Consider the following 288,358-nt stretch of genomic DNA (forward strand, 5'->3'; position numbering starts at 1 on the left):
CCGCTATCTATAAGTGCGCGCACGTTAAATGTTCCTGCAGGCCCACGCGCTCGCACCGTACATGTGCCGAGAAGAACGAGTGCACGGCTGTGTCCAACGTGTGCGCCAGAACTCGTGGTGTTCATAGTTACTGCGGCTGGCTCCATTCCGGATGCTGACGCTTGTTGGCCAGGCATGGAGGTAACAGGGCAAGCCGCGGCGGTGCCTTCGTCATGAAGGAGCGTATGGTGACGTGCATTGCATTTCGAGCAAGTCGATTTCGAAAAACATTGATTTGCAGTATGATTCCGTCGCAAACAATTTGCGCAAAGATTTTTTGTTGTGATAAGTTTTTGTTTTTCATTAAAATTTAATGCATGAAAGACCGGGCATTTATAAATGGAATGATGGGAAAAACCGCAACAATAACAATCTGGATACTTGTTTACACTCGAGTTCGGCCCTGTAGCTGAATACGCCTCTGTCGTCAGAGCAGTCTGTTGGTTCGAACAGTCCCCCGCGTTAAAGTACGGGTCTAAGTACGGCCCTGTATCTGAGTGCGGCCCTGTAGGTATGTATGAACATATCTCCGAGTACTGCTCGACGCCCAAGTGCGACTCCGTATTCGCGGGGAAGGCGGACGATTTGAAACGATTATTATTATTACGTGTCTCAAAATGAGGTTTTTGGATTTGATACATCTTTTGTGATGCAGTAGGAATTGGAGCGGAAGACTCGCTCGCTTCAAGAACTTTGACATAGGTTTGTAAGAAAGTCAACAAATCGGTAAAAGTAGGCAGGTTTCGACTGTTTTGGGTTTCAAAGCGCTTTCGTGTATCAACATCCAATTTTCGAGATGATAAATAAAATAAAATAAATTCCCCAAGGTTATCGATTTTTATAGCTTTAAGAGCGTTGACTGATTCTTGTAATAAACTTGTTAAATTACGTAATTCGTTCAGGTTACAGTTTCGCAAAGGTGCATGGTTACATATTTTATCCAAATAGTTCGCGGCTAAAATGCGTTTGTTTTGAAAACGTTCAACGAGAGCGTCGAATACAATTTGATAATTGTTAACAGTGACTGGAACGCCCTTTGCGACCGATAAAGCGGAGCCAGAAAGACAAGAAATCAAATAATGAAATTTCTCGATTGTACTTATGTTCTCATTTTCATGTACAAGTGACAAAAATGTATCATAAAAAGTCTGCCAATGTTCAATATTCCCATCGTACTTAGGCAGTTCAATTTTCGGCAATCTGACCTGCGCAATAGGTTTGAATTTCGCGGCTGAATTCGCAGTGGACTCGCCCAACGCACGGTCATCGACTCGCTCCCGTGGTTTCGGCATCAGCTGATCTGCCGCGGCTTCGACGGCGTAGTAAAGAGTGTCGAACGCTTCCACCGTTTTCATATCAATAACCTCTTTCGGATTTATAGTAAGCATTAATGTATGAATATCATGAACGACATTTAAATATTCCTGACGAATTGATTCTACACGTTTGTAACGACTTTTGAAGGCATTGACCTTTGATGGATCTGTAGCTACTTGTTGCGACAAATCAAACAATATTTGAATATCACGGAATATATATTCACGTCTAATTACAAGAAGGTTTAATTTAGAATTATCGTCCATGGTTATAGTAAGTATTGATATTAAGTCAAGATTCGAATAGTAATATGTAATAATAATATCCACACGCGTAGGTAGGTAATTACTGATATAACCCTACCAAGTTTAAATGTTTTATCCAAGCACAGAAGTTTCGTAAAAATGAGTTATTGAATGTTTTATTACAAAAGTATGAATGTAAATAGAGGGAGAATTAAGCTAGAAAGACAATACACTGTAAACTGGAGTTTTCTATTGAAATTGAACCCAGTATCCATAGGAAATTCGCGCTCGATTAGGACCACTTAAAAATGGCGTGGCTTGAACGGACGTTCTGTCGTGCTGCGTAAGCCAGAGGCCAATTGGAATGAAATTTTATAGAAAAATGGGTTTGTAAATTAAAATAAAGAATAGACGTGGGGAGAGAACTGCCCTGGCCCGCTTCAAAGTAAAAGGTGTAAAGAAAAAGAATAAGATTAAGACTTACCTCGGCCGCCGCTGCTCACTGGTCTCCTCAGTTTAATTCTATGTTTTATTAGTATTTTATTAGTTTGTTAGTGCCCGGCCGGGTTAGTCATAGTTTTAAGATAATTAGTTTAGTGTTTTAGTTGTTTAGTATAATTTTAAAGATAGTTTATAGTTTTACACACACACCATGTTCACAGATATTTGCGGAAGATGGCTGCGCACTCTGACGCGCCGACTCAGTATCTTCTTCGTTCGCGCATGCGCGTAGGAGCGGTGTGCTCATTTCATAGTCCAATTACTTGTTAATATATTTTTTAGGGCGATTATTATAGCGGCCAAGGTTTAGAAATTAGAAGTAAGAAACATGAAATAAAGACAGAATAGCAAGCCATAACAATGAGTTTATATTTGAGAAGTCAAAACAAATACGCGCGCATTGACCCTCTTGTACACAGATGACGACACACACACTGATTTGACAGGTGACAGTTCGTATTCGTATATTCTTTTTTTTTTTTTAAACGTGTGCCGGAAAAGGAAGGGTTTGTGAGTAATTGAGTTGTGTGTTCGAATACATATATAAATAATAGTTTAAAAACTAAATATAAACATCGGCGCAGCCAGTCATCTACGTGTGAATATTACGATGCTGTTGTGAATACATGTGAAACGGCTAGATGCACATTGACTAAACTGACAGAAAACACTTATGCATAAGTAATTGAGAAGTTTTCGTTTCTAAGTTGTGTACCTACCTATTACCGATTAATTGTCATCTACGTGTGAATATTACGATTCTGTTGTGAATACTTGTGAATCAGCTAGATGCACATTGACTAAACTGAAAGAAAACACTTATGCATAAGTAATTGAGAAGTTTTCGTTTCTAAGTTGTGTACCTACCTATTACCGATTAATTGTCATCTACGTGTGAATATTACGATTCTGTTGTGAATACTTGTGAATCAGCTAGATGCACATTGACTAAACTGAAAGAAAACACTTATGCTTAAGTAATTGAGAAGTTTCCCCTTCTAAGTTGTGTACCTACCGATTACCGATTATTTTTCATCTACTTAATACGATTCTGTTGTGAATACTTGTGAAACAGCTAGATGCACATTGACTAAACTGAAAGAAAAAACTTATGCGTAAGTAATTGAGAAGTTTTCCCGGCCTCCGTGGCCAAGTGGATGAGCGATAAGTTGCTGATAGTCTGATACTACAAAAAGCTTTATACCTATTACTTACCTACGTGATACTACGTGTGTCAGTATCCTATTCCCAGACTTTCCTAGACTTACTAACTTACTAAGACAACACGCTCGGACCCTGAACAAACAGCCTTTATATAAACGTTTATCCAGCTGTGTAACATAAGATTCTTTCTAAATCATATTTTATTGATAGTTGAAGACACTTGAAGAGTGTTTGTAGATTGTATTAATAGTACTATTATTCTACAGGGCACACGACCGAATACTTAGTAGAATAATAGCCCGTTGCGTGTAACTCCAAAATACGGAATAGACGTATCTCCAGTTGGGATAAGCAGTGACCACAGAATAGGGTAATTTCCAACTACTTAGTCAAAGTTACTTTTGAATAAACGTCAAACACGTTTTTTTTTTGACGTGACTTATTGTAGATTTGCCGCAGATGGCATTAACTACTTGGCCGGACAAATGAATGGGGAGCCCTGAAGGCTCTCACCCGGTACAACGCTTAAGACAACAGGCCTGAGGGTGCCCAGTTGGGCGCGAACCCCGGCTCAGGGCGTCGTCTGAGAGGAAAAAATTTAAAAGAATTAATCGACCCTAGTGGGTCGATAGCGATAAGCGCTGAATGAGGGAAATCGTCGACCACGCCGGCGGGGTCGGTATCGGGGCCCTGAACGTCAAACACGATGACTATGGAATTTGTATGAAAAAGCAACCCGTGAAGTCATAGAAAAACGTGATAAAATATCGCAAGTATTACATTCTTCTCCATTAAAATTCATAAATAAGTTAAATTAAAAAGAGAAAACGTTTTTTTTTCACCTTCAGATCTGTCTCTATTTAGTAATCAGAATTTCATAATTTATCTTTGACCTTAGAAACTACCCAATTGCGGCACGGTTGTCATGCAGACTACCTGGAGTCAATTACTTTAGTAACTTCCAAGGATGATACAAAATTTGCTCATCAGTGGCTGACATTTATGCGGAAAGGGGTTTTAGCCTCCTTATGGCAAGAGTAGGAGGTAGTAAGTACAAAAAAGTGAACCACTTTAAAAACATTAACTATTAATTTCGCTCGAAACAACAGGCAATTATTGAAACGATCTCTGGAGGCAACTGGGCGTGAAATTCCAAACGCTGTCGAGTTAAGGACGTCTTTTACGGATAACTAGCACAGCACACTTAAAGTGAATATCTAAGCTTATGTCTGGCTTGTTTAGACGACATTTACGGCGTCGCATAAAACGGCACGATACGACCGCTCCTTAACTCGGCGAATAAGAAACGCCACCTTAAAAATCCCCATTTACGGCAGAAGTTTAAAATTGAAATTTTCAAGAGCGCATGTGGCTCGGTTTATCGTCGCCATTTTGAATACTTTTAAATGATCGTTATTTTTTATTATGTTATACTTATTTATTGCAACCTACGAATAAATATATTTATTCGTAAATAAATTATTATTCGTAGTTTGCGACGTACTTACTGTTGTTACATAAACCTGTATGCCTAGATAGCGGGTTCTCACATAATATAGGCTACGTTTGCGCTGCCCTTACAAGGTGTAACATGTTTGTGCATATTTATTAATAAGAACTGTACTACTTACCATGTGACATGCAGAAATAAATAAAGAAATTATTAAATATAAAGAAGCTTAGTAATAGATATAGGTATGTTATGTACAGAGACAAGCATCCCCTCACTCACCCGGAGAGGATATGGAGCGGAGGGTACTTACTTAGTTCATCACGCTTCTCCATTAAGTAATGCAGTTACTTAGATAAATGTATTATTTTAAAATCACTCTAGAAAGGAAAACTTAGATTAAATCTTAGACATTGGTATATCTGATTACCTATTATTCTGGGCATCTGTTCATTCGTACGTAAGTGAAAGGTACGTACTCATAAATATTTAGTAATCTGTGGTAGTGCTTTAGTTTCTTTACTTATTTTTTTTTTATTAGAGTGTCTCATAAACCTATCGACAGGTTTTTCTGTAGACCGTACCTCAGGTACCTACTTATTTATCAGATTTTCTGCCTGTTTCTGGATTATAAAAAAAAACACGGAAAATGTTACTCTTAATTTTATTATGGCTCTTTTGAACAAAAATGTAGGTAAACAGCACATTTTCAGGTTCAATTATATTATTGAAGAATAATTTATTTATAGCTCCCTAACTATGTAGGTATAAAAGAAGGAAATTAATAAAATGAATTAACATTAACTGCTTTTAAGTAGGTAGTTAGAATATATCCTGTTCCAACAGAAATCTCAAATATGCTTATTTAAAAATAATATAATTATTTATCGAACTATTATTTAACATACCTAACATCAAACAACTGTCCATTAGTCCCATAGAAATTTTCTGCTGCGGTTTGTTGCATTAACTGGCATAGTATGTTCAGGTGTATGCATGTGTCCAATGTCCATGTTGCTCAATGGAGATTGATAGATAATTTGGAATAATATTTTATCATTTGCAATAGCTTCCGTTGTCTAGTGGTTAAAGCGTCAGGCTCACGATCCGGGTTCGATTCCCGATGGGGACATTGTCGAAATCACTTTGTGAGACTGTCCTTTGTTTGGTAAGGACTTTTCAGGCTTGAATCACCTGATTGTCCGAAAAAGTAAGATGACTTCCGTGCTTCGGAGGGCAAAAAAACCTCCACCAACCCGCATTGGAGCAGCAGCGTGATGGAGTATGCTCCATACCCCCTCCGGTTGATCGAGGGGAGGCCTGTGCCCAGCAGTGGGACGTATATAGGCTGTTTATGTTATGTATGTACATTTGCAATATAAGTACACCAAACCTGTGGACCAGCTTATGTCGACAACATTTTGTCGTCGACTTCACTCCACGACCTCATTCTATTGATATAGGCCGCCGAGTTGTCGGCGCCGACTTCAGTGTGTATAGTGCAAACTATTTAATTAATTAAGTTTTAAGCATTTTCACTTTTGGACTGTTTTGAGAGCGTTCTATTACTATACCGTATATGTACCTCATAAAAAGTAAGATAGGCTGCATGGATTTATTTTTATGTATTTACCGCTTTCAATGTTCATAGTGCTTCTAGAATCTAGATGAGAATGGTAGATTTCCTTGTATGCGCGTCTGGTGTATAGTTAGAAGATAATTATATTATCTGTACCTATAGTGTACTGTGGTCACATTTTTAAACTATATGTATAATATGGATTTTTTGCAGAAAAAAATATTTAAGTAACCCCATTAAATCAGGCTTTAATATTTTGAAATTGACATAATATTATTGGAAAAGAATATCGTCAGTCGTCAAATTACCACTAATATAATCTTATTTAGCAGCTAATTTGGAACACATGTTTAGAACATTTTTGGCTGTAGCAACACTCAAATATCCACACTTGGTCATACTTTTAAGCCTTGTTCAGAACAATGTGAACGGAAATATGTAAATTATTGATCTTTTAACTTGTCTTACTGAATAAAGGTCTATTAACAAAAAAATAAAACAAAATTCTACTTTATTTCAGTAGTGTTGTAACTTACAGAAATTATCAATTTTATATGATAAACACAGTTAAACAGTAAAGAATAAGTACTAAATTATATATGTTTATAGAAAGTTTAGCACCACTAGGTATTTCATCTAGTGTTGCCGATCGATAGTCAACTATTGATGCTGTTAGATCAAGATCCGTTGTAAATCTATTGATAGTTCACCAGCACTATTTCATAGTTCTGGTTTACTGAAATTTGTGTCATTCATGCACATACAGTTATATAATTGTTACAAAGTATTTTTATTAGGTGGTATTGTGTCATAAACATAAACATTTACATTCTGAACAAGGCCTGAAAGTATTGACACTTTTTTTACCCACTTTTTTGTACCAAAATATTGTGGTGCAACAAAAACTTATTTTCTTGCATTACACAGTAATACAATCTCTATCAGCGTGCTACTGCTAATGAAGAAAAACATCAGCTGTTTTTGTAGCATGCTACTATTATTTCGATAGTAAACAGATAATGTTTAATCTTTCATTCCTGTTGCACCACAGTAACTCAGTTCCAAGTGGTCCATCACAAATGGCCTTCAAATCTTCAAATGCTATGTATTAATCCAAAAGCATTACCCTGTTTTTATCTACTCTTACATTGGGGGCACTTTTTAACTTCTTTATGAATTTCTCAGCAATACGATCATCTACTTCACGCCCTGTTGCTTCACTGTATTCCATTAACACCTTCTTTTGCAAGCGTTTAAATGGTAGCTCATTACCTTTCTTCTGCAAAACAGACATGATAACCGCATGCCAATTGAATTTGTCACTGCTCATTGTCAACTCTTCAATTTTAGCAACATTCTGGTCATGCAAACAGATGCTCTCTTCCAGGTCCTCGTCTTCTTTCATCTTTAATTTTTTCTTTGAAGTCTTAGTAATTATTGGCTCATTTTCAATATTCTCATTATCCTTCTCTTGTACTTCAGGAACACTATTAACAGTGTCTTGTCGTTTTCGTTTCTTGTTCTTGTTTTTACCATCCTGTTGTGCTTCTTGTATGTCGCCATTGCTAGATTCACTCTTAGTCTTTTTCTTTTTACCTTTCTTTGACTGCTGAGTCTCTTCTACTTCTTCTTCTTCTTCTTCTGGGGCCTCAACAGCACTTTGTAACTCTGCCTCATATTTTTTACGTTTCTTTTCTTCTTTACGTTGTTTTTTGGACATTTTCTTATTTTTATGTTCTCCCTCCCCTTCATCATTAGCTTGATTTTGCGTTTCATCATCTTCATTTGTATCTTCTGCAGTACCATTTACTTTATCCATTTCTTCACTGTCGCCATTAACTACTTCATCGCCTTCACTTTTTTCCTCAGATTTTCCATTAACTTCAGCAGACGTATTATTTTGATTTTGATTCCTATTATTGGCGTTAGCATTTGAAAGAGCAGTAAGCTTTACAGAAATCAAATCCCAAGCCTGGTCAATATCTTTAGGACTTGTTTTTGGTCCACAAACATTTTTGACAAAGTTAAAGAATTTAGGTTTCTTCCTAGGAGTATTATTGTGTTTGCTAACAGTCTCGATAATCCTTTGAACATTGCCAGGGATATTCTTCTGTTCATCTAAGACGGATTGCACCATTTCTACCCAAGTGTTCTGTTTTCTCTCACCTTTTTTTTCCTTTGCCATAAAACCCTTTCCAGAGTAACGTTCCTCTTCTGTTATACATTTAGTGTGTGATTCATAGGCATTACCCCTGCAAAGAACCAGAGAATTTTGTATTACAGGCAAGATCATAAAAATTGACAAAAAAGTAATGTAAAATATATAATCTCGAAAACAAAACAAATTGGTCTAGTCCTTTATAGACACACTCAAACTAAATGCACTCTGGTGGAAGTTTTCCAATATAAAATACTTACAGAAAGTCTTTAAAGCAATCCATGCAAGATAAATTGGGATTCCGGTTTCTACATTTCGTTAGATAATGTTTTTCCACTTTAGGCTTCTGCACCGACTCTCCACAATGTCCGCATGTGAAAACCACCATATCTTCAGCAAAATAACAAGTTTACCACGTGCAAATGCCGGGGCCAAATGTGTATGGGAACCTGTAACCAAAAAGTATTTTATAGAAAAATATCGTGCTTAACGTAGTAAAAACTTTAAAATACGATTCATTGTCAATAACTTTCTCAAACTTACTTTTGTAAATTATATTAAAGCCTCCAAATCAAGTAAAATTATATTTTTCTCGAAAATACGCAATACCGATGGCAGCCAGCTGTGTCAAACTGGAAGGTATTTTAAAGTTAACGATTGCAATAATGTTCTAACATTTGATAAAAAATCATTAAAAGCCTATGAATTCAATATTTAATTCTCTCAATAGGTTTCACTAATCTAATATTACAATACTTTTGATATTTGTTTGTTGATTTCTGATAAACAGACATAAAATATGTGGTTAAATGTATTAATTGGAACTGTCTATATAAAATACCTAAATAATGTCAACATCATATATGGCTGTATAAAGGCATAGTTCTTTGCCTGTATTCGAAGCTTTTACGGGTTTTATGCAATTTACGGTTTTGAAACTCTAGAATAGAATGAATGAAATGAATGCATACGCCCGGCCGGTACATAACTTCACTCATTCATCAATCAGTTGTTGTTACGGGTGTGTCCAAAGTTCTTATTTCAATTTTAATTTTAACGATAATGAAATAATTAAAATTTTTAACTTAATAACATAAAGGAATTCAGATCAAAATGGGAGTGCTATTTCATTGGACTTTATTGTCTATTATCGTAGGTAAGTAACAAAATACCGGGGAGCAAAAGTTTCTACTATACAAACAACTTTAATGAAGTTTTGGATAAAGATCAATTTGTTAAAACTACATTTATGTACGGAATACGATATTTAGAACGTGTTAAAATGTTTTACAAAGTTAAAAAAGTAACTTTACTCGCAAGTTCCATATTATCACATTGTACACCCATTGTCTTGGACAATCATAGTGAACAAACACCTTCTATAATACATTTAGTACAGTGTTATCTTAATCTAATGCATGTTACAGGACAATATTTATAAGATAAACCCCTTATACAGTCCCACAGTAAGATTAGATTTCTCATAAGAAATTGGTTTGTACTTTATGCAACTGAATTTTGGGCATAAAATATTCTTTTCAAAATAATATAATAATGATGACACAGACTGATAATTTTCTTTTTTGCTGCTCAAAAATTATATAACAATAACCCAAAAAGTAAAGAATAAATCATGTTATTTTTTTCAGCTGTTACAAATGCAGGATATTATAGCAAGGAGAGTGTACAAAACATTATACATGATATTAAGACTCCCAAGATTGAAGGACAAGATATTGTTACATGGTGTACTACATCAGTCTTAGAACAAGCCAAATGTGAGAAATTGATGGTGACTGCAATGCAGGATAAAGGCCTCTTTGGGAGGGACTATTTTGAATTGCAATGTAAAAGGGTAAATATCTTCTCTTCTTCTTATCCTATTCCCTGTTAAGATGTAGGGCTCAAATAACACATTTGCACTCCTCCTCCAGTTTAAAGGGTAAATATACTGTCAAATAATACCTATTCAAAGCTGCATCCATTGGCGGTGAGGGTGTGCTGCTGCCAAGGAATGGAACTCATCATAATGTGTAAACTTCAATAGCGTGTTTCAGGACTGCATTATTGAATTGTGGTGCCATCTGTTGCATGTGGGCGGAACTAGCTGGTCAATTAGTTAGGTCTACCACAGAAAAATCTGTGCATTCGTTCACAATACCTTGCTTTGATTCATGAGAATCCCCAAAACTAGATCACAAATAATATATCTCTTTCTTTAAAAATATATTATCCAATTTAGATTGATATGGAAAAGTGTAAGCTTCTCATTTATATCATCTTTTTGACCAATCTTTTACCTTAGGGTTATGTGACAGCACCCTTACTAGTATGATCAAAGGCTCGTCAAAAATTTGAATTAAGAAGTTTTGTCAGCAAAAGTTAATTTTCCCTCTACAGGCATTTGACACAGAAGAATGCATGACTTGGGTGGACAGGGGTGAAGCGTCCTTGTTAGGCCTAGATGCTGGCGAAGTCCATATTGCTGGCAGGTTCCACTCGCTTGTGCCTATTCTGCAGGAGGTAAGGAAATATTAAACATAAAATATGCTCACAACTATATCCCAATTGGGGTAGTCAAAAGTACATCCATCTCAAGCTCAACTAAGTACCAAAACCGTTGGGGCTTTCTGTTAGAGCAATGTGATAGGTGTTGAGCTGTATCGCCGAAATAATATTAACATAGAGAGAGAGAGAGCGAACATAAACTGCAAGTCTTATGGCGAGGCACAGGTCTCCCCCCAATAAATTAGATGTGGTATTCTCCATCCAAAAAAATAAGGGGGATTACAAAAGTCGCAGACGTAACCAAAACAGCGAGAAGATTGAAGTGGCGGTGGACCGGACACATGATGAGGTCTAAAACTAACAAATGGACAAAAGACATCACGGAATGGTACCCCAGAGACGGCAAAAGGCGAAGAGGGAGGCCAATCAAAAGATGGGAGGACGACCTACCTAAGGGGTGGAGACGATACACACAAAGTACAGCAGATTGGCGCATGATGGAGGAGGCCTATGTCTCAGGACAGCCCGATTAGAATAAGTACTACATATAATAAACCTATGTAAAGTAGAACTGTACATCGGTGAATAAAGGTTATTTTTATTTTTATTTATTCTCCATGCAACAAACAATAAATGAAAAAAATGCATATGTATTTATTTCATTGTTGTATATCACATGGTGTAAGTGAATGTTGAATAAAGACAAAAAAAACTTAGTGAATTATGTTTTTAATAAAATATTGTTAAGTGATCAGTTAATTACTCAAAATGTAATACAATAATGTAAAGAGGTGACTCAACTATGAACTTATGAGCAACATTTTGACACCTTTAATGTATTTTTTGATTTCACCTTTAATTTTCTACTACAAGTACCATGGTCACTTAAAAGAAACCCCAACACTGGATCTTGTAACCTTACTTCTAAAACTAAAGGTTTTTTAAATAATAATCATTTTATATTTCTATATGAAATTGGATTTGACGTATAAAGAAATAAAAACGGGTAATGACGTTTTCCAGCTGTATGGTCGTGGCGACCCTTACCAATACTCAGTGGCAGTGGTCAAAAGGGGTGGTCTGCCTCACGTACAGGCCGGCTCGGGGCTCTACGGGCTGCGTGGAGCCCGAGCTTGCTTCCCTGGTGTTGGGGCGCTAGCTGGATGGGTCATGCCTATTCATGTTGTAAGTAAACCTGTTTAACTATAGTCAGAATAGCATATACTTGTAGCCAATGAAGAAGGCTGGTCTGTCTCACATGTCCCACAGTAAAATTTTGTTAGTGGTTGCTCGAATTGATACCAATATAGATTCTCCTAAGTATAGGAACTTATTATTAATAATAATAAATCTATTGCACATTCATATATTTCCTAAAAGTCAAAACACGAGTTAACTATGGAATTTGTATGAAAAAGCACACTGTGACGTCATACTAAAACGTGATGGGACTTATTATTAGGTATTTCTTGATTAAAATTCATAAATAAGTTAAATAGAAAACAGTTCGTTAGTTTTAGATCTGTCTTTATTTAGTAATCAGAATTTCATAATTTATCTTGAAACTAGTACACAACTCAATTAAAATGTTTTCTTTCAGCTAATGCAAGAGGGAGGCTTGAAAGTGACAGATTGCAACAATCACGTGAAATCGGCGATCGAGTTCTTTGGCGACTCGTGCGCACCCAACTCCTTGAAGGACATGTATAACCCTATTGGAGACAACTCGGATAAGTACGTGAAAATTGTCATTATTTTTATTAAAATTATTTTACATAACATAAGCTCACGATTATATCCCAATTGGGGTAGTCAGAGGTACATTCGTCGCAAGATGAACTAAGTAGTAAGTGTTATGTCTAATTATCTTCTAAATATATAAAAGGAGAAACTGTTTGACTGACATATCAACGCACAGCCTAAACAGCTAAACGTAGGCACTTGAAATTTGGATGAGACGTAGCTTAGGTACCGTAGAGGTGCACTAAGAAAAGAATTCCCGGAATTCCCACGGGAACGGGAATTAGCGGGAAAATCCTTTTGTATGAAAAATCTAAACCGCTTAAGTTAGATGCTTGAAATTTGGCATGCAGGTACCTTAGTTAACTTAAAGCTTAATTGCAACAGGATATTGCAAAATTCCCACGGAAACGGGAGTTAGCGGGAAAAAACATTTGTATGAAAAAATCGAAACCGCGTAAGATAGATGTTTTCAATCTAGCTTGCATGCATACTTTAGTAAATATAAAGTTTAGTTATGGCTGTATTTTGAAAAATGGGAGATAGCGGGAAAAAAAATTGTATGAAAAAATCTAAACTGCATAAGTTAGATGCTTGAAATTTGATATGCACTCCCACACACGCAAAGATCTCTCTTTTATAACACGCCACGCGGACGAAGTCGAGGACAAAAGCTAGTATACTATACACTTCTGCCTACCCCTTCGAGGATACAGGCGTGATGCTATGTTAATGTAATATTATTATGAAAGTTTATATTGAAAGTTTCACGGCGCATTAGCGCTTCTGCACTGCAAAGTCGTGAAATGTAAATAAATAAATAAATATTTTCTTTGTTAAATAAACATAATAATAATTATATTCTATTTTATGTTATGTATGTTGACTTACTTATTGCTCAGTGACTATACCTGTTTAATGTTGCCCACAGGCTCTGCAAGCTGTGTACAGGCGGCGCGGGGATACGGTGCACGCTACAGGATCCTTACGCGGGTTACGAGGGCGCACTCAAGTGCCTCGTCACTAATGGCACAGGCGAAATTGCCTTCGTCAGAGACACCACTATACAACATGCTTTACTTTCGCACAAGATCCTTGGTAAGTATTGTTACTTTGTCTATTCATAAAGTAACACGTATTCCCCGTTAGAGTTGTTATACAACGTACCTGTTATTAAACTCTGTTGTAACGACCACCGTGGTCCAGTGGTTGAGCGTTGGGCTCACGATCCGGAGGTCCCGGGTTCGATTCTCGGTGGGGACATATTACAAAAAATTACTTTATGATCCCTAGTTTGGTTAGGACATTACTGGCTGATCACCAGATTGTCCGAAAGTAAGTTGATCCGTGCTTCGGAAGGCACGTTGAGCCGTTGGTCGCGGCCTACTACTTACTGATGTAAGTAAAGTAGTCGTTACATGAGCCATGTCAGGGGCCTTTGGCGGTTCAATAGTAACCCTGACACCAGGGTTGATGAGGTTGGTACTCCACCTCACAACCTACACGATAGAAAAAGAACTCTATTGTATTGTAAACATTAAAATAGTTACATACATATTCACGCCTATTTCCCACCGGGGTGAGCAGAGACTATGGAATTCCATTTGCTTCGATCCTGACACTTCTTTTGCTGCCACCACATTCATCAATCACCGAGAGGGATTCCGCTCATGATTCTGAGTTAATATCAAGTGGAATTTTCCGTCGCAACATTCATGATTCTTTTTGATTTTTTTAAATTTGCAATTCTGGCATGGATGGAAAGTCCCACTTGATATTAACTCAGAATCATGAGCGGAATCCGTCTCAGTGATTGATGAATGTGGAGGAAGCAAGAAAAGTGTCAGGATCGCAGCAAATGGAATTCCATAGTCTCTGCTCAACCTATTGGGAACTCAGAATCATGAGCCGAATCATCCCCCTCAGTATTCGATGTCACGTACGGTCACGAGTACTAATATGTATACACTTCAAAACCATGTCACATTAACTTTTTTGACAAATTAAACCGTGAGTCTCATTAAATGTCAAATATGATAGTGCGACAGGGTTCTAAAGTGGGGACATGATTTGCTCATGACTGTACACCCCGTAAATCATTATAATTGCTCGGTTATGAATGTTTATTTATTTATTGATAAAATACAACCACATCACATACATTAAAACATTTTACATTTATAAGGTTACGGTGCTCGGTGACCACAAAAAAAAGTTTTCATCTCGAGCTCCTCCGTGCTTCGGAAGGCACGTTAAGCTGTTGGTCCCGGCTGCATTAGCAGTCGTTAATAACCATCAATCCGCACTGGGCCCGCGTGATGGTTTAAGGCCCGATCTCCCTATCCATCCATAGGGAAGGCCCGTGCCCCAGCAGGGGGGACGTTAATGGGCTGATGATGATGACGATGAAGGTTACGGTATTGTGACTAATATGTTTATGTTATGCACACATTAGGTGGAGTATTGGAGGATGAGTTCGAGCTGATTTGCCGCGACGGTTCCCGCATGCCGGTGACAGAGTGGGAGCAGTGCAATTGGGGGCGCGTGCCCGCCGACGCCATCGTTACTAGCAGTGCCGCTACGCAGGAACAGAGACGGAAGTAAGTTGTATAATCCTTTATCTACCGCTGACATCCTACAGGTTGGCCGCTGCAAGGATAATCTCTGCAGGTGGGGATATCTGGTTGATGGTTGCGATGATTGCGAGTGTGGAGTATCACCACAAAATATGGCTCACCTTTTGTGCTGTCCTAAGTGCCCTAACACCTGCACTGTTAAAGACCTTTACGAAGCCACTGACAATGCCGTAAACGTGGCCAATTATTGGTCAGCAAAAATTTAGTATCGATCGCCATCGACTCGCAAAGAAGAAGATCCTATAAACCAGTGGTTCCTAACCTTTTTAATGTCGCTACCCCTGTGAACAAGTATGGAAATAGGCATAGGTGTATAGTACACCCACTCTTCGCCAGCTATGTTACACCATCATCAATTTAAGAGCCACGCTCTTTTCGGTGTAGCATTTAAAATACTCTCCATGCTACTTTTTTAGAGAAAAATAGGGCAGTGGTTTCCCTCTATATCCAGCTATGTTTAAGTCCCATGTAATAGGGGGCGACCCTATTGCCATCAACCGGGCACAAATGCTGGAAACCACGTGATATCAGTTATCTGTGATCAAAACTAATTCAAACTCATACACTTGAACTCAGAGTTTCGAATATTTTCTACATTTTGATGCTAACTTACCTAACGCTGACTAGTCGGCCCTTTGGTGCACGCCTAAAAAACACAGAACAAACAAAAATCTGAATCATTTATTCAACGTAATTATCATGGATAAAATTGTTGAAGGTTCTATCGTGTGGGTTGTAAGGTGGAGTACCAACCTCATCAACCCTGGTGTCAGGGTTACTATTGAGCCGCCAAACGTAGGAGGTCAAAGCTGTTGAAGGTTAATGTAACATTTTTGAATTTACGTCATATCGCAAGGTGTTATGGCTGAGGAGAAGAAATGACAAGAAACTACAACAGCAAACTCAACTTACACTTTAACATAATCTTCTACTCACAGATACCAGAACTTCCTGATGAGGATAGTGCAACTATACGGCGAACCGAACCCCTTCAACAGAAACTCCAATCGTAGTTCTACGTACGTACAACGCGATCAATACGGCATCGCGTTTACAACTAGCACTGAAGCGCCGCGGTACTACGACCCTTATAGGAGCCGCATCGACCAGGACAATAACAGGTTAGTGTCTGTTAAATAATAACATAACATAAGCCCACGAGTATAGGTATATCCATCCCAATATGAACTAAGTACCCACACCTCTCCGACCTTTCTGTTAGACCAACGTGATAAGTTGTATGACAACCGCTCGTCATAGAGAAGAGACAACACAACCATTACTGCCAATGTTATATGTGCATATTTATAAGCGCGCAATATCAAGAAATGACACATACCAGCGGGCTCTGCACGACTATCTACTGCCGCGCGGCGCGGAATTTATCCGAGGGCTTGGACCAATAGGATCAAAGAATGCTATCCACGTGGATATATTAAATCGATGCGTGCACGACGTCGTCGTACGAGTAGATAGCAATTCCGCTAACAACTGTCACTTGCCGATAGTGGATAGTATATCCAAGTGCGTACACGGCGCCAATATGGCTGCCGTCTGATTTCTTATTTATTTTATTTATTCCTTTGATTTGATTTATTCCTTTTAATGTCATCAAAGTCACTAAGGAATTTTTGACATTGTCGTCTATAAAACGAACCCAAGGCCTTCAGATCGTGAGTCAAACGTTCTTTTTCACACCCTATTTAAATCTTGAAAATGGCGGGAAAACAAGATGGCCGCCATACAAAGTGTCATATATTTACTCAACCGTTAAGAGGCAGGTAGGTCGTTGTCTCATAAATACAGGACACGCGAAGCTACTTTAGCGGCGAGCGTATCACGCACCATCTAGTTCTTAAATGTAGCTATTGTCCACAGAGCAAGCACCACCGTTTCTCCATTCCAGCAACGTTTGGACTCATCCGGGCGGCCAATAGAACTGCCCTTCCAACTATTCCAGTCCAATGGCACTACAGATCTATTACTACAGGTAAAGTCATTGCTATTATGCGTTATGCTTACTTACAGAGGCTGCAAAGATCGCGAGGAGTGGAAACTGTTATTCAAGCCCTGCATCCCAACAGGGAATAAAAAGATTAGAAGAAGAAGAGTTATAATATGTTTAATATTATGTCTCATCATCATCAGCCCATTAACGTCCCCACTGCTGGGGCACGGGCCTTCCCTATGGATGGATAGGGAGATCGGGCCTTAAAGAAAGAAAGAAAGAAACATTTATTATTTAGGACACCACAGACACGGACCAACCAAACCAACCAACCATCACGCGGGCCCAGTGCGGATTGATGGTTATTAACGACTGCTAATGCAGCCGGGACTAACGGCTTAACGTGCCTTCCGAAGCACGGAGGAGCTCGAGATAAAAACTTTTTTTGGTGGACACCCATCCGGCCTTTGCGAAAGTTGCTTAACTTCAACAACCGCAGACCGAGCGCGTTTACCGCTGCGCCACCGAGCTCCTTTATTATGACCTCCAATATTATATCTATGATTATGTAGTTGGTTTTTGAAGAATCAGTTGCAATTTAGACGTAGAATTTATTACTTCGTAAAAACTCTTCTTAGTCTATGGACAAATAAAAAATATGTAAAATAGTTTAAGTAATAGTTTCGTGGTGGGTGTCTATCAAGGCTCGCTTCTAGTTTATCATCTTGTGTATCAAATATTACAAAAACCGCACTAAAAAGCTTCATTGATTTAGTACGATAAGTTTGATTTTAAAACATTTAAGCTTTTATTCATAAACACACAAACGAAGTACATTCTGACCATAGAGCATCTAAGGAGGCATATAGACAAACATTTAAATACATACTTATTTAGACAGTACCGAATATTAACACTTTTTTAGTTTTTAACGTAAACATTCTCTCAATAACCTGCTATGTGTATTCATCAACAGGATGCAACAATAAACTTCAGAGTGCTACTAGAAGTGGATCAAGCGGCGAAGCACATTCTGAACAACCAGTTTGTAGGCGACCAGGCTGAGAAGGCAGTGTTAGGCATACGAGACTGCCCGGTCAAACGGGCGGTCTTGTGTGTTACCAGCGACCCGGAGATGGACAAGTGTGTTAAAATGAGAGTGAGTGTTTTTTTTTATTGACTAGGATTTGGCGGAGATCCACGATGGATGGATTGCTGACCTATGTTGTTATGTTGTTGAGTCTATGCAAGATGGTATTAAAGTATTTTATAGGAAACATACATAGGTACAATGCATGTGAATGGAATGTAATTTTTGTTAACAAAACCTCGCAATGGACAAGCTAGTTTTAATCAAGCTAGTCTCAAAAAATAAATCCCCAATTTTTGGCGGGAATAAAATTAATTCAAAGAAATGAAAGTTTTGTTAAAGAAAATCATATCAGAATATGAATTTTCAAAAAGGCGCTTACAGTTTTTACTACATAACATAAACAGCCTATATACGTCCCAATGCTGGGCACAAGCCTCCCCTCAATCAACCGGACGGAGTATGGAGCATACTCCACCACGCTGCTCCACTGCGGGGTGGTGGAGGTGTTTTACACATCACAGAATAATCTTTCATCCCCACATGAATATGAATAAATCTTCCAGATAGCACTAAAGGCAGCGTTCCTCTCGCCAACCTTGGTGTGTTGGCGCGGTCACAGCACGCGGCACTGCGAGCGATGCATCGCTGAAGGCGCCTGCGATTTCGGACTCTTCGACGCCGCGGACATGCTGCACGCCTCCTATAAACACCGCCTTGTGCCTTTCATGCAGGAGGTTAGTAGTATTATTACAACAACACATAACGACTATATCCCAAGTGGGGTAGTCAGAGGTACGATAAGGTGCAAAAGTCCAATCAGTTTCTTGCAAAGTAATAAATTAACTGATTGCACTTAAGACCTCCTAGTTACATGTCGTTTCTGTAATGGACCAAAAACAAGTACAAAAACATAATTTTTATAATTATGACAACTCATCATCATCATCATTGGCCTTTACATCTTTATCAGATGATTCAAACAGCGTTTCTGTGGCAGCGTTTAAAATGGCTGTAAAGTCCGATGCGAGAGCGACAGTAGCGGCCAACACAACTAATGATAACAAATGGTTCATAATTTCACCACTGTTTACAAATAATTCGCTGGGCTCAGTGACTGAACTTTTGCTCTTTGATTGTACATCCATCGCAAGGTGAACTAATTGCCCACACTTCATCGAACTTTCGAGTATTATTATCTAAAAACATCCGTACTAACCCTTGAGAACAGATGAATTCGACTATATGAGTTTGAATTAATGTTGTAAAAATATTAGTATCACGTAGTTTCATAAAGTTGGCACTAGACTCGCCCCCTATTACCTGGGAGTGTGTATACACTATACACCTCTGCCAACCCCTTCGAAATTATGTTATAACTACGGATTTATCGATAATAGCTTCTATCAACAATTGGTACAGTCATATAATGTACCCACTTTAGGACTCTGTCGCACTAACATATTTGACATTTAGTGAGACTTCCAGTTCAATCTGTCAAAAAAGTTAATGTGTCATGGTACCAAAGTGTATACATGTATTAATGTACAACCACAAAGTAGTACTACTATGTACTTCAACAGGTAGTACAAATTATACACTATAAGGTCAGTAGTACTACTACTAAAATACAAGAAAATAACTTGGGTGTTGTCGGCGTTGGCTTAAGGTGATTCGTTTTCCATACAAAAGTTGATGCAGTGCTACAGGAAAACGGATAGAGGAATATTGTTATAAAACCGATAAATAGTAATATTTTGGTGTATTATTTTCGCAAACTAACAAAAATTTAGGGTCCGAATACGAGAAGTACCATATTTCAGACCCTCAATTTTGATCAATTCTACATTTGTAGTGGTGCAGATTACAGTGTATTTGCTGAGCGTGTAGAGGTGTCAATGTTAGTTCGTGTGCGTGATAGTTTTTTTTTCTAAAGGCTTTGACTACTTGACAAGTGTAATAGAATGTCAGTGACAATTTATAAAGAGATTTTGTATGAAGAGAATAAATATAAATAAAAAACTAAAAATACTACAATCTGAGAAAAGGAATATTGGAAAAATATTTTTGTAATAACGTATCTTATTTAAACATTTTTAAATAATGGGTAAATACCGTGTTTTAAAAGAGGACATATATTATAATAAAAAATCAATACATAAAATGAAATGGCTGTATGGGCATAGTTCCCTTTGCCTTACCCTTCGGGGAAAACCAAATCAAAAAAGAAGTTGTTGCATTTGCCGGCCTAAATAGTAGTCATTTATAATTAATTGTTTTTCCATCCAACATACAGATTTATTTATATTCTCTTTGCCGCGGACTTTTTGGTGGGACCGGGAACGGGAAGGTTGCTTTCTTCATTGAATAATCTAAATAATCAATACGAAGTGGTGTTTTGTGGTTAATGATCACATTAGTCGGAAAACATTCCCGATAGTATTATTAAATCGGAATCTTCAATAAACAAAGTGTACCTATCTATTTTCGCTTTGCGCCAACAATCCGCTTACTTCGTTTGGGGTTCGGAGTAGGAGTCTGCTCCGAGGGTGGGGGCTTAGGTTTCATCATTTCATTAATCATCATCAAGAAAAAAAACACAAGACATGGCTGTATGTTCATAGTTCCCTTTGCCTTGCCCTTTGGGAAAAAAAATAAGAAAAATTTTGAAATTTTTATGTATAATAAACAAACATCACAGACATCATGACAGATCTAAAACTAAATAAAATCTTTTTTCTATTTTCTATTTGACTTATTTATGAATTTTAATCAAGAAAACGTGATAATAAGTTCGACAGCAACCAGTTCAGGTCCCCGAAACAGCCCATTTCAGGCCGCGTATTATATGGAAAATACTACTTCAATACGTCCCAGCCTCGTCTTTTTTTAACGTCCTCGTTATAAAAAGACGTCCTAACCTGAACTAACTAACCTAACAATAAACACCACGCGTAAATATATGTCCAGAAATGCGCTGTGAGTCGTCTGGACTGGGCGCGAAAACAACATAGAATTCGATTAGGTGCTAAGTGTCCCGCATGCTATCACCAGCTGTCACTGACATACGTATGAAGTCCCGCGGATTTTATTGGAACTAAATGACAAGTCATAATAATTATATGCGGATACTGCGACATCAGCGCCGTGCTTGCGGGACGTCCTGAAGCGCTATTACATCTTTCAAACGCGATGCGACAAAGTTTGAACCTACGCAATTTAGGAAAAAATCTACCTTATTATTACTGTACTGTGATCGTTATTTGTAAAATCATACAATACATATACACAATTCTTTATACACAATATAATTATTATGACATATTGTGGACTTTTCGGTATACCTACAAAAAAGGAACAATTCAACCATACGTTGTTTTGTTATATCTCAATGGGCTCAGGCAGCGTTTTCGCCGAAAGCTCCAAGTCGGCTATATTTGTAACGATAATTATGTTTGACATTCATCATCATTTTTGAACCATTTTATACAAAAAAAATACTTGTATAAATTATAAACCCTAAAGCACGCCCATGAATCACTCTACTCATTGGTGAAAACCGTATGAAAATCCGTTCAGTAGTTTTTTAGTTAGCCGCTTGTTCACTGATGCGATTAATGCCTGTTAGAATTTTACAAAATAAAAAATACGGAAATTACGGAAGGTACTTTAGTGCAAAGTAAATTATTGTATACTTAATTATAATATTATTGGTAAAAGTGATACTTTTTGAAAATTCCGTAACAAATAGACGGGTTCGCCAAATTCAATTGTAAAAAAAAATACAAAAAGTAAAAACAATTAAAACATGCAGTTGGGTTTGAACCGTGAACCTTAAGAATGGCGGCTACTGCTTTACCAAGTGCGCCATTTAGAAGTTAGAAGTAGACTTCAAATTATGCATCTCTTTTAATAGCTAACCTAGTTCGCATGTGTGTGTGACAGCTTCGTGTTTGTACACAAATTGAAATGACACCAACTTTTGATGCAATGTTTCAATATGATATCTTCAGTAAATACTTCAAAATTGTAGCTTAACTTAAAGATAATGTATGTAAGATTTCGCCACCTAACATTTCACTGGGTCAGTACTCAACACTAAACGAATAAATGGAAAAAAATACGAAAACTGCAGAAGTAACGCCATCTACTGACGCAGCGTTACCTAGCTGACTGAAACACATCACCTTAATCGAATCAAAAAATTTCGCTTGGATTTTTCTTATGGCTCCTCCTGAAGAGGACCCGGTCGCCCCGGCTGCGGGTTCAAATCCCGTCCGAGTCAGATTTTTTTAGATTTAATTTTCTCTTTGAAAGACTACAGTCCGCCGGAGCCCGTGTTGCTCTGTAAATGAGAATCATCAAATATCTACACTGGATTCGTCTTTATTTGTGCTCATTTTCAGGTATACTCGAGCGGCGACAGCTGGTACTACGCGGTGGCCGTGGCCAAGGAACAGGATCCCGACACGGACTTGACGTATCTCCGCGGCAAGAACACCTGCCACACCGGGATCGGTATGGCGGCCGGCTGGGTCTACCCGCTGGCTTACCTCATCTCTAATGGGTGGATTAGGTAATACTGAAGACCATAGGCTGCTTGATAACCTAATCAAACGAGATACTTTTTACGAAACGTCAAAACGAAAGTTTTCTTTGGAGTTTGTATGGAAATACTGTCCTTTGACGTCATAAAACAACCAATCAAACGTCGTACTCATTGTTACTTAATTCATAAATAAAATTCGAAACAAGTCGAAAAGTAAAATGAGATTAATATTTGGTCATCTTAGACTGGCTTCTATTTCTAGACTAGCGTTTTATAATTTATCTTTGACCCATTCAAATACCCTACCGTCCCCTGAATAGAGTCGCGCCCAACTGGGCACCCTCAGATCTGAGGCCTGAAGCCCAGTTGGGCGCGACCTTGACTCGGGGCGTCGTCTGAGAAGATAATATTTGAAAATATTTAATCGACCCTAGAGGGTATCGAGCGGTAAGCGGCAGAATGAGGGATATCGGTCGGTATCGGAGTTTTGAAGTGTTTGTTGAACCATTGGCCGCCTCTATGACTAGAGAAATCGGGTCCTCGGGATCGTATATTACGTCTTTCGGGCGTCGATACATTTCAGTGCCCTCCCTAAGCGGGATGTATTCGGAAGTCGCAACTACCAGGGGATCGAGGGGTATACATTACACTATTGTAACTAAATAAATTTTATTTTCAGATCGTATAGCTGCGACGGCGCTCACGCAGCGGCAGAATACTTCACTAAATCCTGCGCGCCCGGGTCACTTAGCACTGAATACGTCGACTCTAACACCGTGCCACACGACAACCTGTGCCATTTGTGTCATGGCGCTTCTTACAGGTAAATTACGCTTGTTTATTTAGAAGTAGTTAAGCGTCGGTAGAACCTATTTCCATCCTAATGACGGTAAGGGCTCAAACTGGATGACAGCGGCCGCGACCGCTGTTCCGTTCTCGATGCCAGCGGCCAAATCGCGCGGTGTTGCGGCGGTAAAGAGTTGTGTCTCAAATAAACGCGATGTCGAAACAGCGACAACGCATTTTCGATTGTAGTTCTTTTGTTTCGATTTATTATGGGCAAAAGAAGATCTGAATTCCTATAATGAACAAAGGAAACAAAAAGGCGAGTTTCAAACGCAGAGACACCACTCGACTTGAGCGCACCACTCGTACCCCGCCCGCCGCGCCGCTACCGCTGTCATCCAGTTTGAGGCCTTACAGATCAGGAGAACAGCTCGGACAGTATATACAAAAATCTCGCACTTACCGCCCCTCCAAGACACAGGACAGGACAAGAATTTGTAGGGTGTCAAGAAATGCGGGTGGGAAAGAGCCCCGAGCAAGTACCACTCGTATCGCCCGTGATTCGGTCCTTAGGTCCGTATGACCAAAAGGTTGGTAAGACCATGGGAAGGTGGTGGGTTACCGCCCCCTCCATCCATACCGGCTTACGGCCATTCAAAACTAAAGTAAGACCCAGAGGAAGTGAGGTCAGCGCCCGATACGAATCGGCGCGGGGCGGAGTGTTACCGTTCTATACGTAGTATTATTCTTTGTCTCTTGGTTTGCAACCGGCATTATTTACTGAATATTTAAAATCGGATAAGGGGTTTAAACAACAGATATTGGACATTTTTCTTCTTTATAAAATTATGTTTGTAACAGAAGAAGAGGACACTATAAACCTTTATTTAATGACAGCAGGACAGAGATACAGTACATCGTCTAGCGTGAAACAGACGAGAGATATCTACGTTAAAAGCTATGCTTAAAAGAGGCATAACGATAAAGACATTGTGCTTGCTATACAGGGTGTTAGTGACATCGTAACAAAAACTTTGGGGGGTGATTGAGGCCATGATTCTGAGATGATATCAAGTGGAATTTTCCGTCGCAAAAGTATGGAATTGAAAATAATTAAAAAAAAACACAAAAAAATTCAGGAATATTCAGACTGAAAATTCCACTTGATATCAACTCAGAATCATGGTCTGAACCATCCCCCTCAGTATTCGTTACGGTGTCACTAACACCCATACCTACTTGTATGGCTACCGTATGTACTTGTGTGGGGTGTAAGTGACATCGTAACGAATACTGAGGGGGATGATTCAGCTGATTATTCTGAGTTAATATCAAGTAGAATTTTCCTTCGCAAAAGTATAGAATTAAAAATAATTTAAAAAAATAAATAAAAAAAAACATGAATTTTGCGACGAAAAATTCCACTTGATATTAACTCAGAATCATGGTCTGAATCATCCCCCTGAGTATTCGTTACGATGTTACTAACACCCTGTATATTCGTAAGACCGGATGTCTTTTTAAAATCCGAACCCCATTGTTTAACTATTGTGTATGGAAATCTCGACCTTAGTAGGTTAAAGGCGATAGGCTGGTGACTTTGCCTACTCGATTGGGGTACCGGGCATGTCTAATATATTTGCCGGTTTTAAAAAAATGAGTACTTAGTCTTCTAATTTGAACCCTAGACGTTGCCGCCGCGACGCAAGTGAAGACTACTACGGCCACGTAGGTGCACTACGCTGTATGGTAGAAGGCGGCGGCGACGTCGCCTTCGTGAGACACACGGCGCCAGCAGAAGTGTCCGGGGGCAGACGACGCGAGTGGTGGGCGCGGGACTTGCTGCCGGATGATTTGCAACTATTATGTACTGACGGTGAGTGACGTGAAGTCCTTCGTAGTTTGGTCGAAGGTATGTAGTCTTCGTGAGACACACGACGCCTACAGAAGTGTTCAGGGGTAGACTACACGAGTGGTGGCCGCTAGACTTGAAACCGACTGACTTACAGCTGTTATGTGCTAACATGACGGTAAGTTGACGGTTCAAAAACTTATGCCAACCTTCCAAGGACCTCAATCATTTTTCTCAATTATTTTGATGACTTCGACCGGCAATCAATCGTTTTTAATAAAGAATTTTGGCATTTATTAATTGCTCCTGAAAGAGCGGTACTTAGTCTTCTTCTTAGAATAATTCTAATGATTTATAAGTGCTTACATACATAAACTCACGCCTATTTCCCACCGGAGTAAGCAGAGACTATGAAATTCCATTTGCTTCGATCCTGACCTACTTCCAACGTATCGTAACGTGGTTACAACGTAACAATTTATCTTAAGTGCAGTTTTCACTAACACAGTTGGCTCGACCATTATAGACGGCGATACGGCTAACCACCTATCACGTTGGTCTAGCGGGAAGCTCGGTAAGGCGTGGCACTTAGTTCATCTTGTGATGGATGTACCTCTGACTGCGCTGTATAGGACACAGTCGTGAGCTCATGGTATTAATTGCAGGCACCCGCGCCAAGATGCACGAGTACAAACACTGCAACCTGGGCAAGGTACCGGGTTCAGTTCTGATGGGGCGCGCGAACCACACCGAGCTCGACACCTTCTCTAACCTGTTGGTCTACGCGCAACAGTTCTACGGCTCCACCCAAACCGATGAGTTCAGGTAACTATAATAACTACCCATTAACCAGTAAGCGACAGAGCGTAGAAGAACAAGTTGTCAACGTGACATTTATAGACAGCTACGTAATGTTACACCCCGGACACTTCATACAAAACACCTCGTTTTACACAGACACCACACATGTTATCGTACATGCGCATCTGTGTGTGTGTGACGTATGACGTCAATACGATTGGAGACTAAAGAAAGACCGAAGGGGGGTGAGGTAAACCTAGCTCAGCCGCAGGTGGATAGCGGAGCTTTGCCGTTCTATACGTAGTATTATTTCTTATTCTATGATGTTACCTAGCGTTTATACTCCGCACACCCAGTAGTCTTATCGCTGGTATTTGCTAATAATATGTACTTCTTCTATTGTGTGGGTTGTGAGGTGGATTACCAACCCCATCAACCCTGGTGTCAGGGTTATTATTGAGCCGCCATAGGCCAATGACATGACTCATTCAACATAAGTATTAAGAATTATTTGAACGACTTTTACGACATACCTATCTACATATTCCCACTTACAAATTGTACCTTCTTCTTCTTCAATTTACCATATTTTTTAAAACTTCTTTCAGCTTCAGCATGTTCTTCTCTCCATCTCCGTACGCGGACTTGATATTCAGCGACGCGGCAGTCCGTCTCAAACCGCTGCCTCACAACAAGCGGTCAGCTGAGATCATCGCGGGGAAAGCACTCCCTCGCGCCGCTCGCATAGTCTCCTGCGACGCTCCACAAGCATCTTACTATATCGCTTCTGATCCCGACTTCTTGTCACAAGCCTACAGGATCGGATTTGTTGGTCACATTGTAGCAACTGCCTTGTTTGTTGTAGGGTTAGTGCGGTAAGAAATGCCTTTCTTGTTTGTAATGCGTAAAAGGAAGTGTAGAGGATAAGATTAGGGTTGAACCACATCTGGTAGCGCCTCGTAGCACTTTCTTATGCTTCTATCTTTTTCTCTTGCTCAGCACTGTCATTTGCTAGAGCGAGAGAGAGCGACCACACGCGGTAGAATCGACGAGGCGATAGTGTGCGTAAGCGATAGAAGTGTAGGAAAGTGCGATGATATACTGACAAACCCTTAGGCGACATTTCCTTAAGCGTCAAGATGACTTCTGCTGCAAAGGCTCATTCAATTAGTTTTGGATTCCGTATTCATAAGTGACATCAGAACTAGTGGTAAACACTGGTGCACCGGCCTTAAAATTTGTCGGGCAAGTAACTCAAGTGTACACAAATGATTGCTATTTTTTTTTTCAGACTCTGAGTTAAATTTGTAGACAGTCATTTTCTCAAACACCCAACGAACACAGTCGAATTTTTTGTCCACTAGTGCTGAATCGAGCAATAACTTTCATACATAGTTGGCTTTACCACAAAGACTATCAAGACGACTATCTTTATTATTATTACTATCATGTATAACTATGGACTGGCAGTTTGACAGTGGTTCTACATATACAAAGAGGTTACATTTTAAGATAAGCAGTCAAATAGAGGGAAGAATGTAATATTTTATCAAATATACCACTCCTTTATGAATATACTTGTGTTGTCCTTCTCTTTTTAAATCAAAGGCAGTGTAATAGTAGAATAGATAATAACCTAGGTAGCTGTGTGTGTAAGTATAATTAATAAATCATAATTTTAGTTTTAAGTATTGATCTGCACTATTGATATTTGAGGGAGAAATCTGCGCCTTTTTTTATACCGTCCAATAGTTAAGAATGTGCCTTATTTGTGTAGATAATACACTTCTCATCAAAAAAATCGAAACACTTCCGTTTTCATTGTTTCTGTCCGAATTTAACACAAAAAAGAATTCATACGATGAAAAAAAAATACATAAATGTATAGCTGGCAGTTTGGCCATTACAGTAATAAGCGAAAATTCTAAATTCAAAATTAGAATTTCATTTGTTTATCTTATAAACGAAATGAATCACTGTTTTGAGACAAATGTGTGTTTAGGGTTGGAGTACATTTAGCGTTTAAAAACTAAAAATTGGCGCCTATCCTTAAACTTTTTGTTTTTTATTTCAATACTGTGACTTTGGGACGTCTGAAAAAAGGTTTTTTTTCTAAAACGTATGGATACTTCGCCCACAGAAGCCGCCCAAGTTGTGGCATTGCTGGATTCTGGCCTTAGTCAGCGTGTTGTGGCTGCAAGACTGCATCTAAGCCTGTCATCTGTTCATAGAGTCTATAAACGTTATCGGGAGACTGGTTTGTTCACGCGCCGTTCAGGATCTGGCAGGAATCGGGTCACTTCTGAGCGAGATGATCGATTTATTGTAACAACTTCTTTAAGAAATCGACGCCTTAACGCTTTTCAACTGCAGCAGCGGCTTCGTGTTGTACGAAGGGTGGCTGTAAGTGACTCTACAATTAGAAGAAGGTTGAAGGATCGTGGACTGGTACCGCATAAGCCAGTAAATGGGCCGAAATTAACTGCAGACCATCGAAGAGCGCGCCTTAACTTTGCACGTGAGCACCTAAATTGGTCATACCTACAGAACCGCCACCATAGCTGACCTTTTCTTCAATGCAGCATTGTGCATAGCGTTCTCCGTCTCTTCTGTAGACCTTGTTCCTTCCGTCGTTACCATACAGCATAATTTTACACTCATCAGAAAAGAGAACTTTGCTCCACTGTAGGTATGACCAATTTAGGTGCTCACGTGCAAAGTTAAGGCGCGCTCTTCGATGGTCTGCAGTTAATTTCGGCCCATTTGCTGGCTTATGCGGTACCAGTCCACGATCCTTCAACCTTCTTCTAATTGTAGAGTCACTTACAGCCACCCTTCGTACAACACGAAGCCGCTGCTGCAGTTGAAAAGCGTAAAGGCGTCGATTTCTTAAAGAAGTTGTTACAATAAATCGATCATCTCGCTCAGAAGTGACCCGATTCCTGCCAGATCCTGAACGGCGCGTGAACAAACCAGTCTCCCGATAACGTTTATAGACTCTATGAACAGATGACAGGCTTAGATGCAGTCTTGCAGCCACAACACGCTGACTAAGGCCAGAATCCAGCAATGCCACAACTTGGGCGGCTTCTGTGGGCGAAGTATCCATACGTTTTAGAAAAAAAACCTTTTTTCAGACGTCCCAAAGTCACAGTATTGAAATAAAAAACAAAAAGTTTAAGGATAGGCGCCAATTTTTAGTTTTTAAACGCTAAATGTACTCCAACCCTAAACACACATTTGTCTCAAAACAGTGATTCATTTCGTTTATAAGATAAACAAATGAAATTCTAATTTTGAATTTAGAATTTTCGCTTATTACTGTAATGGCCAAACTGCCAGCTATACATTTATGTATTTTTTTTCATCGTATGAATTCTTTTTTGTGTTAAATTCGGACAGAAACAATGAAAACGGAAGTGTTTCGATTTTTTTGATGAGAAGTGTATTTATAATTTTACTTAATTAAGTATATAATGCATTTTTTTTATATTTGTATTTTTCCTTTACAACTGTATTCCGTCCATGTGAATCTCATATAGACTGACGCTTACTTAATTATATTTTATATAAATAAAAAATACCATTTTATCGAATGTTTTATTTTATTTACAAAAAGTTACATCAATCGTTTGTGATTGTAGCACTGAAAACCTTCTGGCAGATTATCAAACGTTTTCATAATTACTCTTAAATCTGTTCGTCTACATATTTGTTTGATTGCGATTCTTCGAATTTCGCCATTTGTCTCCATCCTACAAGCATGCTCCTGCCATTTTCCAAATAGACAATTAGATTTCGCCATTTCATCGTTTATTAGGGGAACCAGCCCACTGCATTTCGGAGTTTTTCTCGCGCACAGGTAAAGCGCTTTGAACGACAAATATCTAAAGTGATTTATGCAATACATAAACATGAACTCTGCAGGCTTGTTCTTGATCAAAGTTTCTATAATAGAGTTACTGAGTTTTACAGTAACTCTCTTTTTGTATAAATTAAAATATCTCCTCATTTCTTCCTGTTCACATAATACAGCCATAATGGTGCAAAATTTATTAGCCGACAGACAGAAAGTCGTAAAGATATGTTTCCATATAATTTCTTCAGAGTTGTAAAAGAAATTGAAAATATGACTGTTGATTTGAATTCCCGACTGTCCAATTCTGTTTTCCATGAATTTTGTAAGATTTTCCAAAGCACTGGAAAATGCTATCTTATAACACATCTGACCAGTATAAACATTGGAAGCTCTACTAACTTGTAAAGTCTTTGTTTCATATTTATATCCAAGAAATGTAATTTCGTCACAAACTTTTATCTTTTCGTGTTCGAAGTTTACTACAGTTTTCTCATAGTTTACATTCCTGTAATTTGAGAGCGCCTCGAGAAACAATTGAGCATCTTCTATGGAATTTGTTATGTACAAGTAGTCATCAACTACTCTTATGAAAAGTCGAACTTCTGACTTTTCACTTTTAGTCAGATGTTGGGAAAAATATAGATCATCCAAGTAGGAATAATAAAGTTCAGATAAAGCAGGAGAATACTTATATCCCTGAACTAAACCCTCAGTCCATTCATACAGTGTGTTGCCAGCACGAACTAACAATGGTTTCCTTAGTTCTGTAACAATTTCTTTATACTGCTGAGCCATCTTTTGTTTCAAATACATACTTTTCTCAGTTTTCTGATACTGTAAATGTTTTTGAGCAAAAATCTTCATAAGTTTATCTCTATTTATAGACCCAAAAGCATTGCTCAAATCTGTCTTAATGAAATAAAGTTTTGGTTTTTTCAGTTGTATCCATTGTTGGTAAATCAAATTGAATTTGGATTCAATTTTCTCGTGGGGTCTCCCAGTTATTATTTTTAGAAAGTTTAATCTTACCTTTAATTTATATTTCTCGGCAGAACCTTGGTCACTTTTGTACCGTACTATGGGCCGACAGTCACTGTTTGGTTTTAACACCAAATGTAATTTTGGAATATCTTTTCTAAAGGACTTTATTCTCAACCTCTCGCTCACGCTAAGACTTCGCTTAGTTTTTTTACCCAAACAATAAGGTTCAAACCTTTTCAAAACTTTCTTAAATACCATGTTAGATATTTGCTTGTCATAAAAACTCTGCCATTGATTTTTCCAGAAGAAATGTAGTTTATTTTCATCTGCATCTAATTTGCATGTTGTTACATAGAAATTTAGACAAATCATAGCTGAAAGAACGTGCTTAACCAGCCAATGCAGAATTTTATTTAAAATATTTCTTGATATATCTTTCGGGATAGAATTCCATGGGTGTGCCGAGAAATCCCATTTTTCGGTCATTTTCGAAAATACGATGTGCTGTCGCTTCATGCTACAGATAATATTTCGCACAACTTTTTTGAATATCTTTGAATTATAATTCCCGCCAAAAATCTCCCGTGGCACAATTTTATAGAGCTCATTCAAGCAACAATTATAAATATCAGTTTTATTCAATGGGCATAAAGTATCATCCCTTTTTATTTCAGAAAAACCATTTCTGAAATCTTCCTTCGCTCCAGTGCGTAAATTAATCCTTAGCTTTGACAAAATTTTACAAAAATCTTGTGGTATCTCACTTACCAACGACGTTTCTTCAAGTAAATGTTCAAGGAAAGGCGTAATTTCTTCACTTTTTAAAATGTTAGTTGGAAATATATTTTTATAAGACCGCGTGTTTTGTTTATTAACAAAATATTGTGACAAACATATGGGAGAATCCATATTTTAACAAAATAACTGACTTACTTTGCACCCATTCTCTTGCTTGTTTGTTTTTGAAGTTACCTGAACTTGTTGGAACATGCTGTGGCTAGCAAAGCGCGGGATTCAACGGTATTTTTTTGCGTTTTGGTATGATTTTATTAAGAAGTATATTTATTTGGACCGAAAATAATACGACATTTGATTTAAAGTTATTTTCTAGGTATATTAAATGTTACAATAAACTGCAAATGCAGGTAGAGTTACACTTAAATACTGCTGATTTGTGTCTGATCCAAATATAAGTGCGTTATAAAAAACTTTGTACAACGAAAAATGGAACGCACAACACGTTCCTTTTCATGTTACGCAAATGCAACTCATTCGATGACAGTTCTTATCAGAAAAACACTCTTTGTCGAAGTGTGAATATAGAAATGTCAGCGTTATCATTTTGCTAATTAATTAACTTAGTACGAACTAAAACGTCGTGGCTATTTATTACCACTATCTAAATTAAAAAAGTAATCCTTTTATGGTAGGTTGTAAGGGGATCGGAATTCGGTATGGCTAAATCTGTTATTAGTGAATTACTCCAGATATTCAAAAGTGGTGTATCAGCAGTTCTTCCCGACAATCTAATACGGAGAGTTTTAAAATACAATCCAGTGAGTCAGCAACTAACAATATGTGGAGACACGTACAACTTGCAAAACAGGAATGTGTACCTAGTGGGCACTGGAAAAGCAGTACGAAATATGGCTATGGAGGTGGAAAATATACTAGGTTCTAAAATCAAGAAAGGCATTGTAAGTATCCCTGAAGGTAGCTTGGAGGTCATAAGCGAAACTGTATCGTATTGCCAAGGAGCAAAACACAATTTGCCAGATCTGAATTCTATAACTACAACTAGGAAAATATGTGATCTTGTTACTGGCCTTGAAAAGGATGATCTATTAATAGTGTTGATATCAGGTGGCGGGTCAGCCTTGCTCACTCTACCAAAGCCTCCCATTACTTTGGAGGAAAAATCCACATTGATCAAAGATCTTGCTAACTCAGGAGCTGATATCAAAGAACTAAATATAGTAAGAAAGAAGTTGTCAGATATAAAAGGGGGAAAACTTGCTATAAAAGCACAACCAGCTGAAGTGGTATCATTAATACTTTCTGATATAGTTGGGGATCCTATAGATTTAATAGCCAGTGGGCCTACCCTTGAAAACAGAGATGACCCTGCTAAAGCTTTAGATATTGTCGAAAAATACAATCTCTTTACAGACTTGCCAGATTCTATTAAAAATGCTTTAAGAGAAATGCATGATTATGAACAATTTCCAGAGGATAATGTAAAGAATTACCTCATTGGATCAAATAAAATAGGTATTGAAGCAGCAGTTGATGAAGCTAGATCATTCAATTACATCCCTATAGCTCTGTCTAACACAGTAGTGGGTGTTGTTGAAGATGTAGCAGTGGCATATACAAAATTGATTGAAGCATTTTGTGAATTACTGAGGGAAGGTATAAACTCAGAAGCTCTAAGACTTCTATCGAAATCTTTAGACTTACCAGATCTACATTTAGAAATAGCAGATGGTGATGATCTGCATAATAAAGATCTGTGTTTAATTCTTGGTGGAGAAACCACAGTATATGTAAAAGGATCTGGGAAAGGAGGGAGAAACCAGCAACTTGCATTAGAATTTGCCAAAAATTGTTATGAACTAAAGGAGAACTATGAAGGATATGATGTCTATCTACTAAGTGCTGGAACCGACGGGGCTGACGGCCCTACAGATGCTGCAGGTGCTATTGGCTACCTGGATTTGGTTCCAGATGCTGAAAAGGAAAAGCTAGATGTGCGTAAATATGTGAAAGAGTTTGATTCATACAATTTTTACAAAGAATTCATGAATGGAAATCTACATGTCATTACTGGACATACAAATACAAATATTATGGATCTACATATAATTATAATAAAGAAAGCTAAATAAAAGAGATATATTTTCATATATAGCTGTATTTATATATAGCTGTATTTATAAATCTAAGAAGATGGTTTTAGAAATAAATTCAACTTATTCTGTTTATCTTTTGCTTCCTTCAGTTTGGCTGATGCTATGACCGCCTTTTGACATAAGCCAGCAAACTTATCTTTCTTCTTTTTATTATTTTTGATAATCTTCTTTTCTTCCTTTTGTGCACTAGGTAGATTATTTTTATTGTTACATAATGAAAATACATCTTTTGTAATACTATAGACATTAACTTCATTCTTTTTAGGATCTGGTACTTTAGAGGTTTTAGTTTCATTTGTTTTGGTTGTTTTTGTTTTCTTTAAATTAACTGTTATTTTAGTATCTGCATTAGATAGTAATTTATTTATATTTAAGCTTTCATTGTTGGCTGGTTTTGTAATTATTTTTGTAACCTTTTCTGGTTTTGGAACAAATGTAACTGTACTTTGTTTACAAAAGGTACAGAGTTGTATCTGGAACATAAAATGTATACCTAAGTCATAAGTCATTTAAACAAGCATACTATACCTTAGTTGTACTCTAGTTTGTACTTACTATTTCATTACTATGTAGCAACTCTTTTCTACTATTTACTCTATTATCTTTTCTTACTTTCTGAGATTTTATTCTTTGTCTTTGTTTCTTACTGAGCTTTACAGATTTAATCTGAAATCAAAATTATAACTATAAGATATGTGATGTCTAAGTGTATACTTACTTGTTTTATAGATGAATATTATAATGGTGTTTTAAATGTCAAACAAGTTACTATGAATGTTAAGAAAATCTATGTATACAAATAAAATTGTTATTTTATCTTCTTTAGACATGTTACATACTTTTATTTCAGTTCCTTTTTGCCATTCAAGGCAACAACGTGAACATCTCACTTTAGAAGAAAACTGCTTTTCTGGAAGGCCATATCCTTTTGTTACTTCTTTACACCGCATTCTGTGAATATGATTAAATTTAATAAATCTGATGCTATATCAGAATCCTAATTCATTAATTAATTTATACCTCATTGTATCCACGTAACCACAAAGGTACACTCGAATATAATATATACTTACTAAATGAATAGAAGCCAAGTAAAGAGAAATTTATTTTAAATAAATATAATTTCTTTAAGCAAATCTGTGAAACAACTACATAGTATGATTGTTTATTATTTACTTACAAGTAATAACTTCTTAAAAATGTTAGGGTGTCATTATTTTCAGCTCGTTGTAAAGACGCCGCTGCTTTGCACAGGAATCCAACTTGTGTTTCGGACATGGTTGTATTAATAAATTCTTTAAATAAAATTTAAATCGCACTGACTACAGTGCAACAATGTCAACAATAAATGAGGTTATTTTCTGTCCAATGGTCGAATCGACATTCGTGTCGTGCGTCACATTAAAGTATTATTCTGCTTAAAATGAAACGTTTGCATTTTTGGGACGCATAAAGCCATAAGCCGAAGAAAGAACAAAACTTTTAAAATAAGATGGGTAAGATAAAAAAGAAGCAAATTTTGTAGCTATAAATAAGTTTTTCCCGTAAAATATAAGTTATTAAAGCCTAACATATAAGAATTATAAAATTGGCTGTATAAATTAAGTTGCATGTGAATTTCCCACATAAAAAAGTTTTTTTCCCGCCAAAACGCTAAACTGTCAAATCTCGCGCAAGCCGTGTGTGCGCATTTCTTTGTTTTTATGTAAAATTGTTAAGAATTTTGTAATTTAACAGTGAATTTTGTATAAATATACCTGGAGTAAGTGAAAAATCCTCAGACAGTATCAGTCATGGATGTAGCAGACACATACGCCACTCAAAACCAAGTAAAAGATGAGGTTGGAGTTCGATGCCAGAAGCTTTTTCAAGATTTCCTTGAAGAGTGAGTAGAAGCTGCACTTTCTAGTGTATATTTATTAATCAAATAACCTTTAACAATGATTACTTAGTTGCTTTTCATGTTTAAAAAAATCATGTTTATTAATTGTTGATAGGTTATGTAAAGTGGTACATACCTACAATAAAAAGTAATCCTTATTTTGAACTAACATGCATTGTATTATATGTTTAGTCAAACGTTTAGGGTTACTTCACTGTTTCTTGTGGCATCATATTTAATGGCTTGATAGGAAATGAAATGTATTTTCCTTTATATTTATTTTTTTTATTTTGATTGATGTCTTGAATTAGCTTCCACTAAAATCTACGTACCTAGCTACGTACCACCTTGATTTTTATGGTGGAATATATAAAAATTGCTATTTAAGAAACAGCCCTGCAGAAAAGTTTGTAAACAAATACCTAACCAAGTTTATTTGCATGAAATAATTTAGACATAACTTCATGAATCCTTTTAATTTTCATGGTCTTTTGTGTAAGCAAATACTTAACAAATTAAATAAAAAATTTCAGATTCAAAGAAGACAATGAAATCAAATACGAAAAAAACGCTAAGGAACTTCAAAAACCAGAGTTGAGCACATTAGAAGTTAGTTTTGATGATGTTGAAAAGTACAATCAGAATCTCGCAACAACAATAATTGAGGAATATTACCGAATTTACCCATTTCTCAACTTAGCCATACTTAATTATGTACGAAGCCTCGCTGACAGTGGTATGAAAAAAGACTTACAAGATAAAGAGTGTTATGTGTCGTTTGTTGATGTGCCAACGAGACATAAAGTGAGAGAGTTAACAACAGCTAAAATTGGTACATTGATCAGAATATCAGGGCAAATCGTTAGAACGCATCCGGTACATCCCGAGCTGGTTCTTGGGACATTTGTCTGTTTGGATTGCCAGACTGTGATCAAAAATGTTGAACAACAATTCAAGGTAAGTTTACAAAAAAAAAAATAACTTTGAAAAGTTACATAATAGTTTGAAAACAATTAAGTTGATGGGACAACTTTTACCTTTATTTATGATTATCAATAGATTAGATTAAATAGAATAGATGAGATTATAATCAAAATAAAAAAAATAAAAACGAAAATAGAAATGTTGTATTTAATGAAAATATAATTCATGCAGGTGCAGCGCAATATTTGACAGTTTTTATCTCCATTCATTGTTGCATTATTCCATACAAACCTCTTATACAAATTAACCATTACTCATTTGAGTCAACTTGACATTCAATACTGTTTATTTCCACAAAAAAACATTTTACACTGATGCCTAAAAATATACTAGACCAAACATGGAGGCCGCATGTCGCGACGCGATATATGATCCAACACTATTAGCTAAAATCCCGTATTGGTTTAAATATCGCGCGTGATTTTCGATTTATGCATTGCCGGATTAATATTGACGCAGCTGGTGAGACTGTTCGTCCTCAACATGCCCACATACAACCTGCGGCCGCGCAGCCACCCGCTGCAGGCAGTGTCGGCGTCGCGCACTGTGGCGCGCACACACTCGTCACTCCTCCGTGCCCTGCACATGCTTAATGCACTCCTTGCATCAGCACCAGAGTGTGATCTGTTTGTGAGGGAGTGGACGTATGTGTGTCGGGAGTGTCTGAGGTTCTGCGAGATGATGAATGATGTGTGAAAATTAAATATGTTTATATATTGTTTACACTTAAGTTTCATGTCTAATTATATTATTGTTTATATTGAAAGTTTCACGGCACATTGGCGCTTCTGCACTGTAAAGTCGTGAAATGTATTATATAAATAAATAATAAAATATTAAATAATATTGTCTCTTTCGTTTACAGTACACACTACCAACAATCTGCCGCAACCCAGTGTGCGCCAACCGCCGCAGGTTCATGCTGGATACTGACAAGTCAGTGTTTGTGGACTTCCAGAAGATCCGCATCCAGGAGACGCAGGCGGAGCTCCCTCGGGGCTGCATCCCGAGGTCGCTGGAAGTCATATTGAGGGCTGAAGCGGTGGAGTCTGTTCAGGTATAGGACACCAGTTACAAGTAGATTAAGAATCTCAGAAATAGCAATGTAATTACAGTCAGTTGCATTCACACATGGAGTATTGTAGTTATAGTGTAGTGTGATGGTGGATCAGTGGTTGAGCGTTGGGCTCGCGATCCACAGGTTCTAGGTTCGAATCCCTTTGGGGATACATATCACAAAATCACTTTTTGATCCCTAGTTTGGTTAGGACATGCTGCTCACCCAATTGTCCGAAAGTGAGATGATGCTTAGGAGGCGATATGTTAAGCAGTCGGTGCCAGTGCCGTGTTGGTTAACATGAGCCATGTGAGGGGGCCTTGGGCGGCTCAGTATTAACCATTACACCGCCGGGTCCTCCTGTCCATGCGAAATTCTTTCGATCTATATATCGTCATGAAACCGACGCCGGCGTCATCTATCTAGAATATTGAGTACTAATATTACTTTAGACCAACAAGTCTACAGTTACATGTAGATATAACAGCCAAAGAATAGCAGCAGACTTTTGTCGCCTTTATCTCAAGTGATTTGACACCGCGGGATCTCTCTATTCTCGTAGTAAGAATCGCGTTAGATGGTTAAATGTCAGATGGACAGACGAAAGACTAAGAAATATGTTTAGAATCCTAAAATCAACGTATTTTGCAGGCGGGAGATCGCTACGACTTCACTGGCACTTTAATCGTGGTACCTGACGTGGGGGCCTTGTCTATGCCTGGAGCTAAAGCTGAGCTAACGACGAGGACGCGGCAGGGGAATGACGGCCAGATGGAGGGCATTAAGGGGCTGAAGGCTTTGGGAGTTCGAGAGCTACATTACAAGTAAGTTTGATGTGTTACCCTACCCGAAACAACACAATTATACATATACAGGGTGTTAGTGACATCGTAACGAAAACTTTGAGGGGTGGTTCAGGCCATGATTCTGAGTTGATATCAAGTAGAAATTTCCGTCGCAAAAGTATGGATTGGAAAATAATTAAAAAGAAAAGAAAAATTTTCATGAATTTTTTGACACGAAATTCCACTTGATATCAACTCAGAATCATGGTCTGAACCATCTCCCTCAGTATTCGTTACGGTGTCACTAACACCCATACCTACTTATATGGCTACCGTATGTACTTGTACGGGGTGCTAGGCCCGTATTAATAAACCAATCTCAAGTTCCGAGTGTCAACTCAAGATTGATCTCAAGTATCTGTTCTTATTAATAAATTGGACTTGACTCACTAATGTCACACTCGCTCTCAGCTGAGAGTTGTCAAAAACGTTCATATTAATAAACCAAACTCGGCACTCAAGACGAAGCTCAAGTACGTATTTTGAGCTGTCAAAGTCAAGTGCGGCTCGAGCACGACTTGAGTAGCAGTTTCAACGCAACAAACAGTGCGTCGAGCGAAAATAAGCATGTCGATATACGAAGTTATTGTTGATATCCAATATTATGACGATATATTTTGGCCTACGCGGAATCGTTTGCCTAAGCGGTATATCAGAGATGCTAGTGATCCATACGAAGACCGTGATTTTAATAAAAAAATACAGGTTTCAACAAGAATCGTTATTTATTGTAATTATTGTATTTGAACTCCTGGCCAAACTCATCCGGCAATATGTCAAGTTTCCGCAAGGAGCTGAAGCTATGGCAAACAGGGAACTATCTCAAGAAATGGGGAGACATGGGCGCTGGCCTGGTCTACCGGGAATAGATGGCGCTCTCGATTGCACCCATATCAAGATAGTGTCCACTATTAGTAAATGTTATAATGGTAGACTTATAAATAAAAGATAGTTATTGGGAATGTATACTTTAATTCTTATTTACAATTACGAATTTTTTAAATCTACGTCATTTCGCAAGGTGTTGTTACGGTTGAGGAGAAGAAATGACAAGAAACTGCAACAGCAACACATTTTTTAAATCAAGGCTGGATCGGTGGTCGGATTATAGTCGTCTGGGTCTGGGTCTTGTCTGGGTCGGAATCCGTAGAATCAAGCGGTGTTGTATACTCTGTAAATAATAAAGTTTATATTTATTTAAATATTTTCAAAAGAATGGAATGAATATTACAGTATATAATATAAATATTGCAAAAAGGGACAAGTTTATTTATTATTATACCTTTCCTTGGTCAAGGCATCCCTTTGACGCTTCTTGAGGTTTTGCCACAGCTTGCGGAGGTGCTGATTCTTGACCTAAAAGTATTAATAATAAATTAACTTATATGTTGAAAATCCCAAGTATATTTAAAATTCATAAAGCTTTCGATTGCAATCATTTACTAGATTATATATAGCTGTGTTCATGACCAAAATAAATTGGGAACTTACGTTTTGCGTAGTAAGCGGGCTCGCATTGAATTCCCGGGTTACTGAGTTCCACGACTCATTTTGTTATGCGAAGTGTGGCCCCGTCCGTCGGCTTATTTTCTATAATATGGCTGTTTTTTAATAATTGTTTTTCAGCACAGGAAAAAGTAAATTTCTTTATCCATTTTTGCAAAATTCAAATATTCAAACAAATCGGTCTGGCCTGTCAAATACTGACAGTTGCGTTTAGCGTCAGTAGGTAACTTATATCTGCGTTTTGTTGGTTAAAAATAATAACAAAAAAGCCATCTATTCACGCGCAACTCATTGAAATGGACTTGAAAGTTTGGTAACTAAGCCAAGAAATAAAAAGAAACATGAGTTTGTCTCCAACTGCTACTTGAGATCAATCTCAGCTGAGTTGAGCTTAAGTCATGTTTATTAATTAGTGACAGACTTAAGACGTTGCTCACGTCTCAAGTCAATCTCAGCTGAGACGCACTTAAGATGACGTTTGAGATCGATCTATTAATACGGGCCTAGTGTCATCGTAACGAATACTGAGAGGGATGATTCATCTGATTATTCTAAGTTAATATCAAGTGGAATTTTCCATCGCAAAAGTATAGAATTGAAAATATTAAAAAAAAACTAAAAAAATAACATGAATTTTGCGACGGAAAATTCCACTTGATTTTAACTCAGAATCATGGTCTGAATCAACCCCCTCAGTATTTGTTACGATGTCACTAACACCCAGTATACATAAACTCACGCCTATTTCCCACCAGGGTAAGCAGAGACTATAGAATTCCATTTGCTTCGATCCTGACACACTTCTGTTCTTCCACATTCACCAATCGCCTCATACACGCACGCCGGTTCAGAGTACTAAACCTTTTCTAAGGACATCTCCAATTTGGTCAGAGTAAATCCTTCTAGGTGTTCCTCTGCCAGCCCTACCATCAACTTTCGCTTTACTACTCAATTATGGTATTAGAAAAATATTAATTTAAATTTGCAGGACAGCATTCCTAGCATGCAGTGTGCAGGCCATATCGCGCAGATTTGGTACGGCCGAGCTCGCAACTGATGACCTAACTACTGAAGATATGAGGAAGCAGATGACTGATAAGGAATGGGATAAGGTAAGTTTAAAAATGCACAGGCGATAACCAGAGCATATCGCTGGCAGGGTGTTTCTATTTTGTCTACAAATCCGTCGCGGCATGATATCAATAACTTCCAGTATTGACTTTATGCATTGATATACAAATTATATAAAAAAATATATATATTATTATTAACTTTAAAAATGCAGAGGCGATAACCGAGTGCATATCGCTGGCAGGGTGTTTCTATTTTGTCTACAAATCCGTCGCGGCATGATATCAATAACTTCCAGTATTGACTCTGCATTGATATACATAAAAGAAAAAAAAATATTATTATTAACTTTAAAATGCAGAGGCCATAACCGAGTGCATATCGCTGGCAGGGTGTTTCTATTTTGTCTACAAATGCGTCGCGGCATGATATCAATAACTTCCAGTATTGACTCTATGCATTGATCTTCAAATTATAAAAAAAAATATAATTTTATTATTATTAACTTTAAAAATGCAGAGGCGATAACCGAGTGCATATCGCTGGCAGGGTGTTTCTATTTTGTCTACAAATCCGTCGCGGCATGATATCAATAACTTCCAGTATTGACTCTATGCATTGATAATCACTATTACATATTTGCCTCGCTAGAGTGGCTAAATGGCGATTCATCAGTGCAAATTCATGCATAGTTGTACAATGCGCAACCAATATATTTATTATAGGCTTTATAGCTTGTTTGCCAACAATTCGTACAATTGGCTACGTGTCAATTTTTGGATAAGTATTTTAAAAACTACAAGCGCTTATTTAATACCTCTTAAATATTTTATTTTCTCGAAAAAGCTTTTATAACATAGATAAAAACATATTTTTCTTCTAATATTTTTTTTGACCGCGAAAAATGAAAAGAGGAAGGCGAGTCCTTTGTCCAGCAGTGGGATCTTGTAGGCTAGATTAGATTAGTTAGCCATTTGTTTGCATTGCGCACTTACTTTTATATGCGCAAATGTCAAATTGCAATATTGGTTTCTTAGATGAATTGTGGGGGTGTTAAAATGGCCATTTAACACCCCCGATCGTAGTTTAAACCAAGAAAAAAAGACGTAATAGTACCTATATCTGTTTGTTTCTCAAATAAATACTTTTTTTTTCAACCAGATATATGAGATGTCCCGCGACCGCAACCTGTACAACAACCTGATCGGCAGCCTGTTCCCGAGTATCCATGGCAACAATGAGGTCAAGCGGGGGGTGCTGCTCATGCTGTTCGGGGGAGTCGCCAAGACTACTGTGGAAGGTAATTCATCACACGTGAACAAACGTACAAAATCCTTCATTATTCAGAAAAATATCTCTATCTCTTTCTTGCTTCACGAGTACTTGGGAATTCCAACCATAATGGAGGAAACAAACAACCATAAAGTCAAATACCGAGCGAGACTAGAGAACCATGTCAATTCACTTGCTACTCAACTCCTACTTGTTGGTAACAACAGCAGCAGACTCAAGCGAAAGAACGTTCTTTTAACATAAGAGGACAGAAACGGGGGCCATGTAATCACAGGATTATAAACGCCCACATATCCACACCTTAAAACACCTGCTTATGGTCGAACGACCGATCGCAAGTAGAACGAAATTGGGAAAAAAAATATCTTTCTTGCACTTATTGTAAGTAAAGGACGGCACTACTTTAAGAGCATTCAAATTAATATTAGCTTAAGTTTGTGTCCGCCTGATTAGGCACCTTATTTTTTTTTTCTTTTTTATATAGATAAGTGTTTTTGTAATATTTTTCAGTACTTTATGTAAGTACTTAGTTATTATTGTATGTCACAACATGACTAAATGTGCTGAGCATTTCATTTCATTTATGTTACCCCTCTATGTGTAGGCCCCCCATAATCCCTGTGTGTGATTTCCTTTTAAGCCTTATAAGCTGATTTCTTTGTATATTTTCTACTCTATATCAATATTTGTAACAGGAAAGCAACACAAGAAAGCCCAGCTTCTTATCAGTATCGCACACATGCACACGCACACGCACGCACGCACACACACACACACACACATACATACATACACACACACATACACACACACTCACACACACTCATACTTTTCTTTTTATATTTTTTTGTTATTATTTTTAAACTACGTATATTTCTTATTTTCTTACCATAATATTGTTTTCGCACTTTAAAATGGTTGGACATCTATCACATTGTATATACGAATGTCATCAATTGTATGTACTAAACCGTGTTGCATGACGCGGTTAGGAGTGGAGGCCTGGTGACCTGTAACACAGGCTCACTGCCTAGCTCGGGCACCAGTCTGCCACAACTGAACATTTAGTTAATAGTTTTATATTTGCCATTGTCATCTACTTATATTGTCACATTTCATATTTCCTTATGTTGAGTTGTGGTGCGAAATAAAGATTCTTATTATTATTATTACAAAACATATATATCTTGATACAACTGACAGTTCCATGTTACTCGGCCCAGTTCACCCCTTCAAGGTGTGCATATACGTTAGAATATTTATATAATGTTGTTAATTTTGTTAGTGTATATGTCTAAGTGAGAGTATAATATTAAGTATCATATTGGTGAAGAAGAGAAATGAACGTGGCGAACGTAGTTTCACGATTTGTCACAAAATTGCAGTGCAAATACAAAACAAATTTCATGAGTGGACAACTGGCCCACGGCCTAGAATTTCTCAGGACCAGTTGTCCACCAACCCGAGTTACTTTGATTCTCTTTTTTTCCCAGGAACGACTCTCCGCGGCGATATAAACGTATGCATAGTAGGGGACCCTAGTACAGCCAAGTCTCAACTACTGAAGCAAGTGAGCGAGATGACCCCGCGAGCTATATACACCAGCGGGAAGGGATCCTCCGCCGCCGGTCTCACAGCCGCCGTTGTCAAGGTAAGATCACTCGTGTGTCTTGTGATATCAATCAGCGATCGAATATAATAGTTTTAGGCGGATGAGACGTTCGTTATGTAAAAATTGACGATTCAAAGTGTAACTATGTTACCTACTGAATAAAGATATTTTTGAATTTGAATATAAATATAAACACACGGACTTACAACAAAGTGATTCCTTTAAGGGTTCCGATTTTCCTTTTGACGTTCGGAACCCTAAAAATACATAATAGGTAATTAATAACTAAAATAAATGACAGATACGGCGTATATAACACAAATAAAGGGTACTTAAGTATTTAAAAGTAAAAAATATAATTTAGAATAAGCTTAATCTTAAAAACACAAAAACTAATCCCTAACCCTAAACCCTAAAACTCTGTACACATGTACAACACAACCTACGCCCATTTATAAGACATAATTTTTCAATAGATCACATTTGATGTTTCCTTAAGCTAATAGTTATACGGTTTAATTTTCCATGCTGGCCTCCCGTACTTTAGTAGCTTTCATTTGCACTTCATTGTACTGTATGTAGTACGCATCTGCCGATCACAGGCTAGAGACTAGGAGTCTTCTTTCGTGGCTTATAAAATCAATGAAGAACGTCACAAACTCTAGTATAGAGTGTGTACCTTCATTTAATTCCAAATTCAAATTCTGAAGACCACAAATTTTCAACAGGACGAGGAGTCATTCGACTTCGTAATCGAAGCGGGCGCGTTAATGTTGGCCGATAACGGCGTGTGCTGCATAGATGAGTTCGACAAGATGGACCTCGCCGACCAGGTCGCCATTCATGAGGCCATGGAGCAGCAGACCATATCCATCGCTAAGGTAACCCCGCGATAATATTCAGGAATCTAGCTCTTCATCTTATTCAATCATTAATTGGTACTGTTCTTATATGTACATTCATGAGCAATATAATGTACCCACTTTAGGACTCTGTCGCACTAAGATATTTGACATTTAGTGAGACTTACAGTTCAATTTGCCAAAAAAGTTAATGTGACATGGTACCAAAGTGTATACATATTAATGCTCGTGACCGTACCACACCCAGGACACTTCATACAAAACACCTCGTTTTACTCAGACACTACACATTGACGTCATCGTACACGCGCATCTGTGTGGGTGACGTCTGACGCTCATACGATTGAAGACTAAAGTAAGACCGAGGGGAGTGAGGTAAACCTAGCTCAGCCGCTGGTGGGGAGCGGAGAGTTGCTGTTCTATACGTAGTATTATTTCTTATTCTATGATGTCACCTAGCGTTTATACTCCGCACACCCAGTAGTCTTATCGCTGGTATTTGCTATAATATGTACTTCTTCTATCGTGTGGGTATCGTCCGCATCAACCGCCATAGGCCCCTGACATGACTCATGTAACGACTACGTACTTACATCAGCAAGTAGTAACCGGGGCCAACGGCTTAACGTGCCTTCCGAAGCACGGATCATCTCACTTTTGGACAATCAGGTAATCAGCCTGTAATGTCCTAACCAAACTATGGATCACAAAGTGATTTTTGTGATTTGTCCCCACCGAGATTCGAACCCAGGACCTCCGAGGATCGTCCGACCGTAGCACAACGCTCAACTACTGGACCAAGGAGGCCGTTATATACTGTACATAATATGTACTGGTCTAAAGGTGTGTGTAATCCAACTATAAAATAACCAAACCTCTTTCAGGCGGGCGTGCGAGCGACTCTAAACGCCAGAACATCAATCTTGGCTGCGGCCAACCCAATCGGCGGACGATACGACAGGGCAAAGTCCTTGCAACAGAACGTAGCCCTTAGCGCTCCTATCATGTCTCGATTTGATCTGTTCTTCATACTTATCGACGAGAGCAGTGAGATGGTCGACTACGCTATAGCGAGGAAGATAGTGGACTTGCACTGTAATAAGGAAGAAACTTATGATTGCGTATATTCGAGGGAAGATCTGCTTAGGTATATCGCGTTCGCGAGGTCGTTCAAGCCTATTATTACTGAGGTAAGTGTGTTTTTATTATTAAGTTCGTAGCAGTCGTAGCACGCTCTAGTCGCGTTCATGCGCACGGTAGTCTAGGTAACGTTCGCACGAGAGTTGTGTGCGTAGCAGCTAAAGTGTTAAGTGACATCGTAACGAATACTGAGAGGCATGATTCAGCTCATTATTCTGAGTTAATATCAAGTGGAATATTCCATCCAAAAAGTATAGAATCGAAGATAATTTAAACAATCTAAAAAAACATGAATTTTGCGACGGAAAATTGCACTTGATATTAACTCAGAATCATGGTCTGAATCATCCCCCTGAGTACTGAGTAATAGTGAGTTACGATATCACTAGCACTCTGTATATATTTCCACTTCACACACAAATACGATATGAAGCGGGATTTTATGTTATATCCTTTATATTTTTGTAGTAAATACTTCACAACGAACACTTCATACAAATATCTCAATCTTACCGTGTGCTGCCTAACGCCTAAGTGCGAGCGAGACAGTCCGCGCGCGATGCCCATTACTCCTTAGCGGCTTAAGACCATTTAAGACTAAAGTAAGACCCAGAGGGGGTGAGATCGGCGCCCGATACGAATTGGTGTAACTTCACTCTGTATTCTATTGTACGAGCGCAGTTTCACCCGTAAATCCCGCTTCATCGCCTCTGAGTGCGGAGGAAACCTTTAAGTATTTAAAATCTTCTCTCGTGTGGGTTGTGAGGTGGATTACCAACCTCATCAACCCTGGTGTCAGGGTTACTATCGAGCCGCCAAAGGCCCCTGATATGACTCCATGTAACGACTACTTACATCTGTAAGTAGTAACCGAGACCAACGGCAACGGTATTAAAATAAAATAAGTTCTTGTTATATAAAGTCAAACACACATCTGGCGGCGCCTCCGCACTTTCCTATGGTTCTATCCTTTTCTGTTATTCAGAACCGTCAGAGGCGATAGCGTGCGTAAGCATGCGTGCGCGCGCTTAAACACGCAATAGGATGCTTACGCTCGCGTAGAAAGCAATAAAAAATATTCAATTGTAATTGTTCAACCCTTATTTAAATTTTGTATATGTATCAACAGGATGCCGGTAAACTACTAGTGGAATACTACACAGTACTGAGGACACGCGATGGCAGCGGCGCTACTGGGGGCGGGTCGTGGCGCATCACTGTGCGACAACTCGAGTCTATGGTGAGTTACATTTGCCATGTACCTAGTTGCGTCTCTTTTGTAACATCATCATCAGCCGTACGACGCCCACTGCTGGGCATAGGCCTCCCCCAAGGATCTCCACGACGATCGGTCCTGCGCTGCCCGCATACAGCGGCTTCCCGCGACCTTCACCAGATCGTCGGTCCACCTTGTAGCGGGCCTACCCGAGCGTCATCCGACACGTGGTCGCCATTCTATAGAACCTTTCCGCCCCATCAGCTATCGGTTCTCATCGCTGTGTCCTGCCCACTGCCACTTCAGCTTTGCAACATTCTCTTTTGTAACATTCTCTTTTAATTTGGTGCAATAAAGTATATATGATATTGAATGCACTCCACCACATAAAATTTAGGCGGCGAGGGTTGTGGTGCCGCCAAACGTTTAAGGGTACCATCACCATTGGCCATATACGTCTATTTCAGAAGATTTATGACGTCAATGCCTCGAAGAAATGCACTTTCATGGCTGTGCAAGCCAATGGGTAACGAACAGTGCATATACCCTATTTAATAATATAAAGTAGCATGATTAGAATCGTGGTTGAAGATGGCGTGATGATCTTGACTGTTATCGGAAATTCTGGACGGAGCTCGCACGGGACGGGACTTGTGGAAAGGTCTGACAGAGGCCTTTGCCCAACAGGGGTATCAAGTGGGCTAATAATAATGACAGTCGGACAGAGATATAGTACACCGCCTAGTGCGAAAGAGACGAGAGATATGTCATTCCAATCACGCTAAACGAAACATGATTAGATCACACTCCAACTTGTGGCTAGCGGGATACTTTACCTTAGTTTAATAGCTACCAGTCCAGCATAGAAGTGACGATAAACTATTCAGTTTTTTTTTAAATAAGGAGTGTTTGAATGGTTTTTTACACAGGTGCGACTTGCGGAAGCGATGGCGAAAATGCACTGCAGCGGACACGTCACACCACAACATGTACACGAAGCTTACAGGTTTGTAGCTGTTTCTAAAATCGACCTAAAAACTCAAAACATAAGAAATTTTGGAAAGTGTATTTTAGCTACTCAAAGTAGTTCCAACTACTTCAGAGGGATTGTAAAAGGACCACATGTAAGCAGTTTATCTAAAATGCAATAATGCTCCGCTCAAGTAGTGAATGCGATCCCAAGCTTTACAATAAGTCACGTCAAAAAGTAAGTCGTCCTATATTATGGACACCTTTTGCGAGAACTAACTATAGGCATAATACCTACTTGATACGATATATTGACAGTTTTAACGGTTTACCACCTGAGTACGATGTGGGGGGTTAAAAAGGCCACATCAAAAAAAGCAATATTGCAATTTGACATTTGTGCATATAAAAAAGTGCCCAATGCAAAGAAATGTCAAATAGCAATATTGTTTTTTTTTTAGATGAATTGCTTTGATGTAGCCTTTTTTAACCCCCCTGGAGCTGTTTTGTTCTAAAGTTTCCATGATGCGACAAAAAATTGCGAAAACTTTCTTTGTGACACAATTGACTTAATAGCCCTAGTTTGGGAATTTCGAATGTTTGTAATTTACTTAATTAGACTGTAAAAGGGTAAATAACTTAACCGCTATTAGGTGGAGACTTATAATTAGCCTTTAGTTGATGTCTGCTAGTTATTTTAAACAACGCATATGGCCGTAAGTCTTCTGTTCAATGCCGGCAAAAAGACTATGAAACAATTTATCGGCTAGTGGAGAAACGCCTTCAACTTAAATATATCGTTTCAGATTGCTAAATAAATCAATAATCCGAGTGGAGCAGCCCGACATCCACTTGGACGAAGACGAGCCCCAGCTGGAGCCGAGCATGGACGTCGACCAGGACCTGCCTAATGGCACGAACGGCACAGGTCAGATATAACGTAAAATCCATGCTAATATTATAAACAGGAAAGTGTATATGTGTGTCTCTGTTTGCCTGTCTTTCACGGCAAAACGGGAATTGACGTGATTTTTTTAAGTGCAGATAGTTGAATGGATAGAGAGTGACATAGGATACTTTTTGTCTCTTTACACCCCCCCCCCCCCCCTCTCTCTCTCACACATACACTCTTCCTTAAAATGGAGGGGTGGAATTTCGTATAGAGCATTCCACAATTTTCAATATAGAAAGCCAAAAATTGGTATGCAGACTATTTGTGACTAACAAAAAATTTATACATTAGGAAAGGGAACAATGTTACCCCAAATTTTACGCGAGCAAAGCCGCGGGCAATAGCTAGTAAAGGTCACTTCACTGAGTGATTCACTCATTACGAAATCTCATAAACTACACGTGCTAAGAGTCTCCTTTGCATGGGGGTTCCTTTAACGACGTCGGTGCTCACTAAGACAGGATGTTGCGAAATTCAACCCCTAAGGGGATAAAAAGAGATGGCAAAGTTTGTATGAAACTATAATAAATAGGGTTTCACGCGAACGAAGCCGCGGGTAACAGCTAGTATTTTTGTTTGTCAATATTCAGTATAAGCAGCATGAAATATTTTATTTTCTTGTGCCTGGAGATGCAATACGGGCAATTAAAACCATTTTTTTTTAATCCAGAAAACGGCCACGAGAACGGCGACTCGGCTCCTAAGAAGAAATTAACCCTGTCGTTCGAAGAGTACAAGTCCCTGAGTGACATGCTCGTGGTATTCATGAGGAAGGAAGAGGCGGATTCTGAGACAAGAGGTACGTTATATTTGAAGTTATATAAGGTGTTAGTGACATCGTAACGAATACTGAGGGGGGTGATTCAGACCATGATTCTGAGTTGATACCAAGTGGAATTTCCTGTCGGAAATTTCATGAAAATATGAATGTATTTTTCATACTTTTGCGACGGAAAATTCTACTTGATATTAACTCAGAGTTTTCGTTACGATGTCACTAACACCCTGTATAAAGCAGTATTGATATTCGCGAGCCGTTTTCCGCAACGCGGCGTCTGAACGCCTGAGCGCCGCGCGTTATGTGTGAGAAAGGAGTGAGTACTGAAATGACAACTGACACAAATGGATGGAAAAAATATGTAGAATACCAACCATAGGGTGGTATTAATAAACTAATCTCAGTTGAGACTCCCTCAAGATCATGCTCAAGTTTGTTTTTATATAAGAACTGTCACACCCCACTTGGAGTGAGATAAGGACAGAAGGATGATGTATCTGTCTCGAAGTTCTTCCGATCAATACTCCATTTAATCTTATTTTCTGCCACCAGGGGAAGAAAGCTCGGGCATGCGCAAAAGTGCAGTAGTGAGCTGGTATCTAGAACAGCTGGTGACGCAGGGAGCGATAGAGAACGAAGATGAACTGGTGGAGCGGAAGACTCTCGTCGAGAAGGTCATCGACCGGCTTATGTACCATGTAAGTTACTACCGTTTTTAGGTACAGTCATGAGTATTATCATGTACCCACTAGAATTCTGTCGCACTATCATATTTTACTTAACAGCCTCCGTGGTCTAATGGTTAGAGCGTTAGGTTCACGATCTGGAGGTCCGGGTTCGATTCCCGATGGGGACATTGTCGAAATCACTTTGTGAGACTGTATTTTGTTTGGTAAGAACTTTAAAAAAGTAAGATGATTCCGTGCTTCGGAGGGCACGTTAAGACGTTGGTCCCGGTGCTATTAGCCGTAAAAACACCTCCACCAACCCGCATTGGAGCAGCGTGATGGAGTATGCTCCATACCCCCTTCGGTTGGTTGGAGGCCTGTGCCCAGCAGTGGGACGTATATAGGCTGTTTATGTTATGTTACGAGACTTACGGTTTAATTCGTAAAAAAAGTTAATGTGACATGGTATCAAAGTATACATATTAGTACTCGTGACCGTACCGCATAGAGCAACACGGACCTCCGCGCCGTACCGTGATGGATGTTCAGAGAACACGTGACTTGCATCCTAATGTCACGGGTGAAATCCCAGCTCAGGCTCTAAACTACCATTGTTCAGACCATTGTTCTGAATAATCAAGTGGATTTTTCCCGTCGCAAAAGTATGTAACTGAAAATAATTAAAAAAAAAACACATTTTATTAATTTTCCGACATGAAACTCCACATGATACCAACTGAGAATCATGGTCTGAATCATCCCCCAAAGTTTTCGTTACGATGTCACTAACACCCATACATATCCGAATGGCTACCTATAAGTACTTGTACATGGTGTAAGTGACATCATAACAAATACTGAAGGGGATGATTCTCAGTTACTAAGTGAAATTTTCGCATCGCAAAAGTGTTGAATTGAAAAATCATGACTTTCGCGACGGAAAATTCCACTTGATATTAACTCAGAATCATGGTCTGAATCATCCCCCTCAGTATTCGGTACGATATCACTAACATCCTGTATAATTATAAACTTCTACCTACCCAAGTTACTGAGCAAGAAATAATGTTTCTTATGATACTACTATGGTATCACATATCATGGAAAGCGTGACGCGAAAACTACCGCGTGTTTATTATACCCGTGGTTTGCATTATACCAACTTATCAAGTATCGGCACATAATTCTCCTTAGCGAAGTGAGCTATCGCCATTTGACAGTGAAGAAAATTGCCGAATAAACCATTATGCAATACTTAACCAGTAACCAACAATTACACTCTATAAACTTCTAAATAATTGTTTTTTATATAATTCCAGGATCAAGTAATAATCCCTCTGTCCACAACCGGGTTGAAAGCGTCACAGAAGTCTTCAGACCAAGAGGTGGAAGACGACCCACTGTTAGTGGTACATCCCAACTATGTAGTAGACTCGTAAGCTAACATTCCTGATTAGTTTGTAAGCCTTGATGCCTTTCTATGAAGTATTAAGTGTGTACTAATAAATCACTTGATTTTTTTTTTATGATCGTTTTGTTTAAGCCTCGTATCCACTAGGCTACAATTAACGCGCAACGTGTAACGCTCAACATGTACGGCAACGTTGCACAACAGCGCGACGACGTTGCCAGCTGAAGCAACATGCCGCGCGGCATGTTTGTTTAGAGAACATCGTTAGTTGATCATCAATTGTTGTCGACTGGAGACGTGACGCGCAACAACACTAGTTCCTCTGGCAACATGTTGTCGACGACATTAAATTGACGTGTATTAAATGCAAGTTCCGCGCTAAGTTTCAACACGTTGATCAATATGTCGCACAATGTCATGTTGCCAAGTGGAAACGCAACGGTAGCGGCTGCATATCGCGCGCGAATGGTGTATTCACTACCTTGTAACACGTAATATAAGAGAGACAGCAACGCATTACATGGCTTAGTGCGAAAGAGATATTTTATTCACAAACACTACACATTGACGTTATCGTCCACGCGCATCTGTGTGTATGTGTGTGTGTGACGTCTAAGGCCTATACGATTGCAAACTAAAGTAAGACTTGGGGGGGGGGGGGGGTAACGGAAACGTAGCTCACCCGCTGCGCGCTAGTGCCGCGCAGTCTGTCTCTCTCGCACTTACGAGTTTGGTTAGGCACACGGTAAAAAGTAGATTTTTGTATGGATTATCCGGGGTGTGTGATTTGGGTATGTTTCAAACAAAATAACAAATCTTGGTCATACATAAGTGTTAAAATCGAACAGTATGATAATATATCAGATAATAGCTCTTTTTATTTCATTCAGTAACAAAGTATCCATTCACTTAAAACTTAACGAAAACATGGGTCTTTAAAACTTATAAATCTATCAACATCTTTCGAACACTTTATACAAATCGGACAAACTAGCTATTTGCAATATAGCACCGTTGCTAACAAAACTAGTAGGCGGTAAGAAGTACCTTCTTATAGCTGGGAATATAACATGTTCCTGCTTCCAATGCTCGGTTTTCATGACTTCAGGATTAGTGTCGGGGTTGGGTTGGGAGTAAAATATAGCAGTTTGTCTACTGAAAGAGTCGAAGCATTCTTTCTCACTGTCCCAGTTGACTTCTGTCACTAGACGAACGAGGTACGTCGGTAGAACGCCCATGAAAGGTGTGTGGCCATCTGAAGAAAAAAGTTAGTTTTTAAATGTTAAAAGAGTTTTTTGCGGTATGCAGGATGTTAGTAACATCGTACCGAATATTAAAGGGTGATGTTTCAGTTTATGATTCTGAGTTAATAAATATCAAATAAATAATAGAATTTTCCGCCGCAAAATTCATGTTCTTGTTTTTTTAATTCCATATTTTGCGATGGAAAATTCCACTTGATATGAACTCAGAATCATGAGCTTAAGGTCTAGTAGTATTTACCTAATAGAAGCGGTAACGCTAGAAGTTCGCCATCAGCATTCATTTCCAAGGAGAAGTATTCGAACAGCATGGCTCGCTTGTTGACTAGCATCTCTGTCATCTGCTGCGCCATCTCGCGCATATCACCTGTTGAAAACATAATATAGCATCACGCTTGTATCACTTCACCATTATCAGCCGTACGCCCACTGCTGGGCATAGGCCTCCCCCAAGGATCTCCACGACGATCGGTCCTGTGCTGCCCGCATCCAGCGGCTTCCCGCGACCTTCACAAGATCGTCGGTTCACCTTGTAGCGGGACACGTGGTCGCCATTCGAGAACCTTTCCGCCCCAGCGGCCATCGGTTCTCCTCGCTATGTGTCCTGCCCACTGCCACTTCAGCTTGGCAATTCTCCGAGCTATGTCGGCGACTGATCTCCTCATTTCTGATTCGATCGAGCCGGGAAATACTTACGAGCTCTAAAATAATAATTTACATAAATCTTCTCCCTGAGGCGCAGGGTGCGGGGCAGCGACAACATATACCTGAGCGCGATAACCGAGAGGGTTGACTGCCCTATCACAGTGCACTGGACGAAGGTACTTGAAAAATAGATATTGGCTACTGTTACTTTACCAACATAGTTTATAAGCGCCTTTTTTCTTACTAACATGGAGTATAATCTTAAATAAATGTAATAATAATAATAAATACCTAATTCAGGGTTCCATTCATCAGATGAACTGAGACCCAGCATGAATAACTCCTCTAAAGGGAGAGGGTTAGATAGCTTTATCAGGCCAAAGTTTTGGAAATCATACAGCAAGGTTTCATAAAATAGTTCTTCCCTGAAAAACAATAATTTTGTTAAGTTTGGTGCGAGAAAGTATATATTATTTTGAATAGAATAATGCATGTTTTTGAAATGCAAAAACGTAATAATAGCAATCCGACTATTTGTATAAAACCCGAGTTGAAAACGAAGTGGTTCTACATTTTAGAAAGAACAATCCCTCTGTCATTTGTTACTTGTTAGGACATGCCCGGGAAGATAAGCAGCTGAAAGCGTCCTATGTTTTTTATTCGCTCCCAAAACAGCATAGAAGCCAAACGAAGAAGAAGACGTTTCGTCTATTAGCATACATCATCATCATCACCAGCCCATTAACGTCCCCACTGCTGGGGCACGGGCCTTCCCTATGGCTGGATAGGGAGATCGGGCACCACCACGCGGGCCCAGTGCGGATTGGTGGTTATTAACGACTGTTAATGCAGCCGGGACCAACGACTTAACGTGCCTTCCGAAGCACGGAGGAGCTCGAGATGAAAACTTTTTTTTTTCTGTGGTCACCCATCCTGTGACCGGCCTTTGCGAAAGTCGCTTAACTTCAACAATCGCAGACCGAGCGCGTTAACCGCTGCGCCACCGAGCTCCTCGGACAATCAAGTGAAGCAGACAAAAAACAGACTCACAAAGTGATATCGACAATGTCCCCATCGGGAATTGATCCCGGACCTCCAGATCGTCACCCTAACGCTGTAACCACTAGACCACGGAGGCTGTCCACATACATAAATTTCCTAAAGAGACTATGGAATTCCATTTGCTTTGGTCCTGACATATATACTTCTCTTGCTTTCTCCACATTCATCAATCGTTTCATACACGCACGCCGGTTCAGGGTAAATCGTACTAAACCTTTTCTAATGACATCTCCAACTTGAACAATGTACGTCCTTTTGTCTTTTAAAAAAGGTTTTAATCGTCAATTAGTTCGGCTAACATATCCGCGGTTTCCTCTATCCGGGTAGTAGCTGAAAATCAGCGATTTGCTCGAAAGGACAAATGCTATAACCGTTTTGCGCTGCTGTAGCACACATACATACCTGGCGCGTGTTAAACATTTTGTATGTGTTGTGTATTGTTGTTGATTTGTATTGTATGCATGTGTGACTGTAGACCAAATAAATGATTTATCTATCTAATCGTAGGAATATTTGAAACAAACGAGAGGAAAGCTATACTTACGCCAGTCTCGTAGTATCACACAGATATAACTTTGTCGAATGCTGAATGAGTGATTTATGGGAATCTATACACGCTATGAATATCAGATTTGCTAGAATTTCCCTTAAGTTCAAATTGCACTTATTTTCAATATCTAATCTCAATTGTTTCACACTTGTTAACTTAGTTTCTACTCTTTCGTACTTAAATGTTCTCGTTTTAAACGATTCTTTAGGGTCTATGTAAGTTACATTGGCTTTATCTGAAGCTGTATGGGATTCCCATTTTTCAGGCATTTTATTAATAACTTCATTAGGTTCACTTATGAGAGAATTTTCTAGAATATCTGGGGCTTCTTCTACGATAATATTTGGTACTTCTTTTGTTATTTTCTCTGTATCCATCATGTGTTCATCCTTTTCAATTTCATTATCAACTTTCTTAGTGATATTGTCATCATTCGCATCATATTCTTGAAATATATCTTCTTCCTCAGCTATACTTTTATCAAGTAATTTATTGATTGTATTTTGTTTTGGTACGGTTGGAAAGAATTTGTCGATTTTCTGCGTGTCAGCTTGTACGCGAACCATATTGTTGGCGTATATTTTAGTGCCATCTGCTGTTTTCTTTATGACTTCTTCGACTATAGTTGCTCCTGGTAGTCTAGCCTGTAATATTATTCATAGAAATATTTTCTGTATATGTCTGGTTCTCTCACTACATAAAACGTGGCATGTCAGGGCTCAAGGCGGTGCAATAATAACACTTGCACCATTGTACTGAGGTTGGTAGTCGAATTTACAATTCATACTAAAATAGAAAACATATTTATCTCCCTAGCGTTATTCTGTTTTTACAGGGTCCACCTAAGACAAAAGACAGATCCGGTTTTCACAGAAGCGACTCCTTATCTAACCGTCCATGTCGAAGGAAAACCATCCGAATTACAACAACATCACTATTATACACAGGATCGCTTTATGGATTTACCGCATAGATAGATAGAGCAGTTACAGATATACGAATAACTATAAATACCTGGGTGTACATGACTCTAGTAGAGTTACAACTGAGCAGTTTGCCCTCAATACAAGATTTGATCTTCTCTATAATCTGCTCTTCATACAGAAACTGCACTTCATGTTTTGTTGGGTGCACATTCACATCCACATTTTTAGGGTCTGAAATAAAATTGACCTCTCAGGTCAGTCTCTTGATTTGGCAGGTGGTCCATAGGTCCTTTCCTCTCCTGTTTTACCACCTGCCATGTCAAAAGCACTCAAAACTGGCGAGCATGCGTGAAGATTTTGATGAGAGTGGCTAAGAAGCTAAAAGGTGGATAGTAGTAAGTGGAATTGAAGTCTCTGCCTACCCCAACAGGAAAAAGGCGTGATCTTACGTATGTTTACCACCTGCTGACAACTGGCCGATAGCCAGAAGTTATCTGACAAACAATACTGGTATCAAACATTTATCCGTAAGATGTACCTAACCTAGCTACTATGAGATACTTTACTGAAACAGGCTAGGATAATACCAGGTTTAAAATAGGTATAGTCCGCGCCGAAGAAACGAGTCCACGAGTTTTAATGGAACTAATTGACAAGTCATAATAATTATTGCAGAATCTGCAAAGCGACACGGCCGCGTGACTTCTTTCCTAGCGCGGATTATGTTCAAACCTATATTTAGTCCTCGTTTTATAATAAGGCGGTTTGAGTTTTAGCCACAGTTATGGAGTGGGCAGAATCCAAGACAAAACAAACTTACCAAGTTCAATACTAAGGTAAACAAACGAATGCGCGTTTTTGGGCAAGTATGTTGAGTATACTGAATCCACTGCTTTTCGGATAGCTGAAAAAAAACATCCTTTTTAAATTCTGTAATAGTTACTTTGATGCAAGTAAGTACATTTGTATTGATTAAAACGACGAAAAAATTGCAACAGACGCCACCGCGGCACGGAGCACGCTCTCTATCTATATAGACGAGACAAATATTCCGAGCTTAAACTATATACGTCGATAAACACGCAGCGTCTATTAGTAAAAGACTTGCAACATTCTCCACTAACTAGTCAAACTTACATTGTGAATCAACCAATCTATGATTGATAAACAGTAGCATGGCACCCTTTTTATGTGAATAATTCACGTTAGTTACGAAGCCATGTAACTTCAACTTCAGTGTGGGCTCTTCCACTTGTATCTCCATTAGTTCTCTTGCAATGGCATTTCCATGAATCTGAAAATTTGCTATCATTACCACTTCATACTTAAAACAAAAATATACATGAATATATTTGCAAATACTATTATATTAATCAATCAATTATTAAGTCATGATGTCAATAGTGATATACAGTTTTCATAGGGTTTGCTTACGTAACTTGAAGGTTTGACAGGTCTGGTCAAAAGCAATAACTTGATTTAGTGATTTTGAAATATATTTTAAATTTATTTTTTTCTATTAGCTTTTGAAACAATTGATGCAAGAGAAGTATGTCAGACTCAAAGCAGATGGCTCTTCATAGTCTCTGCTTACCCTGATGGAAAATACGCGGGAGTTTATGTTTTGTATGTTTCTGTATAATATAAGCTTTATCTATTCCAAATATAATGAGACTAAGGGTCAGCCTGTGGCCTTTTCCTCGCGGCACAGCAACCGTACCGCGCGCCGAAGTCTATCTACGTATCAATATAATCGCGCGCCGCGGTTGTCGTGCAGACGCTGCTGAACTGAATACCAGTTTTTAACATTTAATACCAGTTAATATAAAAAGGGAAACCAATTATATATTTACGCAAAATACTTACAATCCTAACATTTTCCACCACAGAAGACTTCATTGGAGTTCTAATATCATTATTTTCCCCAAATTTCTTCAAAGTGAACCCTACGTGGCTATTATGTATTGCATATCCACCCACAACCTCCATTATATGGGCATATTCCTCTGTAGGACTTCGAAGGGCTTTTTTCCGAGCTATGACATTGTAGAATAGATCTTCAACCGTAATCTGAGTGCCATTGTTGCCAGCACATGGTTTCACCGGCCCTTTTAGCTTGCCATTTTCATAGGATGCTCTATAAAATACAATTTTATTTGATGATATTTATGTATCATTGTAAACTTGTTCTATGTGTTTAGTTAAATAAAAGACTTTGAAATTGATACTGTTATTAGTAGGTCTTTAGCAGCTCAATAATAACCCTAACACCAGGGTTGATGAGATTGGTAATTCACTTTAGAACCCACATGATAAGACTGTAATTAGTTTAAAAAAGTAGAATGTGCAGTAGAGAAACTGACTTTAGAGCATGTTAGCTTAAAAAGTTGACTAGACTGCATAAAATTGAAACAGACATACTTATAAGCACATTTATCGGCAGCTGTCTTGGTAAGAATAGTAAGGTGAGCAATATGGCTAATGCTCGCAAGGGCTTCTCCTCGGAACCCATATGTACAGATAGCCTTCAAGTCTTCATACTCTCGGAGTTTAGATGTTGTAAACCGTTCACAGACTATATCAAGATTGTCGCTTCTTATTCCAGTGCCATTGTCTTGAATCTAAAGTAGTAAAAAAGATTATGCTGAAGAAATGTAGTACTTATATGAAAAAACGTATAGAGCTGAACATAATGTTTGTACCATAATCGTTAGACAACTTTTCATTCTTACCTGAAGATATTTTAGGCCTCCTGCTTTTACTGTTATTATGATATTTGAGGATTTAGCATCCAAGCTGTAATTAAAAAAATATCCACATAAATAGAAGCCAAGACCCCTTTTAGCAAGTTTGTTGATTTATGTAATAAAATTAGAATAAAATTCATAAAATAAAAAATGTTCCAACCTATTTTCAATCAATTCCTTTAGAGCGTTTGCAGGTCTTTGAACTATTTCGCCAGCGGCTATGCGATTTACCACTTCTTCGCTTAATTTTCGTATTACTCCAGGCTCAGCCATATCTATTATTCAGGACATATTGTTAAAAGTAATTTAGCACTTTTAGCAGACAAACAACTAGCCAAGCAAACCAACTCGAACCGCCACTTTTCTTTTTTTTTGTAAGTCGGTTTTTTTTTATTACGGCTCCGGTTACTAGATTGTAAGTCAGTCGTAATTGTTTTTCCCAAGTTTTCCTTTTGCTACAGTTTTGGATATAGATTTTAAGAGAAATAAAAATATAATTCAACCACTGGGATTTCGTACTTCTTCACCTTCGTAGTGCATATTGTTACAAGAGACAAGTATAAGAAAACTATACGAAAGCAAAATATACATGCACTAAAAAAAATGGATGTATATTTTATGTTTCTTTTACCTTTTATTCCCAATCCACGATTAAAACTAATAGTGTAGTCAATGATCAGTTGTCAAAATTAATGTGACCCTATTTATTACATTTCTGCCGATTCTGCAAATTTAAGATGATGGTGGGACTTTCCAGGCCACATTCTCTAATAAAAATATAGATGGCGCTGTATAACGTTGCCTTCGTTTACCTTATAATTTCATTGATTTCAGATTAATCTTGTTATTGGATCCAGGCACAACATATCTTCCAACCATTATTAATCTGATCAAAATAAATACAAGCAATAAAGTACAAGACAAGGTAACAACATCATTCTAAACAAATCTGATCCAAATAACAAGTAACTTTTTTTTTATATGCCTCTATCAATACATTATAGTTTTGAATAATACCTAGCTTACCTACCCGAGCAATGATAAAATAGGTTTTATTATGATTATCCATGGATTATCCAGTAGGAGTTAAGCAGCGCCATCTATTATTTTTTGGAGAACGAGGTCTTGAAAGGTTCTCACTGGTGCTGATTCCAATACACAACAGCAAATTTTATTTTAAGTTATACCTGTCATTTTCTTATCCGCTGAAAAAGAAAGGGATGGGTAATCGACAGGCATAAAATTTATGGAACACACGTCAATTTCAGGCAGAAAATAAAAAAAAATCTAAAATTTTATAACCCTACCGAATTAAGTTAACAGCACACGTCAATTGGGTTGCATAATTAATTATGTTATTTGCCCGGGTTATTCATTCATTTTAAAATTAACATTTGCCAATCATCCGTCCCTTTCCTTTTCGGCGTGTTGAGACCAATGTCCACTCATCCAAAACCTTTAAATTATATAGGCTATACTTTATGGCGCTTTACTTCTATAATATAAGAAAGTGATTGTCTTTGGTTAAGCTTAGGGATGTTCGATCCGGTAGCGTTGTATCGATATTCCGGATCGCAATGGATCGTAATGTACTGTATCGATCCTAGTATCGATCCTATTGACTCGATACGATTTTTTGGATCGATCCAGTATCGAATCAAATATTTAGAAAAATAAAAGATGTTGTGTTTTTGCTGACTTTCTGACACAAATTCCGTGTTTTTATGATGCCTTTTTATGTGCTTTGCCAAATTGGTGGTGTTTCCTTTAGTTTTCACCTCGATATGACATAATTTGCACTTTTCTCCAGTATCCGTTTTCACATACAACGACCAAACATTGGATTTTTAGGCGGAGCCATAGCAAAAGTACAATTGGTTTATATTAACAAAATAAGTTGTTGGTTGGCCAAGCGACTAAAAAGTACTACTTACATAAAAATAAAATGTCGGTAACAAATGCCGAAATTGACGGTACTTTTAAATATAATAATACATCTCATCTATCCAAATCTACCGCCAGACAAATAAATGTTTACATAAGTGAAATAAGAATCTCTTTTTAGTGTTACTATTATGTTATATATAAAATGCTGGAAAGAAACTGACTTCTATTTTTTGACGCGACCAACAACTTTTTGTAGTAAACAAGTGAGTAAAAAGAAGATAAAAGATTTTTTCTTCCAAAATTGGGCAATTTGTCATGGATTTGTGGGAAATTCACTCAATAGTCATCGGCAATTACTTTCCAGACAAGCTGTACTGGTACAAGTACAACCTAATACGATTTTTCGATCCGATCCACCGTGCTTCTGTATCGATCCGCCTACGGATCGAATGACATTGTATCGATACAAAAATCGAGTGGATCGTATTACATTGTATCGATCCACATAAGTATCGGATCGGATCGAACATCCCTAGTTAAGCTCTCTCTCTGGAAAAATATTGTAGAACGTGGTGTAAGATTTTTGATGAAGAAGCATTATAATAAAAGAACAATAAATAATATCGAGTTTTAATGAGAAACAAGAAGAAGAAATATCCCGGCATCCCCAACAGTGGTAGCAGAGCGTAGTTCCGAGAAATTGGTAAGAAAATCAACAAGATTCTAATAAGGAAAAATGGCGTCATCGGAATTCCAGAAATTTCATTGTAATATTAGACAATTTGCCGGCGAAGACTATGCAGTATGGAAATTCAGAATTAGCGCAATATTGAGAGAAAATGAATGTTTGGATGCTATAAAAAATATCGAGTTTGCGAGTAATAAAGAAAACACAAAAGCTGAAGCACGTGCTCAAAGCATAATAATTGGCGCAGTGGCCGACACATATTTAGATTACATTCAAGATGAAGACACAGCCTATAATATGATTCAAAAATTGGAAAGTAATTTCATGAAGAAAGGAACAAGAAGCAAACTATTTTTGAGACGACAATTAACGGACATAAAATACATAGAAGGTACACCACTATGTGATCATTTTTTGACATTATCTAAATTATTTAATCAACTAAGGGATGCCGGAAGTCCATTGAGCGAAGAAGAAAAAATAAATATTATATTGTTGTCAATGCCATCGTCATATGACATTATTGTAACAACACTGGAATCAATGCCCAACCTTACAGTCGACATAGTGAAAGATCGTCTACTTGGTGAAGAAGAAAAAAGAAACAAAATAGAAAAAATAGAAAAAGGACATTATAAAACTGCTTTTACATGTTTTCAATGCGGAAAGGAAGGACATAGAAAATATGAATGCCGTTCAAGAACTTGGTCAAGAGGGCAGTATACTCCTGGAAGAGGACAGACATATACTCCTGGAAGTGGACAGATATATACACCCGGAAGAGGACAGACATATACACCCGGACAAGGACAATCATATACACCTAGACGAGGACAGAGAGGATATCAAGGACCAAACAGAGGATTTCGTGGGAATGGAAGAACAGGTAACGGACAACGGGGATGGCAAAATCAGACGTTTGCTGCAGACATGTCAGCAGAGGAAGGTGCATATTGTTCAGGAACGGACAAGGAATTTTCAGGTGAGCGAGTAAAATTGAATAATGATAGTGAAACGTTAACTTGGTGTATTGACTCTGGCTGCTCTGATCATTTAATTAATACTAAAGATTATTTTTACGAATATGTGGAATTAAGTAAACCAAAAATTATAGCTGCAGCTAAAAATGGTGTAACTTTAACAGCAGTAGGAATTGGAAATATATATGTGAAAGCTTATGTAGGACAAAGATGTTCTGACTTTACTATAAAAAATGTTTATTATGTACCGGAATTGAGAAAAAATTTATTGTCTGTATCTAAAATAGAAAACAGTGGTTTCAAAGTTGAATTTTCTAACGGCAAAGTGAGAATATATAAACACAATTATCTATCTTTGATAGGCAATATTGAGGGTTCATTGTACACTATTAAAGTGTTTCCACAATTTGAAATTGAGAGTAACTTTATATCAAAACATGAAAGTGATATGTTACAGTTGTGGCATAGAAGGTTTGGTCATTTAGGATTAAAAAACTTAAATTTACTTGCACAGAGACAAATGGTCCATGGATTAGATAACTTAAAAAATAACACAATAGATCATACTTTATGTGAACCATGTTTGGTAGGAAAAATGACAAAATTACCTTTCAATAAATCAGGACGTAGGGCAACTAGGCCTCTTGAGTTAGTACATACCGATGTGTGTGGTCCCATAAATCCAGCTACTAAAGAAGGATATAAATATTTTGTAACATTCATTGATGATTACACACATTTTGTAATTGTATATTTAATTTCAAACAAAAGTGAAGTTTTTGAAAAATTCAAAATTTATTATAATTATCCACTCTACAGTCGTTGGTAATTATAGCTACCGATTCCAAATTCACCTCAGGAGTCGATGGTAGCTATACTTACCAATAGTCGGGGTTCCGTTAGGGTGACCAATTTTATGGATTAACTAGTTTTACAAGCTAGTATAGATTATAAAATTATACTAGTATTGTGTACTATAAAAATCCTTACTAGGTGGTATTTGCATCTCTTCCCTATGAGTTGGTAACATTAAAAAAACAACTGTCGAAGTCAGACGAGTGTTGGTCGAGTCTACTGTCAACTACTGTGTTTGCGATTGAGTGTTTTAGACAAGAAATATGCCGTAAGTATATAAAATATATTATTTTTATTGATTAGCATACATCTTGAATATATCCTCTACCGTTTTCTACAAAAACCTGAACATTTAAGCCATGATTTTGTTCCAAAAACATTAAGAGAAAAATATCGTATCAAAAAAATCGTCTCTTGACACTAAAATGGAGGCAAATTACGGAATATTACACGACGCATTATATTTTATAATGTTTTAAATATACCACGTTACTTATTAGTTACTCGTGGAAACACATTATTTACCGAAATAAACAATTATTTCAGCAGATGCCCAGGATATTGATTACAGGGTACACCAAATTTGGTCAACTTTCATCATGGTAACTAAACCTACCATCGACTTATCTGGGTTTAAGGGTTCGTACAAACGGAGCGCTAGCGTTATTTTAACTTCAGTTCTAAACAATGACTTTTTTTTCAGAGATGCTATAGTTCAGCTATAGAGAGGACACAGAGAGTAATTACAAAAAAAAACGAATTACTAAACTGCCAGTAGATGTCCGACAGGAGCTTACGGACAGAAAGCGGCAGGCGCAATTAGATTTAGCAATAAGGCCGCCTTTTGTCTCTAGTGTCTCGATTTATTTGTTTGGTACGTCATTTTGTGCAATCAAGTATATTGTATTGCAAGACTGTAATTTTAAATTCTAATAAAAAATATATATTTTTAAGGTCCAAATGTTAAGTGCTTGGTAAAAAATGTAAATAAAACAAGCATTCAATTATAAATTGGTTTTAGTTCATATTAATAAACCTTAATTTTTCTACTGGTTTTCTTTAATTCCTGAAATCACACACACAAAATGTCTATGTTAATCTTACCCGTTATTGGTAACCATAGTTACCATCGACTTAAAAAGGCAGAAACGCTCAGTGCGAACAGAAACTTAGCGAGGGCGGCCATCTTGGTAAGAATACGGTGTTACAAATAAGTCGTGACCAGGTGTTATATTTATATTTCTTGTGTTTAAACTAAATAACATTAAAATATAATTTGAATACTAGTAAAAAGTGTAAGAAATGCGCTTTCAAATAAAAATTATTACAGTCCCTAGAACATGATACTTTACATGCTATTAACAGGCATGGCTGGGATAACTGAAAAAATGAGCGGATTCTGTCAATTCTAATTGGATTTGAGATAGATTTTATAATGTGATCTTTTTTATTTTTATCTAATTAGAATCATTGCACATCTGGCTTGCTGTTTCTGAATTTTCTTTATTATAGCCACAGTAGTTTTTGAGTTACAAGCCTATTTATAACACGCCACGATATCGCCCACCGAACGCCGCGCAAGTTCGAAATGCCTGGACTGTTGAGGCTAGATTTGCTAGTGCGCCTGGACTGTCAAGTGGTTATGCAACTAATCATTTTCAAACTAACCTTTTGAAGTTGAGATCAGATAATGGTAGGGAATATGTATCAAGGGAATTTCAAGATTTTTGCTATGACAAAGGTATACAGATGCAACACACAGTGCCGTATAACCCACAGATGAACGGAGTAGCGGAACGAATGAACAGGACTTTAGTAGAAAAGGTGAGGACAATTCTCATTGATTCTAAACTTGGAAAGGACTTTTGGGGGCATGCTGTGTTATTCTCAGCATATGTTACGAATAGAAGCCCAACATTGGGAAAGGACAAGACCCCTTCAGAATTATGGGAAGGAAGAGTACCAAATGTATCGAATATGAGAGTATTTGGATGTGTAGCATATAATTATGTTCCTAAAGAGTTGAGACAGAAACTGGATAATAATGGAAAAAGGATGATATTTATAGGATATAGTACTTCTGGATATAAATTATATGATGAGGAGACAAATAAGGTTATAGTTGGGAGAAATGTAGTATTCAATGAAAAACAAAAGAAAGAAGATGAATATTGTTATATACCGTTTAATATGGATAAAGAAAAACTAGATGATACAGAAGGAGACAAAGAAGATGAAAAAGAAGAATATCAGGAATGTCAAGAAGAAGTATGTGAAGAAAAAATATGTGAAGTAGAAGAAAATATAATTAGTATAAAGCCAAGACAGGAAAATAAAGAGAAGAAAATTTATGGAAAACCAGGACGTGACAACAAGGAGAAGAAAGAGATTAAATTACAAGAAAGAGGGAGAGATAAAAGGAAGATAGTGAAGCCAAAGTGGCAAGAGGAGTATGAATTGGATTTAAGTTCAGAAGATGAAGCGTTGTATGCTCTATTGACAAGTCAACAAGACGTACCATTAAATTTTGATGATATAAATCAAAGAGAAGATAAAGTAGAATGGGAAAAGGCAGTAGCTGAAGAATTAAAAGTATTAAAGGATAGTGACACATGGAGAATTGTACATAAACCAGAGAAAGAAAGGTTACTGGATAGTAAATGGATATTTACAAGAAAAGAAGTAGGAAATGAGGAAATATGCAAAGCAAGATTAGTAGTAAGAGGTTTTCAACAGAAGGAGAATTTAGAAGATATATACTCACCAGTACTGAAGCTTCAAACCTTGAGAGTTTTATTATCTATTGCCGCACAAAAAGAATACAAAATCCATCAGATGGATGTAAAAGGAGCATTTCTATATGGGAGGATAGATGAAGATGTATATTTGAAACCTCCACAAGGACTAGATATTCCAGAAAGTCATGTGTTGAAACTTCAAAAGTCATTATACGGACTCAAGAAATCACCAAAATACTGGTATGAAAAATTCACTGAAGTAATTACAAATTATGGATTTATCCGTTCACAAAATGATTACTGCCTCTATAACAAAGGTGAAATCTATATACTTTTATATGTAGATGATTTACTCATAATTGGGCCAAATGAAAAAGAGATAGAAAAGATAAAGTTATTTTTGAAAACACAATTTAGAATGAAGGATTTAGGTTCTGATAATTTAACTTACCTTGGAATTAGCATTCAAAATAATTCAGAGTGCATTTCAATAAATCAAACCAAATATTTACAAAATGTTTTATTAAAATATAACATGATTGACTGCAAAGGTTGTAACTCACCGATGGACTTAAACTTTAAACTTGAGTTTGATGATTCAGAAATTGATATGTCTCTTGAATACCAATGTAGATCTTTGATAGGTTCTTTAATGTACGCCATGGTAAGCACCAGACCAGACTTTGCCACATCAGTATCATATTTAAGTAGATTTCAGTCAAAACCAACTCTAAAGTTGTGGAAAGCTTTAAAAAGAGTACTTAGATATGTTAAACAAACAGTAAATTACAGCTTGATATATTATAAAAATAACTTAAATGACTGTGACATTCTGATAGGTTTTGCTGATGCCGATTTTGCTCGAGATAGTGATAGAAAATCTACTAGTGGATATATATTTAAATTGTTTGGAAATACAATTTCGTGGAGATCTAGAAAACAAAGTACAGTAGCACTTAGTACTACAGAAGCAGAGTTAGTATCATTGTGTGAGGCATCCGTAGAAGCATGTTGGTTACATAAGTTGTTGTCAGATTTAAATATTAATATTAAAAATGTTGTAATTTATGAAGATAATCAAAGCACCATGAAAACTGTTAAAAATCCAGACCAAAAGAGATTGAAACATGTTGATGTAAAGTTCAATTTCGTTAAACAAAAGGTAGAGGAAGGATTGATCACTGTTAAATATATTTCAACTGTAGATCAACTTGCTGATGTTTTCACCAAGCCTCTTGTTGGTGAAAGATTTTGTAAGTTAATTAACATGCTAAACTTAAAGTAAAATATGTTGTATGTAATTATGTTGTAAGTTTAAAACGTTGAAGAATTTAGCGTTAGTAAAAGAAAGTTATTAAGTTAGAATAGATAAAAGTAAATAAATATATAAAAAATAGGATTAAATAAATAAGTTAAATAGAGAAATGAGTTAGTATAAGAACAATTTTGTTTAGAAAAAGTATGTTTTTTTATAAATTAGAGAAATAAATAAGTTAGTGACTGTGGATTAGTATAAGAATTATTTTGGTTAGTTTTTTTTTAATGTTTAAAAGTAAATTGAGTTAGTTTTTTTTTTTGGTGTTGGTTGTTTTTGAAAGAGTAGGGTGTTTATTTAAAGAATATGTTGTTTATGTTAGTATCATTTAGAAGTTTTATTTTTTGGTTATTATGATAGGGGATATGTTTCTTATGTTTTCTTTAATAATGTTTATGTTTTTGTAATGAGTGAACATTGAGGGAGAGATTGTTGAGACCAATGTCCACTCATCCAAAACCTTTAAATTATATAGGCTATACTTTATGGCGCTTTACTTCTATAATATAAGAAAGTGATTGTCTTTGGTTAAGCTCTCTCTCTGGAAAAATATTGTAGAACGTGGTGTAAGATTTTTGATGAAGAAGCATTATAATAAAAGAACAATAAATAATATCGAGTTTTAATGAGAAACAAGAAGAAGAAATATCCCGGCATCCCCAACACGGCGGATAAGAAAATGACAGGTATAATAAAATATACTTAAGTGTCAAAGACCTTGTATAGAATAGACGGAGCATATTTAAGACGAAAGAAAAACATAGGTTTTGTCTTTCGCACTCATCTGAGCCGTCATAAGTTAAAAAGAGATAAATATACTATCGTCGTAACGTCTTTTGTACTCGTGTAGCGGGTTTGTTATAGAAACGTACCTATAATATATGTTTTTGTATCAGAACCACTAGTGCCGTTCCATGTCTTTATCGACATTATTATTGGCTAAATATTTCATGTTAGTCCAAGATCTAAAAAAATATACATTACAAATTGAATGATTAATTAAATACAGAAATAACGACCTAGTATCCATACCTGGGTGGGTAGAACCACAAGTAAATTAGTTAAAACGATACCTATTTGTACCCTGATAGAAAGATACCTAAGAAGAACCGTACGTTGCGGTGACAGATTCAGAACCACTTATTCAACGTAATTATCATGGACAAACTTGTTAAAGGTCAATTTATCATTTTTGAATCTATGTCATTTCGCAAGGTGTTCTGGCCGAGGAGGTCGAGGACGGTCCATCTAGTCCACATATACTATAGTATCATTTTAATACGACATTGCGGCCACCCTTTGGTTGCTATAAATCACATACCTACCCTTTTATAAAAATTAAATACACGTTTTTCATTGACTTGACCGGAAATCGAATCGGCTCTCGATACAAGAAGTAGACGACCTTCTAGTATATTTCGGGGATTATCTCAATGCGATTAAAGAATAAAAGCAAATACTTCTTTATAAGATTTTTATTCAATATAGTTAGAATACAATGACTACGAAGCACTGAACAATTCCGACTTTTGGTGATAAAAAAAAATATTTCCTCTTGTTCACTTTCTTTAGAAGTGTATAGTGTCGGCTCTGGTCGTTATAACTTTACCTGCAAGAATGGCACATATTAACGTGGAGCACACAAATACACAAGCATTGCATGTTTACACATTGCACATAGAAGGAATAATCACAGGTAATTACCAAAATAGTTATTCATACTAATTATTTTGTGCAATAGAGAATATTTGTATTGTATTGAAATATTTTTTCCATGCTAATGTAGAATACAAAAACGAAATAGCTGCAAATTTATCTATAAACTTATAACTAAACTTAAACTCACCTTATGTGAGATATGTGAGTGAATATTGTTGGTACTGCATCTCTATGTAATATTTTTGTTTGGTATCCTGCTCGATAGAAAGCAAGATACATCGAAATGTAATTAGCACAGGCTTAAATAAGGAGAAGGCGTCCTTCAGAAGAGAGAATTATCTCGTTTCATGGTCTGAATCTAATTGTTTCTTAATTTCTTGTTTCGTAAATTAGGATATTTAGGAAATCTGGAAAATACAATATCTTTATGTAATCTTCATCCAAATCGGAAACAGGTCGAAAAATAAATTAAACGTGAATAGAATAACGCAACATGTAGATGTTACATTCAAACATAATATTATGTTATCGATATCAAAGGACAACACTACTTATAATACTTTGGGTACATGATCTGTCAAAGCTGATTAACGTAAAATGTGAAATCAATTATTTGTACAAATGTGACGGCTTTGCTGAAAATATGCGTCTGCATCGTGTTTAGGGCTCAATAAACTTTACAAAAACCAGACCAGGTAATGTATTTCTTGCACACAAACATGTATTATGTGGTCGATAACTTACCCATGGTGAGACATTGTTTGATCGTTCTCCATTATAACACCCATTCTACTCTCACAACCAATAGCTACGCAAGCCATGGTTCATAATGAATAACTATTTCACAGATTGTTTATATAAAAAGTTAAAATAATGTCCCAAAACACCAAAAAACTAACGGCAGGTTTGGTATCCAGCTGACTACCATAACATCTCAAAACGGTAAACACTGACGTTCTAGACAGCGGTGTTTGTCTATGTTTGTTTCTTTTTTCCACAGAGATTGTTGCCATAGGGAAGAAAGAGAGCTGTGATAGTTTGATCGTCACTCTAAAATATTATCCGTCTATTCTATACAAGGTCTTTGCTTAAGTGTATGCAGGAATCGTTCTTAAGTAGGATTGAGCAGTAACCGGTGGTCACACTAAATGAACAAAAAAAAAGTCGGACCGAAAATTGACGGAAATTGGTTTTTTGGCGGGAAACGGGAACGGGACAGTTGCTTTCTTCATTGAATAATCTAAATAATTAATACGAAGTGGTGTTTTGTGGTTAATGATCGCATTAAGTTAGTCGGAAGACATTCGCGAGTGTTATTATATTGGAGTATTCAATAAACAAAGTGTATCTGCCTATTTTCGCTTCGTGTCAGGAAGCCGCTTCATAACTCAAAAGTTTATGCGGACTTTTGAGTTAATTCGTTTGGGGTTCGGAGTAGGAGTCTACTCCGAGGGTGGGGGCTTAGGTTTCATCATCATCACCTTTCATCATTTCATTAATCATCAAGAAAAAAAACACGTCAGACATGGCTGTATGGGCATAGTTCCCTTTGCCTTACCCTTCGGGGAAAACAAAAACAAAAAAAAAAATTGACGGAAATTGTGAACATGCTCAATTTGTATTTATTGAAAATATTATTTTGTTTTGTGTTGATTTTCAAAGTGTGAAACCTGCATGGCATGCTGAGGGTCCATGAAAGTAATAAGTGTAGCACATAAGACTTCCGTTTCAAAGAGAAAATTCTATTACCCACCGTTTTATTCATTTCATATGTGGTAATTAAAACACATAATAACGGGTTCATATGTGGTGTTTCAAAAGGTGTCTATTGTAAAATTTGTGAACCATGGAGCAAATGGAGTTTTGTGTTGATGAAATGTTCGATATAGACTCTCCCGAGAGCGATGAAGAAGCGGACATTGAAGATGTGAGGCAGTTAACTGCTGTTATAGCAGCGGACAAGTCTACGGCTGGGTCTTCGGAGCCTCGTACTGTTTCAAACACCACAATAGAGAAAATTGATAGAGCTTTATCAATCAACAAGTTAGCCACAGCAAAGTTCACCCAACTTGAAACAGTACTAATCGGTCGTTTGAAAGAGTGTCGACAAAAACTGCAGGAAACCCGCGACTCTCTAACTGGTAACCAAGGTAAGAAGCAGGACAAACAAGTATTTAGATATTTAACATGTGGGAAGCCCTATTTCAAGGATAGAGATCATTTTCCTGCCCCAGACAATGATGACACCATCACAATGCAGAGGGTGGGCATGTATGATTTCTCTGAAGTGACATCAGTACCAGGGTGGACAGTCAAGGACAAACACCAATTTCTTGAACAAATCACAATAATGTCCAGAAATATAAAAAAGAAAGAACTGAATTCTGAAATTGCACAGTTAAGAAGAGAATCTAAAGTCAAAGATTCTAAACAAATAAACAAACAAGTACTTGCTCTTAAAAATCAATTGAGTAAGCTTGACAAAATGCCTTTAAGCTTAAGTTTGGCATTACCAATTGATCAAGAATATGATTGGGATGCTATAGCTGTAGCCTTAAATCAAAGACATTCTGCACAAGAGTACCGGGCACTGTGGAAAGTATTTCTACATCCATCTATAAATAAGAAAAGTTGGGACCGACATGAACATTACAAGTTACAGCAACTTGCTCAGTTAAATAACTTACAGGATTGGGACAAAATTGCTAAAGAATTGGGTACTGGAAGGACTGCATACCAATGTTTTGTATATTACCGAACTAACATGGGTAATTCCCTCACTGGACGAAAATGGTCTAAAGAAGAAGAGGAATTCCTTAGACGGCTAATTGATTATTTCAAGGAAGAAGATTACATACCTTGGGGTAAGGTGGCAGCTTTTATGGAAAGTAGAACTAAAGTTCAGGTGTATAATAAATATAATAGGTTAACTGAAGGAAGGAAAGGGAGATTTCTTCCTGAAGAGGACGCTGTACTCCTCACTGGTGTTGAACATTTGGGGAATAATTTTAAGAAAATAGCAAAATTACTCCCTGGACGGTCTCAAGCACAGTTACGAACACGTTACCATGTACTGAGCAACACTACAAGAACTTCAACAGTTTGGAATGTAGAGGAAGATAGAAAACTGATTCAAATGATGTCCAATCAGGATTCTTCCTTTATAAATTATGCATCTTTGACTGAATTCTTCCCAGACAAGACTAGAGCACAACTAAGAGCTAGATATTCAACATTAATTAAATGGATGAAGAAGAACCCTAATAAAGATATCTCAAAGGCCCCACGTCGAGGCGCGCGTCGTCTTTCTCATGGCCAATGCTTAGGAGACTTGCAAAAAGCTGTTGAAAATCTAAAGAATAGAATAGAATCAGAAGTTAAGTACAAATCGTCACATAAAATTACCAAGAACTCTCCACATGAAGTTCTAGACCATGCAATTATTGCAACTCTTATTACAGAAAAAGCAAAAGAAGAAGAAACAAGAAGATGGCAGTCAATGGAAGTTGATCACAATGCACAGAAAATGTCTGCCACAACTGTGATAAACGATACGAATCTCCGTAAACTACTAATTTTTCTAAAAGCAAAACTTGATAAAGAAAAATTTTTAGCCAGCAGCTATGCTAAAGACTACCCAAACCTATTGCAACCCGAACCACCACCATGTGTGCTAAACTTAAAATCATACTCAAAGAAACATGAAACACAATTTTTTCCATTGTGTGATGTCATTCCTGACATTTGGGGTGACAACATATTAAAAAATTCAGAATATGTACTACCTCCAAACTATGCAACTATAACAGGCTGTAAGAAACTAATGTCATATATTGGTTCGAAGCCCACACCCGACAATCGTACTATAAGTATGCATTACACCCCAAAGAGGAATAAATTGAGTAAAGAACAATTGGATGCTTACATGGAAAGATTCAACACTTTATTTATGTGGCCCATTCTTCTTTCGAATGAGGATCCAAGAAGTCTGAATGAGCAGTATACACCACAGCCATTACCTATATCAACGGAAGCACAAGCCAAATGTAAAAGACTGAGGGAGATGTTCCGTGTAACAGACACACAAGGGATTATTATTCCTCACCCAGATTCAGTTGAGCAAGAAATTGCTGATGAACAAATTGATTTGGATGTTTCAATGCAAAATGTAGATTCAACTTTGAGTACTTGCGTCGGTAATGAAGGTTTTTTGTATCTAGAAGGCTCTAAGTAAAGACATAATCATGTATATTGTCATTAATGGTTTTATGTATCCATGCTAGATGTATGTATACTCAACATTCAGTACATGCTGTCTTGGAATAAAATAACTTATTTATCTGAATGTAACAAAGTAAGCCTGTACTCCATGTTTAATCACGTTTAATACATAAGTATTATCACCTACGAATTGTAGTCAAGTGTTTCTTTATTGTATAAGGTAATAAAAGTATTTTAAAAACAATTTTAATTTATTTTTCTATTCTTCACATAATACTTTGTATTTGAGTACCTGCCTATCTACTCAATCTACAAGTCTTTACTTTATTAATATAACATGGGCTTTAAAAACTTGGTCAGACAAATGGAGAGCGCTAAGGCTTGAGGGTGCCCAGTTAGGAGGGAATTTCGACTCAAGGGTCGTAAAAGAATGAATCAACTAGTAGTAGTAGGCCAATAGTGACAAGTGCTTAGTGATGAAATCATCGACCACGTCGGCAGGGTCTGCACTTGAGTCTAAGTGTTTGCGTGCGAGCTGATCGATCCCCTTTATGGCTAATGATAGTATGAACTGGCTTTTACTATAAGTAGTTTGAAACATACATATTATGTATCGACTGAAAACTGCTACTGTTGCTTCTATACTATAAGGCTCCATTTCTATATTTCCTATAAGAGCTCCATATATCTATTATAAATTGTGTACTCCTAGAAATGATATTTTGATTTAGAAAAAACCGGTAATATGTAAAAATTTGGTTCCACTAATCGCAACACGTGCACCGCTCTACGCCGCCGTGCGACTCGCCATAGACAATACTGTTTTGACAAGACGAATCGGAGAGGAATGTCGCGATTAAAATGACGAGCTTCACGATTTATTAATTTGTTTTTAATAAATGTAACTTGTGATTTATCAGCATGACTGTGTGGAGAAAACTCGAAAATGAGGAGTGCTACGCTGTTGGTATGTAGATTTTTATTTGTACAGCGCGTGTATTGTACAGTGATAAGTGTATTAGTAATCACTACTAACTCAGAGGGCAACAAGTGGTTTTTTGCCTCCCGCGAAGAAAGATAAATATAAACATTGTCTCATAATGCTCTACGACTATCTATCAGCGCTGTTCTGCGGGTATCTAGTCAAATAGTATGGTCTAGAACCTGTAAACCTGCGGTCTTTTTGAATGACCACTCCCATAAAGCTGTGATTAAAAACTGCTGATTGCAAACAAAACACCCAATGAAACGATACCTTACATCCGACGATGTTTTTTGTTTTGTTTTCCGAACAATAATTATAATTATATTTTTTTATGATAACTCTCATGCTGAAACGCCTTTTGTGAAGTTTTAAATAAGTTAAATTGATTATATGTGTTGTGTATATTTTGGAACATAACTTTCTATTTGTTAAGTATGCAAAATGATAAACTAAATATCAAGCTATCCATGATTAGTTAGACTCATGTATTTTTCTAAATGTATATTTATTTTTCTATTTTTAAACTCTAATGTAAACTACTTTAGACAGAAATTCATATAAATAGATCTTAACTTTTGCAAAGGGAGTTTTTTGTTAAATAAAATTAAGTCATAACTTCTGTGTATCAAAGTTCATAATCAAAACGGTCAAAGTCAAAACTATTTCTTGCAGTTTTATCGTAAAACAAGATGAAATTGTTCTGTTTTATAGATTTTAGTGTTTTTTTTAAATCAACAATTGGTGAGGTGTGAATACTTCGATCATCTTATGGGTGTATGGGCTACCCCATTGGGATATAGTCGTAAGCTTATATATAATTAAACTTCCCATTTGAATGTGTAGTACAGAAGTCTTGGTCCAAAAATGTCTAGTTTTTTTATGTAATATTTGACATTGTGTCTGTGATACTAAGTCATTGCTACTATGCCATCTTATCAGTAGTAAAGTTATCTTTATAACATAGATCTTTTAATCTTTCCCTCAACACTAGTGACATAATTGATAACAAAAAAAAGCAAATAATGTACCTAAACAATTGTATGAAAGGAAAACACTGTCAATATTAAAATCAAATAAATAAATTACATTATTTATCTAATTTGTTTGTGAATAGTAATAGTAATCAAGTTAAAGTCTATTAAGATTAATAAAATTAAGATATAGGTTGTTATCATGTTTCTTTTTTTATCAAGTTTTTATGAGAACAGTTGCTTGTACGTCAGAACAAAGCGTTGGCAACCCCTTTTATGTACAGCCTAGATTCTATATTACATTTTATTAGCTCTATGTATCCTATGTATGCAATCAGACAACCTGCACTAGCCTTTTCATTTTGTGCCACTTTTAAGGCCGACAACCAATGTTAGCAACCCTGGTGTTAGGCCCTTAGGTAACAACTATGTATATTATATGCCCTGACCAAACTAACGATACATTGTTTGATGTTATTATCATAATAAAAAAAAAACGGGTTTTTACCGCGTTCATCCCGTCCACATGGCACTTGCGACAGTGTTGAAATATTGGGACATTCTGAGTCTCATTTGGACATTGGGAGTCTGATTTTGAGGCAGTAAGAACCTGGTATGTTTTAAACTAGGGACAGTTTGAGAAAGTGATTTTTTATTTGACTTGTTCTACTGGGAGTCAAATTTATGACCTGCAGATCATGAGCTCAATGCTCTAACCACCAGACCACTTAGGCCCGATGTATATGTTTAATGTATTTAAGGATACAACAATTACAAATAATATTAATACTAAGTATGTTTCCTGATGTTAATTTTGCTTCATTTCCTCTTATATTTCCTTCTGTTTTATGGTAGCTATCTATGCAATGTTACGTGTACATGTGTACTATTAGATTATAAACATTGTAAATAAAAAAGAATAATAGTTTCTTTGATGAGAGCAGAGGAAGCGAAAGTGGTGTGTAAAAGTAATTCTGTGGTCTCTGCCTATCCCAACGGGAAATAGGCGTGAATTTATGTGTTTGTGTGAGCAATAAGGCCGCCTGTTGTGCTTTTCTGTATATGTTGTCTTTCATCATCATTAGCCCATTAACGTCCCCACTGCTGGGGCACGGGCCTTCCCTATGGATGGATAGGGAGATCGGGCCTTAAACCACCACGCGGGCCAAGTGCGGATTGGTGGTTATTAACGACTGCTAATGCAGCCGGGACCAACGGCTTAACGTGCCTTCCGAAGCACGGAGGAGCTCGAGATGAAAACTTCTTTTAACTTCAACAATCGCAGACCGAGCGCGTTTACCGCTGCGCCACCGAGCTCCTCAATATGTTGTCCTTATCTCTGTATTTTGTGTCCATTGTGCACAATAAAGTATTTTATCTATCTATTTTTATCTATAGTTTCTCGTATCGATTGGAAGAGATGCGGTCGTAAATATATAATCTCTCTCATGATTAGATCGTTTTTTCTAAGTAATATTTGAAGATGTCAATTACAAAACATTAACAGTCTGGACACATCCCACTGCTGGGCACAGGCCTCGATCAACTTAAGACCGCAATTGGCGTGGTTATTATTAATCATAGTAAAAATACACATTTTTTAAATAATAACCGCATATAGTGGTTAGAAGAACGTTCTTCTAACTACAATAGTGGTAGTGGTGGTAGTGGTTAGAAGTACCACTATAGTAGTTTTATAGTGATTTGACTAAGTAAGTGGTAGAGACTACCATTCATTGGCTTCTTTATCAGACACGACGTTCACCGTCTCTTTAATTTGATTCATGTCTTGGTCTTCATATCGTATGGAGTGTAATACTCTTATTTTGTGCCGTGGAAATGATAGCATTAAGGATTATAAACAAACAAGGAAGGTTACACGCAAGGTTATTAGGATTATTGTTGTGTGGGGTAAATATATCAGAATAAGAAATAGTGTGAGGGAGTATTGTGGTGTGAAAGGAACTGTCGTCACTAGAATTGAAAGAGAGTAGACTTACGAAAAAGATTTATGATGCGGGAGTTAGTGGTACAGTTGGAAGAGGAATGCTTACACTATGAGATTCACATTGTTTTAAAGAAAGGCCAAGAGTACAGTCATGAGCAATATAATGTACCCACTTTAGGACTTTGTCGCATTAACATATTTGACATTTAGTGAGACTTACAGTTCAATTTGTCAAAAAAGTTAATGTGACATGGTACCAAAGTGTATACATATTAATGCTCGTGACCGTACTTTAAACCGGCGAGCATGCATGAAGTCTTTGATGAGAGTGGAAGAAGCGAAACTGGTGTGTCAGGATCGTAGTAAATGGAATCTTACTTTCGGACAATCAGGTGATCAGCCTGTAATGTCCTAACCAAACTAGGGATCACAAAATGATTTTCGTGATATGTCCCCACCGGGATTTGAGCCCGGGACCTCCAGATCGTGAGTCGAACGCTCAAACCACTGCACCACGAAGGCAGCAAGTAAGACGATCCGTGCTTCGGAAGGCACGTAAACCCGTTGGTCCCGGTTACTACTTACTGATGCAAGGTAGTAGTCGTTACATGGGCCATGTCAGGGGCCTTTGGCGGCTCAATAGTAACCCTGACATCAGGGTTGATGGGGTTGGTAATCCACCTCACAACCCACACGATAGAAGGGGAGAAGAAGTAAGTAGAATACCGTGGTCTCTGCCCTATGTATGTATGTATGAATTCCTATAGAAGTATAGACATTTGTACACAGTTGTGGGTCTCTCCTAAGTTGTGAGTATATGAATTTATTCTGCTACGGCCCCCCTTCCGCTACCTGAGGAAGTCCAATTATGTTCCGCACGGGACCTGCCAATATTAATGTGCCCCAATCCGCAACGACAGGGGCAATTCATTTTATTAATATGTTTATTTGAGTTTTGGCAGTGTTGATGGGAGACATCAGTCACTGCTCTGCTGATCTGGGAGTGAACATAATAAATAAAAACGAAAAAGGTTTTTATTTCTAAATCTTTTTACGAATATGTGGCGGAGTATTCCCAGTTAGGACACTTGTGTTGAGAATGGCCTGTGGGAATGACTCGCTACTTCCCAAACGATTAACTTAGGATTAAGTAAGCAAAAGCAGATATTAATAACATAAAGTCATTATTCTAAGCATATCTTAAACTGACTAGAGTGACTAAGCGATTATCCCCTCTGGTCTTAAGACCCAAGATCCTTTTAAATCCAAATCCTATTGTTTAACTATCGCGTCTGAAAATTTTGAGGAAAATCATTGGGCTCACGATCCGGAGTTTCCAAGTTCGAATTCCGGTGAGGAGGTATTAAAAAAAAATCACTGTGATCCCTAGTTTGGTTACGATATTGCAGGAGGATCACCCGGTTCTTACCGAAAGTAAGATGATCCGTGCTTTGGAGGGTAAGTTAAGAAGTCGGTCCTGGCTTCTTTTTACTTTGTAAGTAATTATGTAGTCGTTATATGGCGACTTTTAGCGGCTCAACAGTAACCCTGACACCAGGGTTGAATAAGTCGGTCTTTGATTTCACAATCCACATGAGCAAAGACAAAGTGAAGAAGTGTTCAGACCCCAGCGAGTAGTAGATGTGTCTTTTCATACAAGTACCCAAAATTCCGAGAAGTGTCTAGTTAGAAGAACAAACACTGGTAGTATATGTACCATCTCTATAATTATGATAAGTAGATAGGCAAGTTATTATGTTACACCTATCGAGTGACAGGTGCCGTATCGGCTCGAGTTCACGAAGAGTTTCAACTCTCATAGACGCGGCGAGCAATTTACATTTTTAGACTGAGAATGCGCATAGTAGTCAATCTTTTGTCGTGTGGGTTGTGAGGTGGATGACCTCAGCAATCCTGGTTAAGGTTATTAGTTTATTATTCAGCAAAGGCCCCTGACTTGGCTCATGTAACGTCTACGTTCTTACATCAGTAACTAGTAACCGGGACCAACGATTAACGTGCCTTCCGAACCACGGATCACCCTACTTAATTCAACTAATCAAAGATCAAACTTGTCACAGGTCAATTTTAGGAGAGTTTTTTATAATAGGATAGTTTACAACTAGTCAAATCAGTTGCTTTTTACTTAACATCAAATTACGAAATTACTATGGAATTGGTATGAAAAAGCAATGTTCCTCTTGGCGACGTCAGACCTGTGACGTCATAGAAAAACGTGACAAAATATCGCACTTATTACTACATTTTCTTTCTTAAAATTAATAAATACGTTAAACAGAAAAATATAGTTTTTTGTCTCTTTTAGATCTGTCTTTATTTAGTAATCAGAATTTAAGGTGATGCATTTCAGTCAGCTAGGTAACGCTGCGTCAGCAGATGGCGTTACTTCTGCAGTTTTCGTATTTTTTTCCATTTATTCGTTTAGTGTTGAGTTCTGACCCAGTGAAATGTTAGGTGGCGAAATCTTACATACATTATCTTTAAGTTAAGCTACAATTTTAAAGTATTTACTGCAGATATCATATTAAAACATTGCATCAAAAGTTGGTGTCATTTCAATTTGTGTACAAACACGAAGCTGTCACACACACATGCGAACTAGGTTAGCTATTAAAAGAGATGCATAATTTGAAGTCTACTTCTAACTTCTAAATGGCGCATTTGGTAAAGCAGTCGCCGCCATTCTTAAGTTTCACGGTTCAAACCCAAGTGCATGTTTTAATTGTTTTTACTTTTTGTATTTTTTTTTACAATTGAATTTGGCGAACCCGTCTATTTGTTACGGAATTTTCAAAAAGTATCACTTTTACCAATAATATTATAATTATACAATAATGTACTTTGCACTAAAGTACCTTCCGTAATTTCCGTATTTTTTATTTTGTAAAATTCTAACAGGCATTAATCGCATCAGTGAACATGCGGCTAACTAAAAAACTACTGAACCGATTTTCATACGGTTTTCACCAATGAGTAGAGTGATTCATGGGCGTGCTTTAGGGCGCCTTCAAATTTGCCGCAAGGTGCCGCGCGGAGGCAGCGCGTCTGCAGCGCTGCAGTCGCGCTGCCGTCGCTATGTTTGAGAACGGTAGAGTTGTATTTTAGTTTTACGATGGACTCAGACGAAGAAACACTGCTCTTAGTGTTACTATTGATAAAAAAAAAAGAATTTTGAACAAAAAACAAAAAAAAAGAAGCCTAAGACAACGTTGCCATTATTTTGTATCGAATCCCATATCGCTGGACGACTTTCAACTTCATCGATAAATTCTTCAATCTGATTTTCGTTCATGTTTAGACTTGAACAACATATAGACACGTGCGCAACGTCACTAGTCGATCGATGAACTGATGCGCGATTGCAGCGCGAGCGCAGCGCTGCAATCGCGCGTTTTTTATCTGTATGGATTTACAAAGCAGCGCGACCGCAGCGCTGCAGACGCGCTGCCTCCGCGCGGCACTTAGCGGCAAATTTGAAGGCGCCCTTAGGGTATATAATTTATACAAGTATTTTTTTTTTGTATAAAATGGTTCAAAAATGATGATGAATGTCAAACATAATTATCGTTACAAATATAGCCGACTTGGAGCTTTCGGCGAAAACGCTGCCTGAGCCCATTGAGATATAACAAAACAATGTATGATTGAATTGTTCCTTTTTTGTAGGTCTACCGAAAAGTCCACAATATGTCATAATAATTATATTGTGTATAAAGAATTGTGTATATGTATTGTATGATTTTACAAATAACGATCACAGTACAGTAATAATAAGGTAGATTTTTCCTAAATTGCGTCGGTTCAAACTTTGTCGCATCGCGTTTGAAAGATGTAATAGCGCTTCAGGACGTCCCGCAAGCACGGCGCTGATGTCGCAGTATCCGCATATAATTATTATGACTTGTCATTTAGTTCCAATAAAATCCGCGGGACTTCATACGTATGTCAGTGACAGCTGGTTATAGCATGCGGGACACTTAGCAGCTAATCGAATTCTATGTTGTTTTCGCGCCCAGTCCAGACGACTTGCAGCGCATTTCTGGACTTATATTTACGCGTGGTGTTTATTGTTAGGTTAGTTAGTTCAGGTTAGGACGTCTTTTTTTAACGAGGACGTTAAAAAAAGACGAGGCTGGGACGTATTGAAGTAGTATTTCCATATATACGCGGCCTGAAATGGGCTGTTTCGGGGACCTGAACTGGTTGCTGTCGAACTTATTATCACGTTTTCTTGATTAAAATTCATAAATAAGTCAAATAGAAAAAAGATTTTCGTTAGTTTTAGATCTGTCATGATGTCTGTGATGTTTGTTTATTATACATAAGAATTTCAAAATTTATCTTATTTTTTTTTCCCACAGGGCAAGGCAAAGGGAACTATGCCCATACAGCCATGTCTTGTGTTTTTTTTTCTTGATGATGATTAATGAAATGATGAAACCTAAGCCCCCACACAGACTCCTACTCCGAACCCCAAACGAAGTAAGCGGCTTGTTGGCGCAAAGCGAAAATAGATAGGTACACTTTGTTTATTGAATATTCCGATTTAATAATACTATCGGGAATGTTTTCCGACTAACTTAATGTGATCATTAACCACAAAACACCACTTCGTATTGATTATTTAGATTATTCAATGAAGAAAGCAACCTTCCCATTCCCGGTCCCACCAAAAAGTCCGCGGCAAAGAGAATATAAATAAATCTGTATGTTGGATGGAAAAACAATTAATTATAAATGACTACTATTTAGGCCGGCAAATGCAACAACTTTTTTTTTGATTTGGTTTTCCCCGAAGGGTAAGGCAAAATGAACTATGCCCATACAGCCATTTCATTTTATGTATTGATTTTTTATTATAATATATGTCCTCTTTTAAAACACGGTACTTACCCATTATTTAAAAATGTTTAAATAATATGCGTTAAAACAAAAATATTTTTCCAATATTCCTTTTCTCAGATTGTAGTATTTTTAGTTTTTATTTATTCATACAAAATCTCTTTATAAATTGTCACTGACATTCTAATTTCACTTGTCAAGTAGTCAAAGCCTTTAGAGAAAAAAAACTATCACGCACACAAACTAACATTGACACCACTACACGCTCAGCAAATACACTGTAATCTGCACCACTACAAATGTAGAATTGATCAAAATTGAGGGTCTGAAATATGGTACTTCTCGTATTCGGATCCAAAATTTTTGTTAGTTTGCGAAAATAATACACCAAAATATTACTATTTATCGGTTTTATAACAATATTCCTCTATCCGTTTTCCTGTAGCACTGCATCAACTTTTGTATGGAAAACGAATCACCTTAATTTCATAATTTATCTTTGACCTAGGAATCTCCTCAATTCTACGTCATTTGGCGAAGAGATAGAGAAGCAAGCAAAGAAGCTCAACAGCAGATGTGGTTTTTGACGTTTCTTTTTAGAGATTTATTTTTGGGTGGTTTCTTCCGTCTATGCTACCTTGTATAAAAACAATTAAATCTTGATTTTTAATGTGATGAAATTGGCTTTGTCGTAGTTGGGTATACCTAAGTACTTACCTACTGAATATTTTATACCATATTTTATTAGTCGGTCTTTAAAAAAATGAAAATACAGTGTCCTATTCTGAAAATCTAAACAAACAAGGAAGTCCCAGCCACTTCTACTCGCTCACAAACTCTACGCTGCGCTAATCAGCATTCGCTGCGCGCACGCAATTGACAGTGGCGCGATTTTGGTGCGCGTTGTGACTCACGCATTCCTCTGGGACTTTGATAATTGTTCCTTGTAAGTACAGGAATTGATGTTCTTTTAATTATTATTATTTATTATGCTTCACGTCAGTTGCCTTTTTTATTGAACGGGGGAGTACAATGCGGGTTCTCAGAGGACGCCCTGAGCGGATATTCACGCCCAACTGGGCACCCTCAGGGCTGTTGTCATAGTGGCTGATAGCCGGAAGATTAACGTATAATCAAGACGTTTCTAGTGGCACCTTATTTGTTGGATAAATGGCATAGAAGTTAGGTGGCAGCAGACGCAAATACATATTCATACATAGCGTTCAAACACACAACCCTACTTTTTCCTTCGCCGGAGTATGGTAAAAAAATAGTTATGAACGTTCGTGTGCAGCTAGCTCAGGGTATCATAGAAGTAAATAATAAAAAAAAACCCTGTCAGTAACCAAAGTATATTTCTACAATATGACCAGTTCAATTAGTACCAAGCTTTTGTTTTGTTATATCCCACGCTTTTAGTGTTTGTTTTGTTTAAAATCTCGTCAAACATGCACCAATTATAAAGTCATTAACTATGTAGTAGATATCTACTTTTTGGTACCAACTTCGTGCAACATCGCGTCGTTTTAAAGATTTTGTTGTTAAAAGTGAAGGTCATTGAGTGATAGATAATGAAGTGCATTCTATAAGTAGATGATTTTAAACATGGTAATATAAATTGCCCCAATGGGAGACTTTCTTTTTTAGAAATTCTAAACATGATACCGAAGGGGTATAACATATCATACCGGACCTGTCAAATCTTCAGGCTAGTTAAGTGAACCCTGTGAAGAACAGGATAACGGTAGAGAGATAGTATAGCATAGCATCATGCTTGTATCCCTAAAGAAATAGACAGATGTAGATAGTATCCATTCCTCGCCAGTTATGTTTAAGACCCATGTAATAGTAGGCTAGCCTAATGCTTTACACGTAATTATCTATCGTAGTTATCTATAATCCAAACATGAAATGAAACTTACAATCTCGAATTTAGTTTATAGCCCGAGTTGGAATTCAGGACCCGTGACGCTAAGATGCAAGTTACGCGTTCTCCGAAGTGAGCTATTACGCATTAAGGGGTATACGAGTACTATAGGCTTTTGTTTATTTTGGTATTAAGGGTACGCTTGATTATTCTTTCTTTGACTTAGCAGGTAAATCTACTTATTTGGAAACCACTGGTCTAGATAAATTATAATTTTTATTTAAAAAAAAAACACTCACTTTGATTGATTTGAAGACCAATGATTGTAAAATTTGTTTTCTAATTCATGTTTGGATCATAAATGGTTATCGCGTGCTCAGCGGTGAAGGAAAACATCGTGGGGTAACCCACATTCCTGAGAAATGCGTTTTCCGAGGTATGTGACCTAGCCGGTATTGGGCTGGATTACCCTTCGCGGGTTGGAAGGTCAGACATTTTTTTTAAATCTTCAGGTTAGGTAAGCGGATCCCGCGAAAAGATGGGATTGTATTTAAAAAAATACAAAGACGACTCAATTTATTTGAAATCAACTAAGAATTCTAATAACATTATGACTAAGCTAAACGATTCATCAATTAAGTGTTTAAATTGTCTTGTGACTGTCTATACTTCGTTTAAACAGTCATTTTCGTTGGCAACTACAATAACTCACATAATAGATAGATATATGTAAAAACTCACGCTTATAATCCTTAATAGGGCACGCAGAGTTAAAATTTTCTTTAGTGTATCAAGAGTTGTTATGAAAACTAACACGATGCGATTGTGCGTATTGTGTATTGATAGTCCTTTAATACGTTCTTTACGCGATTATAATATATTTTGATGAAGATCATTCATCATCAGCCGTATGACGCCCACTGCTGGGCATAGGCCTCCCCCAAGGATCTCCACGACGATCGGTCCTGCGCTGCCCGCATCCAGCGGCTTCCCGCGACCTTCACCAGATCGTCGGTCCACCTTGTAGCGGGCCTACCCACTGAGCGTCGTCCGACACGTGGTCGCCACTCCAGAACCTTTCCGCCCCATCGGCCATCGGTTCTCCTCGCTATGTGTCCTGCCCACTGCCACTTCAGCTTTGCAATTCTCCGAGCTATGTCGGTGACTTTAGTTCTCCTGCGGATCTCCTCATTTCTGATTCGATCCAGCAGGGAAATACCGAGCATAGCTCTCTCCATTGCCCGCTGAGCGACACCGAGCCTCCTCACGAGACCCATAGTAAGCGGCCACGTCTCACTGCCGTAGGTCATCACTGGCAACACGCACTGGTCAAAGACTTTCGTCTTGAGACACTGAGGTATTCTGGACGAGAAGATATTCCGCAGCTTCCCGAACGCTGCCCATCCGAGTTGGATCCGACGAGAGATCTCTTTCTCGAAGTTGGACTTACCTAACTGGATTATTTGTCCTAGGTAAATGTACTGGTCTACAACTTCGAGTGTAACGTTCCCAACCTGAACTGGAGTGGGTGCGACATGGTCGTTGGACATAATTTTTGTCTTTGCCATGTTCATGCTAAGACCCACTCGTTGGGATGCGTTACTGAGATGCTCGAGCATGGTGTTCAGGTCTTCCAGGGTCTCAGCCATTAGGACTATATCATCGGCAAATCGAAGGTGCGTCAGGTACTCGCCGTTGATGTTGATGCCAAATCCTTTCCAGTCCAGAAGCTTAAAAATATCCTCCAATGCAGCAGTGAACAGTTTCGGAGAGATGACATCTCCCTGTCTCACTCCTCGCTGCAGTTGGATCGGATTAGAGCTCTGGTTCTGTACTCGAACTGACATAGTGGCATTTTGGTAGAGGTCCCTTAGCACTTCGATGTACCTATGGTCCACTTGGCACCTCTGAAGAGACTGCAACACAGCCCAGGTCTCGATCGAATCAAAGGCTTTCTCATAGTCCACAAACGCCAAGCAAAGTGGCAAATTATACTCTTCGGTCTTCTGTATAACCTGCCGCAGCGTATGGATGTGGTCTATGGTGCTAAAGCCTTTTCGGAAACCGGCTTGTTCGGGAGGCTGGAAGTCGTCAAACCTGCAAGCGAGACGATTCGTAATGACCCTCGAAAACAACTTGTAGACATGGCTCAGAAGCGAGATAGGTCTGTAGTTCTTCAGTAGGGCTTTATCCCCTTTCTTGAAGAACAAGATCACCTCGCTTCCGCTCCATGCCCTCGGCGTTTTGCCCTGAAATATGACGGAATTGAAGAGCCTCTGGAGGACTTTAAGTATTGGCGTTCCGCCCGCTCTCAGAAGTTCTGCTGTGATTCCGTCATCTCCTGCCGCTTTGTTGTTTTTGAGTTGTTTGAGGGCCATCCTAATCTCGTACAGGCTGACGTCCGGGATATCCTCAGTGTAGTGTCGGGTAAGCTTGGCTCGAGGGTCTCGAGCCATGCTTTCGCCTGATGTTTTCGTGGAATATAGCTGTCTATAGAAACTCTCAATCTCTCTCAGGATTTCGGGAGTCGACGAAATGATTCTGCCGTCCTCAGTTTTCAGTCTCGCTAGTTGACTTTGCCCAATAGACAGATCTTTTGCGAACACCTTGGAGCCCTTGTTCCGCTCTATAGCCTCTTTAATACGTTTAGTATTAAATTGGCGAAGGTCGCTCGTCAAAGACTTCGAGATCTGTCTATTAAGTTGTCTATAACGTACGACATCCGCTGAGTCCTGCAGCCTCATTTCGTGTCTCTTATCCATGAGTTCGAGTGTGTGTGCGGAGAGTTTCTGCGTTTTGGTACGGCGGGTTCTAAAGTGTTTAGAACCTACCGTACGGACAGCATCCACCATCAGGTCGTTTATATCGTCCACGTCTGCGCAGTTCTCAAGGTACTCGAAGCGGTTTTGAAGCTCGAGCTGAAAGCGCTCGGGGTTTTGGATCTGGGCTGGCGCCGGTCGGAGCGTGGATTTTATCAGTCGCGATCTTTCTAGCTTGATATTGATATTCAATGTGCCTCTTACCATGCGGTGATCGCTTCCCGTCTTAACGGCATTGATCACAGAGACATCATTGAATATGTGCTTTTTCGTCGACATGATAAAATCGATCTCATTTTTATACCTGCCATTGGGACTTATCCAGGTCCATTTGCGGGTCGCGGGCTTCCTGAAGAAGGAGTTCATCATATAGAGGTTCTCCTTCTCCATAAAGTCCGCAAGCATCCCGCCTCTGGTGTTCCGGACCCCAAATCCAAATTGCCCCACTCTCAGCTCGTTACCGCAACGTTTCCCCAACTGTGCATTAAAGTCCCCCATCACAATCGTGTAGTGGCTTTTATGGCTATGCATGGCTTTAGAAATCTCCTCATACATAGTCTCCACTTCGTCATCATGGTGTCCCGAGGTCGGAGCGTATACCTGGATGACAGTCAGCGAATATCGCGATGATATTCTGAGTACCAGGTACGCTACCCTGCTCGAAACACTACCGATGGTCAACACGTTGTTGACTAGGGACTTGTGGACGATAAACCCGACACCACCCATGGACAGTTGTTCGCCCTCCCGGAAGTACAGCAAGTTACCGGAGCCCAGAGTTATCGTGTCCTCGCCCTTTCTTCGGACTTCAGACAACCCGATGACATCCCAGTGTAACCTGCTGATAGATTCTTCCAACTCGGTAAGCTTCTCGTCGGTCCTCAGTGTGCACGTGTTGTATGTTGCCAGGTACAGTCGTCGTTGGTGGTAGCCGAATCCAGCCCGGAGATTCTTCGCACCCCCTGCCCCGCCGTTACCGTAGCCGCTACCGTAGCCACGGACAACGGGGCTGCCGGGGACTGGGGGCCGTTTTTTATGTGTTGAGGTCATATTGGGGGGGGTTTGGACCATAAGCCCACCGCGCTGGTCCAGTGCGTGTTGGTGGGTCGCCAGAGCCTCTTTCGTTGAATAGCAGGATGTACCGCGTGCAGGCGAGGTTGGCTTGGGCTCCGAAAGGTGTCGTTTGGAGCCCCTTACATCCCTGATGAAGATACATTACAGTATTTACATAATTTAGTAGATATACAAACTCACGCCCATAATCCTTAATAGGGTAAGCAGAGTAAAAGTTTTCTTTAGTGTCTTAAGAAAACGAAATCTCATGTGATCATGTGTATGGATAGCCCTTTATATACTACGTTCTTTACGCGATATGTTCCATCAAGATTCTGATGAAAAAAAACTGCGGACGAAGTTGCATCGTCACTGTCATAAAAAGATAAAAAATGTTGCGATTCATTGTATATCGACGTCTAGCGTTTACTGTAAAGATTACGGTCGTTATGTTGTTTGTGGATACTATATGTATTGTTAATATACAATAGATATACAATAGATAAATAATAAACTGCCCCCCATGTAATCCTGGAATGCACGAGAGTGTCAGCACAACGGGTAAAAATCCTCAAAAGGAATGGGGTCGCTCCGCGAAGCCTGTGAAAACCCCAGGAGGCTTCTGAGCTTCTGGAAGGAGTTAGGTTGGCTTACGTAGTCAACAATTACACGCATAATGGGCCACCTTAGAATCTAAATGCGGAAAACAGAGCCCACTAACGTAACTTAACATATACAATAGATACATGAACTCACGCCTGTATTCCCTAATGGGGCGGGCAGAGCCGCAAGTTATCAAAGACAATTTACAACCACTGTTGATACGATGTCCTAAGATGGATATACCTGATGAACCTTATGGTGACAAAGGATCAGTCTATCGCCAATATTGCAACATTGTGTATTACGTTAGAAATGACAACATAATAAAATGTGACAAGCAGCTGTCTGTGTTCTATGGTTTTTATTCGCTCCCAGAACAGCATAGATATATATCTACGTATAGGTAGGTGCATACTTACTTTTGTATTGTATACGTATATAATTTTGCATAATTATGACGTCCTTCTCAATGTCTATTGTTACGCCAAAATAGAAAGGTCCCTACTAGGCTTCAGGAGGCAGGATATGATGTCAATACTCCAACTTTATGGTGTTATAACGGTGTTAGTTGTCTGCACGGACGTTGTTTTATGCAACTATATTGTTATTAACAGCACAATGAGTAGTAATTGCGAACATATTGGGTTGATAATGTTGGTAGCATATGGGAATCTATTGGTAGCTGAAAAATGCTTTATGGTTTAGGAAATTAACTGCAATCAACATGAGCTCTATTGGCACGGGATTCGCGCCGGGCGGCGATGCCGATAGCTGTAAGACTTATCTACGTAGATAGCTACGTGTATTGGTCGAATCCCTCAATATAATTCGAAGCGAAGCCCGTGCCCAGGGGACTGCTTACGATTTACGGTTGCATTGCATAAGATATAGTTAAGATAAAACTTAAGCGTATCCATGAATGCTCCGATACTTGTATATACGTTTGGAATTTCCGCGGTTCGAAGGTCAGACAGGCAGTTGCCTCTATAAAAAACCTAACCTGTCAAATCTTAACGTTAGGCAAGCGGGCCCTGTGAATAAAACCCGGATAACGCTAAGGAGATGATTATCATAAAATGATTATCATGTGCTCAGTGGAATTTATGTGTGCTAGATTTTCATTTCCCACTTATTTTTTATCTTTCATGGGTTTGCCCGAAGGCATTGACGAGCCCTAAGATGGAGCGAGTTCGCCCAGAAGGTGCCTGTTCAAACTGGCCTTGAAAGCACGCGGGTTATATGTATTCGGAAATAGAGAAGACGGCAAATAATTCCATTCCCTAGCAGCCTCCTACTTATGTGTCATTTTACCTTCTAGCAATCTACAACTACAATCCCAGCAACAAACGTCACTTGTCCCTGGCGGTGGGTGAGCTGGTGCACATCGAGCGCGAGTGCCCCGGCTGGTACTGGGGGCGCAGCCTCCGCCGCGACGCCTGCGGCGCCTTCCCGCAGACCTACGCTGTCATACGGGACTGCGTTGTTGACAGGTATACTGCTAGCCTCTACTTATTCTTCTTCTATCGTATGGGTTGTGAGCCCGATTACCTACCTCATTAATCCTGGAGTCAGGTTTATTATTGGATCACCAAACGCTGGCAGGGCTCAAGTAACGACTAACGTACTTACTTACTTAAGTAGTAACCGGGACCAACGGCTAAATGGACAATAGGATGATTAGCCTGCAATATCCTAGCTCGGTGGCGCAGCGGTAAACGCGCTCGGTCAGCGATTGTTGAGGTTAAGCAACTTTCGCAAAGGCCGGTCATAGGATGGGTGACCACAAAAAAAAAGTTTTCATCTCGAGCTCCTCCGTGCTTCGGAAGGCACGTTAAGCCGTTGGTCCCGGCTGCATTAGCAGTCGTTAATAACCACCAATCCGCACTGGGCCCGCGTGATGGTTTAAGGCCCGATCTCCCTATCCATCCATAGGGAAGGCCCGTGCCCCAGCAGTGGGGACGTTAATGGGCTGGCGATGATGATGATGATCCTAGCCGAACTGGGATCACAAAGTGGACCCTGCTAGGGCACAGCAAAGGAAACTTAAAATAACTATCTTATAACTGCTGCTGCTTTATTGCGTGTAGTTAGAAAAGCATATGCAAACATGAAGATTGTCAATCTGTATTGTAGCGTGTTAGCCGGTCCTTTTGGTTATAAAATCATACGACGACTTCAATGTAATTAATATCTTTTATTAATATAAACAACACAAGGTAAGTACAATGAGACGACCAAAGAGAATGACATAGACAATCGCGACAGCTGTAGTGATGTGCGTAACTAATAGTGACGTATACAACATCCCCCTTATCAGAAAGAAGTAAAATGATTACAATTTTACAGCTTGACTTGACTTAACACTATAGTTTAACAGTAGCTTATTGACCAGCTAAGACAGACAATTTGTAATTACAATTAAGACACAATATGTTTAACTTAGTCTATACTATTACTAATACTAGACAGCTAAATTTACAGACAGTCCTTCACAGTCATAACAAATATATATATGTATATTTTTTATAAATCTAACTGTCTTGGTGGTCTTATGACTCTTCCACTCCGAGTGCGCATTTGAACCGGGGTAGTATGCTCTTCAATAGACGGAGCTACTGTATGTGACACAGGAGACGTTCTGACATTTGGACTCTTTTGTGACCCTTCAGAAAATTCCATTTGTGGTATCTGTGGTGGCTTCAAAATATGCTGTCTATTTCTTCTTCCTATAAATCCATCAGACCCTTCAATTGTATAGGACCTAGGCTGATCGCATTTAAACTTGACGGTGCCTGTAGTCCATAGCGAATCTGGCATTTTCTTAAAATAGACTTTATCTCCTTCTTTTAGTTCTGGCAATACTTTAGTCTTTCTGTCGTAATAATCTTTCATTTTCTTCTTATTTTCTTCCTTTGTCTTGACATAATCTTGAAATTTGATTGTTTTAGGTTTTAAGTTATTTGTGACTGTAGGCAATTGTGTTCTCAGCGAACGTGACATTAACAGTTGTGCTGGAGATGGTAGATTTCCTCTAGGTGTATTCCTGAATTGAAGCAAAGCAAGATATGGGTCTGTTCCTGATTCGTCTGACTTAGTAAGAAAACGTTTACATATCTTGACTGCTGACTCTACCAATCCATTTGACCTTGGTATGTATGGACTTGACGTGTTATGGTGTATTCCCCATTCAAAAATAAAATTCTTAAATTCTGCAGAGTTAAATGGTGGACCATTGTCTGAGAATAACTCTACTGGTATCCCATGTCGACTGAAGATACTCTTAAGACAAACAATTACTGTTTTGGCGTTAGTACTTGCCACTGACATCAATTCAATATAATTCGAGTAATAATCTTGGACGACTATGAATTTTTTAGACTTATAATCCATGAAATCAACACCAACTTTTTCCCATGGAAGCAATGAGACATCATGTGGAAGAAGCGGTTCAGGAGCATTTGAGCTTCTATGTGACAAGCAAGTATGACATGACTCGACAAGATTTTTTATATCTGTTGACATGAATGGCCAAAATACATGACCTCTGACAAACGCTTTAGACCTTTCAATTCCTAGATGACCACTGTGTATTATTTTCAAGATATCTGGCCTTAATTTTTTAGGTATGACTATACTGTTACTTCTGAAGATTAGATCATTTTCTGTATGTAGATCAAATCTATATTGCCAATATTCCTGTACATCTTTGTGAACTTGAGCTTTACTCGACGGCCATCCTTCTTTACAGTATTTTTTCAAAATCTGTAGACTTTCATCTTCATTAGTGCCTTTGATTAGCCATTGTAGACGTTCTGGAGAGACAGGTAATGACTTAATAAGTAAATTGACGTGCACAACCACATCATCATCTAATTCATCTGTGCTTGTTTCTGACAGTGGTGCTCTAGACAATGTATCAGCAATATACATGTGACTGCCTTTCTTGTAGACTACATTTAGACTATATGACTGTATTTTCAACATCATCCTCTGTAGACGTGTTGGGACTTCGACTAAAGGCTTTTTAAATAATGTTATTAACGGAGCATGATCTGTTTCGACCATTACAGTTTGTCCATATATAAATTGGTGGAACTTGACGCAGGCAAAGACTATTGCATATAGTTCCTTCTCTATTTGAGCCATTCTTTGCTGTGACTCCGTTAAGGTTTTTGACGCATAATAGACAGGATGTTGATTTTGTAACAACACTGCTCCGACAGCACAGCTACTAGCATCACTTTGTATGACAATAGGATCATTGACATTAAAATGTGACAAGACTGGGACCTGACATATTAATTGTTTTAGATGACAAAATGTTGCTTCATGATTAGCATTCCACTGCCAATCAGTAGACTTCTTTAGTAACTGACGTAGAATTTCTGTCTCACATGCCATATTTTTAATAAAAGGACTTAAGTAATTAAGCATGCCTAGAAATCTTTGTAAATCTTTTAGACAAGTAGGAGAGGGCATCTCTTGGATTGCTCTGACTTTATCCGGATCGACTGTGATTCCGACTGCTGAAAATATATGACCCAGGTATTTAATACTCTCCTTGGCAAATGAACATTTTTCTTTATTAAATTTGACATTGTATTCCTTGGCTCTGTTGAATACCATATTAAGGCGTTCATTATGCTCTTGTAGTGTTTGTCCACTGACTAAAATATCATCGCTGTATACTGCCACTCCTGGTATGTCACCAAATATTTCTGTCATTATTCTATGAAAGTACTCAGGGGCACAGTTGACTCCATATGGAAGACGTTTGAAGCGATAACGACCAAATGGCGTATTAAATGTTGTGAGGTAAGAACTCTTCTCACTCAATTTACACATCCAAAATCCACTACTGGCATCTAAAGTTGAGTAGAATTTTGCACCAGCGACCTTGGCGCGAACCATGTCTACGGACGGAATAGGATAATGAGTTCTGTTAATCGCCTGATTTAGATTACGGGGGTCTAGACATACCCGTAATTGACCATTCTTCTTTTCGACTAAAATCAAAGAACTCACCCACTCAGTTGGCTCTGTGACCTTGACAATGACATCCATGTTTTCCATTTTCTCCAATTCTTCTTGAAGCCTTTGATGTAGAGCGAATGGTACCTTCCTTGGTGCATCGACTTTTGGCTTGACATCAGGATTTGTACTTATGACACACTCACCAGGAAGACATCCAAGACCGGTAAAAACAGAATTATTATATTCAATTAGTTTAGACAAATTTATATCTTGTGACTGACTTGACTGTGACTGACTTGACTGTACTGACTGACTTTTCATGGCTTCAGGACAAATTACATGACATGACTTTGACTCGTTTTGATTTGTTTCAAATGACAATTGACTATCATTATTTTCTGACATGTGACTATTTGTAGACTCGACACAAAAAACTCTTTTTATTAATCCAATTTCTGAGCAAGTAATTTTACCTAACACAGTTGGAGAATTCACATTTGCAATAACAAAATTAATTTGTTTTGTCATGTAGGTGCCATTCAATTGTAATTTACATTGTAAATTTTGTTGACCTAGTACTTCTAGACTATTACCAGTGTATGACTTAATTTTAATATCAGTTTTAGACAATACCTTTTTGATATTAAGTGAATCATAGACGTTTTTTGACATTATGTTGACATCACTGCCTGTATCAATAATACAATTCACTTGTGACTTATTTATGTTTATATTTATTGTCCACTCACTTGACGATGACGACTGTATATGACCAATGAATAAATCTTGTTTTTCTGACTGTACCTGATGGGTGTTGTTATCTGACTCGACATACTTGACTGACTTCGACTTGGACCGACAACATACTGCAAAATGACCGACTTTATTGCAATTTCTGCAGACTTGAGACAATGCTGGACACTTGTGACGATGGACTTGATTACATTTTGTACAGACTTCCTTTTTTGACTGTTGTTGTTGACTTTTATTTCTTGTATTTGACTTAGACCTTGACTGAGTTTTATTATACATGACTGAACTTTGTTCTGCTGTCAATGCATCTGTCTGATGTCTTGAAGCTAGCATGGCTTTTGCCACTTCTAAGGCCTTGTCAAGATCTAACTTGTCTTCAAGCAAAAGTCTTTCTCGGATATAGTTGTACTTTTGATGCATGTTGCATATGAACATTATTTTGACAAGACGTTCCTGCAGCTTTCCTAGCTCGCAGTTTTGAGACCTTAGTTTTAGTGCACATGCAAAATCATCCAGCGACTCGTTTTCACTTTGTTTATATGTGAAAAAATTGTGACATTCATAAGTTAGGTTAGCTTTTGGGGCAAAATGATTTTGAAACAACTCGATGAGCTCGTCGTATTTAACTTTGTCTTCGTCTTTTCCGAACGTGTTAAATACATCCACACCTTTTTCCCCAATGACATGTAAAAATAAAGCTACCTTTCTGCCATCGCTTTCTTCATCCATGCCGGACGCGCGCATGTAAAATTTGAAGGATTGCACCCATTTCTTCCATTGTTGTGCTAAATTACCAGTCATCAACATGGGCTGCGGACATGACATTCCCGATAATTTCTTGGGTTTTTGATCTTCCGACATGTTTGTTAGCGGCGAGGCGGCGACGTGTTGACATTACTTATTTCACGACGATGTGAATCCAGTTCACTTACACTTCTGACACCATGTATTGTAGCGTGTTAGCCGGTCCTTTTGGTTATAAAATCATACGACGACTTCAATGTAATTAATATCTTTTATTAATATAAACAACACAAGGTAAGTACAATGAGACGACCAAAGAGAATGACATAGACAATCGCGACAGCTGTAGTGATGTGCGTAACTAATAGTGACGTATACAACAAATCTAGTCCAGCTGCCAACCCATTTCCCCTTATCAGCCGTAGGTCAGTTCGACAATATGTCAGCGTTCACCAATTGACCGGGGCGCGGGGCGGTGACCTCTGATAATCGCATGAATCACAAACGCCACTGTTTAATTGAAACATTATCGCTTTTGGAACGACGTATTCTATTATATTTTATTTGAATACATGTCTGATGTAACTTTCTCTTTTAGATGAAGAGTGTGGGAGAAATTTAGAATGCATTCAACTGCTTATATATCCTCCAAAGACCGAGAATTCCAGACACAAATATCCGAACAATGGGGTTTTGAAATATAAAAATTGTTACCCGGAATGAAATTAGGTTTTGTTGAAGCAAATCACATCAGAATGTGATTTTTCAAAATGGCGCTTACGTGGTTTTAATTATAAACTGACGATATATGACATTTGTTTCAGATGCGGCGATACCTTGCTGGCATCGGCCGGCGGCAGCGGCGTGGTTCACGACATAGCAGTCACTCTCAGAGAGTGGCTGCAGACGTGGAAGAAGTTATATCTCGTAAGTTATTGTTACTGTAACGACGATGCCTAGAAGTCTCCGAAAGTCCTTCAAACTATTTAGTATTTTGTAGTTGATAGTTTTACCTGGTTTTGTTGAAAACATGCACAATATCAATTATCAACAGCGTTTACTGTTACTTCCTAGGCCCTTCATAGACGAAGGGCTACCGGCTTGCTCGTGATTCTAGTAGGATACTTTCCAACGCGTGATACTTTCCGACGCGTCGACGAAGCCTTACTGGAATATTTGTTCCAGACAAATGACGAGCGTTTCAAGTTTATGGAAGTGAGCATGCGTGCCTTACTAGAGCTACGCGCGCAGGCGGCGTCGGGGGCGCTGCCGCAAGACCAGCTGCGGAGGGTCGCTAGGACCGCCGTTTTTACCATCGACAAGGGGAATAGGTAAGACACTCGCACACACGCACACACACGCACGCATCCACCCACGCACACTTACTCACACGCACACATCCATACACGCTCACATGCACACACGCTCACACGTACACACACGCACAGACGCACACAGGCACGGACTCATTCACGCACGGTCACACGGCCGCACGTATAATCTATCTTGTAGAACTTGATATCTAATTTCCAATTGTATTTGTGTACAGGGCAGTGGGAATGGAGTTAGCAGTAAGAACAGCGGGCGGACATTTGGTGGATCCTCTTCAAACGTCTACGTACAAACTCAATGCACTACACGACGAAGCTAATGCCCGTATTGAGAAGAACATGGTATGGATATTCTTTTAATTTTCTTTTTTTTTCTCTTAAGCGAAGAAAATTCAGTCGCCATCTTTCCTTCTCGCGTTGCAGAAGATTGAGATATACATAAAATCTTATCCTAGCCGGTATTGCTTACCCCACTCGAATATAGTCCTGAGCTTAAGTTGTGTTGTTATTAACAAATGTGGAAGTAATAATGGTGCTAATTCCTGTAAATACCATCTAATTATATTTTAAGTTATATCTGTCATTTTCTTATACGCCGAAAAGGAAAGGGACGGGTAATCGACAAGCATTAAATTTATGGAACACACGTAAATTTTAAGCACAAATCTAAAACAACCGTCTAAAAATTTTACATTGGCCAATAACCCGACACAGTTAAGTAGACAGCACGTCAAACGGATTGCATACCAGCGACATATCTTTTTGATTCGCCCGGGTTATTCATTCATTTACTCATTCTTCCTAAAATTAAGAGCTGTGAATCATCCGTCCCTTTCATTTCCGTGTCTCAATAAACAACATTTATTATTATTTATTATATGTTTTCTCATCACAGGAAACCACACCCACTAGTCCAACGCCAGCCACGCCCCCCACCGCCCGCTCGTACTCAGTATGCGTGCGTATACATAACTTCGTGTGTCGTATGAGCGACAACGCGGAACTATTGTTGTCCTTGTACGACTCGTCGCAGAACAAACTGACTGAACATCTGTTGCTGCGGTGGCCGCCGCAAGCCGTCACGCCAGCACAAGTTGTATTTACGGTGAGTTCTTATGACGGTCTAAAAGGCGAAATTGAATATTTTATATAAATATTTTTACAAAATAAAAATTCGATTTTTAATCTGTGTATTAAAAGCCCCGAAACGTGTGACTATCATATCAGAGAAACACAAACTATCTGCCAAATTATACTGATTGACAGTTGTTTCTTTATTTATTGAAATGTGACGTCACTGGGCAAAATGTCACGTGACCGTTTTCGCGCGAAATTTAAAATTAAGAAAAATATGTTTTTTTTTTATTATATAAAGCTTTTTCGATAAAAAATATAATAAATAGTATAAAATAAGCTATTACGGGGCCTATAGACAGCATAGGTCTGTCAGTCCTAATTTTAAAGGGCTGTATTTATTGCACCGTTAAAGGTAGCCAGCTGAAATGTTCACAAATTATGTGTTATTATGGCGGATTTACCAATAAATAATAAAAACAGTAAAAAATAAAGTACAAAGACGGTTCCTATTACAAGAAACGTGTTTTTAAAGTAAACTTTAGTCTGTCTCTAATTTTCTTAACCGAATTTTTTACGTATACTTTTTTTATTCTTTTTTACAGGACTTAGGCGGTGATATTAAGAGGGAGAAGCTTTTTCTAGTGTGCCATGTCGTGAGAATAGGATCCATGGATGCTTGCAATAATGACTTTAGGTATGTTTTCATTCATTGTGAATTTCCACCGATGATTTAATATATCAATGGCCGACGTAATGAGTACTTTTCCATCATATGAGTCGGCTAATAGTAGCGGGCTCGCACAGAGGTAGAGGAAGAACGTATCTTGTATCCAAAGTTTCATCATCATCATCAATTTAAGAGCCACGCTCTTGTCGGTGCAGCATTTCCCATGCTACTTTTTTAGGGAAAAATAGGACAGTGGTTTCCCTTTTGCCGCGCAGTACTCTGTCTGACGCAAGTGGGATGGCGCCCAGAGTAGTCTATTACAAAGCCATACTAGGACTCCTGTCCTGTCCTCCGCCTTTGAATAAAACAAAGGTTGCCTGGTAGAAATTGTTCTTTTGGCAATATCCCCGCCTGTTGTGTTGTGTTAATTTTTGCTTCTCTACTATGTGTCCTATGTGGTCTATTTATTATAATATTCCGTACAGGAGGAGTTCAATAGCGCCCACGATAGCAGCTCCGCCCGCGGCCACGGGCGGGATGCGGCGCCCATTCGGGGTCGCCTGCGTCGACATCACGCGCTATCTCGCCCACGACAACTCCGACAAACATATACTTGTCCCTTTCTACCCGTAAGTACATCATATCCTTATGCAGTATGCAATAGTAGCCCATCTTCTTCTCTCGTGTGGGTTGTGAGGTGGATTACCAACCGCATCAACAGGTCAGGGGTAATAGTAGCTCATGAAAGGAGTTAATAAAGAACAATCATAACAAACAGTTCATATACGTCTCACTCTTGAGAGGCACATACAATGCAGTCATGTGTCGTTCCGTTAAAAAGTTATGTAAAAGAGCTTTATTACCTAGTCTTTAGGCAGTTAGGATCAGAGTACAAAAAAGAAAAAATAGACTAGTTTCAAACTAGTCAAATTCGCGTATAATAACGCGGCACGCTGTATAAATGAGATTTTTGTATGTAGTGTTCGGGGTGTGGTCCTGGCTTAATGTTGACTTTATTTATTCAACCTAAAGATACCAAAATCTGACCCGAATGCAAAAATGCAGTTTGTTTTGTTTGTACGTAATCTTTAAAATGATATGGTATCGATAAGGAAGTATTAAACGTAATGTAGCGATAAAAATGTTTGGTGATATCAGTTTAAATGTTTTGCTTTAGTTATTAACAGATACTGTTTCCTTGTTTTGGTGCAATAAAGTATATTTGTATTGTATTGCTGGTGGCATCAGAGCCGAGCAGTGGGAGCCGTTGTAGCCCAGTTGCTAGAAAGCTTGCCTATCACTTTGAGGTCGCGGGTTCGAATCCAGCACAGGCCCAAACCAATGATTGTCGTATTTATTTTCGATTTCGTGTTTGGATCATAAATGATTATCACGTACTCAACGGTGAAGGAAAACATCGTGAGGAAACTCACATTATCGAGAAATGCATTTTTAGAGGTATGTGACCTAACCTGTATTGGGCTGGTTTTCCCTTCGCGGGTTGTAAGGTCAGACAGGCAGTCGATTCTGTAAAAAACCGGTCCTGTCAAATCGTTAGGTGAGGTAAGCGGACCTTGTGAAAAACGGGATATTGCTAGGGAGACGATGAGTTTGAAGTTGTAAATCAATATTTTTCACTAACACAGTTGGCTCGACCATTATAGACGGCGATACGGCTCACCACCTATCACGTTGGTTGAACTAAAAATGACGTGTAGGTACTTAGTTTATCTTGCGATGGATGTTGTCGCCAAGTTGGGATATATTCGTGAGATTATGTTATGTTTTGTTCCAGTTGCGAAAAAGAGAAGATGGATACCCTCCTAAAGCAAGTGATATCGAACCAGCGGGAGTTGAAAGACGCTAAACACTCGCAAGGCGTGTGGGTGTCGCTGCAACTGGTCGAGGGTGACTTGAAACAGGTACGCTTTCAAACAAAGCATGCCAGTCAAAAACAAAGCATGCCAGTCAAAAACCAAGCATGCCAGTCAAAAAAAAGCTTGCTAGTCAAAAACAAAGCTTGCCAGTCAAAAACAAAGCATGCCAGTCAAAAACAAAGCATGCCAGTCAAAAACAAAGCATGCTAGTCAAAAACAAAGCTTGCCAGTCAAAAAAAAAGCTTGCTAGTCAAAAACAAAGCTTGCCAGTCAAAAACAAAGCTTGCCAGTCAAAAACAAAGCAAGCCAGTCAAAGACAAAGCTTGCCAGTCAAAAACAAAGCATGCCAGGCAAAAACAGCATGCCAGTCAAAAACAAAGCTTGCCAGTTAAAAATAAAGCTTGCCAGTCAAAAACAAAGCTTGCCAGTCAAAAACAGTCCCTTATTGCAGGGATTTCCGCGTTCCACCAGAATAAAATATCGATTGCGATGTATAACTCCAACGTGATAAATACTTAATTTTTGTCATTGCTTGGGTACATAATAATATTCAAAAATATAATGTAATGGCAGACGCATATATAAAAATTTTAAAAAGGCCACATTGAATTTAAAAAAGCAATATTGCAATTTGACATTTGCGCATATAAAAGTAAGTGCGCAATGCAAACAAATGTCAAATAGCCATATTGCTTTTTAGATGAATTGCTTCGATGTGGCCTTTTCAACCCCCTGATTTGTATAGAATTGTGTTATTATCTATATTGCTTCTCTTTATTTTGATCAGAATAATAATGGTTATTTTCCACAGATACGTGAAGAGAACCCGCACATAGTAGTGGGCAACACAGCAGTGGCCCGTAAGATGGGTTTCCCAGAGGTCATTATGCCAGGTGACGCCAGGAACGACCTGTATGTCACTCTGAGCAACGGATCCTTCTCTAAAGGTGGCGGCAAGTCTTCCGAGAGGAATATCGAGCTCGTCGCCAGAGTTGTCGATAAACACGGACGGATCTTACCTGTAAGTGATAATATTATAACAAAATGACATAACATGGCATGATATGACATGATAGAGCATGACGTGATAGGACGTGACATGATATGACATGACATTACATGATATGACATGACATGATATTATATTATGATATGATATGACATTACATGACTCTGTGGTCCAGTGGTTGAGTGTTGGGCTCACGGTAATGAGGTCCCGGATTCGAATCCCGGTGGGGACATATCACCAAAATCACTTTGTGATCCTGATGGCTGATCACCTGATTGTCCGAAAGTAATAAAGTAAGGCATGTTAGCCCGTTGGTCCCGGTTACTACTTACTCATGTAAGTAGTCGTTACATGAACCATGTCAGGGGACTTTGGCGGCTCAATAATAACCCTGATATAAAGGTTAATGAGGTTGTCCACTTCACAACCACAACCCACATTATATGATATGACATGAAAGACATAACATCAAATGACATGTCACCATTTTAGGAATTCAATACTAAATGGCTACAAGTTGCCTTGTAATTTGAAGTTCTATACCTTGTTTAGGGTTGCCATTACTGGGTGTGAGTAAATAATGATAACATATTATGTTAATAGGGCGTGATTTCCGTCGGCGCGGGAGCAGGTTTAGTGGACGAGTACACGTCGTTGGTGTACTATCATGACGACAAGCCGCGATGGCAGGAGGTGTTCAAGGTACTTCAATTCTTTTTCTTCATATCTTCTTTTTCTAATCCTATTATCCCTTGCTCGCATGTAGGTCAAAATATATACCTGTCTCATCTTGCACATGACAAGTTCTGATGTGCTACGTGAAATGGGTATATATTTTCGCACGTGTGTTGAAGGAGAGCGATTTAAATATAAGGCCCCAGGTCTCTTTGGGCCGCCTGATATATTCAGTGCGTTAAAGATAACTTTCATTTCCTTACTTTGTTTTCTTAACAGTTCATCCTGATGGTAACTTCTCATCATCCTACTGTCCTTATCCCACTCTACGTGGAGTCGGCACAATATGTATTCCTCTTTCACTAATTTCTGCCAGTCATCATTTCGGTACTTACACCTGTCACACACATCCTTTTTTACACAATCTATCCACACTTTCTTGGGTCGTCCCCTACCCCTGTATCCATCCACATTCATACTCATAACTTTCCTTGTTATATGCCTTCTAAAGACTAAAAACCTTAAGGTAGGATAGACATATATAGTCCTTTTTTTGCTCACCTCATGCATATCCTTGCAGGTGTGTCTAAACATAGAAACGTTCAAGGAAGCGCATCTAGTATTCCTGTGCCGCCATCGCAGCTCGAACGAGGCGAAGGACCGCGCGGAGAAGCACTTCGCTTTATCTTACCTGCGACTCATGCAGAAGGAGGGGACCACAACGCCTGACTCTATGCATGACTTGTGTGTTTATAAGGTTAGTTGATTTTGAAGCCGTCGAGAGTGAGCTTTCTTGCAGGGCTAGTTAGCTTTATAGGCACCAAGCATCACAACAAAAATAAATCATACATAAACATCCTTTGTAAGTTCCAATCAACCGGAGGTGTTTGAACCCTGATCCCCCCAAAAAAAAAAAGTGAATATGGGTTACAACGTGTACATCAAAGAATTTTATTAAACAAACTTCTAAATGTCATTATCAAACTGACAAACAAAAGTTATATATTATATTCTTTGCCCGTAATTTTGTTGATTTTCTTCACATACAACATAACAGCATAGCGTTTGCATCATATACGTATACACCCACTCCCCGCCAGCTATGTTTAATTCCCATCTAATAGGAGGCGAGCCCAATCAATGCCCGGGCACAAATCCTGGAAACGTACCATAAATATATATACCATTACAATATAATTACACTATTTAAAATTCTTTTCAACAAACGCTCTTGCAGATTGACGCAAAACGTTCACAAAACGCGGGGGACGTAGAATCGGAAGCGGCGGCGGCGTGCCTAGGACTGCCGTCACGTCGCGATGAGCTGCCTGCGGGCTCCGAGAAGGGGTTGACTAGAGGGGTACTCTCTCTAGTGCATAGAGATACACTCACAGTCTCCACCAAGTTGTGTTCAACAAAGCTGACCCAGAGGGGTATGTAATAACTAAGAGATCATAAAGTTATTTGTAGCATGCATCGGAAAGACATTTTACGTCTGGTCGCGGATGTTTCTTTAATGAATCAGCAGATCTAGCACGCTTTATAAGCGCGTCGCGACACGACGCGAGATTAAATAATATCCTTGGTAAACGCCACTACCGGGACATCCGTGATTTTTTCAAGATGTCGCACTCCAAAGGAAATATCTTATTATTGTGTATTTCGTATAGAGAAGCCAAGAAAAACAGATACCTATTTTCATAAGAAAAGAGAAAATAGATAGTTTTTAACATAATTTGTTTGAAATTGTGTGATACACTTTCCATATTCAAGTCGCAAGCAACTGGATGCGTGAACGAAGAACCTTGACTCGTCTGTCAAATTTGACAACTCGCGCTTTGACATTTACTCGCATTACTTGCGCCGTTAGCGTGCTAGGGCTGCAGAGAGGGTATAATGCATATCCACATAATATAGCATCACGCCTGTAGCCGCGAAGGGGTAACCATAACCACCACGCTACTCTATTGCGGGTTGGTAGCTGGTATTGCTAAACTCGTGCGAGTCCAACGGGGGTCAGAATTGCAGTTATAGTATAAATAAGGAGCAGTTTTGTATATTTAACTAGGATAACTTGGTCAAAGTTTTAGTGTACCCCTTAAAGAGTTTCTATTGCCATGAATATGTTCATGGATGTTGTTTCCTTTTGCAGAGGAAATCCTAGGCGTGCTAAAGTGGAGTACACATCACGCCGAAGGGAATCTCCGGGCGGCGCTACAGAGATTGTTACACGTACCGAGCGAGGAGATAGTCAAGTTTCTACAGGATATCTTGGACGCGCTGTTCAGTATACTTACTCAGGTACATACATACATCAACTCACTTCTATTTCTTACCAGGGTAAGTAGAGATCATGGAATAAAGTAAGGTAAGTCCTAGGATTAGCTCCAGAAGCGATGGCTTACCTTTAAGTCATTCAAAGGTTTGCAATCAAGTCATTCAAAATTTCACAGGAACGGCCGATGTGGTCCAGTGGGTGAACGTTAGGCTCACGATCCGGAGGCCCGGGTTCAAATCCCGGTGGGGACATACCACAAAAATCACTTAGTGACCTAGTTTGGTTGGGACATTACAGGCTGATCACCTGTTTGTTCGAAAGTAAGATGATCCGTGCCTCGAAAGGCACGTTAAGCCGTTGGTCCCGGTTACTAGTTACAGATGTAAGTGAGTAATCGGTACATGAGCCATGTCAGGGGCCTTTGGCGGCTCAATAATTACCCTGACACCGGGTTTGGTGAGGCTGGTAATACACTTCACAACCCACACGATAGAAGAGGAGGAACAAAATTGGTCTAAATACATTTTCTTTGTAGGTGGAAGAAGAACAAGAGAGCTACACAGACAAGTCATACGGTGTGCTGGTACTGGAGTGTTTGCTACACGTCATATCTCTGGTAGCCGACCACAAATACCAGCATTTCCAGCCGGTGCTTCACGTCTATATCGACGAGAGCTTCTGCGATGCATTGGCTTACGAGTGGGTAGCACTTACCTATTATATATAGCTGGGGACCCACTGACTAACTGACATAATTGTTTTCCAAGAATGGGGGAAAATATTAGGGGGTAAAATTAATATATTGATATGAGGGATGTCATCGGGCCGTCATGGTGAGCATGGAAAAACTTCCAGATTTTAGAAAACTGCTTCTTACCTACCGTCTAGAAAAACTATGACAGAACGTATTTCAATCTTGGTCAAATTCAATCGGCTATGATAAAGATTCAAAATGGCGGAAAAACAAGTTAGTCGCCATTCAAAGTGTTCTATGAATGAAGTGGTCGTGTCGTATCGGGAGGTGAAGGTTTTGGCAGGAAGAAGAGAGGAATGGCGGTTACTCCACCGACAAGAGCGCAGCTCTTAAATAGAGAGAGAGAGAGATGTAGGTGGGTCATTTTAGGTAGTAAGGACTATGTAGTGAGTACCTCCACACTATGTTCTATGCAAGTGCTCTATATCTATTTATGTCATATACCACATGAATAGGACAAACAATAAACGACCATTTTAGAAGTCACACGTCTTTTGATCAAGTCCACAACTCCTGCCAGATCCCACAGTGCACTAAACGGAGATTTTTGGTCATTTATCCTATAAAGAAGTTGAAAAGATCAAGTATTTTAAAATAACTCATATTTTCAGAAAACTAATAGCAGTGATGGTATGGGTGATAACAACAGCGGACGGAGGGGAGACGAAGCGTCTGCTGCAATGTATGAAGTGTCTGGAGTGTTTGGTGCGCATCGTCGCGCGCAGCCGACAGTTGCGGAGCGCTCTGGGCGACAGGGCCGCCAACACCGACTTCAGATACCAGTTTGAGGTTGGTACAATTACAAAAAAAACCCGTTGGGGCAGAGACCACGAAATACCGCTTGCTACTACATCAAAAAAATATATCAAAAATAAGCATAGAATTACGCCTATACCCAAAGATGTGTCTTTAAGTACACGCACTCCTCGCCAATATATACAGGGTGTTAGTAACATCGTAACGAATATTGATGGGGATGTTTCAGACCATGATTCTGGGTTAATATTAGGTGGAATCGTCGTTACGATGTCACTAACACCCTGTATGTTTAATTGTAATAGGGGGCCAACCTATGGCCAACCAGGCACAGATGAAAACCACGCGCCACGTGATATTAATTATCTACGATCTAAACATGATTTCAAACTCACAAAATCGAATTTAGTGGTTTAAATAAAGAGTATAAACACATTATTTTTGTTTATCGTATACCTGAAGGTTGTGTGGAAGAGATTAATATCTTTATCAGTAAGGCTGCCTTTTGTGTCATTTATTTTCTTGTGTTGTTTTGTATTATGTGCTTTGTGTTTCTTCTGTGCAATATTTATCTTTATTTAAGAGCTGCGCTTTTATCGGCGGAGTAATCGCCATTCTTCTCTTCTTCCCGCCAAATCCTTCACCTCCTGATACGACACGTCCTGCACCTTCTCTTTTAATTGTTTCATAAATGTTCTCCTAGGCCTACCCCTTTCTCTCTTTCCTTATTTTTTTCTTTCTATGATGTTTTTTATAAAGGAATCGTGTCGTATCAGGTGGCCAATCATATTTCCTCTCCGGTTTTCTATAGTCTTCTGTATAATAAAGTGTTTTATTAAGTGTAAGTACGTAGTCGTTACATGAGTCATGTCAGGGGCCTTTGGCGGCTCAATGACCTGACACCAGGGTTGATGAGGTTGGTAATTCACCCCACAACCCACACGCTAGAAGAAATGTTTTATTGTTATTAATATGCGCAGAGTCTACTCGACGCGCTGGTGTGGCTGATGCGGTGCGGCGACCACGCTCTGACATGCCAGGGCTGCGCACTAAAGTACCTGCCGCACGCCGTGCCGCATGCCATCAAGGTGTACCCGGAGACAGAGCTCAGGTGACTTGCTAACTAAATTGCATAGATATTAGCTTATTGACGATAGATCGAAAGAATTTCGCATGGATAGGAGGACGATCCGGTGGTGTAATGGTTAACACGCTCGTCCCGGGTTGAGAAGAGCTGCGGGTTCAAGTCCCGTCCGAATCAGATCGTGTTTCGATTTAATTTTCTCTATGTGAGTTTGCTAGATAAAATAGGAGCTTGGTGGCGCAGCGGTAAACGCGCTCGGTCTACGATTGTTGAAGTTAAGCAACTTTCGCAAGGCCGGTCATAGGATGGGTGACCACAAAAATAAAGTTTTCATCTCGAGCTCCTCCGTGCTTCAGAAGGCATGTTAAGCCGTTGTTCCCGTCTGCATTAGCAGTCGTTAATAACCATCAATCCGCACTGGGCCTGCGTGATGGTTTAAGGCCCGATCTCCCTATCCATCCATAAGGAAGGCCCGTGCCCCAGCAGTGGGGACGTTAATGGGCTGATGATGATGATGTGAGTTTGCTATAAAAACAAAAATCATTTAAATGGTATATATGTCATTGTCACACGGTTAAACATGCGCCAAGTAGTTGACTCCTTAACTCGAGCTTACTCCAGTAAGGCACGACGTCAGACGATATTGCCATTTCTTTCTAACTCGTTGATTTCGGATGGCTGTAACTTGTTAATTTTCCAACGAATTTCAATTCTGTTTGCACATTTGGCTATCAATTTACCTCAGTTTTGCAACGGATTGCAACTTACTATACTTACTTACTACTACTTTTCTTTCTTCTTTTTTGCTTACTTTTTTCCCGGTGGGAAATAGGCGTGAGTTTATGTACGTTGCAACTATAATGATGACGTATAGTTTTTGATACTTGTCAATGATCGTTTTGTTCGTTGAATATTAACATATTTGAATGTATCTCGGTTAGCGCGTACATAGTCCGCGCTCTGGACGCGCTGCCGTTGGGTCGGCTCAGCAAGCAGCGGATGTTGGCATTACTGGAGGTGGTGCGCGGCCCGCTGTGCGCCGCGGCCCCCGCGCGGGCGCTGCTGCTGCCACACCTGGCCGGCACCGTCAGGGCGCTGCTCAAGGACAAGGCCGAGGTCAGTGCCACACACACACACACACACTCATACAGACAAATGAGTTACCAATTTACCTTAAGTTCAGTTTTCACTGACACAATTGTCTCGACCGTTGTAGACGGGGATACGGCTCTCCACCTATCTATCACTTTGGTGTAACAGAATGCTCGGTGAGGTGTAGGTACCTAGTTCATCTTGAGATGGATGTACGTCTGACTACCTCATAAGGATATAATCGTAAGCTTATGTATGTATGTTACACAAGCATGGAGCAATACGAAAGAGAAGATATTATATAGATTATATTGATATAGATTAACCTAACCTCCCAGCTGGGTCTTACTAGTCTATTTGGAGGTTAGTCACGACTAATGTTTTTAATTTACTTTGCAAGGCAATTTTGAACTTTCAGTAAAAGATTCACTTGCAGTTTTAATGTTTTTTATTTGTAATTATGTACGTTAGTCAGTAATTCGGTTAATTTTCAATAATAAAATTTAAGTGCTTGGAATGTTGGAGATACCAATTTAATGGTAACACTCATGTAACACTCACGTCATCAAACGGCTAGCACTGGCGGCTTTTCATAAGATTGAGCATACCTGGTTTTATTATACCATGGTTAAAACGAGTTTTTTTTTGTATGGAGTGCTGGGACGGATTGTTTGTATCGGGGCTACTTCCATAAGCGAACTTCTCTCTCTTATTGCTTCTTGTGCAAAAAAGTATAGGAAATTTATCGATCAGTTTCGAACTACTCTCTATTAATGCATAAAATATGCGAAGAAGAATAATTTAGCGCAAAGATACAAGGGGTAAACATTGGGGCATTTATTACATTAAAATATAAAAAAGAGGTTTTGTTATTTATGGAAACGACACAAACCAATGATCTTGAAGTGTTATTAGAATGATTATGTAGAAGAAAGATAGTCTAAACTCCTCGTTATAGGTTGTACAAGGAACGCAAATATTCTTGACCAAATATAAAAGATTAAATTCTTGATAGAATATTGTCGAAACTAAATTTAAATACTAATTGAATTATCTATTAACAATTCAATATTTTCTTCCATATCATCGTAATCAAGTGCATTTGCACACAATTTGTTTTCATATTCATTCAGTAAAATTACTAAGCATCATTGTCATTTCACTTTTAAAAATAAATAATATTCCGAAACACAACCCCCAAACACGCCCAAAATATTTTGAATTCGAGTTCGGCTGTGGTAGTGACGTCATAACCGGTATGTATTCGTAAGTAACAATTGTGTTTTTTATGTTACAATAGAGATATCATTTTTATGTACCTACTTATTTAAAAAAAGAAACGAAACTGCTTGACATGTCTGTTGATAAACATATTAATATTTGTTTTTCTCACTTTGTTTGACACTTAAAAGTACTTCTTCTTCTACTTGTTGTAAGGTGGTATAAGTACTATAATGTAATATCTCTGTTGGAACACCTTTCGGTGCGATATAACATTATTAATGTTTTTAAATTTAAAAGACGAATATTTTTATTTTATGCTCTATTTCACCTCCTGATAGGCAGTCAGACATTTGTGAAACAGAGTCTAGGGCTCTCACAGACTCACCGTCGGTGAGGAAGCGATTAGTTATCGTCTATTTTCTCGCTCCAGAAAAGATCATAAGATATAGATTTCGTGCCAGTAAAGGTTATATTCAAAGTCGATTGCGCCCGTTCACACTCGGCGAGAACTCTCTTCACTAGTTTATCGCAGCGGCCGGCGAGAGCTATCAACGACAAAACTCGCTTAGCGATGCTCGCTTGGTGCTCAAAATTTACTCAGAAAGATCAACCAGTGGTCATTTTATTACTCTGATCTTTCCCCCGAGCGAGTGGTGCGAGGAATCGCCTGTTGCATTGGAACACTCGCTCATAAATTGGCGACAAAACTGCAAGAACTTCACATTCGATTCTCCCTGTTCGCCAATTCGCCCTAATCGCTTCTCGCTCATCGGCGGCGGCCAACTGTCTTAGAATCTTCAACCAATCCACGCGAACGATTGAAATACTAAATCATTCTTTCAAATATAATGTTATATCGTTCTGTAATAATGTAGTAACATATCTCAGTGAGTAATAATTATTGTCACTGGTTCGTGTATGGTATGTGCGCATCACCTCACTTGAACGCAGCAGATGAGAGAGCGAGTTTCTAATCAGATTTTAATCAAATTTTTATGTTTACGGTTCGATTTTTTTCCAAGAATGGGATTCCACCAAAGCGGAGAGGAAAAGAGACGAGTGGAGGTGTGTAAGAAAGAGAGAATGACAGCATTTGCTTTTTCACCCTCGCACGCTGTAATTGGTCAATTCCGTCTCCTGAACAGAGCCACAAGTACCTGATCAGAAGACAACCATTAGCAGCCATTTTTTAAAGGAAGCCCTCAATCCATTAATTAGGTTAAAAAATATATACATAATACCTACGTCTGTATGGATCATTCGTGTCAGAAACATGTATGTGTCGACCGTGAAGCACAGCCTTCACATGTATTTTTTTTTAAACATAAGCAATTGATTATAAAGTCTCATTAGAAACTCGCTGTCCCCGGCAGCAGGTATGTTCGTGTTTTGTCCGTCCGGATCTACGAGGTAAGCACGCACGTCGATGCATGCTGTCGTGTCTAGCACCACACTCTACTAACATCACAGGTGACGGAAGGATATCAGCTCTCGTAAAGCATTTATGGTAACTGGTTGTCATAGAGTAGACCATTACAAAGTCAAGTACAGAAAAGACACTTGTCCATAGAGGATGTCGGTTAAGTGTACCCAAAGTCAGTCCAGGATAACCGTAGGAAAGATTTACTGTAATTTTGGTGCCATATTATAATATCATAGCAAATTTTGGTGCTGACCGCTGATTCAAAGTATTTTCCCCATCAAGGTTCTATGATGATCTCACATTTTAAATTTTTATTCAGGTTGTCAATCTTTTGTAAAGTTGACATCACATGATTATTAATTTCAAAGTATTTTGTCACAGTCTCTAACGGTTTTGATGTCAATATTATAATATATTTAAATGATAATCCTTCCTCTCTCCTGTAGTTAAGACATATGAATAAGGGAATGCGTTTAACCAATGTGTACTTAACGCCTTAATAAACATCAACCATGTGAAACAAATCTGGACAACAGTCGTAAATTCATGTTTACACTCACTGAATATAATAACGAGAGGAAACTGGAAACCTACATTCGATGAATGCATTTCGGATGTATGTGACTTGACCGGCATTGGGCTGGTTTTCCCTCTGCTGGTTGAAACGTCAGACAGTCACTTCTGTAAAAAAACGTAAATGTTGAAACTTCAGGTAGGTAAGAAAGTAGGAAGATCCTGTGAAAACAGGATAACGCTAGGGAGAAATCAGAATCATTTATTCAACGTAATTATCATGGATAAAGTTTTTGAAGGTCAATGTAACATTTTTATATTTACGTCATTTCGCAAGGTGTTATTATGTTGTTATGGCGTAGGAGAAGAAATGACAAGAAACTGCAACAGCAACACATCTTTTAAGTCAATGAGGGCATATATGAGATGATGACTCACTGAATATAACCTAATACGCTTGTCCAAAAGAAGCGGGTATGAAATGGAGCAAAGTCTTAATCAGTTGTCGCTATATTGCTTCAACGAGTTACTGAGTGTAAATCTAACAAAATGTTATTTAACGGGTTTCATTCGGACTTGCATTGATCATAAATATACCTAAGCATTTGTCATAACGTGGACGATAAACCAATTTCCTACGAATACAGAAATGATACTCTGATACCAGATTTGTATAGCATGGGAATAATATACTTAAAAAATAACTCATATGAAAATTTCTTGTTCTTAAGCTTCTATGTGAAACTAGCGTTTCATTATGCATTAAAATATAATCTTATCAAAAGGACAAGTAGTTTTCATAACTTTACTAACTTACTTGTGTTCATAGCTATAAGTAATTTAATGAGATGTTACAAAAGAAAGGAATTATAAGGGAGTGGGATTCTTTGCCGTCTTCTGTATTTCTGCCGGGTGCTTTCAAGGTCAAAGTGAACAGGCACCTTCTCGGTGAGCTTGCTCCATTTTAAGCCTCGTCAATGACTTCGGGCAAGTCTGGGGCCAAGAGCAAACCCATCAAAGGTAAAAAAAATAAGAAAATACAAAATTGATTCACCACCTTTCACTTTGGTCTAGCAGAAAGCTCGGTGAGGTGTGGGTACTTATTAAATCTTGCGATGGATATAGCTCTGACTATCTCGATTTTTTTTTTTATTTATTATTATCATTATATCCTTAATCTAAATACATGGTTTGAATGATGCCGTTAAACCACAGAGGTTTGTCTCGGCACCCATTCGTCGCATTAAAACAGGAAAATAAAAAATAAAATAAAAATAATAATATAAAAATACAGAAAACATTGAAAGAAATGAACTCAAAAACACACACAGTGCACTGTCGTACCGAGTAGGCATAAATGCCAATCAATGCGGCGTACCTCGTATACGAGATTCCCTCTAAAACCAGTTTGTCGCTTCCTCGATGCTTCATATACATCATGTTCTATTAATTGATTGCCTATTGTAACGTCGCATCACGCCCACTTTATCTAGCGGGGTAGGCAGTAGTGACTATGTTATTTGTCTTATATACACATACATACGTACCTAAATATATATTATTATAAAAGAAGCACATAAATAGTTATACTACCCTACATATTTTAATTTATGATACAGTAATGTTATAATACATTACTGTATCATAAATTTATACATATTATATTATTATATAAGTATACTATACGTTAGGCATTTTATATTACGTTAGGATTGGGATATCCTATTTATAACTTTTTAACGATAATGACAAAAAAATACCGTTAAAAACTGACTAATCCGCGGTCAACCTCACCGGATTACGTCGAGTCAAAAGTCAAGGCAGAGGAATCTTGCAGTCACTATAATGAATTAAAATACATACATCTCATTAATTTATTTTAGCTACAATAATAAAACCCGCTGTTGCACCTGCATTTTGAGACGAGCACACAATATCTAACTTCAATCACCAGTTTTTTTTTTATATATACACTTGATATTTGTATCTATCTTTCTATCTAATGTTGCATAGTTTATGTAGCTAATATATTATATTGTTAGTGTATATTACTAACATATTTATGTGTGTGTATGTGTAGGCATGTTGTGTTTTTGTGTGTGTGATTTTTATGACTTTCGAATTTTTGGGGTTTAGAATAGAGTCGGTATAATTAATAGTATGTACAGTGAACACGCGGGACAAGTTATTTGCCTAATTAAAGTAACAACTGGTGACGAAATAAAAAAATACTTAAAGGATGTGTTTCAAGTTCTATTTTAGCAAACTGTCCATAGTTTGGTCAGGACATTGCAGGGTGAAATCACCTTATTGTCTGAAAAATGAGAAAGTTTCGTGCTTCGGTACGCACATTAAGCCTTTGACCTCAGTAACCACTTACTGATGTAAAAACGTAGTCGTTACATGAGCCATGTCAGGAGCCTTTGGGTCAGTAATAACCTTGACACCAGAGTTGGTGAGGTAGGTCGTCCGCCTCACATCCCACACAATAGAAGAAAATTTAAATAAATATTTTGCTGTAAGTGTAGACTTGGGGTCTATAAAAAGCACGTCATGTTAGAACCTGTTCTAGTGTTGTAAATAAAAAAAAACTTTTCAAGTGATAAATTTGTTTTTGTGTCATTTGTTTGTGTGAAAAGAATAACTAACTTGGACTATAAACTTGACATGGCAAGTTGTTTATAACATTCGTAAAATCAATGAATTTATTCATGTAAGATAAGCTTTGCTAACTTGTTTTCTTTTTTAGTTTAATTTGTTAAAATTATTTAGACTAATGTTTATGATTTTTCGGACACAATATAAAATTGTTAATGGGATTAAATAAATTAAATGAACGAATGAAATGCTTAGGCGTAGTCAAATAGAAGAAAAATATATTTGCAAATTGATATATTCGTTTATTTTAACTTTTGTGTGTGGTTGTGTGTTTTAACTACTAATACCTTCTCTGTCTGTCTGTTCTCACTCGTTATCGTCCACCTAAATATAGTTACTTATTTATACTTGCATAATTTATATATTTATATTATATTTGACCTTTCCACAGTCTTATTAAGGTCATTTTATTTTATATTTAATTACATTACATACGTCACCATATTAAAGTATGTGTATGTATTGGTAAAAATATTCTACAATATTTTCTTTTTTAAATGCGAGACGAAAACAAAACGATAACGGTGAATTTTTCAAAGTAACCAATTTGAGAGTTTCGATGTTTTAATATTAAAAAAAAAACAAAGCGCGCTTTCGGTGTCGCTTTATATAATAAAACTAAAATTGTGTGCAAACCTCTTGATGTGTGCATGTTGCGCTTACAGACTGCTATTATGACGTCACTGTCGAAATGGCAGCCTGTAAGTGTGAAGACTGATCACTATTACAATGAAGATGTTTTTGTAATCGATACGAAGTTGATGCGTTTCATTTAATTTTGTGTCTAAAGTTATTATAGTGATCAGTCTTAATGTGTTAGTATGAGCTTGTCATACGGTCGATATTGCTTTGGACTTTGACTAAATTGAATGACTGACTGGAAATAAAATTAAACAGCATATATACGTCCTACTGCTGGGCACAGGCCACCCCTCAATCAACCGAAGGGGGTATGGAGCATAATCACTGTTCCACTGCAATTGTTCGAGCTGTTGGTTTCCTTAATAAAGAAAATAAAATAAAAATAGTCCAGTAACTACATATTTCTAATATTTTTTGAGTAAGCTTAATACAAAAATGAAATATAACATAGTCTATTATATTTGTGTATGTTGAAAAATACGTACTGGATCTTTTGCCGTCAGCCGACCTTTTCGACGTCGTGTCGTATTTGTTGTGTCTTTAATCAGACAGAGGAAATATACAGGGTCTTAGTGAATGTCACTAACACTCTGTATCATCATCATCATTTACACAACAGTAAAAGCAACTTCAAAGTCCGGTCTATCCTATAAAAAAAAAAACCAAGCAATCTCCAGTCAGTCATTTCAAATGCCACCATATCGAGCTTGTGACAAGGTAGTACTATCTGGATGGGTGTGACAGTGGGATCGTGACGCGGCTCACAAATCACGCTCGGTGGACAAGGCGGCGCGGCTACTGGGAGCAGCTACAGCGAAGCTACACGACCACACTGCCAACCATCATCAGATCGTATGTATCACATGGCGTACCGAGAGAGGGGCAGAGGATCCTTGAAGGCTTATTCTTCTTCTATCGTGTGGGTTGTGAGGTGGAGGACCAATCTCATAAATCTTGGTGTCAGGGTTACTATTGAGCCGCCAAAGGCCCCTGACGTGGCTCATGTAACGACTACTTACTTACTTACATCAGTAAGTAGTAACCGGGACCAACGGCTTTTCATGCCTTCCGAAGCACGGATCATCTTACTTACGGGCAATCAGGTGATCAGCCTGTAAAGTCTTAACCAAACTAGGGACCACAATGTAATTTTTGTGATATGTCCCCACCGGGACCTCCGGATTGTGAGCCCAACGCTCAACCACTGGACCACAGAGGTTTGTATATTTAGCTAGTTAACTATGTGCAGTCAAAGTGCCTATGGAAATTCCTTATTTGCCCCTCTCTCTTAGGCCAAAAGCTGTGCATTCTCATGCTGACATCTCATTCACATGCGAGTCCTGTGAGCAGTTTCGCTGACAACTACACTTCGTCATATTGTAACCAACGTCAGGGCGGTAGGGACATCGCAAGTCTTAGGACAATTGGGAGAGGGGGAATGAAATACAAAATGTCTGGGAATATCATGTTTTTCAATTGTCTAGGACGTCTTAGTTGGTTCCAGATCTATTCGGATACCTATACCTTTACAATTCTACTGGAATCAGCGTACTTACATTAAAATGGTAGATTAGATTTATCTCAGGTGCCTTTTCTACTTGGCTAAACCCAAACGTAAACTTGGCTAAGCCAAAACGCATATATTAATGCTATAACAAAATAATAAAAAAAAAAAACGATTTGTTTCATTAGGAAAAGCAAAGCCGAACATTCCCGAAGGTAGCCGAGAATTACCGAATGTTCTTGTGGTTATGCATTTGTTCTCTCTGCAATTTATATATACTGTAAAAAGTTCCTCTAGCCTGCTTCTCTGATGTCCCTACGCATTTGGAAATAGGACTTTATTTGTTTCCATTGTGTTCCGTTTGTTTTTGTTACTTAATGTGATTTTGTCTTTCAATACATCCCCTCATTGTAAATAAGTTCAGTGAAATGACTTTACGGAAAATAAAAAAAATGGTTTTTATCAAGGAAGACGATGTAAGCAAATATTGTTTTTCAAACATTTTATTTTTCGATTCATTTACATTAGTTCATAGACCTCATGTCGCGCTTTTGGGTAAGTTGATTTAATGGATTCTCCATCATGGTAATTAATTCCTCATACACATTTGATTTCATATTTTTAAATTATTAATACCATTCGTGTGATTTTACGCAGTCATACAAGGGTTCATCAGGTCAGTAAATAGGCTTATTATTTCCTCATAATTAGTGTTTAAGAATTCACAATCATATATTTAAAATGTGTCAAAATCTATTGTTTATAGCAAAAGTGTTGTATGCCTTCGTACACGCCAACACTTTATCAGCTATTAATAGAAGAAAACATATAATCATTCCCAAACTTCAGGCTAATAAGAAATCTTTAAGATCCTGAATTGTAAAGTGAAATTGAAAAAGATGTTGCATCAAAACGTGAGAAGATAAAATGCACAAAATTGATAAAGTCAACCTATTTGCCATTGAGTTACTAAAATCCCAATTTGTTTTCAAAACCCCTTCAGGTGGAGTTATGCGTAGAGACTTTAGGCGAAGTGGTAGCTCTACTGGCAAGAGAAGACGTGGGCCCGGTTGAGGGTGATAGAGGAGAATTAGCTAGGAGATTGCTGCCGACTGTGCTCAGAACTGCCGCATCCATGCTGAAGGAGAGAACGACCAATGAGAAGACTGGGTACTCTGATGATCCTATGCTGGTAATTTTTTGTGTGTTTTATATGCTTAAGTGAAGGTTCTTTTGTATTATATCTTAGCTGCTTGTTGAAGCCTTAATAATAGATGATTGGAAAGTTCCCATTAAGATTGGTCTATTCACCAATATGAATAAATTCTATAGAATATGGCGGCAAATTTTGTTATCTGGAGCTTTAAGGATCGGTTTTAAAAACAGTATTCTTAGTTTGTAGCAGTAATAAACAGACTCTAGTTAGACATTAGCTTCTATAATTTTACTAAAGTAGGCACAACAAGGAAAATACGAGAGCCAACAATATTTCTATGTACTTCCCACTATCAATTACATCCTGCATCTTTATTTAATACGGCTACTATGTGTTATAATAATTGCTACAAAGCTAATTAATGGTAATAATTTAAATTATTTTAATTACTATTTCATTTATGCATATTCCTAGATCTCGTTATGTAATTGAGGAAAATGTAATTGACACTGGAATAATAGTCGATTGTATTTCCTGTTGAAATTCTGCTGCTCCAAATAATTTTATTTTTAATACGAAAGCCAAGAATTCAGAAAACAATTTCCAGATATTTTTGATATTGGTGTCCGAAAATGGACATGGTGAACCGTAAAGTCACAGGTTACAAGCCCACCGTTAGCGCTTAGTTGACTCCTGTATGAGATGCTTGGGACAATCAGCCGCTTGGCACATTCGTAGTTTTATGTCATGAAGACATGATCCTGTAAAATAATATATACTAACTCCCACACATCCCAATACTGGGCACAGGTTCTCTTCGATTAACAACAGGGGATCATATAATAATAGCAAATGCTTCTTCCAGCGTCGTATAGTATGCGTCCTCCTAGACATGGTGCGTCAAATGTCAGAAGAACAGTACGCTGTGGTAGTCAAAGCGTTGGAGATGGAAAACGCTGGTGCTTCCGGGTCGCTCGTCTCTGATGCCTTGGCATTGCTCCTGGCTTTGCTGGAACGACCCGTCTTCAGAGCGCACTGGGCTGATATGCTGCATCTCCAACATTATGTTATGATGCATGCTTTGAGGTGAGTTACTACTAATAATGATTGACTGATTTTTGAACAACCAAATTAGCCTAAGGAGTGTTCATTAGTAACATAATTTCTATGGAACACATGATGTGCCTATCCTTAATTAAAAGAATAAGGATAAAAAGATATGTTGTTAAAAAGGTGTATTATTTCGCGCCTGATTGTTATGCTAATTATACCATGGAGCTATTAAAACTATTTTCTTTTAAAATGGTGTTTCAGCCAAGGAATACTACTACATCTTAATATTTCCCTATTTGCTATATTTGCCTTCCCTTTCAGATTACTGTCAACAACTCTTCGCGACCGCCTTCACAGCGTTGACGAAACAGACTCAGAAGCCATCACCGGAATCCACATGTTGCTTCAGGAGTGGTTTCGAGCCATAACAGCTTTAGCCACTTCGCCCATACTTCAACTGGAGACGTTACCAGTAGCGAGAAAGCAGAGAGTCATGGCTTTGTATGGAGATATACGACAGACACTCGCTTGTGCGTTGCAGGATATGTGGTTCAGTTTAGGTAAGGGATTTCATTTCTCTCCTTTTGATCCAATAAATTCAACGAATGCAAAAGGGGCACTTATTGTGTATCATAAGTCTATTCTCCAAGAAATGTGACCTAAATAATATAGTAGGAGAGACTGAGTGACTGATATGTACAGACATTGAACTAGTTTGACATTTTCCACATGCACTTAAGAAAAGGTTTTTGGAAATTCTATCTTAGTATTGCGTGAGAGTAGCGGATTTCCGCTTGCTGAGTTCTCCTAACATCCTTCTAGAACATCTCTTTCGTCTTATGTCCTTAACTTGGCCTTAGATTTACGAAAAAGTAAATGTGGCTAGAATATTATGGATATCGATGAATATTGCATTCGTTAATTCTTTCCCAGATGAACACAAGCGCTCCTTCATCCCGTGGTTAGTAGGGCCGTTTCTGGAAGTGTCGTTCCTAAGAGACGAGGAAGTTCGCAACACCACCATACCGCTGTTCTTTGACATGATGCAGACTGAGTTCACCAGTACGAGCACTGATGGCGGTAAGTTTTATACTAGGACACTTTATAGAGCTGAAAAGTAGACATTTCTTGTTGAATATTTTTTGTTGGGATAGTGCACGAGTACACGTATCGCGGGATTCGACAAAGAATTATACATCGCTAATTTTCATAGCTAGTTTTCGTTTAAATTGTTTACCCCCTTTTATATGGGATTTAGACATAGCCGGCGTGGAGTGGATGTGTATGGTATACTATACACCTCTGCCTACCCCTTCGGGGATACAGGCGTGATGCTTCTGTTGTTTATTGGTTAAAACGCGCGGTACATATGTAACCCATGCAGGTCTCGTCGATATGGTTTGTGACGTTAATGTCCAAACTCCTCAATATTGGTGTCAGGGGTATCATTGAGCCGTCAATGGCCCCTAACATTCCCTTCTTATTATAACCGTTTTTTCCAGCTGATGGTCAAATGAAAGAACTGGAAAGCGAGTTAATCGACAAGATCGACGTGCTAGCGGAGCGTGGTTGCGGCGATAGTGCGTGGCGAGCTCGGTTTGTGTCGCTATGCGGCGCATTGTGCAACGCTGCGCCCGCGCCGCTGAGGATAGCTGCCTTGACCCTCGTGGCCGCCGCTGCCAGGCAACTTGATACTCTACTGCAGGTCAGATACTCCATCAAATATAGCTTGATTCACGATAGCAGGACAGAAATGTAGAATACAGCTTAGGGCAGAATGGTCGAATAATAAGGATATTCGGCCTTATGAAAGCAGTCGCTAGAATTGTGTTATCGTGTTAGATTATGGTAACTCCGATTTTAGCTAGTCATGACTGTGGAGACCATGGTCAGTTTTTGGAACCTGGTGCCCATATACTCTGCACACAAATTCCTGCATCCAAACATATGTTTTAAGTTATGTAATTTATCATTGATGTCTTGGAGCGAAGTAACACGCAAGAATGGTACTTCTTACTGATATTATACTTGTATAACAAAGAAATTGCTTTTAGCAATAACACCGCTTGTTGTGCTTCTTTTGTCCTGTTTGATCCTATTTGAAATGATTGTTTGTTTGTTTCTTCTTTTTCTGAAATAAAGAGTTTTGTATTGTGTACAGTACCGGACTGCGGCATTGCGGTCAGGGACGCCTCACAGAATGCACCTTACCAATAGGGTGCTGCATTTCTACGAACAGATCGAAAGACCGCATATGTACATTCGGTAAGTTAAGACTTTATATCGCCAGTGCCCACGCCACGGGTTTAGCGCTGCGCAATGCGCGAATTAGGATAGAAACTAGAAGCTCAAATGTATGCGGTAGCACTGTTGAGGTGCTAGGCCTGCAGCTATGTATTTATTTATTTATTTATTTAAGATACACCATCGGTATATACATAAAAATTACATGAATAAAATTCAACGGACAATGACCGTATGTTATACCATTACAGGCGTATACAACATTCAAGTTAGTTTTAAACAAATAATAAAACAACACGTACACGTGTTTGAGTTAACTTAAAGCTAGAAGATAGAAAAAAAAATTGGATAAAAAGTATATAAAGTAAAATTATAGGAAATTGAGTGAATTTATATAATATTTGTAATTTTATATTTAAAGTTGGTGAGGGTTTCGTGGAAGATGTCGATGTTATTTTTACATGCCTCATTATACGTTAGCATACAACGGTTTATATGTATATGTATCCTTCTATGTTTTCCTAAAGGAATTAATACGTTGAGAAAACAGTAAACACAATAGTGTATTGTTAAAAAGACACCTATTATTACATTTTTGCGGTTTATACAAAATGCTATCTAATTACATATGTGTAATAATAAATTGTTATGACACGTGTTTATTACTACAAAATGCAACTGGTAGGCGTCTATTAAACTTCTATTTCCTTCTATTATAATTTGAAACGTGTTATATTTATAAAAGTGTTTAACGGTTATTTTCTACTGGTGTAAGACAGATTCCATTTACTACGATGGTGAGACACCATTCCTCAATCGCGTCATACACGCCGGTTCAGAGTAGATCATACTAAACCTTTACTAAGGACATCTCCAATTTGTTCAATGTACATCCTTCTAGGTCTTCCTCTGCCAGCCTTACCAACAATCTTCGCCTTATAAGGCGAACGAAAGCGACACTGCGGAGCGGTATATATACCGCTTTCGTATTCCCACTATCGTTAATCCGTTTATACTATAACAATACTTGTACTTCATATTCATTGACCTCGTAACGAATATAAGGGGATGATTCAGACCATGATTCAGACTTAACATCAAGTGGCAATGGTGGTTTTCCGTCGCAATAGTATCAACCCAGAATCAACTCAGAATTATGGGTGAATCATCCGTCAAAGTTTTCGTTACGATGTCACACATCTTGTATATACAAATAGACTACCAATATACAAAACAAGCCGCGGCGCTTCTTGTCACTAGGCGAAGGCGCGGCGTGTCAAGATTGAGTTTAGTCGCAATGGATGTAATGGCGACACTGTTTAACTGAGATTGCTCAACCATAACATCTTAATTTGAGGGAACGAACTTATCCTCTACAACACGGTTCGGATGATTTTTTAGAAAAATCCTTAGCGACTATATGTTTATAGCATGTTAATGTTTATGGTATAAAAAAATCTTATCCCGCAGGTACGTGCACAAACTAGCAAAGATGCACCACGAAGCCCAACAGTGGGCTGAGGCTGGGCTGTCCCTGCGTCTTCACGCCAAGCTGCTCAACTGGAGCAGTGAGCCACTGCCACAGAGGTTACGACACCCTACGCATCAGGATTCGTTGCACGAAACCCATAGAGAGCTTAAGGTAAGGTATAGTGTATAAATAATAGGTTTAAAAACTAAAACACCGCTACGAAAAAATCGCGCTCTACAAAGTATTTTTTTTTCCGGAAGAATTTGAGATAAATATTTTTTGTTTTATATTTTTTAGTCGTATTTTTCCATAGTCTAATTTCAATTGAGCGCTTTTATATGCGGAAATGTCAAATTGCAATGTCACTTTTCAGGTGAATTAATCCAATGAGGCCTTTTTAGACCCTCTTATCAGTCCGATATGGAATATTATTATTTATTAACCTATTTTCCCACTCAACAGGAATTCCTTTACCTGGAAATCGCCGACCTGTTAAACCGGGGCCACCAATGGGAGCTAGCAGTAGAAATAGTGAAGGAACTAGTGTCGGTGTACGAAGAGGAGCTGCTGGGCTACGGCCCGCTGGCAGAACTCCACGCGCAGTTGGCGCAGCTGTATTCGTGTATGCTGCGGACCCCGCGGTCGCCACCCGAGTACTACCGCGTCCTGTACCATGGAAGAGGGTTCCCGCTGCATCTTAGAGTCGAACATGTGAGTATTATAAGAGTGGAGTTATAGTCTCACAGATTCTAACTTTAAAAATAACAAAGTTTCAACCCCTTAGGGGTTGTACCGTCTTAGCACCTACGTGCTAAAACCAACCCTTGAAAAATTTGAGACTCTTTTAGTTTCTGAGATTTCGTGATGAATGAGACAGTGGTATATAAAGATAGGTAGTAAAATAAAGACAGAATCCGTTCAGCTGTTCACTGCGGGCGTGGCAGAAAAGTCGAATCTAAAGTTGTGTTTTTTTTAAGATAATGGAACTGTCTATACGGGTGATGGGTTATGGGTGATGGGTTGAAAACCTGACACAATTAATCCAACATAAACCATAAATGTATGTTGCAGTTATAGTTGCATATTACATCTCATTTGCAGGGATATACACAACAATAACTTTTTTATGATCAACAAGTTTTCAGTTGCTTCTGAAAAAAGTCAGATCTGTCAATATCGTCACCCTCAGGGTGTCCCGCTGATTTAGCCAGGTTAGCGGACCACGGGAAAATGGAGTAATGATGTTTTAGGAAATAAACATTATATTCTAATCTGTTATGTATTATTAAAAATAAGTGCAGAGTAGTGGAGTCTAATAGTAAAAACATCAGTTTATCGTGGTATAATCTATATTTCGCGAGCCACAAGACAGCAGTACAAGAGATATATAAAACAATCTTAATTCGAATGCACGTCACATATGTCGTAGTACGTTTATCCAGCCAGGAGTGCCAGGACACACACATATGTAACTTCCATCATGTATATCTCCAGGGCTTCGTGTACCGCGGCAACGAGTACGAGCAACTGGCGGAGTTCAAGGAGCGTCTGCTGGACGAGTGGCCCGACGCCGAGGTGCTCACCAAGCTGGATCCGCCCGGATCTGAGATCACAGAGTCTGATGGACAGTGTATCCTTTTGACAATTTGCCTATCGGAATGATTCCGGGCTTCGGAAGGCACGTTAAGCCGATAGCATAAACACCTTTACCAACCTGCACTGAAGCAGCATTCGGAAGTTTGCTCCATTCCGGTTGATTGAAAGGAGGCCTGTGCTCAGAAATGGGACGAATATACGCTATTTATGTTGTGTAAATAAAGAAAATGTATTTCCTTGACTGGACATGTACTCAGATCTCCAAATAAATCCAGTGAAGCCTATAATGGGCGACAAGTTAAAGCGACTATCGGGCAAGCCAGTCGCCGAACAAATACTCGAATATTATAAGTATAATAACGTGGATAAGTTTGTGTTCAACAGGCCCTTTCATCGACCTGGTAAGTTAATTAATATGTCATTGTGAATAAACATAAATAAAATTGCAATCCGAATGTAACAGTGCAGTTTTCACTAACACAATTGGTTCGACCATTATTGACGGCAATACAGCTCACTACCTATCATCCAAACAAAAAGCTCGGTGAGGTGTGGGTACATAGTTTATCTTGCGATGGATGTACTTCTGACTACCTCAATTGGCCAAATCGTGAGCTTATGTTAGGTAATAGTAAAATCTGTACCGCGCCATGTAGGCAACGCTAATAACATAGTAAGTGAAAGCGGTGTGCCCGAATCGTAGTTTTCAGCATTTTTTGTCGTTTCTACAACTTAGAACAACTTTGTAGTTTGTATTGACTGTCACGGCCTCAGACTGATCGCCTGATTGTCCACAAAAGTAAGATGATCCGTGTTTTGGAAGGCACGTTAAGCCGTTGGTCTCAGTTACTACTTACTGATGTAAGTAAGTAGTCGTTACATGAGCCATGTCAGGCACCTTTGGCGGCTCAATAATAACCCTGACACCAGGGTTGATGAGGTTGGTAATTCACCTCATAACCCACACCACAGATGATTGACTGTCAACAAGTTCACAAGTCTCTTTTACATATTGTAATAATTATTATTTACAGAGGAAATTGAAAAGAATGGATCGACAGATGATCTGTCTGTAAACGAGTTTGCGTCGCGGTGGTTGGAACGTACCGAGCTGGAGATCAGTGATACCTTGCCAGGTAACTTATATAATATCTTTTCATAATATTTGCATTTTTTTTCACTCAAATACTCTGCTGGATTAATATCACCCCTGCTGGGTTTCAGTTTGGTCTAAATAGCCATTAAGGAGTAAAGGTTAGCGAGGACAGTTTGTCACGCTTGCACTGACGCGGTAAGAACTAGATTTTTGTATGGAGTGACCGGGCTGTAGTCATAGTTAAATTCTATGGTATTAAACAGAGACTCATCACTAACCGTTCACTGTTCCCTAGGTATTCTACGCTGGTTCAAAGTGATAAGCCAGAAGACGTACTGGGTGTCGCCAATAGAAGCGGCGGTGGAGGCGCTCCAAGAGAATAATAGAATGATCAAGAAGCTGGTCCTGGCCGCTCGCGCTCCTGACGCACCCTTACATCCACTCTCTATGAAGCTTAAAGGTAAGATTGTATGAGGTTTTGTAGGTTATTTGAGACGCGAATTGTAACGTGCTCTTAGCGTGAGGTATAGGCTCCCCTCAGCGATCTAAGGGAGTACGCAGCATTGTGCGCCATATTGTTCTACTGCTGATTGGTGGAGCATTACAAACAGGCTTGCAGAGGCTGGCTCGTTGACAAAAAATATGGGGCCTGTTACTCTGAGAAACAATGGAATCCGGTACTCAGATGAAACTCTAAATAGGGGTCTTGACGTACTGGGTGTCGTCAATAGAAGCGGCGGTAGAAGCTCTTTAAGAGAAATATAGAATGATGAAACAGCATGTTTGTTTTATATAAAGCTTAAAAATATTGTATATGTAGAGCTTTTATGTGTCCCTCTGAGGCACACAGGACTCCTCTCCTAAATCTGAGCCTCTGGGGGGCCCTGATCTTAGGGGGTAGAAGCAGTCAGATCTGATTCAATTTTAAAGCGACTTTTAAGAATGAAGTTAATATGTGTATTGAGCATTTTACTTTTTGAAGACAGTGAGTGTTTATATTCTGCGGCGAATGATCGAGAGGGCACGATACACAAATTCGCACTCTCGGTTCAGATCGTTTGACTTATATAAACGTATCGCAAAATAAGGGAGCGAACGATAACGGTGCAAAGACGAGTGCCGTGTTTACATACTCGCGTTGCCCACTTTCCTAATTCATCAATCCAGTGCTGAGTAATTTACGATGGTACTTCTCGTACACAGGAGTGCTAGATGCAGCCGTGATGGGGGGTATAGTGAACTACGAGAAGGCGTTCCTAACGCCTGCGTACGAAGCGCGTCATCCCGAGCACGCCGCATTACTTGTACAGCTCAAGGACGCCATCGCCGAGCAGATACCTATACTTAAATTTGGTGAGTGACTTTGATTCAATACAGCGACTTTAATCGCATCGATTCACATGCAAAAAAACTTATCTTATAAACTAATCTTATTTTTTTTCAAATTTTCCATCGAAACTAGTTTGCCGAAAAGGTCTTCATGGTCCAGTGGTTGACCGTTGGGTTCGAATCCCGGAGGGGACGTATCACGAAAATTAATCTATGATCCCTAGTTTGTTTAGGACATTACAGACTGATCACCCAATTGTCCGACCGTAAGATGATTCATACTTCGGAAGGGACGTTAAGCTGTTAGTCCAGGTTACTACTTACTGATTTGAATAAATATATAGTCGTTAACCAGGTAAGCGGTCTTTGGCAGCTCAATAATAACCCTGACAGCATTGTTGCTGAGGTTGGTCTTCCACCTCACAACCCATGTTATAGAGGAAGTATCCGTTTTTGTGGCTCAATAATATATTTTTTTCCAGGTCTTGATGTCCACGGTCAGCGCATTCCACAAGCGCTCGAAGGTTTACACTCCCACTTGCTGTCTTGTTTCCGGAGGATGCAACATCATGTGTACCAGCGATACGGAAGAAAGGTACCTCACACAATGAGTTACATTACAACTTAGTCAATTGAGATACTTTTTACATCAATACGTAAATTTTCTATTGTATTTTTTTTTAATCAAAAAAATGTTTATTTTAGTAGTTAACTAAAAGTAGATCTATACCGTGTGTAAGTTACATCGTACCGAATACTCGTACAAGTACGTATAGGTGGCTATACAAGTACGTACGGGTGTTATTGACACCGTAACAAATACTGTGTGGGATGATTCAGACCATGATTCTGAGTTGATGTCAAGTGGAATTTCCTGTCGGAAAGTTCATGAACATCTTCGTGTCTTTTTAAATTATTTTCCCGTTCCATACTTTTGCGACGGAAAATTCCACTGAATCATCCCTCAGTTTTCATTATGATGTCACTAACATCCTGTATACTACGGTAAAGACCTACCTAGTAGCTCTGCAAGATACCTGTGTTAGGTGGATTCACTCTTCCTGTTCTTGACTGAGGTTATCAATAAAAATTACATTGATAGATCACTGGTTTCTATTTCTAGATTAGCATTTTATAGTTTATCTATTACTCAGTGAAATACCCTATTCTGTAATGTGTTGAATAAAAAAAAGGCGAATGCCACTTTGTTAAAGATAGCATGAGTGCTACGTGGAAGTGAAGTGGAAAAAAATATTTAGCGTAATATGTTATGATCTCTTAATCTAGGCTTCAATTTCAGATGTGCGACTTCGAGCCAGAGACCCCTGAGGTACAACTGCGCATGCCTCTGCGAGATAGCACACAACCAGACTCTTCGAATACCTCCAACCGAATGTCGGACATATCTACTGGCAACGAGTGAGTATATTACAATCCTGTCTCATACCTTTTTTTTCTCTCCGGGATCTCTGTCGAACGCACCGGTGCTCCCCTCGCACTTGCTTTTATTAAAGCGCATCCCGGGGTAGATCCCCACCCCTACGCCATCCCAGTTTTACAGCAATGCGAGGCCATGTCGCATTGCCGTCCCTCCCGGAGATCGTGTGTTGAGCGGTTCGGGCCCCAGCCCTTACCATCCACGATCCCCAGTGTCCCCTTTCAGTCGCCTTTTACGAAAAGCAGGGGGTACCGTAGCTCTATTCTTACGCCCGGAACTACAGGGCGGGCCTGTCTCATCCCTATGCCAGCTCGCTCTTGTGCGCTCATGGCAATCCGCCGTAATCGTGTAGCGGGACGTGTCAGGGTTGTAAACTGCAAAAACCGAGGTTTTTACACGTACTTCTCGTCTTGGTTAATAGATTTTGGAGGTGGCAATCCTATTCTTATGTAACTAAGATTGGTATTTGAAACCACGTTACCCGATTAATACAGACACACACTCACACACGCACACGACAGATAGGTTGTGGTTCTCTTTTGTTTTGCGTGTTTGTATCTCTTGTGTGTACGACAAAGTATTCGTTATGTTGTAAATGAAGAAGAAGAAGAATGATGTTAATATGTGTTGATGTTTCTTTTGACATTTTAACATTTTGGCAATATATTATTTTCAGGAACGCAAAATCAAAGTTCTTCAGCTTCAATAGCGCTATCAATCCATTGGCAAGGTGAGTTTTTATACTACAGTATTATATTTTTTAATCGGGGGACGGGCCCGTACTGTATTAATCTTTATTTACTTAGCACGTACCGACATCTATACAATTATTTTACTTAATGTAAACTCTTCTATCGCGTAGATTGCAAGGTGGATTATCGACCTTATCAACCACCAAGGTTACTATTGAGCCGACAAAGGCCTTGACATGGCTCATGTACCAATTACGTACTTACATCAGTAACTAGCAACTGGAACCAACGGCTTAATGTGCCTTCTGAAGCACGGGTCATCTTACTTTTCTACTTACGTCACAATAGGGTAATTTCCTACTAGTCACATCAGTTACTTTTTACTATGGAATTTGTATAAAAAAGCAACCAGAGACGTTATAGAAAAACGTGACAAAATGTCGCACTTATTATTATTACATTTTTCTTGATTAACATTCATAAATAAGTTAAATAGAATAAAGAAATATTTACTCAACCTTGTCACCTTTAGATCTGTCTTTATTTAGTACTTAATAAGAATTTCATAGTTTATCTTTGATCTAGGAAACTACCCAATTCTTGTGTCGCTTCGGTGCAGTCACAATCGACAGATATTTCTGACAGATACATCGCCATAACAAATAAACATTTACGTAAAAGTAAAGTGAAATAAAAATATATTTATTTACCAAATAAAATTAAAGCACGTTAATAGCGGTAGCCCTAAGATAATACGATTTTTGCATAATGATTAAGTATACAAAGTGGAATCAGGAACGAGGAGATCCGCAGACGTACCAAAGTCACCGACATAGCCCTAACATTGATAAACTGAAGTGGCAGTGGGCGGGGCACGTTGCTCGTAGAACGGACGCCCGATGGAGCCATAAGGTTCGGTACAGAGTAAGTTAAGGAGTGACGACCGCGGACCGGAAAGCGCAGCATGGGCAGATTGGGCAGGCCCCCCACAAGGTGGACCTATGACCTTCTGAAGGCTACGAGAACGTTGGATGCGGGCAGCCAAGGATCGGTCATTGTGGCGAGCCCTGGCGGAGGCCTATGTCCAGCAGTGGACTATTAGCGGCTACTGATGATGATGACAACGTCCGGTGGAGACTCAGTTATACAACAATAGGTAGATGCAATGAGATAATATAAAAAGGAACGCAAAATGTTTAAAATTACAGAAACAGCAGCAGTGCAATGGCGAACTTCGGTTTTAACACAATGACGTCACCTAAGAGACGGGACAAACGTCGCGCAAGAAAGGTAAATATATTGTTACCAACATGTATATGTATACCTAACATTAACATCGTGGATTTAACAATATTAATTGTGCACAAATCACCTATATAATCCTATTTAAGCACAAAACATTATTGTATTGAAACGATTTATTGCAATATCAGCAAATATTGTTAACATCTTAGTACTACAACGTATGTCATACAGCTTCAAATTGATCGTAATATTTAATCAGACAGGTTGATTCATTTAAATCACTTTGACAAAGTATAATGCCTTGATTGACTTACATATTAATAACTAGCCTCAAGGTTATATCCCCGACAAGATAGACAGAAGTGAGTAGTATATAAATACACCCACTCTTCACCAGCTTTGTTTAAGCACCATGTAACAGGGGGCAAGTCTAATGCCATTAACCGGACACAAATCCTGGATACCACGAGATATCAATTTATCTGTGAATTTAACATGAACTCAAACTCATAAACTCGAATTCAGTGTTTTAGAGAGTTACTCGATCCTGGAGAATCAGAACTAATTTCACTAAGTTATAAAATACCCCATTGTATGACAGACCTTTCTTCCTTACCGTTGGTACATCGAACTCGATGGTTACATATTACAAATGACTTATATATTCACTTTAGCATTTGTAAAACATACCACAACAGCTTAAAGTAACCTGAACAGCTCTTCACTAACAACAATATCATACCTTACACACAATGCTTGTACCATGTCATCGTCACAATAAGCTTCATATTACATCGCTTGATATTCCGCACAGAGCGAAGTAGGCACACCGGCGAGCAGCCAGTGGTACACGTCTACCAACGGCATCGCCAATCACAACAACACCAACAACAGCGTGAACAATAGCGTGAACAACAGCGTGAACAACAGTGTGAACAACAGCGTGAACAACAGTGTTATTGTCAACAACACGGAAACGTCGTCGCCGCTACGGGAACTCAGACAGGAGGTAGTATATCAAGTAAAGCACAATTGGAATAACTTCAATATCAAAGAGGTGAGAGTAGTATTTAAGGGATGTGTTAACCTGTTTATGTTGTAGGTCAGTGGAGATAGGTATGTATGTAGAATGTGCAGTCGTTAACGCAGGGTCCACATATGCGTCACTTTCCCGCGTATCATGATCACTATTGTGGAAATGGTTTCCATACGATGACACGGTACGGAAATATGATAGTTCACAGTGATATACAAGGTGTTAGTGACATGGTAACGAAAACTTTGAGGGGTGGTTCAGGCCATGATTCTGAGTTGATATCAAGTAGAAATTTCCGTCGCAAAAGTATGGATTGGAAAATAATTAAAAAGAAAAGAAAAATTTTCATGAATTTTTTGACACGAAATTCCACTTGATATCAACTCAGAATGATGGTCTGAACCATCCCCCTCAGTATTCGTTACGGTGTCACTAACACCCATACCTACTTATATGGCTACCGTATGTACTTGTACGGGGTGTAAGTGTCATCGTAAAGAGGGATGATTCATCTGATTATTCTGAGTTAATATCAAGTGGAATTTTCCATCGCAAAAGTATAGAATTGAAAATATTAAAAAAAACTAAAAAAAAAACATGAATTTTGCGACGGAAAAATCCACTTGATTTTAACTCAGAATCATGGTCTGAATCAACCCCCTCAGTATTCGTTACGATGTCACTAACACCCAGTATACTTTTTGACGTGACTTCGCAAATGGAATTAAATACAGGCTGGATAAATAGGGAGCGCTGACGGTTCTCACCCGGTACAAAATTTAAGACAACAGGCCCAAAGGAGGCTCAGGGCATCGTCTGAAAAGATAATATTTGAAAGAATTAATCGGCCCTAGTAGGCGATAGCGATAAGCTCTGATTGAGGGAAATCGGCCGGTATCGGGGTTCTGAAGTGTTTGTTGTCGCGAGCTGATTGGCCTCTATGGCTAAAGTAATCGGGTCTTCAATTTTTTTTTATTTATTTTTTCAAAGAAAGTTACATTTTGTCCTTAAAAATAACGTAATATACGTCCTTCGGGCGCCGATACTTTTCAGTACCGTCCCTAAGCCGGTATTCGGAAGCCGCAACTAGCCACAGAATAATACTATATATAGAACGGTAACTCTCCGCTCCGCACCGGTTTATGTCTCAAGATTAGCAGTTTATATTTTTCTATGACCTTAATGTGGACCCAGCTTAGGACGAGTATTTTTGGATGATGCATGCTGACGACAGTCAATGTAGTCTATGTTACTAACCCTTTTATGTTTATGTCATTTGAAAAAATAGTAAAACGTGGTGGAGGAAATTATAATGAGTTAATGCTAGTAAGAGATAATTTAGTTTTTACGTTTGTTTGCCTAACTATAGAGATATTTAATTTTATTTTAAGTTATACCTGTCATTTTCTTATTCGCTGAATAGGAAAGGGACGGGCGACAGGCATAAATTTATGGAACACACGTCAAATTTAGGCAGGAATTTAAAAAACCCTCCCAAAATTTTATATTGGCCAATAACCCGACAGGGTTGACAGCACACGTCAAACGGGTTGCATATCAGCGAGATGCCTATTTAATTAGCCCGGGTTATTCATTCCTCGTTCATTTTAAAATTAACAGTTGTTAATCATTCATCCCTTTCCTTTTCGGCGGATAAGAAATTGACGGGTATAACTTAAAATTAGGAGATGCCTGCAGGGATCGGGGTAATTGATTGTGTAGTTATGCATCCTAGATTAGAGTTGACTCGCATTTTGTTTGGGTAAATAGGCTTTTTACGATGCTGTCTGTTTGTTTGCTTGGCGTGAAATGTTGTATGTAGATGTACAGTCATGAGCAATATCGTGTACCCACTTTAGAATCCTGTCGCACTACCATATTTGACATTTAATGAGACTTACGGTTTAATTTGTCAAAAAAGTTAATGTGTCATGGATTCAAAGTGTATACATATTAGTACTCGTGACCGTACAGTGCTTTTATTTTCTTGATGTCCCTCGGTAACGAATGTTAATTTCCATGATCATCAATTATGATTGTCCAAAAGTAAGATGATCCGTGCTTCGGAAGGCACGTTAAGACGTTGGTCCCGGTTACTTACTGATGTAAGTAAGTAGTCGTTACATGAGCCATGTCAGAGGCCTTTGGCGGCTCCACAATAACCCTGACACCAGGGTTGATGAGGTTGGTAATTCACCTCACAACCCACATGATAGAAGATCTTCTTCCCTAAACACCTAAATAAATAGTTTCGGTTACACTTTGGTTACAGTTACGTGAATCATAGTAGCTTTATCGCCAATATATAGATATAGACCATGTATGTATCTAACTGGTATGGTGTATTTCTTTAACAGTTGGTGACAGAGCGTCCTCTCCGCGCCGAAGTAGAACGCGAGCGAAGATTGTCGCAGCGAACTAGTTTGCTGACGTCATCAACCCCACCCTCTAACAGAGATTCTATGGGTACGTATATACGTAAAATAATAAACAGTATTTTAGTATATCCAATTTCCGAATTATATCGAAGGCTTCGACCAAATAGCCGTACGACATTTATCCACGTCGATAAGATTCGCTGCGTCAAAGCCCGCAATATAATTCCCGAAATCGCCCGTGCAAGTTTCCAGTAAAAAATATGTATTATAAAAAAATATGAAATTACATAGCATAGGTACTCAGCTGGCTGGCATTATTTTAGTATAATAAGAGTTATATTCTGCTAAGCAAAAATTAGTAAAGTTAAAGTCTTTATTGCTTCGTTTATAGACGTGAAAATAAAACCTTATCGATATGATGGATGATTATTACAGAGCTTTGTAGAACGCTTGCCTCTCACTTCGAGAGTCGCAGGTTCGAATCCAACACAGGCGACCAATGATTGTCGAATTTGTTTTCGAATTCATGTTTGGATCATAAATGAATATCACGTGCTCAGCGGTGAAGAAAAACCTCATGAGGAAACCCACATTCCCGAGAAATGCATTTTCGGAGGTATGTCACCTAATCTGTATTGAGCTGGTATTCCCTTCGCGGGTTGGAAGGTCAGACAGGCAGTCGCTTCTGTAAAAAACCGGACCTGTCAAATTTTCAGGTTAGGTAAGCGGATCCTGCGTAAAACGGGATAATGCTATGGAGATGATGATACGATGGATGATTTCGATCGATACGGTTTGATATTAAGTTACTCGCGTTACTAGGGTTTCCTAGTGTCATTTGGCTTGCTTCGTTTTAACGACTGATCTAGACGATCCATCGTACGTGTATATCTTGACGATCACTAGTTACCTATTGAGTGGTAATCTTACTTTGTTATTTGAGTCGTAATGTTTGTATTTAGGTGCACGTTTGGTCGTTATTTCACGCGATGGCAGAAGGCGATATAGTAGGGGCTGGAGCACGTACACATAGAAGATTATGTTTGAAGACACTTCCTGGTATTATGCACATCGCCTAACCGGTCGCACCTTAGACGCGTTTTTGTTGCGTACGATTTCGACTTGTACGCAGTACGCACTGCGTGCACGTACGAACACGCACGAAAAATCCCGTAGAAAAGAACAATACTAAGTATAATGAGAAAATTCAATTGAAACAGTCTGACTCGGATGGGACTTGTACCCGCAGTTCTTATCAAACCGGTGCAGTCATGAGCAATATCATGTACCCACTTTAGAACCCTGTCGCACTATCATATTTGACATTTAGTGAGACTTACGGTTTAATTTGTCAAAAAAGTTAATGTGACATGGTATCAAAGTGTATACGTGGTATCAAACTGTATACATTAGTACACGTGACCGTACCGCATAGAGCAACACGGACCTCCGCGCTGTACCGTGATTGGTGTTCAGAGAACAACAACACGACACATTAGCACACACACGAGCATTAGCTCGTGACCGTACGAGCGTGTAAACAATTACACCACCGGATCCTCATCCTCTCCATGTAATTCCTCATTATGCCTACGATTCCACGTATAGAGCAGTAATTCTCCGACCCGCACCAATTCGTATCACGCGCCGAGCTGTATTCACCTCACCCCCTCTGGGTCTTACTTTAGTTTTTAAATGACTGTAAGCTCTAAAGAGTAAGTTACGAATGAGATTTTTGTAGAGTCGTATACACGCACAAGTCGAAATCGTACGAAAACGCATCCAAAGTGCTACCGACTTATTGTGAACTTTCTATGTAAGATGCAACGCTATGTGTCGCATTGTTGTGGGTGTCTTTTGGCTGTTTTAAGGCGATATATCCTGGCGCTTTTTTGTTGGGTCCTTTAGATTCGTTGCAATGTTTGCTTTTGTTTCGTTCCTAGTAGCGTTGGTGGTACTTCGAAGCGTTAGGGCGGCTTTTTCAGCTGCGTTTTGTCGTCGATGCATTGCGCAATGTCTTCTTGAACCATAATTGCGTTCTAAATGCAGCAATATTGCTATTTGACATTTGTTGACATTGCGCACCTACTTTTGTATGCGCCAATGTCAAATTGCAATTATTCCATCGATGTGGCTTTAACTCCCCAGGCAATACAAATAAGATTCAGCTTTTTAGTTGTCACTGTCGGCCGCTTTTAATTGTTAATAGGGCTATTATGTCCATAGAAAGCTTTCAGTTTGAATATGACAATAGGGTAGATGACTGGGTCTTAGAAAAGAATATAAAATGCTAGAAATAAAAAGTAGTCTAAGTTCGTTTTGACGAATTTTAATTATGAATTACGTAACAAAAAGTACGACGTTTGATCACGTTCATTGATGACGTCACCGTTTTCTTTATACAAACGCCATATAAATAAACAGTTTTGACGTTTCGAGTATAATATCTCATTAGGGTTGTCATCTAAGCTATTTTTAAAGTTGATTAACAAAATTAAATTAAAATTTAATACAGATATTAAAATCCATATTTTTAATAAAATTTAAAATTAAAATACATAAAGTAAAATAATGCACTGGAAATTAATGTCTGAATGAATGATTTATGGCCCTTACTGAAGCGAGCCCACGCTCCGTACATGTCTGCCCCATTGTCATTTGCAGCTTTCGTAACTTGTAGATTGGACTTTACGATCTCTTTGTACAAACCTAATAGACCTACATCTCCGCAGGCACAACAGATTCGAACCAAGACGAAGAGGAGCCCCCACCACTCCCTCAGAAATCATCCCACCGCCTCGACAACACGCTAGACAGTGAGAACAACAATACAGAGCTGCCATTACCACCTCGTTACAACTACGACACAGTATTCTCGCCCCGAGGCTCCTTCCTTTACAACTCTATAGCTCAAAGGCGACACACAGCTGGTGTTGATAAACCCCCCACGCCGCCGCCTAAGAAGAAGCATGTGAATAACTCTTGAAAGGTAAAAGACAAGTGAATAACGTAAAAACAAAATAATGTTTAATAATTTATATGTAAAGGAGAAAGACAACATTTTTGTTATTGTGGATTCGTTGCCACTAAAAAGAAAAGACGTATATCAGAAACGAATTAATCTTCAGAGAAAAACACAGAGCTGCTATTACCAGCTCGTTACAACTATGACACGGTATTCTCAAAACGAGACTACCGTCTATACAACTCTATTGCTTAGACATACAACTGCCGTTGCTAAACCTGTTATTTTTTTATTGGGGATTCTCATTGTCACTGAAAAGAAGGAAAGTGTTATGTTAAGTACATAATATGACATTAACAGCATATAAATTATTGCTGGGCAAAAACCTCCCCTTAGTTAACTTCGAGTAACAATACCCTCCCGTTTTCAACTACATTAAAACACATAATAACGGGTTTTTACTGCGTTTGAAATAGGGATATGAGACTCCCGATATTTCGACATTGTTGCAAGTGCCGTGATCACGGGATGACTGATGCATTTTTAGTGGAGTAGGTAGATCTATAATTTTCTGCGGGCAGACATATCTGTCTACCCTCTTTCTTTGCCGCTTGTTTATGTATTTGATATCGGAATGTTCGGAACCATCTGAACTCGCACAAAACTCACTACGACACCCGTTATTATGTGTTTTAATTATGAAAATAACCGCGTAAACTTTCATCTAAATTGTTACATATAATTTCTAATACAATTTGACGAACATAATACTCTAAATATTTGTGAAATACTCATGTGTATCACATTTTATAATATAATATGCTCATTTGCACAAGTTATTTTAAACATTGTGTATTTAGGTAAAGTGCTATTTTGTCATAACACGGCCTAAAGATTACCTATAGGAAATGTTTGATAATATAATTTTTAATTTGATTTTTCTACTGATTTCGAACACTTAACAGTAATTAAGGTTTTTATTTTATAGGCTTTGGTACCTTAATATCAAGAATCAAGGGGGGCATATTAAAAAATAAAGTTTTTTTTAAACAATTTTTTTCATTATAGTTCTTTCTTAGGAATAATACCTAATAGGTGCATAGTAAAATATTATTAGATTTAACCATGATAATCGTAGCCATATTACGTCCCCACCATTTTAATTTAGTACTTATCACGTGTTACCAATAATATTAGTATGAAATAATTAAACAATTCTATTTTTCTTTCGGTTTAATTAAAGAATAGAGGAAAATGTACCGTGTTGTCGAACAAAATAAAAAGTTTTAGGATTTACTCGAGTGTAGTATAACAGCCTAAATAAGTACGTTGAACTTGGTTCAGGTGTCTAGCTATTACACCACAAATATTATAAGAGCGATATTACATCTTTCAATCATTCGTAAATCATAATATTACATAAAATAAACCTTAATATTACTGTACTGTTTGTCAAAAAATTTACCACAAACAATGGTTTTTTTGGAAAACAGATATAAAGATACAAATAACGATCACAGTGCAGTAATAATAGGGTCGCTTTTTCTGAACTTCGCCGGCACTAATTTTGTCGGTGCGTGTTTGAAAGATATTGTAATAGCGCTCTAAAAGCCTTTACACATAATTCAAAATAAACATTCAATTAACTTGTTTTAGTTTTAATACTACTATTTACTGAACAATTATTGTAATAAATAACACAATAATCGTATATTTATAATAAAGGAAATTCCTAAAAATATTTTTCAAATCAAAGTATTTGTGATGATTTTCACTGTATGCCATTTTTCCAAAGCGTGTTTTTTGTATTTAATAGTTTTGAAATTTGTTTTTGATCAATATTATTATTATAAGTGTTATTACGTGTAGATTTAGGAATAGATGTTACCATAGGAAAGTATTTAAGATGTATTGTAATTATAAATTGAAGAGTTATCGTGGTTATAATGTTGATAAAAACTAGAAGCTCAAATGTACCTAAATTTGACATTTCTCCATACTGTCCAACTAAAATTCGTGATAAATTACTACAAAATGTGGAGCAATAAATAAATAAATAAACGTGGAGTGTATCCCGTCTGACGGATGAGATACGAAAAATAAAAGCAGTTTTGGTTGAAAATGAGTTTTTCTAAGCTTCCTTCTTTCCGATCTTTAGGGAATAAATATAACACAATGCTTTTGTAGTCAAACGCTGCGCAAAGGGTTATAGTGTAAAAATATAAAATATAATGTTTGCTTACGTAAATAGTATGGGGAACTGTCAAAATTTACGAACACTCAACAGTAGCTACACCCTATGAGAGAAATGGACAGTTTTTGTCGTCATTGATCGGAGGAAAGAACCAAGTAAAATGTATCTACACATCAATAGCCTATATACGTCCCACTGCTGGGCACAGGCCTCCCCTCAATCAACCGAAGGGGGTATGGAGTATACTCCACCACGCTGTTCCACTGCGGGTTGGTGGAAGTGTTTAGGAAAGTATTTAAAGCGGATGGTTTTTCCTTTCTTGACTTGTGTTACCGAGACATTATATTTTTTAATATAATAAAAAACATATCGTAAAGGCATTATTACAGTAAACAGTATATTCGTAGAACTCTCGTAATGTAATTTAATATGTATTATAAATAAATAAATGTTTGTAAATAAAACAAAACGTTAGATGTAATTTTTCCAGTATTTTTAGTTGACGCTAAACAATTATGATATTATTTATCATAATTTTTATTTTAGATGTGTATTGCTCTCGTATTGATAAAATAATTATTTTTAAATGTGAAATAAGTTACAAACGCAATGTAAATTGATGTGTAACAGATATTATAACACATAAAATAGACAATGGCGTCGATTCCTACAGACACCTCCTAATTTTAAGTTATACCTGTCAATTTCTTATCCGCCGAAATTAAAAGGGACGGACGATTGGCAGCTAATTTTAAAATGAAATGAATCAAGTAGGTATATCGCTGCTGTGGACGTGTGATGTCAACTTAATTCTTTCGGATTATTGGCTAAAGTAACATTTCGTGTGTTCCATTAATTTTATGCCTGTCGATTTCTCGTCCTTTTCCTTTACAGCGGATAATAAAATGACAGGTATAACTTAAAATATTATTAGATGGTGTGTTCTGGAATCGGCTCCAAAGAAGCTGCTGCGCTGAGTAAAGTGATACCAATCTGTAGGCTACATGTGACATCACTTACGTATTTTCATTGTTCTTTTTAGACATTGTTCACTTTACAAAATATTAAATCATTACTATTTTATCAATGTTCAGTAATTATAATATAAATGAACAATAATAACTCGTAATAATAATGTAGTCCAACAAAACAATAATGTTAATTGTAATTAAACAATTCACGATTGTAGTCTTAATTCAATTTTCAATTCAATTTCGTGCTCTGCGGTGAAGGAAAGGTCCCGGTGAGAGCCTTCAGCGTTCCCCATTTGTCCCCTGGTGAGAACCTTCAGCGCTCCCCATTTGTCCGGCCAAGCACTTTTTTGCCATCTGCGGCAAATCTGCAATAAATAACGTCAAAAAAGAGGTGAAGGAAAACATTCCCGAGAAATACATTTTCGAAGGTATGTGACCTAACCTGTATTGGTCTGGTTTTCCCTACGCGGGTTGGAAATACAGATGGCAGTCGCTTCTGTAAAAAAACCGGTCCTGTCAAATCTTCAGGTTAGGTAAGCGGACCTTGTGAAGAACGGGATATTGCTAGGGGGCTGATGATGAGTCTTAATTCAATTTTCACAATGTCACAACTGACCGGTTGTTAATTAAACAAAAGCATATTCACTTATATATATATATCTCGATCTATACCTACAAGAGAAGAGAGAATTTGTACTTTTTCATAGTCGTTCTTTATTATTCCCATAATTTCGTCTGTTATTTTTATAATGTACACAATGTACATAGCACATTTCGCTCTTCGTATCACCCTTGTCAATTTTCTCACCGTTTATAAACCTTCCCTGGACTACGACAAACATTTCACTACCAAAATCAGCCAAATCGGCCCAGCCGTTCTCTAGGTTTAACGAGACAAACAAACACCAATTGATTTTTATACACATAGATTATTTTCTTTGTTGAATAGAACAATCAATCAATGTGGCACTTACAGCAGACCAAATATCATATTTGCTTAAGATCAAAATTGTAGTAAATATATTGTAGATATTCATGTAGTGTGTAAGTTGTTGATTTTTTGTCTTTCTTTCTTGGCGATTTTTTGTAGAAAATATTAACGGTATTTCTAAACGATTTAAAAAAAATTACATTTTCTTGGGAAGTGATAGGTTAACTGCTAAAATTCCAAAGTTCTAAATAAGAAGTAATTTATATTTGAAACTTAGACATGTGATAAATATAATGGTATTAAAAAAATATCAAGTGAGAGCCCTCAGCGCTCTCCATTTGTCCAGCTTAGTGTTACATTCACATGCAGAGGGAAATCTGTAGTAAATCATGTCTATAAATAAAATAAAAACTATGTATGTTTACATTAATTACGTTTTCATTCGTCTCGATAGTAAAATGATTCAGCAGTAGGTTTATGTATTGTTACATAATTATACTGCTGATAAATATTTACAAAAGGCCTATATTTATCACGGAACGAAATCATTGTGAAGTTATGATGCGCAAGGACGCTCTGTTACATAAACATACATATTAGTATAATATTAAAAATAATATTTATATGTACCTACCTATAGTTTTAAGATTAACCACATTTACTCAGAATTGTCATTTGCTAGAGCGAGAAAGAACGACCGCACGCTTTCTTCTTCTATTGTGTGGGTTGTGAGGAAGAGTTCCAACTTCATCAACCCTAGTGTCAGGGTTACTATTGAGCCGCCAGAGGCCCCTGACATGGCTCATGTAACGACTACTTACTTACATCAGTAAGTAGTAACCGGCCCAACGACTCAACGTGCCTTACGAAGCAGTGATCATCTTACTTTCGGACAATCAGGTGATCAGCCTGTAATGTCCTGACCAAACTAGGGACCACTAAGTATTTTTTTTGATATGTCCCCCATCGGGAATCGAGCCCGGGGCCTCCGGATCGTGAGCCCATCGCTCAACCACTGGACCACGTAGGTCGTTACCGCACGCTTATACACGCTACCGCCTCGTCGATTCTGTCGCGTGCGGTCTCTCGCTCTGGCAAATGACAGTTCTGAGTAACAGAAAAGGATAGAAGTATAAGAAAGTGCGAAGAGGTGCTGTGGTTCTACCATTAGATTTATCACTTCTCCTGAAAACGTTTATTTTCGCGGCCATAACGCACCAAAAATGTATACAAAATGTTGTTCTGTATAGATGTATTAATACGTAAATACTACTTATAGTGATATCCACTAGTTTAGACAAGTCGTAAGACATTTATTTACCAGCAATAAATAAGGTTTTTTTATTATTATGTTGTTTTTTTTCTCTTCTTGAATTGATTATAGTGATGACGTCAACCGCCACAGTCGCGTCACCAACATAATGTACGAGGGGCGGCTGGAAAATTATGAGCCTAAGTACCTTTAACTATTACTAGTGAGCCGCGCGGTACAGCACTAATTGAGGGTATCTCAAGCAATATAAATCTCAATTTTCATGTCTTTAGCATCAGTACTTTTTTAGTAATTGAACCTTAAACGTCACCATGTCTGAGTATTCCGCGAATTGCACGAAATTCGAGTACAGAGCTGTCATCAAATACCTTACAAAGAAGAATAAAACGCCGACGGAAATATTTTAAGACATGTCTACTGTTTACGGAGCGTCTGCACCTTCGTTTGCCACCGTAAAACGTTGGAGCCGAAAATTCAAACATGGCAGGGAGTCGCTCAAAGATGACCCCAGGCCGGGGCGGCCGAACACCGCCGTTACCGAAGAAAACATCGAAAAAGAAAAAAACTTTTTCTTGAAGATCGGCGATTCAAGTTGTGGTATCTAGCTGAAGCTATAGGCATTAGCAAGGACCGAATCGGCGCCATTCTGCATAATCATTTGCACATGAAAAAGGTGTGTGCGCGATGGGTGCCAAAAATGTTCACGCCGTTGGATAAACAGCGACTCGTCACAACTTCGCAGGAGTTTTTGGACATCTGTGGTGATAATCCTGATGATGTTTTTTCGCGTCTTGTCACTGTTGATGAAACATGAATTTGACAGTATGATCCTGAATCCAAACAGGAGTCAATGCAGTGGATAGAAAAAGGAGAAAGGCAGCACTGTTTTTTGGGATTGTGAAGGAATTTTGTTTATAGATTACCTTCCCAAAAATACTACAATGAATGGTAATTATTATGCTGGATTGTTGACAAGAGTGCGTCAAGTGGTTGTCGAGAAAAGGAGAGGCAAACTTGCGAAAGGTGTCCTGTTTTTGCAAGACAATGCGCCCGTCCACACTGCGCGAGTTGCAAGGCGTGCCCTTGCCGAGACTGGATTTGAAGAAATCAACCACCCACCGTACAGTCTAGACCTGGCCCCTAGCGACTATTTCCTTTTTTCCGATTTAAAAAAGGACCTCCGAGGACGGAGATTTGCCAGTGACGAGGGAATGAAGGCGGCCGTAAACGAACATTTCGAAGACAAAGACGGCGAATATTTTTTGACCGGGTTAAAAGCGCTTTATAATAAATGTAAGAAGTGTGTTGAAGTAGAGGGAGATTACATAGAAAAATATTTTTTTTATACACATCTATCAGTATTTTTAATACCTTAGGCTCATAACTTTTCAGCCGCCCCTCGTATGTAGTAGACACTGCTGCTTGCCCAAATTCAAATATATTTATTTTTCAAAATTGGCTTACAAAGTTAGCGCTTTTTGAACGTCAAACAAAATTAAATTACATATTAACTAGCTGTAAAACTACTACCACATCGGAATCTGTAACGCTGAGGGAAAGACGTGGCCAGAAAACCTCCCAGCACAGGGCCCTAGTCCTACAGTTTCATGTTTTCCTTTCTTTTCTTTTTTTTTTAATCCAGTTTGTATTACATAATTTATAGACTTAAATGGGTGAATATCAAAATGTGTCAAGTTTGGTGGCGAACCGTCACTCAATCTTTTCGCGAAAAATTGGGAATTGAAAAATTCCTTTTTCATGTCGGAACCGAGGATCCTTTTGGATCTTTTTCATGTCGGAACCCAATTTTTCACGAAAAACTAATATGAAACTTCGCCACCAAACCTGAAATTTCGAGATAACCCAACCAACAAGAGGAGAATTAGCCACCATGCAAACGATTACAATTGCGACAGCGATAAAAATTGGCTAAGGCCCCTTGAGGGGTCTACAACTAAGTACATCATAATGTTGGACTACGAACTGCATCATAAGGTTAACGTCCTCCATGTTCCAGTGGTTGAGCGTTCTGTTCACGATCCCGAATCCCGGGTTCGAATCCCGGTGGGGACAAATCACTTTGTGATCCCTAGTTTGGATAGGACATTGCAGGCTGATCACCTAATTGTCCAGAAGTAAGATGATCCGTACTTCGGAAGGCACGTGAAGCCGTTGGTCCCGGTTAGGTACTCCTTACTGATGTAAGTACGAAGTCGTTACTTGAGTCACATCAGGGGCCTTTGGCGGCTCAATAATAACCCTGACACCAGGGTTCATGAGGTTGGTGATCCACTTCGCAACCCACACGATAGAAGAAAAGATAATGTTAGAGTTAGCAGGGGGGTTAAAATGGCCACATCAAAGTAACTCATCTAAAAAAGCATTATAGCAATTTGACATTTGTGCATATTAAAAGTAAGTGCGCAATGCAAACAAATGTCAAACATCAAAATTACTTTTCTAGATTAATTGCTTTGATGTGGTCTTTTTAATCCCGTTGATCCTGGCCGTTCGGCATGTCTTTTTAATCCCGGCAGTACATCACGTTTATTCTTCGATTTCTTACTATTAGGCTTTTTGGCGGGAAACGGGAACGGGACAGTTGCTTTCTTCATTGAATAATCTAAATAATTAATACGAAGTGGTGTTTTGTGGTTAATGATCGCATTAAGTTAGTCGGAAAACATTCGCGAGTGTTATTATATAGAAGTATTCAATAAACAAAGTGTATCTGCCTATTTTCGCTTCGTGCCAGGAAGCCGCTTCATAACTCGAAAGTTTATGCGGACTTTTGAGTTAATTCGTTTGGGGTTCGGAGTAGGAGTCTACTCCGAGGGTGGGGGCTTAGGTTTCATCATCATCATCTTTCATCATTTCATCAATCATTAAGAAAAAAAATACGTAAGACATGGCTGTATGGGCATAGTTCCCTTTGCCTTACCCTTCGGGGAAAACAAAAACAAAAAAAAAATTCTTACTGTTACATCACACTGATAAAAGGGGGAAATTAAATAGAAAACAACATTGTGCTAGGCCAGGGCGCCAACGACATTCGGTGTCTTAAGACATGCATTTTTACCGACTTCAAAAAAGGAGGAGGTTCTCAATTCGACCGTATATTTTTTTTTTTTTTTTTTTTTTTTTTTTTTTTTTATGTTTGTTCGGGCATATCTTCGTCGTATATGAACCGATTTTGATAATTCTTTTTTTGTTTGAAAGGAGATATACCCAAGGGGGTCCCATGTCAAGGAAGTCAGGATCTGATGATGGAAGACCAGAGAAATCGAGGGGAATTTTCAAAAATCGTAGGAGCGACTAGTGCGTTTGTAAAGTCATATTGATCGGATCGATCTTTAGGCTTCGGGAAAACTTCCCGGCCTTCGAAAACTGGTCAGCATCAGGGAGATACCCTATGGCCTGGCAAAACTATACAACCTGGAGCAATTTTTCTTTCACGAAACGTATTTAAATCTTGATCAAATTCAATCGCCGGTGCAAAAAAACAAAATGGCGGAAAAAAAAGATGGCCGCCATACAAATTTTTGTCGATTTTGGAAGAAGCCCGTTTGGGTAAAAATAATGTATGGGGCGCTTACTCAAAACGTCATGTAGAGTACGGAAATACTTTCTGGTCACCAAAAACTGCTCCGCATCAGAGAGATACTCTACGGCCTGGCAAAACTATCGCACGTGAACCAATATTTCTTTCAGAGCACTTATTTAAATCTTGGTCAAATTCCATAGCGCGTAAAAAAAAAACAAAATGGCGGAAAAACAAGATGGCCGCCATACACAATTTTGTTTTTTCAGAAAATGTCTCGGGATATAAAATATATATCGGGGTTGTGATCGGATCGTCATGTTAAGTATGGAAATACTTCCCGATTTTCGAAAACTGCTCCGCATCAGGGTGACACCCTACGGCCTGGCGAAACTATCACACCTGAACCAATTTTTCTTTCACGAAACCTATTTAAATCTTAGTCGAATTTAATGGCCGGTGAAAAAAATACAAAATGGCGAAAAAACAAGATGGCCGCCATACAAAATTTTGTTTTTCCAGAAAATGTTTTGGGGGTAAAAATGATGTATAGGGGTGTGATCGGAACGTCATCTTTGAAAACTGCTCCCAATCAGGGAGACATCCTACGGTCTGGCAAACCTATTGCACCTGGATTTTGTTTGTTTCCACAACACCCATTTAAATCTTGGTCAAATTCTGTCGCCGGTGAAATAAAACAAAATGGCGGAAAAACAAGATGGCCGCCATACGAAGAGGGACAGTTTCGAATAAACAGGACACGCGAGCTGCTTTAGCAACGAGCGAACCACGCGAAATCTACTGTATCTATATGTATGCGTGAGTGTGTATGATAGCAGCTTCCACTGACAACCACATGTGTGTATGTACACATACACATGTGTTTGTGTGTGTGTGCGTGTGTGTGTGCGCGCGCGCGTGTGTGTGTGTGTGTGTGTGTGTGTGCGTGTGTCTGTGTGTGTGCGTGTATCTGTGTGTGTGCGTGTGTACGTGCGCGTGTGCTCGTGTGCGTTAGCGCGTGTGTGAGTGTGTAAACATGTTCATCAATAATAATTGTGATCACTACTAATAATATATTATATTATTATATATGAATATAAATCAGAAAATCTGTCTGTCTGCATCCTTGCTCGGTCTAACCATCACTTAAAATCGTAAAATAAAATAAAATTTTTAACAAAAAAAAAACCGACTTCAAACGCAAAACTAAAAAGCAATAAATAAATTTACTTCGCACAAAGTAATTAGTACGTATTTTCAATTAGTTAATTAATTTATAATTCTGAAGTCGGTGCCAAGTAAATGCTACAACAACCCTACTACAATATCAAATTACTATGTACACACAATATTGTTTAATACCTATTAGTGATGTAACGAATGTTGGATTTTTCACATTCGCGAATGCGAATGCGATTGCGAATAATTATCTTCAACATTCGCGAATGCGAATACGAATGCGAATATTTTAAAATGTCAAAAAAGCGCGCTTAAAATGTTTGATAGGTTTGACGTTTCGTATAAGTTACACTTGTCACGGAATTACCAATAATTTTGAACGAAAAATGATTGTATTGAAAGCAGAAGTATTCAACGATGGGCGACATACAGGAGAAAATATAGTGGCAAAGTTAGAAACTATGTTGTCATCGTGGGGAATTCCCAAAGAAAACGTATTATGTATTGTAAGAGATGGTGGCACTAACATGAAAAAAGGTATTTCTTTATTGAGCATCAAAAACATTGATTGTTCATCGCACCAAATCCAACTTGTTGCATTGCAGCCATTAACAAATGTAAAAAGAAAGCGACACATTTTCACCACTCTAATGTAGCTCAAGATGAACTTTCGCTAAAACATTCGCTAAGTATTCGCATAAATTTTGCGAATGCGAATGCGAATGCGAATATTCAAAAATTTGCGGATATTCGCGAATGCGAATGCGAATGCGAATATTCGTTACATCACTAATACCTATATCAAAGCAATTACAAAACAATGTCAAACAAAAAATTACAAAACAATCAGTATTGAAAAATATATGAATCGGTACTTCGTTGTAGCATTTCCTTGGCACCGGCTTCAGATTTATAAAATAATTAACTAATTGAAAATACGTACTAATTACTTTGTGCGAAGTAAATTTATTTATTGCTTTTTAGTTTTGCGTTTTAAACTTAGAATAACGTGGCAGGCAGGATGGTATGCTTCGAAGAGGTTTGATTACCTATCTCAATAAAAAATAATTCACAGCCAAACAGATTAAAAATATTGAAGTTAATTGCCTCCAATGTAGAGCAAAGACCATTCTAGCACCTTCCGTGATGATAACATTATAATCGTTATTCACCTTACTGGATTAAGTAACTTTATTTGTTGGCTTCTATAGGTCACTAGCTCACAAGATTAGGTAGGTACACTATTAGCTACTCCTACCCTAGTTCATTGAAATCCTTGTGACATGGTTACAGATAAATATTATAGTAGTTACTATGAAGAGAAGATAGTTACTATGTGAACAATAGAAGCATTGTTATTTGAGGAAACGCGAATTGTTTGCTATATAAACATACATACATAAACTCACGCCTATTTCCCACCGGGGTAAGCTGAGTCTATAGAATTCCATTTACTTCAATCCTGACACACTTCTCTTGCTTCATACACGCACGCCGGTTCAGAGTAGATCGTACTAAACCTTTTTTACGGACATCTCCAATTTGGTCAATGTAAGTCCTTCTAGGTCTTCCTCTGCCAGCCCTGCTGTGCTATATAAACATAACTTTTATCAGTCTATATCCACACCCCGGACACTTCATAAAAAATCTCGTTTTACTCAAACACTATACATTGAAGTTACCCTACACGGGCATCTGTGTGTGTGTGTGTGTGAAGTATGACGCTATACGATTGAAGACTAGAGTAAGACCGAGAGGGGGTGAGGTAAACCTAGCTCAGCCGCTCGTGGGGAGTGGATAGTTGCCGTTCTATACGTAGTATTATTCCTTATTCTATGTAATAGTTACGTATCATACAACAACACGGGCCTCTGGTTAGGTATAAGTACCACTGTTTGCGTTTCGGAGGTATGTGACCTAACCTGTATTGGGTTGGTTTTCCCTTCGCGGGTTGGAAGAGACAGGCAGTTGTTTCTGTAAAGAACCGGACCTGTCAAATCATCAGGTTAGGTAAGCGGACCCTGTGAAAATGGGATAGGCAGATGACCACTGTTAATTTTGCTTTCCTGACGTTTGGGCTGCGTATCGACCGTTTAAAACTAATTTCCTATAATAATAATAAAGCTTTATTTCAGAAAAAAATCCATTTATACAAAATACCTATGTATAAAGTGCGTAAAAGTGCTACAGAGCAATAAGCATTTTGAAGTCTTAATTATATTTCCCGTTTTTATATTCGACTAATAAATTACTCAAGACCGTTATCAGTTTAAAATTCGCCGATGCGACGACGGTCTGTTTCAAGTCTTAATGGCTGTAGTCATTAGCACAGAACAGATAAGGTTGATTTTTCCTAGTATTATCATTAGTTAATTAATCAGGTTATCACTTAGACGCAGGCGCCTGTACCAACCTTCAGTAGATTAGATTTTTCTTTCGTGCGGGTCGATGACCGACATCTCCAACTCACCGAGATTAGCCCGATTCCTGCAGACTGCAGCCTCCTTATTTTATTTTAAGTTATACCCGTCATTTTCCTATCCGCCGAAGTGGAAAGTGACGGATGATTCATTGTCAACAAGTTAATTTTAAAACGAATGAAAAACCCGTGCGAATAAAATAGGCATCTCGCTGGTGTGCAATCTGTTTGACGTGCTGTCTACTTGATTCTGTCGGGTTATTGGCCGATGTAAAATTTTTAGACGGTTGTTTTAATTTTCTGCTTAAAATTGACGTGTATTCCATAAATTTTATGCCTGTCGATAACCCGTCCCTTTCTTTTTCAACGGATAAGAAAATGACAGGTATAACTTAAAATAAAATTAGATGGCATCTCCAGGAATTAGAACCATTATATACCTATAGTTAATACCTATCAGTTTATGTACTTCTTGTCATGCCTCTCAATAACTGGAGGTTGCTGATCAGCTTACGGATTGTGTGCCTGTCCCTGGCCATACGGAATAGCTCTTCGACTGTCGCCTATTGAAGGACTTCCACTCCTTGATGCAAGTACAATAGTTCTGTTTATAATACCTATAACCTACCTATACCCTTCATACAAATTACCTCGTTTTACACAGACACCACACATTGACGTCATCGTACACGCGTATCTGTATGTGACGTCTGACGCCCATACGATTGAAGACTAAAGTAAGACCGAGGGGGCAGTGACGGCCATGGTGGTGGTATTTAGGTGGTACGTCACCTCACAGTGGCGCCTCTCAAAATACAGTTTTTTTTTTGATTAGTTTACGACCAAATAAATCTTTTAAATATGTCGTTTACGGCCACCTATTAAATGTAAAACTCATACATTAAGAGGTCTAATTCACACAGGCAGGTGTGCCCAATCCAGTTACTCCCCTGTAAGATCCGGGGCTGCCGGCCAGAGTGGTTCCGTCTTGGTTGATTTTGGCGCCCCCTAGAACGGAGCCCGGTGCGATCGCACCACGCGCAACGCCCTAGGGCCACTGCGAGGGGGTGAGGTAAACCTAGCTCAGACGCTGGTGGGGAGAGGAGATTTACCATTGTAAGTAAGTATATTTACTTAGTATTATTCCTTATTCCATGCTTTAGTACGGACCTACAATCGGGCAAGGAACGGAACTAAACATTAGTAAGAAAACAATATTTAAATAAGAAGATATCTAAAAATAATTTGTCCTTTATTTCCATATCGGTTAACAATAACAATTATAATTAAAATAGCATTTGCTTAGTGAAGGGCCTTCACCTACTACGATAACATAAATAAAGTAGGGTTGCCTACCTCTTATACATACATAAATAAATAAATAGCCAGGGCTCCCCTCAATCAAGCAACAAAGAGTATGAAGCATAATCCACCACGCTGCTCCACCTCTATATCATCTTCCTAGCGTTATCCCGTTTTCACAGGGTTCGCTTACCTAACCTGAAAAGACAGGTCCAGTTTTTTACAGATGCCACTGCCTGTCTGAGCTTCTAACCCGCGAAGGGAACTCAATTCATACCACTCAGATAAGTAGGATGGCGTATCCCATTAGCTAGTTCTATTCGGTAATTACACTACTACACTCTCAGAGGGGGTTTTAGTGGGTGAGAGTCCCACATAGCTGCTAACCCGAGCGGCTGGGGATGCACAATGCATTTCTCCTGCTATAAAAAAGACCCGGGAAAGGAAAACCAGCCCAACACAGGTTAGGTCACATACCAACATACCTCCAAAACGCATTTATTTTGTGATATATAATTTGGGTGTGATGTTTAATTTAATATTTTGTGCTTAGCAATAAAGACGTCTTCTCCCTTTCTTCTAATCCTTTTTTTTTTGGGATGTAGGACTCGAATAACAGATTTCCACTCCTCGCGATCTTTTGCAGCCTCTGTAGCAAAGACTCTACAGACTCTATAAAGACGTAACATGTATTTATTTTTAATTACGCCGGTAATCCTTTTTGGGGTGGGTAGACCTGCAATAAAGCGTCTCGTCGCTAAAAAGACCTAGTACCTCATTCCGTAACGCTTGATATCCTAATATGGTCTTCATGTAGGCCATTAAAAGATACAATACGTATTGAATTAAAGCAATCCATTATCTAACTGTAATAACTTAGTTTTCATGATTACTCAATTTGCTACTTTATTAAAACGACTCACGAAACACATTATTTTTATTATCACATACATGACATTACACCATAAACAAAACAGTTACGGAACAAAAATATCAAATAAATCTAAAATAAAATTAAATAAAACTAAAACAAATAAACAAAACTCAAAATAAAATAAATTATGTACAATTAACACTTAAACTAAACCTTAATTAAAAAGCCCCCCTCGAATCGTACCTGGTGACGGCCCCTGCGGTCCAGTAGTTGAGCGTTGCGCTCACGATCCGGAGGTTCCGGATTCGAATCCCGGTGGGGACATATCACAAGATTCACTTTGTGATCCCTAGTTTGGTTAGGACATTACAGGCTGATCACCTGATTGTCCGAAAGTAAGATAATTCGTGGTTCGGAAGGCACGTTAAGCCGTTGGTCCCGGTTGCTACTTACTGATGTAAGTGAGTAATCGTTACATGAGTCATGTCAGGGGCCTTTGGCGGCTCAATAATATCCCTGGTGGTTGCTGAGGTTGGTAATCCACTTCACAATCCACACGATAGAAGAAGAAGATCAGGCCTGGTGTCAGTGTTTTTATTGAATCGCTGAAGACTACATACCTACTTAAGTCAATAGTAGCCGGGACTGAGGACTTAACATGCCTTCCAAAGAACGGAATACCGCAATTTCAGCTTGCAACATGTTTAAGCCAAAGTTGGGAGAGTCTCATAACTAACGTTTGTCCCCACCGAAAATCGACTTTAGGAACTCGATGGCAGGCTAATGCTCTAACCACTAGACCACGAAGGCCGTATGAGTATGGAAATGAAGGAAATTGTTATGTATTTTCCGACTGGTTTTCCATAATATTGTGACAGTAGCTACCGAATTGCATGCGTATTGTTAAAACTGTTAATTGTTGTATAAACGGTTTGTCTTTATTTCCTAAACAGCTGACTTTTTATGGGTTTGTAATGATTATTCAGTTCCGTTCAGTTAGAGACTAACGGTTTAACGTGCCTTCCGAAGCACGGATCATCTTACTTTCGGACAATCTTCACGTAATGTTCTAACCAAACTAAGGATCACAAAGTGATTTAATTTTGTCCCTACCATGATCCGGAAAAAAAATAGTTATGAAAAATACTTTAAAACGGCTTTTTCTCGAAATGGCCTCTTGATGTTAAGTAATTTTGTCTTTCCAGTGACGGTATGGTTTCTAGTTTTACGTATGTTATAATGGCTTGTACGCAAATGGTGCCTGTAATCCCTAAAAGGGTGAGCAGAACTATAAAAAAGATAATTTGCAGTCGCAATTTCGTATTGGGTGAAAATTCTAGTTATTGTCGGCTTCCACTTACTCGTATCAGTAAACAATATGGTGACTTTGTTATCAGACTAGCTCCCATGTAGACTGTTCATTAGGTTGGACACAGAATCCCTGTAGCTTGAATTCTGGAGTGAAGTAAAAAGAACTGACCTCAGCATACCTAAATAAATACTTATTTACTATTACTTTAATGACCTCCGTGGTTTAGTGGTTGAGCGTTGATCTCACGGTCCGGAGGTCCCGGGTTCAAATCCCGGTGGGGACATATCACAAAAATCTCTTTGTGATCCCTAGTTTGGTTAGGACATTACAGGCTGATCACCTGATTGTCCAAAAAGTAAGATGATCGTCCGTGCTTCGCAAGGCACGTTAAGCAGTTGGTCCCGGTTAATACTTACTGATGTAAGTAAGTAGTACCGCCTATTGTACTAATTCTATTTCTCTTTTGTTTTGTATTTTGTTTTTTCCTGTTTGTGCAATAAAGTATTTGTTATGTTATGTTGTTATGTTAGTCGTTACATGAACCATGTCAGGGGCCTTTGGCGGCTCAATAATAACCCTGACACCAGGGTTGATGAGGTTGGTAATACACCTCACAACCCACACGATAGAAGAAGATTTACTTTAGAATACAATGACCTTCACAAACTTAAGTAATTTTTAAGCTTAAGTAATTTTTCCTTTTCAGTGACAAAGGTGATAAATTACGCCAAAGGCCATCATAAACACAAAACTAGCAGCGACATGACGATAAATTAAGCCAATTTAGATAAGAAGGTTTGAAAGGAAACTTTTCAGGTATAATCATCAAATATTTGTGATTCATTCTGCGACCACAGATGCGTCTCATGATGGGAGCGTGGCTAGCTACTCGTATTATTTGAACAACTATTCAAACTGTTTGCGGAGTCTAATATATTTGTCCAGGGATTATATTGACAATCACACCGGGAAGATAGTCCCTACGTTGATATACCCATCATAAAAATATTAAATGACTGAGTCGTTTGCTTTTTTTTGGTTCTACACGTGTAAGGGGCGGTTTTAGAATTGCTAAGGGTGCTTATGTTTACTGATGCCAGTTAGTAGGGGTTACATGAACCAACCTCCGTGGTCCAGTGGTTGAGCGTTGGGCTCACGATCCGGAGGTCCCGGGTTCGATTCCCGGTGGGGACATATCACAAAAAATACTTTGTGGTCCCTAGTTTGGTTAGGACATTACTGGCTGATCACCAGATTGTCCGAAAATAAGATGAATCGTGCTTCGGAAGGCATGTTAAGCCGTTGGTCCCGGTTACTAATTAATTACTGATGTAAGTAAGTAGTCGTTATATGAGCCATGTCAGGGGCCTTTGGCGGCTCAATAGTAACCCTGATACCAGGGTTGATGAGGTTGGTACTCCACCTCACGACCCACACGATAGAAGAAGTCATGAACCAGTCAGTCCTTTAGCGGTTCAATAGTAACCCTGACACCAGGGTTGATACGGTTGGTACACACCTCACAACCCACACGATAGAAAGAGGGTGCTGTATGTAACTGGTTTGACTAGTTAAATGTTTTTCTTCCTATTTTTGAATGAATCTCAGCTGAACATTCTTTTTCTTTCGAAAACTTATTTTTAAAATCCGGACAGTGTTGGCAACTTTACTAAAATATTTTACTAGTTTAGAGTTGACCTTACAATAAGTATATAGGGTAGTTTCCAACTAGTCAAATCAGTTACTTTTTACTAAACGTCAAAACACGAAATTACTATGGAATTGGTATGAAAAAGCAACCTGTGACGTCATAGAGAAACGTAACAAAATGTCGCACTTATTAATTTAATAGAAGAAGAATAAAACAGCCTATAGATATACGTCCTATTGCTGCGCATAGGCCTCGTATCAATCAAACGGAGGGAGTGAATAAGGATATCAAGTTATTAAATGGGTAACTACTAACGTAAGTACGGTCACGAGCATTAATATGTAATATATGTATACACTTTGGTACCATGTCACATTAACTTTTTTGACAAATTGAACTGTAAGTTTCACTAAATTTCAAATATGTTAGTGCGACAGCGAGCGAGCGTGAAGAGCTCGGTGGCGCAGCGGTGAACGCGCTCGGTCTTCGATTGTTGAAGTTAAGCAACTTTCGCAAAGGCCGGTCATAGGATGGGTGACCACAAAAAAAAAGTTTTCATCTCGAGCTCCTCCGTGCTTCGGAAGGCACGTTAAGCCGTTGGTCCCGGCTGCATTAGCAGTCGTTAATAACCATCAATCCGCACTGGGCCCGCGTGATGGTTTAAGGCCCGTTCTCTCTATCCATCCATAGGGAAGGCCCGTGCCTCAGCAGTGGGGACGTTAATGGGCTGGTGATGAGTGCGACAGAGTCCTAAAGTGGGTACATTATATTGCTCGTGACTGTACCGCTATACAATACGTACACATAGCATGATTATGTATGTTCCGTATTTTGAAACGAAACCCTCATCAGATAAAAAAAACAGAATTTATTTTTAAAATCTCTCTAAAACTAGAACGAGGTTATACATTACTTATTACATACTTATTTGTGTACAGAAATAAAGAACATAGCTCATTAAATATAATTAAAATTGAAAATATTCCAAATCGACTAATAAGTGACAAACAACTCGTATGGTCAGAAGAGAAAAGTATTAAATAATATATGATCAAACGAACTTCTCAAGTGAAGTTCGATCGATATTATATGAGTCGCTTCATTCGAAGATATAAATGTAGTGCGATCATTTGCCTGTAGGTTAAAAGGACTACCTAGTAAATCTTATTTATATCTGAAGAATGAAGCGACGAAATATAATTCTTAATAAAGTCTTAAAAGTTATCTGCAATGTTAAGTAGGTAATTTTAGAACAAATTAGTTATAATAAAATAAACGTTATATTTTATGTACTTATTGGCCCCGGATCCTACAGACACCTCCTGAATTTATTTTCACTTATACCCGTCATTTTCTTATCCGCCGAAAAGGAAAGGGACGGATGATTGACAACTGTTAATTTTAATTTTAGAATAAGATGGGGGATCAAACAGACATCTCGCTCATATGCAATCCGTTTGACGAGTTCTGAATTCTGTCGGGTTATTGGATAATATAAAGAGAAAGGGTTTTTTAAATTTCTGCCTAAAATTGACGTGTGTTTCATACATTTTATGTCTGTCGATTACCCGTCCCTTTCCTCTTCGGCAGATAAGAAAAGGACATGTATAACATAAAAGAAACTACTGGCCCTGCTACTAGCCCAAACACCTCACCAACCCGCAGTAGAGCAGCGTGGTGGAGTATGCTCCATCCAACAGTGGGACGTGTATAGGCTGTTTATGATTATAATTAGATGACATTTTGAATAATTTTGCGTCTGCTTCCCTTATATTTGTACCTACGCATATATTTATTTAATGATTATGTCCGTTTTAGTTTTTGTCGTCGGTACAATTAAGGTTGGTATATAGTGCCCTTACTTGCCTACATGACTTCAATCAGGTGTGCAGGAAAATTGTAAGTAAGTCAGTCTAAAAAAAGCTATTTTCAAAGTTCTTTATTAATGTTCAGCACTTTTTCTTTTCTCTAAAATATATAAAAGGAGAAACTGACTGACTGACATATCAACGCACAGAAAAAAACGGCTAAACTTAGGCACCTGAAATTTGGAAGGGACGTAGCTTAGGTACCGTAGAGGTGCACTAAGAAAGGAATTACCGGAATTCCCACGGGAACGGGAAATAAAAAATATAATTAAGAAATATTAAAAAAAAAGAAAAAATAAGGAATATTTTGTTTTTTATTTTCTTATTATTTTTTATGTACTTAACCTGAATTCATGCAATAAACGTTTTTATTATTATTATTATAGGGCTGCTCATTGTACTTTTTATTGTTTGTATTAAAATCCTTTCTTACTACTTACCTTACTTTTTTAGTTGTCTTTGATTACTTGTGGCTCTGCCCACCCCATTAGGGATTACGGGCGTGAGTTTATGTATGTGTATGTATGTATTAAAATCCTTGTAAATTAGACATACGTAAAATCTGTTTACGAAACAACTAATTGATGCGTCTATTAACATTTAGCACCTTAATCATTTCCGTACTTAGACCGGAGCGGTACCGTGGATATATAGCTAACCTTAACCTAATTATATTGATATACAAATTAACCTTCTGTTTTAGATAACGTAATGGTCTTTAGAGCGAAATTCTGTTTGTGTAAGACTTTTGTTGTATTGTGTGCGTTCATAGAAAGCATCCTTTATAAATCTCTGGATTTCAAGATAAGTACTGTCAGAGACTTAAACAGATAGATAGTGGTACTTTCACATTTACTCGTATTATAAAGTATTTACTTATTGTAAAGTATGGACTAAACCAACTATACTATATAGCAACTGGGCAGGTCCAATGTATATGTAATGTGTGTGTAGGATAGGTATTAACATAGTTTAAGTTTTCATAGTTACTAACACTTATGGATTTAATATAGATTTAGGTCTGAAATAAAATTCATTTCATAAACAACTGAATCCGACTTTATGAGTTTAACGGCCTCCGTGGTCCAGTGGTTGAGCTTTGGGCTCACAATCCCGGGTTCGAATCCCGGTGGGGACATATCACAAAAGTCACTTTGTGATCCCTAGTTTGGTTAGGACATTACAGGCTGATCACTTGATTGTCCGAAAGTAAGATGATCCGTTGGTCCCGGTTACTATACTGATGTAAGTATGTAGTCGTTATATGAGGCATGTTAGGGGCCTTTGGCGGCTCAGTAATAACCCTAACACCAGAGTTGATGAGGTTGGTTTCCACTTCACAACCCACACGATAAGAAGAAGAGAGTTTGAATTCATGTCTCATCATGTGGTTTCTAGGATCTGTGACCCTGTTAATGGCTATATGCTCTTCCTACATGGGATATATAAAAAGCTGGCGAGGAGTGGGTGTATTATACTGCCTACCCCTTCGGGGATACAGGCGCGATGCTATGTTCTCTCTCTCTATTTAAGAGCTGCGCTCTTGTCGGTGGAGTAACCGCCATTCCTCTCTTCTTCCCGCCAAAACCTTCAACTCCCGATACGACACGACCTGCACCTTCTCTTTTATATGTTTCATAAATGTTATCCTAGGTCTACCCCTTCCTCTCTTCCCTTCAATTTTTCCTTCTATAATGTTTGTTATAAATGAATCGTGTCGTATCAGGTGGCCAATCATATTTCCTCTCCGGTTCTCTATAGATACGGTGATGCTATCTTATGTTACGAAAATATGGACGGATAAAACTCAATAATACCGCTTTTAGCTTGTCATAATGACGTCCTAGGTTTTTTATGTGATTTTCTTAAACTTGACATTACCTTTAAGGCTAGTGATAATTGATAAAATATATTTAAATACAAATATAAGCAATTATTACATGTCTACGCTAATTGATAACTTGAATATATCGTTTAGGAACGGTGCAAATAAAAATAATACACAATAAAATTGTTAAGTAATATGTTTGTATATTTGTGTGAGGTAATTGGGTCGTGTCTCAGGTTCAAGATAAATTATGAAATTCTGATTACTACTAAATAAACATACTTACATCTAAAACTAACCAAAAACTTTTTTTTTCTATTTACTTTATTATGAATTTTAATAAAGAAAAACGTAATAATAAGTCCGACATTTTTTCACGGTTTTCTATGGCGTCACAGTGTGCTTTTTCATACAAATTCCATAGTAATTTCGTGTTTTGACGTTTAGTAAAAAGTAACTGATTTGACTAGTTGGAAACTAGCCTATTTAAGACATTACTTGACTGAATGCCTAGCCTGTATGGACCTCATTCTTACCGTTGATGTTGCTCCAATCGGCACGACTATTCGTTACATGAGTCATATCAGGGACCTTTAGCGGCTCAATGGCAACTCTGACATCAGAGTTGATGAGTCACACGAGGGAAGAAAACTCATACTTTGAAGTCGGTTAATTTTATTTTTTATTCCATCTGGTAAGTCTGTTGTTCATGGAACTCGATAAATGGCGAAAGTCTTGAAGCTTTTCGTAAGCAAGGCGGGGATGAGTAGCTAGTTATGCAGTAAGTAGACCTCCGTCTTCTTCTATAATAGAATGATCAAACAAACGTCACAAACACGTTACATATTGCTGTTAAAAAAAAATCATTTTAATTCAGATTGAGAGACTTTACTTAGCCATAGTTTGGAATGATAATAATAGTCACACTTTTGAAGCGTGATATTATGTATATATACAGGGTGTTTTTCGAAATTTGAATTCATGATAGTTTTAGTGTCTTTTTTAAATTATTTTTCATGACATACTTTGGCGACGGAAAATTCCAATTGATGTTAACCCAAAATCATGGCCTGAATCGTCCCTCAAAGTTTTCGTTACGATGTCACTAACATCCTGTATACATAACATCAAGCTTCATAAGTGTGACTATTATTTATCTTATTTTAATTATAGATATATATCTATCAACTATAATTAAAATAAGATAAATTTCAAAACGTATTCATTTTTGTTTTCCATTTTTCCTTTCTTTGTAAACGGATTATTTTCAATCGGATACTCCCAGGCTGGACTCCTTTGATTTGTTTATTATTTAAATAAATATTGCTGTTTACTTGACCAGAAAAACACGAAAATAGAAAGTACTGATATAATCGATTTTAAAATAATTATTTGTACAATACATACTAGATTTGTTGTTTGTAGTAATGAGAGAGGTTATAAATAATCATCTCCCTAACGTTATCCCGTTTTTCACAGAAGATTGGAGCGTAGGAGTTAAAGTGGTAAAGAGATGGAATTCCCGCACTTCTTTTCTATTTCCTTATTACTTGATTCATCTATTCACCCTGTATAGAACTTCAAAAAGTTTGCATTCTTGTTTACCTTATTTCAACGAAACAATCGACAATCACGTTGATTGTCGATTGTTCCGTTCCTCTTTAAGTCTAGAACAGACTCCGTGGTGCACGATCATTCTCTTCATTCTTTCATTCATTCGTTTCATTCTCTTTCTCTCGCTGAGGCACAAAAAGTAGAGTTTGCGAGATTCTCTCTAATTTGGCCCTGGCCGATGGCCGAAGATCGGATGGTTTAGCCTGCAGTATCCTGATACCATCCGATCTTCCAAAAAATATAAATTACGTGCTTCAGACGGTACGCTTAGCTGTTGGTCTCTACTACTACTTACTATAGCCTCAATAATAAGCCTGACACCAGGGTTATGAAGTTGGTCATCCACCTCATAACCATACAAAAAGAAGACTTTAAACCACCCGATCTTCCAAAAAAAAAATTACGTGGTTCGGACGGTACGCTTATCTGTTGGTCTCTACTACTACTTACTATAGCTTCAATAATAACCCTAACACCAGTGTTCTGACGGTGGTCATTCCCTTCACAACCATAGAAAAAGAAGTCTTTAACTAAATAGAAAATAACTACCGGGAAAAATCATCGAGTAATCCCATTTTTAGAAAGAATTATAACTTTTTCTCTCTCCCCCTGTTTTTACACCGTTAGCCAAAGAGAAACAAATATATAAAGTGTCTGTTTTCCTCTTGACGACTAACAGACGGGTTTTCCTCTTAATTACGAAATAATTACATAAGTGCTAATAAGGAATGTCTGTCTGATGTCTAATACAGAGGTAGTTTCTGATCCAATATTTGTCCATTAAATGACGGAGAGATGAATCAAGTAATTGTTTTACGTAGTCATGTGATGGTGACTATTTATATAAGGTTTTAGAGTTTAATCTAGTGCAGAATTTTCCTAGAATTTTTCCTATGTACATTTGAGTGCTTAAGCTATGGGGTAACCCAAGCGCGTAGGTTGCTTATCGAACGTTTCATGTTCGAATCCTGAAGGGTTATATTTCGTATGTTTTGATAGTTATCGGATTAATGTAGGCGTAATTAATTACTATAAGATTCCCATTGACATTCAGAATCTACCTTTGAACAGTTTAAGACGGTAATTAAACAGAAGCTTTGTAAAAATGTTTTTATAAGAATAGTGATTATCTAGAAGATATGACTGCATGGGATTAGCTGTCTGGGAACTGATATTAAGGTAGCCAAATTACTAAATTGTATATAACAGTATTTGTAACATAACAATATAAATTATTTCGTAATTAATGTACTTATTTTTTTCATATTTAAATTTTTAATTTTATTTTATTAATACTCGTAAGTATGTCATTTCCATATCTCGGGCTCATGGAGTCCCGGACTTTAGGCAGGCGTGCGTGGGGCCGAAGCCAACACGTAAGACAATTTAATCTAAATGTATTATTATTATTTGCATGTTATAATTTAAAGAACTAAAAATGTAGACCAAATGTTAAAAGCTGACTAACTGCAAATTGTGCCATTTTTTATTGTAAATAAATGAATTATGAATTAATTCAAACGATATCACACGTTGCCGTGACCATACGCACTAGACGTCATAGAACGTGACGGGTTATGACGCTATGACGTAAACTACGTCATTTTACGTCACCTCGGCACGTGGTAATGCGCTTTTTAATTGTCATCCGGCATTAGAAACTTTGTGGCCTTGTAAATCGTATGTCAATAATGAGGATAAATAATGCCTTTTTCTTTCACTAGGTGTCGCTACTGTTGAGTGTTCTTTAATTTTACTCAAAATTATGTACCTGTTCGATATGGAAAATTGAACAATAACATTGATTCATCGATTATAATATCAATTAAGTTTTAAATATAATCGACGCCAGCGCTATCGGTGAACAATGTTACTAATTTTACGATATGATTGCCAACGTTTGGCCATATCATGAAGTAATCATGCATTTAGTTGCTCATATCGTTAAACGTTTTGTGTTCATTGATCTGGCCAAACTACATCATGATGTGGCCAACGAATGATATTCTATTTCATGAAATATGACCATTTCATGAAATGATCGAGCACATCATGAAATGATCAGTTCTATGATCTGGCTACGACATAATACATTTTACTTGGTTCTTTAGGATAAAAACTGCCTATTTTACCCACTAGGTGTCGCTATTATTGAGTGTTCTTTTTCCTCCACCACGCTGCTCCACCACCCCGCAGTAGAGCAGCGTGGTAAAGAATACTGCATACCCCTTCTGGTTGATTGAGGGGAGGCCTGTGCCCAGCAGTGGGACGTATATAGGCTGTTGATGTGTAGATCTATACATTTTACTTGGTTCTTTCCTCCATAAACTACGTCATTTTACGTCACCTCGGCACGTGGTAATGCGCTTTTTAATTGTCATCCGGCATTAGAATCTTTGTGGCCTTGTAAATCGTATGTCAATAATGAGGATAAAATCTGCCTATTTCTCCCATCAGGTGTCGCTACTGTTGAGTGTTCTTAAATTTTGACAGTTTCCCATACTATTTGAATAAACAAACACATTGTTTTTGTTATATTTTTACACTGTAACCCTTTACGGAGCGTTTAACTGCAAAATCGTAGTGTTATATTTATTCCGTAAAAATCGGAAAGACCTAGATGTAACCTATCAGTAAACCAAGAAAGAAAACACGCAGCTAATTATAACTAAACATGAAACTCACGCTTAAAACACGTGAACCTAATCCTATAAACTTTTAGCAAATAAAAAAGGTGATCCAATTTCCTGAAACAACCAGTAAGCCCATTCTTGGTTTGATGTTTGTTAATGTAAACAAACTTAGATTCATACTTATATCAAGACTAGTAGTCTTCCTCACTCAGTCTTGGTCGAGCACTGGTGTAGAACGAACGTGTTATAGGACTATAAACACTTTATAAATTACGTATACGTAATTTTCGCCGCGAGTGCCAAAGTGGTGAATTGAAGCCAAAAACTTTTTTATTTTTGGACTGAGGAAGCATGTACGTATCTTTTTATTTTTAACGTCTATAGAATGATTATTCATGAACGAAATAGTACATAATTATTGCGAAAAATAACGCATTTGGGTAGAGAAAATTGACAGTTATTTTGTTGCGGAAAAACATGTTTATTGCCTGGTTAAAATTGTTTGAAAAACGAAAAAAGCAAATATTCGAACATCTTAAGATTTAAGTACATTTATCTACATAAAAAAAAAACATATTAAATTTTATTTACGAGTTTTTTTTTTATTTTTGTTTCTGACGTAAAAAAAAACTGGCACCAATTTCGATTATGATTTAAATGTCGCAAGTTTTTAAATTGATGTTATTTGTGTTATATTAATTCAAAAAAACAAAACATGATAAAGAATCCTGATTAAAATTCCACTAATAGCTATTTAAAAATCTATAGAGCTAGATTCAAATAATAAAATAACCTGTTATTAGAAAAAAATGGGCATCACGGACTTGAAAAGTGGGTGCCAGTGTCTTGTGGTTACTTGTAGCTCTGCCAACCCCATTAAGGATTAAGGGTGTGTATTTGTGTATTTATGTGAATTAAGGGATTAGTTACCTACTTCAGATTAACCTAAGTAGACACAAAGTTATAACTACCTCGTTCGTTGACTTCTACACATGTCTGGGGTGGGGTGAAGTTCATGCCCACGAACCTAATGAGGTGGGTAGAGCCATTAGAAGACATGACGCGGACACTGTTAAACGTTATTGTGTATACACCAAGTAAATATAATAATTGATAAGTAAGTATGGTATGAGGATCTCGGTGGCGCAGCGGTAAACGCGCTCGGTCTGCGATTGTTGAAGTTAAGCAACTTTCGCAAAGGCCGGTCATAGGATGGGTGACCACAAAAAAAAAGTTTTCATCTCGAGCTCCTCCGTGCTTCGGAAGGCACGTTAAGCCGTTGGTCCCGGCTGCATTAGCAGTCGTTAATAACCATCATTGCGCACTGGGCCCGCGTGATGGTTTAAGGCCCGATCTCCCTATCCATCCATAGGGAAGGCCCGTGCCCCAGCAGTGGGGACGTTAATGGGCTGATGATGATGATGAAGTATGGTAGTTCTTGGTTTAAATTCACATATCATAAGCTCACAACTATATATTATATTCCTGATTGGGGTAGTCAGTACATTAATTGCATGATGAATTAAGTATCCACACCTCAGCGAGCTTTCTGTTAGACCAACGTGATAGGTGTTAAGCCGTATCGCCGTATATAATGGTCGAGTCAACTGTGTTTAGTGAAAATAGCACGTAAGATAGATAATAATTGATAACTCATTGGTGCAAGTCCGTTTCTTTACAAGTATTCTCAAATTTCCAATCCAATAATGAATTCTTTTTATTTTGGAAACTAAAATCTGCATTCCAGTTTATTCGTCACCTTTTTGCTCTTCTATTTTTAAGTTTATTAACTTAATTTATTACTGCATGCGGACAATAATATTTTCTCATAATAACAATAAGTAGTCAAACAACCACGATGCACATAAAATATTAAAAAAACCTGTTAAGTGTACTAGTAGATGAACTCTACAATAAAACAATTTTGCATAAATTACACAAAATGATTCATTAAAAACCCGGTCCGCGAAGGTCCGTGTTGTTCTGTCTAAAACAGAATAAAGTTCAAGTCAATTAAAATATAAATTGCAAGTATAAATAGCATAAAAACTTACACTACACACAGCATAAAAATTATTAATTAATTATGAATAAAAAAAGGACGGCCTTATTGCTCTACGGCAATTTCCTCCAGGCAACCAGTAAGAGGAAAGTATACAGAAGAAACGCGGAGAAAATAAATATTTCATTGCGATTCTTCGTTATGTGAGGCGGATGACCAACCTCATCAACCCTGGTGTCAGGGTAATTATTGAGCCGCCAAAGGCCCCTGACGTGACTCAAGTAACGACTACGTACTTACATCAGTACGTAGTGACCGGGACCAACGGCTTATCGTGCGATTGAGAAGACTTGTAACTTTGCCTACCCCAATACACGTGAACGTAAATATGTGACACGTAAGCCATAAGTGTGATAAAATTGAACTCATTCCAAGTATGCTGCTTCTATGCTGTTCTGGGAGCAAATAAAAAACATAGAACACGTTCAGCTGCTTGTCTTCCCGGGCATGTCGTAAAAACCGACAGAGGGATTGCGTCCTCTAACATGATGGACTAATGTTATGGGCGATAGGCTGATCCCTTATCACCGTAAGGTTCATCATATCCATCTTAGGACTTCGTATCAACAGTGGCTGCAAGTTGTCTTTGATTACTTGTGGCTCTGCCCACCCCATTAGGGATTACGGGCGTGAGTTTATGTATGTATGTATGCATTCCAAGTATAACAGTATTGATTTTCAGTACAAGTTCACGGTCACTGTCCAACTCAAGCATAACTACTTATTTTGTTTATAAGATTTTGGGCAACTTATAAAATAGAAGAATTTTAAGATATTACCTGTTAACCTTTAGGTAGGTACGTAAACTTCCTTTATCATCCATTATCCAGTCGTTGAGCTTCGAGCTCACGATCCGGAGGTTCAAGGTTCCAATCCTGATGAGGACGTTACTAGTTTCGTTAGGACATTACAGACTGATCACCTGTCCGAAAGTAAGATGATCCGTGCTTCGGGAGGCACGTTAAGCCGTTGGACCCAGTTACTACTTACTGATGTAAGTGAGTTACAGAGTTACATGAGCCATGGCAGGGGCCTTTGGTGGGTCTACAATAACCCTGACACCAGGGTTAATGAGGTTGGTAATTCACCTAACAACTCACACGATTGAAGAAGACCATATTCCACACCACGTGAAGAGATACTTAAAAAGAAAATTAAAATAGCCTTTGTTCACCGACAATTTTATATACAGGGTGTTAATGACATCGTAATGAAAACTTTGGGGGATGATTTAGACCATGACCGAGTTGAACTCAAGTGGAATTTTCAGTCGCAAAAGTATGAAACTAAAATTAATATTAAAAATCACAAAAAAATTCATGAATTTTTTGACAGGAATTTCCACTTGATGTCAACGCAGAATCATGGTCTGAATCATCCCCCTCAGTATTCATTACGGTGTCACAACACCCATTCGTATTCGTATGGCTGCCTGTACGTACTTGTACGGGGTGTTCAGTCATGAGCAATATAATGTACCCACTTTAGGACTCTGTCGCACTAACATATTTGACATTTAGTGTGACTTACAGTTCAATTTGTCAAAAAAGTTAATGCGACATGGTACCAAAGTTGCTCGTGACCGTTCATCATCATCAATTTTAAGAGCCACGCTCTTGTCGGTGCAGCATTTTCCACGCTACTTTTTAGGGAAAAATAGGGCAGTGGTTTCCCTCTTACCTTCCTCCCAACGCTCTTTCTCTCTCTTGCTCTTACTTTCCATCGCAAAATTATAGAATAGAAACTAATAAAAACAAAACAACAAAAAAATCATGACATTTTTTCGTAGTAAGACGGTAAATTAATCATGAGCTAAATCATCACCCTCAGTATGCGTTACGATGTCTCTAACACCCGGTATGTCGGGCTGCCTTGAAGAGATAATTATTATAAAGTAAACATAGAATTTAGTTTTACTATAGGTTATGTGTGACATAATCGTTATATGTATGTTTATATACAGCACGTGAGCGATTTTATCATACAGATGAACATGATGATAGTTCGCTTGAGGTGTTCTGAGGACATTACGTGTAATTTCGTTTGAATGCCTAAAGGCCCTTTTTCATTACGACACCATGCGTTGCCCAATCCACTAATCTCTCGGATTCAGAATCTGCTGAATCCAGAATCTATCCAATCCCGAATCTATCCAATCCCGCACAAAGGGCGTAACCATGGTGTCGTAGTGAAAAAGGGCTCTTAGACTAGGGAAATTATTCGGGAGCCGTTGCCTGTGACAATTTGGTAGCGCAGCCAGGTGACGTAGTCTTTACAACTGAAAGCGTTTTGTTGGTGGCGCCTAGAATCGTCACATAGAATCTCCCTAGCACTGTCCCGTTTTTCACAGGGTCCGCTTACCTAACTTGAAGATTTGACAGATCCGGTTTTTTACAGAAAGCAACTGCCTGTCTCTTCCAACCCTCGAAGGGAAAGCCAGTCCAATACAGGTTAGGTCATCATCATCATCAATTTAAGAGCCACGCTCTTGTCGGTGTAGCATTTTCCATTCCAGTCTATCAAAGGCCAATTCCTTGACTTCCCTATAAGACACGACGTTAACCTTACGGTTAGGTCATATACCTCCGAAAATACATTTCTCGGGAATGTGGGTTTCCTCAAGATGTTTTCCTTCCAGGCATTTCCCCTCGAAAAAAAAAAGGTTAGACCCTATGAAAGCGCGATAGATAGATTAAATACTTAACGCTAAGGAGATGATGATATGTGTATGAACAGTTGCATAAACACGAACATAACTATAATTCCCTTCCCGGAACGTTCCTGGTTTCACCAGAGATTCAGGCAAAGAAAAAAAATGACACAGTTAAATATTATTATTACGTATATATAAACATACATACATACATGAGTTAGTAAGTAAGGTCAGTGACACCAGAAACTTGTTTAGTGAGCCGTTTATATCTTGAATGCAGTAGACATAAAAATAAACCTGCTAAGTATAAGTCGGCCTTGCGCTATTAGTGTTCCGTACCAAGATAGATTTTAAAATAAATGCTTAGTTACCTACATACTTGAAAGCAATTAAAATTACGTGTTAAAATTATACAGGGTGTTAGTGATATCGTAACAAAAACTTTGAGGGGTGATTGAGGCCATGATTCTGAGATGATATCAAGTGGAATTTTCCGTCGCAAAAGTATGGAATTGAAAATAATTAAAAAAAACACAAAAAATTTCAGGAATATTCAGACTGAAAATTCCACTTGATATCAACTCAGAATCATGGTCTGAACCATCCCCCTCAGTATTCGTAACGATGTTACTAACACCCTGTATACTTAAGTAATTAAAATTTGCGTAATAATATTGGCCGTTTTTAATTTACGTTTGGCTAACGATTTTTACGATTTAACTCCTCAAAATTGAGTCAGCTTATTCTGCATAATTTTGACTTTTGTGTTTCACGTAGGTATGAATTCTATGTATATTATTAATAGGTCGCTACTTAAAGTCATTTCTTACGATATAAATCTATAACTTAACAATTAAATAAATAATCATTTTAATTTAAAAAATAATAAAATAAAAATACAACGTTCTGGTTTTGTAATTTTCCTACGGAATACTATAAGTATTTTTACACTAAAACTGCATAAGAAATGTAACTTGAGAAATTAAGCGTAAAGGAGCTTACATATTATAGTCTTGAAACACATTTGTTAATATTACTGCTTCCCAAAGTCCATCAGAAAATTAAAACATGGAGTTGGTTTATCAACACAGACAAACATGTACAAGTATATAGTTTTATATAGAAAAAAAAATAGATGTCAGGGAATAGAAACAGATCACCCGAACATTATTGTATTTCAAAGAAACTTATGGCAACAGGTAATAAATATGTTCATAAATCTTTATAAACTTTTAAGCATCAACGAACAGAAAATTTTATAATTGTTTTAAACTTAGGCGTGGGAGGGCTTTACTTATTGCATTTTTTTAATACGCCATTTATTGGCGTCCCGTTGTTATTTTGATTCCCTTATTTTGTTATGTTGTGTTTTAGGGAGGCATTATTAAATATATAATTGTATTTATTACAACAGAACTTGCGAAACGTGTATGGGTACCCTGACTACTCCAATTGGGATATTGTCGTGAGCTTGTGTTATGTTACGTGTTACAACGAAACATAATATAGCATCACGCTTGTATCTCTGAAGAGGTAGGCAGAGGTGTATGGTATATCATCATCATCATCATCAGCCCATTAACGTCCCCACTGCTGGGGCACGGGCCTTCCCTATGGATGGGTAGGGAGATCGGGCCTTAAACCATCACGCGGGCCCAGTGCGGATTGATGGTTATTAACGACTTCTAATGCAGCCGGGACCAAAGGCTTAACGTGCCTTCCGAAGCACGGAGGGGCTCGAGATGAAAAAAATTTTTTTTTTGTGGTCGTCCATCCAATATGGTATATAAACCTATGTAATTTATAAAAGCTTTGTTTAAGCACATGTACGTAAAGTTCCATGTCCTATGTGAAGGGACGAGCCTATAACTATTAACCGGAAACCACGTTATATCGATCCGGAGTGTGAAGTGAAATGCCCCTGAGAGTGTCCCTTCTATGCGGAGAATTATTGTTTATTCTATGCCTATGCCCAGCAGTGGGACGCATATAGGCTGTTTATGTTTATGTCTCGTTTATCATCTAGTCGTGACAAGGCATAACGGAAACATTTCTACTACAAATTATAATGAGAATATGAACTAGTATGCATATGCATTTGTATTTATGTATAGATTTAATTTTGTACTGAAATACGAGTAATTGTTCTTCAAACACAATAACGCTTTACGTTTTATGTATCGTGCGTTTTGCAGTGTGTTCATGAAAATTTCCTCTATAAGAAAATGCTACACACATAAACTCTGGCCGTAATCCCAAATAGGAAAGGCATATTTTTTGATGTGACTTATTGTAGATTTGCCGCAGATGGCATTAATTACTTGGCCGGACAAATGGGGAGCGCTGAAGGCTCTCACTCGGTACAACGTTTAAGACAACAGGTCTGAGGGTGCCCAGTTGGGCGCCATTATAGCAAAGGCGAGGATGTGCTGCTGTTGCAGTTTCTTGTCATTTCTTCTCCTCAGCCATAATGTAACACCTTGCGAAATGACGTAAATTCAACGGTTGACGTTACATTGACCTTCAACAAGTTTATCCATGATAATTACGTTGAATAAATGATTCTGATTTCTGAGGCTACCAGTAATTAGAAGACAATAGATAGACCTAAGCGAAGTCCTCAGGTGGATGATAGGCCACTAGTCCTATGTTACCATACTTCTATTGAGAAGTCCATGGGATGGATAGTATAGTGATAAGTGATCGATCCTGGGTTATTAGGAACATCACACCAAGTCAACGAATCTTCAGACAACCAGACCTGTAGAGGTCTATGAGGTGATATGAGGATGTCAGAAGTAAACGTTCAGGATGGCGTAAAATTCACTGAATTTAATTTAAATTCGTTTTATTCGTTCAATGGAGCATACCCCGGCCGGCCTGGGCATAATAGGCCGTTGTTGGTCCCGGTTACTACTTACTGATGTAAGTAAGTAGTCGTTACATGAGCTATGTCAGGGGCCTTTAGCGGCTTAATAATAACCCTGACACCAGGGTTAACGAGGTTGGTAATTCACCTCACAACCCACACGATAGAAGAAGAATGATGGAGCATAAGAAAAACGGAAGCGACGCGACAAATGTTGTCATTGCAATTTAATCTAATCTATCCTACAAGATCCCACTGCTATGCAAAGGACTCCCCTTCCTCTTTACATTTTTCGCGCTCCTGTGCGCACTCCGGCCAGTCCCCCGGCAGGCGTCCAAGTCGTCACGCCATCTCTTTAGAGGTCTACCACGACGCCTGTACCCGTCATGAGGCACCCAATGCGTGACGATCCGTGCCCACCGCTCAGGGTGCATGCGAAATCAAATCAAATCAAAATCAAATCAATTTATTTGCGAGAACACATAGAATACAAAAAAGGTGGACAAACATGTCCGGCCCAATCCCACTTTAGTCTGGCGGCTTTTCGTCCCACATCAGCGATTCTCGATTGTAATAAAAATATCAATTTAATGTTCAGCTTGCCAACAGTTGTGTTATGTTATAATCAAAGTAATAACTATATAAGTACTCACTCCTGTCTAGAGATGATATTTACTCTTATTCTTTATAATTATGTTTCTGAGAAGAGATAAAAGGAGTCTGCATGAATCACTACTGTCTAGCCAAACGGTGAATCACATTCGAGGTATATCTAATTATAATTTACGTCAAAAAATTACTCAACTTTATCTATCGTGTAGGCACATAATTGCTCGGAGCGCCTAAAGCATCAAGATTATGGTATTTTAAAGTGTTATCTGATAATGTGTAATGTTTTGTGTACACATCGGGATTTGATGGCGCTATTATAGAATAGACTATAAATACGTGCGTCCGAAGGACGTAATATACGATCCCGATGACCTGATTACTCTAGCCATAGAGGCAGCCAATCAGCTCGCGACACCAAACACTTCAGGACCCCGATACCGATCCCGCCGGCGTGGTCGACGATTTGCCTCATTCAGCGCTTACCGCTATCGACCCACTAGGGTCGATTAATTCTTTCAAATATTTTTTCCTCACAGACGACGCCCTGGGCCGAGGTTCGCGCCCAACTGGGCACCCTCAGGCCTGTTGTCTTAAACGTTGTACCGGGTGAGAGCCTTCAGCGCTCCCCATTTGTTTGGTCAAGTAGTTAATGCCACCTGCGGCAAATCTACAATAAGTCACGTCAAAAAAGGTATTTTAAAGTGTTATCTGATAATGTGTAATGTTTTGTGTGCACATCGTGATTTGTTGGCGCTATTATAGAATAGACTATAGACACGTGCGCTCTTTTATATCTAACTTAGTTAATTATAGCCGCCATGAGACATTTGGATCGTGTACGGCATGAAAGTATCGGTCAAAGTACAGCGAAGTGGGAAATGTGAAATGTAAATACAACAACAATAATAATATAAGAAAATCGTCGGTCTCTGTTTTTGGGTATAAATGATGTCCCTTTTTATTATAACCAGACAAAATTACATCTTCTACTCATCATTACTATTTTGATCAAAATAAAGAAAACAATATAGATAGCAACTAGGGAATGCAATCCCGACTCGGGATCGTTTCGAGATCCCGCGGGATTGGAAATATCAATCCCGCGAAATCCCGAAATTTTCGGGATCCCATCTAGTTCTTACTCGTATAAAAATTTAAAGTTCGGATGTCTGAAAACGATGAATACTTCTTGTGTGTGATAGTGACATTTATTTACGCAAAATATTTTTTAAAAGTAAACCTTTGTTTTTCAATGTTATTAACGAATTAATTAAGTTTTCTTTGGAAATCAGCATAATCAAAACAAAAAGTATAACTCAAGGAGATTCGAATAATCCCGTCAATCTCGAACGGGATCTCGTCATTTTATGCTTCGGGATTGATCCCGAAAAATTTGAAAAGATATCGCGAGATCGAGATCCCGCGAGATCGGGATTGTATTCCCTAGTACCAACGTAATTCTATTATAATTATACATATAATGTGATCGAAATATCAAGCAACAATATTTTTTTTATTTAAATATGTCTCTGCCATTACATTGTATTTTGGAATAATTATTTACCAGAGTAATGAGAAAATAAGTAATTATCACGTTAGAGCTGTACAACGCCATCTGTATTGTTTTTGGTGAACTTAGCCTGGAAAGTCCCTCATAATCTCAAAATATGTCAAGTTTGGTGGCGAACTGTCATACAATTTTTTCGTGAAAAATTGGGGAAATTGGGAAAATTGGGAATTGAAAAATTCCTTTTTCATGTCGGAACCGAGGATCCTTTTGGATCTTTTTCATGTCGGAACCCAATTTTTCACGAAAAAAACCATATGAAATTTCGCCACCAAACTTGAAATTTTGAGATTCACCCATTACAGTCATTTACACAAGAGGTTTGTTTGTTTGTTTGTTTGTATACTCTTTATTGCTTTGGAATACAAAGAAAATTTATATATAATTTATCATTAGATAAAGCATAGGCGAGCTTATCCCTAATTGGGATTTCTTCCAGCTAACCTTGGACAGCCTGAAAGAAACTCAGTGTACGCCAGTGTAGAGGTTGTTTTACTTAGTTCATTGCACTGAAATTTTTAATGATGATGATAGTAAAAAATATACCTAACAGTGCCCATACATTGTCCCCTCATACTTCAATCTTTTTTTACTGTCCCCCCTCACACCTCAATCATTTTGTTACTGCCTTCAAATTACATTTTACAATGTTTTTGATTCCCACGCAATGACGATTCAACCTGTATTTACGTCATAAAATGACGATAGGTACACTAATGCGGGGCAGTACCGTAGAGATCATCATGTGGGCGAAACCTGCGGCCAAAGGTCTTCCAATTTAAAAATGACAATGGTATTTCTTTTCTTCTGCTTCGTCATTATGCCGTTTTTTATAGGGTCTGCTTAACTAACCTGAAGATTTGATAGTTCCGGTTTTTGTACAGAAGCGACTGTCTATCTGACCTTCCAACCCGAGAAGGGAAAACCAGGTTACTAATTACTACTAATTATTATAGTTTCTAATTCTCGTGGAACACAGGACCCTAATGGAACAATAATTTAATACTTGTTTCGAAATATATGATTATTTTGTTTTTTTTTTATTTGATTTGAAATATATAAAAATAATAATATATTATAATACTTTATTGCACAGGTGCAAAGAGTACAACACATAAAATAGAAAAATAAATGGTACAAAAGTCGACGTTTTTAAATATAATTTAAGAATGAAGATTTAAATTCTAGTGCACGTAATTTTTTTTTTTATGATCAAAAGAACCCGACTTAATTCTTCGAAATCATACTTCAATTCTTTTTATTTCTTTTTTCCACAGATTAAAAATGAACTCAGGCTGGTTAGCATGGGAATGCATAGTGTTCGCAGTGTTCGTTTGCGCCTCGTCTTTTGCGCCCCTATGGAGGAGGCGCAAGGACGCTAGCGCCCCCGGGGGCGCAAAACGAGCGTATATATTCGCCGGCGGAGGGGTGTCAACTTTATCGATGATATTATCAGTGTCACGAGGAACGCTTGGAGTTAGATCATTTTTAGGTGAGTTTTAGTTTATGTATTAAGTACATAATATAAGTAGGTACAGTCATGAGCAATATCATGTACCCACTTTAGAACCCTGTCGCACTATCATATTATGACATTTATTGAGACTTACGGTTTAATTTGTCAAAAAAGTTAATGTGACATGGTTTCAAAGTGTATACATATTAGTACTCGTGACCGTACTTATATGACAGAGAATGTTCAGCCAGAGGCCTTTGGCGGATCAATAGCAACCCTTCTTCTTATATCGTGTGGGTTGTGAGGTGGAGTACTAACTTCATCAACCCTGGTGTCAGAGTTACTATTGAGCCGCCAAAGGCCCCTGACATGGCTCATGTCACGACTACTTACTTACATCAGTAAGTACCTAGTAACCGGGACCAACGGCTTAACGTGCCTTCCGAAGCACGGATCGTTTTGCTTTCGGACAATCAGGTGATCAGCCTGTAATGTCCTAACCAACGAAGTAACCACAAAGTAATTTTTGTGATATGTCTCCACCGGGAATCGAACTCGGGACCTCCGGATCGTGAGCTCAACGCTCAACCACTATAACAACGTAAACGTTCTACCAACTGGGCTGCCACGACTGAAAATAATGATGAAATAATGAAAATAATGCCACGAAACATTATTTTTTTCATTCGAATTTCGAGATAATTACTGCCTTATCTAAAATGAACCAATTCTCATTCAATTTACCTATTCGTTTCTCCATTTTTACGATGTTATTGAGAGCTGCTTTCAATTTCGGTATTTAAGTGCATTGATAGGCATTGAAGGACTAATCTGACGCAGCTATGCACTATAATATATGTACTGTGACGTATGTGGATGTGTGTAAATGAGTTCAATAGGAGTGTAGGAGTTTGGAGCATTGAGAAATAGGCATAGAATATGGAACAATACTATGTATAGAACGGCAACTTTCCGCCCCCCACCAGGCTAGGATTACCTCATCCCCTTCGGTCTTACTTTAGGGTGGTATTAATAACCTTAACTCAGCTTCGAGACTGCCCTCTAGATCATGTCAATGTTACAGTTCTCATATAAAAACAGAGTCTTAAGCATGATTTTGAGGGCAGTCTCAGCTGAGATTCGTTTATTAATACCACCCTTAGTCTTCAATCACATGTACGTCAGATGTCAGACGTCACACACACAGATGCGCGTGTACGATAACGTCAATGTGTAGTATCTGTGTAACACGAGGTGTTATGAAGTGTCCGGGGTGTGGTAGAAGTTTAGAGCGTTGAGATAAAGGTACAATTCACGTTACATTTTTTTTCATTATATCCTTAATCTAAATACATGGTTTAAATGATGCCGTTAAACCACAGAGGTTTGTCTCGGCACCCATTCGTCGCATTAATACAGAAAAAAAATAACATAAAAATACAGAACATTGAAAACATTGAAAAGAATGATATCGATACTTATCCACAAATAAACTCAAAAACACGCACAGCGCACTGTCGTACCGAATATTCAATTTTTCCGAGTATTCCACTATTCAATTTTTAAAGAAGAGAAAGAGTTAAAATGAACAAAACAAGTAACGAAAGCTGTAACTTCTTCCTATGGACCTCTGACGACGAAAAAATAGCCTTGTTTTTAACGTAGCTTATTGTAGATTTGCCGTAATAACTACTTGGCCGGACAAATAGGAAGCGTCCTATTTGTCCGGCCAAGTAGTTCCAGTAGTAGTCCAAGTAGTTCAGAGGTCCATAGGAAGAAGTTACAGCTGAAAGCTCAACCGCAAAAAAATGTCGGAGTAGAGAAAATATATGTGACCAACCTCGAAGGTCGACCTCAATCTGCCCGAAGAAACAACCAACCAAATACAAAACTTAACTACCATAAAGTAACCGATGGCCAGGAACACACATCACTATACCTATATGATAATGAGCATAACATAAGCCATTAACCGGGCACAGATAATGAAAACCACGTGATACCAATTATCTATGATTCAACCATGACACACCATGAACATGACTTGAGATGATTCCGTGCTTCGGAAGGCACGCTATACCGTTGGTCCCGGGCTGCTAGCCCAAATACCTCCAACCCGCAGCAGCGTGGTGGAGTATGCTCCATACCACCTCCGTTTGAGGGAGGCCTGTGCCCAGCAGTGGGACATATATAGGCTGTTTATGTTATGTCAAATAAAAATATAGTTTATTGCAATAAAAAATATATTTACAAAAAACTCTTAACTAGGTACATGGCAAATGGCGGCTTTATCGTGATTTTTATAAGTATAAGTGATTTCTTCCAGACAACCATAAGGCGAGGAAAAATGAAAAAATTGAAATTGAAAGATCGCGGGTACAAACTATAAGTACAACTTACCAATTAATACTTAACGTACATACAAAAATAAATAATATACTATATAATAATATATAAATAGTATACGCAAAATACCTAATAATAAGCAACTCAAGAGCCACAGAATATAAACAACACCACAACACACTTCATCACAAAAACAGAAACATTTACAATTGTAAAAAGGAAAAGAATACCTTTGAGTACATTAAAGACAAAAAAAGAAAACAAAATACAGTACTTAAACAATAATTTAGGAGTAACCACACTGATTTTGAAAAATATGTAAGGTTTTGACGCTTTTTCCGTATAGGGCTATCGCGGATTCATCTATATTCAACTTAGCCGTTATTGCACAAATCTACATACGTATAAGTACATATTAATACCTATAGTAGGTATAGAATGCCATTGACGTAGCACCCCCATGTAGGTTAGACGCAAGACCCACATAGTGTGGGTCACTAAGGAAGGCTGTTTAATTGATAATCCGGTTTATAGCCTAACTGATGTCACATTGTTCGACGAAGTTTTCCTTCACCGCTGAACACGTGATAATCGAATCGAATTCGAAAACAAATTAGACAATCATTGGTGTAGGCCTGTGCTGGATTCGACCTGCGACCTCAAAGTGAGAGGCAAGCGTCCCACCAACTGGGTTACCACAGCTTTGTTTAGGAACTGTAAATAAATACAATATACCAACGTCATTCATTCGGATGTACAAGTACCTACAATTGTGGTATTTCCTACAATTGTGGGGTCATTATACACCTACTATGGCCCCCGCCTGTTACCACGTGCTGTTATATTGCACACTCAGTCAAGGTCAGTCAGTGCCAAGTTCACGGACAGTAGTCAAGTCAAGGCACTTTTCTGCCAAATGTTCTGCTCATCACTGGCCGAACTGATGTGTAAAATAGCTGGAGAAGCCAAATTAATGAACGGTGTTTCTTTTTATTTTATTTAGATAGGTGTACTAACAGTACACATATTGTAAAGTTATAAAATTTAAGTCATAAGTAAATTTTTGTATACGTATACAGGTACACACAAAAAATCATGAATTTTTCGACAGAAAATTCCACTAAATATTAACTCAGAATCGAGGTCTGAATCATCTCCCTTAGTATTCGTTACGATGTCATTAACAACCTGTATAAGTATAAATAATTATGTATAAAACTTAAACATAAATTATCTTCTAAATGATCTTCTAAATTATTGACATCGTAACGAAAACTTTGAGGGATGGTTCAGACCATGATTCTGGCAGTCGCTTCTGTAAAAAGCTGGTCCTGTCACATCTTCAGGTTAAGCAAACGGAAACAGGAGGTGAGAAACGGAATAACGATGATCTACCCACTGAGCAGTCGTAGTCATATTGATATAATATTTCATTGGAAATACCTAACTGTATAAACATACCACGCAGTGGCGAATTCATTCACCACGACACCAAATCAAATTGCAAAGGAGGATATGCCATCGATATTCAATGAAATAGTAATACCTAGCAGATAGGAAATACTCACGATAATTATATTCGTAACATAGGTTTCCCTGTACGTTTGTTTATCTATAAAAGTATCTAACAGTAGGCAGATAATTGTCGTAACTCGTAGCCGATGAATGACATGTCTCGACTAGGTATATTGAATTCCTGGTACAGTAAATTATGTTTCCTCTCGCTTGCTTTCCTTCCTTGGGCTTTTTGCCAGATCACGTATGACTGTTGAAGATTAATTGTATTAATTTATTCTATGAAGTGTACAAACGTTGGCAAGACGATAGATAGTTTGTTTGCATTTATTCATTTATTCTTCTTCTATCGAGTGGGTTGTGAGGTGGATTACCAACCTCATCAACACTGGTGTCAGGGTTATTATTGGCCGCTAAAGGCCCCTGACATGGCTCATGTAACGACTGCATACTTACATCAGTAAGTAGTAACCGGGACCAATGGCTTAACGTGTCTTCCGGCGTACGGATCATCTTACTTTCGGTCAATCAGGTGATCAGCCTGTAATGTCCTAACCAAACTAGGGATCACAAAGTGATTTTTGTGGTATGTCCTCACCGCAGATTCGAACCCGGGACCTACTGAGCCCAACGCTCAACCACTGTACTATACTATCTAAAGCGTAATTACTGTAGTTTTACCGTAATTTGCAAATAGCAATCATTTTTGTTCGGGTCCTTAGTAAGCAACCAAAGTAAGTGTGTAGGTATTTATAGATAATGATACTGTGTTTCAGACAATTTCTAAGTTTTTAAATAATAAGCAGCTTGGTAAACTCTAAGGGTTTTTGACATTGATAAGCGCACGCATCCTACGTCATAAAATCACAAACACGTTAGCAATTTATTTAATGTGTTTTATATGTATAATATAATAAAATAAACAAATGTAATAATCAAAAAAAAAAATTTTTGACGAAGCTTGTGGTGGATGCCTTGTCTTTTTGTATTTTTTTAAATATTGTTACCTAGTTATTAATTATTTTTTTAATAATTAAAATATAACAATATTTTATATAAATCTTTCATATACTTAATTAAATAATGGGGTGATCGTCGAACGACTTTTATTATTCCAAATATTATTTCCGCTTAGAATTTTAATTTTTACCTGATGGGTAAAACTGTGACCGCAATTGCTGAGTGATTCAGTGTCTAGTGCAGTTATAACATTCCTGTTAAAGTGTGTATTACTAATGGTACACCTGTTTTCCTGCATTTGTGATCGATATTATTTTATTTAATACCAAATACACGGTTAATATACATGTTTTTCGTACATTCATCATCTCCCTACCATTATCCCGTTTCTCACAGGGTCCGCTTACCTAACCTGAAAATTTTACAGGTCCCGTTTTTTACCAACCTGCGAAGAGACAACCAGCCCAATACAGGTTAGGTCACATAACTCCGAATCGCCTTTCTCGGGTATGTGGGTTTCCTCACGATGTTTTCCTTCGTTAAGCACGTGATAAGCATTTATGATTCAAAATTCAAAATTTGTTATGGGCGATAGGCTGATCCCTTATCACCATAAGGTTTATCATGTCCAGCTTACGACATCGTATCAACAGTGGCTGCAAGTTGTCTTTGATTACTTGTGGCTCTGCCCACCCCATTAGGGATTACGGGCGTAAGTTTATGTATGTATGTATGTATGTATGATTCAAAATTCAAAAATATTTATTTTTCAAAATTGGCTTACAAAGTTAGCGCTTTTTGAAAACATTATGTAACTAGCTGTAAAACTACTACCACATCGGAATCTGTAACGCTGAGGGAAAGACGTGGCCAGAAAACCTCCCAGCACAGGGTCCTAGTCCTACTGTTTCATGTCTTCCTTTGTTTTCTTTTTTTTTTTAATTCATTTTGTATTACATAATTTATAGACTTAAATACAATGGTATTCCAATTACAGTCGGTGGAAGGAAAGTGAAAAATAAAGAGTTTATGTGACTTTCATCCAAACATGAATTCGAAAAACGATTTCGAAAATCATAGGTTTGGGCCCGTGCTGGATTCGAACCTGCGATCTTACAGTGAGAGTTAAGCGTTCTTCAAACTGGGCTACCACGGCTAGAGAGCCGTGTAATTTAGGAGTAATGTATATCGAAATTTCTGCCTTAGGAGAATATACTTGTTATATGTACAATGAGTCATCATCATCATCATCAGCCCTTTAACGTCCCCACTGCTGGGATACGGGCCTTCCCTATGGATGGATAGGGAGATCGGGCCTTAAACTATCACGCGGGCCCAGTGCGGATTGATGGTTATTAACGACTGCTAATGCAGCCGGGACCAACGGCTTAACGTGCCTTCCGGAGCACTAAGGAGATCGAGATGAAAACTTTTTTTTGTGGTCACTCATCCTATGACCGTCCTTTGCGAAAGTTGCTTAACTTCAACAACCGCAGACCGAGCGCGTTTACCGCTGCGCCACCGAGCTCCTCAGGTAGTTCACGTAATATTTATTTATTTATTGCAACAAACAACAGGACATTGACAATACATGATAAAATATACAGTTACAAACAAAAATGGTCAGTCAACATCCCAAACAGGGTGCGTTGACAGCATGCAAAATCATATATAGTAACTAAAAAGAGGTAAAGAAAAAAAAAAGATTACAATTCAAAAAACAAAACAAAAATATAATAGCAAAGGCTGTAATATCTCAATTTGCTGTAATAATAAATATTTACAGTGTTTTTACGATGTTATCTAGTAAACGGTAATTCAAATGTAATGACTGAGCTTCGTAGAAATTACTATGTTGACAGTGTATTGTACACGTGTGGTGTAATAGTTTTTGGAAGGTATTCAAATCTTCTTCTAATCGTGTGGGTTGTGAGGTGGAATAACTACATCCCCTGGTGTCAGGGTTATTACTGAGCCGCCGAAGGCCCCTGACATAGCTCATGAAACGACTACATAGAGACGGGACCTCCGGACCGTGAGCCTAACGCTCAATCACTGGACCACGGAGGTCGTTAGGTATCACTAGAAGCGTCTACTTCAGGACTCCGATACCGACCCCGCCGGCGTGGTCGACGATTTCCCTCATTCAGCGCTTATCGCTATCGACCCACTAGGGTCGATTAATTCTTTCAAATATTTTTCCTCTCAGACGACGCCCTGAGCCGAGGTTCGCGCCCAACTGGGCACCCTCAGGCCTGTTGTCTTAAACGTTGTACCGGGTGAGAGCCTTCAGCGCTCCCCATTTGTCCGGCCAAGTAGTTAATGCCATCTGCGGCAAATCTACAATAAGTCACGTCAAAAAAAAAAAAACTAGACGCGTCTTGATTGTCCGGTGGTTATAGGCTATGTGACGTCACTCTAAATTCAGTGTGGCGCCCTCTAGAGGACATTAACTGAGGACGAAAAAATGTTTTCGAATGTTATTGTAGTGGTGTTTTTATGTAAATATAAATATTTTTGTTTTGCGCATCTCATTTTCCACTATCTTTTCTTAGTCACTTATCTCGTTTTAGCGCTATCTTAGAAATTGTTAACGCGTAAAGAAAATATTGACTTGTTTTCCATGTCATGAAGTAGGAAGTTGAATGAAAACGTAATTTACATTCTTATCGGACTATTTGTTAAGTAATTACTGACACAATAACATAGGGGCTTATTTAACGCTAACATTTTTTTGCAATATCTGAGTTTTATTCACTGAATTTATTTTAGTCCATGTTTCTATTACGCATTATATTATTTTTTTACGTTTTTAATTTTATGTTTTTCTTTCTTAAGATTAGACTAATCTTATTTCTACAATGTAACTGTCTTGTTTAATTATGCTGTATATACAGTAAGCTTATGTTCTTTTTATCTCTTGAATAAGTTACTACAACTTGTAATTGTAACCGTCTACTCACCGAAAATGGTGTTAGCGCGTGCGTATATAAAACGATTGACGAATGTAGAGAAAGCAGGAGAAGTGTGTCAAGGTCGAAGCAAATGGAATTCCATGGCCTCTGCTTACCCCGGTGGGAAATAGGCTTGAGTTTATGTATGTATGTATGATCGAAAACTCGGACCTATCCTAGATTGGAGTGGTTTACACAGTCGCTTCTGTAAAAAAAAAATAATTAAAAACCCCCGACCAAAAAAAAATATTATGACAAAAGGTAAGAAATGCTAAACCCTATAAAAAGCAAAAAATAACTTATCCCACATATGTTTGTAAGCAAACTGAGCGTGTAACATTCCTATTATAACAAACGACCTGATGACCTTGAAGACCTGAACCGATTTCCACCAAACATAGCTAAGAACACTCTCGACTGATATACCTTTCAAACAAACAAAACCGTATTAAAATCGGATCATCCGTTTGGGAGCTACGATGCTACAGACAGACACATACACATTTACACACACACAAAGACATGTCAAACTTATAACACCCCGTCGATTTGCGTCTAGGGTTAAAAACTAGTCAGATGTTTAGTTCGACACAGGACAACGCTCTGTGAAGAGTAAAACTTTTGCATGCAAGAAAACGTGACTTATTTTGACGGTACGTCAATATAACCATAACACTACGTACCTTAATCGTTGCGATCGAAGAAGCGGATTAGAAGCCATTTTAACTAACCAACAACATATTTTTAACGTTTCTTCGCACGTGACCAGGTTACAGCCCCAGTGTCAGCGTCTTTCAAGGCTGTATGGTCCTCAGATCTTTGCCTGCCTCATATAAGGCGAATTTAAACAATAACAACAATTTTCAAACTCACACTAGTTTTCATATGCCGCCATATTATTTTATGAAATAAATTACTTACTGACATGATGAAAATTATCCAATTTCCAACTAGTCAAATCAGTTACTTTTTACTAAACGTCAAAACACAAACATCAAATTACTATGGAATTTGTATGAAAAAGCGATCCGTGACGTCATAGAAAAACGTGACAAAATGACGCACTTATTACATTTTTCTCGATTAAAATTCATAAATAAGTTAAATAGAAAAAATAAATCGTATTTTGACACCTTTAGATCTATCATTATTTTAGCAATCAGAATTTAATAATTTATCTTTGACCCAGGAAACTACGCAATTATCAGAATCTCTGAGCACTAATTGTTAAAACGCATAAAAAATCCTTTATATCATCTTCCACATAAGATGATAGGTATTCTAAGAAATTCTTTTGGAAATTCAACCAAAGGAATTACGCGAAACAAAATTAGGTAGTCGAAGATAAACTTCAAACAGAAATGGGATCTGGATTTTTGTTAGGTTAGGTTAGGTTATTTGAAAGGGTTAGGGTGGGTATTTGAAATCCGAACGTCACTAGAAAATCTTTATTGATTTAAACAATAATCTTTTTAAGATTAACTTAAAATCTCCAAGTACTTTACAACTACTACTACTACTACTTACTTTGTACTTTAGCGATAAGGCCGCCATTTGCCATGTACCTAGTTAAGAGTTTTTTTTTTGTATTTATTTATTTTTATTTTGGTGCAATAAAGTATTTTGTATTTGTATTTTGCTAGACTTAATAGGTAGGTATGTATTTACTTACTGAATCGCTTCTCGCTCGTAATGAGATGTACACATACGTCGCTTTTGTTTTATTCATAATTAAGTTATACTTGGAAGGAGCTGCGTAAAAAGTGATAAATAAATTAGTTCTTATTTTTGTTACTAGAATTGTGAGAAATCAGAGACGAATAAACATTTTTTGTGCTTAAATAAAAATAAATTACAAATATTCAAGGGCATGTAAAAGTCGACTAGGTCTTAGTGTGGTTTATTTTTTGTTGTTCGATCATATGACCATTTTATGGATAAAAACAAATCGGGTCTAAACTCCAGCCTGCGTGGTTTAGTGGCCTTAAGCTCACGATCTGGGCAATAAGGCCGCCTATTGTGCTTGTTTTTATTCGTACGTTTATGTTCTTTGTATATGTCGTTGTGCAATAAAGTATTATTGATTGATTGATTGATCTGGACGTTCGGGTTCGATTCCCGATGGGGACATAGTCGAAATGATTTTGTGACATTGTTCTTTGTTTGGTAAGGACGTTCCGGGCTTGAATCACCTGATCCTTTTAATTGATTATACGAAAAAGTAAGATGATTCCGTGCTTCGAACGGCACGTTAAGCAATTGGTCCCGGCTATTAGCCGTAAAAGCACTGTCCCCTCCGTGTATGGGTCAAAACTTGCTTTTTATGCTGATTTGATGACGGTAATCCGTAAGACAAGACACAGAGTACCTACTATAAACATTGAAATGCATCTGGGGTTCCAAAGGCGTAGGCATAGATATTGCTTTTTAGGATAAATTGCTTCAATGTGTTCTCGTTTGTCAGGTCAAGTATCTAGTAAATGCCATCCGAAGAAAATCTACAATAAAACAAGCAGAAAACGATGATAATGCAGACTTTTACTTAGTTGAATGACTTATATTTCGGAAGATTTAAATATTTAGTGTAAGTTTGTAGTAGTCGGGAGGGTTTTAGTTGTTCACGTCCGTAGGTTCACCCTTGAGACGAGAATAAATATTTTTTTCCCATATGGGATTGTCCTTACTACCCACCCTGAAGTCAATAACGACAGTAGAGGCAGCCAGAGACTGCCGATATGGCTTATATAACGATAATTAGATTAGATGGTAATTCGGTCGCTTCCGACGAAAAAGAAGACATGGCACTTAAACACAGCTGTGGGCAGAGCCAGCTAGTGAGGAGTATATTAGGGTGTATATTCATATATATTAGTGTACACCTCTGCCTGTATAGGTGCGATGCTATGTCTGATGTGAAGTTTCCCTTGCAGGTTGTGAGAAGCTGCAGCAGGTTTAGGTGATGAGACTTTCGACAAATAATACACCTCTATTTATGTAAAAATTGTCGTTTCCAAGTGTAACTATGTTACCAACTGAATAATTTCTAAGTTTGAGTTATGTTAATATTTGTCAATCGTCTTTTCCAGGATTCCCATCGGAGCTGGTGTACTTCGGGTCGGCGATGTGGGAGACGCTGTACGGCATGGCGCTGGCCTTCCCGCTGGTCTGCTGGATCTTCATCCCCGTCTACTACCGGCTCCATACCAACTCCGTGTATGAGTATTTACAGGTCCGTTAATTTGATTATGGGCTGTGAGGTGGATTACCAACCTCATCAGTTGGGGTAGGTTGGGGTAATTTTATCAATTTAACATTAATTCATACTTAAACTTACGCCCGTAACCCCTAATGCGGTGGGCAGAGACACAGCTACAAGTAATCAAAGATAACTTGCAGCCGCTGTTGATATGAAAAATGGATATGATGAACCTTATCTTTAACCCCTTACAAAATGCACGCAGAAATTTACACAACAGAGAATTTACATACATACATTCATAAACTCACGCCCGTAATCCCTAATGGGGTGGGCAGAGCCACAAGCAATCAAAGACAACTTGCAGCCACTGTTGATACGTTGTCGTTGTTGAACAGAGAATTTACTCTAACAATATTGCAAGCCGATGTATATCGATACGAACATGAATAAAAGCCATTATTTCTCTGTCTTTCAGATGCGTTTTGGCTCGCACGCGGTCAGGATGATGGCAGCGGCTACCTTCCTCATCAGACAGATCCTCAACTTAGCAGTCACCGTGTACACGCCCACAGTAGCACTGCACGCCGTCATGGGCCTACCTCACTGGGCGTCTGCTGCTGCGCTGACCATCGTTGTCATTGTGTTCAACCTTCTCGGAGGATTGGCTGCAGCTATCAGGTATATATACTAGAATAACCATAGTGATAAGTATAGAAACAAAGTTACATACATAGCTACAGTATTTGTCAAAGGGTGACAAGATTCATAACATTCGACGCAATTGGCGTCGAAGGTACTTTATATAAAAGTTGTAATCATTTAGGTTGGTTTCTTGGTTGCTACCTTTATTCTGGGAGTTGTGAATTCTCTGTTTTACCCGAAATAGTTTTTGTGGTATTCCTGGTGCATTTATATCCAAGAATAAGCAATACTAATAAGTTAGTCTATTAGTGGGAACTTTTATTTGGCTCTTCTGTGTTAAATTTTTCTACAAAAAGTAAATAAATATATGAATTTCTTGACAGAGCTGACGTCATCCAAACTCTGACAATGGTGTTGGTTTGTGGAGCATTCATAGTTCAAGCGACAATCAAGTCAGGAGGACCACAACAGCTTTTGGAAGATAACTTGGCAGGCGGAAGACTCAAGTTTTTCCAGTGAGTAGTATTCTTTAGTAGAATTCTTCTTCTATCGTGTGGGTTGTGAGGTGAATGACCAACCTCATGATGTCAGGGTTATTATTGAGCCGTCAAAGACTACTTACTTACATCAGTACGTAGTAGTCTTTGACTAGTAACCGAGATCTGTATTTTGTTATTTTTTTATATATATTATGCCACTTGTAATATGCAGTAGATTTATAAAATTAGAACAATGAATCTATTCAATATAAGAAACACTTGATAAAACAGCCGGAAATCAAATATGACACCTCAAACATAGCGAATAGATGAGGTAATTACTTTAGTCGTTAAGTTTATCGAGGTCAACGTAATATCTTTGCTGTACACAAATGTCTCAATTTAACTCTATATTCTATAAATGTTCCAGATTCCACTGGGACCCAACAGTTCGTGTGGACACCATGTCTGCCTTGTTCGGCCAACTTTTCATGTCAGTTTCTATCTATGGATGCCAGCAGACCTTCGTTCAACGTTACTGCTCTATGTCCAGTGAAGCGAGGGTCCGAAGAACACTTCTAGCTAACGTACCAGCTGTGGCTATCCTGTTTAGTCTATCATGGGTAGTTGGAATGGCCCTATATGCTCTATATCAGCATTGCGACCCTCTTCTCTCTGGGAAGATTGCGGCCCCTGATGAAGTTCTGGCGTTTTACGTGCAAGACCAGTTTGGGTTCCTCCCTGGAATGCTTGGGTTGTTCTTGGGAAGTGTCTTCAATGGTGCTTTAAGGTGAGTTGTCTTTTGTTTGTATTTAAGTTCTTATTAGTTTGTTTTTTAGTATTTTGTTTTTTCCTGTTTGTGCAATAAAGTATTTGTTATGTTATTTTGTTTTATGTTATTGTTATATTTAGGAATGTATGGAATTGGTTGTGAATTATGCAGCGTCATCTGTTTGCTTGTTAAATTAGTGATAGTCCTGTGATGGGTAATAGCTACCGGGTATCTTAAGTATATTACCGGAACACCTTAGGCTTCTTTTTTTTCTTGTCAAGTAACGAATACCGTCTGAGCCTCATCGAAAATGCTACAACCTATAGTAACATAATATACATCAATGGCTACACCACTAATAATTCCTCAACTTACTTATTGTTCGCTTCCAGTTTCATGGTTTCAAACGTGAACTCTCTGGCGACTGTGACATGGGAGGACTTCGTCTCTGCTCTGCCCGTTTTCAAGGACATCGGGGACAAGCAGCAACTCACCATCATCAAGATCATCGGGGTTATTTATGGTGAGACTTTTTTAAACAGACGGAAAATAACTGAGAAAGGAAACGTTTATTCCTTATTCGTCGCATTATTTATCAGTTGCCCGTTGCACGGTCCACGCTATCTCAGTAGACGTGATATATATTTCGTTTATCTACCTAGACAAATAGATGTGTATGCAATATGCGGATATTGGATACCTAAAGCCTGCGATGTTTTATCGTTTCTTCGTTGATAGCACGCAACATTGCGCAGGGTCTGAGTCGGATATTAATTTTCTAAGCATGCGAATATTTTTAAGAGCTTATTAATTCACACTTATTTCTCATATTTACGTATATATACCATTTTCCTAATTTACAACAACGTTTTTCCAGCTATCGTAATCATGGGACTCTCTCTATGCGTCGGTCTTGTTGGAGGCGTGGTAGAAAGTGCTCTTCTAGTGACGTCAGCGACTTCTGGGGCTCTTCTAGGAGTGTTCTTACTTGCTGCGCTGTTCCCTGTTGCGAACGGCAAAGGAGCGTTGGCTGGAATGCTGGTGTCACATTTCCTTACCACTTGGATGGCTATTGGAAGGATCTTGTATGTGAACAAGAATAAGGCAATGCTTCCGTTGTCTATTGATGTAAGTGTACGAGTATTCCTATTTATTAATATTTGAGTCAATTCTTTTAGTAATTTTTATTTGATTTTATTTTTAATTCCTTGAAGATGGTTTATTTTAGGTATTATTAAAAATTGCACTATATTAAGCCTTCCTGCACTCTGGGAATTTAAAGTAATATCTATCAGTTCATTTTAAAATGTAGCGTAGTTGGTGCACCTATTATTTCAAATGTGATCACGATTATACATTTTTTTTGTATTGTTTCCAGGGCTGTCCCAACGAGTCTCTGAGTGTGTTCAGTCCGAAACCTCTACCGGTGGGCATGAACCAGACGGTCCTTCAACGGACTCCGGGCTTACTGCAAAACTTGACTGCTGCACCACAGACTGAATCTATTGTGTGAGTATTGAGTTATATTTATTGAAGTTACATATGCTATGCAGGCCTTATTTCATGCATCATCACTGCGATCTGTAAGATCCATTGTGATCGCCACCTAATGCTACAGTTCTCCTCTAAACCCTACTGTACTTATGTACACAGTTAAGTATTTGATTTGGGGTGACATGTTTAATCAACTCTAGAGTCATTATGTATGTCAAATAGATTACATAAGTTTGATTTCTGAAGCACTTCATGTCCACTACATCCCACTCAGGATTTTTTTTGCTGCCTGTGGTGCATGAAGACTGTCTGCCGCAGCTAGCTGGATTGGATTTGTGCACTTACCACAAAATACCCTTAAAATATTTAGCTTTTTGGCAAAACTCTTCTATCAACTACTTACTTAGCATACATACTACAAATACGTCATCATCATCATCAGCCCATTAACGTCCCCACTGCTGGGGCGCGGGCCTTCCTATGGATGGATAGGGAGTTCGGGCCTTAAACCATCACGCGGGCCCAATGCGGATTGATGGTTATTAACGACTGCTAATGCAGCCGGGACCAACGGCTTAACGTGCCTTGCGAAGCACGAAGGAGCTCGAGAACTTTTTTTTGTGGTCACCCATCCTATGACCGGCCTTTGCGAAAGTTGCTTAACTTCAACAATCGCAGACCGAGCGCGTTTACCGCTGCGCCACCGAGCTCCTCAGCATCTATTTCGAGCACCGAGCTCGAAATACGTACAAACTGCAAATTGTATTTTATTTTATTGTTGATTTTTCGCTTTTCAGTACTTCGGCTCTCCATGGCATGTACTCCATCTCCTACATGTGGTACGCTGTCATCGGCACTATCTCTTGCATAATCGTCGGCATAATTATTGGCTGGATCACTAGCAGTGAAGCTGACGCGTTTGACGAACGTCTCCTCCATCCTGTCGCTGCCAAAATTGCACGCAAATTACCAGGACGCAAGCGTACATATACAACTGAAAGGAAAGAGGCTCAGAAAGAAGGCAGTGAGAAAACAGAAGACACAGTCATAGAAGACGTAAAAGAAATAAGACAGTCAATAGTAGAACATAATAAAGAAGAAAAACTACCAGTTGAGAATATAAAAGAAGATAAACACTTCGTAGTTGAAGATTTAAATGAGATAAATCAGATGAAAGAAGTTGCTATTAGTCAAGCGACATTGCCAGAGCGAACGAAATTGTGATAAGTTAGGTTAATTTTCGAATGGTTATTTTTCGTATCAGACCGTTTTGTATCGACCGTTTTGTGTCAGATTTTGTATAATATTATTTTTAGCGGTAGACTCTGTCGTTCTCGAATTTCCTTATTAGCTATGGGAAAAAGTGCCACATAGGCCATGTAGAAATAATATGGAAAAAATGGATGAGGCCTACGACTTTTGGCGAACAGAGTATTTTATGAGTATATTTTACTACCGATCTGGTGGTACAGAGTTACAGGAATAGGATATTAAAGATTATTATAGATTGATTTGTTAGAGAATTTGACTTTACGTTTGCAAATATGAGATTATGCTGAGCTCTCAAGATACGCTTTTGACCGATCTGGTAACGTTTTCTTATAATATATTATTAGAAGTATTTGTATATTTTAGTGTTTTGAAGAAAAATCTGGTCTGAGCGATGTGAAAGCGAGAGTCATTGTGAAAAGTTGCATGTTGTTGTCAATTATCAAACAGTTAAGTATAAAAAATAAAGTTTATAACTCGTTATTGTCAACGGTCTTGGCAATATTTGGCAAAGCCGAAAGCCGAAAAAAAGTAGGACGATGCAAAAGTCGATCAGAAAAATAAGAAATAAAATGTATTTATTTTTTGTTATTCTAGTCTCTTGACTTGAAACTTTAATATTATAAGCGTTGTGATAGTAGTGTATACGTGTGTACATAGCCAGTCACGTACCTATAATATAGTTTTATAATATAACTAGAATGTATTTATGGAGAAAAATCGCAATTAGGTAAAACTAGACGTGAAACAAATGAATGCCTTATTATTAAAAAAAAATAGTTATTTTTATTAGTTTATGATATTATGTTTGGCCTTTTTGTTTTCGCCACGATTGTTTTCGTGTTCGTTATTATATCTAGTAAGATAGGATAGAGTGGTTAAATTAATCATTCGTTCCTACAATTTAGTTAGGAATTTGATTACAAATATAGCTGTAAGCGTTCAAGTACTTATTTTATAATATTTTCTTTGTCCAAAGTCCCTTTTGGGCAAATGTCTGCAGTGCGTCTATTATAAGAGTAGGCACCGATAAAAATATTCAGGATTGACGTCTTACCTTATTTTTCTTATCGTTTGGGTTGTGAGGCGGAATATCAGCCTCATCAACCCTAGTGTGACTAACCCCCAAGGTAAATTTTAATTCCAAAACGCATTGTATCATTTGAAAGAATGGAACAGAAATCGGAGTTTTCCAGAAGCTTAAAAGTCTAAAGTGGTGCAACAATTGTTTTCAGATTTTTTCCTGATTTGGTTTCCGAATTGAACAAGCTGAATATGCATTTGACGTCCGATATCTTCTGTGCGGGATTTTTATTCGTTCAAATTGACATTTCAAAATATACAGTTCAGGAGTCGTGGTTATATGTCACAGATATTGAATTGAACGTAATATAAATTCGGATTACAAATTATTACAGCATTATATTATCTCAGTGTGAATTTGACCAAAACTCATAATATTTCATGAGTTTGTATTATGAAGAGTGTAGTTTTTAAATGTAGAGTATAGAAAATAGATAGGCATAGAAAATAATTATGAAAAATAACGGAACTATAAAATGAAATGAAATAAATTTTTTCGCTCTTGAGTGGTATAAAAGATATTAAATACTTAATATTAATATTGTGTTACACAAAAAAGTCAATCACTCAACCATATAGTATATGAATATATGATAATAATATATTTCATTTAATAATTATTTTATTTAATAATATTGTTCTCTCTTTATATTTTTATGTAAAAATAATAAAAGAGTAGAAATATATTTTTCTCGCTTATAAAACGAATTGTATAGCTTATATTGTGAGTGTAAAAAATAAGTTTGTGATGTCTCCAGTATTATAATTTAATAATGGGGTGTATAGCGTACGAGAAAACCGTATGATATTTTGTATAAAACTTATAATGTGATAAACGAGGAAAATATAAAATAAATTGAAATGTAAAATATATTACGTGTTTTTATTTCAATATTCAGCATTGACAAGCCGTGGTAATCCAGTTGGAAGAACGCTTGACTCTCATTGTGAGGTCGCAGGTTCGAATCCCAACACGGGCCTAAACCAATGATGTTTATCACGTGCTCAGCTGTGAAGGAAAACAGGAAGTGGAGGAAGAGGAATGTGACCTAACCTGTATTGGGTCGGTATTCCCCTCGCGGGTTGGAAAGTCAGACAGGCAGTCGCTTCTGTAAAAAACCGGACTTGTCAAATCTTCAGGTTAGGTAAGCGGAGTCTGTGATAAACGGGATAACGTTAGAGAGATATATATTTATTTCAATATTCAATGATACTTATCACTTTCCTCGCAAAATCTAAAGCAAATCCTCTTTTCTAAAGCAAATCGTAATAATTTAAATTGTGTAGAAGATATAAAAAAAACATTTGTTTTCATTTCGTGAATTATTTTCCTTGTAATATACTTTTCATCCCTCATTATCTGTTAACCCGCTGTATTGTATTACCTGTTCTATTGTGTTGTTATGTTAAGCATGTGTATTGTGTATAATTTAACTTATCGACCTGGAGTACTTATAGGAGTATATTTAATGAGAGGCAAGTCGCGTGACGTCGTGGGAATTTCTGATGCTAATCGGAAGGAAGATACTTATAGCACCAAATCCAATTTGCCTTTCAATGAGCCGCTTAAATACACAGAGAAGAACTAAGGGGATGAGACAAATAAAATATTATACGTAGAATATTGTGCTAAAAATTTGGCGTTTGGAAAATTGGCGTAGAATAAATAAATACATTCAGTTAAATAATTTGAATAACGAAAGAAAATTCAAGTGTCTCACTAAAAGTTATCTAGGTATCTAAGTAAATTACTATCTCACTCACCTATTCTGTATTCTATTTTACCTATAGGTGAAGATTTCTAATTAGCATATAGATACTAGAGAATTTATTTACTAAACTATTTAGTTGTAAATCTTCCTAAAAGTACAAATCTTCATAATCTTAGCACATTTCAGCACAAAATGCGTACATTTTTTCTGCATTATTTTATTAAGATATGTGATACATAGGCGGTCCTGACGTTCACGTGTTATCCCGTTTTCCACAGAGTCCGCTTACCTAACCTAAAGATTTGACAGGTCCGGTTTTAGACAGAAGCGACGAAGTGGTCTTAGTTAGTCGTGTTCCCATCCGGAATCTAACGCAGGATATCTGGATCGAGAGATCAACGTTCAACCATTGGATTGTGTATTATAAAAAAAAATATTACACCAAACAGAATCTAAAGATGCAAGTACTAGACGAACTATCGAAAGGTAACAAATAATGCAGGCCACCATAAACTATCATTACTTATCTTCACGTATTCAGCACCATATTCCTGTATTACTACTTTGTTGTGTCCGATTGATTTATTTTATGACTTTCTCGCTTATTGCTCTAATGCTGTAGTTAAAATAATTATAATTTACTTAGATATATTTTTCTCATCTTTCTTAAACTATTGCTACTCGTTTGCACACTAGTGTATTGTTCATTTAAGTTCTGCTTTTAAATTTTTAAATTTCGTGTCTATAGTTAACGCAATTTATGATATCCTGTTATTGGCTAAGATATACTATGTAACTTATTGTACAACTGTTGTTGGATATCTTATGAATAAAATTAAAATATTTAGAAATGTTGAGCTTCTTAATAAGTATCTGTCCCTCGTTTAGTAGGATCTAAGTGTGAGGATCTTACGAAACCTCTCAGGAATCCTTAACATACAAATAGTAGGCGCTTTCTCTGTGCGATACAGATATCGTAACACAGAGAACAGATAACGTTTAGAATTGTTAATTTGGCTTCCAAGGTTTGTTTCCCTTCAGAGATTTGCTAGATAGTGGCGAACAGCGCGGTGAATTCAAACATATCGCAATGTGTAAAACCGTTCATGAACAAATCAAATATCGACTTTATCTGTTTTAACTAAAACTTTATTAACTAGAAAATACAAATAGTGATGTCGTGATGTCAGATTATTAATTTCATCGAATCAATATTGCTTTCGAAGTTGGATTCGTATCGAAGTCCGGTTTTTGGTTGAATAATTTTCGCAGGTACGGCTTACTTTCGAAAATGTGAGTCTGTCTGCTAAATACGGGGCTGTTTCTATATAACATAACAGCATAGCATCCCGCCTGTATCCCCGTCAGGGTAGGCAGAAGTGTAATAGTATATACACCCACTCATCGCCAACTATGTTTAACTCCCATGTAAAATGGGGCGGGGCAGTCTCACAATTTGATTCTGGAAATGTTCCCAAGGGAATCGAACTCTTACCTACCAGCCAGAATACTACAGAGGCTGTGTATTACTCATATATTAATTTATGATCCAAAGATAACTGTGAATGTCACCCGGATCAAACCATATCTGACATAGTGAACGAGAGCCCCTGCACCGGTTCCCAGGTGGCATAGCCGAGCTGCATTGTGTGACGGATGCGGCAGAGACTTGGTTAGGGGAGTTTAAGCTGGATATATGATCCGCGCAGGATATTTTATTTTTGTCTGTCATACGCAACAATAATAATCCAAAGTTTAGGTCTTCGCCGGATTCGAACCTGCGACCTTAAAGTGAAGCAAGCGTTCTACCAACTGGGCTACCATGGGTCCGGGCTGTGTATTATATATTAAATATATAAAAATGCCACAAAACTGAACACGATGGACTATGGGTGATAGGCTGATCTCTAATTACCATAAAGTCCATCATATCCATCTAGACCTTCGCATCAACGGTTACAAGTTGTCTTTGATAGATAGACAAAATCTTTATTTAGGTTTAAATCGTTACATTGCTTGACACTTACATTATTTAGTTTGATTTGTTGTGGCTCTGTCCAACCCATCAGGGATTGCAGGCGTGACTATATTACTATGTATGTCTGTCGTAGCCAGATCGTAAAATTGATCATTTCATGATGTGTTCGACCATTTCATGAAATGGTCATATTTCATGAAATGGCCAACTTAAGTTGACCATATCGTTGAAACGTCAACGTTTGATGATATATCAATCAACGTTTGGCCATATCGTTAATGTAGGCGGTGTCCATGCTACGTAGTGTAATAAAAAGGCGAATAGTCGATTAATTTCTTAGGTTTAAAATTATGTACCTATTTGATAAGGAACATTGAACAATTACATTGATTCATCGATTATAATATCAATCAAGTTTTAAATATAATCGACACCAACGCCACTATTGGTGGATAATGTTACTAATTTTACGATATGATTGCCAACGTTTGGCCATATCATGAAGTAAACATGCATTTAGTTGCTCATATCGTTAAACGTTTTGTGTTCATTGATCTGGCCAAACTACATCATGATGTGGCCAACGAATGATATTCTATTTCATGAAATATGACCATTTCATGAAATAATCGAGCACATCATGAAATGATCAATTCTATGATCTGGCCGCGACATGTCCATAAAACTCACAGTCCAGTTTTAAAAAAAATCTTGGCCCTGGCTATTTGTACCTAGTATCTGTATCGGAGATAAATGCATTTCTGTCCGTCCCCCGCTGTTCCAATTAAATTAATGGACGAAGGGCGTGAAAAAAGAAAAAAAATGAATTATAATGGCTTTTTCGCTTCTTAAAGGAGGATATTGTGACGTTTTCTGATAAAATTTCTTGCGAAAGGAAATTCAACGTAGTCTTTTTTTTTATTAGTCAGTGAAATAACGTTATCACTTGTAAATATAGTGATGATAATTAATGACATATTTGATAACAATAGGAATTTAACTATATAAAAATAAGTATAAAAGAATATATTATAATATATACGTATATAATATAAAATTGTGGAGCTCGGTGGCGCAGCGGTAAACGCGCTCGGTCTGCGATTGTTGAAGTTAAGCACTTTCGCAAAGGCCGGTCATAGGATGGGTGACCACAAAAAATAAAGTTTTCATCTCGAGCTCCTCCGTGCTTCGGAAGGCACGTTAAGCTGTTTGTCCCGGCTGCATTAGCAGTCGTTTATAACCATCAATCCGCACTGGGCCCGCGTGATGGTTTAAGGCCCGATCTCCCTATCCATCCATAGGGAAGGCCCGTGCCCCAGCAGTGGGGACGTTAATGGGCTGATGATGATGATACATAAAATTAATATATATATTTTTATTTTTATATAATTATAATCTATCATTGCTGGACAAAGGCCTCCCCTTCCTCTTTCCATTTTTCGCGGTCCTGTGCGTACTCCGGCCAGTCCCTCCGGCAAGCGTCCAAGTTATTATTCATTTTTATAATAATAATTAATTAAAAAACCGGACCTGTCAAATCTTCAAGTTAGGTAAGCGGACCCTGTGAAAAATAGGGATATAATATATATTTATATTTAATTACGATATCTACCAGTGTATAATCAGTACTACTTTCAATTAATTATTCAATTTTCAATTGTAATTCATTTTTTCCAACCCGCAGTGGAGTATGCTCCATACTCCTTCCGGTTGATTGAGGGCAGGTGCGTGACCAGCGTTGGCACGTATTGTTTTCATTTTTGTTATACGACATAGCTTTATTGTAATAAATTACTAATTAAAATAACGAAACGTCGAAATCGAATCCTAGCTCGGGTTCTAAACCATTGAATTTGACTTTATGAGTTTGACACATACACATACTAAACTCACCGGGGTAATCAAAGACTATGGAATTCCATTTGCTTCGATCCTGGCACACTTCTCTTTCTTCCTCCACATTCATTCATCATAAATCGTACTAAAACTTTTTTAAGGGTATCTCCATCTTATGAGTTTGAATCGGAGGATTATTTGCAAAAAATAGCGATCGGCACATTGTTAATACCCGGAATAAAAATAAACTTGCTTTACAAGTCAGTCGATTACATAAGATTACTAAATCTTTTAAGGGGCAATGTATACGTTTTTACAATAAGATTCCCATTGACATTCAGAATTTGCCTTTCAACTGTTTTAAGACAGTAGTTAAACAAAACCTTTACAAAAAAGCTTATTATAAAGTTAGTGATTATTTAGAAGATATGAATGCATGGGATTAACTGTCTGAGAACTGATATTAGGCAGCTAAATTACTCAATTGTATACCAATATTTTATGATTTTTTTTTAAAGATTGTCTAGGGCCCTGTGCCAAGGTTTTTCTTGCAGCTTCTTTTCCCCGGCTATACAGGTTGTGAGAAGCTGCAGTAGTTTTAGGCGGATGAGAAGTTCGTTTTGTAAAAAATGACGATTCAAAGTGTAACTATGTTACCTACTGAATAAAGATATTTTTGAATCAGTATATAAATAATAATATATTGGATCATACATAATTGAAATCACCCGGTTACCAGGATTTCTGCCTGGTTGATGGAAATAGGCTCCTATTACAAGGGACTTAAACGTAACTTAGAAGTGGGAGAAGGAAACACATAGCCAAGGAGTGGGTGTAATACTATAAACATCTGCCTACCCCTTCAGGGAAATAGGCGTGAAGCTTTGTTATGTTACTAAATAAAAAGAAACCAACAATAAATGACAAATGAATATAAAAAAAAATAATAATTAAAATGTTTATTTCTCCACTTAAAACACAAAACAAAACAATTTTTTTTATTTTTTATATATATATATAATAAATATACTTAAACATCAGAAGTAATGCTCCAATACAACAATACTCCTAAAATCTGTCTAATAAATTGATTCAGCAGATGCTTTCCCGTCAGGCTAATTCTAACAAAAGAGAAGTTTCGTTGTTTTTTTTCGATAGCCATTTGCCAAATTGTCCACCATTTTGAATCGAACTGACGTCACAAAGCCAGTTTCGAGTGATTGAAAGAATGATGCTTTTCACATCATTATCTTAACAGGGGAAAGCTTTCAGGGGCCCTACTACAGGGGTATTTTGGATCTATTCGAGTTTTAAGTGAGATTTTTTAAACTTAAGCCTTACTTTTTTATGTACCACGGGACCGCTTTTTCCTAACTACGTTGTCATTGCTTCGAAATATTGACAGTATTAAATTTAATTCATTTTATTCTCATACCAATACCCTAATACTCACTAGATTTGTAAAGCCTAAAGTATTCTATCGTGTGGGTTGTGAGGTGAATTACCAACCTCATCAACCCTGGCGTCAGGGTCATAATTGAGCCACCAAAGGCTCCTGACATGGCTCATGTAACGACTACTTACTTACATCAGTAAGTAGTAACCGGGACCAACGGCTTAACGTGCCTTCCGAAGCACGGATCATCTTACTTTTTGGATAATCAGGTGATCAGCCTATGATGTCCTAACCAAACTAAAGATCACAAAGTGCTTTTTGTGATATGTCCCCACCGGGATTCGAACCCGGGACCTCCGGATCATGAGCCCAACACTCAACCACTGGACCACGGAGGCCGTTAAACTCATTATTACTAATTTGTGCCTCGACGTTTCGATGTTACATCAGGGGGTTAAAATGGCCACATAGGAGCAATTCATCTAAGAAAGCAATATTGCAATTTGACATTTGTTTGCATTGCGCACTTACTTTTATATGCGTAAATGACAAATTGCAATATTGCTTTCTGAGATGAATTGCTTTGGTGTGGCCATTTTAATCCCCTAGATCGTGATTGCGCGTTACTCATGTGGTCCCGTATAAAGGGTGTTAGTGACACAGTAACGAATACTGAGGGGAATGATTCAGACCATGATTCTGAGTTGATATTAATGGAATTATAATTTTAGTGTTTTATTTTCACTAACACCCTGTATATATTTCTAAGTATGAGTGTAAATCACGATAGTCCTATGTGTAATAAAAACATATTTTTTTGAAACTCTAGAAATTGGTTTATATTCGGATCATACTTAAATAAGGATTAAAAATTAATATCCTGCAAGTAGATAAGTACCTATGAGAGTTACTTAATATTATTTGCTATGAACCTTTTCAGACCCATTTAGTTACTTCCAATCCCCAAAAGAATTTTCGAGTATAATTCGAGTTTCCGCTAGTAATATTATCTATCCCGATATCCCGTCTGATAATGGAGTTCTGATTAATTCCGTCCATTATTTACCGAGGCGAGATTAAAATCCCTCCGCTCAAAGGGAACGACAACTATCGAGTATTAAATAGAAATGTTATTTTGAAAAAGTAAGATGATTCCGTGCTTCGGAGGGCACGTTAAGCCGTTGGTCCCGGCTATTAGCCGTAAAAACACCTCCACCGACCCGCAGTAAAGCAGCGTGGTGGAGTATGCTCCATACCCCCTCCGGTTGATTGAGGGGAGGCCTGTGCCCAGCAGTGGGACGTATATAGGCAGTTTATGTATGTTATTTTACTATGTATAGGAGGAACATCTAGTACCCACTGAAATAATGTAACATGTAAGTACGTAGTCGTTACTTGAGGCATGTCAGGGGGCTATAGCGGCTATACCTATACAAAGAATATAATTGTTTTAGGAATTCAGAGTGGAAAATATTTAAAAAAATAGGTTTCAGTTACTAACAAAAGAATTTTAATAACAATTAATTAATTTAAAAATACGAAAACAAAAATAACTAACGAACAGTACGAAACTACTTAGCAAAACAATTCGATATATAAAGAGAAATAAGTAAGACAACTAACGCGCGGCGCAACACGTCCGTTCGGTACGAAGTCGAGTAAGCGAAAGAGGCGGCAGCGTAGAGGGGAATCGTATTTATGCAGACTGGTCACTGACGTCACCGTCCACCGGTACACTGACGGGGAAATTCGCTGATAATAGAATATCAAAATGTGCCAAGTTTGGTGGCGAATTTTCATGTTATTTTTTCGTGTAAAATTGGGTTCCGACATGAAAAAGGATAGTTCTAGCTACGAGGTAACTTGTTCCTCGAGGAACAAGAACATCCTGTTTCATGTCGGAACCCAATTTTGATATTCACCCAATTATACTCTTCAAGTTCCTCCTTATCAGCTGTCAATAATTAAATAAATAAAAAACAAATGAAGCAAAAGATGTGCGTGCCCATTGAAGGACCATCTCAGAACTTTCAAGAGATGGGCCCTCAATGGTCAGGAGCTATTAAAAGTTCTGAAACGATTGTAAATTCATCCTTTAATTTGTAATCCAAAATCTTGTACTAACGCTTGATATGTTTTAACATTTCGAAATTCCTGTGTGCTCCTCAGTGCCGCAAACGTAATATAATGCTTATTATTTTTACTCATTTAGTAATATATGTTTTTATAATTTTTTACTAGGAGTAAACCAATCATATGAGAGTCATACATACATACATACATACATAAACTCACGCCTATTTCCCACCGGGGTAAGCAGAGACTATAGAATTCCATTTGCTTCGATCCTGACACACTTCTCTTGCTTCCTCCACATTCATCAATCGCTTCATACACGCACGCCGGTTCAGAGTAGATCGTATTGAACCTTTTCTAAGGACATCTCCAATTTGGTCATCATAAGTCCTTCTCGGTCTTCATATGAGAGTCCTTGTGTCAAAATTCGTTGAATAATGAGATATGGTCGCCTAACATACTCGTTTGAGGGTCAACAAACTAACTTTTCAGTGTCTATTTTTATTAATTATAGAATGGACTTACATTCGTTTAAGATCTTTTTTTTCTTTTTCTTTCAAATTGTAATACATGTTTCCGTTCCACTGGTTGCCTGGAAGAAATTGCTGCTTAGCATAAGGCCGCCAGATTGTGCTGTATCTATCGTCCATTTGTGTAAATTTGTTTTGTATGTTGTGTGCAATGAAGTATATTTGATTTGATTTTGATTTGATCTTTTACTAGATCCTGATGCACTCGGAATCTCAAAGTTCTGACACGTCAATGGGCACGAATATAAGTAAAAAAAGTATGTCAAGCTAAATGTGGAGTGGCAATGCTTCCGTTTCATTATGTACATACATAAACAGCCTATATACGTCCCACTGCTGGGCACAGGCCTCCCCTCAATCAACCGGAGGAGATTACGGGGGTGGGAGGGGTGGGGGGTTGTGTCCGGGGGGGGGGGGGTTCCGTATCATTATGTAATGAGTTTTAATATCAGTGGCTCTGGTGGCTCGTCCCCGGTCCCCGGTAACGATATCACGTCAGGAATATTAATAATTGTCTGCTGCGGGGGGCAGATTTGAGTAATCCAAAACAATCGTCGTGTACCCTTTTGGAAAATGCATTTCTCGGGGATGTGAGTTTCCTCACGATGTTTTCCTTCACCGCTGAGCATATTATAGCGTAATTAGGACGATAAAAACGCCTGAGCCGCGAAAATGAAATGCTGAGGGCGTGATATACAATACGAGGAATAAAAATAAAATTGCTATTCAAAATTATATTTATAATCCAAATATGAATTCAAAAACAATTTCGAAAATCATTGGTTTAGGCCTGTGCTGGATTCGAAATTCGAACCTGCGACCTCAAAGTAAGCAAGCGTTCTACCAACTGGGCTACCACGGCAAATCCTTCATTGACTCCACTTATACGGCTTATTTCGAAATGAAAGTCAAATAAAAACAAAAAAGAATACAAAACTAGCCAAGTCCCAAGCAAGCAAGCTTCTATCTTTGAACAAATGTTTGCTTTACCGGCAATCGAACGGGGAATAGTTTGCGCAGTAAGCGAGCGAGATCAACTAAGCTAAATCTCTGTTCAAAGAGAGCTGCATTTTGAACATTTTGGTCAACATAGCTGCACAAGTAAACGCCGCTGTAAAAATAAGTGAATATAAATTAATATCATAAATATCATAAACTGCCTATATACGTCCCACTGCTGGGCACAGGCCTCCCCTCAATCAACCGGAGGGGGTATGGAGCATACTCCACCACGCTGCTCCACTGCGAGTTGGTGGAGGTTTTTTTTACGGCTAATAGCCGGGACCAACGGCTTAACGTGCCCTCCGAAGCACGGAATCATCTTACTTTTTCGGACAATCAGGTGATTCAAGCCTGAAAAGTCCTTACCAAACAAAGGACAGTCTCACAAAGTGATTTCGACAATGTCCCCATCGGGAATCGAACCCGGACCTCCAGATCGTGAGCCTAACGCTCTAACCACTAGACCACGGAGGCTGTTAATAGGATATTAATATAATTTAAGAAAATATATATTTATTAATTGTTCATTATAAAATAACGCCACACAAATCCGTGCTGCAGACGCAAACGGCGATAAGTTTTAGATGCAAAGTTCTTAAATTAAAATTAATACGATTAGAATTTGATAACATAACATAAGCTCATGGCTATATCTCAATTGGGGTAGTCAGAATAGAGGGTAAGAGTAAATGAAAATCAACGATCAAGCTTTAATTTGAACATAACATTAGCTCAAGACTATATTCAGAGGATAACCATAGAGTATACATCGTCACTGGAAAGGCAAAATTACATAAGTGCCAAAAATAATATCCTAAAGTAACAGTCCATTTTATAATATGTTTTGCTAGATATAGAAAATGAAATACCGTGTAATCTTACGTTGACGTCATCTTAATTGAAAAAAATGGTAAAAAGTTATGATAAAAAAAATAGCTACTTTAAACTGATTTTTCTTGAAATGACATTTTGGCGCTTACGTATTTTTGCCTTTTCAGTGACGACATGGTTTTAAGTTTACGCGGTTATTATCGTAATTAAAACACATAATAACGGGTTCTTACCGCGTTTGCGTCTTATATTCCTGCTTTAAACGCGGTAAGAACCCGTTATTATGTGTTTTAATAACCATAGAGTAGTCAGAGAAAAAAAGTCAGGAGAAAAAAATGTATCGTTCATCATTTTGCTAGGTACTGTGGCTTTATTGATAAGGGATTTCTCTAAGCAAATTCTTGGAAAAACCATATCCATTATCCATTTCAGGCTTCTACGATCAGTAGAAAGTACCCTCGTTATCTACCGTGAGCCTAATGACTCGGTTAAAAATAAAAAAAAAACCTTGCCCCGTACCGAGAGTTGTCGCAGTACAACGTTTGAATAAGGAAAGACATAATGAGACGGGTGGTTTTTACTCTTATTTTTAGTTTCACTGCGACTCAAAGTGTAGTCTGTTGCAATCGTCGTTTGAAATGAAACAGGGTTTTTTTTAATAATCGTTTCAATAGCAAAAGGAAGGATTTTGTTTTTATAGCCCTCAACTGTGCTAAGGCAAACTTTGAGAAAAAAGTGCTATAGGAAGGTCTTTAATCATCTCTACCAACCCGCAGTGGAGCAGTGTGGGTAACACAGTTGGCTCGACTCTTATAGACGGCGATACGGCTCGCCTATCGCGCTGGTCTAAAAGAAAGATCGGTGAGGTGTGGGTACTTAGATCATCTTGCGATGGATGTACCTCTGACTACCCCAATTGGGATATAGTCATGAATAGAATGTGTTTATTATAATCTTACGTTATGTTTACTTCCCCTAAAATCATGATCATATTCCTCAAGTTATGAGTGTAGTATTGCGTAAACGTAAATTTTGTGGGGTTGATCACATTTTATGATAGAGCCGTGGTAACCCAGTTGGTAGAACGCTTGCCTCTCACTTTGAGGTCGCAGGTTCGAATCTAGCACAAGCCTAAACCAATGATTGTCGAATTTGTTTTGGAGTTCATGTTTGGATCTTAAATGATTATCACGTACTCAGCGGTGAAGGAAAATATCGTGAGGAAACCCATATTCCCGAGAAAGGCATTTTTGGGGGTATGTGACCTAACCTGTATTGGGCTGGTTTTCGCGGTTTGGAAGGTCAGACAGGCAGTCGCTTTTGTAAAAAACCGGACCTGTCAAATCTTCAGGTTAGGTAAGCGGACCCTGTGAAAAACGGGATAATGCTGTTGGTCACATTTTATGATAATGATAATATAATTGCCCATCTAGGGTTAGACAGCCCTGTGATTAACGAGATTTATTTCTGGATGGAACTCATTCTTTCGGGAATTTCAAATAGTGCCGTCATTAGGCTTATTGCGGCCCTTAAATTTGGTGTTAAAAGCATTATTTAGAATTTTCCAATGTCTCCTCTACTCTATCGGCGATTAAAAATTAAAATATCGACTATGCTGTAAGGAGATGGGTACATAATCATAATATCGAAAGTTCACAACACCTACGGTCACAACACCTACAGTCAAAACATCGAAAAGCGAAATACCGAATGTTTGAAATACCGATATCCGAAATACCGAAGTTTACAATACCGATTTTCATTTGACCGAATGGTTACAATGCCGAATGGTCACAATACCGAATGGTCACAATGCCGAATGGTCAAAATCCCGACAGTTATAATGTCGAAAGTACTTGTAGTGCAACGCGTGGGTTAACCTTGAGATTAAAATTGTTATGGTAACTTTTACAACGAATGGTAGATCAAAATTTCTGTAAAATATATCTACTTTTGTATGCAGTATTTTACGAAAAGTAATATAATAGTCCCATTTTCATTACTCCATAGAATAATGTAATGAAAATGGGAAAAATGGCGGTTACTCCACCGACAAGAGCGCAGCTCTTAAATAGAGAGAGAGAGAGAATATAATAGTAAAATAAAATTGCACCCTATCACAAAAAATATAATAGTATATTGCAAGTGAAGTCGCTATGGAATTTGAGAAGCAGTAGAGCTATCGTAGTTATCTGTTTGCAGGAGTAGTAGTAAAGAGAGCGGGGTTGAATCGGCGACAGCGGTTCTCATACAAAATTCGAGTTAGGGCCTTTCTAACCTCTTTTTTCCATTTCATGGTTTTAGTCCTGCAATAGTTAACCTACGTGGAAGTTTCATGACCATTAGTAAGACTAATATTAACTGTTACTGCTACTAGGTAACGTGTGGAGTTCTAGAGTAAATATTAGTTACATAGCCATAGTGGCCTACGCTGTGAAATACAACTGGGTTCATATACCTACATGTGAATTTGTTATCGGGATTTGCATACATATATATATATCAATTCACGCCCGTAAACGTTAACGGGGTGGGCAGAGCCACAAGTAATCAAAGACAACTTGCAGCCAAGTTCTAAGATGGATATGGTGAATCTTATGGTGACAAGGGCTTATACTACTCAATCTATTGGGCCCGGTGCATTGGGTGTAGATATAAAATAAAATGTATGGCCAAATCGTGGCCACGTCCACAAAGCCGGCCCCGTCAAAAAGACGAATTTATTATACTTAATCTAGAATTTTGAATAGCAATTTTATTTTTATTCCTCGTATTGTATATCACGCCCTCAGCATTTCATTTTCGCGGCTCAGGCGTTTTTATCGTCCTAATTACGCCTCTGGTCGCGCTGGTTGAAAACGGACGGCTAAAAACAATGGCCCTTTTAAAAATAAAACAAAAGGTACGCCTATATTGAAGTGTGGTAATGGTTTTAAAAGTCGTTTTCGGTTTACAAAAGCTTTTAAAAGAAGTTCTGGTTTTTGCAGTTCAGTTTGCCGCTCACGTAGTTTGTTTCGAGAATTTGTGAGTGTTTTCTTAAACTATTGTTGTGAATGTATTGTATTGTGCCCGCGTGATAGTTTAAGGCCCGATATCAGTATCCATCCTTAGGGATGGCCCGTGCCCCAGCAATGGGGACGTTAATGGGCTAATGATGACGATGTATTGTATTGTATTGTTTTAGTTATGTGTTGTACGTCGGGATCAAATGTTGTTTAGTTTACTAGGCACCTGGTTAAAAAAAACCGAAAAATAAGATTTTGATATTTTAGTGAAGCATTTCCAAATAAGGGAGAAATAAGTAGGGTTGTAAGTGGTGGAAGGTCTAGTCGAACATATGGCGATCTTTACATTCCTTTATCGTGTGGATTACCGACCTCAGTAACCCTTGTGTCAGGGTTTTTGTTGAGCCCAACCACTTACTTAAATCAGTAAGTATTAACCGGGACCAACGACTGAACGTGCTTTCTTTCGTAAGTGTTAGTGATACGGCACATATAATGATATCGCAATTAAAACCAGGATGTTTTAAAAAAGATCAGATCAAGAGTACTCTAAGCCGGCGAGTGCAGATTACAGTGGACTAATCTGTGTGTCTAGTGGACTAAAAAAATGGTGTGTCAGGATTCACAACAGCCTCTGTGGTCTAGTGGTTAGAGCATTAGGCTCACGATCTGGAGGTCCGGGTGCGATTCCCTATGGGGACATTGTCAAAATCACTTTGTGAGACTGTCCTTTGTTTGGTAAGGACTTTTCAGGCTTGAATCACCTGATTGTCCGAAAAAGTAAGATGAGTCCGTGCTTCGGAGGGCACGTTAAACCGTTCGTCCCGGCTATTAGCCGTAAAAACGCCTCCACCACCCCGCATTGGAGCAGCGTGGTGGAGTATGCTTCATACCCTCTTCGGTTGATTGAGGGGAGGCCTGTGCCCAGCAGTGGGACGTATATAGGCTGTTTATGTTAAGTTATGTATGTGTCAGGATTAGTAAGTGGAATTCCATGGTCTCTGCCTACCCTAATAGAAAATAGGCGTGATCTGTCTGTGTATTTGCATTTACAGATATGAACGTATTAATTTGTTAATAGCAAGAAGCTTTTAATGAACGTTGAATATGCAGGAAACTTAACTAGGTACATTGCAAATGGCGGCCTTATCGCTTAAAACGATTTCTTCTAGACAACCACAAGGTGAGGAAAATATGGAAATGTTCAAAGACGGCGAGTGCATACTAAGTACGTATAATACAAGTACAAATAAGAACAAATGCTTACAACAAAAAAGATTATATCTGCACATGTTGTAGGTAATTCACAGATTAGTCAAATCAGTTACTTTTTAGTAAATTTATGTTACAACACGAATTTTTCTTTTTCTTTGACGTGACTTATTGTAGATTTGCCGCAGAGATAAATAGGGAGCGCTGAAGGCTCTAACCCGGTACAACGTTTAATACAACAGGCCTGAGGGTGCCCAGTTGGGCGCAAACCTCAGCTCAGGGCGTCGTCTGAGTGGAAAAATATTTGATAGAATTAATTTAATAGCGATAACCGCTGATTGAGGGAAATCGTCGATCACGCCGGCGGGGTCGGTATCAGGATCCTAAAGTGTTTGGTGTCGCGAGAATTACAACACGAAATTACTATGGAGATCGTATGAAAAAACACACTGTGACGTCATAGAAATACGTGGCAAAGTGTCCTACTTACTATTTACATTTTTCTTTATTAAAATTTGTAAATAAATTACTATCATTTTTGTCACATATAGATCTGTCATTGTTTAGTAATCAGAATTTCATAATTTATCTTTGACCTAGGAAGCTACGCAATTGCGGGCAATTAAATCAGGTTGGATTCACATTTATTATTTTACTCCATCACGCCTCATAAATCTACCCAGAATGGCCTCTTTGCAAACAACGGGACTACCCTCTAAACTGCCGGGAGAACCAGCCATGACATGAAATAAACACCATCCTTTTTGGGTATTGCGTGAGGTGGACTAAAGTTGAATTCTTGGATAGGCAATTATATTTTTGGTAGTGAGTATGTGTTGTGTATATTGAGGCAGACGACCAGCCCAATGGTCGAATGGCATTGTGAGCTACGCCGGAAAGCTATGGATGAGACTTTTGACTTGAGAGATGTCTTAGTGAGACTCTAATCTTGCAGTCAAATTGCTTATGCAATTTTGCAGGACATTGCATTTATACCAGTGTTGTTTAAGGGCTTAAAAATAATAAATAAATACAAAAAAAACTTGCACAGGACCGGAAAGGATGGCCTGAAAGAAGAGCTACGGCTCACTACCTACCAAGTTGGTGTAACAGAAAGCTCGGTCAAGTGTGGGTACTTAGTTTATCTTGCGATGGGTGTATATCTGACTACCCCAATTGGGATATAGTCGTAAGTTTTTGTTATGTTATGTGAAAGAGAGGCGGCTTATATCCAGCTGTGTCCGGATACAGGCTGAGTAGATAGATAGAGTTAAGGGTAGAAAATAGAAAAGGAAAGATAAAATCGCCGCATCGTATGAAGGGATTTATATATGTTATAATCCAAAATAATGATGTGCGAAATGTAATAATTATGTGTTTATGGAAAAAATAAAAACGTATTATATTTTTGCTTTGACTTGTGCTTGTGTCTACCCCATTAGGGACTGCGGGCGTGAGTTCAAATCAAACACTGCTAGTCTTTCAAGAACATACAATAAAATGCCTGTTTTTATTTATTTTATGGTTTGAAGATATAATCAAAACATAACTGAAAATAACAACTTTTTAGGGCATTACTGATAACATTGATTTTTCAAAATCAAGGTCACTGGCGTACCTTTTGACCTTAAAAAATCCTTGTAATAAACCCCAACTTTGGCCCCAGCTGTTCGCCACCAACCAATATGGCGTTCCGTCCTCTACTCCGTAGCCTATCACTCTAACACTGTGTAAGGCTAAGAACTTCCCGTATTTGTGCACGTAAACTCCAGACGTATAATTTCTAAGATCTTCATATGCGTTAAACATCGTTTCTATCGGTCCATTGTTGAACAATTCCGCTTTAATAGTCTCCTCTTGGCTGTCTACTGCTGAGAATGAAGATCCTTTATGTTTATCTGCAGCATAACTTGCGCCATTAGCACATTGTCTATCACATTGGCGTTTTTTGAGAAATTCGACGTTATAAGGTTTGCACTCTTGAGTAACGAGACCTTCGTTGATATAATATTGGAAGCCTGATTGTGGACTGCCGCCCCCACAAACATTATCAGAGTTACAGTTGAAATCCTGTTGGGACAGACGAACAGTCACTCCTTTGTGGATGCAAGTGCGGTCAGAAGCAGTGTTCGAGGTACCGAATGTCCAACAGGAACCACAATCGTTGCCCTGGTCGTAGATTTCACCGATGGTAACGCAATTTGGCCACTTCTCTCTTGAATCAAAGTTTTCAGGCAAGCCAACTACAGAACTCTCATTGTAAGTGATCACGGGAATTCCTTTTGGGATGGAGTAATTCATCTGGAAATATAATTAAATTAGCAAATATTTTTCTTTTTAATTTCTGAACAATTTGACATGGCAGGCTTGAATCACTTGATTGTCCGAAACTGTAGGATGATTCCGTGCTTCGGAGAGCAAGTTAAGCCATTGATCCCGACTATAAGCCGTAAAACATTTCCACCAACCCGCAGTGGAACCCCCCCCACCCATACCCATACCCTATGGTATGGAGCATACTCTACCACGCTGCTTGTTGATTGAGGGGAGGCCTGTGCCCAGCAGTAGGACGTATATAGGCTGTTTATGTGTTATGTGACCAACTTGACATTTGGGTATACACCCAAATATTGTATCCACATAATATTAAAATCATAGACGTGTTGAATTTTACAGGTTTTATCTATATTGCTTTTTTTAAGATATACTTATAGGACAATTTACTCAAATATACGATACTATGTATAATATGGTACGGGTGGCAACTCTAGACACGAGTACAAAGATATGAAAGTGGAGGTGGGAGAATGAATGTGTGAAGTAAATATACTTCTCCTATCCCATATAGGAATAACGGTAAGAAGAAGAAGATGTGCAGATCGGTACCATACACTAATATAGTCAGGAGAAACTAATAATCATGGGACAAATGAAGAAAAGATGCCCCAAGGGGAGAGCCTAAAAGGCTAGATGCAGTGTGAAGGACAGGTGAAGAATCTATAACGAATGGAATGGAAGTAGGCTGAGGTGGTTTGAACACATGAGACGAAGACCATCTGAGTACATTGAGAACAGGGTGATTGATCCGAATATTACCAGGGTCCAAAAGACGAGGAAGATCAAAAACGAGTCACCAAAAAAGATCTCAGTCCCTGCAATGTTTCTGCAGACGACACATCAGATGAAGCAATGTAGGAAGAAAAGACGCAAAAATTAAACCTCAACATCATGTGGGGATAATTTAAAAATTAAATGCATTTTCGGAGGTAAGTGACTTAACCCGTATAGGGCTGGTTTTCCCTTCGCAGGTTAGAAGGACCTGTCAAACCGTCAGGTTAGGTAAGCGGACCCTGTGAAAACGGGATAATGCTAGGGAGATGATGTGGGAATAGTTTAACGGAGAGAGAGAAACGCTTCGAAGATGGACCAAAAAGAAAAGTAGGAGTAATCAACATGAATACGGACCAACTAATTGAGTGAGCATAAACAATGCTTATGCTGGATGAAGAATACATAATTAAAAAACATAATAACGGGTTCTTACCGCGTTTAAAATAGGGATATGAGACTCCCGATATTTTGACACTGTTGCTGTTGTTGAATATCCCTATTTTAAACGCGGTAAGAACCCGTTATTATATGTTTTAATTATGATAATAACCGCGTAAATTTAAAACAATGAAGAATACATGTTGTGCCGACCCCACTTAAAGTGGGATACGGGCATGGTGATAATTTTAACAATGCTTACCGCGCCAAATGATGGTGTAAAGTCGTAATTCTTGATTTTATAGGAGAAGTTGCGGCTGTTGAAATATTCGACGAACTCATCCTCACCCATCGATAGGTACTTATTGTGTAAATCTTGATCAAAGTCACAGGCGACAAAAGTGACCGAAGCCACCAGTACTAATAAACGCAACATTATTGCTTATTTTCCTGCAGTGAGCTCCGGAAACGTAAAGTAAAGCATGTACATCGCGTAATGTTTAAATAGTGAAAGCCTTATCTAAATTATTTTGATTATTTCAAATGTTGCACGCAAAAGGTATTTTAGTGAAATTCTAAAATTAACGATCAAATTATTAATTTGGTATTTACATTAAAATATACTTACTTATATAAGAATCTTATCTATATTTTAATAGGTTTTTATAGGAATAGTTCAGTGCATACCAGACTTACATATCTAAGATATATAATGTACGGTGTTGTATCCATGTAAAACGAGTGACTTGAAATATTGGCTCTCTGTACTGATGGTAAAAAAAACTTTTTGTTATTTTATGTATTCGAACTTTCGGGGCAAGTCGAAAGTTATAAGACATTGTATTCGAAGAAATCTTATTTCTTACTTTTTTGATGGATTTTGAAGTCGGTTTATTTGTTTGTTACTTCCTCATTTCTTCTCCCAGTACTACAGTCTGAAATTAATATCGGTTATTTTAAACAAGGACATGCATTTTTGATTAAAAGTATCAGAACCACTAGTGATTGGCGATTAAATGATAAAATGGGTTTTACTTATTTCATTTATTTGGGAAAATGGAGTTCTTTTGATTAATTTAATATGAGCGTGATTGTGAATGCACTTGGATATTTATATCAGGATGCATGATTAAATAAAATGCGGCCTATATTACTCAGGGACATCTACTGTAGTTTTTATTAGTCTTCTATCGTATGGGTTGTGAGGTGGATTACCAACCTCATCAACCCTGGTGTCAGAGGGTTACTATTGAGCCGCCAAAGGCCCCTGACCATACACATGTAACGACTACGTACTTACATCAGTAAGTAGTAACCGGGACCAACGGCTTAACGTGCCTTCCGAAGCACGGATCGTCTTACTTTCGGACAATCAGGTGATCAGCCTGTAATGTCCTAACCAAACCAGGGATCACAAAGTGATTTAACTCCCCCTTATTTCTTCTTATTTTACTCCCCCTAAAATGGAGGGAATAAAATAACACAAATAATACCCTTTTGCCTTACAAAGGTCCAGTTCTATTTTAAAGTTGTAAATTATCCGGTTGAAAGCTTTGACCCGATTCAACAAGCAACATCGGTCAAACTCTTGGAAAATATGTTCAATAACAGAAAATTGTTTAGTTCGCCCTTATTGTTAAAGTTAGAGGTTGCTTGCGGCTGTTCTGAAGAAACTATTCACGTTTGCCTTCAAATTTTGAAGTTAGAGGTTTTCATAGGAATTCTATTGTATTGAAAGTCAAACGCAGATAAAGTAATCAGTAGAAATCAGTAACACGCATAACGGTACTGCTATGCCTTAGTAGGCTTGTTCCATACTCACTCACTCATCCACTCACTCACTTAATCACATTGATTGTCGAAACATCTCTTGAATCGGTTAATCAAAAGGGATCTGAGTTGCGCGTTCGGATTCTCAACGAACACTTTGGCGCTACCGTAGATAGGTTTACACATACATAAACTCACGCTTATTTCCCTCCGGGGTAAGCAGAGACTATGGCATTCCATTTGCTTAGATCCTCACACACTTCTCTTGCTTCTTTACATTCATTCATCGATTCATACACACGCCAGTTCAGAGGAGATCGTACTAAACCTTTTCTACGGATTTCTCCAATTTGGTCAATGTACGTCCTTCTAGGTCTTCCTCAGCAAGTCACTTACGTTTGTACCAAGGGTGTTTTAAATGAGTTTGATGGAACAAACATTCTTCTTCTATCGTGTGGGTTGTGAGGTGGAGTACCAACCTCATCAACCCTGGTGTCAGGGTTACTATTGAGCCGCCAAAGGCCCCTGACATGGCTCATGTAACGACTACTTACTTACATCACTAAGTAGTAACCGGGACCAACGGCTTAACGTGCCTGCCGAAGCACGGATCATCTTACTTTTTGGACAATCAGGTGATCAGCCTGTCATGTCCTAACTAAACTAGGGATCACAATGTGATTTTTGTGATATGTCCCCACCGGGATTGGAACCCGGGACCTCCGGATCGTGAGCCCAACGCTCAACCACTGGACCACGGAGGCCGAACAAACATGTCAAGGAGCGAGTATAAAGACATGTTTTCTAACAGGTTGTACTGCTGACTCATGTAACACGTGCCAAGTAAGGCTGACATTTTATACCCTTTTCGACCTTTCAACCCGTAACATCGATGTCTACCAAATTTGCTGACGTCATCTACCTTAGGCTTATTAGATACGTGCTACATAATCACCCGTAATATATTTATCACATGACCCCAATGAAAAATCAATGGTATGCATGATAGCATGATTCTACACTAAAATTTTCATGAATTTCCCGACAGGAAAATCCTCTTGATATCAACTCAGAATCGTGGTCTGAATCTTCCCTCTTAGTATTTGTTACGATGTTACTAACACCCTATTTACTTGTATTGCTACATGTATGTACTTGTACAGGGTGTAACTGACATCGTTACAAGTGGAATTTGCCATCGCAAAAGTATAGAATTGAAAATAATTTAAAAAAACACCAGAAAATACACGAATTTTGCGACGGAAAATTCCACTTGATATTAACTCAGAATCATGAGCGGAATCATTCCTCTCAGTATTCGTTACGATATCACTAGCACCTGTATACAAATATTAGTTTTTCAGAGTGCTCAAAGCAATGTGGATAGAATATGCATTTAGTAGAAGACGGCAAATAGTTAACAGGCCGCGGTTTCGTTCGCGCAACGTATCGGAAAGTTATAATGAGTTTCTAGAATGAGCCGATGGATGAGCCTGAATATTTAAACTTATAGCTAGCGGGCGCACAACTAGTAGACACATGTTTCAAGAACAAATAGACAAGTATTTGTTTGTTTGTTTATATTACTGCAGCCTACACTAGCCATAGAGACGGCCAATCAGCTCGCGGCAACAAACACTTCAGAACCCCGATCCCGACCCCGCCGGCGCCCGTGGTCGACGATTTCCCTCATTCAGCGCTTATCACTATCGACGCACTAGGGTAGATTATTTTTTTCAAATATTTTCCTCTCAGACGCCCTGAGCCGATGTTCGCGCCCAACTGAGCACCCTCAGGCCTGTTGTCTTAAATTTTGTACCGGGTGAGATCCCTCAGCGCTCTCCTTTTATCCGGCCAAGTAGTTAATGCCAATAAGTCACATTAATAATAGAGATATAGGAAAACAGATTTTGTTCTTATAGCTGTCAAGACATTTTTAACAGGCACTTTGGTTTACCAACAGTAGGTACATCAATCAATCAATCAAATATACTCTATTGCACAAACTAAAATTTCAGCAATCAGACATAACACATGAATAGAGTACAATTTGGGCGGCATTATTGCTCTAGAGCAATTTCTTCCAGGCAACCACCAGGTACATCATTTACCTTACCTACTCTATTTATCTAAAGAATTTCGCATGGACAGAAGGTGTTATGGTTAAACCGCTCATCCTGGCTTGACAAAAGTTGCGGGTTTAAGGGTGTTATTAATAAACTGAGCTGAGACTGCCCTCAAGACAACGCTCAAGTCCCTGTTTTTATATAAGAACTGTCACATTGACATGATCTTGAGGGCATTATCGAAGCTGAGATTAGTTTATTAATACCACCCTAAGTTCGGTCCAAGTTAGAATTTTTTTCGATTTAATTTTCTCTTTGTGAATTTCCCTAAGCGCGGGTAAGTGTTATAAAAAAGAAATATCATCTACTAGTTTAATATTAGGTTATATTCGTTCGCAATTCCGTAACAGTACCAACATTAATGGGTGTAATTATCTCAACGTGCGAACCAGCTCCTTAACTGATTAGAACTTAATAAAGTAAGGCCCTTTATTCCTATTAGAGCATTAGTGCGGCTCGTAACAAATCGCCGGGAGAAGTAACCTTCGCAATAACTCGCCCTTAAGAGGCGAGGCGTTTACGAGGTAACTATAAATCTAGTTAATGCCTGCATCGACAACCGATGCCTTAGGAGCTTGCTCGGAAATTGGCGACAAGCGAATTAATTTCTTCTTATTTAAATAGTAATTGTACTTCTTATACAGAGAAGTGAAAATTGGCTTTGGACAGAGATAGATGAAGAAGCGAGAGAATATCATGTTACATTAATGGTCTTAGTTACATATCAAATCAAATCAAATCAGATATACTTTATTGCGCAGAACTAAAATTTCAACAATCAGACGTAACACATAAATACTGTACAATTTGGGCAATAGAATTTGGTTACTTACATATCTAGTTAAGGGCAGATAAACATTAATATATAAACACTGACTAACCTCTCTCTCTCTATTTAAGAGCTGCGCTCTTGTCGGTGGAGTAATCGCCATTCCTCTCTTCTTCCCGCCAAAACCTTCACCTCCCGATACGACACGACCTGCACCTTCTCTTTTATTTGTTTCATAAATGTTATCCTAGGTCTACCCCTTCCTCTCTTCCCTTCAATTTTTCCTTCTATAATGTTTGTTATAAATGAATCGTGTCGTATCAGGTGGCCAATCATATTTCCTCTACATCATATCATATTTACTGACTAACCTACACATGCGATTTGTAGGTGATTTTCACAGGAATACCGCCTAGCCCCGCGTTACACCGCTACACAATCAGCGTCGTATGAAGATCGCCTTACCAAGAAAAGATAGAACGCGACTTCAATGTAGCGGTTCGTTCATAAAATTAGTAACGATTGATCGTATAATAAAACCAATTAACACTAACCGACGTCCGGTGAATCAGCCCATCGAGTATCGCTCTGGAAAGCAGTCCCTTCCAGCTGGATCGTATCGAAGATGTCATAATTTTATGATGTGACTAGTTATGGCTCGCGGCTTCGTTCGTTTTAAATTCTGGGTAACCTCAAAAAAAGTAAAGTAACTAGGTAAAGGTTCCCCTTTCCTGGTTTACAACACAAAAGAGAATTCAGATTAGAATATTATTTTAATACGCTATCGTAGACGACGAAATGTTTTTTCATTTGGGGATAGAATGTAAAAAAGCTTCCTGCCTTGAAAACTGCGAAAAATTCCACGTAAAATTTCAACCTCTCTTTGAAGGGATTCAGAGTAGATTAAAAAAAATGTAGATTTTTTTGTTAATTACAAATAGTCCGAATACCAATTTTTAGCTTTATACCTTGAAAATTATGGAATGCTCCATACAAACTTCCACCCACCATTTTAGGGAAGTGGGGGGTTAAAAAGAGACAAAAAGTAGCCTATGTCACTCTCCATCCCTTCAACTATCTCCACTTAAAAAATCACGTCAATTCATCGCTCCCTTTTGCCGTGAATAACATACAATTTCCTGTTTATAATATTAGTATGGATATGCCAAAATGTGTAGCAGCAAAATGTAATACATGCATTGTCTTCACTTCTACCTAGTTATTGTTTTAACATATTGCAAGTTTGTTTCAGGTAGCTTGACCGGACAAATGGGGAGCGTGAAGAGCTTTCTCCTGGTAGAGAACAGAGAGAGAAATATAGAGAAGAGAGAGATAGAATAGATTTAAGTGAACAAGAGAACTTCTATTTTTGTATCGGTGTATCTTATTGTAGATTTACTGGTTATGGTATTAACTACTTGGCCGGGAATAGGGTAGTTTCCAACTAGTCAAATCAGTTACTTTTTACTAAACGTCAAAACACGAAATTACTATGGAATTTGTATGAAAAAGCAACTTGTAACGTCATAGAAAATCGTCTAAAATTGTCGCACTTATTTTTGGATTTTATTTTTCAAATTTTTTTTTTAAGTTAATTAGAAAAAAGAAAACGTTTGACACCTTTAGAACTGTCTTTATTTCGTAATTTGAATTTTATAATTTCTCTTTGACCTAGAAAACTACCCAAAACCTGGTCTGTATTTTTTTTTGGAGTTTATAAAGTAAATCATATTATTAATAGGACAATGACGTGTTCTATGACTAATAACAAGTTGATTATTTTATCGCTACACCGCTGACAGAGTTGACAGACCCCTTAACATTGTAACACTGATATTTTTACTGCTTCTGAAAAATATCGCCCATAAAACGTTGTGAACAAGCGCTACATTTGGTTTAAATTGGTTTTACTTTAGCTAACAGCCATCTTTCCTAACACGAAATAAAATTATTTTAAACGAATTTTGATGGTAGCGTAAGCGGAAAAAAAAACCTGTTATTATTTTCCTTCCGCGATATAATAACGCCTAAAAATATACCTTATACTTCCTTTATTTTTTTAAATATAAGGTACAGAATATAAAAAGTAATTTGCGTGTCTATAAAAAATAATTCGTATTTTAATAACGAAGGAACCAAGACTTTATGTAATTAGTAACCTAAAGATGTGCTTCAATTTTATCTTGCTTTTTTTCTTAACAGTTTGTATTGCGTTCTTTTTAGCTTTGCCGCATTTCTATAAAATAAGCGCTTAAATAGGTAAGCATCTGAATAAACAGTTTCTTTTTATTTAGTCCCCTGTCTAGGCTAGGTTTCGCTTAATTCACTAATTCACACAAATTCACCGGGATTCGAACTCGGGACCTCCGGGTGCACAACGCTCAACCACTCGACCACGGAGGCCGTGGCATATTATGGACTATTGTAATTTGATCTTCTCTCGTGGACTACCAACCTCATCAACCCTAGTGTCAGGGTTACTATTGAGCCGCCTAAAGCTCCTGACATGACTCATGGAACGACTACGTACTTACATCAGTAAGTAATAACCGGGACCAACGGCTTAACGTGCCTTCCGAAACACGGGTCATTGTACATACATACATACATAAACTCACGCCCGTAATCCCTAATGGGGTGGGCAGAGCCACAAGTAATCAAAGACAACTTGCAGCCACTGTTGATACGAAGTCCAAAGATGGATATGATGAACCTTATGGTGATAAGGGATCAGCCTATCGCCCATAACATTAGTCCATCATGTTAGAGGACACAATCCCTCTGTCGGTTTTTACGACATGCCCGGGAAGAGAAGCAGCTGAACGTGTTCTATGTTTTTTATATGCTCCCAGAACAGCATAGAAGCATAGAAGCAGCATAGAAGCACGGGTCATTGTAATTTGATATAATAGCATCATATCCACGGTTTTAATAGACAAATCAATAACAATCGCCTTATCGAAGCTATCAATGTCAATTGTTATGACATGTCACATCACCGATTTGGTCATGGGGTCGCACGCATTTGTTAGATTAACAAAATTGATATTTTATGGATCGGCATTTAGTAATAAAGAGGGGAGGTACTATGAGAATGCGTTGGGATTTTTTGTGTATTTGAAATTCGGATTAAACCTTCTATGGTTGTAAAAAAGCTAGGTCAAGAATGCATTAAATCAGTAGGTTTTACCTCATCATCATTATCATCAGCCGTAGGTTTTACCTAAATAAACTTTATTATTATTATAACTTACTTTTATAATATGCGCAAATGTCTAATTGCAATATCACTTACTACTAAAACTTAATTACTTACTACTACTTATTACTTATTTATTTACTTTTTTATTTACTTACTTTTTTAAATGAATTGCTTCGATGTGGCCTTTTTAACCCCCCAGAGGTCACGGTAATCAGTCGGTCCTGGCTACTATTTAGTTGAGTAAGTAAGTACGTAGCCATTACATGAACCACGTCAGGGGCCTTTGGCAGCCCACTACTAGGTAACCCTAATACTAGCTCCCTGTTTAATAAACATTTTAAGAGGGAAAATATGATTACATTTTAATTTACATTGCGAAGTGCGAGTGTAGCTTGATCGGATTTTTTGTAGCTTCGCAGTGGCGGAGCAATGAACACCAAAATGCAATTGTATGTGGGATATAATTAAAAGGGATATTTTATTTATCTTCACTCCATTTAATTTCATTTCATTTTATGATTTCTTAAAGAAAAATACAAATAACGACACACGACACACAAACACATGACAAGTTCCGTTCCATGCAGTAACCTACCAAGTTCAGCGCCATCTATCCAGCAGCTTGAAAATGTCCTTGGGTTGACGAGATCAGTCATTGATCTCACAACCCACATGAGAGTTTTAAACCAGGGGAAACGGTGTGTTAGGATCGCAGCATTCTTAAAAATAGTGTGATTTTATGCATGTAAATATGCTCCAGTTTGAAGTAGCGAAGCCTCGAATTTTCGTTTATACTTTGAATTGGTAATGAGACTCTCGTATCTAGGAACAGTGACCTCTACTCCGAATATATACGGACCTACTGCGGTTGTCGTTAGCAGGTAAGCTCTAAATGTAGTTATAGCAACATATAATATCGCTTCTAGGTAAAGCTCGTAATAAATACACTGACGAAACGTTGAGGCAAAATATTAATTAAGGGATCGCTGTCCGGTGAACTAATTTTGCTCAGGTAACCTGTCACATGTCCTTCATATTATCTATTTAAGACTCCAAAACCAACTGAGTTGCTTTCTGGTCTTTGGTGGCTTCTATTTACTTACTATAAATTATAAATCGGCGTGAGTTGATGATGTGTAATTATACCTTTAATAACGTGAGGTGTAGAGATATATTAAAAAATGTCTTTAGCTATAAAACATTTAGATTAAACTGTCTTAAGGGGCCTATACGTGTTGGCTTCGGCCCCACGCACGCCTTCCAAAAGTCCGGGCCTTCATAGGCCCGAGATATGAAAAAGACATATAATAATAATAATAATTCTTATTGCCAAAAAATGTGGCTATTTTGTTTTCCTTAAACATAGCTTAGTACTAGACACAGATATAAATAGGTAGGTACCATAGCTGACTAAGTATAAAAATACTTGTATTACAGCCTATGATGCCTCTCTCCTGGATATTTATGTTATGTTAAGCTAGCTAGTTTACATACTTATGTTATCGAAACAAAGAAATACAGAATTTTTAATTAATGGCTTATCAAAACAAAAAAAGGCTGAACATCTACCCTACGTAGATATAGTCATAACTAGTCCTCGCAGCTTGGCAACCGCGCGCGATTCTAACCAATAGCCGTTTGAAGTTTATCCACGTAGATATAATTCGCTACGCTATTAGTCGAAATTCTCGGTATAATTCCGCGCGCGGTGCCGTTGGCGTGCAGAGCCTGTAGGTCTGGTCTCCATACATTTTTTGGCTTAGTATCAATTCTTAACCACTGATCTTTTTGATGGTATGGGTAGGGACCGTAGTATATTATTACTTTATTTTATGGAGGAATTAGAGCAGTATAAGCTTCTAATAAGTGTCGTCTAGTGACGGTGCGTCGTATTATTACGAATATTTTGGCGATTAGTACAAATGCTCGCCATCGTTGTATATTATGTACCACAAGATATGAAGCTCATTGACTGACTGACTCACTCATTACGAAATCTCAGAAACTGCAAGTGCTAAGAGTCTAAAATTTTGTACAGGTGTTCCTTTTAGGACATAAATGATCAGAAAGACGAGATTTTTCGAAAATCAACCCTTAAGGGGGTAATATGGGGTGGTAAAGTTTGTATGAAACTTCTATACTTGGTTTTAATACTAGGGTTTTAAGTCGCGGGTAACAGCTAGTTACCCATAATATAGGCTTAGAACACACATTCGAGTTCATGTAGTAAGGGACACGTCTGGTAAAGCAATTCAGAGCGAGGAGTGGCCAATTAGGCGTTGAGCGGAGTGGGCCGACCTCCGACGTTCTGTCGGCGATTCAATGACTCAAATATACAAAACAATCGCTCACATAGGCAAAGGTACACCAAGGTTGCTTAGATATTGAACATAATTTTCAAATTCAATAATTTATTTCGGACAATTCACAAATCAAAGCAATATTGTAGGTACCTAACAACACAATAGAGTACTTGACTGGGTCAAAGAAAAATTATTATAATGCTAATCTAGAAATAGAAGCCAGTCTAAGATGATCAATAATCATTTAACTTCATACATTTAACTTTTCGACTTATTTGCGAATTTTATTTATTTATTAATTATGTAACAATGAGGACGACGTTTGACCGCTTTTATTGATGACGTCACAGGACAGTATTTCCATACAAACTCCAAAGAAAACTTTTGTTTGACATTTCGTAATAAGTATCTCATTTGACTAGATTGTCAAGTAGCCTTCAAATCGGGGGGTGAAAAAAGCCACACCAAATCAATTCATCTAAGAAAGTAATATTGCTATTTGACATTTGTTTGCATTGCGCACTTACTTTCATATGCGCAAATGTCAAATTGCAGTTTTTACCCACGACGGAACGGAGCAGGTATACTCTGGTAGATCTGGTAGATGTTTGTTTGTGTGTGCGTTTGTGCAAAAGTAATGTTCCCACCTATCTTCTAAACTAATGATCCGATTTTGATGCGGTTTTCAATAACGGGTTTGTGTTTGATGAGTTCATGTTATGAGACAGGTGTCATGGCTGTAACTCACTAGGGGGCGCCACAATATTAGTGCAAAACAATGTTGTAATATAATCAAAACGAAATGTCCGATTACAATTATGTTTTCAGTAATGTGTACGTGGTGGCTTAATGCATGTTCCCAAATAATAAAAATTACGTCTTTAAGTTAGTTATTTTATTCTTTTTCGATGATATTTTTACCGTCGTGGGATTTTATTTAATTTTTAATTTTGATTAATTTTTTGCCTTCTTAGATGAATTGCTTCGATGTGGGCTGATCCAAATATGAAGCAACATTTACTTATGCCTCTGCCATTACATATTTTTATATAATTATGTACTTACTCGAGCAATAAGAAAGTAGGTAATTATCACGTAGGAGGTACACAGCGCCATCTTTGTTTTTTGAGGAACGTAGCCTGAAAAGTCCCTCATTACAATCATCATCATCAGCCCATTAACGTCCCCACTGCTGGGGCACGGGCCTTCCCTACGGATGGATAGGGAGATCGGGCCTTAAACCACTGCGCGGGCCCAGTGCGGATTGGTGGTTATTAACGACTGCTAATGCAGCCGGGACCAACGGCTTAACGTGCCTTCCGAAGCACGGAGGAGCTCGAGATGAAAACTTTTTTTTGGTCACCCATCCTGTGACCGGCTTTTGCGAAAGTTGCTTAACTTCAACAATCGCAGACCGAGTGCGTTAACCGCTGCGCCACCGAGCTCCTCAATACAATAAATAAGCCCTTATGGCTTGGAACATCTGTCTTCCTACCCCATTATTCAATGCGCGTCATTATACCACCCCACTGGCCTCGATTCCTGCATCATAATTTTATTTTAAGTTATACCTGTCATTTTCATATCCGCCGAAAAGGAAAGGGACGGATGATTGACAACTGTTAATTTAAAAATGAATGAATAACCCGGGCAAATAAAACAGGCATCTCGCTCATACGCTACCCGTTTGACGTATGCTATCAACTTAATTCTGTCGGGTTATTGGCCAATATTAAATTTTGGAAGGGTTTTTTAATATCTGCCTAAAATTGACGAGTGTTCCATAAATGTTATGCCTGTCGATTACGTCCCTTTCTTAACAACGGATAAGAAAATGACAGGTATTACTTAAAAATAAAATTAGATGGTACTCGTATGTACAGGAGTTATAGTTACAGTACAGTCATGAGCAATATAATGTACCCACTTTAGGACTCTGTCGCACTAACATATTTGACATTTAGTGAGACTTACAGTTCAATTTGTCAAAAAAGTTAATGTGACATGGTACCAAAGTGTATACATTATAATATATTTTACTGTAGTATATTTTGCTATGGCAATATTACAGGACTTACGCCACGGACTTCTTATATGTAAATAATTACCTAGTTTTTAATCTAATACAGTCCACTTAACATCTCGAAGAGTTTTTATCTACCGGAGCAACCATCGCCTCCAACAACCGATGTAATTATAACTAATGCTACTACTACCTACCTAATTCTAAAACGGTATTAACTCTGGCGATACCGGCCATAATGGCCTATTGGCCGGGAATTATTATAGCCGGGATACTTTAGACGCTTAAAGCGGATTATGAAATTATTAATTAGTTTCACGTTCATAAAGGATCAAATTCAAATTTTGGGTGTACGCGTGCCGTAGACTTAAATGTTTTATGGGATCGGCATAAATAGCGGATTTGCACATAACTGGACTGATGCCGCGCGCCTCAGACGTGTACACTGTAGATGCGACGTGGGAACGTCTTGCAGACGCGGATGTAGGTACAAACTCTCATAACTACATACATACACTCACTCCTGTAAGTCCTAACGTAGTGGACAAAGCTACAGATATTCAGGAGACATTATTCAACCACGCTTAATTATAAAAAAACGCGTGAAAGACATTTAAAAACATTTTTTTAAGTATAGGTTGGTACCTTATCGGCCTTAAACCTGTGCTACGCCTAATGACTACGACAAAAGAAGAAACTATTAAAACTCTATTTTTGATAATTTCTACTGAATATTTATTTATGTTACATAAACCAAGCCTATTTTCGACATACCTCTCTGGCTTCTACTACAACTTTTTAAAATTTTTGCTATTTCTAGGTATAATTTAGGTATAATTAGTGGCTGTTGCATAATTTTTTAAACACATAACAGAAGCTCACGATTATATACCAATCGGGGTGGTTGGATGTACATCCATTGCAAGATGAACTAAGTACCAGTACCTCACCGAACTTTCTGTTAGACTAACAATCCGAGATTTTCCTTGTTGGCTATACAATACATGTAGTCAGAAGCTGCAATAGTTTTTGGCGGATGAACAAAAATATATTTTCTTACGAGTACGTAAAAGTTGTCGATTCGAAGTGTAACTATGTTACCTAATGAATAAAGATATTTTTGAGTTTGAGTATGAAATAAATCGAGATATTAGATGTGTTGCATATCCGTGAAAATCGAGATTCATGGCAACACTATTTGACGCATGCTGTGGTGAGATCGCTAGCGTGATTTTGTTTATACGGCGCTGGTTAAACCATGCAAGCGTACTTACACAGAATTCGTTATTATGGACAACGTGTCAAAGAGCAGTTAGCCTTATAGGTAGCTTAGTGACGCAAATTAATTGGAAACTATCAACAAAGTTATACAGCTATGGTATTTATTGTACGCGACCATCGCAGCTTAAGCTCTAACAAAACGTTTTAATTAGAATTCCTGTCTATATTTTATACGGATTTTCACATGCTAGCAGTCTCTATGTATTCAATCAAAATCAATCAAAAATTATTTATTCGGACAACGTAAGATCCATATGGTGAGTAACAAAAATTTACATACTAAGTTAGTTTACAAAATAAGGTGGACGATATTCGGATTTAAATCCACCCGCCATCCCAATCAGGTGGCACATTAAGGGCGAATCGTATTTATCGGTAATAGCATTCAGGATTCTGTTGGAGCTGCCGCGCACTCGTTCCAACAGTGAAGCAATTCGTTTACGCAAGATTGCATGGAAACCGTCCACTCGCGCCTCCGAGAACATTCCAGAGGCGGTACAGTATCGCGGCAAACCAAATATATTGCACGCTTAACACATCAAGTGACTCTTTGGTATGACTAACCCATAGGTTGCTCGTGTTGTAGGTGTTTTTTGCATTGCGCACTTACTTTTATATGAATATACATAAACAGCCTATATACGCCCTACTGCTGGGCACAGGCCTCCCCTCAATCAACCGGAGGGGATATAGAGCATTTCTACCACGCTGCTCCAAAGCGGGTTGGTGGACGTGTTTTTACGGCTAATAGCCGGGACCAACGGTTTAACGTGCCCTCCGAAGCACGGAATCATCTTACTTTTCGGACAATCAGGTGATTCAAGCCTGAAAAGTCCTTACCAAACAAAGGACAGTCTCACAAACTGATTTCGACAATGTCCCCATCGGGAATCAAACCCGGACTTCCAGATCGTGAGCCTAACCATCTTACCACTAGACCACGGAGGCTGTTAATTACTTTTATATGCACACATGCCAAATTGCAATATTGCTTTTTTAGATGAAAGTTGTGTTGTGGCCTTTTAACCCTACTGAAGGAACATCCGGAAAGCCAAAGATCTCATTCGGCAATACTAACATCTTTGTACCTTAATGCTCGCAACCTTTTCCGTATCATTGTGCAAAACGGCTAGGCCCAGACATTATCGTAGTATTATGTCTACACAGAGGACTATAACCATTTACTTGGACTGTTATGATACCTGCCTTTCATACAAAAAGATTTCCCCGTTCAATAAAAATAGATATTCCTGTTAACGACCTAGGTGTATTAATTCCATGGGGATTGGAAGGTTCGTAATGAAACTGATAACAGAAAACGCTGCCATTGTTTTTTGAGATAAGTTTTTAAGTGTTTTCGGAGTTCTGGCCGACATTGTTCGGTGAACTTGATTTTAATTAAGTGGTGAGTTTTAATTTATCCATATAAATCTAAGATAGCTTCGGAGAACGCCTGACTTACATCGAATGGTCAATGGTTTGAATCCCAGCTCGGGATCCAAACTATTGTTTTTCATGTTTTGATCTTAGAAAATTGGTATTACACGGAACTTAAACATATCTGGCGCGGAGTGGGTGTATATACTACTCGTATACACCTCGGCCTACACTTTCGGGTATACAGGCGTGATGTTATGCTTAAGTAATTTTAGTATCTTATTGCATTTTTGTTGTTGCTTCTATTCTAACCAGAGCAATTAATAGGCGCGATATACAAACCGACCAAGTAATTACTTCTAAATTCTTTATAAATTTCTAACAAGATACACCATTCTATAGACTTTGGGAAACGATTGACTGATCACTTTTTTTTGTGTTAAATGATTTGACTGCGTTTGTCCACGTTCCAGCCTGGTCGTAAGCAGCGATGTGGTTGAAGATGGAGCACGCCAACTCAAATAGTGCCCATTCACTATTGCCTTGAAAATTCCACCTTATCACCATACGGATTATTAATATCCACCTTAAGACTTCGTATCAAAGGTGGCCGTAAGTTATCTTTGACCCCGTCATCTAGTCTATAAATCTCTGGGCATAAGTCTTCCTTCAATTAATCGGACGTCGTTCTTAGGAATGTCATCAAGTATTTTTAACACGTTCATCATCACAAATTTAAGAGCCACGCTCTTGTCGGTGTAGCACTCTCCACGCTACTGTTTAAGGAAAAAAAGAGGAAAGAAAGAAAGAAAGAAAATATTTATTTCCCCACACAAAAACATTGTACATGACAATTTACTAGTTTAAACTGGCAGATTTTGTTGAAAGGGCTGATGCCTAAACTAAGTTAAAAACTTGTAATATAGGTCATCAGGCCTTCCCCCGGAATAAAACAGCAACATTGAACCTTATTCTATGTGCAGGCATGCAAACAAAAAGGTACTTATATAGTTTATATAATAATAATAATAAAAAAAAAGTAATAGTAATGTGTTGAAAGTGGGTCCCCTCTTGCTTTTTGCCTCGCAGTAGTCTGTCTGACGCGAGTGGGATGGCGCCCAGATTAGTCTACTTCAAAGCCGTACTGACAGTTACTGCTGCCCTCTGTCAGGTTCCAGGTTACAGTTCCTGTGACTCGCTTCTTATGCGATGCATTGCCGTACCGATGGCTCCCATCTCCGCCTCTGCAACCGTTGAGGACTAACACGTTCATGCTAAAATATATTAGCTGATAATTCGCATGGATATACCGGAGCTTTAGACGATCAATCACCGCGGCTTGAACGTGTCGTGGTACATTTCTCCCTTAATTTATAACTTGTGCTTCAGTAATGTCGATAAGCTGGTTTAATTTTATCTGCAGAGATAAATTTTGTTTGTTTTTTAGGGTGACGAAGATGGAGTTACAGTTTATACTTGCACGTACATAGATACTTAAATGTATGCCTATGTGTACCCCACCTGGCTGAGCAGACACTATGGATTTCATTCGTTTCTATCATGACATTATTGAATAATATCAATAAAAAAATAATCGAATCAATTAATTAAATTATCAAATGACTGTTATTTGAAAATTGAATTAATTGAATTAATATATATTAAATCTTTTCCATTAACTTGCAGTACGACAGTTCCTATAGTAAAGGTCTATATAAAATATAACCTTAAGGATACACACTACACAGCTAGGCGTATCTCGTGTTATCTACGTCTCCAAGTCGCGAGCGCGTTTCTTTTTATCGCCCGTCCATTCCCTTCGCGCCTTCTCAGATTGAATTATATCTCGAAGGTCGAATTCCTTTTGACTTTTTTTATTTGATTAAACCGGAATAGTTTTGTTTTATCCACAGAAGTGGGTAGGTATTGTAGTTGAAATTCTACAAACTGAGTTTGATTTTCTCGTGTATTGCGCATAATTCATAACAATCTATCACTCTGGCGCACATCGTAGCTGTGTCTACGCGAGCATAAATTCTGCTACACGCGTAGCTGTATGCTACGCCCCCTAGCATATCATTATAAAATGCACACACTTAATGCTTACTACAGTGATTTCTGTTGATTTAGGTTTATATTTTTTTTGTGTTTTTGTTGAATGTTCTAAAATTTTTACATAATACTATTATTTCCTATTAATTCCTACAGACAAACTTTCAGATGGACTATTTGATGATAAATAGGAGTACAAAAAAGAAGAATAATGAAGTCGCATGTTACTCGTATTACAACTCAGCACATTTCATTTTGTTTCTTACAAAAGATTCAAATTATTTAAATCTTGTTTTTTTTTCAGGTTTTATGCAGGAATCACAAGTTTTAATAAGTTTATAAACGACCTTTAGGCTGCGTTCACACTAGCGTTTTTAGCGTACCAAATGCTGAATGAAAATGATCGTGGCGCGTCGCAATATTGCTCCACCGAAAAAAACCGGTTGTGTGAAAGAAGCCTGTCGAGTAAAATATGCACACATTCGAGTGCTAGTTTTTCCAGCCCATACACGTACATTTTTTATTCCCTCTGACTAGAATTAGGATCGTGATAGATGAATGAACTCTGTGGAATAGACTGGTGGACTGGCGTACTGCATAGTGTTTGTGAATATGTTAATATACGATTCCCTGTCGATTGGTCCTTCGTTAGTATTTCTGGTATTGCACGGTTGATAACAAACAGAATAGATTTATTTTTTCAACTTCCTAAGTAATAGAGTTATGGTCAATTAGTAATAAAAAAAAGAGACATTCTAATAATCTTGTCTCCTTTTATTTTCTAAAACAAAATGCCACTTACTTTCCGACGACAATCCAATAATAGACAACCATCTTATATTTTTAAAACTTCCTACCATTCCATTCAATAATCATCCTAAATTCATACCATAAACAACCAAATCCCCATTGATTATCCTTCCGTAATACCTCTTACATTCTACTCAATTTCGTACATCAATAGACACGTTAGTCTAGTTAGAAGAACGCATGATTCTCTTTGTGAGGTCGCGGGTTCAAAACCAGCACGGGCTTAAACCAATGACTTTTGAATGTCTTTTTGAATTCGTGTTCAGCGATATAGGAAAACATCGTGAGGAATATGATTTTGGAGATAAGTACGTGTCTTAATCTAAGCATTTTTTTCTTCGGATTGGAAGGTCAGGCAGGCAGTCGTTTCTGTAAAAACCCGTACCTGTCAAATCTTCAGGTCAGGTAAGTGGACCTTGTGGATGGCACAAAACGTAGAAAGCAGTAGCAAAATAAATGGTAGATTTTCATTGAAAACCAGTTACGAGCTCATTTTGAATCCTTATGCGGATGCGGTTTCAATACTTGTTTTGTATGTGTGTCTGTATAGTCTATTATTTATTATTATAGTTTCTTTAGATTATGGTTAGGTATATTTTTAGTAAATATGTGTAATTTTAAATATTAATATAACAATACGTCACAAAAACAAACTTAAAAACTAGTCATTAAATAACCCGCCCCTCACTGTTCCCGGAGCAAAGGTGCCCACAACACTAGCCGCATTACCGCGTTGAATGGCAATGGCCAGCCTTTGGACCAGGAACGAGCCGGAGCGGGAGTCACCTGTTTTCTCCCTGAGCTTGAGACCCAATTCTGACACAAAGATTTTGGTGTCCGCCCCCCAGCTACCAAAGGTCTCCACGGCAACGGGCACGAAGTTATATGCAGGCAATAGAGCTGCATACTTCTTCTCTCTCTTCTAAATATGTGTTATATTATACTTATTGAGTATTTATTAATATACATATGTACGTATAGAGTATTTATTATATTAACTTTAGTTTAACTTTTAGGTATTTATTTTTGTTGCACCATCCCGCATCCAAGTTGCAGGTAAATGTTTGTTTTCTTTTGGTGGTTGCTGGAAGAAATTGCTCTAGAGCAATAAGGCCGCTCAAATTTTACTGTATTCATGTGTTATGTCTGATTTTTGAAATTTAGTTCTGTGCAATAAAGTATATTTGATTTGATTTGAAAAGATGATTCCAATTTTTACCTCCCGATATGCGCAGTAAAACGGTATTGGAGGCTTCAAGTATCGTAGGCTTCGACGACTTTGCTCTAATTAGAGTGAGGGATTTCGCTCAATCTGCGCCCAAGTGCAATCAACTGGTTGTACTCTACCTTCTGGATTGCTATCCGTTTCTTTCAATAGTGCTGCGATTTGATTAGCGAGTGAGTCAGTTGACCTCGTTCATTTAGGTGAGACAGTTCAGATTTAATTCAAACCCCAAATACCCAGATACCGACCCCGCCGGCGTGGTCGACGATTTCTCTCTTTATAATTAATGATTATAATTAATGATGATGTCTGCTGCCACAAAAGAAGAAGCCTAAGGACACGCCGTGGTAGCCCAGTTAGTAGAACGCTTGCCTCTCACTTTGAGGTCACAAGTTCGAATCCAGCACAGGCCTAAACCATTGATTGCCGAATTTGTTTTCGAATTTATGTTTGAATCATAAATGATTATCACGTGCTATGCGGTGAAGGAAATCATCGTGAGGAAACCCACATTCCCGAGAAATGCATTTTCAGTGGTATGTGACCTAACCTGTATTGGGCTGGTTTTCCTTTCGCGGGTTGGAAGGTCAGACAGGCAGTCGCTTTTGTAAAAAACCGGACCTGTCAAATCTTTAGGTTAGTTAAGCGGACCTTGTGAAAAACGGGATAATGTTAGGTTGCTGATAATGTATGCTGCCACAAAATATAATCCTTTCAGATGTCGGTCTAAGCCGTTCGCGCTCAATTGTTTTAATCGACGATTCCAATCGCTTACAAATTCAATATCAGTATCCGAAAAAACCGTCATAAAGTGTTAAGTCTCATAAATCTTAAAACAACACCGCTCAAATTGCTTTTTTTAGACAGGGCGAGATATGATTCAAATGAGTCGACTTTTTCACATGGTACAGCTCTATTTCCTGGAACAGATGGACGTAATTGTGATCCATCAGGCGAAGCTCATATTTCTTACTCGCTCGTTAGTTGATTTCATAATCTTAGAATTTCTTGTTCTGAACAGAATATAAATCTAGTATGGATTTAACGTTGGAAAGGAAAGATGAAGTTGATTGATAAAAGCTGTATCTTTTTAAACTGTGGATTGACCTTCTTCTATCGTGTAGGTTGTGAGGCGAATTACCAACCTCATCAACCCTGGTGGCAGGGTTATTATTGAGTCATCAAAGGCCCCTGACATGATTCATCATAATTAATAGAAGAAGAAACCTTAGAAGATAACTTCCAGATACTTTTGATAAGAAGTCCAAAGATGGATTAATATACAGTATTTTAAAAGGGATTCCGCGAAGGTACGTTACTCCTTTGGCCCCGGTTACTAGCCTTAAAACACTTCCACCAAACCGCAATGGAACAACGTGGTGGAGTATGTGGGATTCTCTTAAAATGCATGAATGGTTTTGTCATAATTTTAATTATCATAATCCTTTTTGCATAACGTTTTTCAGCATAATAGCACTTTCCCATAATCACATCTAAGAATACTGGTTTGTTAGGTATAACTTATTTTTGGACTAATATTTGTTGGCATAAAATTGATTCGCATATAAATAGGTATCCATAATTCGTTTTTAGAATAATAGTGTTTGTCATAATTTTTACAAGGCATAACAGTAGGTTAGGGTGCGTCGGGGGTGGCCCTTGGGCCACCCCTACGCCGCCAGCATGTTTATCTTACACACGAAAAGTATACTGAATGATGATTAACAGCATGAAATAGAGTCAAAAAATATAAAAAGTGACAATCATAAACCAAATGTAGCCAAGGAAAAAGTAAGTTTCGGAAATGTTCAATATAGTATAGTTTTTATGCTTATAATAATTATGCTTTTATATCATTATTGTCATTAATTATTATGCTTATCGTAGTTATGAGTTTCAAAATTATGCTTAAAAAGTTATGACAAATTAATACTATGCGTAACTAATAATAGGACAAGTAACATTATGCTGTGGTAAATGATTACATAAAATTTTATGAGTAAAAATAGAGAACCGGAGTATGTTGCATGCCTCCTCCAGTTGATTGATGGGAGGTCAGTGCCCAGCACTGGGAGGTATAAAGACTTTATGTATGTATCTGTTACATGTTTGATGGAGAAGGGAATATTAGGTTGGTTTGGACACGTAGAGCGGATGAAGGATAATAGAATTGCAAAAGCGGTATATATAGCGAAAGTTGATGGTAGGGCTGGCAGAGGAAGACCGAGAAGGACTTACGATGACCAAATTGGAGATGTCCTTAGAAAAGGTTCAATACGATCTACTCTGAACCGGTGTGCGTGTATGAAGCTATTGATGAATATGGAGGAAGCAAGAGAAGTGTGTCAGGATCGAAGCAAATGGAATTCTATAGTCTCTGCTTACCCCGGTGGGAAACAGGCGTGAGTTTATGTATGTATGTCTGTTACATCGCCCCGACGCATCGCCATTGGGAGGAAGCTCGTAAGGTATTAGCAACGGGGCTTGGATGAGAATAAATATTTCATACATACATAAACTCACGCCTATATCCCACAGGGGTAAGCAGAGACTATAGAATTATATTTGCTTCGATCCTGACACACTTCTTTTGCTTCCTCTACATTCATCAATCGCTTCATACACGCATGCCGATTCAGAGTAGATCGTACAAGACCTTTTGTAAGGACATCTCCAATTTGGTCAATGTAAGTCCTTCTAGGTCTTCTTCTGCCAGCCCTACCACTTTTTTCAATTCCTAAACAAGAAAAAAACTTTCACAAACCAATTTGTTCTAGACCTTTTCTTTGTACGTGTAAGCAGTAATACTAAGCGAAAACGCGTGTAAGGCCGACGGTTTTTCACTAAACTTTATGTGCAACCCGCAGTACCCTTCAACTTTATGACCCCTCCTTTATCCTAATAAATCGTCAACCCTTGCCTAACTAGGCACCATTTGAACCCCCTCAAAGGTGCTTTGACAAACGGCGAAATCATACATTCACTAAGTCCCGTAACTCCCTTACAGTAGCTATACTATGCGCGAGCCTTCCCTAGCTTAACGCGTATAAAATCTCGCGAGGTCCCATGATTCTCATGTAATAAATTAGAATAGTGTGGGACTCCATACTAACATCAAAGAGAGCTCGTCTCACTTCGTCACGTAAAATTTGGGTCAGTTAATAAAGGTTAAACGTGGTCGAAATAGTAATACTGACAAAATGAACAGGCCTGTTATAATAACGAAGCGCCTACTACTGGAATCGATAAGTTCTAATATAATATCGTCGTATTATAGTGATAACTTACGGATATCACAAGTGGATGTGATTTTTGTTAATAAACCTTCGCGGAGTAGACACACTATAGTTTTAATCCAGGTAAAGTTTGTAATCTCTATAAGCTAGTTTCCAACTATTCAAATCAATTACTTTTTAATAAACGGAAAAATACGAAAATACTATGGAATTTGTATGAAAGAGCACATTGTGACGTCATGGAATACGTGATAAAATGTCTGACTTATTACGTTTTTCTTGATTGAAATTTATAAATAAGTTAAAGAGAAAAAAAATCGTTAGTTTTAGATCTGCGTTTATTTAGTAATTAGAATTTCATAATTTATCTTGAACCTAGTACACATCCCAATTAATAACCTTGATATAACATTGAAATTAATGGATCTTTGGATGGAACAAACCTTCGATTAATGAGGTTCGTTGAAGAAACATCAGAATGTTATTTTTTTTAAAAAGGCGCTTAACTGAAAGCAACTCTGTTACTTTTTTACATCTAAACTGATTTGGATGAAAATTGTCACAAAGAGCACAACTCAGAGACGAAAATAGGGTACTGAGTGTTGCAAGTCTATTTTGACATTTACCCGTAAAGAACAAGGAAAGAAAACATCCATTCTTCTTCTTCTTATCGTGTGGGTTGTGAGGTGACGTACCAACCTCATCAACCCTGGTGTCAGGGTTACTATTGAGCCGCCAAAGGCCCCTGACATGACTCATGTAACGACTACTTACTTACATCAGTAAGTAGTAACCGGGACCAACGGCTTAACGTGCCTTCCGAAGCACGGATCATCTTACTTTCGGACAATCAGGTGATCAGCCTGTAATGTCCTAACCAAACTAGGGATCACAAAGTGATTTTTGTGATATGTCCCCACCGGGATTCGAACCCGGGGCCTCCGGATCGTGAGTCCAACGCTCAACCACTGGACCACAGAGGCCATTAACAATGTTATTTTTACTCTCAAATCATGTCTTCCTGAAACAATATCAAAATAAATAGATAATAATTTAACAATGATAAAAATCGAGTGACTTTCACAACAATCATTATTACAATATATTCATACGAGGAATACTTGTCAGCGTTTGTAACCAAACTAATATTAAACAGAATTTTCACTTATTAATATTTATAAGTACCATTATCAAATGTGGATGTAATAATATCTGAGTAAATAAAATTTATTATTATTACTTATAATTGGTCACGTTAAGCCGTTGGTCCCGGCTATTAGCCGTAAAAACACCTCCACCAACCCGCAGTGGAGCAGCGTGGTGGAGTATGCTCCATACCCTCTCCGGTTGATTGAGAGGAGGCCTGTGCCCAGCGGTGGGACGTATATAGGCTATTTATGTTATGTACTTGTAATTAAGTCTGGATTGATTCCACCTCGGCTCTATTTGGCCTGTACTTTTAAGTCTTCTTCTTGTATCGTGCGGGTTGTGAGGTGGATTTATCAATTTACCCGGGTTACTATTGAACCGCCGAAGGATCTTTGAGTAGTAATAATAATTATTAATTACAACAAATACAATACAAATACAAAAACTCTTTATTGCACTTGAATCACATTAAAAATACATTAGTATTATAATTAAATTGGTAGTACAACAGGCGGCCTTATTGCTAAGGTAGCAATCTCTTCCAGGCAACCTTTAGGTATAGGATATGAATTTAATGAAAAATGTAGCGGGATAGACAGTGCAAAAAAAAAATAAAAAAATAATAATTATTATTACCAATCTTCAGTATTTTTATCATCGTTCACATAAACATCAGTTTCTTCCAGATATTTAGCGATGTTTTTGCTTATCGCTCCGCCAATCATTACAGCTGGTACTATGGTTAGAAATACACCCAATGCACCGAGGGGGTTCTGCTGTGGTTCTGGTAGTATGCCTCCGGTTTTAGTAGTTGTCGCCATTTTCCTCTGGAACCGTTCTCTTCTAGTGAAGCCTTTCGACTGCGCTACCAGTCGTGATATTCGGTCGATAGTCATTTGCTGGCTATAAGAACTCCTTCTCTCAAATTATTGGAGAAAATGGGTCTTTGAAAAGCGGTGGCGTGGTAAACTTGGGTTTCGATTCCCAAGTTATGTATCTTGACAATTTGATTTATTTCAATAGCTCAAATTTTCCATAATTATCATTTTTTCACTTAAAGTTTCGTATTCATATTTATATTCATTTATTTTCATATTGTTTATAAACGTGTTTATAAATGTACTCATGACTTTTTTACGGCTCCATAGCTTTCGTACAAATAATCTTTTAACGAAAAGATAAAAATAATTTGTCTTGTGACAAAAGTGTTACATAAAATAGTGAATTATATTTCTCTTTGGTGTGACATTTAAGTTTTTCTGGGTTGACAAAGGCTTTCATAAAAAGTTTTATTGTGAACTATTTTGAATGTCTCAAATATTTTTCTATATAGATCATAAGATGAATGTATGTTTGTAAATGTTGGAACAAGGGTTTGGACAGCTGCAATCTGCTCTCGTGTAAGCTGTGAGGTCAAGGACCGACCGCACCAGGTCTGGTGTCACGATACTTAGCTAATTTATATTATTATTTCTGGCTGCCGCTGTGTTCCACTGTTACACAAAGAAAAGCTTAGATTTTTTCTAGATATAGGCAACATCGTATAAAGATTGGATTGGCAAGATTGGAAGATGAAGATTGGCAAATGAAATGACAATCGGAAACCTAAACTTAATAGGAAATAAAAGAAAATTTTGGGAAAATTGTTTAGTTCTTATTCAATAGCTATCTTACTGAGCCTTTATAAAAATGTATTACAGGCGGATATTCGGATAAACATCTATACTTATAATAAATCTGTAGAGAGGTCAATTCTGTACATTAAATATTTTTTCAAAATAACTATCAGGGGGTGATAAGTGATCGATACTGATGCCAAAAATGCAATCAGTAAAATTTTTGTCTGTCTGTCTGTCTGTCTGTCTGTCTGTCTGTCTGTCTGTCTGTCTGTCTGTCTGTCTGTCTGTCTGTCTGTATGTTCCTTATAGAAACAAAAACTACTGGACGGATTTTAATGAAACTTGGTACAATTATTCTTCACACTCCTGGACAGGTCATAGTATACTTTTCATCACGCTACAATCAATAGGAGCAGAGTAGTGAAGGGAAATCCTTTTGTATGAAAAATCTAAACCACTCAAGTTAGACGTTTGAAATTTGGCATGCAGGTACCTTAGATACCGTAGAGGTGCACTAAGAAAGGAATTCCCGAAATTCCTACGGGAACGGGAATTAGCGGGAAAATCCTTTTGTATGAAAAATCTAAACCACTCAAGTTAGACTTTTGAAATTTGGCATGCAGGTACCTTAGATAACGTAGAGGTGCACTAAGAAAGGAATTCCCGAAATTCCCACGGGAACGGGAATTAGCGGAAAAATATTTTTGTATGAAAAATCTAAACCATTCAAGTTAGATGTTTGAAATTTGTCATGAAGGTACCTTAGATACCGTAGAGGTGTACTAAGAAAGGAATTCCCGAAATTCCCACGGGAACGGGAATTAGCGGGAAAATCCTTTTGTATGAAAAATCTAAACCACTCAAGTTAGACGTTTGAAATTTGGCATGCAGGTACCATAGGTACCGTAGAGGTGCACTAAGAAAGGAATTCCCAAAATTCTCACGGGAACGGGAATTAGCGGGAAATACCTTTTGTATGAAAAATCTAAACCACTCAAGTTAGACATTTGAAATTTAGCATGCAGATACCTTAGGTACCGTGGAGGTGCACTAAGAAAGGAATTCCCGAAATTCTCACGAGAACGGGAATTAGCGGGAAAATCCTTTTGTATGAAAAATCTAAACCACTCAAGTTAGACGTTTGAAATTTGTCATGCAGGTACCTTAGGTACCGTGGAGGTGCACTAAGAAAGGAATTCCCGAAATTCCCACGGGAACGGGAATTAGCGGGAAAATCCTTTTGTATGAAAAATCTAAACCACTCAAGTTAGACGTTTGAAATTTGGCATGCAGGTACTTTAGTAAACTTAAAGCTTAGTTGCAACAGGATATTACAAAATTCCCACGGGAACGGTAGTTAGCGGGAAAAAACATTTGTATGAAAAAATCAAATCTAAATAAAAGGAGAAACTGACTGACTCAGTGACTGACATATCAACGCATAGCCTGAATGGCTAAATGTAGGCATTTGAAATTTGGAAGGGACATAGCTTAGGTACCGTAGAGGTGCACTAAGAAAGGAATTCCCGGAATTCCCACGGGAACGGAAATTAGCGGGAAAATCCTTTTGTATGAAAAATCTAAACCGCTTAAGTTAGACGCTTGAAATTTGGCATGCAGGTACCTTAGTTAACTTAAACCTTAGTTGCAACAGGATATTGCAAAATTCCCACGGAAACGGGAGTTAGCGGGAAAAAAACATTTGTATGAAAAAATCGAAATCGCGTAAGATAGATGTTTTCAATTCAATTCAATTAAATTATTTATTGCATTCCACGTAGTACAATGGGGTGTTACATAGGCATAGGAACTAAAACATGGACCCTGTAGGGCACAGCAACGTTGAAGGGAAGAGAGGAAGTGTGTATTAAAATTAAAACTCAATGAACAATCAATTAAAAAAAAATCAATTCAATCAATTGATTCAATCTAGCATGCATGCATACCTTAGTAAATATAAAGTTTATTTTTGGCTGTATTTTGAAAAATGGGAGTTATTGGGAAAAAAATTGTATGAAAAAATCTAAACTGCATAAGTTAGATGCTTGAAATTTGATATGCACTCCCACACACACAAAGATCTCTCTCTTATATAACACGCCACGCGGACGAAGTCGCGGGCAAAAGCTAGTATTACATATAAATATAATAATAATAAATACATAATCATTAGGACTTTTTAGGTTTGAATCATCTAGAAAGAAAGAACAAAGAAAGAAAGTATTTATTATTATATCTGATTGTCTGAAAAGTAAGATGATTCATTAAGCCGTTGGTCCCGACTGTTAGCCGTAAAACGCCTCCACCAACTCGCAGTGGAGCAGCGTCGCAGAGTATGCTCCATACCCCTACCGGTTGATTGAGTGGAGGCCTGTGCCCAGCAGTGGGACGTATATAGGCTGTTTAAGTTATCGCACATCTAGTTCTTTAAAGACATAAATGTAATTTTTTAAATTTTACAGTAGAGCGCTTTAACGATTTTTGTTTTGCCATATCTACGTTAATTACTAAGTAAAGTCAATTTCAGTTTTTTTGACATTTATGACTTTTAAGAATTAGATGTGCGTTATGTATGTATATTAAATAAATAAATAAATAATAATTTGTTATATAACACGGAACTGGCGATAAGTGTGAACATTTCATTATTATTAATTTAATTATTTAGGAATTATTTCTAAGCTGAATAAGAAATTGAGGAAAATTGTTTAGTTCTTATTCAGCAGGTACCTAATTGAACCTAAATAATAAAATGTCAGTAGGTATTATAGGTATATCGACATACAAATATGAAATGAAACATCGGGATAAACTCAATTTAGCCGGGTAACCCTTAGCCCATGTAAAACGTTTAGGGGGTCGTAAACATTTTTAACGGCCCACAATCGTAACTGGAATGGTTTATTTGATTGGAAAATTTATTGACACATACAAATATAAACCTTGTGATTACGATAACCCATATTTTAAGGAAGCAACATAATATGACAGAAGTTGCCAACGTTCCAATATTATTATGCGGCCATATAGCAAAACGGACCTCATGTATGCGGTAAATCTACAGAAAAAAGCTTATTATAAGAATATTTATGTATTTATTGGTATACAATAAAACAGACGCAAGGAACATTACAGTACAGGTAAGCTTATCTCTAAACAAAGAGATATCTTCCAGCCAGTTGAGCTACATGAAGAGAGAGATATTCAACGTATAATATTTTATAGATAGACATACATAGCGTATAAATTATTCAGAAATTAAATTAATACTTATGTAAAACAAAATAATATAATATAATTATATACGATATGACATGTAATACTTAGTATTATGAATAAATGAATTTGAATATAAATATAAACTTAAAACCACAATTTTAATTTAAATATTATTTTTAATTATACATATTCTATACATATAAATGATAAAAATGCGTGGTAATAAATGTGTTTCTCTAGTTATAAAGTAACTAAAGTGTATACATTGATTAAAAAAAGTGTCGCTGTTGCAGTTTCTTGTCATTTCTTCTTCTCTTCTTCTCTTCTTCTCTTCTCGTAAGCCATAACACCTTGCGAAATGACGTAGGTTCAAATATGTTAAACTGACCTTCAAAGAGTTTATTCATGATAATCATCATCATCTCCCTAGCATTATTCCGTTTTTCACTTAGTCCGCTTACCTAACTTGAAGATTTGGCAGGTCCGGTTTTTTACAGAAGCGACTGCCTAGTTTATTCATGATACATACATAATCTCACGCTTATTTCCCACCGGGGTAAGCAGAGACTATGGAATTACATTTGCTTCAATCCTGACACACTTCTCTTGCTTCCTTCACATTCGTCAATCGCTTCATACACGCACGCCGTTTCAGAGTTGATCGTACTAAACCTTTTCTAAGAACATCCCCAATTTGGTCAATACCAAGGGGTTTAGGGGTATTTAGGGGGTTAGGGGGAGGCGTGTGGGCACAAATCCTGGAAATCACGTGGTAGGTATCAAATATCTATGATCCGAACATTAAATTCAAACTCACTTATTAAAGTGAGGTCGAATTGTAAACACAATTTACATTATAATTAGCGACCCGCCCCGGCTTCGCTCGGGTGCAATGCTGAGGAAAAAATTAAATTAATTACGACATCACATTAAAAACCTTAAAAATAACAGTAGTTCTCCATTATTTAATGGATGTTATTATACATATAAACCTTCCTCTTGAATCACTATCTATTAAATAAAACCGCATCAAAATCAGTTGCGTAGTTTCAAAAGATTTAAGCGTACATAGGAGTATAGGGACAGAAAAAGCGACTTTGTTTTATACTATGTAGTGATTATAATAATACCGAGTCGAATTCGATTCGCTTTCTACTGACGCATCAGAAAATTCCTTTCGAGTGATTTTCTTTTATCAATGTCATAAGCAAACCTGATTATCATTTACGAACGTGTCTAAGATGTTTTACTGGAGAAATTATTCAAATGAGAAAGAATTATTTGATCCTTTGATACCCGTACACTTTAGAATATTGAATTTGTTCGGGATAAGCATGTTTTTTATTCATTTATTCGGAAGATTGGTTTTATATTTTCAATATTGTTGGAGAATTATTGCTTCGGTTGCAACTGCGTAATATGGATTCGCAAATAAGATAGTATAATATTTATAGGCGTTAGATTTTATTAATTTATTTAAATAGGTATATCTGTAGTACATATTATAATAATGTTGTTAATGTTTGAATATATATCCCAATTGGGTGGTTTCCTAGGTCAAAGTTAATTTATGAAATTCTGATTACTTAATGAATAAATACAGATTTAAACAAAAAAGTTTTATTTCTTCTATTTAACTTATTTATGAATTTTAATGAAGAATTTAATAATAAGGGTTGCTTTTCTTAATAATTTATTTAATTACCTAGTAATTCCGTGTTTTGACGTATATTCAAAAGTGGCTGGGTAGTAGTTGGGAACTACGCTAATCTCCGGCCTCCGTGGCCAGTGGTTGAGCGTTGGGCTTACGATCCGAATTCGAATCCCGGTGGTTTATTTATTAGACCAGTACATAGATAGATAAAATACTTTATTGAGCACAATGGACACAAAATACAGAGATAAGGACAACATATTATTACAACATATCATTTTTTCATTTCATTTCATTTCATTCCATTCCATTCCATTCCATTCCATTCCATTCCATTCCATTCCATTCCATTCCATTCCATTCCATTCCATTCCATTCCATTCCATTCCATTCCATTCCATTCCATTCCATTCCATTCCATTCCATTCCATTCCATTCCATTCCATTCCATTCCATTCCGTTCCATTTCATTTCATTTCATATACAGAAAAGCACAAGGCGGCCTTATTAGCAGTAGTCTCTTATTAAATAATAATTTTGCTTCAAAAAGCCTTTGAAATAATGTGTTAATTGCGCTTGCTACAAGAACGTGAGATGTTGTTATTTATACATTATCCTTGACTTTAGCTGATTTTTCTTTCGTGGGCAAATAATTTACTAACCATACATTACTTACATAAATACACGCTCGTGTTTCCTAATGGATAGAGCAGAGTCATAAGATTACAAGTCGATTTACAGTCACTTTTGATTGGAAGTCTTCAAATGCGAAATGTGACTGGTTGGTTGCAAAGGTTCCATGATTTTTTTTATTTACTTATTGTAAACTTGCCGAAAATGACATTTTCACTACTCGGCTGGAGAAATGGGGAGCACTGAGGGCTCTCAGCCAGTACTAGCCAAGAAGAAAAGAAAGAAAAATCCAAACAAGAATTCCAAAATTAATTCAAATTTAGTATAGGGCCCGATACGAGATTTAAAACTGTGACCTTACTACGTAAGCTTAAGCGTTCTCTCAAATGCGCCATCACACCTCCTCTAAAACCATCATCATCTTCCAAGCGTTATCCCGTATCTCACAGGGTCCGCTTACCTAATCTGAAGATTTGTCAGGTCCGCCTTTTTATAAAAGCGACTGCCTGTCTGACCTTCCAAACCGAAGGGAAAATCAGCCCATTACAGGTTAGGTCACATACCTCCGAAACGCACTTATCGGGAATGTGGATTACCTCCCAATGTTTTCCTTCACCGCTGAACACGTGATAATCATTTTATGATCGAAACATAAATTCGAAAACAATTTTGAAAAACATTGGTCTAAAAGCAAGTGTAGTTTTCCCTTGGGTTGGAAGGTCAGACAGGCATAGGCTTCTGTAAAAAACCGGACCTATCAAATCCTTAAGTTAGGTAAGTGGACTCTGTGAGAAACGGGGTAACGCTAGGGAGATGATAATGATGACGTTTGGTCTAAAAGCAAGTTCATAAAGTGTTCAATTTGACGAGCGCAAGAACTCCGTATTTTCCTTGCGCAACTCTTCGTCCAAATAATCTTGTATTGTGCCTATCGAAACAATTTCGGAAATCACCATCAATGGTCTAAATAAAAGCAAGTGTAGTTTTCCCTTGGGTTGGAAGGTCAGACAGGCAGAGGCTTCTGTAAAAAACCGGACCTATCAAATCCTTAAGTTAGGTAAGTGGACTCTGTGAGAAACGGGGTAACGCTAGGGAGATGATAATGATGACGTTTGGTCTAAAAGCAAGTTCATAAAGTGTTCAATTTGACGAGCGCAAGAACTCCGTACTTTCCTTGCGCAACTCTTCGTCCAAATAATCTTGTGTTGTGCCTATCTAGACACAGGGATTTCGTACAATTATCGTAACTCTTGCCTCGTTCGCACGGGACTCATAAAAACGTCCCGGCAATATACCGTTACGCGAGTGTATGAACCTTCTACGTGACGTAACGGATTCTGTTACGCACAATATTTTCTTACGTAGCTTCCTGTTTCATGCGAGGTAGTTGTGAGCTGTGGTAACCGATCGAGCTGTAGGATTTTAGAATTGCCTTAATCAATTTTCGAATTTGTTTCCGAATTCGTGTTGCGTTCATAAATTAAATTATGTGTTCAGCGGCAGGAGCGTATCTAGGTTTGTCACGAACGGTAGGGGGGCGCGGGGGGGGGGGGGGGTTCACCAGGTCGCAGACAAGCTATCTCCGTAGAGAATTATGACCCAAACTGTCGCCCGGGGGCGACCCCCATGATCCCCTGGATCGCCGCTCGTCAAATAATTCGGCATTGTTTTCGAATTCACAGTTTGGATCATAAAATGATTATCATGTGTTCAGCTGTGAAAGAAAACATTGTGAGGAAACCCCCATTCCCGATAGGTGCGTTTGAGAGGTATGTGACTTAACTTGTATTGGGCTGGTTTTCCCTTCGGGTTGGCAGGCAGTCGCTTCTACAAAAAACCGGACCTGTCAAATCTTCAGGTTAAATGCGCGAACTTCATGGAAAACTGGATAACGCTGGGGAAATGTGATATGATTTACAATGTACAGTGCATCTAGTTATCACATACCAGGTTGTACCAACTCGAAGTTGAATAATAACTCAATAAGAATTATTGCAATACTCGTATGATGTTTAGCTTCTGAGAAAGGCGTGGAAAAATATACATCTGTAAAATTTAACACACATGTTTAGAAGCATATTGTGTGAATTTACGTATATAGATAAGCATATATGAAGATACTGGTCCAATTGATGACCTCATATTTTCGGTCGGTTAATAAATATACCTCTCTTAGACGTAGTCCTTACAAGTTGGTTCAGAAACATTTGCCACGGGACTCACTCTGTAGAGGGTCAATAAAGATGTCTGCCCTGAGGATTGTGGAAAGTATAGGCCTTTTGAGACCCACGGCCATGAAACCCTGCGATCTCTCTATAAGCCTACACACATACGATGAGAACATTGGCTGCCATCATACAAAAGATATACCGGGTGTAAGTGACATCGTAACGAAAACTTTGAGCCCAGCATTGAGATGTTTATTGGCTGTTAATGTACGAGTATGTATATTTTATACAAAATAGAAATAGAAATACTCTTTATTTGCTTTTGAAAAGGGTACATTAATAGATGGATGTTCATAAAAGTCCCTCCTTATCAGCCATCAAAAATAGCTTGCAAATATTGTAACAGTTTAGAAACATTTCCAATAATTATCATAATTTCAATATTTTTCTAAAATTTTTGGTAAAAAAGCCAGCCACAATATGTTTTTTTAATTTTGCAGTAGGTAATTCTTTTATTGCGTTTGGTATATTGTTATAAATTATCATTCGAAGACAATAATTCCTCTGGTAGCGTTTACTTTTTGGGACGTTTCTGATAACCAGTCTGTCCATATCTTGCAAATTACTGGTTTTAACGACATCTTTAACCTGATCATAAGACTGACCCTGAAAACATTTCACAAATTTTGCCATTTCGTATAAATACACTGTACTTCTAGTTTATTTAGGAGTTCTACATGAAATTTTTATCGTTCGATGGATAAGTCGAGAGTTGGGAGTTGATACGCCGTCTACTGGTACATTTGTACATTCGAGTTCGAATTTTTAAAAAAGAACGTCGGGAACTCGCTACATTTTCTACACTCACACCCACAATATTTTCTCAACATCGCATTGTACCTGATAAGTACACTTTTTATAGAGGTATATTATATATTTAACATTTTATTGTATACAGAAAAAATAACTATAAAATGCCTAAGGGAGCATAGGGTGTGAGGACTCATTAAGGATTCAGAACATTCGGATCCGTGTGAAATTCTATTCTATGAGCAAAAGCACTATGCAAGGAGTGAATAAAAGATTAAATCTAGTTTCATACGCCCATGTACCGTTCCAGTTAAAACACGTTCGCTTGCAAAAGTTTTGGTCGGCGCGGCGTTCTTTCTCTAACTACACGACCTAGTAACAAAGTTAGACTAACATTCATTTAACTAGAATAACTATGAACTATTGTAATCTGTTCGGTTAACTAGCTAGCTTTGTAGTGCTTCATTCAATCATACAAAATGAACGTCAAATTCAATTTTCTAAATCGTATTTGTGTTATTGTGACCGTTTGAAATGTAAAACGAATTTGGAATTCAAATTAATGTACCATTTGTTCGAAATTTAACTTTAAAGTACGATTGTGTTACTTTAATTAAACAATATTAGAGATATTAAAAAAGTAAATAAAACCTTTATCAATGTTAATTACATTGCGAGACTAAGCATTAAGAAAACCATGGGTTTGCAAAGTTTGCATACAGCTGTATTAGAGTTTTTATAGGTTTTTACGTAAGTTTTCATAATTTTTCTTCTATCATGTGGGTTGAGGTGGTGATGGTCAGCCGTGGTAGCCGAGTTGGAGGAACGCTTAACTCTCATTGTAAGGTCGCATATTCGAATCCAGATTTTCGAAATTGTTTTTAGAATTCATGATTGGATCATAAATGATTATAGCACGTGCTCAGCGGTGAAGGAAACATCGTGAGGTAACCCACTGTGTTTGTATTGTTACTGTGGCGTCCTCTAATAATAAATACATTCTTTCTCTTTCTACATCATCATCATCATCAGCCCATTAACGTCCCCACTGCTGGGGCACGGGCCTTTCCTATGGATGGATACGGAGATCGGGCCTTAAACCATCACGCGGGCCCAGTGCGGATTTATGGTTATTAACTACTTCTAATGCAGTCGGGACCAAAGGTTTAACGTGCCTTCCGAAGCACGGAGGAGCTCGAGATGATTTTTTTTTGTGGTCACTCATCCTATGACCGGCCTCTGCGGAAGTTACTTTACTTCAACAATCGCAGACCGAGCGCGTTTACCGCTGCGCCACCGAGCTCCATTTTCATCTTTCTACATACTCGAGAAATATTTTTCGGAAATATGTGACGTAACCTGTATTGGCTGGATATATGAATCTTACTTTCGGATAATCGCGATCAGCCTGCCATCTGGGGATTATAGCGATTCGAATCGAACATATCATACACTTATTGTTCGAATCAGAGACCTCCGGATCGTGAGCCCAACGCTCAACCACTATTGTCATTTTCACTCACTAAATAAGTTATTTTACAGAATTCTAGATCTTAAACTAACCAAAAGTAGTATTGGGTCGTGTACTAAGTTCAGGATAAATAATGAAATTTTGATTAATAAATAAAGACAGATCTAAAACTAACGAAAAACATTTTATTTTTTCTATTTAACTTATTTATGAATTTTAAACAAGAAAACGTAAATAAGAACGACATTTTATTACGTTTTTCTATGACGTCACAGTGTGCTTTTCATACAATTTCCATGTAATTTCGTATTTTGACGTTTAGTAAAAAGTAACTGATTTTAATAGTTGGAAACCAGCGTATTATATTCTCAAATTCTGATGCAACACACAACAATAGGCATCAAAATCCGAACATAGTCAAGTCTAAATATCTTGTCATAACGAATAGTACAGTACCGAAGCTGTCGCCAATAAATATTCCATTCGAACTGACGAGCGAGTTTGAATGAAGGTTGTTCCAATATTCTGTCTCTTGCAAACCACTATCGTCCAAACACTAAACCCGATACGCACACAAAAGATTCCTCAAGGACAGCTCTTAAGGGGAGGGTACAGTGTCGTAGTCAGGGGCTGCATTCTTTTTATTCTTTTTGACGTACGTAGATTTGTTGCATATGCTCGCCTAAAAGTGGAGTTCTTAGAGTCACTAAGTTAGGGTCGCCAAGCGTCCGGGTTTAATCGGACATGTTTACCTTTTTGCGGTCGTATCCGGCCAAATATTTGCGTGTTAGGTTTGTCCGACTTTTGTTAGGCTTTTTTGTTAACAGAGTCGCCGTCCTGAAGAGTTTGTAGTGTCGAACTTGCGTCCTAAACTTACAGGGCCAAAGATAGCTTGAAGCTTTTGTAAAATAATGGCCCCGATTCCTACAGACACCTCCATATTTTACTTTAAGTTATACCTGTCATTTTCTTATCCGCCGAAAAGGAAAGGGACGGGTGATTGACAGCTCTTAATTTTAGGAAGAATGAGTAAATGAATGAATAATCCGGGCTAATCAAAAAGGTATCTCGCTGGTGTGCAAACCGTTTGACGTGTGCTGTCAATTTAATTCTGTCGGGTTGGCCTATGTATAATTTTTAGACGGTTGTTCTAGATTTGTGCTTAAAATTGATGTGTTCCATAAATTTTATGCTTGTCGATTACCCGTCCCTTTCCTTTTCGGCGGATAAGAAAATGAAAGATATAACTTAAAATAAAATTAGATGGTATTTACAGGAATTAACACCATTATCTAGATATATGGAAATATAATCACTAATTTTACTGAATACAATACTACATAGATGATAAGGCATATGTACAGATGCACCTATTGTGTTGCTACAAAGTGGGTCCAGAACTAAGCTATGCACTGAGTAAGGCTCTGGTAAAAATAATATTTCCTCGAAGGCTCACGATCTCTGCTATTCGACGGTCCCCATTTGTGAGCCTTTTCTTCGAGCTGAACCCTTTCGGAAGTTAAGTGAGATTTATAGAGTTCTTTCTCTCTAGCCTATTTTGTTACTTTAATTCTACTTCGACAGTATTCCAAAATTCTTTGCATTGTATTGTTTTAATCAAAGTATAAATTAGTTTCAGCCCGGACTAATGAATGTGGACAAAGCAGGCTTCCAAAACACTAAATCTAAGATGATTTCTCGGACAGTCAAGAGTTTTGGTACGCTAAGTCAAGTAGGTACGTGCCGCATAATTATCGTCTTAATATACGGAGTTAATTTCATAAGGTGTATGCTCCGTAGTGCTCGGTGGCGCAGCGGTAAACGCGCTCGGTCTGCGATTGTTGAAGTTAAGCAACTTTCGCAAAAGCCGGTCATAGGATGAGTGATATGTTCGATTCGAATCGCTATGATCTCCAGATGGCAGGCTGATCGCGATTATCTGAAAGTAAGATCCATATATCCAGCCAATACAGGTTACGTCACATATTTCCGAAAAATATTTCTCGAGTATGTAGGAAGATGAAAATGGAGCTCGGTGGCGCAGCGGTTACCGTGCTCGGTCTGCGATTGTTGAAGTAAAGCAACTTTCGCAGAGGCCGGTCATAGGATGGGTGACCACAAAAAAAAGTTTTCATCTCGAGCTCCTCCGTGCTTCAGAAAGCACATTAAGCCGTTGATCCCGGCTGCATTAGCAGTCGTTAATAACCACCAATCCGCACTGGGCCCGCGTGGTGGTTTAAGGCCCGATCTCCCTATCCATCCATAGGGAAGGCCCGTGCCCCAGCAGTGGGGACGTTAATGGGCTGGTGATGATGATAATGATGATCCTCCGTAGTAGATACAAGCACGGGTAATTCGACTTTATGAGTTTGAACTCATGTTTGAATCATAGATTGATTACCCGTTAATGGCAATAGATTCACCCGCTAATATATAGGACTAAAATATAGCCGGCGATTAGTGTATATACCTCTGCCGACCCCTCCGGGGATACAGGCGCGAGGGACACACAGGGATGCGTTATGTTATGTTAGATACGGCAATAATAGTTTTCCTATAATTAATAAAATTTTCCACCCCGGTCGAAGAGTACAAACATCATAATAACAAGATCATAACACCCCTCCGCAGCCACTCCACAAACTTAAAACCCCTTCACCAACTAGCAACTCTGAAGTCAGATCCAATCTCGTCTTATTAAAACAGTTCAAAAGACACCGAGGAAAAAACTATCTCTTCAAAATAGAATAATAAAGTTTCCAGTAAAACTTCAACGGGAAGAGTAATTATGGAGGAAAAATAAACTGGGAGATTTATAAGGCCTCTTTGTGCCGAGAAGTGTAAAGGGGTTAATCAAAGTTAACTATGAGGCCAAGAGTTCTTGAGGAACTAAGAAGGAACCGTAGAGGCGGCAAGTTTTTGCCATAATATTTTCAGGAACAGAAACACAGCTACACACACCCTACACACAGCCTCCGTGGTCTAGTGGTTAGAGCGTTAGACTCACGATCTGGAGGTCCGGGTTCGATTCCCGATGGGGACTTGTCGAAATCACTTTGTGAGACTGTCCTTTGTTTGGTAAGACTTTTCAGGCTTGAATCACCTGATTGTCCGAAAAAGTAAGATTATTCCGTGCTTCGGAGGGCACGTTAAGCCGTTGGTCCCGGCTATTAGCCGTAAAAACACATCCACTAACCCGCATTGGAGCAGCGTGGTGGAGTATACTCCATACCCCTTCCGGTTGATTGAGAGGAGGCCTGTGCTCAGCAGTGGGACGTATATACGCAATTTATGTTATGTTTATATTTTCAGGAAATCAAAATTCACAAATTCCACTCCCCACCAGCCACGTTGGTCTAACAGAAAGCTCGGTGAGGCGTGGGTACTTAATTCATCTTGCGATGGATGCACCTGTGACTACCCCAATTGGGATATTATTATAGTCGTGAGCATATGTTACGTTGTGGAGGTATATCTATATTCTTTACTAGCTTTTGCCCGCGACTTCGTCCGCGTTTTCGTCGTTTTCCGTAAAAAAGTAGCATATTATGTCCTTCCTCAGGGTTCAGTGGTTTTGATGTGACAGACAGATCAACTTTCGTGTTTTTGTAGGGAAATATAATATTATGTCAATCCACAATACTGTTAAAAAATAAGGAACCGCAGAATATTATTGTTAATAGCTGTGCCCCGAGACCATCAGCGTGTAACTCCTTGTATGTTATTATGTTAATGTATTGGTTATATTGTTTAGATCACTTTCACATGAGGCATAAGTACTTACATATAGAATGAAAATACTTCAGCGCAAAGCTTCCGGGTAAACTATGTTGAAAGTTGACCCGTCCTGCGAACTCGGGAAAGAGCGACTTATAATTGACCATGTGAAAAACAACTGACACCGAGATCTATTCCAGAAACATGAAAAGTCTGCCCTTGAGCCTTATTTATTGTCATTGTATAACACACCGATACTGGGAATTGCATTCTTTTAAATTGGAATGGAAAATTATTTGGTATTATGGGAATTGAGGAGCTCGGTGGCGCAGCGATAAACGCGCTCGGTCTGCGATTGTTGAAGTTAAGCAACTTTCGCAAACGCCGGTCATAGGATGGGTGACCACACAAAAAAAAATCATCTCCAGCTCCTCCATGCTTCGGAAGGCACGTTAAGCCGTTGGTCCCGGCTGCATTAGCAGTCGTTAATAACCATTAATCCGCACTGGGCCCGCGTGATGGTTTAAGGCCCGATCTCCCTATCCATCCATAGGGGAGGCCCGTGCCCCAGCAATGGGGACGTTAATGGGCTGATGATGATGATGATGGGAATTCTGGGAATAAAGATAGTTTCTCCTGCACCGCAACCTGTCAAAATTTGAGCCATGATTACATTTTGTTGCAACTGGGTTACCTTAAGCCGAGTTTCATTGCAAAGTTGAGGTGGTCTTGAATTTCGTACCAGAATAATCAGAATGCCAATTTTTAAACAAATTTCATGAGAAGGAAGTCCGGCCATATTTAAAGAATTTAAAAATTCTATCGGGTAATTAGTGGCTTCTTGTTCATCGACCATTCTATTTATTGAACTATAAACTTTGCTTTCCCCTGGATATTCGACAGTATTTTATTATTAGTCTCAGATACCTGGCCATTGCGAGGAGTTAAAATGGACCTTTCGCATAGCCAAGAATTGTCCTTATTTAATATATTTGTTACGTCACCGTAAACTGAGGATATAAGATGTTGTTAGTATTGCACTATACTTACAACATAAGTACTTACTAATAATGTTAACTTTTAAATTAGGGATGAGTGAGAGTACTATAAACGTAAGAGTAAACAAATATAATCAGAATGCTCCGAACTGCTAAGCTATCAGGAGTTACACGTGTTATTGTGAGTCAACTATAAAAGATAGACATATGTTGTTGAAGGATATTTTATAGACAATTTTATGTAGAATATTTCTGTCATACATGATTTCTATGTACCTTTAACCATTAAGGCTGCACACGCGACGGAAGCTTAAAAAATGGAGTAACTTCTCCCGTTTTCCCAAAATTTCCATTCACTACTCTGCTCCTATTGATTCTAGCGTGATGAAAAGTATACTATAACCTGCCCAGGAGTATGAAGAATAATTGTACCAAGTTTCGTTAAAATCCGTTGAGTAGTTTTTGTTTCTATAAGGAACATACAGACAGACAGACAGACAGACAGAAAGACAGACAGACAGACAGACAGACAAAAATTTTACTGATTGCATTTTTGACATCAGTATCGATCACTAATCACCCCCAGATAGTTATTTTGAAAATATATTTCATGTACAGAATTGACCTCTCTACAGATTTATTATAAGTATAGATTGAAAAACTAATAGTACTTACACCACAGTAGAATACAAGGAACTTTACAGGCAAGGGGTTGTTGTACATCTGTGAGTTAACTAAACTAAAAATAGTAGGCCAAAGGCCTGTGTCATGGATGTAATATTCTCATCTAAGTGTTTATTTACATGCTATTCATAAAATTGGTATCTACGGTTTGAATGGGCTTAGGAACATTTCGGTGCGTGTCACTGAGGCAACTGGCGATCCAAGAGCTGGTAGCTTTTTTGCGCAGAGAATAGGCCTGGCAGTTCAGAGGGGAAATGCTGCTAGCCTTTTGGGCGCTCTGCCTCAGTGTGGCGCGCTGGAAGAAGTATTTTATTTATAATAAGCTGTAGTTTTTATTGTTCGTTTTTACAAATTTATATTCGAATACTTTATAAAAAGAAAACGGTAATATTTTGAACAGAACGATGCCACATCTTACCAGCTTTAGCTAAATGTTAGATGACGTAGATGAAGCTTGTTTCTAGCTGTTTGATTGAGAGTCCATGTCTGACGGCTGTTTGTATAAGAGGCTTTCTTTTCATTTATCCTAATGAGAGAAATACAACTCATTAAAACTCAAGCTTAAGATGATAATTCAAAGTCACAGTATTAATTAACTCAAATTCTATAAGCTTGGCTGTAGCCACATCTAAAGCTCATATTAATGTTTTTAAAGTTACATTAATTATCGCGATAATCCCTCTAGCATTATCGCGTTTTTCACAGGGTCCGCTTACCTAACATGAAGATTGGACAGGTACGGTTTTTTACAGAAGCGACTGCCTGTCTGACCTTCCAACCTGCGAAGGGAAAACCAGCCCAATACAGGTGAGGTCACATACCTCTGAAAATGCATTTCTCGGGAATGTGAGTTTCCTCACGATGAAGGAACAAAGACAATCATTGGTTTAGGCCTGTGTTGGATTCGAACTCGCGACCTCAAAGTGAGAGGCAAGCGTTCTACCAACTAGGCTACCACGGTACGGTGTTTAATTACATTATTATAGTTAACTAGTAAAAAGGGACTGCGAGTTAGTGAGTGAAAGTAAATGTGTGTGTGAAGCGAGTGAGTGAGTGGGGGAGGGAAGTGAGGGAAGTGAAAGGCTACATTAATTACACTCAAGTAGCAACCATAAAGTATAGATCCGATATCTTATTATCGCAACAAAATGCAATTAAAAGTTTCATTTAACGACTTGTACTTGTTTCTAACTTTACTTACAAAAACACCTATTAAGTCTAGAACTTCCATTTTAAACAGATAGCCTTAAGAGAATGACGAATGGAGCAGCTGTGCTTGCAGTGGAGTGCTTAAATAATATCCAAGAAGGCATAATACGTGCTTCTGGGGAATTAAGCTAGTTAGTCTCAAGTAATTGGGGGAGTGCGCCAGCTGACGTTACCAGTAGGGTGGCTAAGAGTTTGGGGGTTTTGGGATTTAAGTACAAACTGCAGTGACACACAATTTGAAAATGTATGATCTAGCTCAAATCGCTAGCCAACTAGCGAGATGTCCTGACAATGAACCGACCCGTTCCTCATTTGTATGTTACCCTATGTTTCATGGAACTCACTTACGGTCGGTTTACGGTCTTCTTGCGGTTACTATTAACTTGCAGAAAACAACTTGCTACCGTACTTGGTATGGAAGTCTTAGGATGGAGAATATATTCCTTGTTTTTTTTTTTAAATAGTTGGTTTCCCAAATAAAAGAACTCTTTTCCCGATTATTTTTAGAAATATCAGTTGCTGCCTGGTCTAAAGTCCACCTGGGGAGTTAGCCAATTTGCAAGGCGTTTCGATCGCGATTTCTTATCAATCGCGACGGGTCGCGGACATGTACACATCAACCTTGACATGAAGCTTAATTAATTTGATATTTTATACATACGCCTACATTATCGTTGTACGATCGAAATGTTATTGCAACTTCACTAACATGCCGGGTCTGCATGACAAACGCGCCGCGCGCGGCGCGAATTATATCGAGCGCTTGGACCAATAAACGATACGAATGCTATCTACGTACATGGACGTCAAACGGCTATTGGTCGAAGCGTTTAATATAATTCGCGGCGCGCGCGGCGCGGTTGTCATGCAGACCTGGCTGTTATGATGTAAGTACTTAAAATCAAAATATTTTCTCACAGACATAAATAAAAAAAAGCTTATATAATCAGTGTATAGTAAGGAAGAGAATAATAATAAGTGTTGACTACTTCTGTGATATTTCTTTATTTTTGACTTTGTGACTGTTCCTGCGTTACGCCATCTAGCGTTGAAGTCGTGGACTATTATAATCAAGATCAATCACAATTATTATCGACACAACAAGATACAGCGGAACCTACGGCGAAAAACTTCCACTGTGATCGGCGAGATGGCGCTTTTATCCCCGGAAGGAACACAACAGCCATTTTTCAAGACACACATCTCATCTTTATGTCGTACGATACGCCTCACAATATTTTATTATTATACTTTGTAAAAGACCTAATAAATGCTTAAAATGAATAAAAGTAAAACATTCATTGGACGCCTTCCTGGATCTATTAATTTCTATGGAAAATCGCATTAAGAATCTTCAAGTCATCAACAGTGACTATTGAAGACATGTTTCCATTTAAATTATGGTCACCCTTCTCGCAACCCGTAACTCTGGCGCATTTGTATCAGTTTCGCCTGACAGCATGCGGTTATTGTGAACTGGTGATTTTCCATTACTTGTTCACATATATAACAGCCTCCGTGGTCTAGTGGTAAGAGCGTTAGGCTCACGATCTGGAGGTCCGGGTTCGATTCCCGATGGGGACATTGTCGAAATCACTTTGTGAGACTGTCCTTTGTTTGGCAAGGACTTTTCAGGCTTGAATCACCTGATTGTCCGAAAAAGTAAGTTGATTCCGTGCTTCGGAGGGCACGTTAAGCCGTTGGTCCCGGCTATTAGCCGTAAAAACACCTCCACCAACCCGCAGTGGAGCAGCGTGGTGGAGTATGCTCCATACCCTCTCCGGTTGATTGAGAGGAGGCCTGTGCCCAGCAGTGGGACGTATATAGGCTATTTATGTTTATGTTATGTTATGTATGTTCACATATACAATGGAGAATTTGGAACAATGTTTATTGTGATCTAACTTGGGAAATGAGGGCCTTTCCAGGCTACGTTCACCAAAACAATATAGATGGCATTGTACTGTACAGCTTTAACGCGATAATTACCTATTTTCTCATTACTCGGGTACATTATTATTCCAAAATACAATGTAATGTCAGAAGCATAATAATATACAGGGTGTTAGTGACATGGTGACAAAAACTATGAGGGATGATTCAGGCCATGACTCTGAGTTGATACTCGTATCAAGTGGAATTTTCCGTCGCAAAAGTATGGAACGGAAAATAATTTAAAAAGACACTGAAATTTTGATGAATTTTCCGACAGAAAATTTCCACTTGATATTAAGTCAGAATCATAATCTGAATCATTCCCGTCAGTATTCGTTACGATGTCACTAACACCCTGTATGTTGCTACCTATATTGCTTCTCTTTATTTTGATCAGAATAACCATCGGTGGTGGATGTAATTGTGCCTGGGTGTAATAAAAAGGGTCATCATTTATATCTAAAGTTTCTTTAATGGTTATTACAAGTTAACGTGTTAGTTTATCCGACCCCATTCAGCATCTAAGATTACTCCTGGGACTGCGATAAGTCTTAACGTGCATATTTTAACGATGTTTCGTTACCTGGGTTCCTATTATATGGGACTTAAATACTGGGTGTTAGTGACATCGTAACGAATACTGAGGGGGTTGATTCAGACCATGATTCTGAGTTAAAATCAAGTGGATATTTCCGTCGGAAAATTAATGTTTTTTTTTTTTAGATTTTTTAAATTATTTTCAATTCTATACTTTTGCGACGGAAATTTCTACTTGATATCAACTCAGAATCATGGCCTGAACCACCCCTCAAAGTTTTCGTTACGATGTCACTAACACCCTGTATAGCTACCGAGGAGTGGGTGTACTGTATATTCAGATACAGAGATGATGCTATTTTCATTATAAGTTTATTCTTCTTCTATCGTATGGGTTGTGAGGGCGATTACCAACCCCATCGACTATCAGGGTTACTATTGAACCGCCAAAGACCCCTGACATGGCTTATGTAACGACTACTAACTTGCATCAGTAAGTAGTAAGCGGGGCCAACGGCTTGACGTGCCTTCCGAAGCACGGATCATCTTACTGATACGAACCCGGAACCTTCGGATTGTGAGCCCAACACTCAACCACTGGACCACGGAGGCCGTCACACGGTTGATGACACTCCGGAGTATTCTATTGTTCTCGAACAAATCCAAAATGGTCATAATCAACAAAATGATATTACCAAGATCCTTTGGCAAACGGCTTGCGTAAAGCGCTGGTGACAGGACCAAGTACTGAGCGATTGCGAGAAACTAAAAAGGATTATTTTTTTAAGTTCCAGGTATAAAGGTTTAAGTTCTACAATAAATGGGGCTTAAAGGAGTCGCCATCCTGTGAGTGTGGTCACCCGGATCAAACCCTATCTCACATAGTGAACGAGTGCCCTCTACACCGGTTCCCAGGAGGCATAGCCGAGCTGCATTGTGTGACGGATGCGGCAGAGACTTGGCTAGGGGATCTTAAGCTGGATATATGATCCACGCAGGATATTTAATTTTTGGCCTGCAATAATACCTGCGCAAGGATGACACGCAAAATCGTGAAGCGTTTCACATTTTTTGGCCGGAAGGCAAGAGGGAAACCACTGCCCTATTTTTCCCTAAAAAGTAGCACGGAAAATGCTGCACCGACAAGAGCGTGGCTCTTAAATTGATGATGATGACGCAATAATAATAGTTCTACAATTAAATGGTGGGCCTGCGCCTTAATGGAGCCCACTGTGTTAGTGAAAACTGCGCACAAGATAGATTAATAACTCATTAGTACAAGTCTGAGAAATAAGCCGGTGAACCACTACAGCATTTAGAAAAGTGTTTTCTAAATCGTATTTCGCTTCTGTTCAGACCATACCCCGCCCTCAACGACATCATTATCTGTCCAGCACAAGCGTGAGATTAGAGAGGAGTATTTCATTATATTTTTCCGGAATATTTCATCGCGGACCAGCTCTTGAGTTAGGACGCTTATCCACTGACGGTGCATGACGGCTCTGTCTGATAGAGGTTTTGACTTGACTTTCGTCATGGTTTTTTTATGATTGATTGAGGAAAGCGCCTCTGTGGTCCAGTGGTTGAGCGTTGGGCTCACGATTCAGAGGTCTCGGGTTCAAATCCCTCTGGAGACTAAATCACAAAAATCACTTTGTAAGTCCTGGTTTGGTTAAGAAACTGCAGGCTGATCACCCGATTGTTCGAAAGTAAGATCCGTACATCGGAAAGCACGTTAAGCCGTTGCTCCTGGTTACTACTTACTGATGTAAGTACGTAGTCGTTACATAAGTCATGTCTGGGGCCTTTAGCGGCTGAATAATAACTCTGAAACCAGGGTTGGTGAGGTTGGTAATCCACCTCATAAATCCACACGATAGAAAAAGATTGATTGAGGAATGCCTGTGCCCAGCAGTGGGACGTATATAGGTTATATATTTTTTGTTTCCGTGTGTATAGTATCTTTAATGTTTCCTAATTATGGTCAAGTTATAGTTGTAATTAGGAACACGCGATTTAAGTTATATTTACAATTATAATTATAATCTAAACGTGAAGTGGTTTATATGCCGCTAGAGGATACGAACCCGTAACTTTAACCGTAAGTCATGTGTTCTGTCTGTCACAGTTGAAGACAAGGCTTAGGCCTATTTTGATCGTGATTTTCGAATATTAAATTACTAAAGCTTGGAAGCGTTTGAGATGTGGTGTTGGCGAAGGATGGAGGGTATAAACTGGACTGAAATGGTGTCAAATGAAAAAGTGCTGGAAAGAGTTGAAGAAAAGAGAACCATATTGAAGACTGTAGAGAACCGGAGAGGAAATATGATTGGCCACCTGATACGACACGATTCATTTATAACAAACATTATAGAAGGAAGAGAGGAAGGGGTAGACCTAGGATAACATTTATGAAACAAATAAAAGAGAAGGTGCAGTCGTATCGGGAAGTGAAGGTTTTGGCGGGAAGAAGAGAGGAATGGCGATTACTCCACCGACAAGAGCCCAGCTCTTAAATAGAGAGAGAGAGAAATTACTAAAGTCAAGGCTGTATGGTCCTCAGATCTTTGCCTTGTCTTATATAAGGCGAATTTAAACATCAACAACAACGTGACAGGTTGAGAGAACGCATGACATAATATGAACGTTGGAATGTACTTAGGTATATACCGAATAAGAATAAGTTTAATAAAAAAACTACTTTCCTCGGCCAGTGAAAAAGGATCTCCACTTCAGGATAGACCGAGTGAAATTAATGCGTTTTATGTCTTCTTCCCTTGTTTTAGTGTTCATGTTCCATTGAGTTCGATTGCGATTGTGGATTTACGTCTTCGTTTCTGCCGCAGCTTAGGATAATATTAATTAAAAGTATATTCTTCGGGATTCATTTAGAATGAGTATCTCAATATGTTAGTAGTGGAATATTATTGTACATTTATTAATTATATATTTAATTAATTTTTATAGTTTCTCTCCGAAACGACTATTTTCATATTTTACATATTGATATGACAGAAATAAAAAAGTCCGTATCATTTTGATAGTTTCTCACTGTACTTGGTTACTAAATAGTGTCTGTCTGTCTGTCGTTTCAAAACTTATGCATCTCCCATAGAATAAAGAATAATAAATACTACGTATAGAAAGACGAGTCCCCCATAGCTCCAGTATCCCGGTCCACTAACCCCCAACCCAATAGCCCAGTTCCCTTTGTTCCCATAATCTGCAATAGTCCTACACGAACCGGGGATTGTCTTTGGGTGCACTCCCATAATGCATACAGGGATAATCGCCGGTTGGTGTCACACCAAATTTAGATTAAACTGTCTTAAGGGGCCTCTACGTGTTGGCTTCGGCCCCACGCACGCCTTCCAAAAGTCCGGGCCTCCATAGGCCCGAGATATGAAAAAGACATACAATAATATATTATTAATAATAATAATAATTTATAATAATAATAATAACGTATAGAAAGGAATTTCCGCCCCGCACCAATTCGTATCGAGCTAGATTTACCTCACCCCCCCGTTGGGGTCACTTTAGTCTAAATGGCCGTAAGCCGTTAAGGAGTTAGTCTACGCGTGCTCCCGCGCATAGATTGCCTGTCTCGCGCGATGTTGTGACATCGTAATGAAAACATTGAGGGACGATTCAAACCACGATTCTGAGTTGATACCAAGTGGAATTTTCCGTAGCAAAAGTATGGAACTGTAAATAATAAAAGAAAACACTAAACTTTTTTTTTCTTTTGTTTTTTTTTTTATATTTGTAAGTATGTTATATATTTATTTGCATGTACTTATTGATAAGTTGTTTTTATTGGTAGTTTGTACCCGCAATCTTTATTTTTTTTTTACTTTTTTCCTCACCTTATGGTGGTCTGGAAGAAATCGCTTTAAGCGATAAGGCCGCCATTTGCCATTTACTTAGTTAAGAGTCTTTTTGTAATTATTTCTTTTTATTTTGGTGCAATAAAGTGTATTTGTATTGTATTGTATTGTAACTATTCATGATTTTTCAGATGGAATATTACACTTTATATTAAATCAGAATCACGAGCTGAATCATGCCCGTTACGTTACGGTGTCAATAGCACCCTGTATAATATAATTAGGCAACAATCAAGTGAGCAGCTTTTTGAAAAATAACATTCAGATGTGAATTTTGTTACAAAACTGCGCAACAGATTCGCTAATTTCACTGATAAAAAGGATCAAACTTCGGTGAATAAAGTAAACTTAAGTTTTAATGTACCTAGGTGAATAAGGTGAATAAAGTTATTCAATAGTAAATTGAATGCACCTGGTGTTTAAAGATTACTAAAAGTTTGTTTAATGCACCTATGTGAATTATCTCAGGTGAATTAAGTTTACGAAGGGCTAATTTCAATTCATGTAAAACAATGTAGTGACCATTAATCCCCGTACTTTTGCCTTCAAGAATATTACCTAAGTAGGAAAAGATTGTCTCTGATGAGACGTCTCCTATCGAATACACTTAGGCTATCGCATCTTGGGTACTTAACTCAGATAGTAATACGATGACCTCTATTAAGAAGAGCTGACTGAGGGTAGACCACCTTTTTCACTCCATTTACTTGGAGCCTACGTTCTTATCTCTCCAGTTTTACTTGGTTACTGCTTACTGCTGACTAATACATTGCATGTTATTCAGAAAGCAAGTAGAATTTATATATAAATGTTTGTATATTCCTAAAGAATTTCTTCAGAAGTACTTATCACTATCATCATTGTAACAATGTTTTGTAACAATAAATATGTATAAAAAAACAATCAGCCTGCAATTAAAGCACATAATAACGGGTTCTTACCGCGTTTAAATGGGGATATGGGAATATCGGGAGTCTCATATCCCCATTTAAACGCGGTAAGAACCCGTTATTGGTGCTAATTCCTGTAAATACCATCTAATTTTATTTTAAGTTATATCTGCCATTTTCTTATCCGCCGAAAAGGAAAGGGACGGGTAATCGACAAGCATAAAATTTATGGAACACACGTCAATTTTAAGCACAAATCTAAACCAACCGTCTAAAAATTTTACGTCCGTCAATAACCCGACACAGTTAAGTAGACAGCACGTCAAACGGATTGCATACCAGCGACGTACCTTTTTGATTCGCCCGGGTTATTCATTCATTTACTCATTCTTCCTAAAATTAAGAGCTGTGAATCATCCGTCCCTTTCCTTTTCGACGGATATGAAAATAACGGATATAACTTAAAATAAAATTAGGCGGTGTCTGCAGGAATCGGGGCCATTGGTGCTAATTCCTGTAAATACCATCTAATTTTATTTTAAGTTATATCTGTCCTTTTCTTATCCGGCGAAAAGGAAAGGGACGGGTAATCGACAAGCATAAAATTTATGGAACACACGTCAATTTTAAGCACAAATCTAAACCAACCGTCTAAAAATTTTACGTCAGTCAATAACCCGACACATTAATTTACTCATTCTTCCTAAAATTAAGAGCTGTGAATCATCCGTCCCTTTCCTTTTCGACGGATACGAAAATGACGGATATAACCTAAAATAAAATTAGGCGGTGTCTGCAGGAATCGGGGCCGTCTGTGTAAAACCAGTTATTTTATAGGTGTCCTCCATTTTGCACCTTCTATACGGTCCTGCGCTAACCTCATCCACAACTTTCCCGCCGTTGCAACGATGAAATTAATTAAAATAATACGTAGGTACTGAAACCAATAATAACCCTCATTTTTTGCTGTGCTGTAGACAGGTAGAAATAAAATACGTGTTGGCAGCGGCGATAGCGGATTACTCAACCCGATGTGTTTCGATGTACATTTTATACTACACCGCTATGTTTTCGCCAACAAATTCATCTAAGTTCGACCTTTTTTGGACCTTTAGTCGTGTCCAAATAAGTTATTTACTCAACTCGACCCAGAAGCGAAACAAAACGCAACTAATATCGTGGGTCGCAGAACAAACACACTGATTTACCGTGTGTAGCGTTTATTGCTTTTATTTATGCTTTGTTTGCACAAATTATGAGGCTCGAACTGGCTGAGGATGCGTGTTGGTTTGTTTACTTGCGTTTACTTGTGTTTACTTACGTTTATTTAGTTTATTCGGTGACCCTTGTAAGTGTCAATAAATAAATACAAGGCGTATAATCACGAGGATTAACGTCAATTAAGCACTTACACTTCGTCGCTTTATAACGAAAACCACGTAAGCGCCTTTTTGAAAAAAATATTTGTGATGTGATATATGTATGTAAGTATATAATATGACCGATCGTCGTTGAGATCCTTGGGGGAGGCCCAGCAGTGGGCGTCGTACGGCTGATAATGATGATGATGATATATAACTTCAATAAAAACTCGATTTCTTTCAATTAATTTCAATCGGGGTAAAAGTTGAAGCCACAATTTTTTACCGGGATTGAAATTAGATTGTCTATTGCGAGGTTTTGTTATTAAAAATCACTTCCGAATATGATATTTCAAAGAGGCGTTTACGTGGGTTATATAATTATGTATAATAACTCACATGAACGCAAGTGTAAGTGATATTATGTATATAAACACTTTACATTTACACACACATCACTTACACTCCGTCGCCTTATAGTGAAAATCACGTAAGCGCCTCTTTATATATTATAAATTCAGTTTGTTTTATTTTGTCTGTATACAAAATTTTCTGAAATAATTCAAAAAGTGATTTTCGTGAGAACCCGAGACCTTCGAATCGTGAGCCCAATGCTCAACCGCTGGACCACAAAGTCCGTTAACGCTGTAACTGTCGTGTTTCAGCATATCCAATATTCATCTTAGGACTTCGCATCAAGTGACATTCAGCTGACGTTACAGATATTTAATATGAATAGGTATATCCATGATTGTTGAAGATGATTAATGTTATTATCAAATGTGTAGTGATACTTCAATCCATAGTTTTCATGAAAAATCTCACACAATTATGCACAAGAAGCGAACAAATTCATAAGAAAAAGTAATCATCACCGTGTCACAGAACTCGCAAAACATACCGTCTTTTCTTATTCGTTGTAATAACTACAAGACGGGTCCGTTTTCACAAAAATGACTTTGTGAAATTTAAAGTATTTCACCAAAACAAATGACTGCTCTAGAGAAAAAATCACTCGAGTTCTACAATGCCAAAAGTGCCCTTCAGATAGAGATGTGCTGTGGTGAAATTGTAACATTGAGTTACGTAACAGTTCGTTAGATAATAATTCCTAAGTCACATTTTTGTAACAGAATGTGAGGAGAGTACGTAGTAGTTGAGTTATTTGGTAGTTATTAATCCAGGTTTTTTGAAAATTGGAGATTTCCAAATTTAAACTTTTGTAGAGGTAGATGTTAGAATAATAGAGGTAAAAACTTTTTTGACATCATCTTATTTTCCTTTAATATTACCGATCTAGAAGTGAATAGGAAAGTTGTAGAGGACAAAATCTTCTACAAGTTTGATCTTGGGCAGTATTTGAATATTTAAAGGTTCATGAGATATATAGGAGGAGGGCACGTGTAGCCGTCTGTATGAAAACTTTGAGGGGCTGTCATAATTTTCGCAGAAGAGGTATTTGATAATGTAGTCAATGTGTGGATGGATATCCACTTACTAGGATTAGTAAATAATAAAAAGAACATGTTCTTTTTCAGTTGAATACCATTATATTTCGTCGCTTCATTCGAAGATATAATAATTTGCCAGGTAGTTTCTTTAACTTGCATGGCAACATTCGCACGTTTTTAGAGAAAAAAATAAACTGTTTTTTAATTTGCCGCCACATTTTTTCTCATTCTTTTAGAGTTAGTTAAACAAAACTTATGGGTAATTTTTAGAATCGTGGGTTCTAATTAATTATGGGGTGCGAGGGTTACTGATTATATCTCCGAATGAAGCGACTCATATAATAATGATCGAACTTCACTTAGAAGTTCGTGTGATCATCTATTATGTTTTTTTTTATATTGGTAATAATAATTGGTATCACGAGAAACCGTTCTTTCCGCTAACGTATCAGCGAGTAAGTAACAGTAACTGGTTTCTAGTATGGAAATAGCACTGGGTACTAAAAGTACTTGAAGATTTTTGTCGTCATCCCATCTCTATTAGACTCTCATCATAATGACCGAGGGACAAAGAGTCGTTTAACACAAATGATTAGAAGTGGTCGACGTAAGAAATTTAGCACAAATCATATTTGACTTAAGAGAGATTGAAATATATTTAAGTATTATCGTAGGCATGTAACCTTACCTGAAAGTAATTGGGGCGGTTTCCTTTTCGAAGAAGTATTGAAAGGTAGTCGCTTCTGTAAAACACTGTCTCTGTTAATAACCTTATATTAAGTAAGCTTACCTTTAAATAAGTAGTATAAGTGCTAGAGAGGTATGAAATATTGAAAGAAATGAGAATGGGTTTGAATTATTGACGTTGTTTTTAATTGAAGCTAAGTACCTGTATAATACACAATACTGTATTGCACTAAAGTAATTGACGAATACAGAACAGGAATACGAATTAAACAAAACTAAAATGTAGACTGGTTATAATAATATTATACGTAGTAAATGCTACATTAACAGGGCCGCGTTTTGTATTTTTGTTTATTTATTAAGTATACACGACAGGTTACAGACATACAGGGTGTTCGTAACATCGTAACGGAAACTTCTAGGGTTGATTCAGACCATCATTCTCAGTTGATATCAAGAATTTTCTGTCGCAAAAGTATGGAAATGAAATTAATAAAAATTTTCCGACAGAAAATTCCACTTGATATAACTCAGAATCAAAGTCTCAGAATTCGTTACGGTGTCACTAACACTCATACCTAGTTGTATAGCTATCTGTATGTACTTGGACGGACTTTAATTTGTATTCCTGTGTTGTTTTCTATATATTGTACATCGTATTGTGAAGCTAAATGAAAATAAATACACATTCCAATATTAATAAACAAGACGATCTCAACATAAAACCCCTATTACATTTTCTATGAAAACACGTCTAGGGTTTCATGAGGCCACTTTGTTTCCGTCACAGAAGACTTTGTAGTGCTATCTTTTGAAACGCTATACATTATCTTCTCGAACAGGTAAACAACATTTTCCTTATATTTCCCTGCGTTTAATGTAAATCTACTCTTTTACGTACGGGCTAACGGATTTTTAAGAGGGTACTAGTGGAACGAAATGTCCCTGCTCTTTGGGATGATTTAATATTGAGTTGCTGGAGTACCTATACCTGTCTTTGTTCAAAATATTGAAAAAGTATTCTCTACTGCATTGTGGGAACGAGAGAATTATTCATGGGTTTAGTTTCTTATCGTTCATTTCGAGCAAGTAGTTAGTGCCACATGCGGTAAATCTAGAATTAGTCACGTTGCTACTTTAGCGCGTCCTTAGTCCTTGGTACGGTCATTTTGACTAAAGTAAGACCCAGAGGTGGTGAGGTAAATCTGCCTTACCGCGTAAGTGCGAGTGAGATGGCCGTCAATGTGCGTCCGGCTTTAGTCCTTGCTCCGGCCATTCTGACTTAAGTAAGACACAGAGGTGGTGAGGTAAATCTGTGGTGAAGAGTTGCCGTTTTATATGTAGTATTAGTGAGGAGCTCGGTGGCGCAGCGGTAAACGTGCTGGTCTGCGATTGTTGAAGTTAAGCAACTTTCGCAAAGGACGGTAATTGGATGGGTCACCACAAAAAAAAATCATCTCGAGTTCCTCCGTGCTTCGGAAGGCACGTTAAGCCGTTGGTTCCGGCTGCATTAGCAGTCGTTAATAACCACCAATCCGCATTGGGCCCGCGTGGTGGTTTAAGGCCCGATCTCCCTATCCATCCATAGGGAAGGCCCGTGCTCCAGCAGTGGGGACGTTAATGGGCTGGTGATGATGATGATGATGATGTAGTTAGTCTTTATTCTATGCTAAAGTGGAACCACTACTGGGGGCAAAAGGGGATGAGGTTGTATCGGTGCGGGGCGGAGAACGTCCCTTCTATACCTAGTATTACTGTTTGCTCTCTTCGTGCACCAAGTTTGTAGAATACGAAAGCATCCAACTATCACTCGTAACGACCAAACAGCGACGGAAACTACCCGCTGCATAGACTTGTCACTAGAATTTATTGCCAACGTTTAGGAAGTCAGGCTAGATCGTAACTTAGCGTAGCGATAAACCCTATACATAAATCCAGACAAGTTTAGCTCACCTAGTTTAGTGACCGCATTTGTGGACAAACATCTAGACTTTAGGTGAATATTTATGTCATTGCTTTCTTTAGTATCTCTTTAAATTTCAGCCGGGATACACTGGCAGTTACGAGCTCGGTTTGGTCGTTGAAACGGCAAATGGAATTCCATAGTCCCTGCCTACCCCGGTACTATGGAATTCAATTTGCTGGTGGGAAAAAGGTTTGAGTTTATGTATGTATGTATTTCCCACCGGGGTAAGCAGAGGCTATGGAATTCCATTCGCTTCGATCCTGACAGACTTCTCTTGTTTCCTCAACATTCATCAATCGTTTCTAACAAGAATTCCATTTCAGAGTAGAAGGACGTGATGAAGCAGTAACATTAACTCACTGCTATGCAAGATGAATAAAGACTCGCACTTCACCTGAGCTTTCTGAGCCTTACTAATGTGGTAGATAATAACAATAATCTTCTTCTTCTATCGTGTAGGTTGTGAGGTAGATTACCAACCTCATTAACTCTGTTGTCAGGGTTACTATTGAGCCGCCAAAGGCCCCTGACATGACTCATGTAACGACTACGTACTTACATCAGTAAGTAGTAACCGGGACCAACGGCTTAACGTGCCAATAACAATAATAATAAAGGCGTAAGGGTGTGACGACCCCATCGCTTATTACCGACTTCAAAAAAGGAGGAGGTTCTCAATTCGACCGTATATATTTTTTTGTGAATTCATCAGCGAACCTTAAATTTTACAGGGCAGTCAGTCTCCACAAGCTAGCTTGTGGCGAGCTGTTGGTGACTGAGTCGGTCAGGCCCTCCGTCTCAGGATTGCCTTCACTAGCCGGCTGGAGGGAACCCCAGCGGGGGCCGCAGGACTGCTACCTCTGGCTTGCTTTCATTGGCTGTCCAGAGTGGGGCTTTAGAGCTAGACACACACATACACTTTAACATTTATAATATTAGTATGGATAAGTAGAGTGAACATTACCCATTCATTTGAGACGTGTCAGAACTGAAATAATTACGAAGTCCATTCCTCACTTTCTCTCTCTCTCTCTCTCTCTCTCTCTCTCTTTCCTTGGCATTTATTATTCCCATCTGATGGTGGGGTCTGCCTTCTTCGTACTTCTCTTCCACTTCGCTCTATCACACGTGTCCACAAGCACAGGTCCTTTTGGAACACATCCGCCCATCTTGTTTTTGGTCGTCCTCTTGGTCTAAGCCCTGGTATGTTTAGATTGGCTGTAACATTACCCACATAATATGGAGGTCTTCTTTTTACGTGCCCAGACCAAAGAAACCTGCTCAATTGTAGCTTTTCGGAAATGTCCATTCCTCACTTAAATATTCATTATTCCCGTCCTCATTTATGACTATAAATTTATCGAATTCCAATAATGGAGTGAAGTGAACTGTATAGTTATCTGATTTTGATAATCTCATTAATTCTTCATAGATCATTCAATTCACGGATCATTAATTCTGATATGATTGATGTCATCAATATATAATAAGACATTTTATTGGATAAGTATTATATCGATGACGGCATTATCATAATGACAGTAGGTATTACTTGTTTGTGGTGAAATGTTGTAGGTTTAATTGGGTAAATGGGTACACATTCATCTTTCTGGCCTAGTTTGGTCAAACCATACCCTTTCTCGTTTAGTGTAGTGTAGTTATACAGGGTGTTAGTGACATCGTAATGAAAACTTTGAAGGATGATTCAAACCATAATTCTTAGTTGATATCAAGTGGAATTTTCCGTCGCAAAAGTATAGAATTGAAAATAATGAAAAAAAAAATACAAAAATTTACATGACTTCTCTGACGGGAAATTCCACTTGATATCGACTCAGAATCATAGTCTGAATCATCCACTTCAGTATTCGTTACAGTGTCACTAAAAACCATACGTACTTGTATGACGCGTCGATAGCGATAAGCGCTGATTTAGGGAAATCGTCGACCACGCCGGCGGGGTCGGTATCGTGGACCAACTATATCCGAATTTGATACGAATACATCCATCGCAAGATGAACTACTACCGAGATTTCTGTTAGACCAATGTGATAGGTGGTGAGCAGTATCGCCGTCGATAATGGTCGAGTTAACTGTGTTAGTGGAAACTGTACTTAGATAACATTGGTGCAAGTTGGTAACAGCGCTCCCCGATTGAGAACACTCGATTGTACACCCAATGTTTTGTATCTTGTGTATCTTTCAAAAACATCCAATGCAGTATCGAGTAAACCACTAAAACCTAATTTATTTATTTCATCATACAGGCTTTTAGAATACAATATACGCATAATGTATTCGATATTTTTTGTGTTGTTTTCGTGGTATTTGATTGACAAGTTTACAAAATCGATGAAATAATAATAAAATATTTAACTTAAACGTATAAATTTTTGTCCGGCCTAGTAGTTAATAAAGTTTGCAGCAAATCTACAACAAGTCACGATAAAAAAATCAAAAAGAATAAAAATGTAACAATGAGTACTGCATTTCTCTGAACAACTGAAACTTTATTATTTGAGATAATACGATCGAATTTGCCGCTCGAGTTAACAAGTTAATCAAATAAATTCGTTGACTCGAATCACCACATTGAATTCGACCCAAAAATGTTACCTTTTGGGATCAAAAGACGTGTCCACAGTTACACTGAATAATTGCTCTCGTTTCATCCCCGGACAGAAGGTTCAAACGGCATGGAGTTACATGGGGTTGGGTGTTTTGAGGCAATGTTGCGGTTGATTGAACTAGCCATTATTAGCATGCTGAAAAGGCAGTCCCAGGTACTAATTTGTATCTTCTATTGAATGGTACAAACATAGTTCATGAACCATATTGTGTCAGTTTACGAGACCACGGCCTATAATTGTCTATAAATAGTTTATAATGTTGGGCAAAATTTTTGGGTCTTGTAAAACTCTCTCAATCAAAGCACTTTTATGACATATGTTCCAATTGTTTTTTTAATAAAATAGGCTCGCGTTTGACCACAATCTCACCTGATGGTAAGTGAAGATGTGGTCTAGAGTGGATCAAGCTTACCTAGCAAATGCCCATTCACTCTGTCCTTGAAGACTACCAGATTATAACGGGTTGGAAAAACAGACGACGGCAGACAGTTCCAATCCTTTGCTGTTCGCATCAAAAAGAAAGAGGCAAAACGTTTAGTGCGGATTGCTGGTATATCCACCACATAAGGATGAAATGCCGATGTCTAGTTGTCCGTAGATGGAATGGAGTGGGTGGTATTAACTCACGAAGTTCTTGCGCACACTCACCAAAGTGTATCCTATAAAAAACCAACAGACAAGCTGCCCTTCGTCTGTGTTCTAGACTTTGAAGTCGAGTCTTCACTGACCAGTCATTGTCTATGAGCTTTATTGCTCGTCGCTCCACCGAGTCGAGAGCGGCCAACTGAGAGCTGGCCTAGCCTTGCCAAAGGTTGCTTGCCTTGTTTGTTTGAAGCTGGGGCCTACGCAAGCCTTATTTCTTGCACTGTGTCATTGCAACCTGTAAAATCAATTGTGATTGCCGCCTTATGAACTAAACCCTACTCTATGTATTGTATTTGTTTAGGGGTGAGATGTTTGAGCGCTTTTAAAGTCATTAGGTATCCTCCAAAGTTGACAAATTCTAAAAGATTACAAATCTGGGTTTTAATAATATATTTTTTTCTTTATCCTCTCTCTTTCCGTGGGTGGTGTTTCTAATAATATTGAAGTTTATAAAAATATTCTTACCTGTATTTTCTTTACCAACAAAATCTTCTTTGTTTGAATCAAAAATAAAATTCTATTTTTATGACCAGCATTGTTTAGTATCTGATAAAGTTTTGTTGAAAGTATTTATCCGACCAGAAAATAACAAGTCCAGATGTTACAAAGAGATTTCTCGAAATTTTCGTATTTATTCAGAATTGTACACTGGTTTTTATAACCATGGTGATACTTGGTTCCTGCCCTCTTTTGATTAACGTGGGGAGGGTATTACTTAAAATAGTAGCAGATGTAATCAAATCAAAAATGAATTTGTTATCAGAAATAATATAAAAGGAAAGAACAAATATAAAAAAGAAAATATATACGGTCGAATTGAGAACCTCCTCCTTGTTTGAAGTCGGTAAAAAGGCAAGACAGGCAAGAAGGCAAGATTGAACAAAATATGCCAGTAGACATTATTTTTAAAATATTCGCTTCTCATTTTATCTAACAATACACAATGGTGCAGCGCGGGATCCATACCCTCTTTGGCTTATTGGATTTGTGATTAGTAGCAGAATGTATAAGCCTGTTCATGTTCTTTTTCTTTGCGAGTCGATGGCGATCGGTACTAAATTTTTGCTGACCAATAATTGGCCACGCTTACGGCATTGTCAGTGGCTGCGTAAAGGTCTTTAATAGTGCAGGTGTTAGGGCACTTAGGACAGCACAAAAGGTGAGCCATAGTTTGTGGTGATACTCCACACTCGCACTCATCGCAAACAAGGAGCAGGTCCTCAATTCAACCGTATATATTTTGGGAGAGGACCTGCCAGTTGTACTATGCATGTTTGCCGATCACAGGGGCCTGCTATGTGAATCGTTAAGACGTTTACTATATGCACGAACCACTGATACGTCTTGCGCATAGACCTTAGTACTGTCTAATAACACTTGAAATATTTATACACTTTATACCCCATAAAAATAACAATATCTTGAAATGTCCGTAATATATAAATAAGCTCTCAAAGTACCTAAAAGAAGAAACTATAACTAATTTATTTATAAAAAACAATGGTAATTAAAAAGAGCTATTAATTACACTGTAGACGAATATTTAACCTCTCATATGCCGAGATACCAGACACAATAGATTTTACATTGTGTCTGGTCGAGATCCGCGTTCCGGCGTTCGAATATTTAAATGATAAGTTTTAATTTTAGTACACACTTCCTCTCTTCCCTTCAACGTTGCTGTGCCCGCCAGGGTCCACATTTTAGTTCCTATGCCTATGTAACACCCGATTGGGTTCGATTCGCGGTGGGGACATATCACAAAAGAAAATCTCTTGATGAAAACTAGAGTGAATAGGCATTTATTGGGTAAACGTGAACCACTTTAGGCCGCATATTCACTTACCATCACGTGATATTGTGGTCAGACGCAAACTTATAATAGCCTAAGCCTACATTGTCTGATTTCATATTTCTTGTTTGCCTTTTAAATCTGTTCAGTCAATCATATTTTATTCTAAGTAAATGTCTGACTTTCGAAGTATCCTATACCACTTTGAACCCAATTGCCTTGAATCTCAGAATATTTATCATTTCACCTTGTAAATGGAAAATGTTTAATTAAAGGGTAATTAATGTTTGGGTGGAATGTTGTCCCACTTTGATACGAACTCCTTCATATGTGGGTCGAGTCACAAGGCCATACTCGTATCTATTGTCCAAGTGACAAGGGAGATTTATGCTCAAGATATATCTCTTCTGTAAACGACATATTTGGCTAGAGAGTAGAAGCGTGGTCTGGTGGTTAAAGCTTTTGACTGTCGATCTGAAGGTTTTGAGTTAGATTCCCTGTGCACTGTCCATGTTTAATTGTGAATCTGTCTCTCCCTTGGTCAAGAATCATGAAAGAATCTAAAAAATTAAATTCAGGCATGTTATGCCTTTGGTCAAATCAAATCAAATATAATTTATTGCACAGAACTAAAATTTCAACAATCAGACATAACACATGAATACAGTACAATTTGGTCCCGGTTATTGTTTAGAAAGAAAGAAAGAAACATTTATTACTTCCGGACACCACATACACAGACAGACAGGTACATTACATTTAACTCAGGACAGAAACCTCACGGAAATCAATAAGTACATAGACAAAAAAAAATATACTAAAACAAAAAGAAAAACAAACCAAAATCATAAAAACAATAATAATAAAACTAAGTATTCTTAATGCAACGCACTGACAGCCCGATCATCTGCGGTGGAGTCCAGAATAAAAGGACCTCGCTCAGCATAAGTCGCGGCGTGAGCAGCGATGCTGGTATTCTGCGGGCCCTGCCGAGTGAGGCCACGGACATCGCGGTATGTACAGACGCGGTAGTTTACATAAGTAGTTGTTACAATTATGACCTAACCTAAACTTGGGCTTAGCAGGTTGTTTCTGTGAAAACCGGGCCTTTAAGGCCTTTATCTTGCTAGGTGTGGTGGTGCCGTCATGGTCACGCCACCAACAAAATGTATGCAGGCCTATAAAGGGTACCTCTCCTGGTTGCGTAAATATGTTCTTCTTCTTTCATGTGGGTTGTGAGGTGGATGACCAACCTCAGCAACCCTGATGTCAGGGTTATTATTAATCTGCCAAAAGCCCCTGACATGGTTCATGTACTGACGACGTAACGATGTACTTACATCAGAAGTAGCACCTTCCGAAGCACGGATTAACTTACATTCAGACACTCGGATGATCAACCTGTACTGTCCTAACCAAACTAGGGATCACAAATAGGTTTTTGTGATATGTTCCTACCGGTATTCGAACCCGGGATCTCCGGGTCATGCATACATCCAACTCTCAACCACTGAATCACTGGCCACTGGACCACGGAAGCCGCAAAAATGTTGCCGGAAACCCAATCTCGAATAATTTTCCACTGATATCTCAACCACTCTTGGGAGATGAAGAATAGTCTTGGCTATATTCAGTTTACATATAACAAATAAGTCTAACTTTCTGGATAAAATGGATTTGGCACACATTGACTCAGCTTGAGTTTGGATCTGGAGAAACTTCAGAAGTTCAGACCAAGTTAGTGACTTCTGGTTCATTAATTGAAGGAGTATAAGCCATATTCTACCAAACTGCTGACTTACTGTGGGGTGACAGTTGTGAGCCAGAATTCCCATTTTAATTGCCCTGTACTTAGGATATCTGTAGGCACCAAATGTTTCGTTTTGGTACAATAATGTATTGTAATACTTATAACATTTGTAAATCAACATGCAAACGTCTTATAATACCACATATCTAAAAACATCAATCCAAATCAAAACTAAGACAATAAATTACCTGCATTGAAACTAGTGTAAGTTTGTACCAATAACCACTCATTCACTCACAAGATCACTTTGTGATCCCTAGTTTGGTTAGGACATTACAGACTGAACACCTGATTGTCCGAAAGTAAGATGATCAGTGTTTCGGAAGGCATCTTAAGCCGTTGGTACCGGTTACTTACTGACATCAGGGTTGATGAAGTTGGAATTCCACCTTACAATCCACACGATAGAAGAAGAAGAAGAAAACGACCAATAACCAATCTTTTGTCGATGAAAATCACATCAGAAAAGCTTACTGGGTATTCAATTTAAAATGAGACGATACATATTCACTGTAACCCCTTTTTTGGGATTTGGTATAGTCACACACAAGTAATCAGAAGTCAGCTTGCAGCCACTTTTGATACACATTGAAAGTAGACAAAAGCACTGTGATTGTGGCATTTGTAATATAGGTGATGAGATGATAACAATGCGCCCCACATCATCGCCTTTTGCCTGCATCAGGCCGCTTAAGATCGAGATTTCCAGACATAAGGGTTAAACAATCGGGTTTGAATTTATTAATTTAAAAGAACAAATACCACATTTTATTACAATAAATTTGCATTTCATTTCGTTTTTGTTCCTTTTAGCTTCTGTTTTAAAGTTATTTTTTAAACAACGACAATTTTTTGTTTTTGGAGAGGTTGTACGGCGTCCGAGCGCACCATTGTGATGATTTTATCGAAATCGCCAAATGTTGTTTTAAAATAAATTCCTTTCATTCAACTTCCGATATCAAACACATTTACAAAGCACATCGTTACAGTACTTATTTCCCTAAACTCCCCCTAAACACTCTTCTAAACTCCCCCTGTCAGAGTCCACTATAGAAACAACCTTGAAGGAACAACAAAACGAATCGATGGCGCTGCAGAACCAAGTCGGTCTAAACTTGCACCGGCAGGAAGAGATAAAGTTCGCACATAAATCCACCACTCGCTAGCCCGGCGAGAGATAAGCCCGTTTGCTTAGCCCGCCCATGACGCCAGACTGCAAACACTGCTACGTATACTTTGTAGCCCGCTAAGAACACTATTGAATGCTAAAGGCATATTTTATCACCATAACATAACAAAAACATACTTGATAAAATAAACATAATATAACATGAGCTCACGACTATATCCTAATTGGGGATAGTCAAAGGTACTTTCATCGCAAGTACCCACGCCTCACGGAGCTTTTTGTTAGACCAACGTGATAAGTGGGGAGTATCAACAATATAACTACGAGTATATTTGCTAAACCACTGCATAACATATTTGATAACTATCGCCTATTATTATGTTATCATTATTCATCGGAAGTTAAAAGCCTCACTATTTGCTAATAACTGTATGATAAACATGGCTGCGTTGTTGTACACGATTGGAAGCTAAGAGTGATGTGCATATTATATTACAGATGTTATATACATTTTAATTGTCAGCCAGCTGCAAAAAATCATTTTGGATGCAGTTTTTGTGTCGTTGGCGTAACAATAATGAAACCGTAAACCAACTGCAGTAAAGTGCATTGCATTGCATTATAACTGTGCAGCTGGTAGTAACAGTCGTTAGAACTGCAAGCCTGCTGCAAAATTTATATTGGATGTAGATTTGGTACGGTTAGCGTGACTGCATCGAAACTGCAATCCGACAGCAATCCAAGCTAAAATACTCAACTGATATTAGAGTATTTAATTTATTTCTGAACAAAACGTCCCACATTTCAGAGTCTACCAACAAGAGAATTCAAAACTACGCAGCCCGCTCACCTGACATTACAGCGTTATGTAATCGAAAATTTGAACCTGCATATTGGAATGTACGCGTTTTGAAATATAAACGCGGAATTTTGGGAAATATTGGGAAAAATTATTTCGGTAAAACGAGTCAAAATACCGGTGGTTTGTGAATAAAATCACGAGGGTATTTTATTGTTATTTATAGGTTGGTAGTGTATTGACCTACAGCATATAGTATTATAGTGTAGTTTTTATTTTTTATATGACTTATTGTAGGTATATTTGCTTTGGATCTTCTTCTTCTATCGTGTGGGTTGTGAGGTGAATTACCAACCTCATCAACCCTGGTGTCAGTCATTATTGAGCCGCCAAAGGCCCCTGACATGAGTCACATAACGATTACTTACTTACATCAGTAAGTAGTAACCAGGACCAACGGCTTAACGTGCCTTCCGAAGCACGGATCATCTTATTATGGACAATCAGGTGATCAGCCTGTAATGTCCTAACAAAACTAGCGATCACAAAGTGATTACGACGTGATTAGAACCCGGGACCTTCGGATCGTGAGCCGAACGCCTCAACCACTGGACCACGTAGGCAGTCGGAGGCTTTGGATGTAAATTACTATTTGGTGTAATAAATTCATGAGGAGCACAGAGAGCTCTCATCCCAGAACAAGACAACAGGCCTGAGGTTTTTGAGCTGACGTCCCTTTTTAGAGAAAAGATTTTTTTTTTCACTCTATACTGTGTGTGTGTCTTATATGTGAAATACTTTAATGATTTTCTCTTTTTCTTTCTTATGTCGTGTACAGATTGGCGAATTTCTTTACCTTTTATTGCATGGTCAGTGCAGCGTGCTGAGCGGAGGATAATTGTTCTTAAAAATAAAATTATTTAGTTACCAATTTCCCTCGGTAAGTAATTATCAAGCTGGTCTATAGTAACATTAGACACGTTTTAAAACTGCTTAGCAAATAAGAAGTGAATAACAAAGGCTATTAATCTTTCTCCTTAACACGTTTTTAAACAATTCTTCAAGCGTTGAAGCTTTTAAGAATGAAAAAGCAGTAATTTTTCACACTGTTAATGATTTTGCTGTTTCATTTTATGTTATTTAGTGTATTTCAACGAGCGGGTAGTTTACTTACGCTTTTCTGTAGTCTTCTTTTTCAAAAAAGCAGGTTAGCAATTTGTCCTGTGTTTATGTAATATTGTTGGAATAACACAATATTTGTATATAGTTTTCTATGTGGGATTAAACACGTTGTGCAAAAATACAGCACACAAGTTCATTCAATCATGATCTGAATCATCCATAAAAGTTTTCGTTACGATGCGCGATGCCACTAAGATCCTGAATATCACTACATAGTAGTATAAATAAAACAAAGTCGCTTTTTCTGTCACTATATCCCTATGTACGCTTAAATCTTTAAAACTACGGAACGGATTTTGATGCGGTTTTTTTTTAATAGATAGAGTTATTCAAGAGGAAGGTTTATATGTATAATAACATCCATTAAATAGTGGAGATATACTGTTATTTTTGAGGTTTTTAATGTGATGTCGTAAATAATTTCATTTTGTACTCAGCATTGCACCCGAGCGAAGTCGGGGCGGGTCGCTAGTATTATGTAAAGCATTCATGTACTTACGTTCTAATAGTCCGTACAGGTTTGCTTCTATGAATTCTCTGCAGTCTCTTAGTAAATATTTGATTAATGAGGTTGGTAATCCACCCCACAGGATATAAGAAGTAAATATTTCAACGGCATTGAAGATTGGTGTTGTGTTTAAATTATAGACGTGTTCCTAGCGATTTAGCAATATGAATAGTGATTACATTTTTAAAAAGATTATATTTCACAATAGTTCTGTCGTGAACTCTTTAATTGGGCTGCGACTGGCATGGAATGACGTTTTTGTTTTATTCTTTGATACGTTTTTTTGTTCTGTTGTTGACCTTCTGCGGTGCTTCCTTGCTGTTATATTTTACATTATATTTTGGCTTTTCTCTTATAAAGTACCTACATATTATTATTTCGTTTTATTACCTATTATCACGAGCCGTCAAGAAATAAGTCCGTTACAGTTTCAATACGGTGTAAAGCCAGTGTTGTGACGTTCATTAGCATAGTGATTATAAGTCGAAATTAGGCCGATCGATTCTGTTCTCCCTAACGGTATCTACTTAGGCTTTGACGTTTTATGTATAAGCTGTAGAAAATTTCAATACTCACCTGATTAAACTTCCGAATTTCACAATCATCTTTTCATTTTTCTCTCTTCGAATTCAAAGAAACAGTAATTGAATAAAGAAGTCATTACTCACCAAATGTTGGTTTCGAGCCCGAATCTCTAGTAAATTCCGGATTCGCGAGAATTACCATATTTCGTGGCTTCCGTGCTATCGCCGGTTCCGCCGCCGTCAATATTGGAATTTAGGGAGTTATCTCATTGCAATGGTACGATTATGGCGACATTAAAGCGTGTGCGGCGATTGATAACTAAAAAGAATTACGCGCCTTTAGCTTGTTTTTTGTTTTAGAAACTTTAACTAGAAAGTTTTACTCACTAATGGATTTGGCGTGAAGATACAAAGGAATAATCCACCTAGTGAACATAAGCAATTAGTCGACTTTTCTAGCAGATAATTATTTACTAAATACGGTGTCAAAGGAGACTTTGTGCACTTAGACTCTTCAAACTTTATCTGCCTTATTGCAAAGCAAAGACTAAAAGTAATACCGGGTTTAAAATATAGTGCGTTCCACGAAAGTGTGTATGATTTCTTTTAACAAAACCTCGCGACAGACACGCTAATTTCAATCCGGGTGGGTTTAAGGTTTTACTTTTGCCCAGAATGAAATTAATTGAATGAAATCGAGGTTTTATTGAAGGAAACCAGATCAGAATGTATTTTTTCAAAAAGGCGCTTACTAGATTTTCACTGTTAAACGACGGTAACATAGCACCTCTGTGATCTTAGACCACGGAATAGAAGAAAGAGGTAGGAAGGACCAAGTGAGCGCAAAACGCGTGCCATATAAGTATGAGCAAATAGTTCATACTTCAACTTTTCACTCCACTCGTTCGCAAACATTACGACGCACTGAGCTCCACAATAGTATATTAAATTTTGTGCATTATAACTTGCAGTGCAAAAAATCAAATATCGACTATCATGCAAGGAGATCCCTTCTTAACACAGAAAAACTAAAAACTTTAGTGTGATCGGCTATGTATCAAAAAAAAATACTTTTGTATGCAGTATCTTACGACAAGTAATGATAAAATTGCAGCGTATCACATAAAATGTTCATTGCTGGTAAATTCGCTGTAGCGACTCCGGTATGTTCTGCGAGGCGCGTGTAGACGACTTCCACGCGATCATGCGTAAGCGCTGTGCGTCTTTTTTGCGCCGTGCGCGTGCCAGCTCCAAAACCATCATGAGCGCATTGGTGGACCGGTTCGACTCGCCGCTGCTGAACCGCTGGGTGCGATTGCACGCTGTCACATAGCTGCCCGCGGCTTCGGTGGTTCAGGCCGGTCTCATGTAGTTTATTTTTATGTTGTTCGTCTTTCGAATCTGTTACTAATACTAGGTTAAGCTTTTTGTTACTAACGAAATATGGACTAGTTTCCGAAATAAATATTTTAAATTTGAATTGTAGTAGTAAAAGAGAGTGGGGTGGAACTGACGACAGCGTTTCTCATACAAAACGCGCGTTAGGGCCTTTTCATCCTGTTTCTTCAATCCAGTGTCTGAGACGCCCTGAAGTGTTAATTGGTGTAGGTAATTACGGCTCGTAAGCTCGCCCGTTCGGCAAGCTCGTAATGTTATTAGCCCATAGGCCGCGCTAGACAGTAATCAGCAGTAATATGCCGGAATATACGACATCTCCCCGCATTTTTTACTAATAGGGTTAGCTGTTACGGGGAAATACATTAGTTTTAGATTTTTGTTTGCTTTGGCGTCACTGAACTATCAGTAGTCGACTTTGAAAATCATCTGTGGTACTACTCGATGGCCAATCAGCTCGCGACAACAAACACTTCAGAACCTCGATACCGATTCCGCCGGCGTGATCGACGATTTCCCTAATGCAGCCCTTTAATTTTTTGTCGATTAAATCTTTCAAATATTATCCTCTCAGACGATGCCCTGAGCCAAGGTTCGCGCCCAACTGGGCACCCTCAGGCCTGTTGTCTTAAATTTTGTACCGGTTAGACCCCTCAGCGCTCCTCATTTGTCCGGCCAAGTAATTAATGCTATCTGCGGCAAACCTACAATAAGTCACGTCAAAAAACATACGTAGTGTAGTAACGTGGAAATGTTTTAACACGTTTATTGATTGACTTCTATTACATCGTATTGATGATCGTAGTGAAACTAGAGTGTTCTCAGTTGTAGAAGGAATAATTTGGGGAATTAATTCAGTACGTTACATTTTCGCAATATATTTCAATCTTCCATAGGAACAGAAGTGCCTACAATGACAGAGAGATAAAACAATATCGCATAAAAAAGTAAAAATATTCTAAATAAAAAGATTTTATACAAAAAAGGTTGTAAAAAGATCTACTATCAAAAGTAACCTATAGGGGAACTAAGTTTTACAAAGTTTATCGAAAACAACACATTACGAAAAGGGCAGGGCGGCGTCGACACTCTTATCCTCCGAAATCTATTTTAAAATTAACACATACATACATAAACTCACGCCTATTTCCCACCGAGGTAAGCAGAGACTTTATAATTCCATTTGCTTCGAAAATTGCTTTGTTTTTTAAAATTAACTTTCTGAATAATGTGCCAGTCAGGATATGCCTCAAAAAAGCACGAATCATCTTACTTTCGGATAATAAGGTGGTCAGCCTGTAGTGTCCTAATCAAACTAGGGATCACAAAGTGATTTTTGTGATATGTCCCCGCCGGGATACGAACCCGGGGCCTCCGGATCATGAATCCAACGCTCAACCACTGGACCACAGAGGCCGTTGACAGCAGCAAATCAGCGCATTGAGCTTTTATAAGCATCAGTTAATGTGTGTTACACAAATGTGTGTTACAGGAAACTGCACATAATGTGCCTTACATTTTACTCGTCTCGTCTGGTATAATAATATAGAGCTACGATTCCCTCAAAGAGCTCTGAAAGCTCTCTCGAGCTCTGTGATGTGGCCACTTAACTTCGACGCTGCTCTACATTTCACATTAAGTTTTTCTAATTAATTATTCTTCAGACATTTAGCTAGCGAAATTTTATGCCTGATGGTTTTTTAAATAGATATACCAACAGTAAACATATTGTAAAGTTATAAAAATCAAGTCTTAAGTTAATTTTTGTATGTGTTCAATTACAGGTACATACAGCTTTTACAATTACAACAACAGAACGTATATATAACGTATACATATATACAAAAAAATATTAAAATAAATAATATAAATAAAATTAAATATAAAATAAATAAATATAGGTATAAATAAATATGTATAAAACTTAAACAGACATTATCTTTTAAATAAAAACAGCCATAAAACTTCTTAACAAATATAAGAGTTAAAAATGTGTGAATTTTTATGTAGGTAAACGAAATTATCATAAAGTAAAATTACAAAAGCCTGTTTATACCTCTATATATTTTAACGATGTTTTAAATATTATTATTTTATTATATTCTTACTAAGTTGATAATCTAGGCAATATTTAAAAGCGTTATATTTTCTCATGAAATATTTTAGTACTTAATGCTCTCAAAATAATTTAGTAATTAGTTTACATTTTGAAATTATTATTCGCTTTATTTATTCACTAGAGAGATAACAGACTTAAGTAGGTAATTGGTTTTTAAAATGAATTACCAAAAAAAGTAACTTAAATTCAAATTTAAATTTAGTTTCTGATGTGGTATTAAAGTGCTGAATGCTTTAAATAAATAATAAATAAATAAAAATTAATTTATTTTAGGCATGTAACTCACATTTACATTACTTACAGATAATTATAACTTTGTTGATTTACCAGTAAGAACATAATAGTCAATAAAGAAAAGTAAAAAGGCGGTGCTACACGACGTATCCTGTGATATGCTCGGAATGTTCCCACTTTGGGAACGTTCCGGCAGTAAAAAGAGCTTCATTACCTAACTTTGCAAATAAACGCAGAGTACAATAAAGAACAATTAAAAAAAAGCAGCCAGTGTCCTTTCTATTAAAGAGCTTTTGCAACACATTCTCGCTTTGGGAAAATTCCCGGGAATGGCGCATCACTGGACGTATCCTTAATGGGTATCGCTATAAGTAAATAAATAAAAGTAGTTTATTCAACCACAAATACTTTTACAAATGTAAAGGGCCACTTCGGGCTGTTTCTCTTAGACATGAGAATCTCACATAATGCCCTGAGCCGAAGCACAGCTCGGACACTCTATACAAAAATCTCATATTCTTATTGTTTGCCATTTAAACTAGCTAAATTTATAACTGTACTGACGGAGTGAATTGCTATACTTGTATGCAAAAAAACCGCCATTAGCGTGCCGCTATGCTGCTAGTTTCAACTAAAGTAACATCCAGAGGGGGTGAGGTAAATGTAGCTCGGCGCCCGATACGAATTGGTGCGGGGCGAAGAGTGTCCGAGCTATAATCAATATTATTCTATGGCCGAAGTTCGCGTCCGCCTGGTGAAACCCAACAGAGGCTAACTTCTATTAGGCTCAGTAGTGTATCCATTAGGAAATATGTGCAAAATTTACATGAATGTGTGTATGATAACGTGGTACAGTCATGAGCAATATCATGTACCCACTTTAGAACCCTGCCGCACTATCATATTTGACATTTTATGAGACTTACGGTTTAATTTGTCAAAAAAGTGAATGTGACATGGTTTCAAAGTGTATACATATTAGTACTCGTGACTGTACAGTTTCCAAGGTAATACATATAACAATAGGCAATTTATTTTAGCATAGTCAGTAAGATTTTCAATGATATGATCTAGAGAGTCTAGAAGTGGCTTCTTTTGCTTTGTATTTATAGAGAGAGAGACAGATGTACCTTATCGCAGTTATTCCATTTGTGGTGATTGAAATAAAAAGTGATAAGACAATTTACTTAGGACATACCTGGCATGATCAAATCGAATATTTTAACACATAATAACTGTATCCCGTAGAAGGTAGAACCTCTGACCCCTCGCTAGCTATGTTTAAGTCGCATGTAATGGAAGGCGAGCCTATCGCTATTAACTGGGGACAAAATCCTGGAAACCACGTGATTTCCCCTCTTCTTGACTTAGGGGAAGCCTGTGCCCAACAGTGGGACATATATAGGCTATTTACCTATATAACTCTACCTTAAAAATATCGACATAACATAACATAGTATCACTCCTGTAGCCCCAAAGGGGTAGGTCGAGTCGTAAAGTATACCCACTCCGCGCACACTCATACACACACTTTAAATCCCATGTACCTAATAGGGGGCAAGCCTAATGCCATTAATCGGATACATGCTGGACATCCCGTGATATCAATTATATATATATGATCCCAACATGAATTTAAACTCGTAAAATTTTGGAGGTTTGGAGCCCGAGCCATCATCTAACCAGTGATACTAAAAAAAATATATTAATATCTTTTTTTTAAACCGCACTCGTAATGCCGGGCATCAGCGGTATCAGTACTGGTTGGAGGCCGAGGAAATGGATTCTGGTTGGGCTCCAACTAGAACATCACCGATTGAGTAATTGGTCGGTGTACTGAGGAACGGAAGGCGATTGGGGCAACCACCGTTCTACACGCCCTATCTATGGAGTAATGAAGGCGATTACTCCACCGACAAGAGCGCAGCTCTTAAATAAAGAGAGAGAGAGAGAGAGATATTTTATTGTGCTTATTTTATCCGTTTGTACCTATCCTGTAATAATTATGTTGTTTGTGCAATTGAGTAGTTTCCTAGGACAAAGATAAATTATGAAATGCTGATTACTAAATAAAGATAGATCCGTGATAGATCTAAATGTGTCAAAAACGTTTTCTTTTTTCTTTTTACTTCTGCTTCTATGCTGTTCTGGGAGCATATAAAAAACATAGAACACGTTCAGCTGCTTCTCTTCCCGGGCATGTCGTAAAAACCGACAGAGGGATTGCGTCCTCTAACATGATGGACTAATGTTATGGGCGATAGGCTGATCCCTTATCACCATAAGGTTCATCATATCCATCTTTGGAATTCGTATCAACAGTGGCTGCAAGTTGTCTTTGATTACTTGTGGCTCTGCCCACCCCATTAGGGATTACGGGCGTGAGTTTATGTATGTGTATGTATGTTACCTATGTATGAAGTTTATTAATGAATAATGTAACAATAAGAACGACATTTTTCATGTATATCTATGACGTCACAGGTTGCTTTTCATACAAATTGCATAGTAATTTATTTTCATGTTTTGACGTTTCGTGAATAGTAAGTAACTGATTTGACTAGTTGGAAACTACCCTATTGATTATTATTGTTATATGTTATGTGTGATTGCTGAAATTTAGTTCTGTGCAAAGTATATTTAATTTGATTTGATTTGATTAATACTACAATGTAAATCACGGGTTCTCCAAACAGGTCGATCACGGATTCGAAACTTGAAAATATGGAATTCAAGTCAAATATTCTCTTCTAGAAAGCCTGAATCTTGGTCTTTGTCACAAAAAGCTGATCGCAGCTTTCCGCCCGTGCCTCGAGCTCTTACGTTTGACTCGACAGTTTTGTGACTCGGTTTGGAAACCCGTAAACTAACTCCACCCGTGTTTTGGTATTGTGGAGTAACGGAAACATTTCCAACAAGCTCCGTGTTTATTATTTAAAACATAGATTTAAATATTTTTTCTTTTTTGTTTTTAGGGACTTTTAACAAAATTTCTTACGCCAGACCCATGGATCGAGACTGTCTAGAACTGATAAAAAAAACATATTTAGCTCACCCACAATAGCCTAAGATGTTTTTCAAGCTGTTCAAATTCAAATTCAAAAATATCTTTATTCAGTAGGTAACATAGTTACACTTTGAATCGTCAATTTTACATAACGAGCGTCTCATCCGCCTAAAACTACTGCAGCTTCTCACAACCTGTATAGCCGGGGAAAAGAAGCTACAAGAAAAACCTCGGCACAGGGCCCTAGATGTTCTTTAAAAAAATAAAAATGTTGTGAATGAAAGTCGAATATGATTCTCTGCTCGCAGGCTCTGATAAAATGGTTTCCAAGATACCTATTATACTACTCTGACTCCTAACTTCCAGTTGTTTAAATAAACACAGCTTTTTTGAGGCATCTGGATACATTCCTATAAAATATGGTAAGTATCTTCCCTCTTCCCACAAACTTCGCAATTTAGAAAAGATGATTTTACTTTAGGTAAGGAAAGCTCTTTAAAGGAATGTGCCCAGATATTAACTGAAAAACAATTTTGAGGAGAGTCATCCCGAAATAGTGTTTTGATAAACGCTATAGTTCTAACTAGTCAAAAAAACTTTGAATTTGAATTTTTAGTCAAATCAGTAACTTTTTACTAAACGTCAAACTTAGAAATGTCTATGGAGTTTGTATGAAAACTCAACCTGTGACGTAATAGAAACACGTGACAAAAATGTAGTACTCATTATATTAAAATTCATAAATAAGTTAAATAGAAAAAAGAAAACGTTTTTTGTTACCTTTAGATCTGTCTTTATTTAGTAAACAGTATTTCATAATTTATCTTTGACCTAGGAAACTACCAAGTTATCTTAAGTGCAATTTTCACTAATACAGTTGCCTCGACCATTATAGACCGCGATACGGATATACCTCTGACTACCCCAGTTGGTATATTATAATCGTGAGCTTATGTTATGTTATATTATATATAAACATCATCATCATCAGCCCATTGACGTCCCCACTGCTGGGGCACGGGCCTTCCCTATGGATGGATAGGGAGATCGGGCCTTAAACCATCACGCGGGCCCAGTGGGGATTGATGGTTATTAACGACTGCTAATGCAGTCGGGACCAACGGCTTAACGTGCCTTCCGAAGCACGGAGGAGCTCGAGATGGAAACTTTTTTTTGTGGTCACCCATCCTATGACCGGCCTTTGCGAAAGTTGCTTAACTTCAACAATCGCAGACCGAGCGCGTTTACCGCTGCGCCACCGAGCTCCTCAAAACATATCGAGGGTTGAAAGCCAAATGGGTTTAAGCGACATTTTGGGCGAAATTGACTTATATATATATTCGGAATCAGCGATTTTTTCCGCGTCGACTGATCTTGGTTTCAGATCAATCGAAGCTACTTTTTGGCGCTTCAACCAATTAGCACTTTGGGTACATTTTTAAAAACCCGTGTTTCAACCGACAAAAAAATGCACAAAATTCTGGGCGGGTGGCAAATCAGTCGTATTCCGGGATATGAGTCGGTCACATAAGCTGTTATGTCTTTTCATTTTCATGATTTGAAGTCTGTTAAAGCGTTTTCCCTGACAGTGTTTTGTTATAGATAAGTCGGTTAAATCATTTGTCCTTAGACGAAACGAAAATAGATTTGGCGCTTAAATCTTTTTGCTTTAATCCAGATTTTATAAATATTGTCGCTTCAACCGTTTTGCCTTCTACAGTTTAAAAGTAAAATTGGCACTTGAACTGTTTTGCCTTTACCGAAAATATTCATAGAATTTGACTTCAGCTATTTATGCTACATTTTTTTAAATTTTTTGTCGTATAAAACAACTATCATTTTCTTTTGAAAGGACTTAAAACGTTTTTCCAAAACAAAAAATAAATAATGTTAACATTTCAGTCATCGCAATTTTGTATGAAACCTTGTGCCCGCATCACTTCAACATATCAAAATAAGTATGGGCAGGTCCTGGTTGGGCGGTTCACACAGCTAAAAATTACGATTGGGAAGACCGGGAGTGTGCGTGTCATCATGTCACCCAAGCCGTATTCGTTGATGGTGACTTCTATTTGTGTCTATCCCAAGTCGTTGTTGTGGTAGACTTTGACGTGGCTAGCGGAACCGAACTTCGAATTGAAGATCTGGTAACATGGCATACAATCAAGCTGGCCAGCCGAGTTTACCGTGTAATTGTAGGAAGGTTTCCGTTGAGTTTTCCGTATTTGGCGTCTTGGACTAAGATTTTCGAGGACTATATCACGCGCTATTCCAGGTTCAGACACACTCATCCCAACTATCAGTTGGCATGTTGAAAGCCACATGTTTGCGCTTGAGTACGTCTTTGTACCGCAGGCATTGTCCACCTTGTTTACAGTTCCTTCTAGACACCTCGAAATAGAAAACCTTTCTGTCATCCATTCGCATGACGTGATCGCACCATCGTAGGTGATCTTTTATGATGAGAGCTTCTATTCCGAATATGCCAGAACGACGTAATACTTCTGTTATTGGAAAACCATCTTGCCGCTTTATGCGAAGGATGGACATTTAAAGTGTTACGTATCAAGTACGCCGCTGAGACTTTGTACACTAATATTTTAAGTTTTCCAAAGGCTGCAACCGCACCTGTTATCCGGGCTGGCAACTTCGATGACTTTGGAGTCATTTCATATTTGAGAACCCAAATATTTTAATTTTGAAACTTCCTCCAGCTCAGCGCCATTTAAAGCAACATTGGAAGAAGCTACATCCCCGAAGCATCCTCTGGATGGTTATTTTAAAAGGGTTTTGCACAAAACTATAAATATTCTGGTGTATGACTTAATTGAATCGGCCATTCCTCGGCCAGTTTGGTTAACTGACGCATAGATGTGAGACGTGAGAGATCAAAAATGATCTTATTCATTTTAGCCTTAATTTCAATTAAGCTATAAATAACAATTCCACAGACTATCCCACTTATGCGTGATACAGAAGCGATATATAAAGAAAATAGACTAGGAACCATGGCTCCATGTGTTATGACATAGCCTTGTTTCGCGCCGTAGGTAACGACGAATAGCTCTGAAAAGTTCTGAAAGTTCTGTTCTGAAATCAAACTGTCGTCATCATGTCGTCATGATATTGTCGTATCAGGATAAGTCATAACTTTTCAGGACAATCTGTTTTCTTTAGAGCAATCCACAAGCCGCGTGAAGCCTCACGCAGCACATAACAAAGTATATGTAGTGTGTGTGTTGTGTGCAATAAAGTATATTTGATTTGATTTGATTTGATAACAAAGGCCGATGTTGTTCAAGCCTTTTGGCCTGAATCTGTTTAATAACAAAACCGTACCCCCATATCTCTGTCCGGACAAAATCATCATTGGGTTTCCGGAAGTACCATTTCTGCATCACGGGATAGAATAACGTTAAGGCTAAAATTTAATATCGATCGCCATCGACTCGCAAAGAGGAAGAAGGCTAAAATCATTCCAGCAGCTGACTCCCATATCTTCAGGATGAGTTTGTATATGTGTAGGCATATTATACATTTCAGATGGTATTTTTGATGTGTTGGTATTCGTCATCCTTCTTAGCGCGGTAAGAAGTTCTTCAAAGGTCGGGGGTGCCGCTAGATCTTAAGCGAAACCCCCGACCTTGTTGTAACAAACTCGACCGATATGTTGTAACAAACAAGTCACTGGTATTACTATTGGGATTTAAGACATCGTTAAAATGTGTCCAAAGCGCTGCTAATAAGTCTTTCTGATCAGTGAGGCGTTGGGTCTTTTCCTTGTTGTAGATTGAAACTCTCTTCAAAGTTTGTGGCCGAAAACAGTCTTGAAGCTGTCGAAAATCTACCGGAACTGGATTGATAGGAATCAGCATAGAGCTGAATTTTTATTCCACCTGGCATTTGTTTTTGAGACATATGGTGACAGAAAAGCCCGCCTGTAGTTCCCCACGAGCTGATTTTCACGTTAGAACCATCGCACCAATCTTAGTATTGCGGTCTGGTTTACCAACCAATAACTTCGGTAGAGCAGAGCACAACTATAAAAATGCTCGGCAAAGGAACACCATCTATTTATTATTATTATCAACTATATATTATCTCATCGACAGATGTGTCTGCTGCGATGTCTGACGTATCTCGGCTTTAAAAGCATGATCGAGTTCTGTTATTGTTTGTCAACTTCGACGGTATCTTATGGCCAGCTCGAAGTGGAGGTTTTAGGCGCAAATGTAACAGAAATTTTGATCAAACAAGTCGCTGATCTACCCACCCCTGGCCGCCTCTTAATATGAGAGCAATCAGTACTTCACTGCAGTCTGTCCTAGTACCGCGTACCATCTAGTAGGAGCCAGTGCTTGAAACTTGCATCCAGGCACGTGGTCTTAAATTTTTCATATAAAATTTTTCATACAGTAAATCGGAATCTTAAATTTTTCATACAGTAAATCGGAAACAGGTTGTGATAGTGAGATTAAACTCAGCACAGAGTATAAGCATATTAAGTCTTTTTCAAAGCTATTTGTTTCTTTTATTGCCCGCATTCAGTTGGTGACAGTCATCTGTCATCCGCCATCATACGCGGTTTACCATATACTTAAAAAGTCGAATTAAGCATGTGTAACAATCTTTATGGTTATATTCTAGATCCTGTTTCTTAATTAAATCGATTTACTCATTATATCCGCCGTGATTTTTCCTAATATTGTAAGGTACAAATATCTGTAAATGCCTTGCCCGACTAAAATCTCTCCCAGGAAAAACGGCTTAAGGACCGACTTTATTTCCGATCTTACTAATATTTGGATTTCATACAATTGAAATTAGTAGCGGATGGTCACTTAAGATATTTTCCTTCCCTGTCATATAACCTTTTATGGAGGTTAAGCTGATTTGCCTCTAGTCTTCTTTTTTTAAGAAGTCGTTTAACCCATTTAGCTTTAGTCAAACTAATAAGTGAGAGGTCTCTTAAAGCATTTTGCTTTTAGCCAATATTTGGCTCTAGTGGATATCAACCGTTTTTCCTTCAACTGTAATTTAGTTCAATTGAGCCATTTTGTATTAAGCGACTTCTAAAATCTATAACTGATGTGTTTTTCGAATCAAATAAATACAGAATTGTGCAACGTTTAATTTAAAATAATTCTTAGCATTTTGAACACTTTTGATTCAGTAGTTTTTTTTATATGAATTTTTTTCGAAAAAATAAAACTTTAAATGGCTCTCCTGTAAAGTTCACAAAATGTCGCTTAAACCCATTTGCCTTTCAACCCTCGATATATAAACATACATAACAACTATAATTCATGCTATTAATTCCTACAGGTGTGGATAGAGCCTTGATTTTTACGACATTTTCGGCATAAAAAAGCAGTTGATTGCATTATTTTTCTATTTGATTCCACCAGAGAAGTATATCTTTAAATGTTTGCTCCATTCCAAGAACCCACATATAAGTCTATTTTGTAATAGAGGTTTCCTTACGATGTTTTCCTTTACTGAAATGTCTGAACAGGAAATAAATTCGGAATGCACTACTCTGTCCTTTTCAATGGACGTGTTAAAGTTGTTTGGCTGACTATTGGCTAGTAGCGAGAAGCGTTAGAAGTGATTTATAATAGGAGAATCCAGTAGAAACCTATAGGCGTTTAATACAGTTAAGAGCAGAAGACGCTTACGTCATAAAAGCACTGATTCGAATCTTCGCGCTCTGGTTAGATTCTAAAAAGAAAATAATTTAGAATTAAGTTCTTATTCAAATTAAATTTCTATTTTTTTCGAATTTATTTGGATCATTAGTTGTGGAAGGTATAGTAAAGAGCCCACATAGCATAAAGTGTTTTCGAAAGTATGTGCCAAACTTTGTAATTAGGCTGGTTTTCCGTTCGAGTTTAAAAGTCAGATTGGCAGTCGTTTCTGGGAATAAAGAGGAGTTCAAAAATATTTAGAATGTTTTGAATAGCAGTGATGTCCCGTCTCCTGGAATGTTTCCATTAAAAAGGCGCAAAAGTTATGTAAAAAGAGCTTTATTACCTAACCCTTAGATTAGGTGGTCGGATGACGTTGTGAGGTACGCCGGAAAGCAATGGATAAGACTTGCACAGGACCAGGATTTTAGTGTACATAAATGATTTACCTTATGTAGTACAGAACCAAGCTGACATTGTGCTGTTCGCGGATGACACTTCTCTTATATTTAAAATCGACAGAAAGTTAGAGGAATTTGACGAAGCAAACAGCGCTGTGTCGCAGGTTCTAAGTTGGTTTACAGTAAATAACCTAGTTCTAAATGCTAAGAAAACGAAGTGTATTAAATTTGTTCTACCAAACGTAAAGAAAGTAAATAATAACATTAAAATTAACGACGAGAAACTAGATTTTGTTGAACACACAGTTTTCTTAGGAATTACTGTAGATTCAAAACTTCAATGGGGCCCACATATTGTATCACTAGCGGGCAAGCTAAGTTCAGCAGCATATGCCGTCAGAAGGATCCGACAACTCACAGATGTACCCACTGCTAGACTTGTCTACTTCAGCTACTTCCACAGCATAATGTCTTACGGTATTTTGCTGTGGGGTCGAGCCGCTGATGTAGAAACTATTTTCATCATTCAAAAAAGAGCAGTTCGCGCTATTTATAAGCTGCGTTGTCGGGACTCTTTGAGGGAGCTGTTTAAAGAAATAAATATACTGACGGTCGCAAGTCAATATATATATGAAAACATTATGTATGTACGTAAAAACTTATCTCTCCTTCCGAGAAACTGTGAAAGGCATACTTACAATACAAGAAATAAACATAAAATTGCTATTCAAAATTCTAGATTAAGTAAATTAAATTCATCTTTTTTGGGGTTATGTATACGTTTTTACAATAAAATACCAGATAATATTTTAAATTTGTCAGAAAATAAATTTAAAGCTCACGTGAAGCTTACTTTATGTAAAAAAGCTTATTATAAGATTAATGACTACCTAAATGATAAAAATGTCTGGTATTGAATGTGTTCCTCTAGTTATTAAATAACTTGTAATGTATATTCTCATTGGTTTTTAAAAGATGTGTTGCTGTTGCAGTTTCTTGTCATTTCTTCTCCTCAGCCATAACACCTTGCGAAATGACGTAAATTCAAAAATGTTACATTGACCTTCAACAAGTTTATCCATGATAATTACGTTGAATAAATGATTCTGATTTCTGATTTCTGATTTCTTACCGGAAAGGATGGTGTGAAAGAGAGGAGGCATATACCCAGCAGTGGGTGGATACATGCTGAGTAGATAGATAGTACCTCCAGATAGGCAGAGAAGACTGGAGTACAAGAAAGATAAATTTGAAAAAGTATGGCGGCCACATTACTTTGGGAAAATTTTCGGGATATTTTCGGGAACTTCGGGAACTTATGTATAATTGTAAACTAAGTGATACCTACACGTTTCATATGTAACCCGGGGTAAACTATAATTGGCTTTCTTGTTACTTAAAATATTATATTACTACTATGTATACTATATAAGCTGTTGATTACCTGAACAATAAATAAATAAATAAACTGCACATCACTGACTCTAGGTAAGTTTATGCTACCAGTAGTTGCCAGCTAAAACTCAGACATATGCCAAAGAGCCGTAAAGTTGCTTCCATTGGTCCTCTATCGAGTAAGTTAACGTCACGTAACAGTTCGAATATTTTTATCTTGCATCGCAGTGCACGGACTTACTCAGTTGCTTTCAAAAGGAAACATTTTGGCATTCACAAAGCAACTCAAAGGAAGGCGAGCGTAAAACGAATTTGTGGTGGTGGTGTCGAGGTAGCCCAAACATGTTCTGATTCTTAAGCTTCATGCTCACTACATATTATGCTGACTACATATTATGCTCACTACATATTAAGTATTGTACGTATATTACGGAAGCCGATTGGGGAAACCACCGTTCTACACGCCCTATCTATGGAGTAATGAAGGCGATTAATCCACCGACAAGAGCGCAGCTCTTTAATAAAGAGAGAGAGAGAGAGAGAGAG

At 38.0% G+C, this 288,358-nt stretch overlaps 12 protein-coding genes and 1 long non-coding RNA gene across 18 annotated transcripts; 7 read left to right on the forward strand and 6 right to left on the reverse strand.

Annotated features, from left to right (window-relative positions):
* Positions 1-6,789: 6,789 nt before the first annotated feature.
* LOC126377118 (cell growth-regulating nucleolar protein) lies at positions 6,790-9,090 on the reverse strand. The gene is made up of 3 exons (XM_050024791.1): positions 8,997-9,090; positions 8,714-8,902; positions 6,790-8,547 (listed from the first exon to the last, which is right to left on the reverse strand). Exons 2-3 carry the CDS (start codon positions 8,839-8,841, stop codon positions 7,404-7,406), a joined length of 1,272 nt encoding a protein of 423 aa, XP_049880748.1. The 5' UTR covers positions 8,842-8,902; positions 8,997-9,090; the 3' UTR covers positions 6,790-7,403.
* A 353-nt stretch (positions 9,091-9,443) lies between these two features.
* Positions 9,444-28,140, forward strand: LOC126377015 (melanotransferrin). Its single transcript, XM_050024611.1, has 16 exons — positions 9,444-9,609; positions 10,103-10,308; positions 10,854-10,976; positions 11,985-12,146; positions 12,562-12,695; positions 13,633-13,799; positions 15,157-15,301; positions 16,276-16,458; positions 17,216-17,327; positions 18,262-18,444; positions 18,942-19,112; positions 22,782-22,951; positions 23,604-23,747; positions 25,399-25,586; positions 26,228-26,387; positions 26,972-28,140. The coding sequence occupies exons 1-16, from the start codon at positions 9,567-9,569 to the stop codon at positions 27,240-27,242; spliced, it is 2,562 nt and encodes an 853-aa protein (XP_049880568.1). The 5' UTR covers positions 9,444-9,566; the 3' UTR covers positions 27,243-28,140.
* Positions 28,141-29,955: 1,815 nt separating this feature from the next.
* On the reverse strand, positions 29,956-32,501 carry LOC126377032 (telomerase reverse transcriptase-like). The gene has a single exon (XM_050024648.1). It carries the CDS (start codon positions 32,110-32,112, stop codon positions 29,983-29,985), a length of 2,130 nt encoding a protein of 709 aa, XP_049880605.1. The 5' UTR covers positions 32,113-32,501; the 3' UTR covers positions 29,956-29,982.
* Positions 32,502-32,517: 16 nt separating this feature from the next.
* Positions 32,518-34,942, forward strand: LOC126377098 (glycerate kinase). The gene has a single exon (XM_050024756.1). The coding sequence runs from the start codon at positions 32,658-32,660 to the stop codon at positions 34,089-34,091; it is 1,434 nt and encodes a 477-aa protein (XP_049880713.1). The 5' UTR covers positions 32,518-32,657; the 3' UTR covers positions 34,092-34,942.
* LOC126377195 (uncharacterized) lies at positions 34,102-35,477 on the reverse strand. Its single transcript, XM_050024891.1, has 4 exons — positions 35,296-35,477; positions 34,955-35,066; positions 34,671-34,781; positions 34,102-34,588 (listed from the first exon to the last, which is right to left on the reverse strand). The coding sequence occupies exons 1-4, from the start codon at positions 35,391-35,393 to the stop codon at positions 34,145-34,147; spliced, it is 765 nt and encodes a 254-aa protein (XP_049880848.1). The 5' UTR covers positions 35,394-35,477; the 3' UTR covers positions 34,102-34,144.
* Positions 35,478-35,776: 299 nt separating this feature from the next.
* Positions 35,777-52,477, forward strand: LOC126377019 (DNA replication licensing factor Mcm6). The gene is made up of 15 exons (XM_050024623.1): positions 35,777-36,000; positions 36,531-36,954; positions 37,847-38,038; positions 38,690-38,862; positions 41,378-41,501; positions 42,622-42,760; positions 44,247-44,404; positions 45,094-45,246; positions 46,113-46,418; positions 47,498-47,608; positions 48,514-48,590; positions 49,360-49,481; positions 50,176-50,304; positions 50,836-50,981; positions 52,271-52,477. The coding sequence occupies exons 1-15, from the start codon at positions 35,909-35,911 to the stop codon at positions 52,388-52,390; spliced, it is 2,466 nt and encodes an 821-aa protein (XP_049880580.1). The 5' UTR covers positions 35,777-35,908; the 3' UTR covers positions 52,391-52,477.
* Positions 52,478-53,238: 761 nt separating this feature from the next.
* On the reverse strand, positions 53,239-60,101 carry LOC126377025 (DNA mismatch repair protein Mlh1). Its single transcript, XM_050024637.1, has 11 exons — positions 59,715-60,101; positions 59,540-59,603; positions 59,229-59,428; positions 58,674-58,944; positions 57,945-58,101; positions 57,628-57,711; positions 56,896-57,038; positions 55,876-56,525; positions 54,561-54,694; positions 53,866-53,991; positions 53,239-53,617 (listed from the first exon to the last, which is right to left on the reverse strand). The coding sequence occupies exons 1-11, from the start codon at positions 59,825-59,827 to the stop codon at positions 53,316-53,318; spliced, it is 2,244 nt and encodes a 747-aa protein (XP_049880594.1). The 5' UTR covers positions 59,828-60,101; the 3' UTR covers positions 53,239-53,315.
* Positions 60,102-64,053: 3,952 nt separating this feature from the next.
* On the forward strand, positions 64,054-64,916 carry LOC126377281 (uncharacterized). The gene is made up of 3 exons (XR_007567821.1): positions 64,054-64,232; positions 64,511-64,566; positions 64,668-64,916. It is a non-coding gene; the product is annotated as an uncharacterized LOC126377281 (long non-coding RNA).
* A 6,351-nt stretch (positions 64,917-71,267) lies between these two features.
* On the forward strand, positions 71,268-80,542 carry LOC126377022 (snRNA-activating protein complex subunit 4-like). 2 transcript variants are annotated; one of them, XM_050024629.1, is made up of 2 exons: positions 71,268-73,888; positions 80,151-80,542. In XM_050024629.1, the coding sequence occupies exons 1-2, from the start codon at positions 71,523-71,525 to the stop codon at positions 80,155-80,157; spliced, it is 2,373 nt and encodes a 790-aa protein (XP_049880586.1). In that variant the 5' UTR covers positions 71,268-71,522; the 3' UTR covers positions 80,158-80,542. The 2 variants fall into 2 exon arrangements, with proteins under 2 accessions (XP_049880586.1, XP_049880585.1); XM_050024628.1 differs by lacking the exon at positions 80,151-80,542 and having other exon boundaries at positions 71,268-74,138.
* On the forward strand, positions 74,735-141,182 carry LOC126376985 (dedicator of cytokinesis protein 1). 5 transcript variants are annotated; one of them, XM_050024545.1, is made up of 39 exons: positions 74,735-74,864; positions 90,325-90,496; positions 96,302-96,404; positions 96,663-96,808; positions 97,027-97,150; positions 97,704-97,913; positions 98,488-98,579; positions 99,038-99,181; positions 100,348-100,474; positions 101,241-101,450; positions 102,042-102,140; positions 102,694-102,870; positions 103,351-103,546; positions 104,266-104,414; positions 104,927-105,090; positions 105,757-105,934; positions 106,882-107,012; positions 107,927-108,101; positions 115,282-115,389; positions 117,045-117,233; positions 118,063-118,283; positions 118,572-118,810; positions 119,184-119,330; positions 119,753-119,955; positions 120,412-120,515; positions 121,965-122,136; positions 122,428-122,676; positions 123,460-123,595; positions 123,819-123,962; positions 124,596-124,697; positions 124,953-125,117; positions 125,861-126,010; positions 126,469-126,581; positions 127,287-127,405; positions 128,101-128,154; positions 129,325-129,406; positions 130,176-130,418; positions 132,755-132,863; positions 135,508-141,182. In XM_050024545.1, the coding sequence occupies exons 1-39, from the start codon at positions 74,819-74,821 to the stop codon at positions 135,759-135,761; spliced, it is 5,946 nt and encodes a 1,981-aa protein (XP_049880502.1). In that variant the 5' UTR covers positions 74,735-74,818; the 3' UTR covers positions 135,762-141,182. The 5 variants fall into 5 exon arrangements, with proteins under 5 accessions (XP_049880502.1, XP_049880504.1, XP_049880505.1 ...); XM_050024547.1 differs by having other exon boundaries at positions 130,176-130,382; XM_050024548.1 differs by having other exon boundaries at positions 130,176-130,370.
* On the reverse strand, positions 91,181-95,856 carry LOC126377067 (uncharacterized). The gene is made up of 2 exons (XM_050024704.1): positions 94,032-95,856; positions 91,181-93,919 (listed from the first exon to the last, which is right to left on the reverse strand). Exons 1-2 carry the CDS (start codon positions 95,592-95,594, stop codon positions 93,872-93,874), a joined length of 1,611 nt encoding a protein of 536 aa, XP_049880661.1. The 5' UTR covers positions 95,595-95,856; the 3' UTR covers positions 91,181-93,871.
* Positions 141,183-161,556: 20,374 nt separating the features above from the next.
* Positions 161,557-190,136, forward strand: LOC126377044 (sodium-coupled monocarboxylate transporter 1). Its single transcript, XM_050024664.1, has 10 exons — positions 161,557-161,686; positions 172,374-172,588; positions 183,414-183,556; positions 184,002-184,204; positions 184,552-184,683; positions 185,078-185,437; positions 185,812-185,942; positions 186,297-186,547; positions 186,798-186,928; positions 187,711-190,136. The coding sequence occupies exons 2-10, from the start codon at positions 172,381-172,383 to the stop codon at positions 188,135-188,137; spliced, it is 1,986 nt and encodes a 661-aa protein (XP_049880621.1). The 5' UTR covers positions 161,557-161,686; positions 172,374-172,380; the 3' UTR covers positions 188,138-190,136.
* Positions 190,137-206,320: 16,184 nt separating this feature from the next.
* On the reverse strand, positions 206,321-208,816 carry LOC126377167 (cathepsin B-like). The gene is made up of 2 exons (XM_050024860.1): positions 208,595-208,816; positions 206,321-207,144 (listed from the first exon to the last, which is right to left on the reverse strand). The coding sequence occupies exons 1-2, from the start codon at positions 208,766-208,768 to the stop codon at positions 206,410-206,412; spliced, it is 909 nt and encodes a 302-aa protein (XP_049880817.1). The 5' UTR covers positions 208,769-208,816; the 3' UTR covers positions 206,321-206,409.
* Positions 208,817-288,358: the final 79,542 nt, after the last annotated feature.

Source organism: Pectinophora gossypiella, chromosome 22, assembly GCF_024362695.1.
Source record: "Pectinophora gossypiella chromosome 22, ilPecGoss1.1, whole genome shotgun sequence".
In the NCBI taxonomy this organism is placed as follows: domain Eukaryota; kingdom Metazoa; phylum Arthropoda; class Insecta; order Lepidoptera; family Gelechiidae; genus Pectinophora; species Pectinophora gossypiella.

Bases quoted from the DNA above. Each gene is read 5' to 3' on its own strand.
- LOC126377118 (XM_050024791.1), bottom strand. From the start codon at position 8,841: ATGGTGGTTTTCACATGCGGACATTGTGGAGAGTCGGTGCAGAAGCCT. The intron at 8,548-8,713 runs GTAAGTATTTTA...GGTTCTTTGCAG, and splicing joins GATTGCTTTAAAGACTTTCT to GGGTAATGCCTATGAATCAC.
- LOC126377015 (XM_050024611.1), top strand. From the start codon at position 9,567: ATGGGAGTGCTATTTCATTGGACTTTATTGTCTATTATCGTAG. The intron at 10,309-10,853 runs GTAAATATCTTC...TTCCCTCTACAG, and splicing joins TTGAATTGCAATGTAAAAGG to GCATTTGACACAGAAGAATG. The intron at 16,459-17,215 runs GTTAGTGTCTGT...TATTGTCCACAG, and splicing joins ATCGACCAGGACAATAACAG to AGCAAGCACCACCGTTTCTC.
- LOC126377032 (XM_050024648.1), bottom strand. From the start codon at position 32,112: ATGGATTCTCCCATATGTTTGTCACAATATTTTGTTAATAAACAAAAC.
- LOC126377098 (XM_050024756.1), top strand. From the start codon at position 32,658: ATGGCTAAATCTGTTATTAGTGAATTACTCCAGATATTCAAAAGTGGT.
- LOC126377195 (XM_050024891.1), bottom strand. From the start codon at position 35,393: ATGTCCGAAACACAAGTTGGATTCCTGTGCAAAGCAGCGGCGTCTTTA. The intron at 35,067-35,295 runs GTAAGTAAATAA...TCATATTCACAG, and splicing joins TTTTTAAGAAGTTATTACTT to AATGCGGTGTAAAGAAGTAA. The intron at 34,589-34,670 runs GTAAGTACAAAC...TTTATGTTCCAG, and splicing joins TGCTACATAGTAATGAAATA to ATACAACTCTGTACCTTTTG.
- LOC126377019 (XM_050024623.1), top strand. From the start codon at position 35,909: ATGGATGTAGCAGACACATACGCCACTCAAAACCAAGTAAAAGATGAG. The intron at 38,863-41,377 runs GTAAGTTTGATG...TTAAATTTGCAG, and splicing joins GTTCGAGAGCTACATTACAA to GACAGCATTCCTAGCATGCA. The intron at 49,482-50,175 runs GTCAGATATAAC...TTTTTAATCCAG, and splicing joins TAATGGCACGAACGGCACAG to AAAACGGCCACGAGAACGGC.
- LOC126377025 (XM_050024637.1), bottom strand. From the start codon at position 59,827: ATGGCTGAGCCTGGAGTAATACGAAAATTAAGCGAAGAAGTGGTAAAT. The intron at 59,604-59,714 runs GTTGGAACATTT...TTTTAATTACAG, and splicing joins AAGGAATTGATTGAAAATAG to CTTGGATGCTAAATCCTCAA. The intron at 59,429-59,539 runs GTAAGAATGAAA...TTACTACTTTAG, and splicing joins GAGGCCTAAAATATCTTCAG to ATTCAAGACAATGGCACTGG.
- LOC126377022 (XM_050024628.1), top strand. From the start codon at position 71,523: ATGGAGCAAATGGAGTTTTGTGTTGATGAAATGTTCGATATAGACTCT.
- LOC126376985 (XM_050024545.1), top strand. From the start codon at position 74,819: ATGACTGTGTGGAGAAAACTCGAAAATGAGGAGTGCTACGCTGTTG. The intron at 97,151-97,703 runs GTATGGATATTC...TTCTCATCACAG, and splicing joins CCCGTATTGAGAAGAACATG to GAAACCACACCCACTAGTCC. The intron at 101,451-102,041 runs GTAAGTGATAAT...TTATGTTAATAG, and splicing joins AACACGGACGGATCTTACCT to GGCGTGATTTCCGTCGGCGC.
- LOC126377067 (XM_050024704.1), bottom strand. From the start codon at position 95,594: ATGTCGGAAGATCAAAAACCCAAGAAATTATCGGGAATGTCATGTCCG. The intron at 93,920-94,031 runs GTGAGTTCTTTG...TTCCGTCCGTAG, and splicing joins TCACAGAGCCAACTGAGTGG to ACATGGTTCGCGCCAAGGTC.
- LOC126377044 (XM_050024664.1), top strand. From the start codon at position 172,381: ATGAACTCAGGCTGGTTAGCATGGGAATGCATAGTGTTCGCAGTGTTC. The intron at 172,589-183,413 runs GTGAGTTTTAGT...CGTCTTTTCCAG, and splicing joins TGGAGTTAGATCATTTTTAG to GATTCCCATCGGAGCTGGTG. The intron at 185,943-186,296 runs GTGAGACTTTTT...ACGTTTTTCCAG, and splicing joins GATCATCGGGGTTATTTATG to CTATCGTAATCATGGGACTC.
- LOC126377167 (XM_050024860.1), bottom strand. From the start codon at position 208,768: ATGTTGCGTTTATTAGTACTGGTGGCTTCGGTCACTTTTGTCGCCTGT. The intron at 207,145-208,594 runs GTAAGCATTGTT...TTATATTTCCAG, and splicing joins TTACACCATCATTTGGCGCG to ATGAATTACTCCATCCCAAA.